This window comes from Ranitomeya imitator, chromosome 2 (genome assembly GCF_032444005.1).
Source record: "Ranitomeya imitator isolate aRanImi1 chromosome 2, aRanImi1.pri, whole genome shotgun sequence".
NCBI lineage: Eukaryota > Metazoa > Chordata > Amphibia > Anura > Dendrobatidae > Ranitomeya > Ranitomeya imitator.
The window spans coordinates 246,895,961-247,184,318 of record NC_091283.1 but is presented as its reverse complement, the minus strand read 5'-3'; the positions used below and the strand labels follow the sequence as shown (position 1 = coordinate 247,184,318).

Below are 288,358 nucleotides of genomic sequence, written 5' to 3'. Positions count from 1 at the left end.
GAATCTTTTACCCAGATTGATCTACGCCTTTGACACCCTCCCGGTTGGAGTTCCACTCTCGGAATTGAAGTCCCTTCAGGCGGCTATTATTAGGTTAATATGGCAACAAAAGCACCATAGAGTGGCGAAGGAGGTTCTCATAGCTCATAAGACCAGGGGAGGGCTTTCTGTGCCAAATATTCTTAAATACTACCGGGCTACACACCTGAGGAGAATCCCCTGCTGGACGTCCCTATGGGCCTACAGTAGGTGGAATGAAATAGAGAAATTATGGCTTGCCCCAATACACCCTAACTCTTTTTTATGGTTGCCAGCACAATGTAAGTCCTTTCCACCCTTTCTAGGCCCCATGCAGTCCACTCGTGACATTTGGAACACCTTAACATGGAGATTCGCCCTCATGTCACATTGGTGTCCTTCATCTATCATCCACAGCTCCCAAGCAGTTTAGCATCTCCTATGGTTCACCCTTGGCTTAAAGCGGGCCTATTTAGATTTGCGGACATTATAGACGGGGAGACCATGGAGATTCACTCCTTTGATTATCTTAAGCAACATTTCTCGATTTCCAACAGGGAATTCTTTCAATACCTACAAATTAGAGATTTTGCTAACTCCCTTTATGGTAAAGCGGGAGCTTCGATCCCCACGGATTTCGAGAAAATTTGCAGGAGAGGCGTGAACACCAGAGGTCTGGTTTCAGAAATTTACAACATTTTATCGGATCCACAGGATGGGTCTGGTGAATCTTTTCTATATATGCGCAAGTGGGAGACCGCCTTGGAGCGGCATATTTCTGTTATGATAACTGTTATGAAAGGCAATTCAGTACCACAATGGACATAGCGGTCAGAACACATACAGTGATCTGACAAACACCCAAAATAATAGAACGAGCTCTGAGACGTGGGAACTCTGCAGACCGCAATCCCTAATCCTATCAAACCACACTAAAGGTAGCCGTGGAGCGCTCCTGACCAGAACCTAGGCGCCTCGTCACAGCCTGAGAAACTAGCTAGCTCTGAAGATAGAAAAATAAGCCTACCTTGCCTCAGAGAAATTCCCCAAAGGAAAAGGCAGCCCCCCACATATAATGACTGTGAGTAAGATGAAAACACAAACATAGAGATGAAACAGATTTAGCAAAGTGAGGCCCGACTAGCTGAATAGAACGAGGATAGGGAAGATAACTTTGCGGTCAGCACAAAAACCTATAAATAACCACGCAGAGGGGACAAAAAGACCCTCCGCACCGACTAACGGTACGGAGGTGGTCCCTCTGCGTCTCAGAGCTTCCAGCAGGCGAGAAAAACCAATAAAGCAAGCTGGACAGAAATATAGCAACAAAATAACATAAGCAAAACTTAGCTATGCAGAGCAGCAGGCCACAGGAATGATCCAGGGAAAAACAAATCCAACACTGGAACATTGACAGGAAGCATGGATCAAAGCATTAGGTGGAGTTAAGTAGAGAAGCACCTAACGAGCTCACAAGATCACCTGAGGGAGGAAACTCAGAAGCAGCAGTACCAATTTCCTCCACAAACGGAAGCTCCCAGAGAGAATCAGCCGAAGTACCACTTGTGACCACAGGAGGGAGCTCTGCCACAGAATTCACAACAGTACCCCCCCCTTGAGGAGGGGTCACCGAACCCTCACCAGAGCCCCCAGGCCGACCAGGATGAGCCACATGAAAGGCACGAACAAGATCGGGAGCATGGACATCAGAGGCAAAAACCCAGGAATTATCTTCCTGAGCATAGCCCTTCCATTTAACCAGATACTGGAGTTTCCGTCTTGAAACACGAGAATCCAAAATCTTCTCCACAATATACTCCAACTCCCCCTCCACCAAAACCGGGGCAGGAGGGTCAACAGATGGAACCATAGGTGCCACGTATCTCCACAACAATGACCTATGGAATACGTTATGTATGGAAAAAGAATCTGGAAGGGTCAGACGAAAAGACACAGGATTAAGAACCTCAGAAACCCTATACGGACCAATGAAACGAGGTTTAAACTTAGGAGAGGAAACCTTCATAGGAATATGACGAGAAGATAACCAAACCAGATCCCCAACACGAAGTCGGGGACCCGCACAGCGTCTGCGATTAGCAAAACGTTGAGCCCTCTCCTGGGACAAGGTCAAATTGTCCACTACATGAGTCCAAATCTGCTGCAACCTGTCCACCACAGTATCCACACCAGGACAGTCCGAAGACTCAACCTGTCCTGAAGAGAAACGAGGATGGAACCCAGAGTTGCAGAAAAATGGCGAAACCAAGGTAGCCGAGCTAGCCCGGTTATTAAGGGCGAACTCAGCCAAAGGCAAAAAGGACACCCAGTCATCCTGATCAGCAGAAACAAAATATCTCAGATATGTTTCCAAGGTCTGATTGGTTCGTTCGGTCTGGCCATTAGTCTGAGGATGGAAAGCCGAGGAAAAAGACAAGTCAATGCCCATCCTACCACAAAAGGCTCGCCAAAACCTCGAAACAAACTGGGAACCTCTGTCAGAAACGATATTCTCTGGAATGCCATGTAAACGAACCACATGCTGGAAAAACAATGGCACCAAATCAGAGGAGGAAGGCAATTTAGACAAGGGTACCAGATGGACCATCTTAGAAAAGCGATCACAGACCACCCAAATGACTGACATCTTTTGAGAAACGGGAAGATCTGAAATAAAATCCATAGAGATATGTGTCCAAGGCCTCTTCGGGACCGGCAAGGGCAAAAGCAACCCACTGGCACGAGAACAGCAGGGCTTAGCCCGAGCACAAATCCCACAGGACTGCACAAAAGTACGCACATCCCGCGACAGAGATGGCCACCAAAAGGATCTAGCCACTAACTCTCTGGTACCAAAGATTCCAGGATGACCAGCCAACACTGAACAATGAACCTCAGAGATAACCTTATTCGTCCACCTATCAGGGACAAACAGTCTCTCCGCTGGACAACGATCAGGTTTATTAGCCTGAAATTTTTGCAACACCTGCCGCAAATCAGGGGAGATGGCAGACACAATTACTCCTTCCTTGAGGATACCCGCCGGCTCAGACAAACCCGGAGAGTCGGGCACAAAACTCCTAGACAGAGCATCCGCCTTCACATTTTTAGAGCCCGGGAGGTACGAAATCACAAAGTCAAAACGGGCAAAAAACAGCGACCAACGAGCCTGTCTAGGATTCAACCACTTGGCAGACTCGAGATAAGTCAAGTTCTTATGATCAGTCAATACCACCACGCGATGCTTAGCTCCTTCAAGCCAATGACGCCACTCCTCGAATGCCCACTTCATGGCCAGCAACTCTCGGTTGCCCACATCATAATTTCGCTCAGCAGGCGAAAACTTCCTGGAAAAGAAAGCGCATGGTTTCATCACTGAGCAATCAGAACCTCTCTGCGACAAAACAGCCCCTGCTCCAATCTCAGAAGCATCAACCTCGACCTGGAACGGAAGAGAAACATCTGGTTGACACAACACAGGGGCAGAAGAAAAACGACGCTTCAACTCTTGAAAAGCTTCCACAGCAGCAGAAGACCAATTGACCACATCAGCACCCTTCTTGGTCAAATCGGTCAATGGTTTAGCAATACTAGAAAAATTGCAGATGAAGCGACGATAAAAATTAGCAAAGCCCAGGAACTTTTGCAGACTTTTCAGAGATGTCGGCTGAGTCCAATCATGGATGGCTTGGACCTTAACAGGATCCATCTCGATAGTAGAAGGGGAAAAGATGAACCCCAAAAATGAAACCTTCTGCACACCAAAGAGACACTTTGATCCCTTCACAAACAAAGAATTAGCACGCAGGACCTGAAAAACCGTTCTGACCTGCTTCACATGAGACTCCCAATCATCCGAGAAGATCAAAATGTCATCCAAGTACACAATCAGGAATTTATCCAGGTACTCTCGGAAGATGTCATGCATAAAGGACTGAAACACTGATGGAGCATTGGCAAGTCCGAACGGCATCACAAGATACTCAAAATGACCCTCGGGCGTATTAAATGCAGTTTTCCATTCATCGCCTTGCTTAATTCGCACCAGATTATACGCACCACGAAGATCTATCTTTGTGAACCAACTAGCCCCCTTAATCCGAGCAAACAGATCAGATAACAATGGCAAGGGGTACTGAAATTTAACCGTGATCTTATTAAGAAGGCGGTAATCTATACAAGGTATCAGCGAACCATCCTTCTTGGCTACAAAAAAGAACCCTGCTCCTAATAGCGACGATGACGGGCGAATATGCCCCTTCTCCAGGGATTCCTTCACATAACTGCGCATAGCGGTGTGCTCAGGTACGGATAAATTAAACAATCGACCTTTTGGGAATTTACTACCAGGAATCAAATTGATAGCACAATCACAATCCCTATGCGGAGGTAGGGTATCGGACTTGGGCTCATCAAATACATCCCGGTAATCAGACAAGAACTCTGGGACCTCAGAAGGGGTGGATGACGAAATTGACAGAAATGGAACATCACCATGTACCCCCTGACAACCCCAGCTGGACACCGACATGGATTTCCAATCTAATACTGGATTATGGGCTTGTAGCCATGGCAACCCCAACACGACCATAATAACCTCCTGATGTGCAGGAGCCATGCACATGGTCAGCTGGGTCCAGTATTGAGGCTTATTCTTGGCCAAAGGCATAGCATCAATTCCTCTCAATGGAATAGGACACTGCAAGGGCTCCAAGAAAAACCCACAACGCTTAGCATATTCCAAGTCCATCAAATTCAGGGCAGCGCCTGAATCCACAAATGCCATGACAGAATACGATGACAAAGAGCAGATCAAGGTAACAGACAGAAGAAATTTTGACTGTGCTGTACCAATGGTGGCAGACCTAGCGAACTGCTTAGTGCGCTTAGGACAATCAGAGATAGCATGAGTGGAATCACCACAGTAGAAACACAGACCATTCAGACGTCTGTGTTCTTGCCGTTCAACTCTGGTCAAGGTCCTATCACACTGCATCGGCTCAGGTTTAAGCTCAGGTAATACCGCCAAATGGTGCACAGATTTACGCTCACGCAAGCGTCGACCGATCTGAATGGCCAAAGACATAGACTCATTCAAACCAGCAGGCATAGTAAATCCCACCATGACATCCTTAAGGGCTTCAGAGAGACCCTTTCTGAATATAGCTGCCAGCGCAGATTCATTCCATTGAGTGAGCACTGACCACTTTCTAAATTTCTGACAATATACCTCTATCTCATCCTGAGCCTGACAAAGAGCCAGCAAATTTTTTTCTGCCTGATCCACTGAATTAGGCTCATCGTACAGCAACCCAAGCGCCAGGAAAAACGCATCAATATTACTCAATGCAGGATCTCCTGACGCAAGAGAAAACGCCGAGTCCTGAGGGTCGCCGCGCAAAAAAGAAATGACGATCCTAACCTGTTGAACTGGGTCACCAGAGGAGCGAGGTTTCAAAGCCAGAAATAGTTTACAATTATTTTTGAAACTCAGAAATTTAGTTCTATCTCCAAAATACAAATCTGGAATAGGAATTCTCGGTTCTAGCAAAGAATTCTGAACCACAAAATCTTGAATATTTTGAACTCTTGCCGTGAGCTGATCCACACATGAAGACAGACCTTTAATGTCCATTGCTACACCTGTGTCCTGAACCACCCAAATGTCTAGGGGGAAAAAAAGACAAAACACAGTGCAAAGAAAAAAAAATGGTCTCAGAACTTCTTTTTTCCCTCTATTGAGAATCATTAGCACTTATGGCTTCCTGTACTGTTATGATAACTGTTATGAAAGGCAATTCAGTACCACAATGGAGATAGCGGTCAGAACACATACAGTGATCTGACAAACACCCAAAATAATAGAACGAGCTCTGAGACGTGGGAACTCTGCAGACCGCAATCCCTAATCCTATCAAACCACACTAAAGGTAGCCGTGGAGCGCTCCTGACCAGAACCTAGGCGCCTCGTCACAGCCTGAGAAACTAGCTAGCTCTGAAGATAGAAAAATAAGCCTACCTTGCCTCAGAGAAATTCCCCAAAGGAAAAGGCAGCCCCCCACATATAATGACTGTGAGTAAGATGAAAACACAAACATAGAGATGAAACAGATTTAGCAAAGTGACTAGCTGAATAGAACGAGGATAGGGAAGATAACTTTGCGGTCAGCACAAAAACCTATAAATAACCACGCAGAGGGGACAAAAAGACCCTCCGCACCGACTAACGGTACGGAGCTGGTCCCTCTGCGTCTCAGAGCTTCCAGCAGGCGAGAAAAACCAATAAAGCAAGCTGGACAGAAATATAGCAACAAAATAACATAAGCAAAACTTAGCTATGCAGAGCAGCAGGCCACAGGAATGATCCAGGGAAAAACAAATCCAATACTGGAACATTGACAGGAAGCATGGATCAAAGCATTAGGTGGAGTTAAGTAGAGAAGCACCTAACGAGCTCACAAGATCACCTGAGGGAGGAAACTCAGAAGCAGCAGTACCACTTTCCTCCACAAACGGAAGCTCCCAGAGAGAATCAGCCGAAGTACCACTTGTGACCACAGGAGGGAGCTCTGCCACAGAATTCACAACATATTTCTCCCCGAGAGTAGTCTGTCATTTGGAGGAATGCCGCATGCCCAGTGTGTACTCTCTACAGAGAAAATATTTATAAGATACTAATGCACTGGTATCACACTCCAGAGTTTCTGCATTGACTGGATCACTCTATCCTTCCCTCCTGTTGGAGATGTGGGGGAAGCACTGGGTCTCTTGTCCACATATTTGGTCATGCCCAAAAATTGTGCCCTTTTGGGGTCAGGTTAAGTCCCTCATCGATAAGGTATTGCATACAGACATAGAACTAAACCCGCTAGTGCTTCTCCTGGGTCACGGGGTGCCGGGTATGGGCAAACTTTCCAATAGATTATTGCAACATATTCTTACGGCAGCCAGATTCCTGATTGCGCGATGCCGAGTCCCCCTTCGCTTCAGATCCTCATTGGATGGATCATGGATGTCAGAAGGATGGAACACCTTACAGCCTTACTAAATGACTCGGTGGTGCGCTTCTAGGCTATATGGTCCCCGTGGGATTATTATGCAGCGGGATCCGACCTGTAGTGCGACTGAGTTCGGATTTGAATAATCGATTTAACTGAGGTTTTTCCCTTTTTTTTTTCCCCTCTTTCCTCCCTTCCCTCTACCCCTTACTGTCTTGTCTTGTTTTTGTCATTTACGTCTTTGTAGAATTAAGTGGGTGGTGATGGGGTGGGGGGGCGGTATTGTGGGTGGTGATAGGGTGGTGATGGAGGCGCGGGATTGTGGGTGGTGATGGGGTGGGGGGGCGGTATTGTGGGTGGTGATGGGGTGGGGGGGCGGTATTGTGGGTGGTGATGGGGTGGGGGGGTGGTATTGTGGGTGGTGATGGGGTGGGGGGCGGGTCTTGTGGGTGGTGATGGGGTGGGGATGCAGGATTGTGGGTGGTGAAGGGGTGGGGGAGCGGGATTGTGGGTGGTGAGGGGTTGGGGGCGGGATTGTGGGTGATGATGGGGTGGGAGGTGGCGTTGTGGGTGATGATGGGGTAGGGGGGTGGCTTTGTGGGTGGTGATGGGGTGGCGGGTGTGATTGTGTGTGGTGATGGGTTGGGGGCGTGATTGTGTGTGGTGATGTGGTGGGGGGCGGGATTGTGTGTGGTGATGAGGTGGGGGGGCAGGATTGTGTGTGGTGATGTGGTGGGAGGCGGAGCTACTGGGCAGGGGCGGGATTAGTGAGTAATCACGATGCCTCTCATATATAGATATATATATATACACATATATATATATATTCTACCTTAAGACATTATAGGGGACTATCATCTTGGGAGAGTTTTTATACATGTTCTCATGTTTACTGACATGCTTATGTAATTGTGCAGGAAGGGGAAGAGGTAATCATGACACTGCCTATTGTGAATGGTGGATTCTGTTATCTGTCATTGTAATCCTGCTGCTTATGATAATGAGGAAAGTGCTGAAAAGGGATCTCTTGTGGAAGTGTCAGCCTACTAGAAAAGCTGTTTCTGAGAATTATTTTATGATATAAGCAGTAACATTCTTTAAATTATTCCATAACATTAAACTATTAATAAAAGGATTGGACATTTTATGGTTATTGTTCTCAAAAGTGTTTTAGGTAAGGCACTTACTAACATCGCCTTTCTTGAATTTTGGCACCAAATATGAAGAATGGGAGACAGAAATATAGGCTGTGCTGAATATGTGCTCTAAGTGCCTTTTAATCATCTCAAACACATTGGTTATCATTCAATAACAGAGTGGTCAATTCCCTTAACATAAAAGGTCCGTAACACATTCCCACTAAACATTTTGCTATCGAAATCTATTATTCATAAGAGTCATTTAGTGAAATCCTTTGGTCAATTATGAATAAAGTGCAAAATTTAAGTGCAAATAAAACAAGAAACAAACAAAAAGGGACAATTATAAATATATAAGCAAAACAAACACTGTGCCAATAACTGAGGCCTAACATTAAAGGGCCATTCCAATGTGGAGTACAGATAGGTGCAAATCCCATAACTGAAACATTACTGATTTGTTACATAGTAACATAGTAACATAGTTAGTAAGGCCGAAAAAAGACATTTGTCCATCCAGTTCAGCCTATATTCCATCATAATAAATACCCAGATCTACGTCCTTCTACAGAACCTAATAATTGTATGATACAATATTGTTCTGCTCCAGGAAGACATCCAGGCCTCTCTTGAACCCCTCGACTGAGTTCGCCATCACCACCTCCTCAGGCAAGCAATTCCAGATTCTCACTGCCCTAACAGTAAAGAATCCTCTTCTATGTTGGTGGAAAAACCTTCTCTCCTCCAGACGCAAAGAATGCCCCCTTGTGCCCGTCACCTTCCTTGGTATAAACAGATCCTCAGCGAGATATTTGTATTGTCCCCTTATATACTTATACATGGTTATTAGATCGCCCCTCAGTCGTCTTTTTTCTAGACTAAATAATCCTAATTTCGCTAATCTATCTGGGTATTGTAGTTCTCCCATCCCCTTTATTAATTTTGTTGCCCTCCTTTGTACTCTCTCTAGTTCCATTATATCCTTCCTGAGCACCGGTGCCCAAAACTGGACACAGTACTCCATGTGCGGTCTAACTAGGGATTTGTACAGAGGCAGTATAATGCTCTCATCATGTGTATCCAGACCTCTTTTAATGCACCCCATGATCCTGTTTGCCTTGGCAGCTGCTGCCTGGCACTGGCTGCTCCAGGTAAGTTTATCATTAACTAGGATCCCCAAGTCCTTCTCCCTGTCAGATTTACCCAGTGGTTTCCCGTTCAGTGTGTAATGGTGATATTGATTCCCTCTTCCCATGTGTATAACCTTACATTTATCATTGTTAAACCTCATCTGCCACCTTTCAGCCCAAGTTTCCAACTTATCCAGATCCATCTGTAGCAGAATACTATCTTCTCTTGTATTAACTGCTTTACATAGTTTTGTATCATCTGCAAATATCGATATTTTACTGTGTAAACCTTCTACCAGATCATTAATGAATATGTTGAAGAGAACAGGTCCCAATACTGACCCCTGCGGTACCCCACTGGTCACAGCGACCCAGTTAGAGACTATACCATTTATAACCACCCTCTGCTTTCTATCACTAAGCCAGTTACTAACCCATTTACACACATTTTCCCCTAGACCAAGCATTCTCATTTTGTGTACCAACCTCTTGTGCGGCACGGTATCAAACGCTTTGGAAAAATCGAGATATACCACGTCCAATGACTCACCGTGGTCCAGTCTATAGCTTACCTCTTCATAAAAACTGATTAGATTGGTTTGACAGGAGCGATTTCTCATAAACCCATGTTGATATGGAGTTAAACAGTTATTCTCATTGAGATAATCCAGAATAACATCCCTCAGAAACCCTTCAAATATTTTACCAACAATAGAGGTTAGACTTACTGGCCTATAATTTCCAGGTTCACTTTTAGAGCCCTTTTTGAATATTGGCACCACATTTGCTATGCGCCAGTCCTGCGGAACAGACCCTGTCGCTATAGAGTCACTAAAAATAAGAAATAATGGTTTATCTATTACATTACTTAGTTCTCTTAGTACTCGTGGGTGTATGCCATCCGGACCCGGAGATTTATCTATTTTAATCTTATTTAGCCGGTTTTGCACCTCTTCTTGGGTTAGATTGGTGACCCTTAATATAGGGTTTTCATTGTTTCTTGGGATTTCACCTAGCATTTCATTTTCCACCGTGAATACCGTGGAGAAGAAGGTGTTTAATATGTTAGCTTTTTCCTCGTCATCTACAACCATTCTTTCCTCACTATTTTTTAAGGGGCCTACATTTTCAGTTTTTATTCTTTTACTATTGATATAGTTGAAGAACAGTTTGGGATTAGTTTTACTCTCCTTAGCAATGTGCTTCTCTGTTTCCTTTTTGGCAGCTTTAATTAGTTTTTTAGATAAAGTATTTTTCTCCCTATAGTTTTTTAGAGCTTCAATGGTGCCATCCTGCTTTAGTAGTGCAAATGCTTTCTTTTTACTGTTAATTGCCTGTCTTACTTCTTTGTTTAGCCACATTGGGTTTTTCCTATTTCTAGTCCTTTTATTCCCACAAGGTATAAACCGCTTACACTGCCTATTTAGGATGTTCTTAAACATTTCCCATTTATTATCTGTATTCTCATTTCTGAGGATATTGTCCCAGTCTACCAGATTAAGGGCATCTCTAAGCTGTTCAAACTTTGCCTTCCTAAAGTTCAATGTTTTTGTGACTCCCTGACAAGTCCCCCTAGTGAAAGACAGGTGAAACTGCACAATATTGTGGTCGCTATTTCCTAAATGCCCAACCACCTGTAGATTTGTTATTCTGTCAGGTCTATTAGATAGTATTAGGTCTAAAAGTGCTGCTCCTCTGGTTGGATTCTGCACCAATTGTGAAAGATAATTTTTCTTGGTTATTAGCAGAAACCTGTTGCCTTTATGGGTTTCACAGGTTTCTGTTTCCCAGTTAATATCCGGGTAGTTAAAGTCCCCCATAACCAGGACCTCATTATGGGTTGCAGCTTCATCTATCTGCTTTAGAAGTAGACTTTCCATGCTTTCTGTTATATTTGGGGGTTTGTAACAGACCCCAATGAGAATTTTGTTACCATTTTTCCCTCCATGAATTTCAACCCATATGGACTCGACATCCTCATTCCCTTCGCTAATATCCTCCCTTAAAGTGGACTTTAGACAAGACTTTACATAGAGACAAACCCCTCCTCCTCTCCGATTTTTACGATCCTTTCTAAACAGACTGTAACCCTGTAAGTTAACTGCCCAGTCATAGCTTTCATCTAACCATGTCTCGGTTATTCCCACTATGTCAAAGTTACCTGTAGATATTTCTGCTTCTAGTTCTTCCATCTTGTTTGTCAGGCTTCTGGCGTTTGCGAGCATGCAGTTTAGAGGATTTTGTTTTGTTCCAATCTCCTCACTGTGGATTGTTTTAGAAATGTTCTTACCTCCCTTCTGAGTATGTTTTCCTGGGTCGTCTTTGTTCGAGTCTAATGTTTTTCTTCCCGTCCCCTCTTCTTCTAGTTTAACGCCCTCCTGATGAGTGTAGCGAGTCTTCTGGCGAATGTGTGTTTCCCAGGTTTGTTGAGGTGTAGTCCGTCTCTGGCGAGGAGTCCATCATACCAGTAATTCACACCGTGGTCCAGGAATCCAAATCCTTGTTGTCTGCACCATCGTCTTAGCCAGTTGTTTGCATCAAGGATCCTGTTCCATCTCCTGGTGCCATGCCCGTCTACTGGAAGGATAGAAGAAAAAACTACCTGTGCATCCAGTTCCTTTACTTTCTTCCCCAACTCTTCAAAGTCCTTGCAGATTGTCGGTAGGTCCTTCCTTGCCGTGTCATTGGTGCCAACATGTATCAGAAGAAATGGGTGGACGTCCTTGGAGCTGAAGAGCTTTGGTATCCTATCGGTCACATCCTTGATCATCGCACCTGGAAGGCAGCATACTTCTCTTGCAGTTATGTCCGGTCTGCAGATGGCTGCTTCGGTGCCTCTCAGTAGTGAGTCTCCCACCACCACCACTCTTCGTTGCTTCTTGGCTGTACTTTTTGCTGTCACTTGTTGCTGTGTGCCCTTTTCTTTTTTGCTTGCTGGTATTGCTTCATTCTTAGGTGTGCCATCTTCATCCTCTACAAAGATTTGATATCGGTTCTTCAGTTGTGTGGTTGGTGATTTCTCCATGGTCTTCTTGCTTCTTTTGGTCACATGCTTCCACTCATCTGCTTTTGGAGGTTCTCTGACACTTTTTGCACCTTCTGTGACCAGTAGAGATGCTTCTGTTCTGTCTAGAAAGTCTTCATTCTCTTTGATGAGTTTCAAAGTTGCTATTCTTTCTTCCAGACCCCGCACCTTTTCTTCTAAAAGGGCCACTAGTCTACACTTCTGACAGGTGAAATTGGATTCTTCTTCTGGTCGATCTGTGAACATGTAGCACATGCTGCAGCTCACCATGTAGGTTGTCACATCTGCCATGTTGCTCCTAGATCCTGCTGACTTGCTGTGTGTTTTCCTTCTTGTGTAATCTACTCAGCCAAGCTCTCTTGCAATAATGTCCTACAGGCAAAAATTTGGTGATGCTTTCGAAGCAGCTGGTCCCGGCTGTACCCAACGATCTTCTAGCTTAGGGAGACTTCGCTTCTCCCAGAAGGCACCTGGAATATGCAAATTAGCCTCCTGAAGCTTGAATCCCTGGTTTGGTGATGCTTTCGAAGCAGCTGGTCCCGGCTGTACCCAACGATCTTCTAGCTTAGGGAGACTTCGCTTCTCCCAGAAGGCACCTGGAATATGCAAATTAGCCTCCTGAAGCTTGAATCCCTGGTTTGGTGATGCTTTCGAAGCAGCTGGTCCCGGCTGTACCCAACGATCTTCTAGCTTAGGGAGACTTCGCTTCTCCCAGAAGGCACCTGGAATATGCAAATTAGCCTCCTGAAGCTTGAATCCCTGGTTACATTTCTCTAATGTTTATGACATTGGGTCCGTAAACCCACAGTCAGGCAAGGCCACTCATCCATAATAGAGGGGAACATAAGTGGCTAGTGGCCACATTGTCTACGTTTACATGTGTGGTACAGGCAGTCGTCTTACCTTGTTTTGCAAAATCCGTTATCAGATCTTTAAAATTCAGGCGTCTGGCAAGCTCATGTTCAATTGATAGAAGGGCTACGCCGTTCAATCGTTGTTCTGTCATGGTAGAACGCAGATAGTTCTTGACCAATGAGAGTTTGCTAAATGCTCTCTCTCTCTTTCTGCTACTGAAAGTGGTAGGGTGATGAAAATTCTGAGTGCAATACAAACCTCTCCAAATATTCCTAGAAGCTCAAATTTGTAGATGGCATTTAGCAAATCCAGTGGAGCCATGTTGTCTGTAAATGTAGCTTCATAAACTTTCCGAAGATGTTGCAGCTCAGAGAGTAATGATGATGTGAAATCTTCAGGGTATGCAGATATCAATTCTTCAGTGGATGACACCAGATTTTCTTCACTAATTGTTGTCATCTTAAGAATTGGAGCAAACAACTGGCAGACATCTTCCATCGATCTGAAGCGCTGGTGAAAATCAGAAATTATAGTGTCCAGTGCCACAAGCAAGACATTAACTTTGAAGTGCTCTTCAGGACTTGCAGCTTCATGATGCTTTGATCTTCTTTGGCGCAATTGTTGAGCATTCAATAGATCCTTCGGAATGCCCATGCAATCTGCAACCAAACTGGCTTCAGAAAGCAGAGTGGGTCACTTTTCTCTAATTAATTTCATCTTTTTAGAGAGAGCTTTATTGTTGGCAGCTCCAACTTCCAAGGAGAGAGATCTAGACTGTAGTACTTGGTTTCTCTCCTCAAAACTGGCAAGAACTTTTACCCAAAATGTAGCCAAAACCACTGCCCTGAAAGATGAAAAATAGTCAGAGAGACCTTCAGCTTCTGAATGTGCATCATTTGTGAGCTTTCCAGAAGAAATAATTTTATGAAGAGCCTTCAAAATACTTGGTAGCCTTTGAGCAATGGGACGTACAGCCTCAATTCTTGAGCTCCACCGAGTTTCACTTAGACCACGCAAAGACCTTCCAACTACTTTAAGCAAGGTGTTCCATCTCTCAGGGCTGTTGCTAAACAGAATGTATAGCTGTTTACACTTCCAAAAAAGTTTTCATTTCAGGGCAGCTTGCAGCAGCATGAACACCCACGAGGTTTAAAGAATGGGCAGCACAAGGAGAAAAGAGAGCTCTTGGAATTTTTTCTAGAATTTTGGCCCTCACACCCTTAATCCTACCGGACATGTTTGCCCCATTATCATATCCCTGGCCTCTGCAGTCTTTTAGGTCAATGGCATGCTTATGTCTGCAATTTGTTCTCCCGTCTTCTGAAATTCTGAAAAAAATAAAAAAATTCCAAAAACCTTTCTTGCACATGCCAAATTCCTGTTGGGGTCTCTGGATACATACCTTAAAACTATAACATTCTGTTCAGTGTGTGAGACATCTGGAGTTTCATCACAAATAACAGAAAAATAAATTGCTTCTTTCCTTTCTGAAAGTATGGCATCCAGGACATGTGTTCCACAAATATTTATAAATTCGTTTTGTATTGCCCAAGATAGATAATGAGCTGGCATTTTTTTCTCTTTTCTTAACTAACCTTGACCTTTTCTAGGTGCTCTTTTAGAACACTGTCATATCGTGACAAGATTTCCAATGTTCCAAGAAAATTGCCATTATGTAGGTCTCCAATTCTCTGTGACGTTCCCCTGAAAGCCATGTTGCGTGAAGCTAAATGCAGTGTCACATCCAAAAGTCTTTCTAGAAGAGCCACAAGCCTCTCTGCTTCCTTTGCAAAACTTCTTTGCATCTCGAAGGCAACACCATGGCCAACTTGGGATTTTTGGCGTGTTCTCCAACTCCAGTAGTGCTTCCTGTGCAGTGCACTATGTTCATGCTCTGGTAGCTTGAGGTACAGACGATGCCATTTGGAAACCACAGGATTAAAACCTTTTTTCCGGCAAAGGATGCTCCCAGTATTGTTCTTTTATCATCTAAAAATGCCATACATGTTACACAATACATTACCTTCCTACTTGGGCTCCATCGTAGCCAATCCCTTATAAATTTTTCACACCCATTAGATGACTTTGCATATAGGAGAAAGTCAGTAAAGGAACGGTCATCAACATCCTTAGGCAAAGATTGTACCATCCGCTTCAATTCTTCTTCATTAGAAAGCCCTGAAAGAACAATCTTCTCCCGCTCCTTATCCTTGATGACATCTGGCCACATTGCTGGGTCTTTCCAATTAATTTCTTCTCCTTCTCCATCTTCTTCTTCTCTTCCTCCTCCTCCTCCTCCTCCTTCTTCTTCTTCTTCTTCTAATGTTATCTGAGTGCACTTCTCTGGAGAAAGAGTCTCTGCACTCCAGCCGCAAGATGGTTCTTCATACACATGTTCTAAAATAGAACTTGAACATGAAGGCATTTCCTCTTCTTCCACCTGTATACAAACAGTGGAAGGGAGCATTTTGTGAGAAGGACTGGGAAAAGGTGGCGTGGTTGTGGACCTGGACCGTGTTTCTGCAGATTCTCCTGTTTCCACATCAGTTGGCATAGTTTCAGTTTCTTCTTGCATTACAGAAGAAAAGCTTGACGTGGCAGCCGGTTCACCAGTGTCCTCATCACCTCCCTTGGTGCTTTGTGGCTTTTTAAAGTACTGAGATAAAATGCTTTTCTTTTTAAGCCTTTCCTCCTCTTCATCACCATCCCTTTTCTCCTTTCTTTTTTGAGAGCCTGATTTATGTTTGTACATCTTTCTTGGTCTATGTACACACAATTACAGCTTGCAAGGTAATTTGTAAACGAGGATTACCTACATGTATAAGAATGCCAAATCAGAATTAGCTTGGAAATTTCAAAATTTCAACACTACATCATCATACTGGTTCGGGGATGTCAAATAAGATTTAAATAACAGTCTAAAAGAGACGCTTTGGTTTTTGTCACCATTGACTCAACGGTGACAAGAACAAGCGGAAGTGCTGCTGTATTACTCCGCTATGCAGTGCAGTCATTTTGACAGGCCAAACAAAAGAAAAGCTTTGCGGACCATTTTTTTGGGCTGTCAAAATGAAGAGTCACCTGGATTGATTGCTGCCTTGGTTCCAGGAGAGGGATTCCTGGAGTCAGCAAAGGCCTGTGGCCAGAAGTAAGTGGTAAGCACCACTTACACAGCAGAAAAAGGGGCAAACTGTGTGTGTAGGGTCGCAGAGCGAGCAGAAGTGACAGCTCACCCAAGACTGCCTCGCTTGAGTACCCCCCCAGCAATAAATTATCACTTATCCTTAGGCCAAGTTCACATGTTCAGTATTTTGCATCACTTTTTTGTAAGCCAAAATCAGGAGTGGTACAGAGGAAAAGTATAATAGAAACACGTCACCAGTTCAGGATTTATAAGCCAAAGCCTGGAGTTGGTGATAAATGCAGATGTAAAATACTGACCAAATACAGAACATGTCCTTAGTATAGGCAGGTACGGACTGGGAATGAAATTCAGCCCTGGCATTTGAAATCAGACAGGCCCATGCTGTTCTCATCCCCAAGCACCAAATGGGATAAATTACTAATATTAGCCTTCATGGAGGAAAGCACGATTTACTACTAGACTGATATTTGTAATGATACGTGTCATAGACTGTCATAGCACATGCATGGAGCCCAACACACAGGCTGTCCATGCATGTGTTGTGTGACTGTCACACAGCTACGACACATGCAGCTGCGGTGCCAAACATCTGATCATCGGGAACGCTCCAGGTATCCGGGTTACCGCTGTAGCTTCATCGGTAAGCGCTACAGCTTGCCGAATAAGCAGGGACCCGAAGAAATTCGCTCAACTCTACTTATGACATAGCTTCTGACATCCAGCCAGTCACCACCTACGCTTACAAGATGGCACCGACATACCAGAGTGGTGCTGAAAATTGATGAATATGTTGGACGTCAGCATGAGAGGGAACTTAGGTTTAAAGGAACTGTCAGCATAGAGTGACTGTTCAAAAAAAGGCCCTCCATTCAGCTTCACAGCGGGGCCAATCATTCACATTCACCTTGCCACCTGCATGTTTTCCCTCTATGTCCATCCCCTCTCCTTTACTAGACAGCTCTGGCTTCATATCAAGGGAGAAGGTTGGAGATCGAGGGAAACCAAGCAGGTGGGAAGATGTACTTAAATGATTGCCCACTGTGAAGCACCAAGCACCTGGACTTAGGGTACCATCACACTATAACATTTCGATCGCTACGACGGTACGATTCGTGACGTTCCAGCGATATCGTTACGATATCGCTGTGTCTGACACGTAGCAGCGATCAGGGATCCTGCTGAGAATCGTACATCGTAGCAGATCGTTTAGAACTTTCTTTCATCGCTGGATCTCCCGCTGTCATCGCTAGATCGGTGTGTGTGACACCGATCTAGCGATCTAGCGATGCGATCCAGCGATGCGTTCGCTTGTAACCAGGGTAAACATCGGGTAACTAAGCACAGGACCACGCTTAGTTACTCGATGTTTACCTTGGTTACAAGCGTTAAACTAAAAAAAACAAACAGCACATACTTACATTCTGGTGTCCGTCAGGTCCCTTGCCGTCTGCTTCCCGCACTGTGACTGCCGGCCGTAAAGTGAAAGCAGAGCACAGCGGCTGTGCTTTCACTTTCACTTTACGGCCGGCAGTCACTGAGTGCGGGAAGCAGACTGCAAGGGACCTGACGGACACCAGAATGTAAGTATGTGCTGTTTTTTTTTTTTAGTTTAACGCTTGTAACCAGGGTAAACATCGGGTAACTAAGCGCGGTCCTGCGCTTAGTTACCCGATGTTTACCCTGGTTACCTGGGGACTTCGGCATCGTTGGTCGCTGGAGAGCTGTCTGTGTGACAGCTCCCCAGCGACCACACTACGATTTACCTACGATCACGGCCAGGTCATATTGCTGGTCGTGATCGTAGGTAAATCGTATAGTGTGACGGTACCCTTAGTTGAACAGTCATTCTTTGCTGACAGAGTCCTTTTAAACCACTACTCCAGTGATGGAAAAAAAAGCATAGAGACACTATCATACAATCACGTACTGATATGGTGGACAAACGAATACATGGACTTGTTATTTACTCACACAGCCGAAGTTGCTGCCACGCCCACCACCCAGTAAAGAATAATCTAATGGTCGTCTCCGCCTGCCCACCTCTGCCGCCTCAGCCTGCCAACCAAATAAATGGAAAGTGTATATTATTGCATATATAATCACTGATAATACACTACAAAAAAATAATCTTCATTGGTATTAAAAACCTAGAAATTATAGAAAATAAATACACCTCAAAACTTAACTGTAAGTGATTATATAAAAAACACAAATTATAAAGGAGTCAAGAGTAAAGGGGTTATCACCCCATTTATTTATTTTACTCACTTTTATAGCAGTAATAATTCCAAAACTCTTTAGGCTATGTTCTCACAGTCAGTAATCGCTACAGGAAAGTAGACCCCCTAAGGAACTTATCTAGATGTGTGGTGAGCACTTTGATCCCCCAAGTGCTTGACAGAAGTTTATAATGTAGAGCCAAAAAAATAAAAAAATCTTATTTTTTTCAAAAGAATTATCTTTTTGCCCCGATTTTTTATTTTCCCTAACTGGAGAAATTGGACCCCAAAAGTTGTTGTGCAATTTGTTCTGAGTACGCTGATACCCCACAAATTGGGGTACACCCCTGTTTGGGCACACGGCAGAGCTCGGAAGGAAAGGAGCACTGTTTTACTTTTTCAACGCTGAATTGCCTGGAATTGAAATCAGACCCCTGATGTGCCTAAACAGTGGAAACCCCCTATTCTAACTCCAACCCTAACCCCAACACACCACTAACCCTAATCCCAACCATAACCCTAACCACACCTCTAACCCTAATCCCAACCCTAACGCCAACACAATCCAAACCCCAACACACCCTAATCCCAACCCTAACCCGAACCACAAACCTTATCCTAACACACCCCTAATCCCAACCATAGCCCTAACCCTAATCCCAACCCTAACCCGAACCACAAACCTTATCCTAACACACCCCTAATCCCAACCATAGCCCTAACCCTAATCCCAACCCTAACCCGAACCACAAACCTAACCCTAAGTTTAGCCCCAACACAAACTGTAACCCCAACCCTAACTATAGCCGCAACCCTAACCTTAATGGGAAAATGGAAATAAATACCTTTTTTATCTTATTATTTTTCCCTAACTAAGTGGGTGATAAAGGGGGGTTTGAGTTACTATTTATAGCGGGTTTTTATGTTTGGCAGCTGACACCGACTAAAAGACGCTTTTTATTGCAAAAAATAGATTTATCATCACCACATTTTGAGAGCTATAATTTTTCCATATTTTGGTCCACAGAGTCATGTGAGGTCATGTTTTGCAGGACGAGTTGACGTTTTTATTGGTACCATTTTCGGGCACATGACATTTTTTGATCGCTTTTTATTCCAATTTTTGGGACGCAGAATGAACCAAAAACAGCAATTCATGGATTTCTTTTGGGGGAGGCGTTTATACCGTTCCACGTTTGGTAAAGTTGATATAGCAGTTTTATTGTTCGGGTCAGTACGATAACAGCGATACCTCATTTATGTCATTTTTTAATTTTTTGGTGCTCTTATACACTAAACTTTGATGGATCTGTATGGGGGCTTGTTTTTGGCGGGACAAGATGACATTTTCAGCGGTACCACGTTTATTTATATACGTCTTTTGGATCGCGTGTTATTCCACTTTTAGTTCGGCGGTATGATGCTAAAGCATTTTTTTTTGCGTTTTTTTCTAATGGTGTTCACTAAAGGGGTTAACTAGTGGGACCAATTTTATAGGTTGGATCGTTACGGACGCAGCGATACTAAATATGTGTACTTTTATTGTTTAGATTTTTTTATTCAAAGATTGATTTAATGATGGAATATTGATTTTTTTATTTTTATTATATTTTAAAATTTTACAATTATTCATTTATTTATTTTTAATTCATTCTGACTTTTACGCTTTGTCCCACTAAGGGACACTCATTTTGCGCAGGCTGATCGCTTACATGGCATGCAGATCTGCATGCCATACGTATAAGCTGTCAGCACTGCATGTAATTTCTCACTAACCTCAGAGACCTCCTGACATACACTGTGAATGACAGGAAATCTCTGAGCTCTGGTAACCAGGATGTCGTCACAACATCGGATTACCATGAGAGGGATCGAGACCCCGCATCATGCTGCTTGCTCCCAGAATGCTGCGATAATGTTTGATCGCAGTGTATCGGGGGTTAAATTGCCGGGAGCTGTCCTGATCACGTATGACGTACTATCCCGTCCATGGGCATTAAGGCCCTGGGCACATGGATGGGATAGTAGTCAAAGGTCAGAAAGGGTAGGGGTTAATTGAAATAATGACACTGACTCATTTGATCATCTTAATTAAACCATAATTACTGCATGATCTGCATCACCTAATTCCACCTAGCTTTGCCCTGGGCCCTGTTAGAATGCAGACCACTTGGGCCTTGTTGAAGTGTGGACCCCCCTGGACCCTGATGCAATGCGGACGGACCCTCGTGCCTTGTTGAAATGTGGGCCCCCTGTGCCTTCTTGAAATGTGGGCCCCCTGTGCCTTCTTGAAATGTGGGCCCTCTGTGCCTTCTTGAAATGTGGGCCCCCTATGCCTTCTTGAAATGTTGGCCCCCTGTACCTTCTTGAAATGTGGGCCCCCTGTGCCTTCTTGAAATGTGGGCCCCCTGTGCCTCCTTGAAATGTGGGCCCCTGTGCCTTCTTGAAATGTGGGCCCCCTATGCCTTCTTGAAATGTGGGCCCTCTGTGCATTCTTGAAATGTGGGTCCCCTACGCCTTCTTGAAATGTGGGCCCCCTGTGCCTTCTTGAAATGTGGGTCCCCTGTGCCTTCTTGAAATTTGGGCCCCCGGTGCCTTCTTGAAATATGTGGCCCCTGTGCTTTCTTGAAATGTGGGGTCCTCCACCCCCTGGACACTGGTGTAATGCGGGCCCCTGCCAGGCTGCCCCCCAGTCATCTCACCACTGAGCCTCAGCAAAGCCTCTTCTCACCAGAGAGAGACTAATCACCCTGCTTGCCCGCTGCCAAAACCTGCTCATCCGGTCTCCCTCCTGCCCGTCGCCTCGTCCGGTCTGCCCGCCGTCTCTTCTGGCCCACCAACCGCCGCCTCTTCTGGTCCGCCACCTCTTCTGGCCCGCCGCCTCTTCTGGCCTGCCGACCGCCGTCCGCCCGCACACACGTGGCACACTGCACGCTGCTCTGCTCCGGAATGAGGAAGTGGAGCAGAGCAGCGTGTGACGTAAGGACCTGGACCATGATGCACCGGGCCGCAGTTTAAAGCTAAAGTACCCATTTCCGTTTGCTAGCTGCATTTACAACACTGCAAGTGTCTCTTTAATACACCACAGTGTTGAAATGCATAGGGCGTTCGGAAGCCTGAACAATTTACACAATATCAGGGGGCCCGAGCGCGGACCGGGCTGCCAGCGTGCTCGGGCCCCCCTTTTTGCTCTTAATCACCGGGCCCCATACTGTAGTAAGGGCAGTAATGCCCTGATGGCGACCCTGATTGCAGCAGCATTACATGAGGCACATTTTTATATGGAGCATCTTATGGGGCTATAATGGACTTTAAGGCAGCATTGTATGGGGCAAATGTTTCCATGGAGCATCTTAAGGGGCCATAATCAACATTTATACAGCATTGTATGGGACAAATGTTTCTATGGAGCATCTTATGAGGCCATTATTAACCTTTGTGCAGCATTATATAGGGCATATTTTAATATGGAGCATCTTATGGGGCCCATCAATCTGTATGGAGCATTATATGGGGCTCCTGACTCAATATGGATATTCAAAAACACTTAACTTACTGATGTCTCAATTAATTTTTTTATTGGTATCTAATATTATTTTTGAAATTTACCTGTAGCTGCTGCATTTCCCACCCTAGGCTTATACTCGACTTATTAAGTTTTCCCAGTTTTTTGTGGCAAAATTAGGGGTCTCGGCTTATACTCGGGTCTAGGGTTGAGCGACTTTTAGTTTTTTAGGGTCGAGTCGAGTTTCACGAAACCCGACTATCTCAAAAGTTGAGTCGAGTGAAATCGGCCGATTATCGCGAAAAGTCGGGGATCGACCGAAACACGAAACCCAATGCAAGTCAATGGGGAAGCATAGTCGGCAGAGAGTGGAGACCAGGAAAACATGTACAGTGCCCATTTTAATGGCATAATCATCCATTCATGTTACTGAAGCTTGTCAATCTTAATTTACCTTATAATAATAGTAAGGCATTGGAAATTGGGGGTCAGTTGGCTAAAGTTGTGGGGGGTAGGGCTGGTTCAAGTATTTAGTGGGCCCAGGAAATCTGGACCACGTCACGGCAGTGGAGCAGGGAGAGGTAAGTATTTCAACTTTGCAAGTGCTGTGATCCTGAGCAAGCAGGGGAGGGCCCACTCGTTGGCATTGGCACTGGCACAGGGCCCCTCAAAGTACGGCGGTGTGTTTGCACGGCGGGGGCGCCTCCCACCAGCAGCGACACTTTTGCATACTATGAGGGGCCCTGTGTCAGTGACGTCGCCAACGAGTTCCCCCCCACCTGATGAAGGAACCTGCACTTTCATCTGCACCTTCCTCTTTGTCCCCGTGTAAGGTGGTATGGTATGCGGGAAGGGGAACCTGACTTTCAGCAGGGTCACAATCTTGCTGTGTAGCGTGCACAGGGAATGTTGCATTATGGGTCAATGTACCAGCAGACTTATCTATCACTGGCTGGGCAATGGGCAGGATGAGGAGGAAACACAGATATAGGCCCAAAGAATAAAGTGGGCTAAATGCAGTTCAAAATTCGCAACAGGACTAAACCAGGGGGCATTGCTTTGTTCAGTGGAGTACAGCTGTAATGAGAGGCTGACACAGTGAGTAGGCCCAAATCAGTAAGTAGGCTAAATTCAGTTCAAAATTGGTAACAGAAGTAAACAGGCGGCACTGCTTTGTTCACTGTACGGGAACATCAAGGAGTGGCAGACACCGTTAGTAGGGCCAACAAAACAAGTAGGCCAAATGCAGTGTTATATTAAAAACAATTTAAAGAGAGCCTGAAGATAAGAAGCTAGGGAAAGGCAACCTGGAGAACACCTTGGAGCGGAAGACACCGTTTGTAGAACCCAGACCCAACTTGTAGGCCTAATGCAGTGTTGTTTCAACAACTACTTAACGAGAGCTTCAAGATAGAAGCTAGGGAGAGGCAACCTGGAGAACACCTTGGAGCGGCAGACACCGTCTCTACAACCCAGACCCAACTTGTAGGCCTAATGCAGTGTTGTTTCAACAACTACTTAACGAGAGCTTCAAGATAGAAGCTAGGGAGAGGCAACCTGGAGAACACCTTGGAGCGGCAGACACCGTCTCTACAACCGAGACCCAACTTGTAGGCCTAATGCAGTGTTGTTTCAACAACTACTTAACGAGAGCTTCAAGTTAGAAGCTAGGGAGAGGCAACCTGGAGAACACCTTGGAGCGGCAGACAACGTCTCTACAACTCAGACCCAACTTGTAGGCCTAATGCAGTGTTGTTTCAACAACTACTTAACGAGAGCTTTAGGATAGAAGCTAGGGAGAGGCAACCTGGAGAACATCTTGGAGCGGCAGACACCGTCTCTACAACACAGACCCAACTTGTAGGCCTAATGCAGTGTTGTTTCAACAACTACTTAACGAGTGCTTCAAGATAGAAGCTAGGGAGAGGCAACCTGGAGAACACCTTGGAGCGGCAGACACCATCTCTACAACCCAGACCCAACTTGTAGGCCTAATGCAGTGTTGTTTCAACAACTACTTAACGAGAGCTTCAAGATAGAAGCTAGGGAGAGGCAACCTGGAGAACATCTTGGAGCGGCAGACACCGTCTCTACAACCCAGACCCAACTTGTAGGCCTCATGCAGTGTTGTTTCAACAACTACTTAACGAGAGCTTCAAGATAGAAGCTAGGGAGAGGCAACCTGGAGAACACCTTGGAGCGGCAGACACCGTCTCTACAACCCAGACCCAACTTGTAGGCCTAGTGCAGTGTTGTTTCAACAACTACTTAACGAGAGCTTCAAGACAGACGCTAGGGAGAGGCAACCTGGATAACATCTTGGAGCGGCAGACACCGTCTCTACAACCCAGACCCAACTTGTAGGCCTAATGCAGTGTTGTTTCAACAACTACTTAATGAGAGCTTCATGATATAAGCTAGGGTGAGGCAACCTGGATAACATCTTGGAGCGGCAGACACCGTCTCTACAACCCAGACCCAACTTGTAGGCCTAATGCAGTGTTGTTTCAACAACTACTTAACGAGAGCTTCAAGATAGAAGCTAGGGAGAGGTAACCTGGAGAACACCTTGGAGCGGCAGACACCGTCTCTACAACCCAGACCCAACTTGTAGGCCTAATGCAGTGTTGTTTCAACAACTACTTAACGAGAGCTTCAAGATAGAAGCTAGGGAGAGGCAACCTGGAGAACACCTTGGAGCGGCAGACACCGTCTCTACAACCCAGACCCAACTTGTAGGCCTAATGCAGTGTTGTTTCAACAACTACTTAACGAGAGCTTCAAGATAGAAGCTAGGGAGAGGCAACCTGGAGAACACCTTGGAGCGGCAGACACCGTCTCAACATCCCAGACCCAACTTGTAGGCCTAATGCAGTGTTGTTTCAACAACTACTTAACGAGAGCTTCAAGATAGAAGCTAGGGAGAGGCAACCTGGATAACATCTTGGAGCGGCAGACACCGTCTCTACAACCCAGACCCAACATGTAGGCCTAATGCAGTGTTGTTTCAACAACTACTTAACGAGAGCTTCAAGACAGAAGCTAGGGAGAGGCAACCTGGATAACATCTTGGAGCGGCAGACACCGTCTCTACAACCCAGACCCAACTTGTAGGCCTAATGCAGTGTTGTTTCAACAACTACTTAATGAGAGCTTCATGATATAAGCTAGGGTGAGGCAACCTGGATAACATCTTGGAGCGGCAGACACCGTCTCTACAACCCAGACCCAACTTGTAGGCCTAATGCAGTGTAGTTTCAACAACTACTTAACGAGAGCTTCAAGATAGAAGCTAGGGAGAGGTAACCTGGAGAACACCTTGGAGCGGCAGACACCGTCTCTACAACCCAGACCCAACTTGTAGGCCTAATGCAGTGTTGTTTCAACAACTACTTAACGAGAGCTTCAAGATAGAAGCTAGGGAGAGGCAACCTGGAGAACACCTTGGAGCGGCAGACACCGTCTCTACAACCCAGACCCAACTTGTAGGCCTAATGCAGTGTTGTTTCAACAACTACTTAACGAGAGCTTCAAGATAGAAGCTAGGGAGAGGCAACCTGGAGAACACCTTGGAGCGGCAGACACCGTCTCTACAACCCAGACCCAACTTGTAGGCCTAATGCAGTGTTGTTTCAACAACTACTTAACGAGAGCTTCAAGATAGAAGCTAGGGAGAGGCAACCTGGAGAACACCTTGGAGCGGCAGACACCGTCTCAACATCCCAGACCCAACTTGTAGGCCTAATGCAGTGTTGTTTCAACAACTACTTAACGAGAGCTTCAAGATAGAAGCTAGGGAGAGGCAACTTGGATAACATCTTGGAGCGGCAGACACCGTCTCTACAACCCAGACCCAACTTGTAGGCCTAATGCAGTGTTGTTTCAACAACTACTTAATGAGAGCTTCAAGATAGAAGCTAGGGAGAGGCAACCTGGATAACATCTTGGAGCGGCAGACACCGTCTCTACAACCCAGACCCAACTTGTAGGCCTAATGCAGTGTTGTTTCAACAACTACTTAACGAGAGCTTCAAGATAGAAGCTAGGGAGAGGCAACCTGGAGAACACCTTGGAGCGGCAGACACCGTCTCTACAACCCAGACCCAACTTGTAGGCCTAATGCAGTGTTGTTTCAACAACTACTTAATGAGAGCTTCAAGATAGAAGCTAGGGAGAGGCAACCTGGAGAACATCTTGGAGCGGCAGACACCGTCTCTACAACCCAGACCCAACTTATAGGCCTAATGCAGTGTTGTTTCAACAACTACTTAATGAGAGCTTCAAGATAGAAGCTAGGGAGAGGCAACCTGGAGAACATCTTGGAGCGGCAGACACCGTCTCTACAACACAGACCCAACTTGTAGGCCTAATGCAGTGTTGTTTCAACAACTACTTAATGAGAGCTTCAAGATAGAAGCTAGGGAGAGGCAACCTGGAGAACATCTTGGAGCGGCAGACACCGTCTCTACAACCCAGACCCAACTTATAGGCCTAATGCAGTGTTGTTTCAACAACTACTTAATGAGAGCTTCAAGATAGAAGCTAGGGAGAGGCAACCTGGAGAACATCTTGGAGCGGCAGACACCGTCTCTACAACCCAGACCCAACTTGTAGGCCTAATGCAGTGTTGTTTCAACAATTACTTAACGAGAGCTTCAAGATAGAAGCTAGGGAGAGGCAACCTGGAGAACACCTTGGAGCGGCAGACACCGTCTCTACAACCCAGACCCAACTTGTAGGCCTAATGCAGTGTTGTTTCAACAACTACTTAATGAGAGCTTCAAGATAGAAGCTAGGGAGAGGCAACCTGGAGAACATCTTGGAGCGGCAGACACCGTCTCTACAACCCAGACCCAACTTATAGGCCTAATGCAGTGTTGTTTCAACAACTACTTAAAGGGAACCTGTCACCTGAATTTGGCGGGACTGGTTTTGGGTCATATGGGCGGAGTTTTCAGGTGTTTGATTCACCCTTTCCTTACCTGCTGGCTGCATGCAGGCTGCAATATTGGATTGAAGTTCATTCTCTGTCCTCCATAGTACACGACTGCACAAGGCAAGATTGCTTTGCGCAGGCGTGTACTATGGAGGACAGAGAATGAACTTCAATCCAATATTGCAGCCAGCATGCAGCCAGCGGGTAAGGAAAGGGTGAATCAAACACCTGAAAACTCCGCCCATATGACCCAAAACCAGTCCCGCCAAATTCAGGTGACAGAGTCCCTTTAATGAGAGCTTCAAGATAGAAGCTAGGGAGAGGCAACCTGGAGAACATCTTGGAGCGGCAGACACCGTCTCTACAACACAGACCCAACTTGTAGGCCTAATGCAGTGTTGTTTCAACAACTACTTAATGAGAGCTTCAAGATAGAAGCTAGGGAGAGGCAACCTGGAGAACATCTTGGAGCGGCAGACACCGTCTCTACAACCCAGACCCAACTTATAGGCCTAATGCAGTGTTGTTTCAACAACTACTTAATGAGAGCTTCAAGATAGAAGCTAGGGAGAGGCAACCTGGAGAACATCTTGGAGCGGCAGACACCGTCTCTACAACACAGACCCAACTTGTAGGCCTAATGCAGTGTTGTTTCAACAACTACTTAATGAGAGCTTCAAGATAGAAGCTAGGGAGAGGCAACCTGGAGAACATCTTGGAGTGGCAGACACCGTCTCTACAACCCAGATCCAACTTGTAGGCCTAATGCAGTGTTGTTTCAACAACTACTTAATGAGAGCTTCAAGATAGAAGCTAGGGAGAGGCAACCTGGAGAATACCTTGGAGCGGCAGACACCGTCTCTGCAACCCAGACCCAACTTGTAGGTCTAATGCAGTGTTGTTTCAACAACTAATTAACGAGAGCTTCAAGATAGAAACTAGGGAGAGGCAACCTGGAGAACACCTTGGAGTGGCAGACACCGTCTCTACAACCCAGACCCAACTTGTAGGCCTAATGCAGTGTTGTTTTAACAACTACTTAACGAGAGCCTGAAAATGGAATTTCAGGACAGGAAACCATGAGAACAGCACGGAGCGGCATACACCGTTAGTAGGCCCCAACCACACTAGTAGGCCAAATTCAGTGTAATATCAACAACTACTTAACGAGAGCCTGAAAATGGAATTTCAGGACAGGAAACCAGGAGAACAGCAAGGAGCGGCAGACACCGTTAGTAGGCCCCAACCCAACTAGTAGGCCAAATGCAGTTGTTCCATTTAACAACTATTTAACAAGAGCCTGAAGATAGAAGCTCAGGAAAGACAACCAGGAGAACACCTTGGAGCGGCAGACACCATTAGTAGGCCCCAACCAAACTAGTAGCCCCACTGCAGTTGTTCGATTAAAAAACTATTTAACGAGAGCCTGAAGATTGAAGCTCAGGAAAGGCAACCAGGAGAACACCTTGGTGCGGCAGACACTGTTAGTAGGCCCCAACCAAACTAGTAGCCCCACTGCAGTTGTTCGATTAAAATACTATTTGACAAGAGCCTGAAGATTGAAGCTCAGTAAAGGCAATCAGGAGAACACCTTGGAGCGGAAGACTCAGTTTGTAGACCACAACGAAACTTGCGGCCCCAATGCAGTTTTATAATTCTGACAGGCTGAAAACCAGCCTTTTTTTTTTTAGAGGAGGACAGCTGTATTAAGTGGCGCAGACACTGCTAGTAGGCCTTACACCACAAAGTAGGCTCACTGCAGGTTGAAAAAAGTTACATGGGTACATGGTTGGCATTGGTGTGCTCAGCGGAGGACAAATGGAAGGAGGGACCGCAGACACACTTAGTAGGCCTAAAATTTAAAAAAATAGGCTCAAAGCACCTTCGATTATGTGGCAGGGGTACACATGCAGCATTGGTGTGGTCAGCGGAGGAAGATTGGAAGGAGTGTCTGACACAGTTAGTACTCCCAAAAAATAAATAGATGTTAATGTCTCGCAAAACAACAAAACAAAAAAAAAATAGGGTGGCATATTTAGGTACAGGGGTGGGCTCCTCTGCTGAGTTTCAGACATAGTAATTTGGCGCTAAGTATTTACTGGTGTCAATATAGGACACTGACCCTGACTATTTTAACTAGCATCATAAGTGTCAACAAATTGGTATTGTCAGTGCCAGGCATTGAAGGATGTCAGCGCATAGAGTAAACATTGTTGGAGCTGTGAGAGATAATTTTGCAAGTGGTAGAGCACTGTTTGAGCTGGGGGGGAACTCTCTTGTGGCCGGCGGTACAGGCCCAGGGCCCCTCATGTTACAACGGTGTGTCTGACGTTGGGTCCGCGCCACCACCGCCAGAGACACTTTATTGTACTACGAGGGACCCAGTGGCAGTGCCGTCGACCAAAAGCGGGCACACCCACCTCTTCAGACAAACGGCACTCTCACGGGTGCTTGCGCCAAGTGGCGAGACCACGGCCCCGTGGGGGGAGTTAGCCCATTTAGGGAGGTGTAAACATGTCGTATGCTGGACAAACAGCTGCTGCAAATTAAGAGATTGGAACAGTCAGTAAGACCAGTCCACAAGCAAGACCTTTTTATAGGAAAGCTAGGTGTCAGCCGGGAAAGGTGGGGCAAAATAATTAGAAATCCATGAGTGGTTCATTTTAATGAAGGTTAGATCATCAACATTTTGGGTAGCCAGACGAGTCCTTTTTTCGGTCAATATTGAACCAGCAGCACTGAATACTCTTTCTGATAGCACACTAGCTGCTGGGCAAGCAAGCTCCTGCAATGCATATTCTGCCAATTCAGGCCAGGTGTCTATTTTGGATGCCCAGTAGTGTTGAGCATTCCGATACCGCAAGTATCGGGTATCGGCCGATACTTGCGGTATCGGAATTCCGATACCGAGATCCGATATTTTTGTGATATCGGGTATCGGTATCGGAAGTGTAAAATAAAGAATTAAAATAAAAAATATTGTTATATTCACCTCTCCCGCGGCCCCTGGACATCAGCGCGAGGAACCGGCGTCCGGCACGGCTTCTTTGTTCAAAATGAGCGCCTTTAGGACCTGCGGAATGACGTCGCGGCTTCTGATTGGCCGCGTGCCGCCCATGTGACCGCCACGCGACCAATCAGAAGCCGCGACGTCATTCCTCAGATAAATTCCTAGAATGAGCGCCTTTAGGACCTGAGGAATGACGTCGCGGCTTCTGATTGGTCGCGTGGCGGTCACATGGGCGGCACGCGACCAATCAAAAGCCGCGATGTCATTCCGCAGGTCCTAAAGGCGCTCATTTTGAACAAAGAAGCCGTGCCGGACGCCGGTTCCTCGCGCTGATGTCCAGGGGCCGCCGGAGAGGTGAATATAACAATATTTTTTATTTTAATTCTTTATTTTACATTTTAATATGGATCCCAGGGCCTGAAGGAGAGTTTCCTCTCCTTCAGACCCTGGGAACCATGAGGATACCTTCCGATACTTGGTGTCCCATTGACTTGTATTGGTATCGGATATCGGTATCGGCGATATCCGATATTTTTCGGGTATCGGCCGATACTATCCGATACCGATACTTTCAAGTATCGGACGGTATCGCTCAACACTAATGCCCAGTAATCAAATGGGAATGACGGTTGAGGGAGAACATCGATAAGGGATGAAAAATAGTTAGTAACCATACTGGACAAATGTTGTCTCCTGTCACTTTGAATTGATGCTGCAGTACCTGTCCTGTCTGCGGTCATTGCGAAATCACTCCACAACCTGGTCAGTAAACCCCTCTGTCCAACGCCACTTCTGATTTGTGCACCTTTAACACCTCTGCCCTGTTGCCCCCTGCAGCTCGTGTGAGAACCATCACCGGCGCTGTGTGCTGGGAATGCTTGAATCAAACTGTCTACAAGACTTGCTTGTTTGGTTGCTAATATTTGTTCGAGGTTCTCATGTGGCATGATATTTTGCAATTTGCCTTCATAGCGAGGATCAAGGAGGCAGACCAACCAGTAATCGTCATCGGTAGGGTTGAGCGAAACGGGTCGGCCAGATTCAGAAGTTGCCGACTTTTGGCAAAGTTGGGTTTCATGAAACCCTACCCGACCCCTGTGTGGGGTCGGCCATGAGGTCGGCGATCTTCTGAACTGGAATCAGAATTCCGATACCGATTCCCGATATGTTTAAGATATCGGAATTCATATTTAAGTGTAAAATAAAGAATAAAAATAAAAAATATTGCTATACTCACCCTCGGACGCGCCCTGGTTCTCACCGGCAGCCTTCCTTCCTAAGAATCAGTGCCTGAAGGGCCTTCGATGATGTCGCGGCTTGTGATTGGTCGTGTGAGCAGTCACATGGGCGTCACGCGACCAATCACAAGCCGCGACATCATCGAAGGTCCTTTAGGCGCTAATTCTTAGGAAGGAAGCGTCCGAGGGCGCGTCCGAGGGTGAGTATATTCCTAATAGGTATATACTCACCCTCGGACGCGCCCTGGTTCTAACCCGCAGCCTTCCTTCCTAAGAATCAGCGCCTGAAGGACCTTAGATGACGTCGCGGCTTGTGATTGGTCGCGTGACGCCCATGTGACCGCTCACGCGACCAATCACAAGCCGCGACGTCATCGAAGGCCCTTCAGGCGCTGATTCTTAGGAAGCAAGGCTGCCGGGTTTCGTGTTTCGGCCGACCCCGACTTTTCTATAGGATCGGCCGATTTCACTCGACCCGACTTTTGAAAAAGTCGGGTTTCGTGAAACCCGACCCGATCCTATAAAAAGAAAAGTCGCTCAACCCTAGTCATCGGTCATCATTTTAATAATGTGTGGGTCCCTTTTGAGGATACGTAAGGCATAATCCGCCATGTGGGCCAAAGTTCCAGTTGTCAAATCTGCGGTTGTGCTGGGTTGAGGGGCAGTTTAAGTCAAATGTACGTCACTTGTCTCCCTCAAAAAACCTGAAGCCGGCCTTGCAACGCCACCAGTTGCTATTGGCTCCGGAGAAGTTTCCTCATTCAAAAAATACTCATCCCCATCATCCTCCTCCTATTCGCCCGCTACCTCATCCTGTAGACTGCCCTGACCAGACAATGGCTGACTGTCATCAAGGCTTCCCTCTTCCTCGGCTGCAAACGCCTGCTCCTTTATGTGTGTCAAACTTTGCATCAGCAGACGCATTAGGGGGATGCTCATGCTTATTATGGCGTTGTCTGCACTAACCAGCCGTGTTCATTCCTCAAAACACTGAAGGACTTGACACAGGTCTTGTACCTTCGACCACTGCACACCTGACAACTCCATGTCTGCTATCCAACTGCCTGCCCGTGTATGTGTATCCTCCCACAAATACATAACAGCACGCCTCAGTTCGCACAGTCGCTGAAGCATGTGCAGTGTGGAGTTCCACCTTGTTGCAACATCGATGATTAGGCGATGCTGGGGAAGGTTCAAAGACCGCTGATGGTTTTGCATACGGCTGGAGTGTACGGGCGAACGGCGGATATGCGAGCAAAGTCTGCGCACTTAGAGGAGCAGGTCGGGTAACCCTGGATAACTTTTCAGGAAGCACTGCACCACCAGGTTTAAGGTGTGAGCCAGGCAAGGAATGTGTTTCAGTTGTGAAAGGGCTATGGCAGCCATAAAATTCCTTCCTTTATCACTCACTACATTGCCTGCCTCAAGATGTACAGTGCCCAGCCATGACTGAGTTTCTTGCTGCAAGAACTCGGACAGAACTTCCGCGGTGTGTCTGTTGTCGCCCAAACACTTCATTGCCAATACAGCCTGCTGACGCTTGCCACTAGCTCGACAGAAAAAACTCCGGCACACAATGAAAGTCAATATAATTCACATGTGAGTTTATTAGGAAATTCCCATCACGTTGTAAATGACGTTTCAAATAACGTTAAATCCGTTTGAAGAAAAAAATAATTACATCGCATACGTAGTGAGACGAAGAAAACAATGCTATTCATCAATTCACAGGTAATTTTTTCAACGTTTCGGCCTGTAAGCCTTTTTCAAGAAAACCTGTACATGAATCTGTAATGATAACAAAAGTGAATACATTAAAATACATATAACACCAAAAAAAGGTGACAAAATAAAATAGAAAAGTAAAAGAATAGGTAAGGTAGTAAAACAATAATGGGATAAAACAAAACAAAACAGAACCTCAAATAATATCATGAAGTCCCTTTGAAACATCCCTTGTGGATATATAAGATCATACATCTATATTCAAATGCGAGAGCGGAACCAGAAGACAACATGTAAACTGGTCAAACAAGAAAAACATCCTAAATCGAACAGAGGAAAAAAAAGATAAAGAAAACAAAACAAGGGAGGAAGAGAACAGAAGATCCAATATGGAAAGAAACTAGATGGAATGGGATAGCAAATATACATATATATATACACCCACATACATACAAACACACTCGTATACTACCAAACACACACTCACACACACACCCTCACACACACACACTCTCTCACTCACACACACTCACACACACTCACTCACACACACTCACACACACTCACACACTCACATACACTCACACACACTCACACACACTCACAAACACACTCACACACACACTCACACACACACTCACACTCACACACACAAACTCACACACACACACTCACACACACACTCACACACTCACACGTACACACACACTCCCATACATATTTGCATATACATATGTATATTCCAAGAAAACACTGACTACTGTGTCAAATTCGAATCCATCCTGAATAAATGTTCCATGGACCTTATAATTCTTACGACTGATTTTTTACAGAAGCAGATCGCAGACCTGAAAGCAAAGATTTCTACTGCAGAGCAACAGTTGGCTGACACCACCAAGCCAGAGGACTTCCAGACTTTTAAGACTAAGCTCGACAATACTATATCGGAATTCCGTAATAACTTACAAGAGAAGAAAAGGACCAAGTTCCTACGCGATACAGACGACTACAAATACAACTCAGTCTATCGATGGCGCTCTACTGGATTTTACAGAGGACCAAGATCGTTCAGGAGAAACAACAATTCCTTCTCCACAAGTTCGGACAGCGACTTTGGAACCTCCAGAGTAGCTTTTTTAGAGCAACGACGTACTCGACAACAAAGAGGAAGACGCGGAGAGGAAGGAGGCAACACAGATCGACAAAGGATGACCACGAGATCTCAGGTAGGGAGACCATTGCATCCAATAACATCGTTTATAACATCTTGTCACAGATCCTCTCCCCAGCTGACATGACACTTTAAAAAAAAGGCCTCACATTCTGTCCGGTTCCTCACTTCGATTCTTTTCAGGTCGACCAAGAGTTACACCGTTTTTTTACGACCTTAAGATTAAAAGCTCACTTCGCTAATCGCCCATATGATCAAGTAGTTGAACCTCCAGATACATCAACGTGCTTTTCTTTGAAGTCCCTCGGCCTTAGAGTGAGTAGTACCTTCCAACCACCACGATTCTACCATCCTGTTGAGACTTTTATTTCATTAGTTCAAAAAGATGTTACTTCGATCCTGGATTCCATCGATAAGGGTCACATGAAGGTCAGAAATAATTTATCTCAAGAGGAATACAGATCTCTCCTTGAGATCAAGAATAACAAAAACCTAGTGATTAAGCCCGCTGATAAAGGGGGAGCAATAGTGGTGCTAGACAAGACCTACTACATGGAAGAGATCCGGACACAATTGAGAGATATTACGACGTATACTCCTATACCCTATAATCTTACCTTTGAAATAGCCAAACAAATTAAATTAGTCATTACCCACTATCAGGGGTTGGGCACTATTGACTCTAAGTTGGGCGACTTTCTTATCAATATGCATCCGGTCACACCGGTTTTTTATACGCTCCCCAAGGTGCATAAAAATTTATGGAAACCTCCCGGTAGACCCATAGTCACGTCCACTAATTCTCTACTGTCCCCTTTGGCTATTACATTGGAAAAAATCTTATCTCCAATTGTACCAAATATGAAATCCTTTTTAAAGGACACAGCTCATTTCCTTAGATTATTAAGAGATCTGGGCCCCCTACCCCCACAATCAGTTCTGTTCACTATGGATGTGACAAGTTTATACACCAGCATTGGCCATCAACAAGGCATCAAGGCAGTCATGAAATATCTACAAGAGCATACGACCTTCACTACGGATAAATTGTCTTTCTGTCATGATCTACTTGGACTGGTACTAACCAAAAACTTTTTCCTTTTTGAAGACCAATATTATATGCAGCAGAAGGGGACCGCGATGGGATCTAACATCGCGCCCCCTTACGCCAACATATTTATGGACTTTTTTGAGAACACATTTGTTTATTGTCATCCTTTATTTACATCTCATGTGTTCTTTTGGCAGCGCTATATAGATGACGTGTTCCTTATTTGGACGGGTGACGTGGAGACACTATTGGACTTTCATAATGATTTGAATTCATGTACACCGAACATTGCTTTTTCTATCCAATATGACTGTAACTCAATTAATTTCTTGAAGAAAGAGCAAGAAAAAGATCATGCCCACATAGACAGGAACACCTCCATATATAATCCAGTATCAAAAATAGTTTTTATTATTAAATTGGCAAAAAACTCGACTGCACATAAGTACACACACAAAACAACAACACAAAAACCATTAAAAACACTTAAAAAATGCAAACATGCAAGAAAACATGCCCATATGTATATATGTCATATCCTAGAATGAGGAAAATGACAGCCCACAAAACATGTGCTTCCCACAATAAGGTTATCACAAGAATCTGACTGCACAAGCGAAGATAATGCAAGGATAAATGACCACTCCATGAAATGGGTGTGAAGATGTTAATTTTGCAATACCATACATCCCTATAATAAGGCACATAATATGCGGCAGGATACTTCAATAATATAGAAACTTTAGTCATATGGCAAAAAGAAAAAATGTAACTGATAAAAAAAGGGGTACAACAAAAATGGTGATGAATGAGACAGTAGAAAAATAGAAAAGTATAAGAGATGTTAATATATGAAGTGTCTCAGTAATAGTACGCACAGGACCTGCGGGAGGGGGAGGGAGAGGGGGAACTAGACAATGCAAGAGCCCAAAACCTCAATCCCATGGGGGAAAAAAAAAAAAAAAAAAAACCTTGTCATACCCACAGTCCAAAGCCATAGAGAAAGATCTTTCTATTTTTTCTACTGTCTCATTCATCACCATTTTTGTTGTACGCCTTTTTTCATCAGTTACATTTTTTCTTTTTGCCATATGACTAAAGTTTCTATATTATTGAAGTATCCTGCACGCATATTATGTGCCTTATTATAGGGATGTATGGTATTGCAATATTAACATCTTCACACCCATTTCATGGAGTGGTCATTTATCCTTGCATTATCTTCGCTTGTGCAGTCAGATTCTTGTGATAACCTTATTGTGGGAAGCACATGTTTTGTGGGCTGTCATTTTCCTCATTCTAGGATATGACATATATATATATATGGGCATGTTTTCTTGCATGTTTGCATTTTTTAAGTGTTTTTAATGGTTTTTGTGTTGTTGTTTTGTGTGTGTACTTATGTGCAGTCAAGTTTTTTGCCAATTTAATAATAAAAACTATTTTTGATACTGGATTATATAAGGAGGTGTTCCTGTCTATGTGGGCATGATCTTTTTCTTGCTCTTTCTTCATGTTTAATCACAAGCCCACAGTGAACCTTCCAATCTTTGTTGTATTTTTGCGGTGCCCTCCATTTATATATTTATTTCAATTAATTTCTTGGACACTCTGGTACTGATTAAAGCAGGAGGGTTGGTTGAGACAGACCTGTATGTTAAACCTACGGACAAAAATAGTCTACTTTTATACACGAGCAGCCACCCCTGCCATGTTAAGAGGGCTTTACCTAAATCCCAACATGAAAGGATCAGGAGGATAGTCTCAAATCCACTGGTCCGTTCTCATAGACATCGTGAGATGGATCTTAAATTTCGGGATAGGGGTTACCCCTCATCGATCTCTGGGGTAATAGAGAGCACTGAAACACCAGCACGTGATAAGCATAATACTTCCAGGATAGCTTTTGTGAATATGTTTCACCCTTTCAAGCGGCCTATACATCAAAGTATATTTAAACACTGGAATATTCTACAGACCTCATATCCCGATATCCCCGAATTTAATACACGGCCGTTAATTTGTAACAAAAGATTTGACAATCTCAGAAACCACCTCGTTAGAGCAGATGTTGGTTCAGCAACGGTCACACCCCGCCAACGGACTTTTAGCACTCCACGTAATGGGACATTCCCATGCCTAGGCTGTCGCCAGTGCTCCAATGTTATAAAGGGTGACTCCTTTGCTCATCCACGGACTGGACGTAGGTTTCAAATTAAAGGTCACTTTACATGTGACTCTACGTATGTGGTGTACCTCATTAAATGTCCATGCGGTCTCGGATATGTTGGCGAGACTACCCAGCATATCCGGGACCGCATTTCCCAGCACAAGTCTACCATTAGGTGTTCACGTACCCTGTTACCTATCCCCACCCATTTTTTGGAACGTAGACATACTATCGCACAATTGCGCTATCAGGTCATTGATCACGTTCCTCTATCGAGGAGGGGTGGTGATAGAATTAAAAAACTTAAAGCTCGTGAATCTTACTGGATTCACAAGCTGCAGACACTCTCTCCCCTAGGTCTCAATAGGGATTACGATATTATTTACTAATATATAGTTGTTGTGCCACCAGGTATCACACTTTACATTTTATCCTTTGATTGCCAGCTTTTTCTCCCCCCTCTGGATTCTATTATCCGGAGGTCTGTCTTCTCTCCTTCTATTTCTTTTTGAGTCACTGTCATCATCATTAGTATTTTTTATTATCATGGGTTATTTTATTTTTCCTCCCCTTTCCTTCTCTCTTCCTTTTTTTGTTCCCTCCCTTCCTGGCCACTGGTTTGCATACTTTTTTCTCTATCTTAATGTGCCCTGCTTGGTAGTTACTTTGTGTTTCTCTCTTTCAGGTCGGCTCCGATTTGCGCTAACTGCGCATGCGCCGAGCTTATTCATCGCTCGGCTAGCTCTGTCTTCTATTACATAGTTACATAGTTATTAAGGTTGAAGGAAGACTATAAGTCCATCTAGTTCAACCCATAGCCTAACCTAACATGCCCTAACATGTTGATCCAGAGGAAGGCAAAAAAACCCCATGTGGCAAAGAGTAAGCTCCACATTGGGGAAAAAAATTCCTTCCCGACTCCACATACAGCAATCAGACTAGTTCCCTGGATCAACGCCCTATCAAGGAATCTAGTGTATATACCCTGTAACATTATACTTTTCCAGAAAGGTATCCAGTCCCCTCTTAAATTTAAGTAATGAATCACTCATTACAGCATCATACGGCAGAGAGTTCCATAGTCTCACTGCTCTTACAGTAAAGAATCCGCGTCTGTTATTATGCTTAAACCTTTTTTCCTCCAAACGCAGAGGATGCCCCCTTGTCCCTGTTTCAGGTCTATGATTAAAAAGATTATCAGAAAGGTCTTTGTACTGTCCCCTCATATATTTATACATTAAAATAAGATCACCCCTTAGTCTTCGTTTTTCCAAACTAAATAGCCCCAAGTGTAATAACCTATCTTGGTATTGCAGACCCCCCAGTCCTCTAATAACCTTGGTCGCTCTTCTCTGCACCCGCTCTAGTTCAGCTATGTCTTTTTTATACACCGGAGACCAGAACTGTGCACAGTATTCTAAGTGTGGTCGAACTAGTGACTTGTATAGAGGTAAAATTATGTTCTCCTCATGAGCATCTATGCCTCTTTTAATGCATCCCATTATTTTATTTGCCTTTGTAGCAGCTGCCTGACACTGGCCACTGAATATGAGTTTGTCATCCACCCATACACCCAGGTCTTTTTCATTGACGGTTTTGCCCAGAGTTTTAGAATTAAGCACATAATTATACATCTTACTACTTCTACCCAAGTGCATGACCTTACATTTATCCCCATTAAAGCTCATTTGCCATTTATCAGCCCAAGCTTCTAGTTTACATAAATCATCCTGTAATATAAAATTGTCCTCCTCTGTATTGATTACCCTGCAGAGTTTAGTGTCATCTGCAAATATTGAAATTCTACTCTGAATGCCCCCTACAAGGTCATTAATAAATGTTAAAAAGAAGAGGGCCCAATACTAACCCCTGTGGTACCCAACTGCTAACCGCTACCCAGTCCGAGTGTGCTCCATTAATAACCACCCTTTGTTTCCTGTCCCTGAGCCAGCTCTCAACCCACTTGCACATATTTCCCCCTATCCCCATTATTCTCATTTTATGTATCAACCTTTAGTGTGGCACCGTATCAAAAGCTTTTGAAAAGTCCATATACACTACATCCACTGGGTTCCCTTGGTCCAATCCGGAACTTACCTCTTCATAGAAACTGATCAAATTAGTCTGACATGAACGGTCCCTAGTAAACCCGTGCTGATACTGGGTCATGAGGTTATTTGTTGTGAATTCTGTGGCAGAGCTCCCTCCTGTGGTCACAAGTGGTACTTCGGCTGATTCTCTCTGTGAGCTTCTGTTGGTGGAGGGAAGTGGTACTGCGGCTTCTGAGTTTCCTCCCTCAGGTGATCTGGTGAGGTCGTTAGGTGCTTCTCTACTTAACTCCACCTAATGCTTTGATCCTGGCTTCCTGTCAATGTTCCAGTGTTGGACTTGCTTTTCCCTGGATCATTCCTGTGGCCTGCTGCTCTGCATAGCTAAGTTCTTCTTTGCTATTTTTTCTGTCCAGCTTGTCTAATTTGTTGCTGGAAGCTCTGGGACGCAAAGGGTGTACCTCCGTGCCGTTAGTTCGGTACGGAGGGTCTTTTTGCCCCCTTTGCGTGGTTTTCTTTAGGGTTTTGCGTAGACCGCAAAGTTACCTTTTCTATCCTCGCTCTGTTAAGAAAGTCGGGCCTCACTTTGCTGAATCTATTTCATCTCTACGTTTGTCTTTTCATCTTAACTCACAGTCATTATATGTGGGGGGCTGCCTTTTCCTTTGGGGTATTTCTCTGAGGCAAGGTAGGCTTATTTTCTATCTTCAGGCTAGTTTCTCAGGCTGTGCCGAGTTGCATAGGCAGAGTTAGGCGCAATCCACGGCTGCCTCTAGTGTTGTTTGGAGAGGATTAGGGATTGCGGTCTGCAGAGTTCCCACGTCTCAGAGCTCGTTCTATGATTTTGGGTTATTGTCAGATCACTGTATGTGCTCTGACCGCTATGTCCATTGTGGTACTGAATTGCCTTTCATAACAGTTATTCCTCTTCAGATACTCCAGTATAGCATCCATTAGAAATCCCTCCAGGATTTTACCCACAGTAGAGGTTAAGCTTACTGGCCGATAATTTCCGAGTTCAGTTTTTGTCCCCTTTTTGAATATTGGCACCACATTTGCTATACGCTGTTGTGAATTCTGTGGTCAAGCTCCCTCCTGTGGTCATGAGTGGTACTTCGGCTGGTTCTGTCCATGAGCTTCCTCTGGTGGATGTGAGTGGGGCTGCGGCTTCTGAGTTTCCTTCCTCAGGTGACGAGGTTAAGTCGTTAGGTGCTGCTCTATTTAACTCCACCTAGTTCTTTGTTCCTGGCCTCCAGTCAATGTTCCAGTATTGGTCTTGCTCTCTCCTGGATCGTCCTTGTGGCCTGTCTTCACTGCATAAGCTAAGTTCTGCTTGTGTTTCTTGGTTTGCTATTTTTTCTGTCCAGCTTGCTATTTTGGTTTGTCTTGCTTGCTGGAAGCTCTGGGACGCAGAGGAAGCACCTCCGTACCGTTAGTCGGTGCGGAGGGTCTTTTTGCGCCCTCTGCGTGGTTGTTTGTAGGTTTTTGTGCTGACCGCAAAGCTATCTTTCCTATCCTCGGTCTATTCAGTAAGTCGGGCCTCACTTTGCTAAAATCTATTTCATCTCTGTGTTTGTATTTTCATCTTTACTCACAGTCATTATATGTGGGGGGCTGCCTTTTCCTTTGGGGATTTTCTCTGAGGCAAGGTAGGCTTATTTTTCTATCTTCAGGGCTAGCTAGTTTCTCAGGCTGTGCCCGAGGCGCCTAGGTCTGGTCAGGAGCGCTCCACGGCTACCTCTAGTGTGGTGTGTTAGGATTAGGGATTGCGGTCAGCAGAGTTCCCACGTCTCAGAGCTCGTCCTATGTTATTAGTAACTATCAGGTCACTTTGTGTGCTCTTAACCACCAGGTCCATTGTGTTTCTGAACCACCAGTTCATAACAATACGCCAGTCCTGTGGTACAGACCCTGTTATTATGGAGTCTCTAAAGATTAAAAATAATGGTCTATCAATGACTGTACTTAATTCCTGCAGTACTCGAGGGTGTATCCCATCCGGGCCCGGAGATTTGTCAATTTTAGTGATTTTTAGACGCCGCCGCACTAACTGCTGGGTTAAGCCGGTGACATTTAATTGGGAATTTTTATCACTAGTCATTTTGTCTGCCATGGGATTTTCTTGTGTAAATACTGATGAAAAAAAGTCATTTAGCATATTGGTTTTTTCCTCATCCTCATCCACCATTTCACCCAGACTATTTTTAAGGGGGCCAACACTATCATTTTTTAGTTTCTTACTATTTATGTAGTTAAAGAATATTTTAGGAATATTTTTACTCTCTCTGGCAATGAGTCTCTCTGTCTCAATCTTTGCTGCCTTGATTTGCTTTTTACAGAATTTATTTAATTTTTTGCATTTATTTAATGCCTCATCACTACCTACTTCCTTTAATTCTCTAAATGCTTTCTTTTTGTCCCTTATTGCGCTCCTTACAGCTCTATTTAGCCATATTGGTTTCCTCCTATTCCTATTATGTTTATTCCCATACGGTATATACTGTGCACAGGTCCTATCCAGGATGCTAATAAACGTCTCCCATTTTCTTTGTGTATTTTTATGTCTCAGTATATCGTCCCAGTTAATTGCACCAAGATCCTCTCTCATCCGTTGGAAATTTGCCCTCCTGAAATTTAGTGTCCTTGTAAGCCCTCTACTACAAATCTTAATAAAGGATACATGAAAACTTATTATTTTGTGATCGATATTTCCCAAGTGACCCCCAACCCTTATGTTTGATATGCGGTCTGGCCTGTTGGTTAATATTAGGTCTAGCAGTGCCCCCCTTCTTGTTGGGTCCTGAACCAGTTGTGAAAGGTAATTGTCTCTCATAGTTGTCAAAAACCGATTACCTTTGCTGGAACTGCAGGTTTCTGTTCCCCAATCTATTTCAGGGTAGTTGAAGTCCCCAATAATAATGACTTCTCCTTGAGTCGCAGCTTCATCTATTTGCTTTACGAGGATATTCTCCATTGCTTCCATTATTTTTGGAGATTTATAACAAATCAGTAATTTATTATTTCTTCCCCCTCCCCTTATCTCCACCCACAGGGATTCTACATTTTCATTAAATTCACCTATATTATCACGCAGGATGGGTATTGGCGCTCTATTCACTCCCGGCGCCTGCGCACTTTGGACACTGACCTCCTGGGCATCCGGAAGTTCTTTCTTCTCCCTCACTTATTGCGGGAGGTGGGTACTTATAAGCGCGGTTGAGCGCTCTCTCCCTCACCACACCTCGCACTGCTGGACCCCTGTCACGGGTAATGTTTTTTCATTGTTTTTTTCCCTGCCCTTTGTGTTTGTCGCTTCGTATTCTCAAGCCGTCCAGGCGCTGTGTCTCCGGTACGTTGTACTTGCGGACCTGTACATATGCGGAATCTATTTATCTCAGCCTGTGGCCATGTTTGACTTTGTTATCTCTAACTCCCCTCCTTCTCTCCCCCTTTGTTATATGGGTCGATCTATACGTCTCCCCTTTTATTTGTATATACATATATATGCATATATGTATGGGAGTGTGTGTTTATGTATGAGTGTGTATGTGTGAGTGTGTGTGTGTGTGTGTTTGGTAGTATACGAGTGTGTTTGTATGTATGTGGGTGTATATATATGTATATTTGCTATCCCATTCCATCTAGTTTCTTTCCATATTGGATCTTCTGTTCTCTTCCTCCCTTGTTTTGTTTTCTTTATCTTTTTTTTCCTCTGTTCGATTTAGGATGTTTTTCTTGTTTGACCAGTTTACATGTTGTCTTCTGGTTCCGCTCTCGCATTTGAACATAGATGTATGATCTTATATATCCACAAGGGATGTTTCAAAGGGACTTCATAATATTATTTGAGGTTCTGTTTTGTTTTATCCCATTATTGTTTTACTACCTTACCTATTCTTTTACTTTTCTATTTTATTTTGTCACCTTTTTTTTGGTGTTATATGTATTTTAATGTATTCACTTTTGTTATCATTACAGATTCATGTACAGGTTTTCTTGAAAAAGGCTTACAGGCCGAAACGTTGAAAAAATTACCTGTGAATTGATGAATAGCATTGTTTTCTTTGTCTCACTACGTATGCGGTGTTATTAATTTTTTCTTCAAACGGATTTAACGTTATTTGAAACGTCATTTACAACGTGATGGGAATTTCCTAATAAACTCACATGTGAATTACATTGACTTTCATTGTGTGCCGGAGCTTTTTCTGTCGATACTTCTATTTTTCTCCTGAGCACCTTACCTAAGGACAGTGAGCACCTCATTTTCTATATATTTAGCTTGCCACTAGCTGTCCCATAATGGGACACCTTGTGTGCAACAGTGGCAGCTGCGGATGGAGTGGTCATGCGGCTGCGGTCTGTGGACGAGCTCTCGCTTCTGCAGGAGGATGAGGAGGAGGAGGAGGGGGGGGGCGAACGCCTACAGCCAACTGTTTCCTAGACCGTGGGCTAGGCAGAACTGTCCCAATATTGCTGTCCCCTGTGGACCCTGCATCCACCACATTAACCCAGTGTGCCGTGATGGACACGTAACGTCCCTGGCCATGCCTACTGGTCCATGCATCTGTTGTCAGGTGCACCTTTGTACTCACAGATTGCCTGAGTGCATGGATGATGCGGTCTTTTACATGCTGTTGGAGGGCTGGGATGGCTTTTCTCGAAAAGAAGTGTCGACTGGGTAGCTCATAGCGTGGTACAGCGTAGTCCATCAGGGCTTTAAAAGCTTCGCTTTCAACTAACCGGTAGGGCATCATCTTGTTATAGCTGTTTTCGTTCTGACCAACGTCAGCTGACAGATCACCAGTGAGACCAAATTGTGGAGTTACGCCCGTCATTTTACAAGTGCGCTTGGAGACAAAAAGACACCTCACACATATCCTGTGAGCAAGTCACTTTTATCTGAAGTAAAAGAGCAAGAAGCAATATTTTATACCATTTACAATAAATGTAACTCAATTCATGTAGCCACCACCATCACCCAGGGTCATACTGACCTTTAATCTCTCACGTACCAAATAACATGTTGTGACTGAATATTGAGAACATACATGATAAGTATGGTCTCCTTGAAGCGGAGACACTAAGACTACTGCATCAACAGATTCTAGTAATTCTAACAATTAAAGGCAAGAGGCACTTAAAGGCAAACTTTTAACCCTTCTATATCAATTTCCCCCTTTTGTAAATGGTATAACCTCTGTCACGGGGTCATCTGATATCCACAAAGGAGCTCCTGTCTCATGGGTCTAATACCCACAAGGGGACTTCCTACCTGCTTCACCCATCCACCCTCAGTGTGGACACTCACCTCCCCCGTCAACAGTGGCCATCCGGGGCCTATGATATACTACAGAAGGTTCAGCCTTAGGGTTTTTTTTTTTCTACACATACATTATTCCATAGCTTAGGTAATACATATATTAGCGCTTTTATGGCTACATAAAAGAATAAGCAAAGCAACAAAATTTGCATACAAGTCTGTAAAACACCAAAAATAATCCATCCCGCTAGGCCGCTAAGCCAATTGGCTGGATTTAAAAAGGAGTCTCTATGTTGTATTAGTCTCATTAAGAGCCTTAAGGAACCACGAAAATCTGAGTCCAAGTCTCACTTGTGCATACAGTGTGGTGTTAATACCTTCCTTGGGTCCTGGGGTAAGGCTAAGTACAGCATAGTCCTTGCAGATACTGGGCTGTGTGCACAGATCCAACAGTCCAGCAGTTTTTGTCCTTCCGCGTCTTTTATAAGAAAAGCAAGATGTTGAATAAGTTTGTTTATCCAGTGTCTCTGTAAGGTGCAAACATCCTACCACTGCCAGCAAGGTGATTAGGACAACAGTCATTCTGCTGGTGAAAAGATCTTTTTGTAGTGACTGGCAAGGATCCAGGTGGGCTTTCCCTCAAGTTTCCCTGAGGTGAATGTGGTCAGCTGGACTTTAAAACGGGCCGTCAAACCGTGGATCTAGGCTCCTTCTCACGTGTCTGTGTATGACCACCAATCACCTGGATTCAGCTGATGTACATCTGTGTATGACCACCAATCACCTGGATTCAGCTGATATACGTCTGCAGTGGCATTAGGATCTGGAATGGATGAAAACACATGTTTATGCACCACATTAAGTCTTTTCTGTAAGGCCTGGACATGGGCTGTCATAGTACCGTGTTGCTTTTGTAGCACCTGTGGGAAGTACAGACCAGCCTCTGGCAACCTACTAAACAGGACTTCAAAAGGACACAAGCCTGTCTTTCTATTTGGAGTGTGTGTGACTGAAAAGAGTACAAGAGACAAACACTCTACTACGCTCTTTCCTTTGTCTGCCATGGCCTTTGATTTTCCAGTTTAAGTGTCCTATTTAGTCTCATCACTTTCCCACTACTTTGTGGTCTATATGGTGCATGATATGCTTGCTGTACTCCCAGGACCTGCATGACTTCCCTCATTATTTCTCCCGTGAAGTGTGTGTCCCTATCGCTCTCTATGGTTTCTAGGACACCATACCTGCAGATCAGTTCTTTCATCAGTTTGTCTGCAGTCGCTTTAGTATTTGCACATTTTACCAGATAAGCTTCAAGCCAAACAGAGAAGAGATCTACACATACTAGGATATTTTTCACACACTCCTACCTTGGGTAGCTGTATGTAGCCAGTCTGCAGTCTCTGAAACGGGTAGAGAGGCCTGGGTGTCGCTTTCTTAGGGATTTTTACTGTTTTACCTGGGTTGTGCTGTGCACAGATGAGGCATGACTGTACGAGCTTTGCGGCTGCGTAACAAACCAGGAGCGATCCAGAAGGCATCTTGTGTTGCTGGCGCCATGATTGGGAGCAGGGATCTTGGTATATACGATTTATCCTGATTCTCCCATACTCTTTCTGAGTTCAGCTCAGCTCCCATTCTCCCAGTGTTCCTTCTCTGTTTGGGCAGCTGGAGGGATTTTAGGACATCTAGGCTCAGTGTGGCTGGAATACACTGACTCCCCGCCCCCGTCCACTGCTCCCTAGGCCGCATTGCTGCTACTTTAACAGCCTCGTCTGTCCTTCTGTTGCCCTTTTCCTCCACAGAGTCACCGTCCGTGTGTGCTTTTACCTTGACGATGCCAACCTGGACTGATAACGTCAATGCCTCCACTAATTGTTTCACCAGCTCTACGTCTTTAATGGGCTTACCGGCTGATGTAAGAAATGCTCTGCTTCTCCAGATAGGACCATAATCATGGGCTATTCCCCAAGCATAATTCGAATCTGTGTAAATGTTAGCGACTTTACCTGCAGCAGCTCTACACGCCTCAGTGAGTGCCTTCAACTCTGCCTCCTGTGCCGACATGTGAGGAGGGAGTGGTTCAGCTCGGATTACCTCATGTGAGGATACTACTGCATATCCAATGTAGAGTCGCTCATTCTGGTGGTATCTGGAGCCATCTACAAAAATAAAAAACCTCAAAATATGTATTAGGAACAGGTTTTTTCTTCCCACGAACATATGTAAAACCCACTGTCTCCTGACTCATCAGTTCCTATGCAGTCATGTTCGTGCGTCATGTCAACGTCATGTTCTCTTTCCCACCTGCCAATGCTGTCACCAATTCCCCCTTTTCTGAATCCACAGGCAGATGAGTGGCTGGATTCAGAACATTATGTCTTTTGAGGGTGACATATTCAGGAATTAGTATTAGAGCACATTCAAGTCTGATCTGTCTCTCTTTAGGCAGGTATTTTGGTTGAACTTCCACAAGTATGGCATTAATGTCACGTGGGGAACAAATTGTCAAAAAGAAAAAGTCAGTGTGATCTCACATGCCTTTCAGTAATACAGCAGCTCTTACAGCATGTACACATGTAGAAGACCCTCTAATCACGGGGTCTAGTTGTGCTAAGTAGTAAGCTATCGGTCTCTGTTTCTTTCCATGTTGTAATGTTAGTACTGCGGTAGCATGTCCACCCTGCTCTGTGCAAAATAAGAAAAATGACTGATCATAGTTTGGAATGTCTGACACAATGAGCAGCTTGAGAGAGTGGAAGGAGTCAATTGCTTAAGTGAGATTGTAGGGGTCTGATGGCAAACAGTCATAGAGTGGGTGCATCATTTGTGAAGCAGACCTTATCCAAGGCCTACAGTAGGTCACCAAACCTAGAAAAGTGCGTAGATGCTGGTGTGACCTGGGTAAAGGGAGATTTGTATTGCCTGTTTTCTGTCTTCAGTCAGGTGTCTTGTACCTTCAGCAATACAATGTCCTAAAAATGTCACCTTTTGTTTGCAATACTGTAATTTGTCACGTGAGACTCTGCAACCCTTTTCTGCCAAAAAAAAAAAGACAGCAAGGAAACTGTAGCTTCCGGACATCTGGTCCGGGCAGCAGAGCAAGAGGTCATCCACATACTGTAATAGTACAATCTGTGGATGAGGTGGTTGCCACTGCTCAAGAATCCCTACCATCGCTGTTGAATAGATGGTTGGGGAGTTCTTTCCCCCTTTGTGGGAGGACCGTCCAACAGTATTGTTTACCTTCGTGAGTGAAAGACAAAAGATACTGACAGTCAGAGTGCAGTGGCACAGAGAAGAATGCATTTGCCAAATCAATAACTGTGAAACATTTTGATGTCGCTGGTATTTGTGACCGTACGGTGTGTGTATTAGGGACAGTTGAGGTCACACTCACTGTAACATCATTAATAGCTCGTTAATCATGAACTATTCTGTAAGTGTCAGGGGAACCCTTGGGTCCCTTTTTTTTTAATGGGATACAAAGAGGTGTTGCAGGGGGAATATCTCTGCACTAGAATCCCTGCCTTAACATACTCTTTAATATTCAAGCTCAGGTCCATTGATTTGACTAGACTTAAGGGGTATTGCCTTAAGCAAAGAGGAGTGATTACTTCTCGTGATTTATCATGACAGGGGGAATGGGCAGCCGACCCATATCAGATTTTCCCCTTGCCCAAACGGTGTCTGGTACCTGACTCTTTTCCCTGTCCTCAGACATTCTGGTGTCCGGTGTTACTTTCACTACTCTTGCCATATACACCATTTCTGCAATATTACACAAGTGTTTATACACATTAATGTCCAAATATTTATACCCGTATTTGATTGGGTAGAGTACCCCTTAAAAAAAAACTAAATTTGATTCACAAAATGTTACCAAAAGAAAATTATATATATATATAATTACGAAAGATACAGAGTCATAAAACGGGGGAGCACAATGCCATAGGCCACAGCAAAGCACAAGCTTATTCTAAGAAAGTAGCAGCCCTTTATAAATTCATAACTAACAGTTCCAAATACAAAAAGAAGGGATTTGAAAAATGCCAAATATCAATGCCAGTTGCTTGCGATAAGGTATAAGAACTGGAAAAGACAAATAAACAGTGACTATGGTTTGAGCCAATATAATGAATGGCTAAAAAACTATGTATCATATGAAGACAACCTAGAAATACACAGTAACTATACCATCTTGTGTAAGGAAACTACTAAAACTGGCAAATGAATGGAATTAAGTGTAACTACAATAGGGCATGATTTACCTGTGGTATAATGTGCAGTGGAAGACCCTGGCGTCCCTCTGCCACAAGTGTTTATATGAAAAGGGGACTTGTGACTGTAATACCCTCAGGAGAGTACTGTATAGTGCCTAGACAGCACTCAACTCTGCTCCCAGCAAATTCATAGGAGTATTGTCACTAACAATAAGTTTGTAAGCACCTCTTGGCTGTCTCGTGACTCTAGTCTTTTCTTGTTTAGTCATAGGGGCTTCAGTTGCTTGTCCCCCTACCCTCACATATTCCACAGTCTCGTCAGTAATCATGTCTGGCAGTATCAAGTCTTTGTGTACTAGTCCCTGCTGCCCCAGTGTCGGTCAAGAATTCTGTCTATTTCCCTCCCAGCATTGGTATGGTGGTCATCAAGGCAGGACCAGGTCCGGAGAGGACAAGAACAGGGCACACATTTGTCACTGGGTTGTCAGTTTCCTAGTCTGAAGGTGAAGGAGGTGGAAGATTGGTCTGAGTGTCCATTTTCTCCACAATTCCAGCACTTCACTGTTTCTAAGTCCTTAGGTCCCTTACTACGTCTCTACTGTTTTCCTTGTGCTCCAGCATACATGACACGTCGTCTTATTGTCCTAGTTTCTTCAACTCCTGTGCAACCTTTAGGAGGTCTTTGGATCTACATTTCTCCATTTAGGTCTGGCTGTCTGTCCTGCGTCTCATAAGCCTTTTGTCATACCGTCAATGAATGTATTTACCAATATTTTAACATCGAGTGGGTTTACTGGACTGTACCCCATGTCTGCCCATTTCAGCTGTAACCGTCCAGAGTACATCTCTACTCTCTCTCCTTTAGTCACATCTGTAAAAGTCTTAATTTGCATCCTAGTACGTCACCTGCTTTGGTGCTCACCAACTCTCTAGGTCTGCTCGGGTGCACTTATACGTCCATCATATTGTCTTTGTCTGTAAAATGGGAAAGGTTTGTTCTCAGGGTCAGCCAATTATTTTCGCGTAGCTAGCTAGTCAGAGGGCTTCCAGGGATAATACTCCTGTATCTGTCTTACACTACCTGATATGGTTGGTTCTCTGGTGGTGGGAATGACTAGATGACTGGTTGGCGGTAACATGACATGCTGGTCTACAGCTCCTTCCCAAAAGGATTACTGTCAGCTTACTCCCTAAAGTTAATGTCCCCACTACCCACTATCCTGTGTCAGCTTCTTATGTCACTACATGTGATCTTGTCTAGAGAGGATTCAGTGTAATTCACTTAGGTTGGGTTACATCACAAATCATACAAGTATTTCTCCAGTCTGGGTTTGTCTGACCTCAATGTTTACAAGTCCATCTGTCTTGTCTTGGTCTCTGGCTATACAAAGGTATGACCGTAGCAGTAATGTGTCGGTCATAGTCGGACTTTTAAGCATCAAAACATTCATAATACACCTTACTTCCGTCCTGCTGCACTCTCTCAGATGCCATTTATTCACATGCTATTTTCCTCATTTGTCTGTGCCTTTTTGAACATCCAAACATCCATCCACTCACTGGCATTTTTGCCTGTTTCAATATTGGTCTCACATCTTTCACTGCTTCCTTTTTCCAATCTGTACAGTGGTTTTTGGATCCCATTGGGGGCCCTGACTGCACACAGAATAAGTTGCCCATGGCTTCAACTTATCCGCTCAACAACACCGAGCAGGCTCCCTACCTACCACTCGGTGGCACCGAGCAGGTGCACTACCTACCACTCGGTGGACTTAAAGGATTTTACCAAGCAGGTTCACTACCTACCACTCGGTAAATCAGCTGGCTAGCACAGCTCCATGGACGGCAAGGTTACACCACCTAATGCCGTAGACTGACTGTAGCAGGTTACTCCGTACACTACATCAGCCGTGCAGTTGGCTACCTCCTCTGTTGATCCTCAATTCGCTATATCAATCACTCAACTTGAAGCAGGAGAATCTTTCCAATCACTTACAAATTTTCCTCTATACTAGGCACAATTCTACCTTTTTCACTTTCAATTTCCAACTTCAATTGTACATTCCCTTTTTCTTCAATACCTACAGTACTTATTGCTTTAAACACAAATCTCTCAGCGTGTACTAAACCAAAGACAGAGAAACTTTGGAATGCAGCTATGTGGCCCCTCTTCCTCTGGCCCACAGCACAAAAGGGAGAAAACTCAAGCAAGTCGCGCAGGGGCTCAGCTTACCCCTCTCATCAGCTATGTCGCGCTGATAAGAGCTTGGTGAGTCTTACACACACAGAAACAGAATGCAGCAGTTTTCAGACTTAATCTCTACAAAACATTCATTCTCTCGGAATTAAAAACAGTTTCTCTATACAGGCAGATCACTGCATAACTTGAATAAGCTGATTCTGACCGCGTCCAGCCAAAACACATATAGAAACCTATCCAATGTCAAACCATATATAACACGGGTTTCACTGAATCCCAGATGTAAATTAAATGTACATTAAAAATATCCACAACTCATTAATCCTGGACAATTAACAACAGTTAGATAAGTAATTATACTTATGTGATCACTCATACATTCATGCTCATTCAGGGATTGTTGTTTCTTTTCCTTTCACTTTCAGTTGATTTTTACAAGAAGAAAATCCCTTATCTCAATCACTCCACCTAATTCAGCTCAAACTGCGCTGAATAATGTCTTCTGTCACATACAGAGGACCACACCTAACGGAACCCCTAATCAATCAGGGATTTATGTTTATTCCTTACACTCATTTACTCACCTGTCATCTCATTCAGAGTTCTCATAGACGTACATACATACAAGGTTCACACAGCCTGCCTATTTTGCACTTTGGAATTAACACAACTCTATATAACAAAAACTGCAGCAGTGTCCACTGACACTCTGAAAGCACTTTAAGGCCAAACAACAAAAACCACGGCCCTAATACAAAATACAGCTTCATATAATGTACTGCCAATCCAAAATGACCAAAATAACAACACTGCACAGAGTCTATCCCAGCTCTGTATTACACACTACACAAATACACAACCAATTTTGGATAATGACAAATACAGATAACAATTATCATTTTATAACTCTATTATTCAACTCTCATATGGACATAAATAGACAAAACACAAAACTCACTGGTGATGTGGATTCTTTGAACCATGTTCGCAGCCTTTTACCCAGAGGTATGGAGAGATCCAGATGAGAGATTGCAGGTGCAAAACAGGTTTGTAAGAATAACATTTCTCACCTTGCTGCAGCTGGTGTTTTGCATGCCAATCTCCCAGAAGCTCCCCCATACGGATTCCGAATAGGCTGGATACACGGCCCCGGTCGGGCGCCAAAACTGTTATAGCTGTTTTCGTTCTGACCAACGTCAGCTGACAGATCACCAGTGAGACCAAATTGTGGAGTTACGCCCGTCATTTTACAAGCGCGCTTGGAGACAAAAAGACACCTCACACATATCCTGTGAGCAAGTCACTTTTATCTGAAGTAAAAGAGCAAGAAGCAATATTTTATACCATTTACAATAAATGCAACTCAATTCATGTAGCCCCCACCATCACCCAGGGTCATACTGACCTTTAATCTCTCACGTACCAAATAACATGTTGTGACTGAATATTGAGAACATACATAAGAAGTATGGTCTCCTTGAAGCGGAGACACTAAGACTACTGCATCAACAGATTCTAGTAATTCTAACAATTAAAGGCAAGAGGCACTTAAAGGCAAACTTTTAACCCTTCTATATCAATCTCTAACGAGATTAGTCTAGCAATGTGGGCGTTCAAACCCTGTGTACGCAGATGCGCGGATGAATACTTCCTTTTCCTAACGAGAGTCTCATGTAGGGTGAGCTGGACTGGAGAGCTGCAGATGGTGGAACTAGCGGGGATGCTGGTGGACATGGCAGACTGAGAGAGGGTTAGAGATGGTATTCTTGCTGGTGCCCTACATGCAGTGTTTCCTACCACGAACCTGGTGATTCCCTGACTGCTTTGGCCTGGCGATGAAACCTGCACATTTACTGCAGGTGGTGCGGGAAATGGTGGGCTTACAGTGAGGGAAGGGATGTAGCGTTGCTGACTAGCTTCATTGGCCGAGGGTGCTACAACCTTAAGGGATGTTTGGTGGTTAGTCCAGGCTTGCAAATGCATGGTGGTTAAATGTCTACGCATTCGACTTGTATTTAGACTTTTAAGATTCTGACCTCTGCTTTTGAACATTTTTGACAGATGACTTTGCGCTGATCATTTGGATGTTGTTTAAAAAAATGTCAGACTGCACTCTTTCTACTATCGCATACCTTTTCAGGCATTGCAGACTGAGCTTCTTTAACCGGATGGCCACGCTGTCCTACAACTGGTTTTGCCACGCGTTTTTGGCCAGATACGGGCCTGGCAGATGGAACCTGTTGCGAGGTTGATGCCTGCTGCGGCTCCTCCTCTTCCGCTTCAGAGCTACTGCCGCCTGCACCCTGTTCCCCCAATGGCTGCCAATCGGGGTCAACAACTGGGTCATCTATGACCTCCTCTTCTATCTCGTGTGCAACTTCGTCTGTGTCATCGTGTAAGCCGGTGGTATAGCGTTCGTGATGGGGCACCATAGTCTCATCGGGGTCTGATTCTGGATCAGTACACTGCGAGGGCAATGTTCTGGTCTGAGTCAAAGGAACAGCATAGTAATCTGGCTGTGGCTATGCACCTGTGCACTCCATAGTTACATAGTTATTAAGGTTGAAGGAAGACTTTAAGTCCATCTAGTTCAACCCATAGTCTAACCTAACTTGCCCTAACATGTTGATCCAGAGGAAGGCAAAAAAAACCCCATGTGGCAGAGTAAGCTCCACCTTGGGGAAAAAAAATTCCTTCCCGACTCCACATACGGCAATCAGACTAGTTCCCTGGATCAACGCCCTATCAAGGAATCTAGTGTATATACCCTGTAACATTATACTTTTCCAGAAATGTATCCAGTCCCCTCTTAAATTTAAGTAATGAATCACTCATTACAACATCATATGGCAGAGAGTTCCATAGTCTCACTGCTCTTACAGTAAAGAATCCGCGTCTGTTATTATGCTTAAACCTTTTTTCCTCCAAACGTAGAGGATGCCCCCTTGTCCCTGTTTCAGGTCTATGATTAAAAAGATCATCAGAAAGGTCTTTGTACTGTCCCCTCATATATTTATACATTAACATAAGATCACCCTAGTCTTCGTTTTTCCAAACTAAATAGCCCCAAGTGTAATAACCTATCTTGGTATTGCAGATCCCCCAGTCCTCTAATAACCTTGGTCGCTCTTCTCTGCACCCGCTCTAGTTCAGCTATGTCTTTTTTATACACCGGAGACCAGAACTGTGCACAGTATTCTAAGTGTGGTCGAACAAGTGACTTGTATAGAGGTAAAATTATGTTCTCCTCATGAGCATCTATGCCTCTTTTAATGCATCCCATTATTTTATTTGCCTTTGTAGCAGCTGCCTGACACTGGCCACTAAATATGAGTTTGTCATCCACCCATACACCCAGGTCTTTTTCATTGACGGTTTTGCCCAGAGTTTTAGAATTAAGCACATAATTATACATCTTATTACTTCTACCCAAGTGCATGACCTTACATTTATCCCCATTAAAGCTCATTTGCCATTTATCAGCCCAAGCTTCTAGTTTACATAAATCATCCTGTAATATAAAATTGTCCTCCTCTGTATTGATTACCCTGCAGAGTTTAGTGTCATCTGCAAATATTGAAATTCTACTCTGAATGCCCCCTATAAGGTCATTAATAAATATGTTAAAAAGAAGAGGGCCCAATACTGACCCCTGTGGTACCCCACTGCTAACCGCTACCCAGTCCGAGTGTGCTCCATTAATAACCACCCTTTGTTTCCTATCCCTGAGCCAGCTCTCAACCCACTTACACATATTTTCCCCTATCCCCATTATTCTCATTTTATGTATCAACCTTTTGTGTGGCACCGTATCAAAAGCTTTTGAAAAGTCCATATACACTACATCTACTGGGTTCCTTTGGTCCAGTCCGGAACTTACCTCTTCATAGAAACTGATCAAATTAGTCTGACATGAACGGTCCCTAGTAAACCCGTGCTGATACTGGGTCATGAGGTTATTCCTCTTCAGATACTCCAGTATATCATCCCTTAGAATGCCCTCCAGGATTTTACCCACAGTAGAGGTTAAGCTTACTGGCCTATAGTTTCTGAGTTCAGTTTTTGTTCCCTTTTTGAATATTGGCACCACATTTGCTATACGCCAGTCCTGTGGTACAGACCCTGTTATTATGGAGTCTTTAAAGATTAAAAATAATGGTCTATCAATGACTGTACTTAATTCCTGCAGTACTCGAGGGTGTATCCCATCCGGGCCCGGAGATTTGTCAATTTTAGTGATTTTTAGACGCCGCCGCACTTCCTGCTGGGTTAAGCAGGTGACATTTAATGGGGAATTTTTATCACTAGTCATTTTGTCTGCCATGGGATTTTCTTGTGTAAATACTGATGAAAAAAAGTCATTTAGCATATTGGCTTTTTCCTCATCCTCAACCACCATTTCACCCAGACTATTTTTAAGGGGGCCAACACTATCATTTTTTAGTTTCTTACTATTTATGTAGTTAAAGAATATTTTGGGATTATTTTTACTCTCTCTGGCAATGAGTCTCTCTGTCTCAATCTTTGCTGCCTTGATTTGCATTTTACAGAATTTATTTAATTTTTTGTATTTATTTAATGCCTCCTCACTACCTACTTCCTTTAATTCTCTAAATGCTTTCTTTTTGTCACTTATTGCGCCCCTTACAGCTCTATTTAGCCATATTGGTTTCCTCCTATTTCTAGTATGTTTATTCCCATACGGTATATACTGTGCACAGGTCCTATCCAGGATGCTAATAAATGTCTCCCATTTTCTTTGTGTATTTTTGTGTCTCAGTATATCGTCCCATTTAATTGCACCAAGATCCTCTCTCATCCGTTGGAAATTTGCCCTCCTGAAGTTTTGTGTCCTTGTAACCCCTCTATTACACATCTTTTTAAAGGATACATGAAAACTTATTATTTTGTGATCACTATTTCCCAAGTAAACCCCAACCCTTATGTTTGATATGCGGTCTGGCCTGTTGGTTAATATTAGGTCTAGCAGTGCCCCCTTTCTTGTTGGGTCCTGAACCAGTTGTGAAAGGTAATTGTCTCTCATAGTTGTCAGACACCGATTACCTTTGCTGGAACTGCAGGTTTCTGTTCCCCAATCTATTTCAGGGTAGTTGAAATCCCCCATAATAATGACTTCTCCTTGAGTCGCAGCTTCATCTATTTGGTTTACGAGCATATTCTCCATTGCTTCCATTATTTTTGGAAATTTATAACAAACCCCTATCAGTAATTTATTATTTTTTCCCCCTCCCCTTATCTCCACCCACAGGGATTCTACATTTTCATTAAATTCACCTATATTATCACGCCGAATGGGTTTTAAGGACGATTTTACATATAGACACACCCCTCCCCCTCGCTTATCTGTACGGTCATTTCTGAACAGACTATAGCCCTGCAAGTTAATAGCCCAGTCATGGCTCTCATCCAGCCACGTTTCAGATATCCCCACCATGTCATAATTATGCTCCAACAACTTTAGTTCTAATTCGTCCATTTTGTTGGCGAGGCTTCTGGCATTAGTATACATGCACTTGATGTTCCTCTACTCTTTCTTAAATTATTAACTGTTCTAACCCTACCCCCCATGCCACCGCCACCCCCAACTTCCTTATTTGTGCCCAGGTCTCTGTCTGCACTATCTTCCCCTCCTATAAATTGAATACCCTCCCCCCAATCCCTAGTTTAAACAATCCTCCAACCTTCTAGCCATTTTCTCCCCCAGCACAGCTGCACCTTCCCCATTGAGGTGCAGTCCATCCCTAGCGTAGAGCCTGTAGCCAACTGAGAAGTCGGCCCAGTTCTGCAGGAACCCAAACCCCTCCTTCCTACACCAATTCTTGAGCCACTTATTAACCTCCCTAATCTCCCGTTGCCTCTCTGGCGTGGCACGTGGTACAGGCAGTATTTCGGAGAATGCCACGTTGGAGGTCCTTGCTTTCAGCTTGCAGCCTAATTCCCTGAAATCATCTTTAAGGACCTTCCACCTACCTCTAACTTTGTCATTTGTGCCAATGTGCACCATGACCGCTGGGTCCTCACCAGCCCCTCCCAGTAATCTGTCCACCCAATCAGCGATGTGTCGGACTCGAGCGCCAGGTAGGCAGCACACCGTTCGACGATCCCTGTCTTTGTGACAGATTGCCCTATCTGTTCCCCTAATAAGTGAGTCCCCCACTACCAGCACCTGTCTGGCCTGCCCTCCTATTTCCCTCCTTACTGGAGCAGCCACTCCCCCGGCTTTCAGAGGACATGCCTGGCTGCAGCAGTGCTACCCCTGTACTGGCACCCCCCTCATGTCCGATTCAACTTGTAATGGGCATGGCCTGTTAACTATTTCACTTTCTAACCCAGGAACGGTATGTGTAAAGAGCTCCATGGATTAACCCGTTGTGTCGCCTGACGCATCCTTCTGTTGTTCTTGGTGAAGAAGACAAGGAAGCGACTTGTCCCTGACCGTGAACATCCACTAATGACGCGCTGCTTTTACATTTAGCAGTTTCAGAAGAGGAGGCGAAAGAGCTAGAGGCTGAGTTAGCAAGGAAAGCCAAAACTTGTTCTTGCTGCTCTGGCTTTAAAAGCAGTTTTCCTACTCCCAGAAAAGGGAGCGTTCTGGGCCTTGTGTAGCCAGACAACGAACCTGGCTCAACAACTCGAGACTTAGGTGCTATATTGCTTTTCCCACGACCACCTGATGCTCCACCACCACTACCATCATTACCTGCTGGCATTGACCGCCCACTTCCACGACCTCTTCCACCAGACTTCCTCATTGTTTGAAAAACGTAACCAAACTAACGGTATTTGTTACTGTAAAACCAGTTACAAGGTGAACTCAAACTTCTGTTGGATTTATATATCCCTTTATAGGTGGGTGAAACTGCAGAGAAAATCATGCCCAATGTATAACAGTACACAGCTTCTGTGGCAGACAGATATGCCACTAACAGGACTGACGCAAATGCAGACACTACCAATAAAAATCTCCCTCTTTTTATTTTTTCTGGGAGAATATTGAAGAAATGTGGCCCACTCTTATACAGTATATGTTCTGTGGCATAAAATGAAAGACAGATGCCACACACACAACTGGCACTGAGGCAGAATTGCCAATCTTAATCTCCCACTATTTTTTTTTCCTGGGAGAATTTAAAAAAAATCTGGCCCAGTATTACACACTAGGTTTTCTGTGGCACAAAATTAAAGACATGCCACACATACGACTGGCACTGAGGCAGAATTGCCAATCTTAATCTCCCACTTTTTTTGTAACTTTATTGTGGGAGAATTGTCAAGAAATCAGGCCCAGTGTTACACACTAGGTTTTCTGTGGCACAAAATAAAAGACAGATGCCACACACACACGACTGGCACTGAGGCAGAATTGCCAATCTTAATCTCCCACTATTTTTTTTTCCTGGGAGAATTTAAAAAAAATCTGGCCCAGTATTACACACTAGGTTTTCTGTGGCACAAAATTAAAGACATGCCACACATACGACTGGCACTGAGGCAGAATTGCCAATCTTAATCTCCCACTATTTTTTTTTTATTTATGGGAGAAGTGGCAAGAAATCAGGTCCACTGTTTAACTGTATGTTTTCTGTGCCAGAAAATGAGACACAGATGCCACACACACAGGACTGCCACTGATGCAGATTGGCCAATTTTAATCTGCATCTTTTTTCTTCTTCAGGGAGACTAGTGAATAAATCTGGGCCACTGTATTAGAGTATATTTTCTGTGGCAGAAAGTGGCTTAAAGAGATATAACGAAAAAAAAAAAAAAAGTGACTGTTCTACAATTACTATCTCCCTGCAGTAATCTCAGCAAAGTATGGCAGGCAGCAATAACAAGGAGTGGACTGCTGCACAAAAAAGTCAAAAGTGTGGACAAACAAACAAGATAGCTGTGCAGAAAGGAAGGAGCAACAGGATTTGTGTTTTGAAAAAAGCAGTTGGCTTGCACAGCGGCGTACAAACAGCAATGCAGCTATCAGGGAGCCTTCTAGGGCAGCCCAATCAGCTACAGCGCTGAGGAAAAAAAAAATGTAGCCTCCACTGTCCCTGCAAACAAAAGGTGGTGTTGGACAGTGGAAATCGATACAGCACAAGCGGTTTGGGGGTTAATGTACCCTGCCTAACGCTATCCCTGCTTCTGACGAAACGGCAGCAACCTCTCCCTAAGCTCAGATCAGCAGCAGTAAGATGGCGGTTGGCGGGAACGCCCCTTTATAGCCCTTGTGACGCCGCAGAAAGCTAGCCAATCACTGCAATGCCCATCTCTAAGATGGTGGGGGCTGAGACCTATGTCATCACGCTGCCCACACTCTGCATCCACCTTCATTGGCTGAGAAATGGCGCTTTTCGCGTCATTGAAACGCGACTTTGGCGCGAAAGTCGCGTACCACGTGGCCGACCCCACACAGGGATCGGATCGGGTTTCATGAAACCCGACTTTGCCAAAAGTCGGCGACTTATGAAAATGACCGATCCGTTTCGCTCAACCCTACTCGGGTCAGCTTATACTTGAGTATATATGGTAGTTTGAGGTATGGGATCTGCCAATATGTGGCTGGTTTTCTGACTGTTTCGGATAACATGATACATGATTTTATTTTTTTTTGTCTAGTCTCGCTTGAGTATAGGTCAATATTAAGTAGTCTCCTGATGAGTCACCTTTGGTGAGGATGATAAAACTCATAGAAATGAGAGGCTTGGAGAGTGAGTGTGTATACGTCACCTCACCCTATATACTGAACTGTGGGGTACATGTTTTTTCTATTAGTCACCTACTGACTAATCTCCAGGGGGTGAATTATGGGTATAGTTTTACATTTGGAATCAATAAAGTTTATTTTTATCTTTTTGTCAGCAAGCAAAAGAATGACAAGAGACAACCCGTTTAAGAAGATTTAATTTTGGTTAAAACTATTCCAAGATTATGAACATAATAAACATCAGAGACATCACATAGCGGAGAAGCCTTTTTTAACAGTTGATTTACAAGTAAAATATTTCCCACATTAAGAAATTGAAAAAGACTTCTCTGTGTGACTTCTCTGATGTCTAACAAGAAGCGCTTTCTGGTTAAAACATTTCCCACATTCTGAACAGGAAAAAGGCTTCTCCCCTGTGTGAGTTCTCTGGTGACTAACAAGATGCCATTTATGGCTAAAACATTTTCCACATTCTGAACAGGAAAAAGGCTTCTCCCCTGTGTGAGTTCTCAGGTGTCTAGCAAGATGCTCTTTATAGGTAAAACATTTCCCACATTGTGAACATGAAAAAGGCTTCTCTCTTGTGTGAGTTATTTGGTGTGCAACAAGATTCCCTTTATGGTTAAAACATTTTCCACAATCTGGACATGAAAAAGACTTCTCCCTTATGTGAGTTCTATGGTGAGTAACAAGCAGTGATTTATGTGCAAAACATTTCCCACATTCTGAACAAGATAAAGGCTTCTCCCCTGTGTGAGTTCTTTGGTGACTAACAAGATTTCCTCTATAATTAAAACATTTCCCACATTCTGAACAGGAAAAAGGCTTTTCCCCTGTGTGAGTTCTATAGTGATTAACCACATCTGATTTCAGGTTAAAACATTTCCCACATTCTGAACATGAAAAAGGCTTTTCCCCTGTGTGAGTTCTATGGTGATTAACCAAATCTGATTTCTGGCCAAAACATTTCCCACATTCTGAACATGAAAAAGGCTTCTCCCCTGTGTGAGTTCTCTGGTGATTAACCAAATCTGATTTCTGGCCAAAACATTTCCCACATTCTGAACATGAAAAAGGCTTCTCCCCTGTGTGAGTTCTCTGGTGACTAACAAGATTCCCTTTAAGGCTAAAACATTTCCCACATTCTGAACATGAAAAAGGCTTTTCCCCCGTGTGAGTTCTATGGTGATTAACCAAATCAGATTTCTGGCCAAAACATTTCCCACATTCTGAACATGAAAAAGGCTTCTCCCCTGTGTGAGTTCTCTGGTGACTAACAAGATTCCCTTTCCGGTTAAAACATTTCCCACATTCTGAACATGAAAAAGGCTTCTCCCCTGTGTGAGATCTATGGTGAGTAACCAAATCTGATTTCTGGTTAAAACATTTCCCAAATTCTGAACATGAAAATGACTTCTTTGCTTTAGGAGCAGTTTGTTTTTCAATGCCTCTTTTGTGACTTTGATTTTCCTTAGTAGTCAGTAATGAATCAGAAGATGGGACCTGTTTCATAGGATCAGATGACAGATCTTTGCTGTGAATGGCTGATGATATATCTGGAGTAACAGCAATCACTTCAGTTGTATTTTGTAGGATCTCAAGATCATAAGATTTAAAAACTGAATATGTCGGCTGTACTTCTGATCTCCTGGTACAGTCATCTGCTAAGATAAAAAAAACATTTTTTTTAATAAAATATCCTCGAGTTTTATATTTTTGAACATTTCTACTTAAACTGTCCATAAAAATGGCAAGCTATGTAAAAAATGTTATTTACCAAGACAATGACAGTTCACAGTCTAATAGAAAACCTTGTTGGATGAACCATTAGTGCGTGGTGTTCAACTGTTTGCTCATTCTGCCTCCCAAGTATCGAATAAAAAGAAACCAATCAAAGGTATGTAGACAAAAATAATGGCAATTCTCATCTCACAAAAACAAGTCCACAGTAAGGTCCATCATCTATCAATGGAAAAACAGAGGTTCCCACACTACTAGTAGCTCAAAGGCTGATGCTAAGCAACAGGGCTTCAATAAACGAATCCAGCAAAATCCGCTCTCACTTCGGAGTCTTGCAGTGTGCTCAAACAACATTTAGGATCCCTGTATTTACCAATATTATATAGTGAGATGAATCCACTTAATTTGCGGTGTGTGTCTCCTGGAGAACAATCTGGGCACTATGTGCTGGGTAATAAAATGGCAAATGTGTAATTTTCACTCTGCAACATCCACTGCGCGTTAATTTCTGGAAAGTGGCTGTGGAGTCAAAATATTTATTCCTCCTACACACGTGGTCTAAATTGTTGGTACCCTTCATTTAATGACAGAAAAACCCACAGTGGTCACAGAAATAACTTGAATCTGACAAAAGTTATAAATCAAAAATGTATGAAAATGAACAAAGGAAAGTCTCTCGGGCGATCTGCCTCATAAAAATGCTGTTTCTCCTCAGATCTGCTGTCAGTGAGAGATTAGAGGAGAAACAGTGTTACAAGTGCTGCTGGAAACAGCTGTGTCAGTCAGCGATCTTGTTAAAAAGTAGAAAAAACAGAAGGCAGGTTAGGGTTAGTGCTATAGTTAGGGTTAGTGTTGGGGCTAAAGTTAGAGTTGCTGTGAGGCTAAAGTTAGGGTTACTGTTAGGCAAAAGTTAGGGTTAGGCTAAAGAATTAGGCTTTTCTCATTTATCTTGCCAATAATTTGGTCGTCAGAGTTTTCTATTAGCTTGCTAGAGCATATTGTCCTACAAACAAATTTATGTGTGTCCCAATTCATCAGCCAGAATCCATGATCCTATTATGCTAGGTCAAATTTATGGACACCAATGTCTTAGAAATTAAAAATTTTTGAGGACTTACATTCGATTCGCAATGGGGCTTGCTAAAAAAACCCGAGCATTCGGTCCTATTGGTCCAACTGCCCTGTTCAAGCCACCCCAATGTTTTCTGCCATTCTTCCTAGGACCCGTTATGAAATGTTCATGTGATTTTGGCATTTTAACCCCTTCCCGACCTTTGAAGCCACGTAGGCGTCAGGAAAGTCGGTGCCAATCCGACCCATGACGCCTATATGGCGTCATGGAAAGATCGCGTCCCTGCAGATCGGGTGAAAGGGTTAACTCCCATTTCACCCGATCTGAAGGGACAGGGGGAGTGGTAGTTTAGCCCAGGGGGGGTGGCTTCACTCCCCCGTGGCTACGATCGCTCTGACTGGCTGTTGAAAGTGAAACTGCCAATCAGAGCGATTTGTAATATTTCACCTATTAAAACTGGTGAAATATTACAATCCAGCCATAGCCGATACTGCAATATCATCGGCCATGGCTGAAAACACTAATGTGCCTCCACCCCACCGATCGCCCCCCCAAGCCACCGATCTGTCCGCTACACTGCTCCGGCTCCCCTCCGTCCTGTGCTCCGCTCCCCTCGTGCTCTTGTCCGTTCCCCCCGTGCTCCAATCACCCCCCCGTGCTCCGATCCAACCCCCCTGCACTCCGATCCACCCCCCGTGCATCATGCAGATTCGTTCCAAAGTGCATTTTGATCACTGAGATATCATCTATCACAGTGATCAAAATAAAAAAAAATAATAAATGACCCCCCAATCACCCCCATAAGTAGGGACAATAAAAAAAATAAAGAATTTATTATTTATTTAGGGTTAGGGTTTCGGTATGTGCACACGTATTCTGTTCCTCTGCGGATTTTTCCGCTGCGGATTTTATAAATCCGCAGTGCTAAACCGCTGCGGATTTATGGCGGATTTACCGCGTTTTTTCTGCGCATTTCACTGCAGTTTTACAACTGCGATTTTCTATTGGAGCAGTTGTAAAACCGCTGCGGAATCCGCAGAAACAATTGACATGCTGCAGAATGTAAACCGCTGCGTTTCCGTGCAGTTTTTCTGCAGCATGTGTACAGCGATTTTTGTTTCCCATAGGTTTACATTGAACTGTAAACTCATGGGAAACTGCTGCGGATCCGCAGCGTTTTCCGCAGTGTGTGCACATACCTTTAGAATTAGGCTATGTGCACACGGTGCGGATTTGGCTGCGGATCCGCAGCGGATTTGCAGCAGTGTTCCATCAGGTTTACAGTACCATGTAAACCTATGGAAAACTAAATCCGCTGTGCCCATGGTGCGGAAAATACCGCGCGGAAACGCTGCGTTGTATTTTCCGCAGCATGTCAATTCTTTGTGCGGATTCCGCAGCGTTTTACACCTGTTCCTCAATAGGAATCCACAGGTGAAATCCGCACAAAAAACACTGGAAATCCGCGGTAAATCCGCAGGTAAAACGCAGTGCCTTTTACCCGCGGATTTTTCAAAAATGATGCTGAAAAATCTCACACGAATCCGCAACGTGGGCACATAGCCTTAGGGTTAGGGTTGGAATTAGGGTTGTGATTAGGGTTATGGCTACAGTTGGGAGTGTGTTGGGGTTAGTGTTGGAGGTAGAATTGAGGGGTTTCCACTGTTTAGGCACATCAGGGGTCTCCAAACGCAACATGGCGCCACCATTGATTCCAGCCAATCTTGTATTCAAAAAGTCAAATGGTGCTCCCTCACTTCCGAGCCCCGACGTGCGCCCAAACAGTGGTTTACCCCCACATATGGGGTATCAGCATACTCAGGACAAACTGCGCAACAATTACTGGGGTCCAATTTCTCCTGTTACCCTTGTGAAAATAAAAAAATGCTTGCTAAAACATCATTTTTTAGGAAAGAAAAATGATTTTTTATTTTCACGGCTCTGCGTTGTAAACGTCTGTGAAGCACTTGGGGGTTCAAAGTGCTCACCACACATCTAGACAAGTTCCTTTCGGGGTCTAGTTTCCAAAATGGGGTCACTTATGGGGGGTTTCTACTGTTTAGCCACATCAGGGGCTCTGCAAAAGCAACGTAACGCCCGCAGAGCATTCCATCAAAGTCTGCATTTCAAAACGTCACTTCTTCACTTCCGAGCCCCGGCATGTGCCCAAACAGTGGTTTACGCCCACATATGGGGTATCAGCGTACTCAGGAGAAACTGGACAACAACTTTTGGCGTCAAATTTCTCCTGTTACCCTTGGGAAAATAAAAAATTGCAGGCTAAAAGATAATTTTTGAGAAAATTTATTTCTTTTATTTTCATGGCTCTGCGTTATAAACTTCTGTGAAGCACTTGGGGGTTCAGAGTCCTCACCACACATCTAGATTAGTTCCTTTGGGGGTCAAGTTTCCAAAATTGGGTCATTTGTGGGGGATCTCCAATGTTTAGGCACATAGGGGCTCTCCAAACGTGACATGGTGTCCGCTGATTGGAGCTAATTTTCCATTTAAAAAGCCAAATGGCGTGCCTTCCCTTCCGAGCCCTGCCGTGCGCCCAAACAGTGGTTTACCCCCACATATGGGGTATCAGCGTACTCAGGACAAACTGGACAACAACATTTGGGGTCCAATTTCTCCTATTACCCTTGGCAAAATAGGAAATTCCAGGCTAAAAAATCATTTTTGAGAAAATAATTTATTTTTTTAATTTTCATGGCTCTGCGTTATAAACTTCTGTGAAGCACCTTGGGGTTTAAAGTGCTCAATATGCATCTAGTTCCTTGGGGGGTCTAGTTTCCAAAATGGGGTCAATTGTGGGGGAGCTCCAATGTTTAGGCACACAGGGGCTCTCCAAACGCGACATGGTGTCCGCTAACAATTGGAGCTAATTTTCCATTCAAAAAGTCAAATGGCGTGCCTTCCCTTCAGAGCCCTGCCGTGTGCCCAAACAGTGGTTTACCCCCACATATGAGGTATCTGCGTACTCGGGAGAAATTGCCCAACAAATTTTAGGATCCATTTTATCCTATTGCCCATGTGAAAATGAAAAAATTGAGGCGAAAATAATTTTTTTGTGAAAAAAAAAAAAAGTACTTTTTCATTTTTACAGATCAATTTGTGAAGCACCTGAGGGTTTAAAGTGCTCACTAGGCATCTAGATAAGTTCCTTGGGGCGTCTAGTTTCCAAAATGGGGTCACTTGTGGGGGAGCTCCAATGTTTAGGCACACGGGGGCTCTCCAAACGTGACATGGTGTCCGCTAAAGAGTGGAGCCAATTTTTCATTCAAAAAGTCAAATGGCGCTCCTTCCCTTCCAAGCCCTGCCGTGCGCCCAAACAGTGGTTTACCCCCACATATGAGGTATCAGCGTAGTCAGGACAAATTGGACAACAACTTTCGTGGTTCAGTTTCTCCTTTTACCATTGGGAAAATAAAAAAATTGTTGCTAAAAGATAATTTTTGTGACTAAAAAGTTAAATGTTCATTTTTTCCTTCCATGTTGCTTCTGCTGCTGTGAAGTACCTGAAGGGTTAATAAACTTCTTGAATGTGGTTTTGAGTACCTTGAGGGGTGCATTTTTTAGAATGGTGTCACTTTTGGGTATTTTCAGCCATATAGACCCCTCAAACTGACTTCAAATGTGAGGTGGTCCCTAAAAAAAAATGGTTTTGTAAATTTCGTTGTAAAAATGAGAAATCGCTGGTCAAATTTTAACCCTTATAACTTCCTAGCAAAAAAAAATTTTGTTTCCAAAATTGTGCTGATGTAAAGTATACATGTGGGAAATGTTATTTATCAACTATTTTGTGTCACATAACTCTCTGGTTTAACAGAATAAAAATTCAAAATGTGAAAATTGCGAAATTTTCAAAATTTTCGCCAAATTTCCGTTTTTATCACAAATAAACGCAGAATTTATTGACCTAAATTTACCACTAACATGAAGCCCAATATGTCACGAAAAAACAATCTCCAATATGTCACGAAAAAACAATCTCAGAACCGCTAGGATCCGTTGAAGCGTTCCTGAGCTATTACCTCATAAAGGGACACTGGTCAGAATTGCAAAAAACTGCAAGGTCTTTAAGGTCAAAATAGGCTGGGTCATGAAGGGGTTAATGACAATAGTCAATGGCTGCCCAGAAATGCCCCAGGACATGACAGAATATTCAAAATCAGACCCATCATGAAAGACTTGACAGAAAAATACTTAAAGCTTTACACCCCAACAGAAAACATTTCCATTGATGAGTCCCTTGTAAAATTCAAAGGAAGACTGCACCTCAAGCAATTTATTCCTTCTAAGAGGGCAAGGTTCAGAATAAAGCTCTATAAAATGTGCGAGAGTTTAACAGGATACACATCAGCTTTTCGCATTTATGAAGGAAAGATAGCCAACTAAACCCACCAGGATGCCCTACTTATCTGGGGACATCTGGAAAAATCGTTTGGGAGCTGATAATTCCATTATTACAAAAAGGCTACAATCTGTATGTTGACAAGTACTACACCACCATACCCCCATTTAAAAGTCTGGTTGAACATAACAAGGAGGATTTTGAGACCATTCGCAAAAACTTTCAGGGGTTTTCACAATTATTGGTCAAGGAAAAGTTCTGAAAGGGGCAGTCAGGGGCTTTACGCAGCTCGATCCACACAGATGGACATAGCGGGTATCAAGAAAATCATATATCTAGTATAAAAAGTTAGTCAATTATTTGTTTCAGGTGGCCTTATATAATTCTTATGTGTTTTACAAAAAATCCGGAAATGCAGATACTTTCCTTGATTATCAGGAAAAGGTCATTGAAATTTTTGTTTTTGAAAATTTTGTCCCCGCCAATCCTTTATAATCTGAAGATGTCAGAAGACTCACTGAGTGACATTTTATTGCACTCATTCCAGCAACTGAAACAATGGGCTGTGTTCACACGTTCCGTTTTTTTCGCGGTTTTTCCCGATAAAAACGCTCTAAAACCGCAAAAAAACCGCATACAAGAAGCATCCCATCATTTACAATGAATTCCGTATGTTTTGTGCACATGATGCGTTTTTTTCCGCATAAAAAACGCATCAGGCACAAAATCCGGACATGCTCTATCTTTTTGCGGTTTTTTTGCGGATTTCCCACTGCAAAATGCATTGGGAAGTGTCCGGAAAAAACCGCGGAAAAAACGCGTCAAAACCGCGGCAAAAAACGCATGCGGTTTTCTTCCGGATTTCATGCAGAAAATGTCCGGTTTTTCACAGGAATTTTCTGCATGAATTCCTGAACGTGTGCACATAGCCTGAAGGTCCCCCAGAGAAGATGTCATGTATGTTCCAAGAGAGGAATGAGGCATGATACCCGCTATTATTGGCCACAATAATCATCATTGCCGGCCTTATGCCTCCATGACTGCTTTACAATCTTCCACACAGAACCACGTTTTTAAACTGCTTTGACATTCAAACATTTGGTTTATTTAGTGACAGACACATTTGAGTAGAGCTGGTATAACAATTTCTGGGGGTGGGTGGGGGGGATGTCTCCAGAGACACAAGCTGGGCACAATATATTGGGCACTACAATGACATTTTTGCAATTTTTGCTCTAAAACTTCCAATAAGTGTTTCTGGAAATCATCCGTGGAGTGAAAATGTCACTATATCCATAGATGAATTCCCAGAGAGTTGTCATTTCCAAAATGGGGTCACTTCAGGGGGGGGGGGGGGGGGGGAATTCTCCTGTTCTAGCACTTAGCAGCTCTCCAGAGTGCCATAACAGCATAATCGCCCCTGAAGTGACCCCATTTTGGAAATGACACCCCTCTGGGAATTGGAAATGACATCCCTCTGGGAATTGGAAATTACACCCCTCTGCTGGTTCATCTATGGGTGTAGTGACCATTTACCTATCTACTTATTTTCCAATGTAAATTCTGGGGTTAAAGAACATTTTAGTGGTAAAAATGTAATTATTTTTTCTTCACTGCCCAATGGTATAATTTTCTATGGAACAGCTGTGGTGTCAGTTTGCTTACTGCACCTCTAGAAGAATTCATTCAGGGAAGTATTTTGTAAAATGCAGTCACTTTTGGGGGCTTATGCTGTTCTGGCACCTCAGGGGCTCTGACAATGTGACATGTCACCCACAAACAATTCTAGCAAAATCTGCTCTCCAATATGGTGCTCCTTCCCTTCCGAGCCCTACCATGCCCCCAAACAGTGGTTTACCCCCACATATGGGATGACAGCATATTCAGGACAAATTGCACAACAACTTTTGGGGTCCAATTTCACCGGTTACCCTTTGGAAAAAAAATGAGGGTGAAAAGATTTTGTTGTGGAAAAAATATGATTTTTTTTTCACAGCTCTACGTAATTAACTTCTGTGAAGCACTTGGGGGTTCAAAGTGTTTACCACACATCTAGATAAGTTCCTCGGGGGGTCCAGTTTCCAAAATGGGTCACTTGTTTGGGGTTTCCACTATTAAGACACATCAGGGGCTCTAACAATGTGACATGTCACCCTCAAACAATTCCAGCAAAATCTGCTCTCCAATATGGCACTCCTTCCTTTCCGAGCCCTGCCGTACACCCAAACAGTAGATTTCCCCCACATATGGGGTATCAGCATACTCAGGAGAAATTACAAAACAAAATGTATAGACCAATTTCTTCTGCTACCCTTGCAAAAGTTAAAAAAATAGATCTAAATGAAAATTTGTGTGTAAGAAAAGTAAATTTTTATTTTTTCCTTCCACAATCCATTCATTCCTGTGAAGCACCTGAAAGGTTAATAAACTTCTTGAATGTGGTTTTGCGCACCTTGAAGGGTGCAGTTTTTAGAATGGTGTCACTTTTGGGTATTTTCTGTCATATTGACCCCCCAAACTCACTTCAAATATGATGTGGTCCCTAAAAAAATGGTTTTGTAAATTTTTCTCTAAAAATGAGAAATTGCTGGTCAACTTTTAATCCTTTCTAGCAAAAAAATTTGTTTCCAAAATTGTGCTGATGTAAAGTAGACATGTGGGAAATGTTATTTATTAACTATTTTGTGCGATATGTTTCTCTGATTTAAAAGCATAAAAATGTAAATTTTTAAAATTGCTAAATTTTCTAAATTTTTGCCAAATGTCGATTTTTTTAACAAATAAACAAAAGTTATATCAGAGAAATTTTACCACTATCATAAAGTGCAATATGTCACAAGAAAAGTTTCTCAGGATAACCAGGATTCATTGAAGCGTTAGAGTTATGACCTCATAAAGTGACACTGGTCAGAATTGAAAAAATGGCCCGGTCACGGATGCAAAAACAGACTCTGGCGCGAAAGGGTTAATATTTTGCTGCACAACCTTTTGAGGCAATCAAACGACTCCTGTAATTGTCAATGAGACTTCTGCACCTCTCGACAGGTATTTTGGCCGCTCCTCAAGAGCAAACTGCTCCAGTTGTCTCGTGTCTGAAGGTTGCCTTTTCCAGACGGCTTGTTTCAGCTCTTTCCAAAGATGCTCAATAGGATTTAGGTCAGGGCTCATAGAAGGCCACTTCAGAATAGTCCAATGTTTTCCTCTTAGCCATTCTTGGGTATTTTTAGCTGTGTGTTTTGAGTCATTATCCTGTTGCAAGACCCATAACCTGCTACTGAGACCAAGCTTTCTGACACTGGGCAGCACATTTCTCTCTGAAATCCTAAGACTATCAAGGGATTCTATTGTACCCTGCACAGATTCAAGACACACTGTGCCAGATGCAGCATAGAGGTCCAGAACAGAGCCTCCTCCATGTTTCACAGAAGGGACATTGTTCTTTTCTTGATATGCTTCATTTTTCCATCTGTGAACATAGAGCTGATGTGCCTTGCCAAAAAGTTCAATTTTTGTCTCATCTGTCCATAGGACATACTCCCAGAACTTTGTGGCTTGTCAACATGTAGTTTGGCAAATTCCAGTCTGGCTTTTTTATGATTTTCTTCAACAATGGTGTCCTCCTTGGTCGTCTCCCTTGAAGTCCACTTGGGCTCATACAACGACAGATGGTGCGATCTGACACTGATGTTCCTTGAGCTTGAAGTTCACCTTCAATCTGTTTAGATGCTTTTCTGGTCTCTTTTGTTACCATTCGTATTATCAGTCTCTTTGATTTGTCATCTATTTTCCTCCTGTGTCCAGGGAGGTTGGCTACAGTCCCATGGATCTTACATTTCTGAATAATATGTGCAACTGTAGTCACAGGAACATCAAGCTGCTTGGAGATGGTCTTAAAACTTACCTTTAACATGTTTGTCTATAATTTTCTTTCTAATCTCCTGAGACAACTCTTTCCTTCGCTTCCTCTGGTCCATGTTGAGTGTGATACACACCATGTCACCACACAGCACAGTGAGTATCTGTAGCCCTATATACAGGCCACTCACTGATTCCAAGATTGTAGACACCTGTAACGATAGTTAGTGGACACACCGCGATTTAGCATGTCTCTTTGTCACATTATTTTCAGGGGTAACATCATTTCTGTCCAGGCCTATTTCATGAGTTTTATTTTTTGAAAAATTCTGTGGAAGCATGGTTGAAAAGCAATGTCTGACTTTCATTTGTTCATTTTCATCGATCTTTTATTCTTATTACTTTTGTCAGATTCAAGTTCGGCGACCATTGTGTTTTCTTCTGTCATTAAACGAGGGGTACCAACATTTTTGACCACATATGTATAGATTATAACCCTCAGTGAATTAATTTATAAAATGGAATCACTTTGAGGATTTTGAATATTCTGGTTTTCAGTCTTTAGTCATATTATGGCTTCTGCATAGGGCCGGCTCTAGGTTCTCGTGGGTCCCAGGACGAAAGAGTCTCAGTGGGCCCATTTAACACAAACCGCAATTCGTGATGCACAGATACGGCACAGAAACATAGGTATAGTACAATGCCAAAGATTTCACTTACTTCTTACATTACATGAGTGAAGTCTGTTGTAAATTATACAATAGGTCAGAAACCAGACAGTACAGTCCTCCATATAATATTATGGGCACCACATAGTGCTCAATACAGATTAATAAGCCCCATATATTGCTCCATACAGTATTACGGGCACCACATAGTGCTCCATATATTTCTCCATACATTATTGGCATCACATAGTACTCCATATAGAATAATGAGCCCCATATATGGCTCCATACAGAATAATGAGCACCATATATTGCTCCATACAGTACTATGGGCCCCATACATTGCTCCATACTGTATAATGGGCAACATATAATGCTCCATAAAGAATAATGAGCCCCATATAGTTCCATTCATAATGGGTCCCATATAATGTTCCATACTGTATAGAATGGGCCCCATAGAGTATAATGAGCCCCATATATTGCTCCATACAATATAATGAGTCCCATATAATGCTCCATACAGTATATGATGGGCCCCATATATTGTTCCATACCGAATGAGCCCTATATAAAGCTCCGTACAGAATAGTCCCCACATAATGCTTCATATATAATGGGCCCCATATTATGCTCCATGATAAGCTTCATATAATGTTCCATATATAATGGATCCCATATATGATGCTCCAGTGTATAATGGGCCCCATATATTATGTTCCATATGATAGGCTCCATATAATGCTCCATTTATGATGGACCTATCCATGTGCTCCAAACATCAAAAAAAGAAAAAATGAAATACTCACCTCTCATCGTTGGCCACTGCTCTGAACTCCTCAGCATCGCTGGCTTCCGGCTCTCTGCACTGTGACTCCTCAGGTAGAGCGAGCACCGATGTGATGTCATCGTGCCCTTTGACCTGAACGTCAAAATCAGGAGACGTGGAAAATGCTGCAGCGATGGAGATGAGAGAGGTAAGTATCGTAAGTGTCGGGGCTCAGAACAGGTGGGGGGCCCAGTAGCAGGTACAGGCACAGACACTGGTCCATAGTGTGCCGGTGTCCCTAACAGCAAGTGGTCCCCCCACCTGCTCAGGGCCCCGGCACTTGCCTGGGTGCGCCGGGTGCTGACGCCGGCCTTGCTTCTGCATATGGTGTGTTTAATCTCATCTGGGATCTGTTCCTGCTGTCTAGCTGGAGTAATCTGCTCCCTACTTCAGCCAATTGGAAAGTACCACACCCTACTAAAGCTCAAAGCACATGGCCGGAATCTGCCAGAAACAGAGCTGTTCTCCTCTGGTTCAGTCCTCTGTGCTCAGCTTACGGTTTGTGTATTTGTTTACTGCTGTGACTGTGGCCCATTTACTGACTACTCGTGTCTTCTGATTCTGTTCTTCCGGTTCTGACCAAGCTACCTGACTATTCTTCTTGTCATCTAATACCATAGAATGGCAGGTAACACCATGGTCCAAGCCTAGGGGTCCCAGTGTAAGTCCAGATCAATGTAATGGTGATAAAGGGCGATGAGCAAGGCAATCCTTGGGACATGGAAAGCAGAGAAGATAGTGCCAAGCATGCTCATGGTGGAGATCTTTTGAGCTGCCAGTTGACCACAAACAGTGCTCCCAATACATTGTGTCTGCAAACTATTCCAGCTAGATCTGCATTCAAACAGCTAAATGGCGCTCCTTCCCTTCTGAACACTGCCATGTGCCTAGAGAGTAGTGTACAATCGTATGTAGGGTATTGTGAGAAGTTGGAGAATAATGTGTAAGATCCATTTGTTTTCTATTATCCTTTGTGAATAATTCCAAAGTTATCACCACATAAAGTGACACACGTCAGATTGTAAAAATGGGTCCTGATTAAGAACACAAAACTGGCTGCAGGAAGAGGTTAAATCAGAGGATTCTGGACATTACTGTAATCAAAAACTGACTATAGACAATAACAACTACTGAAATGCTCAAACTGAACAGTCTCCATCAGTAATAAATGAGCAGCTAGTGGTGAAACCTCTCTGGGGTAATTAGAGCACGGGGCTCAGTGACTTCACAATCTAAACTATCGGAAGCTCCATATTTTCTGTCAGATGAGTTTCAAGAAGAAATATTACACATTTAAAGAGAACTGTGTATAATAGTGCAGAGTGGAGATGTCGTAAAGGGAACCTGTCAGCAGGATTGTGCTCAGTGACTACAGACACTGTCAGGTCGGTGCCGTTATACTGATTACACCGATACCTGGTGATGAAATCCGTCTTGTGGTTGTTGTTTAATCTGTATTTGTAGTTTTCAGTTAATGAGATTCTCGTGCTCTGGGGCGGGTCTTTATGTCGTGCGCTGATTACATATGCATCTGTATTGGCTTATGACAGGTCATAAGGTCGATGGCGGCGCCTGCACAGTAGTAACTATAAGTAAGAGATAGATGCTACTGGACAGGTGCCGCCGGTGTAATTTTGCTGGATGTAATTTTTTTTTCTAAGCCTCCCAATAGCCACAATATTATAGGCATTATCAAGGCCTCAACAACCCTACCTGACTGCGGAGGTTGGCACCCTAGATCCTGCGCGATGGCGCCCCCGCTCCACTTCGACTGTCCCTTCTATCCTTTCTGATCACACTTGGAGTGGGGTAGAAAAAATCTTATTTACTGTAATTTCCAAATAAGGGATTTTGAAGGAGGGAGCAAGAATAATGAAAATCAAGATAAGTGGGCAATGATTGTACAAACCCTTTCTTGTTCCTGTTTGACAGCGGAGGTTGGCACCCTAATTTGGAAGATGAACGACAATGGCGCCCCCTCTCCTCGACGGCTGTCCCAAACAAGAACCATAACATGGTGATTGACGGCAGGGATGTTGGAAAAACCTAAAGTGGTCCGATGTAGCCTATTAAATGGTATAAACTATGGGCCAACATATAGCTAATGAAGGGAGATTATGGGAGTTTAATTAGTGGCATCAAAGTCATGCCAATACTTAGATATATAAGTTAATAACAGGGTATAAAGTTTCATCCCGAGTGGAGCCCACCCCCATAGGCTCCTCACAGTATCGCTCACCCAAATAGAACCTCTAAAGTTAGATATACCAAATCATCTCCATCGTCCGCAAAATGGCATTGACCCATTACAACATGTACATACAAGAACTCAACGCGTTTTCCATCTCAACATTAGGTTCATCAGAAGTATACATGTCAAAGAAAACAACTCAGCTTAGTTATCATCATGAGTCCATAGCGATAGTGTCAGATAACAGGGTGAGTCCCCTCTTGATAAAGTGCCCAGTATGCCCCAAATATACAGTTAGGGCCAGAAATATTTGGACAGTGACACAAGTTTTGTTATTTTAGCTGTTTACAAAAACATGTTCAGAAATACAATTATATATATAATATGGGCTGAAAGTGCACACTCCCAGCTGCAATATGATAGTTTCCACATCCAAATCGGAGAAAGGGTTTAGGAATCATAGCTCTGTAATGCATAGCGTCCTCTTTTTCAAGGGACTAAAAGTAATTGGACAATGGACTCTAAGGGCTGCAATTAACTCTGAATGCGTCTCCCTCGTTAACCTGTAATCAATGAAGTAGTTAAAAGGTCAGGGGTGGATTCCAGGTGTGTGGTTTTGCATTTGGAAGCTGTTGCTGTGAGGTGAAGCAGAACATCCTGAGGCTGAAAAAAAAGAAAAAATCCATCAGAGAGATAGCAGACATGCTTGGAGTAGCAAAATCAACAGTTGGGTACATTCTGAGAAAAAAGGAATTGACTGGTGAGCTTGGGAACTCAAAAAGGCCTGGGCGTCCACGGATGACAACAGTGGTGGATGATCGCCGCATACTTAATTTGGTGAAGAAGAACCCGTTCACAACATCAACTGAAGTCCAGAACACTCTCAGTGAAGTAGGTGTATCTGTCTCTAAGTCAACAGTAAAGAGAAGACTCCATGACAGTAAATACAAAGGGTTCACATCTAGATGCAAACCATTCATCAATACAAAAAATAGACAGGCCAGAGTTAAGTTTGCAGAAAAACACCTCAAGAAGCCAGCTCAGTTCTGGAAAAGTATTCTATGGACAGATGAAACAAAGATCAACCTGTACCAGAATGATGGGAAGAAAAAAGTTTGGAGAAGAAAGGGAACGGCACATGATCCAAGGCACACCACATCCTCTGCAAAACATGGTGGAGGCAACATGATGGCATGGGCATGCATGGCTTTCAATGGCACTGGGTCACTTGTGTTTATTGATGACATAAGAGCAGACAAGAGTAGCCGGATGAATTCTGAAGTGTACCGGGATATACTTTCAGCCCAGATTCAGCCAAATGCTGCAAAGTTGATTGGACGGCGCTTCATAGTACAGATGGACAATGACCCCAAGCATACATCCAAAGCTACCCAGGAGTTCATGAGTGCCAAAAAGTGGAACATTCTGCAATGGCCAAGTCAATCTCCAGATCTAAACCCAATTGAGCATGCATTTCACTTGCTCAAATCCAGACTTAAGACGGAAAGACCCACAAACAAGCAAGACCTGAAGGCTGCGGCTGTAAAGGCCTGGCAAAGCATTAAGAAGGAGGAAACCCAGCGTTTGGTGATGTCCATGGGTTCAAGACTTAAGGCAGTGATTGCCTCCAAAGGATTTGCAACAAAATATTGAAAATAAAAATATTTTGTTTGGGTTATGTTTATTTGTCCAATTACTTTTGACCTCCTAAAATGTGGAGTGTTTGTAAAGAAATGTGTACAATTCCTACATTTTCTATCAGATATTTTTGTTCAACCCTTCAAATTAAACGTTACAATCTGCACTTGAATTCTGTTGTAGAGGTTTCATTTCAAATCCAATGTGGTGGCATGCAGAGCCCAACTCGCGAAAATTGTGTCACTGTCCAAATATTTCTGGCCCTAACTGTATATTCCATTGTTTAGTTGACCGAGAACATCTGTGTGGTCCAGCGTACGTGTCATATACCGGAAGTTCTACATAGTAACATAGTTAGTAAGTTTGAAGGAAGACTTTAAGTCCATCTAGTCCAACCCATAGCCTAACCTAACATGCCCTAACATGTTGATCCAGAGGAAGGCAAAAAAACCCATGTGGCAAATAGTAAGCTCCACCTTGGGGAAAAAAAATCCTTCCCGACTCCACATACGGCAATCACACTAGTTCCCTGGATCAACGCCCTATCAAGGAATCTAGTGTATATACCGTGTAACATTATACTTTTCCAGAAAGGTATCCAGTCCCCTCTTAAATTTAAGTAATGAATCACTCATTAAAATATCATATGGCAGAGAGTTCCATAGTCTCACTACTCTTACAATAAAGAATCCACGTCTGTTATTATGCTTAACCCCTTTACCCCCAAGGGTGGTTTGCACGTTAATGACCAGGCCATTTTTTACAATTCTGACCACTGTCCCTTTAGGAGATTATAACTCTGGAACACTTCAACGGATCTTGGCGATTCTGACATTGTTTTCTCGTGACATATTGTACTTCATGACCGTGTTAAAATTTCTTTGATATTACCTGCGTTTATTTGTGGAAAAAAATGGAAATTTTGCAATTTTCCAACTTTGAATTTTTATGCAATTAAATCACAGATATGTCACACAAAATACTTAATAAGTAACATTTCCCACATGTCTACTTTACATCAGCACAATTTTGGAACCAAATTTTTTTTTTGTTAGGGAGTTATAAGGGTTAAAAGTTGACCAGCAATTTCTCATTTTTACAACACCATTTCTTTTTAGGGACCACATCTCATTTGAAGTCATTTTGAGGGGTCTATATGATAAAAAATACCCAAGTGTGACACCGTTCTAAAAACTGCACCCCTCAAGGTTCTCAAAACCACATTCAAGAAGTTTATTAACCCTTCAGGTGTTTCACAGGAATTTTTTGAATGTTAAAATAAAAATGAACATTAACTTTTTTTCACAAAAAATTTACTTCAGCTCCAATTTGTTTTATTTTACCAAGTGTAACAGGAGAAAATGGACCCCAAAAGTTGTTGTACAATTTGTCCTGAGTACACCGATACCCCATATGTGGGGGTAAACCACTGTTTGGGCACATGGCAGAGCTCGGAAGCAAAGGAGCGCCGTCTGACTTTTCAATGCAAATTTGACAGGAATTGAGATGGGACGCCATGTTGCGTTTAGAGAGCCACTGATGTGCTTAAACATTGAAACCCCCCAACAAGTGACACCATTTTGGAAAGTAGACCCCCTAAGGAACTTATCTAGATGTGTGGTGAGCACTTTGACCCACCTAGGGCTTCCCAGAAGTTTATAATGCAGAGCCGTAAAAATAAAAAAAATACAAATTTTCCCCCCAAAATTATTTTTTAGCCCCCAGTTTTGTATTTTCCCAAGGGTAACAGGAGAAATTGGACCCCAAAAGTTGTTGTCCAATTTGTCCTGAGTACGCTGATATCCCATATGTGGGGGGGAAAATACTGTTTAGGCGCATGGGAGGGCTCGGAAGGGAAGGAGCGCCATTTGGAATGCAGACTTAGATGGAATGGTCTGCAGGCGTCACATTGCGTTTGCAGAGCCCCTAATGTACCTAAACAGTAGAAACCCCCCACAAGTGACACCATTTTGGAAAGTAGACCCCCTAAGGAACTCATCTAGATGTGTTGTGAGAGCATTGAACCCCCAAGTGTTTCACTACAGTTTATAACGCAGAGCCGTACAAATTAAAAATATTTTTTGTTATACAAAAATTATTTTTTAGCCCCCAGTTTTGTATTTTTCCAAGGGTAACAGTTGAAATTGGACCCTAAAAGTTGTTGTCCAATTTGTCCTGAGTACGCTGATACCCGATATGTGGGGGGGAACCACCGTTTGAGCACATGGCAGAGCTTGGAAGGGAAGGAGCATCATTTGGAATGCAGACTTAAATGGATTAGTCTGCAGGTGTCACATTGCGTGTGAAGAGCTCGTAATGTACCTAAACAGTAGAAATCCCCCACAAGTGATGCCATATTGGAAACTAGACCCCCCAAGGAACTTATCTAGATGTGTTGGGAGAACTTTGAACCCCCAAGGTTTCACTACAGTTTATAACGCAGAGCCGTGAAAATAAAAATAAACAAATTTCCAACAAAAATTATTTTTTAGCCCCAGTTTTGTATTTTCCCAAGGGTAACAGGAGAAATTGGACCCAAAAGTTGTTGTCCAATTTGTCCTGGGTATGCTGATACCTCATATGTTGGGGTAAACCCTTGTTTTGGCACATGGGAGAGCTCGGAAGGGAAGGAGCACTGTTTTACTTTTTCAACGCAGAATTGGCTGGAATTGAGATCGGACGCCATGTGGCGTTTGGAGAGCCCTAATGTGTCTAAACAGTGGAAACCCCCCAATTATAACTGAAACCCTAATCCAAACACACCCCCAACCCTAATTCCAACGGTAACCCTAACCACACCTCTATCCCTGACACACCCCTAACCCTAATCCCAACCCTATTCCCAACCGTAAATGTAGCCCAAACCCTAACCCTAACTTTAGCCCCAACCTTAACCCTAACTTTAGCTCCAACCCTAACTGTAGCCTTAACCGTAGCCCCAACCCTAACCCTAACTAATGGGAAAATGGAAATAAATACATTTTTTTAATTTTTAAATGTTTCCCTAACTAAGGGGGTGATGAAGGGGGGTTTGATTTACTATTTATAGCGGGTTTTTTAGCGGATTTTTATGATTGGCAGCCGTTACACACTGAAAGACGCTTTTTATTGCAAAAAATATTTTTGTGTTACCACATTTTGAGAGCTATAATTTTTCCATTTTTGGGTCCACACAGTCATGTGAGGTATTGTTTTTTGCGGGACGAGTTGATGTTATTGGTAACATTTTCGGGCACGTGACTTTTTTGATCGCTTTTTATTCCGATTTTTGTGAGGCAGAATGACCAAAAACCAGCTATTCATGAAGTTCTTTTGGGGGAGGCGTCTATACCATTCCGCGTTTTGTAAAATTGATAAAGCAGTTTTATTCTTCGGGTCAGTACGATTACAGCGATACCTCATTTATATCATTTATGTTTTGGCGCTTTTATACGATAAAAACTATTTTATAGAAAAAATAATTATTTTTGCATCGCTTTATTCTGAGGACTATAACTTTTTAATTTTTTCGCTGATGATGCTGTACAGCGGCTCGTTTTTTGCGGGACAAGATGACGTTTTCAGCGGTACCATGGTTATTTATATCAGTCATTTTGATTGTGTGTTATTCCACTTTTTGTTTGGCGGTATGAGAATAAAGCGTTGTTTTTTGTCTCTTTTTTTTAAGGTGTTCACTGAAGGGGTTAACTAGTGATATAGTTTTATAGGTGGGGTCGTTATGGACGCGGCAATTCTAAATATGTGTACTTTAATTGTTTTTTTTTATTTAGATAAAGAAATATATTTATAGGAAGAATTTTTTTTTTTTTTTAAATTTTTGGGGGAATTTTTTATTTAATTTTTTTTACACTTGTGAATATTTTTTTTTACACTATAACATGGCCCCAGGGAAGGGGGGCATCATGTTATAGTATAAGATCGCTGATCTGACACTTTGCTGTGCACTGTGTCAGATCTGCGATCTGACATGCACTTCTCCTGGCTTCCCGGCGCCTGCTCTGAGCAGGTGCAGTGAAGTCACCTCCCTGCGGGACCCGGATGCTGTGGCCATCTTGGATTTGGACCTGCAAGGAGGAGGAGGAGGTAAGAGACCCTCGCAGCAATGCGATCACGTCGCGTTGCTCCGTGGGTCTCAGGGAAGCCCGCAGGGAGCCCCCTCCCTGCGCGATGCTTCCCTATACCGCCGACACACCGCGATCATGTTTGATCGTCGTGTGCCGGAGGTTAATGTGCCGGGGGCAGTCTGTGACCGCTCCTGGCACATAGTGCCGGATGTCAGCTGCGATAGTCAGCTGACACCCGGCCGCGATCGGCCGCGCTCCCCCCGTGAGTGCGGCCGATCACTATGATGTACTATCCCTTCGGTGGTCATACGGGCCCACCCCATCTCGACGGGATAGTACGTCATATGTCAGAAAGGGGTTAAACCTTCTTTCCTCCAGACGTAGAGGATGCCCACTTGTCCCTGTCTCAGGTCTATGATTAAAAAGATCAACAGAAAGGTCTTTGTACTGTCCCCTCATATATTTATACATTAAAATAAGATCACCCCTTAGTCTTTGTTTTTCCAAACTAAATAGCCCCAAGTGTAATTGGAGCGCCCCCAGGTGCAGGGCCGCGGGTTACTCGGTACCGGTCCTCTGCTGGCTCAGTTCTGGGAATGTCACGGTGGCTGGACCCGGTCCGTGACCCTGCTAAGGGGCGTCCAATGAAAGGTGATACGAGTCTGTCAAGGTTTAGTGACGCCACCTGTGGTATTCGGTCAGGGTGACCGACGCTGCTTGAGGTCCACTGGGGTGATGTGATGGCAGCTAGATGGTAAACCTTCCCACAGGTGAAGTATGTCCCCAGGGCTTCCCAGTAAGGTGGATGGTGATGGTGTGAGGTGCAGACAATAACAAGGACACAGGGGTGCAGTCTCTTTACCTCTTTACTGAAGACTTCGGGATCCGCAATCCAGAGCACAGTTATCAGGGCTGTCTGAGACCGGCCGGTCCGAAGGCACATCCAGAGTTCCCTTTGCAGGTGGAAACCGTTGCCTACCACTAGCGCCTGTGTGTTGTAGTGCTTCCCTGCTGAGCATTCGGGATAGTCCTCACAACTTCTATTCTCGTTCGTTCTAATTCGTTCCAGTTCTTTCTAGTTCTTTTTATTCTCCGTCCGCCCAGGTATGTTATGGCTAGGACGCACCCGTTTGACGGGTAGGCTTGGAGCTCTTCCGGGACCCTAGAGACGCCCCTCTCCACGCGTTGCCCCCTATGTCTGCTTGGGTGATGTAAGGTAGACAGCCAACCTATAATTAACTGTCCTGCGGTATTTGAAGTAAGGCATGAAGTCAGTTACTTCCTCGGTGTTCCGGGCACCGGCTACGTGCCTCAGTAGGATGTTGCCGTTCTCCGGGCACGACTCCTACTGGTTCTCCTTTGTGCTTGATCTCGTTTCTCACTGTCCACAATATCCTTCGCTTCGTGTCTCTTTCATAGGATACCGCCGCAAGGTAGTGCAGGCGCGGTTCCGTAACGTTCTTGTCATGTCGGACGCTGTTCAGACCAGGTCGTCCGACAGACAGCGGTAATTCCGCTTTTGACCACTATTTGCTCATTGGCGTCTGCTAGATTTTATCTAGCTGTTCTGGGGTTAATTTCCCTAATCCTCGGATTGGTAGCTGGGCCATTCCCATTGCCTTTAAATAGTTCTCCTGATCATTGGGCGTCGCCGATTATAGCTTCTGTTTTGTGCGTTGTTATCTCGGTCTGGAGTGGAGAGCTGGTGGTTGGAGATTTGTTGCTGGTGGTGTATTTTCCTCTGTCTTATTTACTCCTTCCTATATTGTATTTATTTTGCCCTGCACCTTTATAGTGTATTCCTGAGTGACTGCGGCGTGGTGTATATTTTCCTTGTCTGTGCTTTCTGTGGGTATTGGAGTATAACCTCTTCACTGGGTGGTGGGCGGAGGTTTCAGCCTAGGGCTGAGCTCAGGAGACAGGGTGAGGTTCGGGGCCTGGACATGCACACCATCAGTGTAAACTCCAGGTAGAGGGTCAGTCAGGATTTCCCTAGTCTGAGGGAAATTGCAGGGGCCCGGGTTTTAGCTCTCGCTCAACAGTCTCCCCGTGACAGTTCTGTTCTTGTTGCTAGGTACCTGCCAGGTTCCCACGCCTGAAAGGGACCCCCCTGAATCTTCCCCGCAACACCCCCTGCCACGGGATGTTGCCTGGACAAAACCCAGTCAGCTTCTGACTAACTTCCTATCCAACCCCTAGTTTTACCAGTGTGAGGAGTGGCCTAATAAATAAAACCTTTTGCTCCCCCTAGTGGCCGGAGTGTGAAGTGTAATGTGTGCTGGTGATACCTGGTCAGATGAACTCCTTTAGTGCCATCAGACGTACCATCACTCCCCTTAGTGGCAGAGCGACATTACTGCAACGACCAGGTCTCTGGGGCACTGCATAATAACCTATCTTGGTATTGCAGACCCCCCAGTCCTCTAATAACCTTGGTCGCTCTTTTCTGCACCCGCTCCAGTTCAGCTTTTTCTTTCTTATACACCGGAGACCAGAAATGTGCACAGTATTTTAAGTGTGGCCAAACTAGTGACTTGTAGAGGTAAAATTATGTTCTCCTCATGAGCATCTATGCCTCTTTTAATGCATCCCATTATTTTATTTGCCTTTGTAGCAGCTGCCTGACACTGGCCACTGAATAGGAGTTTGTCATCCACCCATACACCCAGGTCTTTTTCATTGACGGTTTTGCCCAGAGTTTTGAAATTAAGCACATTGTTATACATCTTATTACTATCGACCAACTGATCCCTATTGATCTTGTTAGAGAAGGGATTTCCAACCTACTCAGGTGTTCTGTCTTTTAGGTACCTACGCAATGAAGCAATAATCAGAGATACGCGCTCGTTGTCTGTCCAAATAGTCTCTGGTCTTTTATTTTTAGGGCTGGGCTTATAAAAGGCCCAAGATCAAAAGGAAATGTAGAGTTACAGAATAAATTGGCATAAATGAAGGTCTTACACAATACATTGTCAAAAAAACATCCTGGGATACAAGATGGATGTGGTGAAAGAATGTTGGGAGTTGTTGTTCATGTCTGCGGTTTTATGGGATGTTGGTTAGAACTACACATTTTGGTTTTTTTTCGGACAAATACAGATGTCCTTGACATATTCTGGGAATTATCGACCATAGTTATGTAGATATCCGGTTAATGGTACTAAATCCGACTCAGATGATAACATTATGCAAGACTTGTTTTTAAGCTATTTTTTAGATATAATGAAAAATGAAGATTAACCATTTCTTTAACAAATGTAATTGCTATAATTTCTTTAAAAATCTTCCCCGTCTATAGGTGATGGCTAGTGTTTGTGGCAGAAATTCTTTAATGTCTGTGTAAGCCAGCAAAATATCCCAGTATTTACCAATGATGCTTCTCACTTCCTGTGCGCAGTCATCAAAATTCCCCACCAGCCTCAGAAGGGACTCCGAGCCATCTTTTGTTCTAGATTGAAGGAGTTTGGTTCGTGGTGTAGATTCAACCTCTTTAAATGTTTTATGAAGAATACTTCTTGGGTAGCCTCTCTCAACAAATCTGCCCCTAAGGTCACGTGTCTCCCAATAAAAAGAAAGATCAGATACTGGCATTTAGGAATGCCCATCCTGAGGCCGATCCATCCTGAGATCCAGGGGTGTTCAGTTTATGGAACATAATCGGTTCCTAAGTCAACTCATTCATTTCATATTGACACACAACTATTTTTTATTTGACGGGAGATTCTACCACCAGCTCAGGGGCACAGCCATGGGCAGTCCTTGTGCCCCTACCTACGCTAATTTGCTACATTAGTATTCCTCTACTGTGAATTTTTTTATAGGCATTATCAACATTAATATCAATGCTATTATATGCATTATGTAAAAATGGGGGACAGGTCTTAGGAGTCGAGTTTCCTCTGCTGCACAGGGGGAATCTCGATCCGTGTCTGCTGCGGTCTCCCATTCTGCATCGGCCGAAGTGGGGTCTGCTCAGCGGAGACATCGCTCCCAGCGTCTCGCTGAGGCTGATTCTGTGCATAGGGTTACTACTGCCTCTTCTGGCTCTCCTATTGTACCCTGCACTGATCTGCAGCGAGCAGACTTCTCTGGGGCCAAGTCCCTATTTACACACACTGAGCATGCCCAGGGCAAGATCTTTCAGTGGAGGTCTAGGGTCACATGCTCAGGTACTGCAGCGACTCCCATTGGTCCTTCTCACGGAAGGTCCTGCAGGTACTAGGACTAGTTCTGCTTTGCACACTGAGCATGCCCAGGGCAGGATCTCTCAGTGGAGGTCTAGGGTCACGTGCTCAGGTGCTGCAGCAATTCCATTGGTCCTTCTTTCACAGCTCCTAGACGTGCTGCAGCTATTTAAGGCTCGCATGGCCGCACGGCCATGCGCTAGTATTGTCTAAAGTTATGTGCTTTGCGCCAGTGTGGTCACATGTGAGTGTGTTCAGGGACCCGGCTGAAATAAGCCCCTAGAATGCTGGCTCCTCCGGCGAGGAGTTTTGTGTAATTGCGTGACCACTTACTGCTCTCTGTTTGGGCAGTTAGCCTGTGCCTCTGTGGAGTCTAACAGGGCACAGTGCTTTCCTTTCACGGCTACTCAGTGAATTAACTGAGTTAGTCTATACCGCCATATAGCTCCGCCGTTTGCTAGCAGCAGGTACTCCTGCACGGTGGAGCCCGGGCTGAGAACGCACCAATATCAATAAACATCTCTATTTACTCGGTGCGTTCTGCTAGCCCTAACAGAATACTAGCGCCAGGGTCTGGCTAGCAAATGGCGGACATTCAGCAATCTTTGCGGTATATCCAGCAGCTGGAGGGTAGGTTGGCGGCTCTCGAGAGCTCAACCTCCGCTGTGGATGTTACCGCAGTTGCTGTACATGCTGCTAGCGTGGCTGCAGCTACTTTGTCCACTGCCACCCCTGTTCCGACATTATCTCAGCTCCCGCTGCCAGAAAAATTTTCTGGAGATAGCAAAACTTGTAGGGGATTCGTGAGTCAGTGCTCTATTCACCTCGAGCTCCTGGCTGCACGTTTTCCTACAGAGCGGGCTAAGGTGGGATTTATTGTGTCTCTTGTCGGACAGGGCGTTGGAGTGGGCTACGCCGCTGTGGGAGCGTGGTGATCATGTGGTGCAGAGTGCTCCGTTGTTCCTGAGCACTCTGAAAAAGGTCTTTTTAGGACCTCAAGTCACCCATGACACAGCGCTCCAACTACTGGCATTAACTCAGGGTGAGTCCTTGGTCATCCATTTTTCCGTCCGCTTCCGTACTTTAGCTTCCGAGCTGGAGTGGTCGGATAAAGCCCTTATCCCCATATTTTGGAGGGGCCTGGCTGACCACGTTAAGGACGCTCTGGCCACTAGGGAGATTCCGGCCACACTGGAGGAGTTAATAACTGTCTCTACTCGTATTGACCTCAGTTTTAACGAGCGGAGGTTGGAGGGAGCCCAGTGTAGGCAGAGGTTTCGGCTGGCTCCCACCTTCGCCAAACCTTTGGAATCTCCAGTCCAGGCATCCGAGTCACATGAGGCCTTAGAGGTGACACGAGCGGGATCCAAGTCTCAGTCCGCCCGTGCACATAAGGTCCGTCATGTTTGCCAGCAGTCAGGACATCTTGCCTCCAAGGGTCCTCAGCGGTCGGGGAAACGTCAGCGTCTAGTGGCAGTTGGAGGAGGTACACTAGACACGGCGACGTTTGCCTCAAAGTTGTCCTTCAAGGGGACAATTACCATAGGCCCATCCACTCTTATGGTTGAGCTATGCGTTGATTCTGGGGCAGAGGGTAACTTTATGTCTTCCGCTTTTGCCCAGCGTCACGCAATACCCTTGGTGATGCTCGCCAAGCCAGTAACCGTTCGAGTGGTAAATGGGTCAACACTACCTTCACAGATTACCCACCAAACCATTCCTTTCACGCTTTCTGTGTCTCCATCACATCAGGAGATAATCTCCCTATTAGTCATTCCTGAGGGAATTGATGAGGTCCTGTTGGGGATACCATGGCTTCGCTACCATTCTCCTCATATTGAGTGGTCCTCTGGGAGAATTTTGGGATGGAGTAAATCCTGCGAGGGTAGATGTCAGAGGGAGTGCGTTCAGGTTGCTACTACACAGGTACCCGCAGATCTTTCCTCTCTCCCCAAGCACTATTGGCCCTATGCAGACGTGTTCTCCAAAAGAGCTGCGGAGACCCTTCCGCCTCACCGCCCCTATGACTGTCCTATTGACCTCTTGCCTGGTGCTGAGCCTCCCCGGGGTCGAGTCTATCCGTTATCTCTCCCGGAGACGGAGGCAATGTCTCAGTACATCCAAGAGAATTTGGCAAGAGGATTCATTAGGAAGTCAGTGTCAGCGGCAGGGGCTGGGTTCTTCTTCGTACAGAAGAAGACTGGAGACTTACGTCCATGCATAGACTACAGGGGTCTTAACGCCATCACCGTTAAGAACAAGTACCCATTACCCCTGATATCTGAGCTTTTTGATAGGCTACGGGGAGCAAGGGTATTTACAAAGTTAGATCTGCGGGGTGCTTACAACCTGATTCGCATCCGTGAGGGGGATGAATGGAAGACGGCTTTTAACACCAGGGATGGGCACTATGAATATCTGGTGATGCCCTTCGGGCTCTGTAATGCCCCAGCCGTTTTACAAGACTTTGTGAATGACATCTTCCGGGATATGCTCACCACCTCGGTCATAGTCTATCTGGATGATATTCTCATCTACTCTCCAGATATTGACTCCCATCGGAGAGATGTTCGCAAAGTCTTCGACCTCTTACGGGCAAACTCCCTCTATGCCAAGTTGGAGAAGTGTGTGTTTGAGCAGGAGTCCTTGCCTTTCCTTGGTTATATCATCTCTGCCCAGGGTTTGGCTATGGATCCTGCCAAGCTACAGGCTGTAATGGAGTGGCAGGAACCCCATTCTCTTAAAGCGGTGCAGCGCTTTATGGGGTTCATTAATTACTATCGCCAGTTCATTCCACACTTCTCAACTTTGGTAGCTCCCTTGGTTGCCCTCACCAAGAAGGGAGCAAATCCCAAGTTGTGGTCAGAGGAGGTCTCCAAAGCCTTTCTCTCGATCAAGTCACACTTCGCTAGCGCTCCCATCCTACATCGCCCCGATGTAGATAAACCATTTATCTTGGAGGTGGATGTCTCATCCGTTGGTGCTGGAGCAGTCCTTTTCCAAAAGGATGCTCAAGGTCAGAAGCATCCTTGCTTCTTCTCCAAGACCTTCACTCCAGCGGAGAGGAATTATTCCATCGGGGACAGGGAGTTGCTAGCCATGAAGTTGGCTTTTTCAGAGTGGAGGCACCTCTTGGAGGGAGCTCGCTTTCCCTTCCAAGTCTTCACTGACCACAAGAACTTTGTGTATATACAGACGGCTCAGCGGCTGAATTCTCGCCAGGCTAGATGGTCCCTGTTCTTCTCCCGGTTCCATTTTACTCTCCATTTTCTCTCCGGGGAGAAGAACGTTCGTGCCGACGCTCTCTCCCGCTCCATAGTGTCATCTGAGGAGGAGCCTCGGCTTATTGTCCCTTCTGAGAGTCTGAGAACTGTAGCTCCGGTTTCGCTAGAGTGTGCCCCTGGGCAAGACTTTCGTGCCAGCTAACTTGCGACCGGAGGTTCTCTCTTGGGCTCACTCCTCCAGAATGGGTGGGCATTTTGGGACCAAGAGGACATCTGAGCTTTTGGCGAGAACATACTGGTGGCCGCATATGGCCCGAGATGTCAGGGACTATATTCAGGCGTGCGTTTCTTGCGCCCAGAATCGGTCTCCTCGGCAACGGCCTGCTGGGTTGCTTTACCCTCTACCGGTGGCAGACAGGCCCTGGGAGATGGTCGGGATGGACTTTGTGGTGGGCTTACCCAAGTCGCGTGGCTGCTCCGTTATCTGGGTTGTCACCGACCATTTCTCTAAGATGGTGCATTTGGTGCCGCTTCCTCGGTTACCTTCTGCACGGGCCTTGGCGGTGTTGTTCATTAAGCACATTTTCCAATTACATGGTATGCCTGATAAGATTGTCAGCGATCGGGGTCCCCAGTTCGCGTCTTGGTTTTGGAGAGAGCTCTGCCGTTTACTCAGCATAGAGTTGAACCTCTCCTCTGCATACCATCCCGAGACGAATGGGTTGGTGGAGAGAACCAACCAGACTCTGGTGACATATTTGCGACATTTCGTCTCTGCTAGGCTGGATGACTGGGCATCTTTGCTACCTTGGGCGGAATTTGCCTTGAACAACGCCGTAGCCGATTCCACTGGTCAGACTCCTTTTCTCCTTAATTACGGCCAGCATCCGTGTGTCCCTGTGCCCATGCCCGTGTCATCCACCGATTCTAGGGTGGCAGACTGGGCGGTGGAGGCACGTGACATCTGGGACCACACACAGGATGCCATCCGGGCCTCCAAGGAGAGAATGAGGGTTTCGGCTGATACACACCGGCGCCCCGCTCTGATCTTTGCTCCTGGCGACTTAGTGTGGCTCTCCGCCCGTAACATCAGGCTGCGAGTTGAGTCCACTAAGTTTGCTCCTCGCTACATTGGCCCGTTTAAGGTTCTGGAACAGGTCAACCCTGTGGTCTACCGTTTGGCTATTCCTCCACGCCTTGGTATCACCGATACTTTTCACGTTTCCCTCTTAAAGCTCATTCATTTGTCCCGGTTTTTTGAGTCTTCTGCCGGGACATCGGGTTCATCCACGGATGAGTTTGAGGTGAATGCTATCATGGGGTGCAAGGTGGTACGTGGCAAGAAATTTTATCTGGTGGACTGGAAGGGTCACGGCCCAGAGGATAGAACCTGGGAGCCTGTGGAGCACATTCGGGCTCCGCTGCTTATTGCAGCTTTTGAGCGTAGCGAGGCTCAAGGAGAGGGGGGGGCCCTAAGAGGGGGAGGCCCTAGGAGGGGGGGGCCCTAAGAGGGGGGGGGGGGTAATGTTAGGAGTCGAGTTTCCTCTGCTGCACAGGGGGAATCTCGATCCGTGTCTGCTGCGGTCTCCCATTCTGCATCGGCCGAAGTGGGGTCTGCTCAGCGGAGACGTCGCTCCCAGCGTCTCGCTGAGGCTGATTCTGTGCATAGGGTTACTACTGCCTCTTCTGGCTCTCCTATTGTACCCTGCACTGATCTGCAGTGAGCAGGCTTCTCTGGGGCTAAGTCCCTATTTACACACACTGAGCATGCCCAGGGCAAGATCTCTCAGTGGAGGTCTAGGGTCACATGCTCAGGTACTGCAGCGACTCCCATTGGTCCTTCTCACGGAAGGTCCTGCAGGTACTAGGACTAGTTCTGCTTTGCACACTGAGCATGCCCAGGGCAGGATCTCTCAGTGGAGGTCTAGGGTCACGTGCTCAGGTGCTGCAGCAATTCCATTGGTCCTTCTTTCACAGGTCCTAGACGTGCTGCAGCTATTTAAGGCTCGCACGGCCATGCGCTAGTATTGTCTAAAGTTATGTGCTTTGCGCCAGTGTGGTCACATGTGAGTGTGTTCAGGGACCCGGCTGAAATAAGCCTCTAGAATGCTGGCTCCTCCGGCGAGGAGTTTTGTGTAATTGCGTGACCACTTACTGCTCTCTGTTTGGGCAGTTAGCCTGTGCCTCTGTGGAGTCTAACAGGGCACAGTGCTTTCCTTTCACGGCTACTCAGTGAATTAACTGAGTTAGTCTATACCGCCATATAGCTCCGCCGTTTGCTAGCAACAGGTACTCCTGCACGGTGGACCCCGGGCTGCGAACGCACCAATATCAATAAAACATCTCTATTTAATCGGTGCGTTCTGCTAGCCCTAACACAGGTCAGTGAGGGATCAGCGACCTGCCAATACAGATGAATATGTAATCAGAGCACCACATAAAGCCCCGCCCATAGACCCGCCCAGAGCACCACAAAGCCACGTCCACCCCAGAGCTACACAAAGCCCCACCCACAGCCCCGCCCCAGAGCAACACAAAGATCCGCTCACAGCCCACTCCAGAGCGCGAGAATCTCTAACTGAAAACTACAAATACAGATTACACAACAGTAAACCAGAGTTGCACTCATTTATGGTGGACCATTAGAGCTACTATGAATCCTGACCAGAAGGTTACAGAAAATAATATTGCTCCACATTTCAGGAGAGATTGTGCAGTAATCTAAATTTCTAAGGATCAAAAACAATGTAATTTATGAGGTGGAGTGAATCCATGAAACCAGGGCTGGAGCCAACACATCTCCTGCAGGCGGGAATAAATGTATATTACAGCCATCAGCCACGCACAGCTCAGAGATATATCATGGCACCGGTGTGATGGGTTTATGGAGATTATCACAATCCTCCTGGAAGTTAGTCGGTTTTAATACAAATGGAAAACTCAGGATAAAGGGAAACTCTGTTATTATACAGAAATTCACACTTGGCCTCACTGCACATTTAATGTTGTCGATCATAAAAGTGAAACAGCGTCTCCTAAACCCAGGGGTCGGTGGATCTACCAGGTTGTAAGTTCTATAGAAAAGGGCTTTCAATGACCAAGGTCATTTGAACAGTTTTGGGAGAAGGAGAATGTTGTGGTCTAAAGGCAAAATGGCAATCATGGTAATACGGCCGGACTACACCACCGATAAAGCAGCCACAGCCGGTGACTGAGAAGAATCTGTGAATTCTCTGCATTTATTGGTTACTACTCACCTGGGTAGCCATATGTGGGAATCTCTTCTTTACACCACTGATCCCCCCTCACATATGTCTCTGTAGTATTAATATGGGTCAGATCTTCACCCTGAAACAAATATTGTAAAAGTCACCGACAGATGGAGAAGTCACATCTATGATCAGCTCTAATCCTGCCATCTCCACCGTTCTCATTACACAAGTACAAAACATATAATACTGGTGGATAAAACAAGACTGAGCACAAGACCTTCACCGGCGTCTACACATCATAGAGGAGATCTCCTGACACCTTCTCTCCATCTACCTGATGATCCTGAGGAGCATTGGGATCTTCTTGGTTACAGTCCTGTGGAAGAAGAGGACGGGGACATCTCTCTGGTGTTGTCCTCTTACTGGATAGATCTGGAGGAAACACATACAGGGAGTGAATTCATTCTTTACATACAGATAATTATAGGCCGTGTGTATTTAGTCCTGTCTATTACCTGGAGATGTGAGGGGCTGGGGAACCTCCATTATGACATTCTTGTACAGATCTCCGTGTCCTTCTAAATACTCCCACTCCTCCATGGAGAAATAGACAGCGACATCCTGACACCTTATAGGAACCTGACACATACAATGATATGTCATCCCCCCGATTCCTTCATAGTGTTACTGTATAATGTCCCAGCATTCCCAGCAGTGTCACCTCTCCAGTCACCAGCTCAATCATCTTGTAGATGAGTTGTAGGATCTTCTGGTCATTGATGTCCTCATGGATCAGGGGGTGAGGTGGAGGCCCCGTGATTGGGCTCAGGGGTCTTCCCCATCCCTCAGACATAGGGTCCTGACAGCGATCACTAGAGATCTTCTTCACCACTGTGTAATCCTGGTAATGGAGAGACACATTAATAAATCTCACTACAGACATTTCCAGAGTCCTCACCTCTCCAGTTCTGTCCATCTGTTATTCCCATAGATAAGAATGATGTAATGTGACGTCATCAGAATCTCTCACCTCTCCAGTAAGCCGGAAGAGGATCTCTAGGGTGAGGTGTAATATCCTCTCCGCCATCTTGTCTCTGTCCATATCCATCTTTGATGGGTAAATCAGGAAAATGTTCTTTTGTAGAAGATCTTCACTGAGAGGATCCGATATTGTAGAGACCTGAATGAGAAGATGAGCCGATGCAAGATCATAAGAATCCTGTAATAATACAATTACTGGAGATAATAAGGGAAACATATGAGGAGATTTATTATTTTACAGTATTTAGTTTTCTTCTTTACATCTACTAATAAATCCTATATATTTAGGCCACAGACAACAAGCAGTTTCTTCCTCGGAGTCGGCAGCTGAATACGTTTCTCATAGACTCATCTTCCATAACGCTAATTCTCGTCTCATTTACCGACCCTGGAATCGGCATTAGCAATACTGCAGGAGATATTCATTACACGCGACATGAGAAATAACTACTTCATGATGAGGACGACATCTTCATCTTCTACTACGGCTCTAGAGACAGATTTGGCCAGAGTCGGTCACTGACTCCATCACCACCGGCCTCTATATGAAGGTTTCCTGTTTTCCCCGCACTGTAATCTTCTACCTATAGCGACATTACTAATATATGGGGGCACATAGGTGATATTACTAATATATGGGAGCACATAGGGGACAGTACCAATATATGGGGGCACATAGGGGACATTAAAAATAATAATTTTTATTTATATAGCGCCAACATATTCCGCAGCACTTAATTAAGCGGGGACATGTACAAACAATAAATTCGGTACGAGTTAAGACAATTTAAACAGTGACATTAGGGGTGAGGTCCCTGCTCGCAAGCTTACAATCTACAAGGAAACGGGGGGACACAATAGGTAAAAAGTGCTTGTTATTTCAGGTCTGTCAATTATAATAAACTAGATTGTGGCCCGATTCTAACGCATCGGGTATTCTAGAATATGCATGTGCCCGTAGTATATGGACAATGATGATTCCAGAATTCGCGGCAGATTGTCGCTGAATGGTCGAGGCAACCTTTATGACATCGTCGCCATGGCAACCATTATGACATCTACGTCGATACTGTGCCCGTCGCTGAATCAGAAACGTGGGATTTCTACGTCCTTTATGACATCATTATGACATCGTCGCTGATTGGTCGAGGCCAGAGACGCGGGATTTCCAGGACAGACAGACGGAAAAACCCTTAGACAATTTATATATATATATATATATATAAAACTAGATTGTGGCCCGATTCTAACGCATCGGGTATTCTAGAATATGCATGTCCCCGTAGTATATGGACAATGATGATTCCAGAATTCGCGGCAGACTGTGCCCGTCGCTGATTGGTCGAGGCAACCTTTATGACATCGTCACCATGGCAACCATTATGACATCTACGTCGATACTGTGCCCGTCGCTGAATCAGAAACGTGGGATTTCTACGTCCTTTATGACATCGTCGCTGTGCCCGTCACTGATTGGTCGAGGCCTGGCGGCCTCGACCAGAGACGCGGGATTTCCAGGACAGACAGACGGAAAAACCCTTAGACAATTTATATATATATACTAGATTGTGGCCCGATTCTAACGCATCGGGTATTCTAGAATATGCATGTCCCCGTAGTATATGGACAATCATCATTGCAACCTTTATGACATCATCATCGCCATGGCAACCATTATGACATCTACGTCGATACTGTGCCCGTCGCTGATTGGTTGAGGCCTGGCGGGATGTCCTACGTCCTTTATGACATCATCGTCGCTGTGCCCGTCGCTGATTGGTCGAGGCCTGGCGGCCTCGACCAATCAGAGACGCGGGATTTCCAGGACAGACAGACAGACGGAAAAACCCTTAGGCAATTATATATATAGATGGTTGTTATGGCGATGATTATGTCATAATAGTTCCATTGTGATGTTGATGTCATAATGGTAGCCATGGGGATGATGATGTCATAATAGGTTGCAATGGTGATGATGATGATGTCATAATGGTTGCCATGGCGATGATGATATCATAGTGGTTGCCATGATGACGATTATGTCATAATGGTTGCCATGGGGATGATGATGTCATAATAGGTTGCAATGGTGATGATGTCATAACGGTTGCCATGGTGATGGTGTCATAATAGGTTGCCATGGAGATGATGATGTCATAATAGTTGGATGTGATAATGATGTCATAATGGTTGCCATGGTGATGACGATGTCATTATGATTGCAATTGTGATGATGTCATAATGGTTGCCATGGCGATGATGATGTCATAATGGTTGCCATGGTGATGATGTCATAAAGCTTGCCATTGTGGTGCTGATGTCATAATGGTTGCCATGGTGATGATGATGTCATATCGGTTGCCATGGTGATGATGTCATAATGGATGCCATGATTCTAGAATATGCATGTCCCCGTAGTATATGGACAATGATGATTCCAGAATTCGCAGCAGATTGTGCCCGTCGCTGATTGGTCGAGGCAACCTTTATGACATCATCGTCGCCATGGCAACCATTATGACATCTACGTCGATACTGTGCCCGTCGCTGAATCAGAAACGTGGGATTTCTACGTCCTTTATGACGTCCTGATTGGCGACCTCGACCAATCAGAGACGCGGGATTTCCAGGACAGACAGACAGACGGAAAAACCCTTAGGCAATTATATATATAGATGGTTGTTATGGCGATGATTATGTCATAATAGTTCCATTGTGATGTTGATGTCATAATGGTAGCCATGGGGATGATGATGTCATAATAGGTTGCAATGGTGATGATGATGATGTCATAATGGTTGCCATGGCGATGATGATATCATAGTGGTTGCCATGATGACGATTATGTCATAATGGTTGTTATGGCGATGATTATGTCATAATGGTTGCCATGGGGATGATGATGTCATAATAGGTTGCAATGGTGATGATGTCATAACGGTTGCCATGGTGATGGTGTCATAATAGGTTGCCATGGAGATGATGATGTCATAATAGTTGGATGTGATAATGTCATAATGGTTGCCATGGTGATGACGATGTCATTATGATTGCAATTGTGATGATGTCATAATGGTTGCCATGGCGATGATGATGTCATAATGGTTGCCATGGTGATGATGTCATAAAGCTTGCCATTGTGGTGCTGATGTCATAATGGTTGCCATGGTGATGATGATGTCATATCGGTTGCCATGGTGATGATGTCATAATGGATGCCATGATTCTAGAATATGCATGTCCCCGTAGTATATGGACAATGATGATTCCAGAATTCGCAGCAGATTGTGCCCGTCGCTGATTGGTCGAGGCAACCTTTATGACATCATCGTCGCCATGGCAACCATTATGACATCTACGTCGATACTGTGCCCGTCGCTGAATCAGAAACGTGGGATTTCTACGTCCTTTATGACGTCCTGATTGGCGACCTCGACCAATCAGAGACGCGGGATTTCCAGGACAGACAGACAGACGGAAAAACCCTTAGGCAATTATATATATAGATGGTTGTTATGGCGATGATTATGTCATAATAGTTCCATTGTGATGTTGATGTCATAATGGTAGCCATGGGGATGATGATGTCATAATAGGTTGCAATGGTGATGATGATGATGTCATAATGGTTGCCATGGCGATGATGATATCATAGTGGTTGCCATGATGACGATTATGTCATAATGGTTGTTATGGCGATGATTATGTCATAATGGTTGCCATGGGGATGATGATGTCATAATAGGTTGCAATGGTGATGATGTCATAACGGTTGCCATGGTGATGGTGTCATAATAGGTTGCCATGGAGATGATGATGTCATAATAGTTGGATGTGATAATGATGTCATAATGGTTGCCATGGTGATGACGATGTCATTATGATTGCAATTGTGATGATGTCATAATGGTTGCCATGGCGATGATGATGTCATAATGGTTGCCATGGTGATGATGTCATAAAGCTTGCCATTGTGGTGCTGATGTCATAATGGTTGCCATGGTGATGATGATGTCATATCGGTTGCCATGGTGATGATGTCATAATGGATGCCATGATTCTAGAATATGCATGTCCCCGTAGTATATGGACAATGATGATTCCAGAATTCGCAGCAGATTGTGCCCGTCGCTGATTGGTCGAGGCAACCTTTATGACATCATCGTCGCCATGGCAACCATTATGACATCTACGTCGATACTGTGCCCGTCGCTGAATCAGAAACGTGGGATTTCTACGTCCTTTATGACGTCCTGATTGGCGACCTCGACCAATCAGAGACGCGGGATTTCCAGGACAGACAGACAGACGGAAAAACCCTTAGGCAATTATATATAGAGATGGTTGCAATGGTGACGGTTATGTCATAAAGGTTGCCATGGTGATGATGTCATAATGGTTGCCATGGTGATGATGATGTCATAATGGTTGTCATGGCAATGATGATGTTATAATGGTTGCCAAGGCGATGATGATGTTATAATAGGTTGCAATGGTGACGGGTATGTCAGAATGGTTGTCATGTCAATGATGATATCATCATGGTTGCCATTATGATAATGTCGTAATGGTTGCCATGGCGATGATGTCATAACGGTTGCCATGGTGATGATTATGTCATAGTGGTTGCCATGGTGATGATAATGTCATAATGGTTGCCATAGGGATGATGATGTCATAATGATTGCGATGGAGATGATGTCATAATGGTTGCCATGGCGATGATGTTATAATGGTTGCCATGGTGATGATGATGTCATAAAGTTTGCCATGGTGATGATGATGGCATAATGGTTGCCATGGTCATAATGCTGTCATAATGGTTGCCATAGTGATCATGATGTCATAATGGTTGCGATGGCGATGATGTCATCATGTTTGCCATGGCGATGATGTCATAATGGTTCCCATTGTGACGAAAATGTCATAATGGTTACCATGGCGATGATGATGTCATAATGGTTGCCATGGCGATGATGATGTCATATTGGTTGCCATGGTGATGATGTCATAATGGTTGCCATGGAGATGATGATGTCATAATAGTTGGATGTGATAATGTCATAATGGTTGCCATGGTGATGATGATGGCATAATGGTTGCCATGGTGATAATGATGTCATAATGGTTGCGATGGCGATGATGTCATAATGGTTGCCATGGCAATGATGTCATTATGGTTGCAATTGTGATGATGTCATAATGGTTGCCATGGTGACGATGGCCTCGACCAATCAGAGAGCCGGGATTTCCAGGACATACAGACAGACGGAAAAACCCTTAGACAATTATATATATAGATGGTTGCAATGGTGACGGGTATGTCAGAATGGTTGTCATGTCAATGATGATATCATCATGGTTGCCATTATGATAATGTCGTAATGGTTGCCATGGCGATGATGTTATAATGGTTGCCATGGTGATGATGATGTCATAATGGTTGCAATGGTGATGATGATGTCATTATGATTGCAATTGTGATGTTATAATGGTTGCCATGGTGATGATGATGTCATAAAGGTTGCCATGGTGATGATGATGGCATAATGGTTGCCATGGTGATAAAGATGTCATAATGGTTGCGATGGTGTCATAATGGTTGCCATGGCGATGATGCCATTATGGTTGCAATTGTGATGATGTCATAATGGTTGCCATGGCGATGATGATGTCATAAAGGTTGCCATGGTGATGGTGATGTCATAATGGTTGCCATGGTGATGATGATGTTATAATGGTTGCCATGGTGATGATGATGTCATAATGGTTGCCATGGTGATGATGTCATATTGGTTGCCATGGTGATGATGTCATAATGGTTGCCATGGCGATGGTGTCATAATAGGTTGCCATGGCGACGATGTCATAATGGTTGCATTTGATGATTGTGTCATAATGGTTGCCATGGCGATGATGATGTCATAATGGTTGTCATGGTGATGATGATCTCACAATGGTTGCCATGGTGCTGATGATGTCATAACGGTTGCCATGGTGATGATGATGTCATAATGGTTGCCATGGTGACGATGGCCTCGACCAATCAGAGACGCGGGATTTCCAGGACAGACAGACAGACAGACGGAAAAAACCTTAGGCAATTATATATATAGATGGTTGTTATGGCGATGATTATGTCATAATGGTTCCATTGTGTTGTTGATGTCATAATGGTAGCCATGGGGATGATGATGTCATAATGGTTGCCATGGTGATGGTGTCATAATAGGTTGCCATGGAGATGATGATGTCATAATAGTTGGATGTGATAATGATGTCATAATGGTTGCCATGGTGATGATGATGTCATTATGATTGCAATTGTGATGATGTTATAATGGTTGCCATGGTGATGATGATGTCATAAAGGTTGCCATGGTGATGATGATGGCATAATGGTTGCCATGGTGATGATGATGGCATAATGGTTGCCATGGTGATAATGTCATAATGGTTGCCATGGCGATGATGTCATTATGGTTGCAATTGTGATGATGTCATAATGGTTGCCATGGCGATGATGTCATAATGGTTGCCATAGTGATGATGATGTCATAAAGGTTGCCATGGTAATGATGATGTCATAATGGTTGCCATGGTGATGATGTCATAATGGTTGCCATGGTGATGATGATGTCATATTGGTTGCCATGGTGATGATGTCATAATAGGTTGCCATGGCGACGATGTCATAATGGTTGCATTTGATGATTGTGTCATAATGGTTGCCATGGCGATGATGATGTCATAATGATTGTCATGGTGATGATGATCTCACAATGGTTGCCATGGTGCTGATGATGTCATAATGGTTGCCATGGCGATGATGATGTCATAACGGTTGCCATGGTGATGATGATGTCATAATGGTTGCCATGGTGACGATGGCCTCGACCAATCAGAGACGCGGGATTTCCAGGACAGACAGACAGACGGAAAAACCCTTAGACAATTATATATATAGATGGTTGCAATGGTGACGGGTATGTCAGAATATATATATATATATATATATATAACTAGATTGTGGCCCGATTCTAACGCATCGGGTATTCTAGAATATGCACGTCCCCGTAGTATATGGACAATGATGAATCCAGAATTCGCGGCAGACTGTGCCCGTCGCTGATTGGTCGAGGCAACCTTTATGACATAGTCACCATGGCAACCATTATGACATCTACATCGATACTGTGCCAGTCGCTGAATCAGAAATGTGGGATGTCTACGTCCTTTATGACATCGTCGCTGTGCCCGTCGCTGATTGGTCGAGGCCTGGCAGCCTCGACCAATCAGAGGCGCGGGATTTCTACGTCGATACTGTGCCCGTGTCCGATTGATTGGTCGAGGCCGCCAGGCCTCGACCAGAGACGTGGGATTTCCAGGACAGACAGACGGAAAAACCCTTAGACAATTATATATATACTAGATTGTGGCCCGATTCTAACGCATCGGGTATTCTAGAATATGCATGTCCCCGTAGTATATGGACAATGATGATTCCAGAATTCGCGGCACACTGTGCCCGTCGCTGATTGGTCGAGGCAACCTTTATAACATCATCGTCGCCATGGCAACCATTATGACATCTACGTCGATACTGTGCCCGTCGCTGAATCAGACGCGGGATGTCTACGTCCTTTTTGACATCATCGTCGATGTGCCCGTTGCTGATTGGTCGAGGCCGCTAGGCCTCGACCAATCAGAGACGCGGGATTTCTACGTCGATGCTGTGCCGGTCTCTCATTGGTCGAGGCCTGGCGGCCTCGACCAATCAGAGAGCCGGGATTTCCAGGACAGACAGACAGACAGACGGAAAAACCCTTAGACAATTATATATATATAGATATATATAGACTAGATTGTGGCCTGATTCTAACGCATCGGGTATCCTAGAATATGCATGTCCCCGTAGTATGTGGACAATGATGATTCCAGAATTCGCGGCAGATTGTGCCCGTCGCTGATTGGTCGAGGCAACCTTTATGACATAATCGTCGCCATGGCAACCATTATGACATCTACGTCGATACTGTGCCCGTCGCTGAATCACAAACATGGGATTTCTACGTCCTTTATGACATCATCGTCGCTGTGCCCGTCTGATTGGTCGAGGCCTGGCGGCATCGACCAATCAGAGACGCGGGATTTCCAGGACAGAGACGGAAAAACCCTTAGACGATTATATATACAGATAGGGATTTTCATACAAAGCTGCATGATCCGGTCATCAGCCTGTGTGTTTAAGTGCAATAGTCAAGTATCAAGTGCAGTTATTGTGTGTATGGAGGGTGTGGAGACAGATGAATAGTAGGGGGCAGATTCAGAATAATATTTGGAAGGAGGGAACAGGACAAAGTTAGTTTACTGAGTAGTTGATGTGGAAGGCTTGTTTGAAGAGATGGGTTTTCAAAGCACGCTTGAATAGGTCGGGGCTAGGTATCAGTCTGATCGTCTTGGGAAGTGCATGCCAGAGAGCTGGTGCAGCACGAGAGAAGTCTTGGAGACGGAGGTGTGAGGTTCGGATTACAGGGGATGTTAGTCTTAGGTCATTTGTAGAACGGAGGGCACGTGTAGGGCGATAGACAGAGATGATAGAGGAGATATAAGGTGGTGCAGAACTGCGGAGAGCTTTGTGGGTGATTGAGATGAGTTTATACTGGACCCTGTAGTGAATGGGTAGCCAGTGTAATGACTGGCACAAGGTGGAGGCATCGGTGAAGCGGCTGGACAGAAATATGACTCTGGCTGCAGCATTCAAGATGGATTGGAGAGGAAAAAGTTTGGTAAGAGGGTGACCGATCAGAAGAGAGTTGCAGTAGTCCAGACGGGAATGAATAAGACCGACAGTAAGAGTCTTAGCAGTTTCAACGGTGAGAAAAGGTCAGGTTCTGGAGATGTTTTTAAGATGCAGGTAACAAGAGCGAGTGAGTGATCCGATATAGGGAGTAAAGGAAAGTTCGGTGTCGAATATGACCCCAAGACAGCGGGCATGCTGCTTGGGAGTTATGGTTGAACCCTCCAGGGTAATTTCGATGTTGGGTAGAGTGAGGTTAGTAGAAGGGAGAAACACAACAAGTTCAGTTTTGGAGAGATTTAGTTTCAGGTAGAGGGAGGACATGATGTTAGAGACAGCAGACAGATAATCCTTGGTATTTTGAATTAGGGTAGGGGTGATGTCCGGGGAAGAAGTGTATAATTGGGTGTCATCAGCATAGAGATGATACTGGAACCCAAATCTGCTGATTATTTTTCCAATAGGGGCCGTGTAAAGAGAGAAGAGGAGGGGGCCTAGTACTGAGCCTTGCGGAACCACGATGGTGAGGGGACAAGGAGAGGAAGAGGAGCCAGCAAAAGATACAGAGAATGAGCGGTCAGAGAGATAGGAGGAGAACCAGGAGAGGGCTGTGTCCTTGAGGCCTATAGAGCAGAGCATAGTGAGAAGGAGCTGGTGATCCACATTATCAAATGCGGCAGATAGATCCAGGAGAATCAGCAGAGAGCAATGACCTTTGGATTTAGCTGTTATTAGATCATTAAAGACTTTAGTGAGGGCAGTTTCAGTGGAGTGTAAAGAGCAGAAACCAGATTGTAAGGGGTCAAGAAGAGAGTTATCCGAGAGATAGTGGATAAGACGGGAGTGGACCAAGTGTTCCAGGAGTTTAGAGATGAAGGAAAGGTTAGAGACAGGTCTGTAGTTAGCAGTGCAGTTCTGGTCCAGGGATAGCTTTTTAAGTAAAGGGGTTATGATGGCATGTTTAACCCCTTAGTGACAGAGCCAATTTGGTACTTAATGACCAGGCCAATTTTTGCAATTCTGACCACTGTCACTTTATGAGGTTATAACTCTGGAACGCTTCAACGGATCCCGCTGATTCTGAGATTGTTTTTTCGTGACATATTGTACTTCATGTTAGTGGTAACATTTCTTCGATATTACTTGCGATTATTAATGAAAAAAACGGAAATATGGCGAAAATTTTTAAAATTTTGCAATTTTCAAACTTTGTATTTTTATGCCCTTAAATCAGAGAGATATGTCATAAAAAATAGTTAATAAATAACATTTCCCACATGTCTACTTTACATCAGCACAATTTTGGAAACAAAATTTTTTTTTTGTTAGGGAGTTATAAGGGTTAAAAGTTGACCAGCAATTTCTCATTTTTACAACACCATTTTTTTTTTAGGGACCACATCACATTTGAAGTCATTTTGAGGGGTCTATATGATAGAAAATAATGAAGTGTGACACCATTCTAAAAACTACACCCCTCAAGGTTCTCAAAACCACATTCAAGAAGTTTATTAACCCTTTACGTGCTTCACAGGAACTGAAACAATGTGGAAGGAAAAAATGAACATTTAACTTTTTTTTGCAAACATCTTAATTCAGAACCATTTTTTTTATTTTCACAAGTGTAAAAACAGAAATGTAACCATAAATTTTGTTATGCAATTTCTCCTGAATACGCCAATACCCCATATGTGGGGGTAAACCACTGTTAGGGCGCACCGCAGAACTTAGAAGTGAAGGAGCGCCGTTTGACTTTTTCAATGCAGAATTGGCTGGAATTGAGATCGGACACCATGTCACATTTAGAGAGCCCCTGATGTACCTAAACAGTGGAAACTCCCCACAAGTGACACCATTTTGGAAACTAGACCCCTTAAGGAACTTATCTAGATGTGTGGTGAGCACTTTGAACCCCCAAGTGCTTCACAGAAGTTTATAACGTAGAGCCGTGAAAATAAAAAATCGCTTTTGTTTACACAAAAATGATCTTTTTGCCCACAAATTCTTATTTTCACAAGGGTAACAGGAGAAATTAGACCACAAAAGTTGTTGTGCAATTTCTCCTGAGTACGTCGATACCCAATATGTGGGGGTAAACCACTGTTTGGGCGCACCGCAGAGCTTGCAAGAGAAAGAGTGCCGTTTTACTTTTTCAATGTAGAATTGGCTGGAATTGAGATCGGACGCCATGTCGCGTTTGGAGAGCCCCTGATGTGCCTAAACAGTAGAAATCCCCCACAAGTGACCCCATTTTGGAAACTAGACCCCCCATGGAACTTATCTAGATGTGTGGTGAGAACCTTGAATGCCCAAGTGCTTCACAGAAGTTTATAATGCAGAGCCGTGAAAATAAAAAATATTTTTTTTTCCACAAAAAAGATATTGTAGCCCCCAAGTTTTTATTTTCACAAGGGTAACAAGAGAAACTGGACCCCAAAAGTTGTTGTCCAATTTGTCCTGAGTATGCTGGTACCCCATATGTGGGGGTAAACCACTGTTTGGGCGCACGGCAGAGCTCAGAAGGGAGGGAGCACCATTTGACTTTTTGAGCGCAAAATTGGCTGTCGTGTTTGGAGACCCCCTGATGTACCTAAACAGTGGAAACCCCCCAATTCTAGCTCCAACCCTAACCCCAACACACCCCTAACCCTAATCCCAACCTCATCCATAATCCTAATCACTAACCCTAACCATAATCACAACCCTTACCCCAAAACAACCCTAATGTCAACCCTAACCATAACCCTAATCAAAACCCTAAATCCAACACACCCCTAATCCTAATCTCAACCCTAACCTCAAACCTAACCCTAATCCCAATACACCCCTAATCACAACCCTAACCTTAACCCTAATCCCAAACCTAACCCTAATGCCAAGCGTAACCCTAATGCCAACCCTAACCCTAATACGAACCCTAATCCAAACCCTAACCCTAACCCCAGCTCTAACCCTAACTTTAGCCCCAACCCTAGCCCTAACTTTAGCCCCAACCCTAACCCTAGGGCTACTTTCACACTTGCGTCGTTTGGCATTCCGTCGCAATCCGTCGTTTTGGACAAGAAAAGGATCCTGCAAATGTGCCCGCAGGATGCGTTTTTTGCCCATAGACTTGTATTGCCGACGGATCGTGACGGATGGCCACACGTCGCGTCCGTCGTGCACTGGATCAGTTGTGTTTTGGCGGAGCGTCGGCACAAAAAAACGTTCAATGAAACTTTTTTTGTACGTCGCATCCGCCATTTCTGACCGCGCATGCGTGGCCGTAACTCCGCCCCCTCCTCACCAGGACATAGATTGGGCAGCGGATGTGTTGAAAAACTACAGCTGCTGCCCACGTTGTGCACAATTTTCACAACGTGCGTCGGTATGTTGGGCCGACGCATTGCGACGGCCCCGTACCGACGTAAGTGTGAAAGAAGCCTAACCCTAAGTTTAGCCCCAACCCTAACCCTAAATTTAGCCCCAACCCTAGCCCTACCCCTAATCTAACCCTACCCCTAACCTAACCCTACCCCTAACCTAACCCTACCCCTACCCCTAACCTAACCCTACCCCTAACCCTACCCCTAACCTTACCCCTAACCCTAATTTTAGCCCCAACTGCTGTTCTCCTGCCGGCCGGCAGATGGAGACAGATGGCGGGCGCACTGGGCATGCGTCCGCCATGTTCTGCTGCCGGCGGCCAGGAGGAGCAGCAAGAGGATCCAGGGACCTAGGCGAGTATGCTAGGGTCCCCGAATCCCCCTATTTCTCGGTCCTCTGATGTGCGATCACATCAGAGGACAGAGAATTACACTTTACTTTTTTTTTTTTTTTGCGGTCGCCGGTAAACAGTTAATTACCGGCGATCGCAAAACAGGGGTCGGTAATACCGACCCCGATCGTGCTCTTTGGGGTCTCGGCTACCCCCGGCAGCCGAGACCCCAAAGATTCTCCCGGTGCCGGCCGGCGGGCGCACTGCGCATGCGCCCACCATTTTGAAAATGGCGGCGCCCACCGGGAGACACGAGGAGCATCGGGGGAGCTAGGTGAGTATTGGGGGGCCTCCTGGGACCCCTTTTCTCTGTCCTCCGATGTGCGATCACATCGGAGGACAGAGAAATTAAAAAGAGATCGCTTTTTTTTTTGCGATCGCCGGTAAACTGTTAATTACCGGCGATCGCAAATGCGGGGTGGGTTAAAAACCCCCCGAATCATGTTCTCTGGGGTCTCGGCTACCCCCGGCAGCCGAGACCCCGGAGAAAATCGGCCTCTGGGGGGCGCTATGGACTTTTTCCACAGCGCCGTTAATTAACGGCGCTGTGGTTTAAGTACCCTTAGCGGCCGCCGTTAAAAGGCGTATCGGCGGTCGCTAAGGGGTTAAATGGGGAGGGAAAGATACCTGAAGAGATAGGTTAAATATTTTAGTCATGTGAATGGTGACCACTGGTGAGAGAGACTGCAGGATATGTGAAGGAATGGGGTAACTGTTGCAGGTTGTAGGCCGAGCAGAAGCGAGGAGCTTGGAAACTTCTTCTGAAACAGGCTCAAAGATGTCTAGTGAGCTTGAGGTTCAGCAGGGAAGGGGATCCAGGCACTGAGGAGATTGCGCTGACATATTCTGATGGATGTGGTTGATTTTTTCTAAGAAATAAGTGGCCAGATCACCTCTGAGGTTGGTGATGGGGGCCTATACTTTAGGTTTCAGGAGGGAGTTTAAAGGGAACCTGTCACCCCCGTTTTTTCAGTACGAGATAAAAATACTGTTAAATAGGGCCTGAGCTGTGCGTTACTATAGTGTATTTTGTGTACCCTGATTCCCCACCCATGCTGCCGAAATAACTTACCAAAGTCGCCGTTTTCGCCTGTCAATCAGGCTGGTCAGGTCAGATGGGCGTGGCGACATCGCTGTTTCTTCCCCCAAAACTTGCATATATTTCCGTTGGTGGCGTAGTGGTTTGCGCATGCCCATCTTCTGAATCCACTGGGCAGGAGAAGAAAAAACGCGCGATTGGCGCTATTTCCCTGGTGATCTGTGGGGGCGGCCATCTTCCTGAGGCCGCGCGTGCGCATATGGAGTCCTCTGCTGCCCAGGGCTTCAGGAAAATGGCCGCGGGATGCCGCGCGTGCGCAGATGGAGATCGCAGCGGCCATTTTCCTGAAGCCGAGATGCGAACTCGGCATCAGAGGACTCCATATGCGCACGCGCAGCCTCAGGAAGATGGCCGCCCCCACAGATCACCAGGGAAATAGCGCCAATCGCGCATTTTTTCTTCTCCTGCCCAGTGGATTCAGAAGATGGGCATGCGCAAACCACTACGCCACCAACGGAAATATATGCAAGTTTTGGGGGAAGAAACAGCGATGTCGCCACGCCCATCTGACCTGACCAGCCTGATTGACAGGCGAAAACGGCGACTTTGGTAAGTTATTTCGGCAGCATAGGTGGGGAATCAGGGTACACAAAATACACTATAGTGACGCACAGCTCAGGCCCTATTTAACAGTATTTTTATCTCGTACTGAAAAAACAGGGTGACGGGTTCCCTTTAAGGTTTCAATAAGTCATTTTGGGTTGTTGGATAGTGAGGTGATGAGGGTGGTGAAGTAGGATTGTTTGGCCAGATAAAGGGCAGAGTTATAGGTTTTGAGCATGAACTTATAGTGGATGAAGTCTTCTGCTAAGAGATTTTCTTCACTGCCGCTCTGCACACCTTGAGCAACGCTGAAGAAAGCGTGTTTGCATGGTGTGCCAGGGCTGCCGTTGTCTGTGTCAGGTCTTGCTGCGTGTAGAAGGTGCTGCTTCATCTAGGGCATTCTTCAGTGTATTATTGAAGTGTGACAATGCTAAGTCTGGACAGGAGAGGGAGGAGATGGGGCTAGAGATGTGTGGAGATTGTCCACAAGCTGCTGGGTATTAATGGTACGTGTATTCTGATAAGTGTGGTAAGTGGGGGTGTCCCAGGTGAGGAGACAATACTTGACAGAGAAGGAAAGAAGGTTGTGGTCCGAGAGCGAGAGAGGGGAGTTAGTAAACTTACAATTATATGCGGGCACCTAGGGGCCAGTAGTAATATGTGGGGGCACACAGGGGATATTACTAATATATGGGGGCACACAGGGGACATTACTAATATATGGGGGCACATAGGGGACATTACAAATATGTGGAGGCATATAGGGGCCAGTAGTAATATATGGGGGCACACAGGAGCTAGTAGTAATATATGGGGGCATACAGGGGCCAGTAGTAATATATGGGGCACAGAGGGGCCAGTAGTAATATATGGGGGCACACAGGAGCCATTACTTACGGGGGCACACAAGGGACATTACTAATATATGGGGGCACAAAGAGGACATTACTAATATATGGGGGAACACTGGGGACATTACTAATATATGGGACACACGGGACATTACTAATATATGGGGCACACAGGGGACATTACTAATATATTGGGAACACAGGTGACATTACTAATATATGGGGCACACGGGACATTACTAATATATGGGGCACACAGGGGACATTACTAATATATGGGGCACACAGGGGACATTACTAATATATGGGGCACACAGGGGACATTACTAATATATGGGGCACACAGGGGACATTACTAATATATTGGGCACACAGGTGACATTACTAATATATGGGGCACACGGGACATTACTAATATATGGGGCACACAGGGGACATTACTAATATATGGGGCACACAGGGGACATTACTAATATATGGGGCACACAGGGGACATTACTAATATATGAGGTCAGACAGGGGATATTACTAATATATGGGGGTACACAGGGGCCAGTAGTAATATATGGGGGCTCCCAGGGGACATTACTAATATATGGGGGCACACAGGGGCCAGTAGTAAGATATGGGGGCACACAGGGGCCAGTAGTAATATATGGGGACACAAAGAGGATATTACTAATATATGGGAGCACACAGAGCCCAGTAGTAATATATGGGGGCACAAAGGGGACATTACTAATATATGGGGGCACACAGGGGCCAGTAGTAATATATGGGGCATACAGGGACCAGTAGTAATATATGAGCACACAAGGACCAATAGTAATATGAGGGCATACAAGGGCCAGTAGTAATATATGGGAGCACACAGGTGACATTACTAATATATGGGGCACACATGGGCCAATAGTAATATGGGGGCACACATGGGCCAGTAGTAATATAAGGGCACACAGGGGCCATTAGTAATATATGGGGGCACACAGGGGCCATTAGTAATATATGGGGGCACACAGGGGCCATTAGTAATATATGGGGGCACACAGGAGCCAGTAGTAATATATGGGGTATATATATATATATATTATATATGTATTATATGTTTCCTGCCTTGCCCAGCTCCTGAATGTCTATGTGAACTGAATTTAGTTTTCTCTGGTATGCACTGCTCACCCTTCACTTTGGATCCATAATGTATTTCACTTCTCTGGTGTCTTCCATGCATACCTCTTAGCGGTCAGTTTAACCCCTCCACCCCTTTTATGACCTTTTGTTTAACTCTGAACTTGTGTTCTGGCCACACCCCCCCACATCCACTCACAGCTGTTCTCTTAGTAGCACATATATTCAGATCCAGACTCTAGTCTGATCCATGTATCTTTCAAATTCCATATTTATAATTACTTTAAATTAGACTGAATTGGACTGGAAAGTAACAGAATACCAAACCACTACAATGTTTCGGTTTCTTTTCTCTTTCACCCCATACTACTTTCCTTCTTAATCTCCTGTCATCCCTCCATCTAGTAAATAACTACTCATTTCTCCTTCAATAGTCCCCAGCCATCTCACCTCCTCCTCACAGCTGTTCCTCCACATACAATCCTTTCTCCAGACACACACTGCTGCATCATGTCCCATCCTTCTCCCACCTTCTAAAGGTACCTTCACATTTAGCGACGCTGCAGCGATCTAGACAACGATCCCAATCGCTGCGTCGCTGTGTGGTCGCTGTAGAGCTGTCACACAGACAGCTCTCCAGCGACCAACTATGCAAAGTCCCCTGGTAACCAGGGTAAACATCGGGTTACTAAGCGCAGGGCCGCGCTTAGTAACCTGATGTTTACCCTGGTTACCAGCGTAAACGTAAAAAAAAACCAAAAAAAAAAACCACTACATACTTACATTCCGGTGTCTGTCCCCCGGCGCTGTGCTTCTCTGCACTGTCAGCGCCGGCCAGCCATAAAGCACAGCGGTGACGTCACCGCTGTGCTTTATGGCTGGCCGGCGCTGACAGTGCAGAGAAGCAGAACGCCGGGGGACAGACACCGGAATGTAAGTATGTAGTGTTTGTTTTTTTACGTTTACGCTGGTAACCAGGGTAAACATCGGGTTACTAAGCGCGGCCCTGCGCTTAGTAACCCAATGTTTACCCTGGGTGCCAGTGAAGACATCGCTGAATCGGCGTGACACGCCGATTCAGCGATGTCAGCGGGTGATCCAGCAACGAAATAAAGTGCTGGCCTTCTAGCTCCGACCAGCGATGTCACAGCAGGATCCAGATCGCTGCTGCGTGTCAAACACAACGATATCGCTATCCAGGATGCTGCAACGTCACGGATCGCTAGCGATATCGTTGTGAAGTTGGTCAGTGTGAAGGTGCCTTAACACACTGTCTGCTACGCCTCATCTCTGGTGATGTATCCCCAAATCCCGGCCCCTCTCAACACATCCCCACACTCATTTCTAACCCCCTGCCACGATCCTCTGCAGGTTTTCCCAACCATGATAACCCCATACCCATTCCTCCAGCCCCCACTCCCCTGGCCCCCCTACCTGGAGCACTATGGAATGCACGCTCTGTCTGCAACAAACTGCCATTTATCCATGACCTCTTCATCACCAACAAACTTTGCATCCTTGGCATCACTGAAACCTAGCTCACCCCCTTTGACTCGGCCTCTCCAGCTGTGCTTTCCTATGGCGGATTCCACCTCTCTCACACTCCTCCCCAGCAACAAACGTGGTGAAGGGGTTGGCTTGCTCCTGTCTGATATCTGCTCCTTTACTCCAATCCTGCTACCACCCTCCGTTCCGTTTTTTAGCCGGATCCGACTCTATGTACTGTGCATGGTTTTTGAGGAGAGAGAGAGATTTTTTCCATGCCAGAATCAAAAACAAAGCTTCTGGGCATGCTCAGTGTGTAAGAGACGGATTCAGTCACCGGAAATGTTCTTTAAAACATCAGTTCCATGCGTTTATTGTCGGAAACGTCCCTTCAGGCTTTTTCGCCGGACACAAAAAACGTTGCAGGAGACGTTTTTTTGTGTCCGGCAAAAAAGCCTGAAGGGACGGATCCGGCACAAAACGGATGAAACGCATGTCCTTCAGGCACAATCCGGCAGTAATACAACTCTATGGGGAAAAAAACGGATCAGGTGTAAGAAAAAAACTGATCCAGATTGTGCCTGAAACTACCGGATTGTGCCTGAAACCAAAAACCTGATGTGTGAAAGCAGCCATAGCCTCCCTTCATGACACAGATGCTGCTGCCACCTTTTATAACACCACAATAACAGCAACACTCGATTCAGCCGCCCTGCTCATGCATAGCAATACTCATACACCCAACAGGCAGCTCTGGCTGACCAGCTTGACCAAAGGACTGAGACAGGCTTCCAGGATCGCTGAGCGGAGATGGAAGCGATCCCGCTCTGCCGATCACTTCACTCCATACAAGCAGTCCCTTGCCAGCTTCAAGTCCAAGCTCACTGCCGCAAAACAAACTTACTTCTCATCTCTCTCATGCTCCCTCTCACACAACACTAAACAGCTTTTCAACACTTTCAATTCTCTACTCCGTCCCCCTGCACCCCCTCCCTCCCCTCTCATTTCTGCTGATGACTTTGCCTAATTCTTTAAACAGAAGATCGATACGATCCGAGAAAGCTTTGGCCCACAGCGCCCAACGCCCCTCTTAGCTGCTCTACCCGGTTCCTCCAAAACCAGCTTCTCCACCATGGCAGAAGATCAGCTCTTTACCATTCTGTCAAGATCACACCTCACCACCTGCATGCTTGACCCGCTCCCATCCCACCTCATCCCTAACCTTGCCACAGTCTTCATCCCAACCCTAACACACCTCTTCAACTTCTCACTCACAACAGGTGTCTTCCCCTTAGACTTCAGACATGCCAAGATCATACCCATCCTCAAAAAGCCCTCCCTCGACCCATCCTCTGTGTCTAGCTATCGCCCACTATCTCTTCTCCCCTATGCCTCAAAATTACTGGAACAACACATCCATCTTGAACTGTCCTCCCACCTCTCCTACTGCTACCTCTTTGACCGGTTACAATCTGGCTTCCGACCCCATCACTCAACTGAAACTGCCTAAAGTCACCAATGACCTACTAATTGCCAAGAGCAAGCGACACTACTCTGTCCTCCTCCTGGACCGGTCTTCTGCCTTTCACACTGTGGACCATTCCCTTCTACTACTGATCCTCTCATCTCTTGGCATCACAGACTTGGCCCTATCATAGATCTTGTCATATCTGACAGACCGAACATTCAGTGTCTCCCTCCCCCATGGCCCCTCCTCACTTCGCCCCTTGTCTGTCGGTGTTCTTCAAGGCTGTTCTAGGACCCCTACTCTTCTCCATCTACACCTTCGGCCTGGGACAGCTCATAGAATCCCACGGTATGCAGTATCATCTCTACGCCGATGACACGCAGATCTACCTATCGGGACCTGACCACCTTCTTACTTAACCCCTTCCCGACCTTTGACGCCACGTAGGCGTCATGAAAGTCGGTGCCATTCCGACCCATGACGCCTATGCGGCGTCATGGAAAGATCGCGTCCCTGCAGATCGGGTGAAAGGGTTAACTCCCATTTCACCCGATCTGCAGGGACAGGGGGAGTGGTAGTTTAGCCCAGGGGGGGTGGCTTCACCCCCTCGTGGCTACGATCGCTCTGATTGGCTGTTGAAAGTGAAACTGCCAATCAGAGCGATTTGTAATATTTCACCCATTATAACGGGTGAAATATTACACTCCAGCCATGGCCGATGCTGCAATATCATCGGCCATGGCTGGAAATACTAGTGTGCCCCCACCCCACCCCTCCGATCGCCCCCCCACCCCCCCGATCTGGCCGGTACACTGCTCCGGCTCCCCTCCGTCCAGTGCTCCGCTCCCCCCCGTGCTCGTGTCCGCTCCCCCCGTGCTCCAATCACCCCCCCGTGCTCCAATCACCCCCCCTGCGCTCCAATCACCCCCCCTGCACTCCGATCCACCCCCCCCCCGTGCTCCGTTCCACCCCCCCGTGCTCCGTTCCAGCCCCCCCGTGCTCCGTTCCACGCCCCCCGCGCTCCGTTCCACCCCTCCCGCGCTCCGATTCCCTCCCCCCGTGCTCCGATCCCCCCCCCCGTGGTCCCCCCCCACCCTATCATACTTACCGATCCAGCCGTGGTCCCGTCCGTCTTCTCCCGGGCGCCGCCATCTTCCAAAATGGCGGGCGCATGCGCAGTGCGCCCGCCGAATCTGCCGGCCGGCAGATTCGTTCCAAAGTGCATTTTGATCACTGAGATATAATCTATCTCAGTGATCAAAATAAAAAAAATAATAAATGACCCCCCCCCTTTGTCACCCCCATAGGTAGGGACAATAAAAAAATAAAGAAATTTTTTTTTTCCACTAATGTTAGAATAGGGTTAGGGTTAGGGTTAGGGGTAGGGTTAGGGTTAGGGGTAGGGTTAGGGGTAGGGTTAGGGGTAGGGTTAGGGGTAGGGTTAGGGTTAGGGTTTCGGTATGTGCACACGTATTCTGGTCCTCTGCGGATTTTTCCGCTGCGGATTTGATAAATCCGCAGTGCTAAACCGCTGCGGATTTATGGCGGATTTACCGCGTTTTTTTCTGCGCATTTCACTGCGGTTTTACAATTGCGATTTTCTATTGGAGCAGATGTAAAACCGCTGCGGAATCCGCACAAAGAAGTGACATGCTGCGGAATGTAAACCGCTGCGTTTCCGTGCAGTTTTTCCGCAGCATGTGTACAGCGATTTTTGTTTCCCATAGGTTTACATTGAACTGTACACTCATGGGAAACTGCTGCGGATCCGCAGCGTGTGCACATACCTTTAGAATTAGGCTATGTGCACACGGTGCGGATTTGGCTGCGGATCCGCAGCAGTGTTCCATCAGGTTTACAGTACCATGTAAACATATGAAAAACCAAATCCGCTGTGCCCATGGTGCGGAAAATACCGCGCGGGAACGCTGCGTTGTATTTTCCGCAGCATGTCAATTCTTTGTGCGGATTCCGCAGCGTTTTACACCTGTTCCTCAATAGGAATCCGCAGGTGAAATCCGCACAAAAAACACTGGAAATCCGCGGAAAATCCGCAGGTAAAACACAGTGCCTTTTACCCGCAGATTTTTCAAAAATGGTGCGGAAATATCTCACACGAATCCGCAACGTGGGCACATAGCCTTAGGGTTAGGGTTGGAATTAGGGTTGTGGTTATGGTTAGGGGTGTGTTGGGGTTAGTGTTGTGGTTAGGGGTGTGTTGGGGTTAGTGTTGTGGTTAGGGGTGTGTTGGGGTTAGGGTTGTGATTAGGATTATGGCTACAGTTGGGATTAGGGTTAGGGGTGTGTTGGGGTTAGTGTTGGAGGTAGAATTGAGGGGTTACCACTGTTTAGGCACATCAGGGGTCTCCAAACGCAACATGGCGCCACCATTGATTCCAGCCAATCTCGTATTCAAAAAGTCAAATGCTGCTCCCTCACTTCCGAGCCCTGAAGTGTGCCCAAACAGTGGTTTACCCCCACATATGGGGTACCAGCATACTCAGGACAAACTGCGCAACAATTACTGGGGTCCAATTTCTCCTGTTACCCTTGTGAATCTAAAAAAATGCTTGCTAAAACATAATTTTTGAGGAAAGAAAAATGATTTTTTATTTTCACGGCTCTGCGTTGTAAACGTCTGTGAAGCACTTGGGGGTTCAAAGTGCTCACCACATATCTAGATAAGTTCCTTGGGGGGTCTAGTTTCTAAAATGGGGTCACTTGTGGGGGGTCTCTACTGTTTAGGCACACCAGGGGCTCTGCAAACGCAACGTGACACCCGCAGACCATTCCATCAAAGTCTGCATTTCAAAAGTCACTACTTCCCTTCTGAGCCCCGACGTGTGCCCAAACAGTGGTTTACCCCCACATATGGGGTATCAGCGTACTCAGGAGAAACTGGACAACAACTTTTGGGGTCCAATTTCTCCTGTAACCCTTGGGAAAATAAAAAATTCTGGGCTAAATAATTATTTTTGAGGAAAGAAAACGTATTTATTATTTTCACGGCTCTGCATTATAAACTTCTATGAAGCACTTGGGGGTTCAAAGTGCTCACCACACATCTAGATAAGTTCCTTTCAGGGTCTAGTTTCCAAAATGGGGTCACTTGTGGGGGGTTTCTACTGTTTAGGCACATCAGGGGCTCTGCAAACGCAACGTGACGCCCGCAGAGCATTCCATCAAAGTCTGCATTTCAAAACGTCACTACTTCAATTCCAAGCCCCGGCATGTGCCCAAACAGTAGTTTACCCCCACATATGGGGTATCACCGTACTCAGGAGAAACTGGACAACAACTTTTGGGGTCAAATTTCTCCTGTTACCCTTGGGAAAATTAAAAAATTCTGGGCTAAATAATTATTTTTGAGGAAAGAAAACGTATTTATTATTTTCACGGCTCTGCATTATAAACTTCTATGAAGCACTTGGGGGTTCAAAGTGCTCACCACACATCTAGATAAGTTCCTTTGGGGGTCTAGTTTCCAAAATGGGGTCACTTGTGGGGGGTTTCTACTGTTAAGCCACATCAGGGGCTCTGCAAACGCAACGTGACGCCCACAGAGCATTCCATCAAAGTCTGCATTTCAAAACGTCACTACTTCACTTCCGAGCCCCGGCATGTGCCCAAACAGTGATTTACCCCCACATATGGGGTATCAGCGTACTCAGGAGAAACTGGACAACAACTTTTGGGGTCAAATTTCTCCTGTTACCCTTGGGAAAATAAAAAATTGCAGGCTAAAAGATCATTTTTGAGAAAATAATTTTTTTTTTTATTTTCATGGCTCTGCGTTATAAACTTCTGTGAAGCACTTGGGGGTTCAAAGTCCTCACCACACATCTAGATTAGTTCCTTTGGGGGTCTAGTTTCCAAAATGGTGTCATTTCTGGGGGATCTCCAATGTTTAAGCACACAGGGGCTCTCCAAACGTGACATGGTGTCCGCTAATGATTGGAGCTAATTTTCCATTTAAAAAGCCAAATGGCGTGCCATCCCTTCCGAGCCCTGCCGTGCGCCCAAACAGTGGTTTACCCCCACATATGGGGTATCAGCGTACTCAGGACAAACTGGACAACAATATTTGGGGTCCAATTTCTCCCATTATCCTTGGCAAAATAGGAAATTCCAGGCTAAAAAATCATTTTTGAGGAAAGAAAAATTATTTTTTATTTTCATGGCTCTGCGTTATAAACTTCTGTGAAGCACCTGGGGGTTTAAAGTGCTCAATATGCATCTAGATAAGTTCCTTGGGGGGTCTAGTTTCCAAAATGGGGTCACTTGTGGGGGAGCTCCAATGTTTAGGCACACAGGGGGCTCTCCAAACGCGACATGGTGTCCGCTAACAATTGGAGCTAATTTTCCATTCAAAAAGTCAAATGGCGCGCCTTCCCTTCCGAGCCCTGCCGTGTGCCCAAACAGTGGTTTACCCCCACATATGAGGTATCGGCGTACTCGGGAGAAATTGCCCAACAAATTTTATGATCCATTTTATCCTACTGCCCATGTGAAAATGAAAAAATTGAGGCGAAAATAATTTTTTTGTGAAAAAAAAGTACTTTTTCATTTTTACAGATCAATTTGTGAAGCACCTGAGGGTTTAAAGTGCTCACTAGGCATCTAAATAAGTTCCTTGGGGGGTCTAGTTTCCAAAATGGGGTCACTTGTGGGGGAGCGCCAATGTTTAGGCACACAGGAGCTATCCAAACGCGACATGGTGTCCGCTAACGATGGAAATAATTTTTCATTCAAAAAGTCAAATGGCGCTCCTTCCCTTCCGAGCCTTACCATGTGCCCAAACAGTGGTTTACCCCCACATGTGAGGTATTGGTGTACTCAGGAGAAATTGCCCAACACATTTTAGGATCCATTTTATCCTGTTGCCCATGTGAAAATGAAAAAATTGAGGCTAAAAGAATTTTTTTGTGAAAAAAAAGTACTTTTTCATTTTTACGGATCAATTTGTGAAGCACCTGGGGGTTCAAAGTGCTCACTATGCATCTAGATAAGTTCCTTGGGGCGTCTAGTTTCCAAAATGGGGTCATTTGTGGGGGAGCTCCAATTTTTAGGCACACGGGGGCTCTCCAAACGTGACATGGTGTCCGCTAAAGAGTGGAGCCAATTTTTGATTCAAAAAGTCAAATGGCGCTCCTTCCCTTCCAAGCCCTGCTGTGCGCCCAAACAGTGGTTTACCCCCACATATGAGGTATCAGCGTACTCAGGACAAATTGGACAACAACTTTCGTGGTTCAGTTTCTCCTTTTACCATTGGGAAAATAAAAAAATTGTTGCTAAAAGATAATTTTTGTGACTAAAAAGTTAAATGTTCATTTTTTCCTTCCATGTTGCTTCTGCTGCTGTGAAGCACCTGAAGGGTTAATAAACTTCTTGAATGTGGTTTTGAGTACCTTGAGGGGTGCAGTTTTTAGAATGGTGTCACTTTTGGGTATTTTCAGCCATATAGACCCCTCAAACTGACTTCAAATGTGAGGTGGTCCCTAAAAAAAATGGTTTTGTAAATTTCGTTGTAAAAATGACAAATCGCTGGTCAAATTTTAACCCTTATAACTTCCTAACAAAAAAAAATTTTGTTTCCAAAATTGTGCTGATGTAAAGTAAACATGTGGGAAATGTTATTTATTAACTATTTTGTGTCACATATCTCTCTGGTTTAACAGAATAAAAATTCAAAATGTGAAAATTGCGAAATTTTCAAAATTTTCGCCAAATTTCCGTGTTTATCACAAATAAACGCAGAATTTATTGACCTAAATTTACCACTAACATGAAGCCCAATATGTCACGAAAAAACAATCTCAGAACCGCTAGGATCCGTTGAAGCGTTCCTGAGTTATTACCTCATAAAGGGACACTGGTCAGAATTGCAAAAAACGGCAAGGTCTTTAAGGTCAAAATAGGCTGGGTCTTGAAGGGGTTAAAATCCCACACTGTCTGTCTGCTATCTCGGCCTTCTTTTCTGCTTGCTTTCTAAAACTGAACATGGACAAAACAGGATTCATCACCTTTCCCCCATCTCACTCCAGCAGACCTATGCATCAATGTCAATGGCTGCTCACTTTACCCAGTCCCATATGCCTGGTGCCTCAGGGTGATCCTCGACTCTGCCCTCTCTTTCAAGCCACATATCCAAGCCCTTGCTTACTCCTGCCGTCTCAAACTCAAAAATATTTCCCGGATCCATGCATTCCTTGACCGCAACACCAAAAAAACACTAGTGCATGCCCTTATCTCCCTCCTTGACTACTGCAACCTCCTACTCTCTGGACTCCCCTCTGGCACCACTGCAATCCATCCTACACTCTGCTGCCCAACTAATCTCCCTGTCTCCCCGCTATTCCCCAGCCTCTCCCCTATGCCAAGCCCTTCACTGGCTTCCTATCGCCCAGAGACTCCAGTTCAAAAGCCTTACAATGACATACAAAGCCATCCACAACCTGTCTCCTCCATACATCTGTGACATGGTCTCCCGGTACTTACCCACACGCAACCTCTGAACCTCTCAAGACCTCCTTCTCTACTCCCCTCTCATCTCTTCTTCCCACAACTGCATCCAAGACTTCTTCCATGCTTCCCCCATACTCTGGAACTCTCTACCCCAACACATCAGACTCTCGCCTACCATTGAAACCTTCAAAAAGAACCTGAAGACACCTCTTCCGACCAGCCTACAGCCTGCAGTGATCCTCAACCTACTGAACTGCCACACAACCAGCTCTACCCTCTCCTAGTGTATCCTCACCCATCCCCTCCAGACTGTGAGCCCTCGCGGCAGGGTCCTCTCTCCTTATGTACCTGTGTGCCTTGGTTTTTGCTCATGTTTAATATATTTGTCTATATTTGCCCCCTTTTCACATGTAAAGCGTTATGGAATAAATGGCGCTATAAAAAAGTATAATAATAATATAATAATAATAATGATGGTATATGGACATGGGACTATGGGATGGAGGATATGTATGTGAAGAAACCAGATTGTATCTTAATTACCCAGACAGCTACGTTTTTTGCATAAACAAAAGAACTGTTTTTTAATCTGTATATTGGCTTGTGAATTTAAGTGTTTATGTCTGGTGGGTCAAAAAGACAGACTGCCCACTGATATACTATCTAACATACTGTGTAAAGGGGCCGTCACACTAAACAATTTAACAACGATATCGCTGGCGATCCGTGACGTTGCAGCGTCCTGGATAGCGATATCGTTGTGTTTGACACGCAGCAGCGATCTGGATCCTGCTGTGGCATCGCTGGTCAGCGCTAGAAGGCAAGCACTTTATTTCGTCGCTGGATCTCCTGCAGACATCGCTGAATCGGCGTGTGTGACGCCGATTCAGCGATGTCTTCACTGGTAACCGCTGGTCACCGCTGTGCTTTACGGCCAGACGGCGCTCACACAGTGCAGAGAAGCAGAGCGCCGGGGGACAGACACCGGAATGTAAGTATGTAGTGTTTTTTTTTACGTTTACGCTGGTAACCAGGGTAAACATCGGGTTACTAAGCGCAGCCCTGCGATTAGTAACCCGATGTTTACCCTGGCTACCAGGGGACTTCGCATAGTTGGTCGCTGGAGAGCTGTCTGTGTGACAGCTCTCCAGCGACCAAACAGCGACGCTGCAGCGATCGGGATCGTTGTCTAGATCGCTGCAGCGTCGCTAAATGTGACGGTACCTTAAGTCTGTAATAGTGACTGTACATTGAGTGGGTTAAGCTTTGTTTATTGATGTGTGCTTATATGCTAATAGTGTTACTTAGTCCCATCACCATTGTTTGCCATATCTTGATGTTGAACTAAAGGTACCTTCACACTAAACGATATCGCTAGCGATCCGTGACGTTGCAGCGTCCTGGCTAGCGATATCGTTTAGTTTGACACACAGCAGCGATCAGAATCCTGCTGTGATGTCGCTGGTCGGGGCTAGAGGGCCAGACCTTTCTTTGGTCGCTGGCTCTCCCGCTGACATCGCTGAATCGGCGTGTGTGACACCGATTCAGCGATGTCTTCGCTGGTAACCAGGGTAAACATCGGGTTACTAAGCGCAGGGCCGCGCTTAGTAACCCGATGTTTACCCTGGTTACCAGCGTAAAAGTGCAAAAAAACAAACAGTACATACTTACCTACCGCTGTCTGTCCCCGGCGCTGTGCTCTGCACTCCTCCTGTACTGGCTGTGAGTGTCGGTCAGCCGGAAAGCAGAGCGGTGACGTCACCGCTCTGCTTTCCGGCCGCTGTGTTCACAGCCAGTACAGGAGGAGTGCAGAGAAGCGCCGGGGACAGACAGCGGTAGGTAAGTATGTTTGTTTTTTTTTCACTTTTACGCTGGTAACCAGGGTAAACATCGGGTTACTAAGCGCGGCCCTGCGCTTAGTAACCCGATGTTTACCCTGGTTACCGGGGACCTCGGGATCGTTGGTCGCTGGAGAGCGGTCTGTGTGACAGCTCTCCAGTGACGCTGCAGCGATCCGGATCGTTGTCGGTATCGCTGCAGCGTCGCTTAATGTGAAGGGGCCTTAACCCCTTTACCCCCAAGGGTGGTTTGCACGTTAATGACCGGGCCAATTTTTACAATTCTGACCACTGTCCCTTTATGAGGTTATAACTCTGGAACGCTTCAATGGATCCTGGTGATTCTGACATTGTTTTCTCGTGACATATTGTACTTCATGACAATGGTAAAAATTATTTGATAGTACCTGCGTTTATTTGTGAAAAAAACGGAAATTTGGCGAAAATTATGAAAATTTCGCAATTTTCCAACTTTGAATTTTTATGCAATTAAATCACAGAGATATGTCACACAAAATACTTAATAAGTAACATTTCCCACATGTCTACTTTACATCAGCACAATTTTGGAACCAAAATTTTTTTTTGTTAGGGAGTTATAAGGGTTAAAAGTTGACCAGCAATTTCTCATTTCTACAACACCATTTTATTTTAGGGACCACATCTCATTTGAAGTCATTTTGAGGGGTCTATATGATAGAAAATACCCAAGTGTGACACCATTCTAAAAACTACACCCCTCAAGGTGCTCAAAACCATATTCAAGAAGTTTATTAACCCTTCTGGTGCTTCACAGGAATTTTTTGAATGTTTAAATAAAAATGAACATTTAACTTTTTTTCACAAAAAATGTAATTCAGCTCCAATTTGTTTTATTTTACCAAGGGTAACAGGAGAAAATGGACCCCAAACATTGTTGTACAATTTGTCCTGAGTATGCCAATACCCCACATGTGGGGGTAAACCACTGTTTGGGCGCATGGCAGAGCTCGGAAGCGAAGGAGCGCCATTTGACTTTTCAATGCAAAATTGACTGGAATTGAGATGGGACGCCATGTTTCGTTTGGAGAGCCCCTGATGTGGCTAAACATTGAAACCCCCCACAAGTGACACCATTTTGGAAAGTAGACCCCCTAAGGAACTTATCTAGAGGTGTGGTGAGCACTTTGACCCAACAAGTGCTTCACAGAAGTTTATAATGTAGAACCGTAAAAATAAAAAATCATATTTTTTCACAAAAATTATCTTTTCGCCCCCAATTTTTTATTTTCCCAAGGGTAAGAGAAGAAATTGGACCCCAAAAGTTGTTGTACAATTTGTCCTGAGTACGCTGATAGCCCATATGTGGGGGTAAACCACTGTTTGGGCGGATGGGAGAGCTCGGAAGGGAAGGAGCGCCGTTTGACTTTTCAATGCAAAATTGACAGGAATTGAGATGGGACGTCATGTTGCGTTTGAAGAGCCACTGATGTGCCTAAACATTGAAACCCCCCACAAGTGACACCATTTTGGAAAGTAGACCCCCTAAGGAACTTATCTAGAGGTGTGGTGAGCACTTTGACCCACCAAGTGCTTCACAGAAGTTTATAATGCAGAGCCGTAAAAATAAAACAAAATTTTTTTCCCACAAAAATTATTTTTTTAGCCCCCAGTTTTGTATTTTCCTGAGGGTAACAGGAGAAATTGGACCCCAAAATTTGTTGCCCAATTTGTCCTGAGTGCGATGATACACCATATGTGGGGGGAACCACTGTTTGGGCACATGGGAGGGCTCAGAAGGGAAGGAGTGCCATTTGAATGCAGACTTAGATGGAATGGTCTGCAGGTGTCACATTGCGTTTGCAGAGCCCCTAATGTACCTAAACAGTAGAAACCCCCCACAAGTGACACCATTTTGGAAAGTAGACCCCCTTAGGAACTTATCTAGATGTGTGCTGAGCGCTTTGACCCACCAAGGGCTTCACAGAAGTTTATAATGGAGAGCCGTAAAAATAAAAAAAAAATTTTTTCCCACAAAAATTATTTTTTAGCCCCCAGTTTTGTATTTTCCCGAGGGTAAAAGGAGAAATTCGACCCCACAATTTGTTGTCCAATTTGTCCTGAGTGCGCTGATACCCCATATGTGGGGGGGAACCACTGTTTGGGCGCATGGGAGGGCTCGGAAGGGAAGGAGCTCCATTTGGAATGAGGACTTAGATGGAATGGTCTGCAGGTGTCACATTGCATTTGCAGAGCCCCTAATGTACCTAAACAGTAGAAACCTCCCACAAGTGACACCATTTTGGAAACTAGACCCCCTAAGGAACTCATCTAGATGTGTTGTGATATCTTTGAACCCCCAAGTGTTTCACTACAGTTTGTAACGCAGAGCCGTGAAAATTAAAAAAAAAAATCTTTCCCCCCAAAATTATTTTTTAGCCCCCAGTTTTGTATTTTCCCGAGGGTAAGAGGAGAAATTCGACCCCAAAAGTTGTTGTCCAATTTGTCCTGAGTACGCTGATACCCCGTATGTTGGGGGAAACCAACGTTTGAGCGCATGGCAGAGCTCGGAAGGGAAGGAGCGCCATTTGGAATGCAGACTTAGATGGAATGGTCTGCAGACGTCACATTGCGTTTGCAGAACCCCTAATGTACCTAAACAGTAGAAACCCCCCACAAGTGACCCCATATTGGAAACTAGACCCCCCAGGGAACTAATCTAGATGTGTTGTGAGAACTTTGAACCCCCAAGTGTTTCACTACAGTTTATAACGCAGAGCCGTGAAAATAAAAAATCTTTTTTTTCCCCACAAAAAATATGTTTTAGCCCCGAGTTTTGTATTTTCCCAAGGGTAGCAGGAGAAATTGGACCCCAAAAGTTGTTGTCCTATTTGTCCTGAGTACGCTGATACCCCATATGTTGGGGTAAACCCCTGTTTGGGCACACGGGAGAGCTCGGAAGGGAAGAAGCACTGTTTTACTTTTTCAACGCAGAATTGGCTGGAATTGAGATCGGACGCCATGTCGCGTTTGGAGAGCCCCTGATGTGCCTAAACAGTGGAAACCCCCCAATTATAACTGAAACCCTAATCCAAACACATCCCTAACCCTAATCCCAACAGTAACCCTAACAACACCTCTAACCCTGACACACCCCTAACCCTAATCCCAACCCTATTCCCAACCGTAAATGTAATCTAAACCCTAACTGTAACTTTAGCCCCAACCCAAACTGTAGCCCTAGCCCTAACCCTAGCCCTAACCCTAATCCTAACCCTAGCCCTAACCCTAGCCCTAACCCTAGCCCTAACCCTAGCCCTAACCCTAGCCCTAACCCTAGCCCTAACCCTAACCCTAGCCCTAACCCTAGCCCTAACCCTAGCCCTAACCCTAGCCCTAACTCTAACCCTAGCCCTAATGGGAAAATGGAAATAAATACATTTTTTTAATTTTTCCCTAACTAAGGGGGTGATGAAGGGGGGTTTGATTTACTTTTATAGCGGGTTTTTTAGCGGATTTTTATGATTGGCAGCCGTCACACACTGAAAGACGCTTTTTATTGCAAAAAATATTTTTTGCGTTACCACATTTTGAGAGCTATAATTTTTCTATATTCTGGTCCACAGAGTCATGTGAGGTCTTGGTTTTTGCGGGACGAGTTGATGTTTTTATTGGTAACATTTTCGGGCACGTGACATTTTTTGATCGCTTTTTATTCCGATTTTTGTGAGGCAGAATGACCAAAAACCAGCTATTCATGAATTTCTTTTGGGGGAGGCGTTTATACCGTTCCGCGTTTGGTAAAATTGATGAAGCAGTTTTATTCTTCGGGTCAGTACGATTACAGCGACACCTCATTTATATCATTTTTTTATGTTTTGGCGCTTTTATACGATAAAAACTATTTTATAGAAAAAATAATTATTTTTGCATCGCTTTATTCTCAGGGCTATAACTTTTTTATTTTTTTGCTGATGATGCTGTATGGCGGCTCGTTTTTTGCGGGACAAGATGACGTTTTCAGCGGTACCATGGTTAGTTATATCTGTCTTTTTGATCGCGTGTTATTCCACTTTTTGTTCGGCGGTATGATAATAAAGCGTTGTTTTTTGCCTCGTTTTTTTTTTTTTTTTCTTACGGTGTTTACTGAAGGGGTTAACTAGTGGGCCAGTTTTATAGGTCGGGCCGTTACGGACGCGGCGATACTAAATATGTGTACTTTTATTGTTTTTTTTTTTTTATTTAGATAAAGAAATGTATTTATGGGAATAATATTTTTATTTTTTTTTCATTATTTTGGAATATTTTTTTTAATTTTTTTTTACACATTTGAAATTTTTTTTTTTTACTTTTTTACTTTGTCCCAGGGGGGGACATCACAGATCAGTGATCTGACAGTTTGCACAGCACTCTGTCAGATCACTGATCTGATAGGAGTGCAGGCTGCTTCACAGTGCCTGCTCTGAGCAGGCTCTGTGAAGCCACCTCCCTCCCTGCAGGACCCGGATCCGCGGCCATCTTGGATCCGGGGCTGGAGGGAGCAGGGAGGGAGGTGAGACCCTCGCAGCAACGCGATCACATCGCGTTGCTGCGGGGGGCTCAGGGAAGCCCGCAGGGAGCCCCCTCCCTGCGCGGTGCTTCCCTGTACCGCCGGCACATCGCGATCATCTTTGATCGCGGTGTGCCGGGGGTTAATGTGCCGGGGGCGGTCCGTGACCGCTCCTGGCACATAGTGCCGGATGTCAGCTGCGATAAACAGCTGACACCCGGCCGCGATCGGCGGCGCTCCCCCCGTGAGCGCTGCCGATCGCATATGACGTACTATTGCGTCCTTGGGAAGAAAAGCCCACCCCACATGGACGCAATAGTACGTCTAATGGCAGAAAGGGGTTAAAGGACACTGGGTAATTCTAAAAATAGCTTACATGCCTTGGGTATAAAAAGACAGTTGACATCCTGGGAGTCCGAAGTAATATAGAGCTACCAGCCGGACATTCTGCGAACCACGCTACAGACAGAAGAAAGGACAGCAGCCAATTCATCATGGCACCATCACGAGGGACACTCGTCTAGGATGCTATATGATACAACCTAGGGGTTTTTGGCTCCGGTTGAAAGGACCCAGATCTGATCCAGTGACCATCTCTTCACCATGGATATGTTTGGAGAAAGCCAGGGTTGGGACCCGCTGGTCGCCTGGTTCCATGGAGATGGTCCAATAAGACAGGTGGTGACTCTTGTGTCAACTGGCTTTGGACCTTGTATGGACTCTATGGACAGTTCTTGGTCATCTCCCTATGCTTGTCGTTGCCCCTTCTCTGTGCGTTCATCCACAGATGGAGTAGCGACCCTGGGAGCTCTAACATCATGTCAACTGGCTCTGAACCTTGTATGGACTCTATGGACAGTTCTTAGTCATCTCCCTATGCTTGTTGTTGCCTCTTCTCTCTGCGTTCATCCACAGATGGAGTAGCGACCCTGGGAGCTCTGACATCATGTCAACTGGAAACACGTGGAGACGCAGTGATATTTTATATACGCCCATGTACCCATACAATTCCAGGCATGTTGGGAATGCGCTGTTTGTTATTGTGTGCTGTGGTTCAATAAAGTATTGCCATCCTGTTTTACCTTAACCCTGTGTTGTCTGTGTAGTGTATTGCCCACTGGGAGATAGAGCGAGGGTTCAGTGGTATGAGCCGTGGTCCATGCAGTCTTGCTAAAGACAGCAGGGCCAGCGGACGAGAGCACCCACTGACCCCACTTCTCCGTAACAATGTATGATGGGTATATGGGCACTGGGCTATAGGATGGAGGATGTGTGATGGGTATATGGGCACTGGACTATGGGAAGGAGGATGTATAGCAAATAGATGAAGCTGCGACTCAAGGAGAAGTCATTATTATGGGGGACTTCAACTACCCTGAAATAGATTGGGGAACAGAAACCTGTAGTTCCAGCAAAGGTAATCGGTTTTTGACAACTATGAGAGACAATTACCTTTCACAACTGGTTCAGGACCCAACAAGAAGGGGGGCACTGCTAGACCTAATATTAACCAACAGGCCAGACCGCATATCAAATATAAGGGTTGGGGGTCACTTGGGGAATAGTGATCACAAAATAATAAGTTTTCATGTACCCTTTAAAAAGGTGTAATAGAGGGGTTACAAGGACACAAAACTTCAGGAGGGCAAATTTCCAACGGATGAGAGAGGATCTTGGTGCAATTAACTGGGACGATGTCCTGAGACAAAAATACACAAAGAAAATGGGAGACGTTTATTAGCATCCTAGATAGGACCTGTGCACAGTATATACCGTATGGGAATAAACATACTAGAAATAGGAGGAAACCAATATGGCTAAATAGAGCTGTAAGGGGCGCAATAAGTGACAAAAAGAAAGCATTTAGAGAATTAAAGGAAGTAGGTAGTGAGGAGGCTTTAACCCCTTCCCGACCCATGACGCCACGTAGGCGTCATGAAAGTCGGTGCCAATCCGACCCATGACGCCTATGTGGCGTCATGGAAAGATCGCGTCCCTGCAGATCCGGTGAAAGGGTTAACTCCCATTTCACCCGATCTGCAGGGACAGGGGGAGTGGTAGCTTGGCCCAGGGGGGGTGGCTTCACCCCCCCGTGGCTACGATCGCTCTGACTGGCTGTTGAAAGTGAAACTGCTGCAATATCATCGGCCATGGCTGGAAACACTAATGTGCCCCCACCCCACCGATCGCCCCCCCCAGCCCTCCGATCTCTCCGGTACACTGCTCCGGCTCCCCTCCGTCCTGTGCTCCGCTCCCCCCCGTGCTCTTGTCCGCTCCCCTGGTGCTCCAATCACCCCCCGTGCTCCGTTCCACCCCCCCGTGCTCCGTTCCACCCCCCCGTGCTCCCCCCCACCCCATCATACTTACCGATCCTGCCGGGGTCCGTCCGTCTTCTCCCTGGGCGCTGCCATCTTCCAAAATGGCGGGCGCATGCGCAGTGCGCCCGCCGAATCTGCCGGCCGGCAGATTCGTTCCAAAGTGCATTTTGATCACTGAGATAATCTCAGTGATCAAAATAAAAAAAATAATAGATGACCCCCCCCCCCCCCTTTGTCATTCCCATAGGTAGGGACAATAAAAAAATAAAGAATTTTTTTTTCCACTGTTAGGTTAGGGCTAGGGTTAGGGCATGTGCACACGTATTCTGGTCCTCTGCGGATTTTTCCGCTGCGGATTTGATAAATCGGCAGTGCTAAACCGCTGCGGATTTACCGCGTTTTTTCTGCGCATTTCACTGCGGTTTTACAACTGCGGTTTACTATTGGAGCAGTTGTAAAACCGCTGCGGAATCCGCACAAAGAAGTGACATGCTGCGGAATGTAAACCTCTGCGTTTCCGTGCAGTTTTTCTGCAGCATGTGTACAGCGATTTTTGTTTCCCATTGAACTGTAAACTCACGGGAAACTGCTGCGGATCCGCAGCGTGTGCACATAGCCTACATTCTAAAGGTATGTGCACACGGTGCGGATTTGGCTGCGGATCCGCAGCGGATTGGCCGCTGCGGATTCGCAGCAGTGTTCCATCAGGTTTACAGTACCATGTAAACCTATGGAAAACCAAATCCGCTGTGCCCATGGTGCGGAAAATACCGCGCAGAAACGCTGCGTTGTATTTTCCGCAGCATGTCAATTCTTTGTGTGGATTCCGCAGCGTTTTACACCTGTTCCTCAATAGGAATCCACAGGTGAAATCCGCACAAAAAACAATGGAAATCCGCGGTAAATCCGCAGGTAAAACGCAGTGCCTTTTACCCGCGGATTTTTCAAAAATGATGCTGAAAAATCTCACACGAATCCGCAACGTGGGCACATAGCCTTAGGGTTAGGGTTGGAATTAGGGTTGTGGTTAGGGGTGTGATTAGGCTTATGGCTACAGTTGGGTTTAGAGTTAGGGGTGTGTTGGGGTTAGTGTTGGAGGTAGAATTGAGGGGTTACCACTGTTTAGGCACATCAGGGGTCTCCAAACGCAACATGGCGCCACCATTGATCCCAGCCAATATCGTATTCAAAAAGTCAAATGGTGCTCCCTCAATTCCGAGTCCCCGACGTGTGCCCAAACAGTGGTTTACCCCCACATATGGGGTACCAGCATACGCAGGATAAACTGCGCAACAATTACTGGGGTCCAATTTCTCCTGTTACCGTTGTGAAAATAAAAAAATGCTTGCTAAAACATCATTTTTGAGGATAGAAAAGGTATTTATTATGTTCACGGTTCTGCATTATAAACTTCTATGAAGCACTTGGGGGTTCAAAGTGCTCACCACACATCTAGATAAGTTCCTTTCGGGGTCTAGTTTCCAAAATGGGGTCACTTGTGGGGGGGTTTCTACTGTTTAGCCACATCAGGGGCTCTGCAAACGCAACGTGACGCCCGCAGAGCATTCCATCAAAGTCTGCATTTCAAAACGTCACTACTTCAATTCCGAGCCCCGGCATGTGCCCAAACAGTTGTTTACCCCCACATATGGGGTATCGGCGTACTCAGGAGAAACTGGACAACAACTTTTGGGGTCAAATTTCTCCTGTTACCCTTGGGAAAATAAAAAATTGCAGGCTAAAAGATCATTTTTGAGAAAATAATTTCTTTTATTTTCATGGCTCTGCGTTATAAACTTCTGTGAAGCACTTGGGGGTTCAGAGTCCTCACCACACATCTAGATTAGTTCCTTTGGGGGTCTAGTTTCCAAAATGGGGTCATTTCTGGGGGATCTCCAATGTTTAGGCACACAGGGGCTCTCCAAACGTGACATGGTGTCCGCTAATGATTGGAGCTAATTTTCCATTTAAAAAGCCAAATGGCGTGCCTTCCCTTCCGAGCCCTGCCGTGCGCCCAAACAGTGGTTTACCCCCACATATGGGATATCAGCGTACTCAGGACAAACTGGACAACAACATTTGGGGTCCAATTTCTCCTATTACCCTTAGCAAAATAAGAAATTCCAGGCTAAAAAATCATTTTTGAGGAAAGAAAATTTTTTATTTTCATGGCTCTGCATTATAAACTTATGTGAAGCACCTGGGGGTTTAAAGTGCTCAATATGCATCTAGATAAGTTCCTTGGGGGGTCTAGTTTCCAAAATGGGGTCACTTGTGTGGGAGCTCCAATGTTTAAGCACACAGGGGCTCTCCAAACGCGACATGGTGTCCGCTAACAATTGGAGCTAATTTTCCATTCAAAAAGTCAAATGGCACTCCTTCCCTTCCGAGCCTTACCATGTGCACAAACAGTGGTTTACCCCCACATGTGAGGTATCGGTGTACTCAGGAGAAATTGCCCAACAAATTTTATGATCCATTTTATCCTGTTGCCCATGTGAAAATAAAAAAATTGTTGCTAAAAGATAATTTGTGTGACTAAAAAGTTAAATGTTCATTTTTTCCTTCCATGTTGCTTCTGCTGCTGTGAAGCACCTGAAGGGTTAATAAACTTCTTGAATGTGGTTTTGAGTACCTTGAGGGGTGCAGTTTTTAGAATGGGGTCACTTTTGGGTATTTTCAGCCATATAGACCCCTCAAACTGACTTCAAATGTGAGGTGGTCCCTAAAAAAATGGTTTTGTAAATTTCGTTGCAAAAATGAGAAATCGCTGGTCAAATTTTAACCCTTATAACTTCCTAGCAAAAAAAAATTTTGTTTCCAAAATTGTGCTGATGTAAAGTATACATGTGGGAAATGTTATTTATTAACCACTAGCTGAAGAGCCCGGCGTTGCCTGGGCATAGTAAATATCTGTGGTTAGTTATAGCACGTCACTTCTCTTATTTTCCCATCACGCCTCTCATTTTCCCAATCACATCTTTAATTTTCCCCCTCACATCTCATTTTCTCCCTCACACCTCTCATTCCCCCCTAACACTTGTCATTTCGACCTCACATCTGTCATTTTCCGATCACTACACTATTTTCCCTCACTCCTCTCATTTTGCACTCACACCTTTTCATTTTCACCTCACACCTCTCATTTTCACCTCAGTATATACATGTTTGTCATCTCCCTTATATAGTATACACCTGTATGTCATCTCCGGTATATAGTATATACCTGTATGTCATCTCCCCTGTATATAATATATACCTGCTGTGTGTCATCTCCCCTGTATATAGTATATACCTGTATGTCATCTCCTCCTACATATAGTATATACAGTACCTGTATGTCATCTCCTCCTATATATAGTATATACCTGTATGTCATCTCCTCCTATATATAGTATATACCTGTATGTCATCTCCTTCTATATATAGTATACTAGATTGTGGCCCGATTCTAACGCATCGGGTATTCTAGAATATGCATGTCCCCGTAGTATATGGACAATCATCATTGCAACCTTTATGACATAATCATCGCCATGGCAACCATTATGACATCTACGTCGATACTGTGCCCGTCGCTGATTGGTTGAGGCCTGGCGGGATGTCTACGTCCTTTATGACATCATCGTCGCTGTGCCCGTCGTTGATTGGTCGAGGCCTGGCGGCCTCGACCAATCAGAGACGCGGGATTTCCAGGACAGACAGACGGAAAACCCTTAGGCAATTATATATATAGATGGTTGTTATGGCGATGATTATGTCATAATGGTTCCATTGTGATGTTGATGTCATAATGGTAGCCATGGGGATGATGATGTCATAATAGGTTGCAATGGTGATTATGATGATGTCATAATGGTTGCCATGGCGATGATGATATCATAGTGGTTGCCATGATGACGATTATGTCATAATGGTTGTTATGGCGATGATTATGTCATAATGGTTCCATTGTGATGTTGATGTCATAATGGTTGCCATGGGGATGATGATGTCATAATAGGTTGCAATGGTGATGATGATGTCATAACGGTTGCCATGGTGATGGTGTCATAATAGGTTGCTATGGAGATGATGATGTCATAATAGTTGGATGTGATAATGATGTCATAATGGTTGCCATGGTGATGACGATGTCATTATGATTGCAATTGTGATGATGTCATAATGGTTGCCATGGCGATGATGATGTCATAATGGTTGCCATGATGATGATGTCATAAAGCTTGCCATTGTGGTGCTGATGTTATAATGGTTGCCATGGTGATGATGATGATGTCATAACGGTTGCCATGGTGATGATGATGTCATAGTGGTTGCCATGGTGATGATAATGTCATAATGGTTGCCATAGGGATGATGATGTCATAATGATTGCGATGGAGATGATGTCATAATGGTTGCCATGGCGATGATGTTATAATGGTTGCCATGGTGATGATGATGTCAAAGTTTTCCATGGTGATGATGATGGCATAATGGTTGCCATGGTCATAATGCTGTCATAATGGTTGCCATAGTGATCATGTCATAATGGTTGCGATGGCGATGATGTCATCATGTTTGCCATGGCGATGATGTCATAATGGTTGCCATTGTGACGAAAATGTCATAATGGTTACCATGGCGATGATGATGTCATAATGGTTGCCATGGCGACGATGATGTCATATTGGTTGCCATGGTGATGATGTCATAATGGTTGCCATGGTGATGATGTCATAATGGTTGCCATGGTGATGATGATGTCATAATGGTTGCCATGGCGATGATGATGATGTCATAATGGTTGCCATGGCGATGATGATATCATAGTGGTTGCCATGATGACGATTATGGATGTCTACGTCCTTTATGACATCATCGTCGCTGTGCCCGTCGCTGATTGGTCGAGGCCTGGCGGCCTCGACCAATCAGAGACGCGGGATTTCCAGGACAGACAGACAGACGGAAAAACCCTTAGACAATTATATATATATATATATATATATATATATATATATATATATATATATATATATATATACCTGTATGTCATCTCCTCCTGTATATAGTATATACCTGTGCGTCATCTCCCCTGTATATAGTATATATCTGTGTGTCATCTCCTCCTGTATATAGTATATGCCTGTATGTCATCTATATATATATATAATTGTCTAAGGGTTTTTCCGTCTGTCTGTCTGTCTTGGAAATCCCGCATCTCTGGTCGAGGCCGCCAGGCCATCACCATGGCAACCATTATGACATAATCGTCGCCATGGCAACCATTATGACATTTTCGTCACAATGGCAACCATTATGACATCATCGCCATGGCAAACATGATGACATCATCGCCATCGCAACCATTATGACATCATGATCACTATGGCAACCATTATGACAGCATTATGACCATGGCAACCATTATGCCATCATCATCACCATGGCAAACTTTATGACATCATCATCACCATGGCAACCATTATAACATCATCGCCATGGCAACCATTATGACATCATCATCCCTATGGCAACCATTATGACATTATCATCACCATGGCAACCACTATGACATCATCATCACCATGGCAACCGTTATGACATCATCATCACCATGGCAACCATTATAACATCATCGCCATGGCAACCATTACGACATTATCATAATGGCAACCATGATGATATCATCATTGACATGACAACCATTCTGACATACCCGTCACCATTGCAACCTATTATAACATCATCATCGCCTTGGCAACCATTATAACATCATCATTGCCATGACAACCATTATGACATCATCATCACCATGGCAACAATTATGACATCATCATCACCATGGCAACCTTTATGACATAACCGTCACCATTGCAACCATCTCTATATATAATTGCCTAAGGGTTTTTCCGTCTGTCTGTCTGTCCTGGAAAACCCGCGTCTCTGATTGGTCGAGGTCGCCAATCAGGACGTCATAAAGGACGTAGAAATCCCACGTTTCTGATTCAGCGACGGGCACAGTATCGACGTAGATGTCATAAAGGTTGCCTCGACCAATCAGCGACGGGCACAATCTGCTGCGAATTCTGGAATCATCATTGTCCATATACTACGGGGACATGCATATTCTAGAATCATGGCATCCATTATGACATCATCACCATGGCAACCAATATGACATCATCATCACCATGGCAACCATTATGACATCAGCACCACAATGGCAAGCTTTATGACATCATCACCATGGCAACCATTATGACATCACAATTGCAATCATAATGACATAGTCATCACCATGGCAACCATTATGACATTATCACATCCAACTATTATGACATCATCATCCCCATGGCAACCATTATGACATCAACATCACAATGGAACCATTATGACATAATCATCGCCATAACAACCATTATGACATATTCGTCATCATGGCAACCACTATGATATCATCATCGCCATGGCAACCTATTATGACATCTTCATCCCCATGGCTACCATTATGACATCAACATCACAATGGAACCATTATGACATAATCATCGCCATAACAACCATCTATATATATAATTGCCTAATGTCTGTCTGTCCTGGAATTCCCGCGTCTCTGATTGGTCGAGGCCGCCAGGCCTCGACCAATCAGCGACGGGCACAGCGACGATGATGTCATAAAGGACGTAGACATCCCGCCAGGCCTCAACCAATCTGCGACGGGCACAGTATCGACGTAGATGTCATAATGGTTGCCATGGCGATGATATCATAAAGGTTGCAATGATGATTGTCCATATACTACTGGGACATGCATATTCTAGAATACCCGATGCGTTAGAATCGGGCCACAATCTAGTCTTCTATATATAGCATATACCTGTATGTCATCTCCTCCTGTATATAGTATATACCTGTAGGTAATCTGCTCCTGTATATAGTATATACCTGTGTGTCATCTCCTCCTGTATGTAGTATATACCTGTATGCCATCTCCTCCTCTATATAGTATATACCTGTGTGTCATCTCCCCTGTATATAGTATATACCTGTGTGATCTCCTGTATTAGACCTCGTTGTGTGTGGCGACATGCATGTAGCGACTTTTGTGAGATGAGTTTTGTGTGGCAACATGCGTGTAGCAACTTTTTGTGTGTCGAGTTGCATGTGACAGGTTAGTGTAGCAAGTTGTGTGCAGCAAGTTTTGCGCATGGCGAGTTTTGCGCGTGGTGAGTTTTATGTCTGGTGCCTTTTGAGTATGTGCAAGTTTTGTGTGAGGCAACTTTTGCATGTGTTGCAAATTTTGTGCATGTGGCAATTTTTCCGCGTGTGCAAGTTTTGCGTGTGGCGAGTTTTCCATGAGGGGAGTTTTGCACTTGTGGCGAGTTTTGCGTGAGCCTAGTTTTTGCATGTGGCGAGTTTTGAGCGGCGACTTTTGTGTTTCGACTTTTATGTGGCGAGGTTGGTGTATGTGTGGTGAAATGTGTGCTGAGGGTGGTATATGTGTTCAAGCACGTGGTAGTGTGTGGCGCATTTTGTGTGTGTGTTCATATCCCCATGTGTGGTGAGTATCTCATGTCGGGGCCCCACCTTAGCAACTGATCGGTATATACTCTTTTGCGCCATCGCTCTCATTCTTTAAGTCCCCCTTGTTCACATCTGGCAGCCGTCAATTTGCCTCCAACACTTTTCCTTTCACTTTTCCCCATTATGTAGATAGGGGCAAAATTGTTTGGTGAATTGGAACGCACGGGGTTAAAATTTCGCCTCACAATATAGCCTATGACGCTCTCGGGGTCCAGACGTGTGACTGTGCAAAATTTTGTAGCTGTAGCTGCGACGGTGCAGATGCCAATCCCGGACATACACACACACATATACACACACATTCAGCTTTATATATTAGATTTTGTGTCACATATCTCTCTGGTTTAACAGAATAAAAATTCAAAATGTGAAAATTGCGAAAATTTTCGCCAAATTTCCGTTTTTATCACAAATAAACGCAGAATTTATTGACCTAAATTTACCACTAACATGAAGCCCAATATGTCACGAAAAAACAATCTCAGAACCGCTAGGATCTGTTGAAGCGTTCCTGAGTTATTACCTCATAAAGGGACACTGGTCAGAATTGCAAAAAACGGCAAGGTCTTTAAGGTCAAAATAGGCTGTGTCATGAAGGGGTTAAATAAATACAAAACCGGTTTTTACGTACCGGTAATAGGATTTTACGGAGCCACGACAGCACCCCTACGAGAGAGGGGATCCGCCCACCTTCCGGACAGGAACCTACAGGATTTAAAGGGGCGGTCCCCCTCACCACTCCAGTTTGTGTTTCAGAGTATAAGGGACACCGCCATTGAGTTAGTACATAAACATATATACTTAAACATTACTAAATACCATCACCTTCTAAAGAGTGATTTTTAACAAGCACACTTTCCCCAAAGGGTGCAGAAACCAGTGAATAACTACGGGGGGGAATGTGCGGGTGCTGTCGTGGCTCCGTAAAATCCTATTACCGGTACGTAAAAAACGGTTTTCCTATCGCCACGACAGCACCCCTACGAGAGATTTTCAAAGATCAATCACCTGGGAGGGACTACAGCACTAAGTACTGTACGGCCAAAAACTAAATTGGCCTCTGAAGATAAATCAAGACGATAGTGTCTATAAAAGGTGGAAGGAGATGACCAAGTTGCCGCCTTACATATTACGTCTATGGAGACGTCCGCTCTTTCCGCCCAGGATGAGGCCATGGCTCGAGTGGAGTGGGCTCTGATGCCATCTGGTGGTGTCTGGCCTTTAGCAGTATAAGCAAGATATATGGCATCTCTTATCCATCTGGCGATAGACGCTTTAGTTACACTCGCCCCTTTCCTTGGATTCTGAAAGGAAACAAACAGAGCCCTACTCTGCCTCCATGGTTCTGTTTTGTGTATGTACTCTAATAGAGCTCTTCTGACATCTAACTTGTGATATTTCTGCTCGTCAGCTGAATTCGGATTGTCACAGAAAGATGGTAAATTTATTTCCTGACTTCTATGAAATTTGGAAGCTACTTTTGGTAGGTATGCTGGATCAGGTTTTAACACTACCCTGTCCTGAAAGACCATTAAATAAGGGGGGTCTATCGACAAAGCTTGTAAGTCACTCACTCTCCTAGCAGAGGTCAGGGCTACTAGGAAGGCAGTTTTTAAGGTTAAATTTTTTATGGAGACAGAATCTAATGGCTCAAAGGGGGGTTCTGTTAAGGCGTCTAAAACCAAATTTAGATCCCATGGTGGTAATCTAGGAATATACACTGGTTTACTACGTTCAGTGGCCCTGATAAATCGGGAAACCCATCTATTTCCCGCCACATCACTGTTATACAACGCTCCCAAAGCTGATATTTGGACTCTAAGGGTATTTACCGCCAAGCCCAATTCACGGCCTTTCTGTAAAAACTCCAGAATAGCCGGAATTGGGACCTTGCCAGAAAAGGGATTTTGGTAGAAGGCAAGGAACTTTTTCCAAGTTTTAGCATAGATTTTAGTTTTGACTTCTTTCCGGCTATTTAAAAGGGTAGATATGAGAGCCTCTGAAAACCCTCTTCTCCTCAATAACTCCCTCTCAAATTCCACGCCGTCAGATGCAGGGATTCCACATTGGGGTAACTGAATGGACCCTGAGAAAGAAGCTCCGGGCTGGTCGGCAGTACCCAGGGGTCGGACACAGACATTGCCCTGAGTAACGAGAACCATGCCCTCCTGGGCCAAAAGTGGGCAATCAGGATCACTCTCGCCCTGTCCTCCCTGATCTTCCTGAGGACTATCGGGATCAGACACATTGGAGGGAACGCGTAAGCTAGAGGAAAATTCCAGTGTATTTGAAGGGAGTCTATTATACAGGGCTTGTCCGCCACCCGAAGAGAAGCAAACTTCCTGGTCTGCCTGTTCTCTCTCGTTGCAAATAGATCGATTACGGGCAATCCCCACAGATCCACTATCTGTCTGAACACCCGTCGATCTAGAACCCATTCTCCCTGACGTAGAGAATGACGGCTGAGGTAATCTGCCTCTGTGTTGAGCTCTCCCCGAATGTGTACCGCTGATAGAGAGCGAAAGTGGGCTTCGGCTATTTCGAGTATGTCTGTGGCGGTGTTCATTAGGGATCTTGACCTTGTACCCCCTTGATGGTTGAGGTACGCCACTACTGTTGTGTTGTCTGTCTGGACTCTTACATGTGAATCCTGCAGAGATGGAAGCAGCCTGAGTAAGGCCTTCTTTACTGCTGTGAGCTCTTTCCAATTTGAGGACTCTTGAGCCTCTAAGAGAGACCATTGCCCTTGAGTCCAAACATCTCCCATGTGAGCTCCCCAACCTATTGGACTGGCATCGGTTGTGACCGTGTTGTCTGGTACTACACTCCAGCGTACTCCTTTCTCTAAATGTCTTCTGTTTAACCACCATCTCAGACTGTGTAGAGTGGCGGTGGACAGCCTGAGTCTTCCGCCTAATTGCCCTTGAAGACTTTTCTCTGTATCCAAGACTTGGGCCTGTAACACTCGAGTGTGGAATTGGGCCCACTGGACAGCTGGTATGCAGGACGTTAGAGATCCCAGAAGGGACATAGCGTCTCTTAAAGTCAGATCTGGCTTCCTTGTTACCGTAGTGACTTTGTGCACAATCCTCTGCTTTTTCTCCTCCGGAAGGAAACATTGTTGCACTTCTGAGTCCAGCAGAATACCTAGGAAAGTCTGAGTTGTTGATGGGTCGAGTTTTGACTTCTCCATATTGACTATCCAACCCAAGTCCTGTAAGGAAGATATTACATGATTTAGGCGAGTACTGCATTGGCAAAAGGAATTCCCCACTACCAGGAAGTCATCCAAGTAGGGTATAATTAACGTATCCTGTTCTCTGACATAGGCCATTACTTCTACCATGACTTTAGTAAACACCCTCGGTGCCATGGATAGACCAAAGGGCATTGCAGCAAACTGAAAGTGTCTGACCTGGTCGTTTAAGCGCACCGCCATTCTGAGGAATTGTTGATGATCCTGGTGAATGGGCAGATGGTAATATGCATCTTTTAAATCCAGGACTGTCATATAACATCTGGGAAAGAGAAGTTTAGTTGCCGATTTAATCGATTCCATCTTAAAGGCATGATACTCTAGATGTTTGTTCAATCTCCGTAAGTTTATGATGTTCTAAAGGATCCATCTGGCTTGGAGATTAAAAATAAAGGGGAATAGAACCCATTCCCCTGTTGATGTTTTGGAACCTCTACTATGACTTTCTTTCGTCTTAACATTTGGACCTCTTTTTCAAGGGCCTTTTGTTGGTCTAAGGAATCAGGGGCAGTCAAGATATAAAATTCAGAAGGTCTTTCCCGGAACTCTAATTTTAACCCTGAATTGATTATACCCAGAACCCAATTGCTCGAAGTTATTCTGGCCCACTGAGCATAAAAGAATTTTAACCTGCCCCCTACTGGAAGATCTCTATTAACGATAGTTTCTTCTTCTTGAGGAAGATGATGAAGCATTAAAGTCCGAACATTTCTTTTTTGGGTCCGATGGTTCCCAGTCTCGGTTGTGGTAAGGTCTTCGGAATTGGAAGCGTCTCCTGAAGGTATTCCTAAAGGTAGGATTGAAAGCTTTAGGAAAACCTTTCTTCCTATCCTCAGCCTTAGCTAGGATATCATCCAATACCGGGCCAAACAGGTACTCACCCCTACACGGTATTGTACACAGTTTAGCTTTCGCCTGGGCATCCCCTTTCCAGGTCTTAAGCCATAGGGCTCGGCGAGCAGCGTTTGAGAGGCCGGCTGATCTTGCCGCCAATTTTAAAGAGTCCACTGACGCGTCCGCTAAATACGCCACCCCTTCACGTATTTGCGACAGTGAGTTCAGCATCTTGTCTCTGGGCACCTTGGACTTCAGCTGTTCTTCCAGTTGGGATATCCACACCATGACGGATCTAGCCGTACACGTGCTAGAGATAGCAGGTTTAAACGCCCCTGCAGCTGATTCCCAAACTTTCCTCAAAAACACGTCCGCCTTCCTATCTGATGGATCTTTCAGAAGGCCCACGTCCTCTAGCGGCAAGGTACCGGCTTTAGATGTAGAAGCCACCGCTGCATCCACTTTCGGGACTTTCATCCACTCTGCCAGCTCATTATCTTCAAAGGGATACCTTCTTTTAGCTGATGATGGAAGGAAACCCTTATCCTGCTTATCCCATTCTCTCTTTATAAGAGTAGTCTTAACCGTATCCACCACCGGGAACGCCTTACGACTCCTCTGGCACAAGCCCGCAAACATTATGTCCTGTGCGGACCTTGGTTCCTTGCTCTCTGCAACACCCATGGTAGCTCGGACTCCTTTAACTAACATGTCCATGTTGTCCACCGAGAAGCAAGGCCTTCCCTCTTCATCTGAGGAGGATGGAGATGAGGAGCGGGAACATTCCCCTTCTTGCAGGGACAAACTAGATCCTGGCGATATGTCCCTGCCCGACCTTTCCTGGCGGCTGCCTCTAAGGGAATAGCTAATTTCCTCCCTGATGACCGCTCTGAGGTCTGATGACCGAAGGGGAGCTTCCTCTTCTAAGGTCTGGGATATGCAAGCCTGACACAGCCTTTTAGTATAACTGTCAGGCATTGGTGTCATGCATAGAGCACATTGCTTGTGCTTAGATTTTGTGGTCTTTTTTCCCTAAAACAAAGCACAAATAACAGACCATATCAGCACCAGGTGTCTGATTTAACACTCACCATAAGGCTGATCCTGTGAATACCGGTTCTGGAGGAGTAGGATCCAAACGTGACGCTGGGGCGCTCGCACGCTGCTGCCCCCGTACCACGCTGCTGCTGCTTCTTCTTGAGCGGCCGCTACCGCTCTTACTGCGCTCTTCCGTTCCCTCTCCATGAGGGCGCTCGGCGTCCCCTACTGAGGACATGGTTGCGCGCCTCTTGCTCTAGGCATCGCTCTTTTACAGCGCTGCAGCGCTCCTCCCCCGGCTTACCCCGGAAGCGTACCAACTACTTCCGGGTTCACCAGCGCCGGTGTGGACGCTGCACACCGCGCTCAACCGCGGACCAGGACGGCACTGCCCGACTCCTGGGACGCGCTCCATATGGCCAGACGAGGGGGGGTCTGCACGCAGGACACCCCCGACGCTGCTTCCGAGCCACCGATTCCGCCGTTCCTAACAGATACCGCGCGGAGGCATGGAGGCCCGGGTAAGACTGCTGCTGCAGGCTCCCGCCGTCCGGACAGGAACCCAAACTGGAGTGGTGAGGGGGACCGCCCCTTTAAATCCTGTAGGTTCCTGTCCGGAAGGTGGGCGGATCCCCTCTCTCGTAGGGGTGCTGTCGTGGCGATAGGAAAAAATTAAATAAATTCTGTAAAAAGCAAATCAAGGCAGCAAAGATTGAGTCAGAGAGACTCATTGCCAGAGAGAGAAAAAATAATCCCAAAATATTCTTTAACTACATAAATAGTAAAACTAAAAAATGATAGTGTTGGCCCCCTTAAAAATAGTCTGGGTGAAATGGTGGATGAGGATGAGGAAAAAGCCAATATGCTAAATGACTTTTTTCATCAGTATTTACACAAGAAAATCCCATGGCAGACAAAATGACTAGTGATAAAAATTCCCCATTAAATGTCACCTGCTTAACCCAGCAGGAAGTGCGGCGGCGTCTAAAAATCACTAAAATTGACAAATCTCCAGGCCCAGATGGGATACACCCTCGAGTACTGCAGGAATTAAGTACAGTCATTGATAGACCATTATTTTTAATCTTTAAAGACTCCATAATAACAGGGTCTGTACCACAGGACTGGCGTATAGCAAATGTGGTGCCAATATTCAAAAAGGGAACAAAAACTGAACTCGGAAATTATAGGCCAGTAAGCTTAACCTATACTGTGGGTAAAATCCTGGAGGGCATTCTAAGGGATGCTATACTGGAGTATCTGAAGAGGAATAACCTCATGACCCAGTATCAGCACGGGTTTACTAGGGACCGTTCATGTCAGACTAATTTGATCAGTTTCTATGAAGAGGTAAGTTCCGGACTGGACCAAGGGAACCCAGTTGATGTAGTGTATGTGGACTTTTCAAAAGCTTTTGATATGGTGCCACACAAAAGGTTGATACATAAAATGAGAATAATGGGGATAGGGGAAAATATATGTAAGTGGGTTAAGAGCTGGCTCAGGGATAGGAAACAAAAGGTGGTAATTAATGGAGCACACTCGGACTGGGTAGCGGTTAGCAGTGGGGTACCACAGGAGTCAGTATTGGGCCCTCTTTTTAACATATTTATTAATGACCTTGTAGGGGGCATTCAGAGTAGAATTTCAATATTTGCAGATGACACTAAACTCTGCAGGGTAATCAATACAGGGGAGGACAATTTTATATTACAGGATGATTTATGTAAACTAGAAGCTTGGGCTGATAAATGGCAAATGAGCTTTAATGGGGATAAATGTAAGGTCATGCACTTGGGTAGAAGTAATAAGATGTATAATTATGTGCTTAATTCTAAAACTCTGGGCAAAACCGTCAATGAAAAAGACCTGGGAGTATGGGTGGATGACTAACTCATTCAGTGGCCAGTGTCAGGCAGCTGCTACAAAGGCAAATAAAATAATGGGATGCATTAAAAGAGGCATAGATGCTCATGAGGAGAACATAATTTTACCTCTATACAAGTCACTAGTTCGACCACACTTAGAATACTGTGCACAGTTCTGGTCTCCGGTGTATAAGAAAGACATAGCTGAACTGGAGCGGGTGCAGAGAAGAGCGACCAAGGTTATTAGAGGACTGGGGGGTCTGCAATACCAAGATAGGTTATTACACTTGGGGCTATTTAGTTTGGAAAAACGAAGACTAAGGGGTGATCTTATGTTAATGTATAAATATATGAGGGGACAGTACAAAGACCTTTCTAATGATCTTTTTAATCAAAGAGCTGAAACAGGGACAAGGCGGCATCCTCTACGTCTGGAGGAAAAAAGGTTTAAGCATAATAACAGACACGGATTCTTTACTGTAAGAGCAGTGAGACTATGGAACTCTCTGCCGTATGATGTTGTAATGAGTGATTCATTACTTAAATTTAAGAGGGGACTGGATACATTTCTGGAAAAGTATAATGTTACAGGGTATATACACTAGATTCCTTGATAGGGCGTTGATCCAGGGAACTAGTGTGATTGCCGTATGTGGAGTCGGGAAGGAATTTTTTTCCCCAAGGTGGAGCTTACTCTTTGCCACATGGTTTTTTTTGCCTTCCTCTGGATCAACATGTTAGGGCATGCTAGGTTAGGCTATGGGTTGCACTAGATGGACTTAAAGTCTTCCTTCAACCTTAAAAACTATGTAACTATGTATGATGGGTATATGGGCACTGGACTATGGGATGGAGGATGATGTGTTGGAGACCAGACTAGATGGTATGGAGTTGAATGAGGGACTCCAAAGTTGAAAAATAGACTTTCCTTTACTTAACAAGAACTTGATGAGAAGTATATACATCAGATAGCAGGCACAACACTATGAATGCTTCTTCTTTATTGTGCAGTCAGGAACTTTCTGGTTATGAGTGGCGGTACATAACTTTTGTTATAAGCCACAATAGTGCAGCAAACCTGAGCTAATGACCTCATCCTGCTCTTTGTCTCCACTGTGCTCCCTGCCTGGAATCCGAATTCTTACTGATGATGATGATTCTGATGTCTCCCTCCTGGCACACAACACCCTATCAATTCAGGAGGATATATATATATATACCAAAGGTCTGTACTTCTCACTTTCTATCTGACTCATCACAAGGAGCCCATGTAGCTCAGTATGAGGTCTCCACACAGTATGACAGCCCCACAGCACCGAGAGGAGCGAATATTTCAATGTTCTGTTCGGGTCACGATTGCTGAATTTGCAATATTCATGGACTTATTTGCTGATTTAATTGCTGAATATAGCCGAACATGCACAGCACAGAAGCAGGTGTTTCCCAAGCTGTGTGACAGTGTGGTAAAATCATCCCCGCCGGTCAGAGAGCCGCGGTTCCCACCCTGTCAGAAGACAGCGTGACCGCTCATCTGTGATTGGAGGGAAAAAATTTAACTCCGGTCACTGGTGTCAGCTGATGGGACTACAGCTCCCATCATCCGACACCTACAGCCGCTAATAACAGTGAGAGCCGGAGTGGCTGATGGGTGTATTCATCAGCAGCTACTGAGCTGTAAATAAGTAACAAAAAAAAAAAAACTACGTGGGATCCCCTGTATTTTTTATAATCAGCCAGACAAACCTCACAGCTGGGGGCTGCAACTCTCAGCTGTCAGATTAAGCAAGGTTGGTTATCAAGAATAGAGGTGTCCCCAAAAGTCGTCAATTCATGTGCCGCATTCAGTAAAATCACAGTGTGACAGGTTAAAATAGAATAGATAGAACAGGGATAAACACATACAATGCATAGATAGAAGAAAAGCCGGTAATTCACCAGCCGCGGTAGTGTAAAATCACTGCAGGAGCCGACAGGATAGAAGACATGGATTACATACAGTAAAAACAAATAGAATAGGAAGATATATAGATGTCTGTGACAAATACAATTAGTACAGTGTGTGCAGCTTACAGTACATGTATTTAATTCATAAAAGATTATTTTTCTAAAAACAAAATGGCGTGGGCTCCCTCGTAATTTTTGTAATCAGAAGAGGGAAGCCGATGCCTTGTGGCTGATGTTTACAGCCTGGGAAGGGGGTAATACCCATGTAGCTTCCCAGGATATTAATATCAGCTCACAACTGTATACATTGCATTTAGTGGCTATTAAAATGGGAGACCCCCCAAAAAAGTGACGTAGGGTCCCCCTATATTTAATAACCAGCAAAGGCTATGCAGACAGCTGCGGGTTGATATTGTCTAGCAAGAGGCCATGGATACTGCCCCTCAGGCTAAAAATATCAGCTCTCAGCTGCCCCAGAAAAGGCACATCTCTAAGATGCACTAATTCTAGCACTTAGCCTCTCTCTTCCCACTTGCCCTTTAGCGGTGGCAACTGAGGTAATAGTTGGGAGGTTGGTGTCACCTTTGTATTGTCCGGTGACATCAAGCCCCGAGGTTAGTAATAGAGAGGCGTCAATAAGATGCCCCCATTACTAACCCCATAGTCACATTGTAAGTAAACACAAGACACCCAGAAAAAAAGTCCTTTAATTGAAAGAATGACAGACTCCTTTAATAATTTCAATTAAACCATACTTACGACCTCGCCTAATGCCACCGAAGCCCTCGATCTCCTGTAATAAACCAAAAATAATAAAACAACAAGATCCCTCACCTCTCCATTATTTTGTGTCATGCTGTAATCCATGTCTGGGGGAGAAATAGTTTCCAACCTGAACGGTGCCAAGATGTGACCGCCCAGGCTGAGAACCACTGGTGAATGAGCTGCTGGGAACGCAGCATCAGTGTCTAGCAGTGACATCACTGAAGCTGCGTTCCCAGCTGGGCTGAACTGCGGTGACCTCAGTGAGATCCCCGCTAACACCGTGAGAAAGTCGAACAGTGCAGAGGCGAGTTGAAATTCACTGCAGTGAAATTCTCCCGGTGAACTCGCCTCTGCATCGTTTGACTTCCTCACGGTGCTAGCGGGGATATCACAGGGCCCACGCGATTTTTTCCAAAAAATCTTTTATTAAATACATGTACAGTAAGCTGCGCACACTGTACTAATTGTATTTGTCACCGACATCTGTATATCTAACTGTTCTATTTGTATTTACTGTATGTAATCCATGTCTTCTATCCTGTCGCCTCTTGTAGTGATTTTACACTACCGTGGCTGCTGAATTACTGGCTTTTCTTCTAATATATATATATATATATATGGAACAGCACAGCTTTTAAACTTATCTGCGAGTGCAAAGCCTTTAGGGAGCCCGTCCACCAGCTATCCTCAGTCCATAGATTCAAACAGAAAATAGGCAGCACTCCATAGTCTTGGATATCTTGTGCAGTTTATTCAGACCCACGTCTTAATCGCAACGTTTCGGCTCAGACTGAGCCTTTCTCAAGCCTTGAGAAAGGCTCAGTCTGAGCCGAAACGTTGCGATTAAGACATGTGGGTCTGAATAAACTGCACAAGATATCCAAGACTATGGAGTGCTGCCCATTTTGTTTGAAAAAAAAAAATAAATTATAATATATATATATATATATATATATATATATATATATATATATATATATATATATATACATATACATATATATATACATACATATATACATATATACACATATATACACATATATACACATATATACACATATATACACATATATACACATATATATACATATATATACATATATATACATATATATACATATATATACATATATATACATATACATACATATACATACATATACATACATATACATATATATATATACACACATATACATATATACATATATACACACAGTACAGCCCAAAAGTTTGGACACCTCATTTAAAGATTTTTCTGTATTTTCAGGACTATGAAAATTGTACATTCACACTGAAGGTATCAAAACTATGAATTAACATGTGGAATTATATACTTAAAGGGAACCTGTCACCTGATTTTGGCGGGACCAGTTTTGGGTCATATGGGCGGAGTTTTCGGGTGTTTGATTCACCCTTTCCTTACCAGCTGGCTGCATGCTGGCCGCAATATTGGATTGAAGTTCATTCTATGTCCTCCGTAGTACACGCCTGAGCAAGGCAAGATTGCCTTGAATCAACCCCCAACAGTGTCACCAGAGTCCATCCGTTCTCCGTTTCTGCGTCGCACAAAGACACGGTGGTTGGAACCAAAGATCTCAAATTTGGACTCATCAGACCAAAGCACAGATTTCCACTGGTCTAATGTCCATTCCTTGTGTTCTTTAGCCCAAACAAATCTCTTCTGTTTGTTGCCTGTCCTTAGTAGTAGTTTCCTAGCAGCTATTTTACCTAAAAGGCCTACTGCACAAAGTCTCCTCTTAACAGTTGTTGTAGAGATGTGTCTGCTGCTAGAACTCTGTGTGGCATTGACCTGGTCTCTAATCTGAGCTGCTGTTAACCTGCGATTTCTGAGGCTGGTGACTCGGATAAACTTATCCTCAGAAGCAGAGGTGACTCTTGGTCTTCCTTTCCTGGGGCGGTCCTCATATGAGCCAGTTTCTTTGTAGCGCTTGATGGTTTTTGCCACTGTACTTGGGGACACTTTCAAAGTTTTCCCAATTTTTCGGACTGACTGACCTTCATTTTCTTAAAGTAATGATGGCCACTTGTTTTTCTTTACTTAGCTGCTTTTTTCTTGCCATAATACAAATTCTAACAGTCTATTCAGTAGGACTATCTGCTGTGTATCCACCAGACTTCTGCACAACACGACTGATGATCCCAACCCCATTTATAAGGCATGAAATCCCACTTATTAAACCTGACGGGGCACACCTGTGAATTGAAAACCATTCCCGGTGACTACCTCTTGAAGCTCATCAAGAGAATGCCAAGAGTGTGCAAAGCAGTCATCAAAGCAAAAAGGCGGCTACTTTGAAGAACCTAGAAAATATGACATATTTTCAGTTGTTTCACACTTTTTTGTTGAGTATACAATTCCACATGTGTTAATTCTTAGTTTTGATGCCTTCAGTGTGAATGTACAATTTTCATAGTCATGTAAATGCAGGAAAATCTTTAAATGAGAAGGTGTGTCCAAACCTTTGATATATATATATATATATATATATATATATATATATATATATATATATATATAGTGATGCAGCGATGTCCTTGCTGTGCAGTGAGAAGGCAGTGACCCAGATAAAAGTTCAAAACAAAGTCTTGTTTATTTTACAGCGCACTCACAATTGGAAATATAAGTAAACAAGTCCTTCGGGACGCAGCCGGGAAAAATGAAGACAGACCGCAATAAGTTGCCGTGAACGTATTAGGCTGGGTTCACACTTTGCGGTTTTTACCGCGGAACCGCCGCGATTTTGATGCTGCGGGTCCGCAGCAGTTTCCATAGCGTTTCCATTTACATGTAAACCCTATGGAAACCGCAAACGCAGCGGTTTAAAACCCACAGCATGTCACTTCTTTATGCAGAATCGCAGCGATTCTGCACCCATAGAAATGCATTGAACCACTTACCTCCCGCATGGGGCTGTGCCCACGTCGCGGGAAGTAAGCGGCTAATGTGCGGTTCCTACCCGGGGTGGAGGAGAGGAGACTCTCCTCCAGGCCCTGGGAACCATATTTGGGGTAAAAAAAAAAGAATAAAAATAAAAAATCATGTTATACTCGCCCTCAGAAGTCTCAGCGCTGCACGCGGCCGTCCGGTCAGAGTTGCTGTGCGACCAGGACCTGCGGTGACGTCGCGGTCACATGACCGTGAAGTCACGAAGGGTCCTTCTCGCACAGCATCTTTGGAACCGGACCGCTGGGTGCAGCGTCGAGGAGATCGGGACGTCAGAGGGTGAGTATATAACCAATTTTTATTATTTTTAACATTACTATTGATGCTGCATATTGCTGCATATGCAGCATCAATAGTATAGGCGGAAACCGCAGAACAAACCGCGATAAATCTGCAGGGAGAACCGCAGTGGTTTTGCCCTGCAGATTTATCAAATCCGCTGCGGGAGAACCCGCAGAGGGACGCCGCAAAGTGTGAACATAGCCTTACACCACTGTGTACACTGTGATGTCAGGCTTTTCGGGCTCTGCCTGCCCTTGTTGCTCCACACGGAAAGAGCTCTGCATAAGCCTCCTGCTAGGTCTGATTCCCAGACCAACACTGACACTCCCACACTCTCTTGCAGGGTTTTTTTCTTTCCTCCAGAGTCTGTGGCCATGGGCTACTTATAAGATCTGGGCTGGAGGAAACGGACCGGCCCCACTACCGTCCTGCAGTCCGTTTCAAAATAAAAGCCCATACCGGGTTTTCCTGAATAATTTCTGGATCAAATAACTTGACCAAGTTCCCACTCACTTTTATTCTGCCTTATGGGTCACAGGCAAACTGCTGTAAGCACAGGGCACTCCAGCGGATCTAATAAGCTTCTGAGCACATCCTGGGGGACACATAGCGACCCTCACATGACACCGGTCACTGCCTCACAATAATATATATATATATATATATATATATATATATATATATATATATATATATATATATATATACACATATATATATATATATATATACACATATATACATATATATATATATATATATATACACATATATACATACACACACACACACACACACACCCTGTCACTGACATCTAGAAAAAAAAAAACCTTCTCACCCCCAATGGAGGTGGTCTTTGTTGTCCTTTCTCATTCTCAGGTCCTCTACCAGAGGCCTGGGAGTTTGAGGGTTCTTGTGGAAGATCGAAGTTGTTCCCAGCATTGCGCTTTTCTGGACAGAGAGCTCAGATGTTGCTCCTGGGATCTGTTGTAGCCATTCTTCCAACTTAGGGGTCACTGCTCCAAGTGCTCCTATCACCACTGGAATCACTGTGGCCTTCACCTTCCATATCTTCTCCAGTTCTTATTCAGGTCCTGGTGTTTCTCCAGCTTCTCATATTCCTTCTCTCTGATGTTGCTGTCACTTGGCACTGCCACATCTATTATCATTGCTGTCTTCTGATCCTTGTCTACTATCACAATGTCTGGTTGGTTAGCCAACACCTGCTTATCCATCTGGATCTTGAAGTCCCACAGGATTTTAGCCCTTTCATTCTCCACCACTTTTTCTGGGGCTCCCACCTGGACTTAGGGGGAATTAGCCCATATGCTGTGCAGATGTTCCTGTATACAATTCCCGCTAATTGATTGTGGCGTTCAGTATACGCTGTTCCTGCTTGCATTTTGCATCCTGCCACTATGTGTTGGACGGTTTCTGAGGTTTCTTTGCATAGTCTGCACCTTGGATCTTCTCTCGTGTGGTAGATTCCTGCTTCTATGGATCTGGTACTTAGTGCTTGCTCTTGAGCCGCTATGATTAGTGCCTCTGTGCTGTCTGATAACTGGCAGGGCATAAGTATTGATGGCATGGATTTTATTTTTCCCAGTGAGCTGGCTCTTCAGGACCTGTCTTACCCCTTGAAGGTATTTGGATGTTGCTGCTTTCCTTGCCTCATCACGGTTACCCGTAAGCCCGTGGGATGCCGAGGTACTTGTAGCATGTCTGTACATCTGCTATGTACAATCTTTGCCATTCGTTCATGTACCGCTGTGAATTTCTTTAGCCAGTAGGTGAGGATCATGTCTGGGCCAGGTGCTGTCCAGCTCTTTATGTTCTTGACCCACTGTTGGATGTCTGCTTCTGTAATGATGACTGGTTCTTGCTCTAGGTGGTTGCTGTGTTTCATTCTCAAATATTGCAGCCACATTGCACTGGTGTTGTGCTTTTTCCTTCTTCCATATGTTCCTCCAGTATTGATCAGTCTCTGCTATTGGTGGAGTTGCTGCCTTTGTGCTGTTCCTCTGTAGTTGGGAGTACACCTTGGATGGCTCTTTGGAGAACAGGGCATTTATCTTCTTGGCCTCAGCTTCTCTAATGTATCTCCCTTGTTTTGTAGCGAGTGCTGTGAGCCTTTGTTTAGCATTCTCTTCAGTTGGGGTCAGGCCTTTGTACTTGTCCAACTTGGTCTTATTCTTGATCTTTACACACTTCTGTATTTCTGATAGTTGGCTGACTTCCCTTTGTGGCACCTTGATCTTGGTCTACAGTCTTCTTTTCCAAGAGGAGCATGTACTTTTGTTGTTCTTGCTGGTTGTGTAGCCAATCATTTCCATGATTGCTGAGGCAGTAGCCTAGATCAGGTTCTTAGTTTGAGTTATGGTGGTAGGTATTGATGCAAGAGCTGCTCTATTGGCATCCTCTAGCATACTGTCTGGTGGTGTTTCCTTGCTGAGCCTTGGCCGTCGATCTCTGGTATTGATGGTATTTAGTTTATCCAAGATCTTCTGTTTCAGACGAGCTGCAGTGCTCTCTAGTTGCAGGGTTGGATCAGGAACTTCAGGGGGTTGCACATGTTGTTCTTCCAGGTCTTCATGTGGGGTGGATCTGCAGTGCAGTTGATCCATCTCAAGTTGTGACAATAGGTTTCTCTTTATGATAATGAAATGTTGGGTGAATAGTTGTTTCTCGGTTAGTGGACATGCAGGTCTTGTATCCATCCAGAGTTTCCTCATATGCTTCATATATCCTCTCCCATTTGGTCTGCTGTTATAGTAGCATTTCATCAGGTCCAGGTTCTCTTGCCTTGTCTATGTATGGTTTGGTCCAGTAGCCCATTTATCATCATATTGTCCTGCTTACTCGACATCTGACGCGGACCTTGTTAATCCAGGTGACGTCTGAGCCGGCATGACTCTCTTTGCTCGTGACACTCATGTTTATTGATGTTGACGACAGAAAAAAGACTGGCACATCCAAACTAGTGTGAATAGGTGCATACCAGGAGCAGCTACCTCCATATATAATATACAAAAAAAGGTTGCACTCTATCGTGCTAAAACACGTCAAATATGAAATACATGAAATATGAATAGCAAAATTGCTTTTTGAACATTAGGAAAAAAATTTTTTGAGACGCTTAGCACAGAATTTGGCCAAATAGTGTGAGTCCATCAACCATCGTCAAGTTTATTGAGGTAGGCACCAGTGTTATGGGCAACTACTGATATATTATGTCCAACAGGGCAGAGCCAGGATTTGTACCCCAGTCTCCCACAATGGTGGCTGTGATTTTACTAAACGCGGCACATGTATTGCCGGCTTCTATTATATCTTTTACCTAAAGTTACAGACTTTATCAGATCTTAAGAAAAATGCTCGTCTTACAGAGCATGAATCCGAATGTACCATATTCATGCCTGATTTATGTTTGGCGATCATTTTTCGAACATATTCGCTCATCTCTAATTATGGCCACCACAACCTGCTACACAAAATAAAAAACCCCACTCAGTATGGAGGCATTTACAGTCCACCACAACCCCAGTATAATGGCCCTACCAGCCACACATTCAGTATGAGAGTCCCAACAGCTCTTCTCTTAATATGATGCCCCCACAATTCCTGATATTTGAAAAAAAAAAACCACACACTACTCAGCCAACCCGGTTCCTGAGGAGCGCTGCTCTGGTCTGTGCGGTGTGAGTACTGAGGCTCCGCACTACAGGTGTGATGTAGTGACGTCATTGTGCCTGCAGTGCACGGAGACTCAGAAGTGAAGGCTGAATGGTGGATCAGGAGCTTTCCACTCCCTGATCCACTAATTATTCAGCGGCATCACCGTCATGGGAATGTGGATATCGCTGAAATTGTGATGATGGGAAGGAGAGGGTGACCAATACCACACCCCACGAGCCCTGTCAATTCATACGCATCATAGCAACAGAGTGGGCTACCTTTATGGATGATACACTCCTGCCTATCCAACTATCGTATGGTAAATAGCTCATAGATCCTGAGTTCATTAGTAACTGCACCAAGAATGATGATAAGTGAGTATTTATTAATTGTCGGTGGTCGGAGGTAGTCAGTGAGGTGGATGGTACCATATTGTGCATGTAGGGGGCAGTACTGTGGGAACATTAGAAAGTGGGGGGATGGCAGTACTGTAGGGACACACTGTGTGTGAGGGGGATGCCAGGCCTGTGGAAATGCAACACCCCAGGTAACAGGTTGTTGCAGTGATGTTGCCTTCCTTTTGGGGTGGGCAATGTCATGCATAAGAGCAAGGAGGATTCTCTTTACCAGGTAAGCACACGCATTCAACACATTCTGAATCCAGGCCAGGAGGGGGAGCTCAGGACCCGGATTCAGGGAAGCTTCCCTCAAATATGTATATATATCCTGGTCTGGAGGAGGAGTTAGGCAGTCAGAGAGACACAGAAGGAGAAGAAAGTCTGAGATAGCAGACATTGGAGCTGGCAGCCAGGATTGTGCTGCGGCTCCAGGGAAGAGAGAGAACCTGAAAGGTTGTTACATGCAGTGGAGCACTGAGGAAAGGAGCACAGGAGTGGAACAGTGCTCAGAAGGGAACTAGACCGGGCACCCTCAGAGCCAAAGCACAGAAAACGGGTAGGGGGAGCCCGAGGCTTTTGTGGGACTCTAAGACACAAAGCAGAACCGGAGGGCACTAGACTACACGTTAACTGCCTACACCAACCAACCAAGCATGAGGTACAGCAGTACTCCAAGAGCCCGGGTCGTGGTAGAGACCCTATACAAAGGCTCAAACTGCCTACCATGCAGGCAACTGTCCCAGGATAGGAGAGAGAGGATTCCTTGCCAGCAAGCTACAAGCAGCAGAGTCCTCGCCATCTAAGCGCAAGTAGGAAAGGCTTACGGACCTCAGCTTGGAGAGGGATCACCTTTGCCTCCAAGCCGGCTGGACCACACCACCACCCGTGCCTGGTATCCTGGACTGTGGCCTGCAAATAACAGTAAACCAGGTAAAGATTTTACAACTTGTGTCCTCCACTTATTCATCTTTGCCACAAACCTGGGGAGCCCTGTGGACCCCGCTTCACCTGTGGGAAGCATCACCATCATTGCTGCAACAACATCCCCCAGAAGAACCCTTTAAAGCAGAGTCGGTCCCCCTGACCGAAAACCACAGGTGGTGTCACAACAGACTATCACAATTCCTCTTTAAAGCAGGTTTCTCTTTTACAGCGAGTCCCAGGGCAACGGACCGGGTCGCATCCACCGTGACATCCCCTTTAACAGCGACCGGACCCAGTGCTGAGAATCCTGCTGCCCTGTGTCTGTGGTTAGCCAATATTGTGGGAACAAAATACTAAGTTTGGTGGGATGCTGGTACTGTGGGAACTTTATGCTGTGTGTGGGGGTATGGCGGTACTATGAGAAGATTATACTGTGTGTGGGGGTATGGCGGTACTATGAGAAGATTATATGGCTGGATTTCTTTTAATTATTGCCATGGCGGTCCGGGCCAGCACAGAATTAGAGCTTAACGAAACCAGAATCTCAGATATAGGTTCAGGTACCGAACCGTCAAGATCCTGCCACTGGGGCCAGATCACCAGAAGAGACGGGGCCTGATGTGGGCTCTCTCTTGTCATCGGGCCCCATACGACAATCAGGGCAGTAATGCCGATGGTGGCCCTGACAGTGCGGGAAAAGTAACAAGCTCAAAATTGGGACTGTCCCGCTGGTTCCAGGACAGTTGGGAGGTATGCCCGTGAGACGGCAATGAGGCACCGGTGAGGCAGTAATGAGTAGTGATGAGCGAGTATACTCATTACTGGGGTTTCTCGAGCAATATCGGGTGATCTCCGAGTATCTGTTAGTGCTCGGACATTTAGTTTTTGTCGCCTCAGCTGCATGATTTGTGGCTGTTAGACAGGCTGAATACACGACGGGATTCTCTAACAGGCATTCCTCATGTATTCAGCCTGACTAGCAGCCGTAAATCATGCAGCTGAGGCGACGAAAACTAAATGTCCGAGCAGTCACAAATACCGTACTCGGTGACCATCCAAGCATGCTTGGGAAAACCGAGCAACGAGTATACTCGCTGATCACTAGTAATGAGGTATGCATGTGAGGCAATATGAGGTGGCGGCGAGGCAGTATGATCGGTAATATGAGGTAATGAGGTACATGCGGTAATATGAGGTTCCGGCGAGGCAGTATGAGCGGTAATATGAGGTAATGAGGTACATGCGGTAATATGAGGTTCCGGCGAGGCAGTATGATCGGTAATATGAGGTAATGAGGTACATGCGGTAATGAGGTGCCGGCGAGGCAGTATGATCGGTAATATGAGGTCATGAGGTACACGCGGTAATGTGAGGTGCCGGCGAGGCAGTATGATCGGTAATATGAGGTAATGAGGTACATGCGGTAATATGAGGTGCCGGCGAGGCAGTATGATCGGTAATATGAGGTAATAAGGTACACGCGGTAATATGAGGTGCCGGCGAGGCAGTATGATCGGTAATATGAGGTAATGAGGTACACGCGATAATATGAGGTAATGAGGTACACGCGATAATATGAGGTGCCGGCGAGGCAGTATGATCAGTAATATGAGGTAATGAGGTACATGCGGTAATATGAGGTGCCGGAGAGGCAGTATGATCGGTAATATGAGGTATACGCGGTAATATGAGGTAATGAGGTACACGCGGTAATATGAGGTGCCGGCGAGGCAGTATGATCGGTAATATGAGGTAATGAGGTACACGCGGTAATATGAGGTGCCGGCGAGGCAGTATGATCGGTAATATGAGGTAATGAGGTACATGCGGTAATATGAGGTGCCGGTGAGGCAGTATGAGCGGTAATATAAGGTAATGAGGTACACCCGGTAATATGAGGTGCCGGCGAGGTAGTATGAGCGGTAATACGAGGTAATGAGGTACATGCGGTAATATGAGGTGCCGGTGAGGCAGTATGAGCGGTAATACGAGGTAATGAGGTACATGCGGTAATATGAGGTGCCGGCGAGGCAGTATGAGCGGTGATATGAGGTAATGAGGTACACCCGGTAATATGAGGTGCCGGTGAGGCAGTATTTGCGGTAATATGAGGTACACACAGATCTTTCGCTGCCACTCTCGCACACGCGGCCGCACTCACTCTAGAAGGCCTGCAGGAGAAGTTCGTGCTCCATCTTGGGTCTCTTTACCGGGGGATGGCCGCTGCTCCGCCACCAGAAGACGAGAGGACGCAGAGTCAGGCCGGCCCGGAGCTGGCGCTTCTGGGGAGCTATGACGCCTCAGCAGAGTCCTGAGTCCCGGAACTCACACTGCAGCCCCGCCCACTACCTGCATTGGTCGCCCGACTCCAGGCTCGCAGTCCTCATTGGTTCCGTGAAACGTCACTCATCGTTCTAGAAACATCTTGGAATAGACACCGCGGGAATATGTCGCTCTGCAACATAGAAAAGAGGGGCGGGGCTTAGCATGACGTCACCGCTCACTGGGCGTCATTTGTTTACTACAGCCCGCCCCCTTCTCAGCATTAGAGGCTATAGTAGCCCGGAGCTGCTGTGTGAGGAGAGGACGGACACTGCGCAGGCGCACAAGACACTGAACGCGGCACAGAGGGGTGAGGGGAGAGGCTAAATCCAAGTGGCCAGAAGGATCTCTGCAGACGTCATGACGGGGCATTCCCTGAGGCTCCTGATCACGTGACCCCTGACTCCTCCCTCCTGTGACCTCATCACAGGTCCTGTGCGCACAGAGCAGCCATATATGTGGAGTGCAGCTCTGCAGGTGGAGGTATGTGGAGATTCCCCATTACTGAGCGCGGGGACATTAACCCCTTCTGCACCGAGACTCTTTATAAGAACCATAACGTTGTTGTTGTGTTTCCCGTAATAGATACATACGAGCCAACTATGGAGGACAGGAAGTGAGGGAGCGGATTGTTCTCCTAGTACAGGGCCCCTTTCTTGGCCCCACACAGTGTAATGCCCCCATTATGCCCTGTAAGCAGGGTTCTGCCCCACACCCAGCTGCCTCGGGCACTTTACCATGAGCTGGTACCTCAGATTCTTCCCCGCACCCCTTTCCTTTGTTGGCGCCAAATCTGTTCTGCCTTTGGGGCTCCGGCCTTTATAATATCAGTAACTGCGTCATCAAGGTCTCCTGACCAGGTGCACCATCTAGACTCTTCCCTCCGGAAACCCTCCCTCTTCCCATTGATGTCACATGGTCCCGTCTGGACGGCAGATAGCAGTCTGTACAAATGCAGCACAGCCCTGAGGAGTCTTTTTTATGACCCTCCTTTTTACACCCCTTATGTAATATATATGATGGCGCTCACACAGTATAATGTTTCCACAGTGCTGGCATCTCTCGTAAAACAGGTGTTTTCACACTACCGCCTTACCCCCCACACACAGTATAATGTTCTCATAGTACCGCCATACCCCCACACACAGTATAATGTTCCTACAGTACCGCCATACCCCCACACAGTATAATGTTCTCATAGTACCGCCATACCCCCACACAGTATAATGTTCCTACAGTACCGCCATACCCCCACACACAGTATAATGTTCCTTCAGTACCGCCATACCCCCACACACAGTATAATGTTCCTACAGTACCGCCATACCCCCACACAGTATAATGTTCTCATAGTACCGCCATGCCCCCACACAGTATAATGTTCTCATAATACCGCCATACCCCCCCACAGTATAATGTTCTCATAGTACCGCCATACCCCCACACAGTATAATGTTCTCATAGTACCGCCAAACCCCCACACAGTATAATGCTCTCATATTGCCGCCATACCCCCCCACAGTACAATGTTCTCATAGTACCGCCATACCCCCACACAGTATAATGTTTTTACTGTACCTCCATCCCACCACACACAGTATAATGTTCCTACAGTACCTCCATCCCACCACACACAGTATAATGTTCTCATAGTACCGCCATACCCCCACACACAGTATAATGTTCTCATAGTACCACCATACCCCCACACACAGTATAATGTTCTCATAGTACCGCCATACCCCCACACACAGTATAATGTTCTCACAGTACCTCCATCCCACCACACACAGTATAATGTTCCTACAGTACCTCCATCCCACCACACACAGTATAATGTTCTCATAGTACCGCCATACCCCCACACACAGTATAATGTTCTCATAGTACCACCATACCCCCACACACAGTATAATGTTCTCATAGTACCGCCATACCCCCACACACAGTATAATGTTCTCACAGTACCTCCATCCCACCACATACAGTATAATGTTCTCACAGTACCTCCATCCCACCACACACAGTATAATGTTCTCATAGTACCGCCATACCCCCACACACAGTATAATGTTCTCATAGTACCGCCATACCCCCACACACAGTATAATGTTCTCATAGTACCACCATACCCCCACACACAGTATAATGTTCTCATAGTAATGCCATACCCGCACACACAGTATAATGTTCCTACAGTACCTCCATCCCACCACACACAGTGTAATGTTCTCATAGTACCGCCATACCCCCACACACAGTATAATGTTCTCATAGTACCGCCATACCCCCACACACAGTATAATGTTCTCATAGTACTGCCATACCCCCACACACAGTATAATGTTCTCATAGTACTGCCATACCCCCACACACAGTATAATGTTCTCATAGTGCCGCCATACCCCCACACACTGTATAATGTTCTCATAATACCGCCATACCCCCACACAGTATAATGTTCTCATAGTACCACCATACACCCACACACAGTATAATGTTCTCATAGTACCGCCATACCCCACACACAATATAATGTTCCTACAGTACCGCCATACCCCCACACACAGTATAATGTTCCTACAGTACCGCCATACCCCCCACACACTGTATAATGTTCTCATAGTACCGCCATACCCCCCACACACTGTATAATGTTCTCATAGTACCACCATACCCCCACACACAGTATAATGTTGTCATAGTACCGCCATACCCCACACACAGTATAATGTTCCTACAGTACCGCCATACCCCCACACACAGTATAATGTTCTCATAGTACCGCCATACACCCACACACAGTATAATGTTCTCATAGTACCGCCATACCCCCACACACAGTATAATGTTCCTACAGTACCGCCATACCCCCACACACAGTATAATGTTCTCATAGTACCGCCAAACCCCCACACACAGTATAATGTTCTCATAGTACCGCCATACCCCCACACACAGTATAATGTTCTCATAGTACCGCCATACCCCCACACACAGTATAATGTTCTCATAGTACCGCCATACCCCCACACACAGTATAATGTTCTCATAGTACCGCCATACCCCAACACACAGTATAATGTTCCTACAGTACCTCCATCCCACCACACACAGTATAATGTTCTCATAGTACCGCCATACCCCCACACACAGTATAATGTTCTCATAGTACCGCCATACCCCCACACACAGTATAATGTTCTCATAGTACTGCCATACCCCCACACACAGTATAATGTTCTCATAGTACTGCCAGACCCCCACACACAGTATAATGTTCTCATAGTGCCGCCATACCCCCACACAGTATAATGTTCTCATAGTACCACCATACACCCACACACAGTATAATGTTCTCATAGTGCCGCCATACACCCACACACTGTATAATCTCATAATACCGCCATACCCCCACACAGTATAATGTTCTCATAGTACCACCATACACCCACACACAGTATAATGTTCTCATAGTACCGCCATACCCCACACACAGTATAATGTTCCTACAGTACCGCCATACCCCCACACACAGTATAATGTTCCTACAGTACCGCCATACCCCCCCACACTGTATAATGTTCTCATAGTACCGCCATACCCACCACACACTGTATAATGTTCTCATAGTACCACCATACCCCCACACACAGTATAATGTTCTCATAGTACCGCCATACCCCACACACAGTATAATGTTCTTACAGTACCGCCATACCCCCACACACAGTATAATGTTCTCATAGTACCGCCATACACCCACACACAGTATAATGTTCTCATAGTACCGCCATACCCCCACACACAGTATAATGTTCCTACAGTACCGCCATACCCCCACACAGTATAATGTTCTCATAGTACCGCCAAACCCCCACACACAGTATAATGTTCTCATAGTACCGCCATACCCCCACACACAGTATAATGTTCTTATAGTACCGCCATACGCCCACACACAGTATAATGTTCTCATAGTACCGCCATACCCCCACACACAGTATAATGTTCTCATAATACCGCCATACACCCACACACAGTATAATGTTCTCATAGTACCGACATACCCCCACACACAGTATAATGTTCTCATAGTACCGCCATACCCCCACACACAGTATAATGTTCTCATAGTACCTCCATACCCCCACACACAGTATAATGTTCTCATAGTACCGCCATACCCCCACACACAGTATAATGTTCCTACAGTACCGCCATACCCCCACACACAGTATAATGTTCCTACAGTACCGCCATACCGCCACACACTGTATAATGTTCTCACAGTACCACCATACCCCCACACACAGTATAATGTTCTCATAGTACCGCCATACCCCCACACACAGTATAATGTTCTCACAGTACCGCCATACCCCCACACACACAGTATAATGTTCTCATAGTACCGCCATACCCCCACACAACATAATGTTCCTACAGTACCGCCATACCCTTACACAGTATAATATTCTCATAGTTCCACCATACCCCCACACAACATAATGTTCCTACAGTACCGCCATACCCCCACACACAGTATAATGTTCTCATAGGACCGCCATACCCCCACACACAGTATAATGTTCTCATAGTACCGCCATACCTCCCCACACAGTATAATGTTCTCATAGTACCGCCATACCCCCACACACAGTATAATGTTCTCATAGTACCTCCGTACCCCCACACACAGTATAATGTTCTCATAGTACCGCCGTACCCCCACACACAGTATAAGATGCAGATAGTACCACCATAGCCCCACACACAGTATAATGTTCCTACAGTACCGCCATACCCCCACACACAGTATAATGTTCCTACAGTACCGCCATACCCCCACACACAGTATAATGTTCTCATAGTACCGCCATACCCCCACACACGCAGTATAATGTTCTCATAGTACCGCCATACCCCCACACAACATAATGTTCCTACAGTACCGCCATACCCCCACACACAGTATAATATTCTCATAGTACCGCCATACCCCCACACAGAGTATAATGTTCTCATAGTTTTACCATAGCCCCACACACAGTATAATCTTCTCATAGTACCGCCATACCCCCACACAGTATAATGTTCCTACAGTACCGCCATACCCCCACACACAGTATAATCTTCTCACAGTAAGGCCATACCCCCACACACAGTATAATGTTCTCATATAGAACAAAAGCTGACTAAGAGTCCAAAGTACAGAAAGTATAAATTTATTTTTTATTGGTATGCCAGGTTAAAAATTAATATAGAATCAAAAAATTAAATAAAAAGATAAATACAATGCATATCTGTATGCTACAAGGAAGAGGGGGCGCACTACACAAGAATGTGTATAATAAATCTAGAAATATCTCAGGGTGCAACTAGGTAAAAATATCAAAAAATATGTAGTTCACAATTACAATATATATATATATATATATATATATATGTGCACAAATAAAAAATCAATGTGATATAAATAGTACGTATGATAAACATACGGTACATAAATTTTTTTTGCATATAAAATAGTAAAGTGCAAGAGAGTGCAAAGATTCACAATTGTGTGTCAACGTGTCCACTGTAAACACAATACTCTGAATAAAATAATAATAAAGTGCAAATGTGAAAGTTACACCAGCAGCTGTCAGTGTATTGAGTGACCAGGATTGAACATCAGGGATCAGTAAATGAAATATCATACGAAGGCAGCGTGCCGAAACGTGCGTTGGGGAGGGCGCCCATCCAGGAGACCAGGAATAGATCATACTACTTTGTAAGTTACCTGATATTACCACAATTGTATTTCATTTACTGATCCCTGATGTTCAATCCTGGTCACTCAATACACTGACAGCTGCTGGTGTAACTTTCACATTTGCACTTTATTATCATTTTATTCAGAGTATTGTGTTTACAGTGGACACGTTGACACACAATTGTGAATCTTTGCACTCTCTTGCACTTTACTATTTTATTTGCAAACATTTTTTATGTACCGTATATACTCGAGTATAAGGCGACCCCTAATTTTGTCACAAAAAACTGGGAAAACTTAATGACTCGAGTATAAGCCTAGGGTGGGAAATGCAGCAGCTACCAGTAAATGTCAAAAATAAAAATAGATACCAATAAAAGTAAAATTAATTGAGACATCAGTAGGTTAAGTGTTTTTGAATATTCATATTGAATCAGGAGCCCCATATAATGCTCCATAAAGTTTATGATGGGCTACATAAGATGCTCCATACCATAAAGATATTTGCCCCATATAATGCTGCACAAATGTTGATTATGGCCCCATAAGATGCTCCATAGACATATGCCCCATATGCTGTTGCTGAGATTAAAAAAAAAATCACATACCTCTCATCGCTCAGGCCACCGGCACTTGCAATACTCACCTTTCCTCGTTCCGGCGTCGATGTGCCTTCCGCGTCCTCTGCACTTATGTTCAGGCAGAGGGTGCACACTAACCACGTCATTGCGCCCTCTGACCTGAGCGTCATTGCAGAGGACGCGGAACAAGGAGAGGTGAATATCGCGCAGTGCTCCCCCTCCGCATTATACTCACCTGCTCCCGGTGCGGTCCCTGGCAGCTTCCCTGCATCTCCGGTCTCCGGACGCTAACAGCTTCTTCCAGCATTGAGCGGTCACCGTTACCGCTCATTACTGTAATGAATATGCGGCTCCACCCCTATGGGAGTGGAGTCTGGTCCATAATCATTACTAAAATAAATACACAAGGGCCTCCCGCCAGAAAAATTAGACAGGCCACATGAATGTAAAGTTCAAAACAATTAATTTTATTAGTATTGTGAGGTGCCAAGGTGAGAAGTACTAGAAAACAGATATGTTTCTCCCCGTTTCATTTCATATGTATCACGGTATTGATTGTGATGCTGTTTATTTTTCTGTAATCCGGTCCTGGTTTCTTTAGTGATCAGCCTGAAAGCTCTGGTGTTTCCCTTCCACACATACAATCCAGCTTTTGCTTCAGCTGATATAATCAGGAACTGCTGGGATCTCAGTCTCTCATCGGCTGGTCTGGGAAGCTGACACAGTAAGGTTGCACAAACTTCTTTCTTGTTGTGTAGGTTTATTTTACAGTTAGTATCTTGTTGTTAGTTAGTGGCCAGACGGCCTTAGACATTTTATTTCATGTTTGGCACGTGTAACATTGTACGGCAAATGTGTACAATAAATACACCTGACACATACCTGTGTGGAACTCGCTAGCCTGCTATTGTTCATTGTGACTCCATAGCCACCTGCTTGGGCCATAGCAGAGATCCCTGATGAGCTATATCTCCACAAATGGTGGAGAATGCGGGCATAGTGGCTGTTGGACTGTGACTGCAGATAAAGTGCTCTGTGTATGTCCTGGCTGAAAGCTCCGGTGCTTTTGAAGAGCCAAGAGTCCAGTAATATGGAGGAACTAGTGAAACAGTTATTGCAGGCAAATGTGCAACAACAGCAGACCAATACTTACTTCCAGTAAGCCCTGGACCAGCAAAACCAGATTCAGCAAGAGCAGTTGAATGCAATAAAGCAGGCTTTGATTCAGCAGCCCCGAGATGAGAGGGATCATGCACAAAGTGTTGCTGGTGCACAGAAAGCCGTACAAAAAACCCTGCTTAAAATGACTGCTGAAGATGATGTAGAAGCGTATCTCACCGTATTTGAACGTATTGCAGAACGTAAGCATTTACCGGTGGACATGTGGGCTGAAGTGGTTGCGCCATTTCTGAGTGGAGATCCACAAAAGGCCTATTACGATTTAAGTGAAGTGGATGCTATGGACTATACCAATTTAAAAAGCGAAATCCTGGCAAGACTGGGAGTAAACACATATGTACGAGCACAGAGGGTACATTTATGGACTTTTGTGGAAGATCAGCCAGCCCGCTCACAAATGCATGATCTTATCCATCTAGTAAAAAAATGGCTGCAACCAGAGATTTTGACATCTGCAGAGATGGTGGAACGTGTTGTTCTAGACAAGTACCTGCGGTCCTTGCCCCCTAAGATACAGAGGTGGGTTGGACAAGGTGACCCATATACAGCCGACCAGTTGGTGAATATGGTCGAACGCTACAATGCTTCCCAAAGCCTACTCCAAGGGACGTTATCACCTCGCTGGGCTCCCAAGAAATCGCCAGAAAATACTGCGAAACCTACTTCATCTTCAAAAGAAGAGAACGTTGCAATAAAGGGTAGCAGACCCACAAAGAACTATGGAGGCGGTACGGTCTCACAGCAATTCAGCAGACCCTATCATGCGTCTCCAGCGAGGAAGCAAGGACCTTTACAATGTTGGCGATGTCGCGGGCTTGGCCATGTAGCAGCTAACTGCCCAATGACTACAGAGCCAATGGACTGTAACGCTATGAGACGCCTTTCGTTATATGTACAGTCGGTCTGTGTTGCAGAGGTCCGCACAGGAAATGAACGACACGTGTGTTGCCTCGAGGTCGACGGCCATAGTGTGAATGCCGTCTTGGATTCCGGCAGTCAAGTAACTCTGGTACATGCCAGTTTGGTGGACCCTAGAGCCCTAACGAACTCAACCCTGGGCATTAGTTGCATCCATGGCGATATAAAAAACCACCCCACTGCCTGGGTCACCCTTGCCACGCCAGTAGGAACCAAAAGACATCAAGCGGCAGTCCTAAAGTCTATGGGACATGATGTAATATTGGGGAGAGATTTTCCCTTATTTTGGGACTTGTGGAGCCTTAAAAATGGCATGAGCACTCTAGTTGAGGAGGGTACTGTGGGGCTAACCCCTGAGCTATTGCAGCAAGAGGGGGGGAGTCCATCTCAGAGGTAATTCCAGAATCTGTAGACTCACATCTGGCTGTATATGCAGGTGACGCAAGTGAACTAGAGGAGGCTATAGAAATGCCAGGTCTTGAGGTGGCCCGTGGTAAGTTCGGGACCGCTCAACACCAGGACCCTACTCTGGCAAGGGCATGGGAAAATGTAAAGGTCTCTGAGGGAAGACCATTGTACCCAGGGGCTCAAAATGAGTTCCCACATCTAGCTGTGCAACAGGGTATGCTGTATCATATAGACAAAGTGCGGGGGGTGGCGGTAGAGCAACTAGTGGTGCCCAAGTCCTTTCGCCAGGTAGTTTTGGAACTGGCACATAAACATCCCTTGGGGGGACACCTGGCCGGAGAAAAAACAAAACACCGTATTCTGCAGCATTTCTTTTGGCCGGGTCTAGGGGGGGACGTGACCCGGTATTGTCAGTCCTGTCCTACGTGTCAATTGACCACACCTATGTCACATTTTAGAAGCCCCCTTTTGCCCTTACCAATAATAGAGGTGCCCTTCGAGAGGATAGCAATGGATATAGTGGGTCCATTAGTTAAATATGCCAGGGGACATCAGTACATTTTGGTAGTACTAGATTATGCCACTCGTTACCCTGAAGCAGTGCCTCTGCGAAATGCCAATGCGAAAGCAATTTCAAAGGAGCTTGTTTTCTCGCACCGGCATTCCGAAAGAAATACTAACAGATCAGGGAACCCCCTTTATGTCTCGAATACTTAAGGACTTGTGTAAGCTACTAAAAATCTCCCACTTGCGTACTTCAGTATATCACCCTCAGACTGACGGGTTGGTGGAGCGATTTAATAAAACCCTGAAGGGAATGTTGAAAAGGGTAGTAGATATGGATGGGAGGGATTGGGATGCTCTTCTACCTTATCTCCTGTTCGCTATACGGTAAGTACCCCAATCCTCCACAGGCTTTTCGCTTTTTGAGTTAGTTTACAGGCGATGTCCTAGAGGCCTGTTAGATATTGCTAAAGAGACTTGGGAACAAGAGGTGACTCCTTATCGCAGTGTAATTGAACATGTAATGCTTATGCAAGATAGAATTGAGGCGGTCATGCCAATAGTTAAAGAATGTTTAGAACGGGCGCAACAGGCCCAAAGCACGGTATATAACCGAGCGGCTAAAACACGAGTCTTTCAACCCGGAGACAGGGTGTTAGTATTAGTACCTGTAACAACTCTGCTGGCATCTCAGCATGGCCTCACATCTCTCACACAATCTTACCCACTGCTCCAGGCCATGATGTGGTTTCTGTTTCATGCCAGCTTCATGTTCTGTGTCTCTGCTCTGTGCATGCTTCATGGCTATGTGTATAGGGGGCCGGCGCCTGAACTCTCTGGTTCTTATAGGAATCAGGTGCATCTGTCTAATCAGTTCCTGACCAATTACCAAGAGGCCTCCTGTATATAGTGCAGCTCCACCCTGTGTTCTGGGCCTGTGCAATGTGTTAGCTCAGTTAGTGTTTAGCTGCTGAGTTTGCCTGGCCTTGCTCTGAGTTACTCCCTCTCTGGAGGCTTTTCTCTGTGCTATTGCCTTGATCTTGTAGTCCGCCCTCCAGGAGGCAAAATATCCTGGTCCCTGTGTCTTTGTCCCTGTGTCTTGTTCCATTGCCTTGTCTGTACTTTGTCTTTTCTCGGTCTCCTTGTCTGTGGCTTCCTTCCCTGCTTTGTCTTTGTGAAGGATTACCCCTTCCTCCCACGTCACCAATCCGTGACGTCACTACACAGGCCCAGCTCTCTGGCGCCCCCTTTGTCTCTCAGGTCAGTAAAGGAACTGCACCTAGAGACAAATGGCCGCCGGGGAGACTGCCCTGTTACCCACACTGGGTATTCTAGGATTCGCAATCAGAGTAAAAGGATCAGCCCAAAATTAATTTATGATTTAATTGCCTTAAGGGCGCACTAGATAATTACAAGAAATATACAATCACAATATATCAAGAGTTAGTCAGAGTACAATATAACAACAATAATACAAGGCTTAAAAGTATAAAGCTGGGGGTCAATTTACCAGGTTGAAGGTCGCTTGTGGAAGCCGGGGGGGCATAGCATTCCGCAGGTCCAAAAACTTAGTTGCCGGGCAGCCCCCAGAAAGCATGTGCTTGCTCCCCCCTCTGGCTGGCTTACCGTGTTCCTTAAGAAATCATCATCATGTTCTTCTGTGGAGTGAGACCTCCCAGTGACCTCAGCTTCTTCTTATACCTGGCTGAGCCCCCCTGCCTGCAGCTGGGTGGGCTTAGCAATCTCCACCCCCTCTGTCTCCCTGCAAGATTTATTCCAATATCTAATAAATGGGATAACTTCTCTCAGGATGATCGGATCAGCACACGGGCAGTACCAGCGCCTGTGGTTTGTTCTGCCGGTCGTACTGGGATCAAACCTGGACCCATTCGGTCCCTGTGGGAGGCTGATCCCTATATCTCGGGTTTCAGACCTTCCACCGTCACGGGAGTCACACTGTTGGATGCACAATTTCTTTAGGGTAAGGAGAATATTTTTTATGAGCCTGTACCTCGGAGGATGCGTCCATAATTCACAATTCCATGTTGGAGACGGTTTGGCTGGGCTGCCATAATAGATGTGTATCCAGTGGCCACTTGGCATGCGTGTTTTAATTAAGCCCCCAAGCATTTCCAAGCCCCCTGGTGGCGTGGTTTCCTCATGGAGCTTTGAAATACCGTCTACAGTTTACACTGAGCTCAGCCCGTTAGCATACTAATAGGAACTTTATTCATTAGCAAAGGTGGGGACCAGGAGACAAAATGGAGTCACGCCAATCTGATAGCATGCCTGTTCCAAGATGGCGGCTGTTCCCTCATCACACCTCCCTGCTTTAGAGGGCGCTAGGGGGCATCACATTCCTGTGTTCCCCCATGCGCCCATCCACACCTTCTCCTTGCCGGGACAACCCATCGGCATTACCATGGTCTCTGCCGCTTCTGTGGCGAATGCTGAAGTGATACTGCTGGAGAGCCAGGCTCCAGCGTAGCAACCTCCCATTCGTCCCAGAGACCGAGTGTAACCAGCTGAGGGGGTTGTGGTCTGTTTCCACGGTGAAGTGGCGTCCGTACAAGTATGGCTGCAGACGTTGCAGGGCCCATACAATTGCCAGACATTCCTTCTCCATCGTGGAATAGGCCACTTCCCTCGGCAGGAGCTTCCGGCTCAGGTACAAAACGGGGTGTTCATGTCCCGTAGTGTCGACCTGGCTGAGCACAGCACCGAGGCCAAAGTCACTGGCGTCGGTCTGTACTACGAACAGCCGCATGAAGTCGGCTGCCTGTAGTACAGGAGAGCTAGACAAGGCGGTTTTGAGCGCCTGGAAAGCTGTCTCGCAGGCGACTGTCCAGTCGACTGCGACGGGCAGCTTCTTCTTGGTGAGGTCCGTCAGGGGCTTGGCCAGGGTGCTATAGTGTGGAACAAACCTCCTATAGTACCCGGCAGTCCCCAAGAAGGACATCACCTGCTTCTTGGTCCTGGGGGAGGGCCAGGAGGTGATGGCATCCACCTTCCCGGGCTCTGGCTTTAGAGCTCCCTCACCTACCCGGTGTCCCAGGTACTGGACCTCACTCATACCCAGCTGGCACTTTTCCGGCTTAATGGTCAACCCTGCCCTCTGGATCCTCCCCAACACCTGCGCCAGGTGCTGTAGGTGATCTTCCCAGGTGGGACTGAAGATGGCAATGTCATCCAGGTACGCAGTCGCATACCCTTCCAGTCCCTTGAGCAGCGTGTTGACCATCCGCTGAAAAGTGGCAGGGGCATTCTTCATGCCGAAGGGCATCACCGTGGACTCGTACAGTCCAAATGGGGTGATAAAGGCAGAGCGTTCCCGTGCCTTAGGGGTCAGGGGAATCTGCCAATATCCCCTGCTCAGATCCATGATGGTCAGGTACTTGGCCCCGGCCAGCTGATCGAGCAGGTCATCGATGCGCGGCATTGGGTACGCATCGGTGACCGTCACAGCATTGAGCCCCCGGTAGTCCACGCAGAACCGCGTAGTCCGGTCCTTTTTAGGGACGAGGACTACCGGCGAAGCCCACGCGCTGTTGGATGCTTGGATCACCCCCAGCTTCAGCATCTCGTCTATCTCTTGGCGCATGTGCTGCTGCACCTCGAGAGAGACCCGATATGCTGAACGCCGGATCGGGGGGTGATTGCCGGTGTCCACATCGTGGACGGCTGCCTCAGTCCTTCCGGGCAGGCTGCTAAACAGCTCCCGAAAGGGGTGTAGGATGACCCCCAGCTGGGAACGTTGGTCCTCCGAAAGCTGGTGGCCAACCTCCACATCCTCGATGGATCCACCCGCCTTGACTTGGGTAAGCAGATCCAGGAGGGTTTCTACCTCCCCTTCCTCCGGGAGGTTGCACACTGGGTGGGCACAAGCCTCCCGCTCATGATGTGCTTTCATCATGTTCACGTGGAAGGCCTTCCTCCTTCCACGGGCGTGGTCCAGGGTAACCAGATAGGTAACGGCGTTGAGCTGCTGGTGCACGAGGTATGGACCCTCCCAGGCTGCCTGAAGCTTGTTTTGTGGGACGGGGACCAGTACCCACACCTTTTGACCCACCTGGTAGGTCCTCTCACAAGCATTCTGGTAGTACCACCGCTTCTGGTCAGCTTGGGCCTGGGCCATATTGTCATGCACCAGCCGCGTCAAGGCCGTCATTCTGTCCCGGAAGCGCACAACATACTCAATGGCCGACACTCCAGGGGTGGCCAAATCTCCTTCCCACGCTTCCTTCACTAGAGCAAGGGGCCCCCGTACACGTCGCCCATACAGGAGCTCAAAGGGGGAGAACCCCGTTGAGGCCTGTGGAACCTCCCGGTAGGCAAATAGAAGGTGTGGGAGATACCGCTCCCAATCTCTCCCGTGGGAGTCGACCAACATCTTAAGCATCTGCTTTAAGGTGCCGTTGAACCGCTCACACAGGCCATTGGTCTGTGGGTGATACGGGCTGGCTACCAGATGTTGCACCTGGATCTGCTTACAGAGAGACTCCATCAGCTGGGACATGAACTGGGTCCCTCGGTCGGTGAGCATTTCCTGGGGAAACCCCACTCTGGAGAAGATCTCCAGTAAGGCAGTGGCCACTTTGTCAGCCCGAATGGATGACAAAGCGACCGCCTCCGGGTACCGAGTGGCATAGTCCACTACCGTTACTATGAAGCATTTCCCGGAGCGACTGGGAGTGGACAGAGGTCCAATGAGATCCACAGCCACCCTCGAGAAAGGCTCTTCAATGATGGGCAGAGTTACCAGTGGGGCTTTGGGGCGCCGCCCCGCCTTCCCCACCCTTTGACAGGTGTCACACGAATGGCAGTAGGCAATTACCTCGGTCCTCATTCCAGGCCAGTAGAAATGCTGCGCTAGCCTGGCCCTGGTCTTAGCGATCCCTAGGTGTCCGGCCATGGGAATCTCGTGGGCTATCCGCAACAATTCCGCCCTGAACGGATAGGGTACCACTAACTGTCGGTCCCTGGGCCACGCCTCCGGTGAACCCTGCTGGACCGATACCCGGTACAGCCGTCCCTGGTCCCAGACCACCCGCTCGCGGTCTGACTCCCCAGGAGGCTGTGCCGCCTGCTCCTTGAGAGCTTTCAGGCTAGCGTCAGCTTCCAACGCTGCCTGAAATCCCTGACTCGATGTGGCGAGAATGGACGACACCGCCACATCCGCTGTCAGCTCCCCGGGATCTGTCTCCTGGCCGCTGTCTGACTCGGCAGCCACTTGGTCAGAGAGGGGGAAGCCGTCGGACCTCTGCAAGGCTCCTTGGGCTCCGGCGCTCCCACTCCGGGTGACAGCGGCCACGACCGCTGTGCCCACGGGTAGCGCCTGCTTCCCCCCAGCTCCTGACCAAGTCGCCGGGTCAGGCAGACTTCCCTGCCCTCCTGACATCCCGGGTGTGGGGAACTCCTGCCCTGGGGTCTTACCTGGTGGCTCCTCTCCCGGGACGCCTCCTCCCCCCATGGCCTGTTCCTCTTCCTGCAGGGGCCCTAGACTCAGCAGGCTGGATTCACTTAGGGGCCCTACACTGCCCATAGCGGCCCCTCCCTCCACCTCTGAGCTCTCCCCTACAGTCTCCTCACCTGTCCTCACTGTGAGCCCTGTGTGTGTGGTGTCAGTGTATGGAGTACCCTCAGGTTTCACTCCCTCCCCCACTGTTGGAGGCACATTCAACACATCAACATTCACAATAGAGTCATGACATTCTTGGGGAGCCGAACTTGGGGGTTCAGTGGCCACATACTGAGACACTAGCCGCCCCAAATCGGTCCCAAGTAATACATTAGCAGGAATATTTGACGTTACTCCCACCTCCCGCATTCCCCTCCCGGCGCCCCAGTCCAAAAACACCTTGGCGACAGGCAGCGCCGGCTCCACGCCTCCAATTCCGGAGACGGAAAGGGTTTTCCCCGCTACCAAGTCTTGAGGGGACACCACCTCAGGACGTACCAGGGTTCGTTCAGCGCCTGTGTCCCGCAGTCCCATGACCGCGGAGCGGCCGATAGTGACGGGTTGGTAATTGTCCAGGGACCTCCCACCACCCCCTCCCACACATAAAACAGTGGACGGTTTCGGGGACATGGATGGGGCCTTAAGACGCTGGGGACATGCGGTCTTGAAGTGTCCCAGCTGGTTGCAGTGATGACAACGTCTGGGTTCTGCACCCGGCCTGGAGAGGGCAGCAGGGGGGTACACCCCTTGCACTCTGGGGGCTGGGGAAACAGGGGCAGAATTGGGCTTACCCCCTCTCCAGGTGCTGCTGGCAGGCTTCTTCGGCTCAGGCACCCTGTTATTGGCATACTCATCTGCCAGGGCGGCTGTAGCAGAAGCCCCCTTCGGTTTCCGGTCACGGAGGAACTGCTGGAGGTCCTCTGGGCAGTTCCACAAGAACTGCTCCATGACGAACAGTTCCTGGACCTCCTGGCGGGTGGTGAGCGCTAGACCCGAGGTCCAGTGCTCTGCCGCTCTCAGCAACGCCCGCATGTGGTCGGTACAGGTGTCCTTTGGGCCCCGCTGCAGGCTCTGGAACTTCTTGCGGTAGGACTCTGGGGTGAGGTTGTAGTGCTGGATCAGCGCCCGCTTGATGCTGCTGTAGTCCTGCTCCGCCCCGGCAGGTAAGTCCCCCAAAACTTCCAGGGACTTACCCCTCAAACGGGGGGTCAGGTATCTTGCCCACTGATCCGGGGCCAGATGGTGTTGAAGGCAGGTCCTTTCAAAGGCCAGCAAGAAGGAATCCAGGTCTCCATCCTTCTCAAGCAGAGGGAAGTCCTCGGCCCGGACTTTGGAAGCCCTGGACTCTGGTGGTGCTGGGGCGCCCAGCGGGAGCCCGCGTTGAGCCATCTCCAGTCGGTGCTGGCGCTCCGCTGCCCGCTCAGCAGCTCTCTCTGCCCGCTCCTCTGCTTCACGGCGTTCTGCCCGCTCCTCTGCTTCACGGCGTTCTGCCCGCTCCTCTGCTTCACGGCGTTCTGCCCGCTCGGCCTCAGCTGCTTTCTCTGCAGCTGCCATGAGTCTCATATAGGCGTCTTCATTACCCGCCTCGAGACGTGCCACTGCCGCTGCAACAAGGGCCGCTGATGTGGACAGGCTGGGGCGGGTAGGTGGTGGGTAGTCCCTTGCCGGACTAAGCACGGGTGGCTGGCTCCTTGGGGAGTCTGGGCTGAGCTCCCCCTCGCCTGGAACAGTACCGTCCACCACCACCTCCTCATAGGCCATAGCACTGGCCTGCGCCCTCACTGCACTCCTGGTGCCATCAGCCATCTTTGGAACCTCTGGTTACTGACACAGCTGTAACCTCGACCTTGCACACAACTTATTATATCTACACTCTGACCGTCTAGTGCTGGGCTGACCTTAAGACCCCAGCAGTGAAAGCTACCGCTGGTAGTCTCTCGTGTCTGGGAGTAGGGGTCCCACGCACACTATTACTCTGATCCCACGTACGCTGCCACCACTGTGAAGGATTACCCCTTCCTCCCACGTCACCAATCCGTGACGTCACTACACAGGCCCAGCTCTCCGGCGCCCCCTTTGTCTCTCAGGTCAGTAAAGGAACTGCACCTAGAGACAAATGGCCGCCGGGGAGACTACCCTGTTACCCACACTGGGTATTCTAGGATTCGCAATCAGAGTAAAAGGATCAGCCCAAAATTAATTTATGATTTAATTGCCTTAAGGGCGCACTAGATAATTACAAGAAATATACAATCACAATATATCAAGAGTTACAGTCAGAGTACAATATAACAACAATAATACAAGGCTTAAAAGTATAAAGCTGGGGGTCAATTTACCAGGTTGAAGGTCGCTTGTGGAAGCCGGGGGGGCATAGCATTCCGCAGGTCCAAAAACTTAGTTGCCGGGCAGTCCCCAGAAAGCATGTGCTTGCTCCCCCCTCTGGCTGGCTTACCCTGTTCCTTAAGAAATCATCATCATGTTCTTCTGTGGAGTGAGACCTCCCAGTGACCTCAGCTTCTTCTTATACCTGGCTGAGCCCCCCTGCCTGCAACTGGGTGGGCTTAGCAATCTCCACCCCCTCTGTCTCCCTGCAAGATTTATTCCAATATCTAATAAATGGGATAACTTCTCTCAGGATGATCGGATCAGCACACGGGCAGTACCAGCGCCTGTGGTTTGTTCTGCCGGTCGTACTGGGATCAAACCTGGACCCATTCGGTCCCTGTGGGAGGCTGATCCCTATATCTCGGGTTTCAGACCTTCCACCGTCACGGGAGTCACACTGTTGGATGCACAATTTCTTTAGGGTAAGGAGAATATTTTTTATGAGCCTGTACCTCGGACGATGCGTCCATAATTCACAATTCCATGTTGGAGACGGTTTGGCTGGGCTGCCATAATAGATGTGTATCCAGTGGCCACTTGGCATGCGTGTTTTAATTAAGCCCCCAAGCATTTCCAAGCCCCCTGGTGGCGTGGTTTCCTCATGGAGCTTTGAAATACCGTCTACAGTTTACACTGAGCTCAGCCCGTTAGCATACTAATAGGAACTTTATTCATTAGCAAAGGTGGGGACCAGGAGACAAAATGGAGTCACGCCAATCTGATAGCATGCCTGTTCCAAGATGGCGGCTGTTCCCTCATCACAGTCTTTCCTTGTGTTCTCAGTCTGCTTACACTCCGCACTCTTGCGGCTCTGCACTCAGTCCTTGCTTCGCACTCTCTGGCTTTGCTCTGTGGCTCCGCTCTTTGCAGTTCTATCTGGCTCCGCTCTTTGCGATTCTATCTGGCTCCGCCTCCTGTGTTTCTGCACTTGGCTCCGTCTCTGCTCTTGGCTCCACCTCCAGCATCTCCGCTCTTGGCGTTACCTCCAGCGTCTCCGCTTTTGGTTCCACCTCCAGCGTCTCCGCTCTTGGCTCCGCCTCCAGCGTCTCCGCTCTTGGCTCCGCCTCCAGCGTCTCCGCTCTTGGCTCCGCCTCCAGCGTCTCCGCTCTTGGCTCCGCCTCCAGCGTCTTCGCTCTTGGCTCCGCCTCCAGCGTCTCTGCTCTTGGCTTCGCCTCCAGGGTCTCCGCTCTTGGCTCCGCCTCCAGCATCTCCGCCCTTGGCTCTGCCTTCTCCTTCTCTTCTCTTAGTTCCACCTTCTACTTGTTACTTAGTCCTCCTGTCTGAACAGGTTCCAACCTGTTTCACATACCTGCCTGCAGACCGGTCCCTACCGGTTCTTCCTATGTTCTGTTGTACCCGTCTGCCTGCCTGTGTCCCAGCCGTGCCCGCCTGTCAGCCAGAGTGCCAGCCGTGCCCGCTCCGTTCCTTAGTGAGATCAGCAGCCACAGCCAGACATCACCCTGGAGTGGCACCTGGTAGCTTCCTATTGCACAAGTCTGACCTCACCATCAGAGGCTCCAGCGAACACCTAGGAAGCTACTTAGTTACGCCCCTTCCGGGGTAGTCTGGTTTGTGGCACAGTGGGGCCACAAACCCCCTGAGCTCACGCCCACCAGTCAGGGCGTGAGCGTGACAGTACCTACTGTAGAAAATAAATTTCTTGCGAAGTGGCAGGGCCCATACGAGGTGTTGGAGAGAATAGGTGAAGTGAATTATAAGATATATCAACCAGACAAGAGGAAAACCGAACAAATCTACCACATAAACTTGCTTAAGGCCTGGCGGGATAGGGAGAGTCTAATGACAAAAGCCACCCTTAATGATGGACCTCGTAGGGCACCCCCATCTGTGGTAAATGACCCCCACTATCCGAAAATCAAAAACGAGAGACTAAGGAATTTATACAGAAAAACGCAGACTTTTTTTCAGAGCTTCCTGGTCGTACTCACTTAATTAAACACGACATTGTTACTGATCCACAGGTCCGTGTACGACTAAAACCATATCGAATTCCGGAGGCTCGGAGACAAGCCATTGCCCAGGAAGTCGAGAAAATGTTAGAACTTGGAGTCATTGAAGAGTCCCGGAGTGATTGGGCTAGCCCAATCGTGCTAGTGCCCAAACCCGATGGGACTATTAGATTTTGTAATGATTTTCGGAAATTAAATGAGGTATCGAAATTCGATGCCTACCCGATGCCGAGAGTTGATGAACTTATAGAGAGACTGGGTTCGGCCAGGTACATATCTACTATCGACTTAACAAAAGGTTATTGGCAGATTCCCCTCACGGATTCAGCCAAAGAGAAAACGGCCTTTTTAACGCCCCAGGGACTGTTCCAGTACCGTGATATGCCATTTGGGTTGCATGGTGCTGCAGCCACCTTCCAACGTCTAATAGATATTGTCCTTAAACCCCACGTCCAGTATGCGTCCGCATACTTGGACGATATCATGGTCTTTAGTGATGACTGGGACACACATTTGTCAAAAGTACAAGCCGTCTTAGACTCGATAAAAACTGCTGGGTTAACTGCCAATCCTAAGAAATGTACCTTGGGATTGGAAGAGGCTCGCTATCTGGGATATAGCATAGGGCGAGGAGTCGTAAAGCCACAGACCAATAAAGTGGACGCTATTCAGAATTGGCCACGACCGGTCAACAAAAAACAGGTCGGAGCCTTTTTAGGGATCGTTGGCTATTATAGGCGCTTCATTAAAAATTTTGCCACCATCGCGGCCCCTCTCACAGAGCTTACCAAGGGCTCGAAATCTATCACAATAAAGTGGAACACAGAAGCAGAGAAGGCCTTTCAGTATTTGAAAACTGTCCTCTGTGACCAACCAGTGTTGGTTGCCCCTGACTTTAAACGGGAGTTTATTGTCCAAACGGACGCCTCTGGTGTCGGCCTTGGTGCAGTGTTGTCACAGGAAGTGAATGGCGAGGAACACCCAGTAAGCTATCTGAGCAGGAAGCTTACCAGGGCAGAAAAGAATTATAGCGTGGTTGAGCGTGAAGCCCTGGCTGTGAAATGGGTCCTATTCACCTTACGCTATTATTTACTAGGTCGCCAATTTAGGCTAGTAACGGACCATTCACCCCTAACATGGATGTCCCGCGCAAAAGAGGGCAATGCGAGGGTGACACGCTGGTTCTTGGCATTACAACCTTTTAACTTTTCCGTTGAGCACAGGGCAGGCGCAGCGCACGGGAATGCAGATGCGTTATCCAGAACACACTGCTTAGTGACTCATCGTGTCCGACCCTACAGGCTCGAACAAAGGAAGGGGGTATGTGAGGTGCCAAGGGGAGAAGTACTAGAAAACAGATATGTTTCTCCCCGTTTCATTTCATATGTATCACGGTATTGATTGTGAAGCTGTTTATTTCTCTGTAATCCGGTCCTGGTTTCTTTAGTGATTAGCCTGAAAGCTCTGGTGCTTCCCTTCCACACATACAATCCAGCTTTTGCTTCAGCTGATATAATCAGGAACTGCTGGGATCTCAGTCTCTCATCTGCTGGTCTGGGAAGCTGACACAGTAAGGGTACGTTCACACTAGCGTTGCGCCGCCCTGCGTCGGCGACGCAACGCGCGACGCATCGAAAAACGCGCGCAAACGCGCGCAAAAACGCCCGCGTTTTGCGACGCGTGCGTCGTTTTTGACCAAAATCGGACGCACAGAAAATGCAACTTGTAGCGTTTTCGTGCGTCCGACGCCAGCGTCGGAAACGACGCACACGGCGAAAAACGCAAACAAAAAGACGCACGCGTCCCCTATGTTAAACATAGGGGCGCGTCGCCGCTGCGTCGCCGACGCAACAGCGGCGCAACGCTAATGTGAACTTAGGCTAAGGTTGCACAAACTTCTTTCTTGTTGTGTAGGTTTATTTTACAGTTAGTATCTTGTTGTTAGTTAGTGGCCAGACGGCCTTAGACATTTTATTTCATGTTTGGCACGTGTAACATTGTACGGCAAATGTGTACAATAAATACACCTGACAGATACCTGTGTGGAACTCGCTAGCCTGCTATTGTTCGTTGTGACTCCATAGCCACCTGCTTGGGCCAAAGCAGAGATCCCTGATGAGCTATATTCCCACAGTATCAAGATAGAATAAAACATCTCAAACTATTATACACAGGCCAATCATGTTGTAAAAAAGTACCTCCGATCTAAAAAAGCAGGTTGCATGTGACTATAACCCGATACCTAAAGCGTCTATCTTGGGCAAGCCACTAAATGGTTAATTGCCCATATTTATGATCTCTTGAATGTGTTCCCCGTACTTACCTATGGACTAATATGTATACCATATTCATTACTGTAATGAGCGGTACCACATGACCGCTCAATGCTGAAAGAAGCTGTCAGCGACCGGAGAGGCAGCAACCTCGCCAGGAGCAGGTGAGTATGTCACAGCCGCCGCTCCCCCGCCGACCCCCTGGAACAATGACTCGAGTATAAGCCAAGAGTGGCACTTTCAGCCTGAAAAAATGGGCTGAAAATCTTGGCTTATACTCGAGTACTGTATATACGGTATGTTTATCATACGCACTATATATAACACTATGGTTTTGTAATTGTGAACTACATATTTTTTGTTTTGACACTTTTTTTTATATTTTCGCCTAGTTGCACCCTGAGATATTTCTACATTTATTTTACTAATTCTTGTGTAGTGCACCCCCTTTTTCTTGTAGAATACAGATATGCATTATATTTATCATTTTACGTAAATTTTTGATTCCACATTTTTTTTAACCTGGTATACCAATAAAAAATAAATTTATACGTTCTGTACTTTGGACTTTGAGTCAGCTTTTGTTCTTGTATTTCTATGGTGTTTTTTCCTGATAGTCCAATTTTTATCAAGGTCCATTTTCACAGTAGTACAAACTTAAGGTGGTGTTTTATTATTTTTATACTCTGATTCACTATACTTGTATAGAAAACCTTCCTCCCTTGGTTTTTGGTACTCTGTGTTTCAGTTCCCTTTTGTCGTGGTTTGCCCCACACACACAATATAATGTTCCTACAGTACCTCCATCCCACCACACACAGTATAATGTTCCTACAGTACTTCCATCCCACCACATACAGTATAATGTTCCTACAGTACCTCCATCCCACCACACACAGTATAATGTTCCTACAGTACCTCCATCCCACCACATACAGTATAATGTTCCTACAGTACCTCCATCCCACCACACACAGTATAATGTTCCTACAGTACCTCCATCCCACCACACACAGTATAATGTTCCTACAGTACCTCCATCCCACCACACACAGTATAATGTTCCTACAGTACTTCCATCCCACCACACAGTATAATGTTCCTACAGTACTTCCATCCCACCACATACAGTATAATGTTCCTTCAGTACCTCCATCCCACCACACACAGTATAATGTTCCTACAGTACCTCCATCCCACCACATACAGTATAATGTTCCTACAGTACCTCCATCCCACCACACACAGTATGTTCCTACAGTACCTCCATCCCACCACACACAGTATAATGTTCCTACAGTACCTCCATCCCCCCCCACACAGTATAATGTTCCTACAGTACCTCCATCCCACCACACAGTATAATGTTCCTACAGTACCTCCATCCCCCCACACAGTATAATATTCCTGCAGTACCTACATCCCACCACGCACAGTATAATCTCACAGCACTGCCATACCCCCACACACTATAATGTTCCTACAGTACCTCCATCCCACCATCTATATATATAATTGTCTAAGGGTTTTTCCGTCTGTCTGTCTGTCTGTCCTGGAAATCCCGCGTCTCTGATTGGTCGAGGCCATCGTCACCATGGCAACCATTATGACATCATCATCACCATGGCAACCGTTATGACATCATCATCGCCATGGCAACCATTATGACATCATCAGCACCATGGCAACCATTGTGAGATCATCATCACCATGACAATCATTATGACATCATCATCGCCATGGCAACCATTATGACACAATCATCAAATGCAACCATTATGACATCGTCGCCATGGCAACCTATTATGACACCATCACCATGGCAACCATTATGACATCATCACCATGGCAACCAATATGACATCATCACAGTGGCAACCATTATGACATCATCATCACAGTGGCAACCATTATGACATCATCATCACCATGGCAACCATTATGACATCATCATCACCATGGCAACCATTATGACATCATCATTACCATGGCAACCTTTATGACATCATCATCACCATGGCAACCATTATGACATCATCATCGCCATGGCAACCATTATGACATCATCGCCATTGCAACCATTATGACATTATCACCATGGCAACCATTATGCCATCATCACCATGGCAACCTTTATGACATCATCATCACCATGGCAACCATTATAACATCATCACAATTGCAATCATAATGACATCATCATCACCATGGCAACCATTATGACATCATTATCACATCCAACTATTATGACATCATCATCTCCATGGCAACCTATTATGACACCATCACCATGGCAACCATTATGACATCATCATCATCACCATTGCAACCTATTATGACATCATCATCCCCATGGCAACCATTATGACATCAACAACACAATGGAACCATTATGACATAATCATCGCCATAACAACCATCTATATATATAATTGCCTAAGGGTTTTTCCGTCTGTCTGTCTTTCTGTCTGTCTGTCTGTCTATTTGTCTGTCCTGGAAATCCCGCGTCTCTGATTGGTCGAGGCCATCGTCACCATGGCAACCATTATGACATCATCATCACCATGGCAACCGTTATGACATCATCAGCACCATGGCAACCATTGTGAGATCATCATCACCATGACAACCATTATGACATCATCATCGCCATGGCAACCATTATGACACAATCATCAAATGCAACCATTATGACATCGTCGCCATGGCAACCTATTATGACACCATCGCCATGGCAACCATTATGACATCATCACCATGGTAACCAATATGACATCATCATCACCATGGCAACCATTATGACATCATCATCACCATGGCAACCATTATAACATCATCATCACCATGGCAACCATTATGACATCATCATCACCATGGCAACCATTATGACATCACCATCACCATGGCAACCTTTATGACATCATCATCACCATGGCAACCATTATGACATCATCATCGCCATGGCAACCATTATGACATCATCCCAATTGCAACCATAATGGCATCATCGCCATGGCAACCATTATGACATCATCGCCATCGCAACCATTATGACATCATTATCACCATGGCAACCATTATGCCATCATCATCACCATGGCAACCTTTATGACATCATCATCACCATGGCAACCATTATAACATCATCACAATTGCAATCATAATGACATCATCATCACCATTGCAACCATTATGACATCATCATCACCATGGCAACCATTATAACATCATCTCCATGGCAACCATTACGACATTATCATAATGGCAACCATGATGATATCATCATTGACATGACAACCATTCTGACATACCCGTCACCATTGCAACCATCTATATATATAATTGTCTAAGGGTTTTTCCGTCTGTCTTTCTGTCTGTCTGTCTGTCTGTCCTGGAAATCCCGGCTCTCTGATTGGTCGAGGCCATCGTCACCATGGCAACCTTTATGACATCATCACAATTGCAACCATAATGACATCATTGCCATGGAAACCATTATGACATCATCGCCATCGCAACCATTATGACATCATTATCACCACGGCAACCATTATGCCATCATCATCACCATGGCAACCATTATAACATCATCACAATTGCAATCATAATGACATCATCATCACCATGGCAACCATTATGACATTATCACATCCAACTATTATGACATCATCATCTCCATGGCAACCTATTATGACACCATCACCATGGCAACCATTATGACATCATCATCATCACCATTGCAACCTATTATGACATCATCATCCCCATGGCTACCATTATGACATCAACATCACAATGGAACCATTATGACATAATCATCGCCATAACAACCATTATGACATAATCGTCATCATGGCAACCACTATGATATCATCATCGCCATGGCAACCATTATGACATCATCATCACCATGGCAACCATTATGACATCATCACCATGGCAACCAATATGACATCATCATCGCCATGGCAACCATTATGACATCATCATCGCCATGGTAACCATTATGACATTTTCGTCACAATGGCAACCATTATGACATCATCGCCATGGCAAACATGATGACATTATCGCCATCGCAACCATTATGACATCATGATCACTATGGCAACCATTATGACAGCATTATGACCATGGCAACCATTATGCCATCATCATCACCATGGCAAACTTTATGACATCATCATCACCATGGCAACCATTATAACATCATCGCCATGGCAACCATTATGACATCATCTCCATCGCAATCATTATGACATCATCATCCCTATGGCAACCATTATGACATTATCATCACCATGGCAACCACTATGACATCATCATCACCATGGCAACCGTTATGACATCATCATCACCATGGCAACCATTATAACATCATCGCCATGGCAACCATTACGACATTATCATAATGGCAACCATGATGATATCATCATTGACATGACAACCATTCTGACATACCCGTCACCATTGCAACCTATTATAACATCATCATCGCCTTGGCAACCATTATAACATCATCATTGCCATGACAACCATTATGACATCATCATCACCTTGGCAACCATTATGACATCATCATCACCATGGCAACCTTTATGACATAACCGTCACCATTGCAACCATCTCTATATATAATTGCCTAAGGGTTTTTCCGTCTGTCTGTCCTGGAAATCCCGCGTCTCTGATTGGTCGAGGTCGCCAATCAAGACGTCATAAAGGACGTAGAAATCCCACGTTTCTGATTCAGCGACGGGCACAGTATCGACGTAGATGTCATAATGGTTGCCATGGCGACGATGATGTCACAAAGGTTGCCTCGACCAATCAGCGACGGGCACAATCTGCTGCGAATTCTGGAATCATCATTGTCCATATACTACGGGGACATGCATATTCTAGAATCATGGCATCCATTATGACATCATCACCATGGCAACCGATATGACATCATCATCACCATGGCAACCATTATGACATCAGCACCACAATGGCAAGCTTTATGACATCATCACCATGGCAACCATTATGACATCATCATCGCCATGGCAACCATTATGACATCATCACAATTGCAATCATAATGACATTGTCATCACCATGGCAACCATTATGACATCATTATCACATCCAACTATTATGACATCATCATCTCCATGGCAACCTATTATGACACCATCACCATGGCAACCGTTATGACATCATCATCATCACCATTGCAACCTATTATGACATCATCATCCCCATGGCAACCATTATGACATCAACATCACAATGGAACCATTATGACATAATCATCGCCATAACAACCATTATGACATAATCGTCATCATGGCAACCACTATGATATCATCATCGCCATGGCAACCATTATGACATCATCATCATCACCATTGCAACCTATTATGACATCATCATCCCCATGGCTACCATTATGACATCAACATCACAATGGAACCATTATGACATAATCATCGCCATAACAACCATCTATATATATAATTGTCTAAGGGTTTTCCGTCTGTATGTCTGTCTGTCTGTCTGTCCTGGAAATCCCGCGTCTCTGATTGGTCGAGGCCGCCAGGCCTCGACCAATCAGCGACGGGCACAGCGACGATGATGTCATAAAGGACGTAGACATCCCGCCAGGCCTCAACCAATCAGCGACGGGCACAGTATCGACGTAGATGTCATAATGGTTGCCATGGCGATGATGATGTCATAAAGGTTGCAATGATGATTGTCCATATACTACGGGGACATGCATATTCTAGAATACCCGATGCGTTAGAATCGGGCCACAATCTAGTACACAGTATAATGTTCCTACAGTACCTCCATCCCACCACACACAGTATAATGTTCTCATAGTACCGCCATACCACCACACACAGTATAATGTTCCTACAGTACCTCCATCCCACCACACACAGTATAATGTTCCTACAGTACCTCCATCCCACCACACACAGTATAATGTTCTCATAGTACCGCCATACCCCCACACACAGTATAATGTTCCTATAGTACCACCATACCCCCACACACAGTATAATGTTCTCATAGTACCGCCATACCCCCACACACAGTATAATGTTCCTACTGTACCTCCATCCCACCACATACAGTATAATGTTCTCACAGTACCTCCATCCCACCACACACAGTATAATGTTCCTACAGTACCTCCATCCCACCACACATAGTATAATGTTCCTACAATACCTCCATCCCACCACACACAGTATAATGTTCCTACAGTACCTCCATCCCACCACACACAGTATAATGTTCCTACAGTACCTCCATCCCACCACACACAGTATAATGTTCCTACAGTACCTCCATCCCACCACACACAGTATAATGTTCCTACAGTACCTCCATCCCACCACACACCGTATAATGTTCCTACAGTACCTCCATCCCACCACATACAGTATAATGTTCTCACAGTACCTCCATCCCACCACACACAGTATAATGTTCCTACAGTACCTCCATCCCACCACACACAGTATAATGTTCCTACAGTACCTCCGTCCCACCACACACAGTATAATGTTCCTACAGTACCTCAATCCCACCACACACAGTATAATGTTCCTCCAGTAACAATATTCCACCACACACAGTATAATGATCCCACAGACAGGATAATGTTTCCACAGGATTGGCATCCCCTTCACATACAGTATAATGTTCCTCCAGTACCATCATCCCACCACACACAGTATATTGTTCCCACAGACACAGGATAATGTTTCCACAGGCCTGGCATCCCCCTCACACACAGTATAGTGTCCCCACAGTACTGCCATCCCCCCACTTTTTAATGTTCCCACAGTACTGCCCCCTACATGCACAATATGGTACCATCCACCTCACTGACTACCTCCGACAATTAATAAATACTCACTTATCCTCATTCTTGGTGCAAATACTAATGAACCCAGGATCTATGAGATATTTACCATACGATAGTTGGATAGGCAGGAGTGTATCATCCATAAAGGTAGCCCACTCGGTTGCTATGATGCCTATGAATTGACAGGGCTCAGTGCGGTGTGGTATTGGTCACCCTCTCCTTCCCATCATCACAATTTCAGCGATATCCACTAAAGGGCAAGTGGGAAGAGAGAGGCTAAGTGCCAGAATTGGAGCATCTTAGAGATGTGCCTTTTCTGGGTGGCTGAGAGCTTATTTCTCTAGTCACCTTCCACGACAGCCACTTTGGAGGTTGTTTTCCCCACCCTAATAGGGGACGGGAACACAAAGAGGTTAAATACCCCTCCCCTTCCTGCAACCACCATTGTTTTCCTGTCCCCTATGGTGCATGAAGAGAATCTGAAGGGGCTGCCGTGGCCGGCGACCGGAGCTCCACAATTTACCTTTCACTAGCCGGGCATCTGAGGTCGGGGGTCTGACTCTCCTCCTCTTGTGCTGCTCCCGTCTCCTGGCTTCAGGACTCGGGACCCTCCCGCCTCTCCTGCTCCTCCTTTGGGGGTAAAGCGGGGCGGTGACGTGCATGCCGGGGGCCTCCTGTAGCCCTCCTCCTCCTGCTGCGTCCCGGGCGGTCCGCACTGGGGCTCGCTGGGTAGGGTGCGCGTCTCAGCATGGCGCGTCGCTTCCTGCGCGTCACTTCCGGTGGGTTCCTGTGCGTTCCACAATGGAGTGCACGCGCGCGCCTGTGGCGGGTTTTTTGATCTACATCATTTGGGGCGTTTTCGGAAGAACTCCCCCCAATTGGGCTGCTAGGAGGAGGAGCACAGAACACGCTGACCCACGATCCTCCTTAAAAGATCCGGGCGGGGGACCACCAGATAAGGCCTGTCTGACGTGACGGATGAACATGGACGGTGACGACCCCCTTGGCTCTGCATCTGCAGAACCCAGCGTACCCCCTCCTACTGTAAGTAACAGGGTAGCCCTAGCTATCCATGATATACATATATATACTTTCAAGCGGCTTAAGACCTTTTTTCTCTCTTTTAGGGAGAAAAGGTCTCTGATCCTAGAAAGGCCAGCCACAAATGCAAAGTATGTGCAACCAGACTCCCATCTACATATGAGAAAAAGCCCTGCCAGTCCTGTACAGATGAGGTCCTACGCGCTGAGCAGCCCTCTCTCCTGAATAGCATAAAAACCCTCATCAGGCAGGAGGTCCAGTCTACCATGGCCAGCCTCTGCCAGACTCCGGTACCTCTTCCACCTCTTCCACCTCCTCCCAAAAAGAGGAAAAAGGCCCCAGTGGAGTCTGACTCTAACTCAGGAGAGATTCAATCCTCGGGTGAGACCCCTACCCCTAAATCAGAGATCAAAAAGTATTACTTCAATTCTGAGGATATGGGTGACCTAATTAGTATAGTAAGAGGCACCATGGGGGTGGAGGATGAAGAAATTAAGCTTACTGTACAGGACGAAATGTTTGAAGGGTTAAAGCCCAAAGATCAAAAGGGGTTCCCTGTACATAACAATATTCAGGATTTAATTCTTCATGAATGGGGTCTCCCTGAAAAAGGTCTTAACATCCCCTCAGAACTGAAAAACAGTGTCCCCTTGGACGGAGATAACTCCTTATGGGAAACTCCAAAAAGTTGATGTACAGGTGTCGAGAGTGACTAAGAAAATGGCCCTTCCATTTGAGGACTCTTCCCAGCTCAAAGATCCAATGGATCGAAAGATAATAATAATAATAATAAATAATAATAATTTTATTTATATAGCGCCAACATATTCCGCAGCGCTTTACAAATTATAGAGGGGACTTGTACAGACAATAGACATTACAGCATAACAGAAATACAGTTCAAAACAGATACCAGGAGGAGTGAGGGCCCTGCTCGCAAGCTTACAAACTATGGGGAAAAGGGGAGACACGAGAGGTGGATGGTAACAATTGCTTTAGTTATTCGGACCAGCTATAGTGTAAGGCTCAGGTGTTCATGTAAAGCTGCATGAACCAGTTACCTGCCTAAGTATGTAGCAGTACAGACACAGAGGGCTAATACTGATAAAGTGTATGAGAACATGATGCGAGGAACCTTTTTTTTTTTTTTATTATAAATAGGCCACACAGGGATCGTTAGGTTAATGCATTGAGGCGGTAGGCCAGTCTGAACAAATGAGTTTTTAGGGCACGCTTAAAACTGTGGGGATTGGGGATTAATCGTATTAACCTAGGTAGTGCATTCCAAAGAATCGGCACAGCACGTGTAAAGTCTTGGAGACGGGAGTGGGAGGTTCTGATTATTGAGGATGCTAACCTGAGGTCATTAGCGGAGCGGAGGGCACGGGTAGGGTGGTAGACTGATACCAGGGAGGAGATGTAGGGTGGTGCTGAGCCATGGAGTGCTTTGTGGATGAGGGTAGTAGTTTTGTACTGGATTCTGGAGTGGATGGGTAGCCAGTGTAATGACTGGCACAGGGTAGAGGCATCGGTGTAACGGTTGGTGAGGAATATGATCCTGGCTGCAGCATTCAGGACAGATTGGAGCGGGGAGAGTTTTGCAAGAGGGAGACCGATTAGTAGAGAGTTACAATAGTCCAGACGAGAATGAATAAGTGAAACAGTCAGAGTTTTTGCAGAGTCGAAATTAAGAAAAGGGCGAATTCTAGAAATGTTTTTGAGATGCAGGTAAGAAGAGCGAGCCAGTGATCGGATGTAGGGGGTGAATGAAAGGTCAGAATCAAGGATGACCCCAAGGCAGCGGGCATGTTGCTTTGGAGTAATGGTGGAACCGCACACGGAGATGGCAATGTCAGGCAAAGGTAGGTTAGTAGAGGGAGAGAACACGAGGAGTTCAGTTTTTGACAGGTTTAGTTTCAGATAGAGGGAGGACATGATGTTAGAGACAGCGGTAAGACAATCACTGGTGTTTTCTAAAAAGGTCGGTGTGATATCGGGAGCAGAAGTGTATAATTGGGTGTCGTCAGCATAGAGATGGTACTGGAAACCAAATCTACTGATTGTTTGTCCAATAGGGGCAGTATACAACGAGAAGAGTAGGGGGCCTAGGACTGATCCTTGAGGCACCCCAACAGTAAGGGGAAGGTGAGAGGAGGAGGAACCAGCAAAACATACAGTGAAGGATCGGTCAGAGAGATAGGAGGAGAACCAGGAGAGAACGGTGTCCTTGAGGCCGATGGAGCGGAGCATAGTGAGGAGGAGCTGATGATCCACAGTGTCGAATGCTGCAGAGAGATCCAAGAGAATTAGCATGGAGTAGTGACCATTAGATTTAGCTGTTAGTAGGTCATTAGAGACTTTAATGAGGGCAGTTTCAGTAGAGTGTAAAGAGCGGAAGCCAGATTGAAGAGGGTCGAGAAGAGAGTGATCTGAGAGATAGCGGGTAAGACGGGAGTGGACCAGGCGTTCGAGGAGTTTAGAGATGAAGGGAAGATTAGAGACAGGTCTATAATTAGCGGCACAGTTTTGATCGAGGGATGGTTTTTTAAGTAATGGATGTATGATGGCATGCTTAAATGAGGAGGGAAAAATACCGGAAGTGAGGGAAAGGTTGAATATTTTTGTTAGGTGAGAGGTGATAGCCGGGGAAAGGGACTGGAGGAGATGTGACGGAATGGGGTCACTGGTGCAAGTGGTCGGGCGAGAAGATGCAAGGAGCCTGCTTACTTCTTCTTCTGTAACTGCTTCAAAGTCAGAGAGTGAACTAGATGCAGTGGGGGAGGGAGGACAGTGCATGGTATGAAGAGATTGGGAGATGATTTCCTGTCGAATGTGGTCAATTTTTTCTTTGAAGTAATTGGCCAGATCGTCAGCACGGAGATCCGTGGTTGGGGCCTGCTCTCTTGGGTTGAGTAGGGACTGGAACGTGTCAAAGAGACGTTTAGGGTTATTGGACAGGGAGGTGATGAGGGTGTTGAAGTAGGTTTGTTTGGAGAGGTGAAGGGCAGAATTGTATGTCTTTAGCATGAACTTATAATGGATGAAATCTTCGGGTAGATTAGATTTTCTCCACAGACGTTCTGCGCACCTGGAGCACCGCTGCAGGAAACGTGTTTGCAGCGTGTGCCACGGTTGTTGCCGTCTGTGCCGAGTTGTTTTATGTATAGGAGGAGCAGCTTCATCCAGAGCACTTTGCAGGGTTTCATTGTAATGCTTCAATGCAGAATCAGGACATGAGATGGAGGAAATAGGGGCCAATGAGGACTGCAAGTTCATCATAAGTTTCTGGGTGTTAATGGCCTGTATGTTTCTATAGGTGTGGAAAGTGGGGGTGACCTGAGCGGGATGGCAGTTCTTGATAGAGAATGAAAGAAGGTTGTGGTCAGAGAGCGGGAGAGGGGAGTTTGTGAAGTCATCCACTGAGCAAAGTCGGGAGAAGACCAAGTCAAGGGAGTTTCCATCTTCATGTGTTGGAGAGTTAGTATGCTGCGAGAGGCCAAAAGAGGAGGATAGAGATAAAAGGTGAGAAGCAGATGGGGAGAGGGGAGAGGCAATGGGGATGTTGAAATCACCCATGATAAGGGTGGGGGTGTCACAGGAGAGAAAGTGTGGAAGCCAGGTGGCAAAGTGATCCAGGAACTGATGAGAGGGGCCGGGAGGACGATACACCACCGCCACTCGCATGGAGAAGGGGACGTAGAGTCTGACCACATGGACCTCAAAGGAAGGGAAGACAAGTGAGGGTACTTGGGGGATAACTTGGAAAGTACATTTGGGTGAAAGGAGCAGACCAACGCCTCCACCTGCTCTGTTGTCTGATCTTGGGGTATGAGAAAAGTGTAGTCCACCATATGAAAGAGCAGCAGCAGCGGTGGTGTCTGACTGCTGGATCCAGGTTTCAGTTAGAGCCAGGAGATTAAGAGAATTAGAAAGGAAGAAGTCATGAATGAAGATAGAGAGCCTGCTAAGAAAGTCCTGGGGCACCTCCACAAATCTATTAAAAACCAACATAGCCTCCACGTGCATAGCTAGATCCTTGTTTATTTGGTTACGCAAGCTCGAGGATCATTTGACACAGGGCACCCCAAGAGAGAAAATCCTAGACTCCCTTCCCCTGCTGCAAAAAGCAACAGGATTCCTAACTGATGCTTCAGCTGAGTCCGTCCGCGTGGCCGCAAAAGGGGCCGTCCTCTCCAACTCATCCAGGAGAGCACTTTGGTTAAAACACTAGGGTGGTGACTTCATCTCCAAGTACAAGTTATGCAGCATGCCCTTCCAGGGCCATCATGTTTTTGGTCCTATCCTGGATGATATCCTGGATAAGGCAGCAGATAAAAAGAAGTTGCTGGAAATCCCAGGAAACGCTTTTTTCGCCACCCCCCCACCAGTGACCCATCTTCACAAAAGGATTATAGGGGAAAGGGCAAAACAGGGAGATTGAGTTACCCCAAGGGAGGCAAGGGCAGGAACATCCTTGTCCCCCAGACTCAACAGACCCCAGATAAGCAATGACGCTGCTCCGGTCGGGGGTCGTCTCTCACTCTTTTTCACCCAGTGGCAGTCCATCTCCACAAATCAATGGGTCCTTCGTACCATACGAGATGGACTAAAAATAGAATTCGAGAGACCTCCCCCACAATACTTGAAAGTAACCTTCCTACAAACCCCACACCTTCAAAACTCCTTACTAAGAGATCTACAAAATCTGTTCCAGTCAAATGTGATCTCACAGGTACTAAAGCTGGAAGAAGGACGTGGCCATTATTCACGTCTTTTTCTGGTAACAAAACCGTCGGGGTAAAACAGAATCATTATAAACTTAAAACCATTGAACGAATCTGTCCGCTACAGAAGATTCAAGATGGAATCAATCAGATCATTGATTCCCCTCATCGGACAGAATTGGGTAATGGCGACGGTGGATCGGAGGGATGCGTACTACCATGCACCTATCCACCAAGAACACAGGAAATTCCTCAGATTCGCAGTGTCAGCAAATCAAACACTTCCAGTTCAGTGTCCTACCCTTCGGCATCTCTTCAGCTCCACGGGTTTTTACAAAAATCATGGCAGAAGCCATGGTCTTCATCCGTCGCCAGGGAATATGTATAGTCCCATACTTAGACGACTTCCTCATTATGGCACCATCTACTCCCCGTCTGGAGGTGGACGTGACAAAGACCCTGGAGATATTAGGATCCTTGGGCTGTATCCCGAATCTGGAGAAATCAAAAATCTGTTCCTCCACGAGGAGAAAGTTTCTGGGGGTTATTCTGGACTCAAAAGAAAGAACATCGTTTCTACCCAGAGATCGTCAGATCGACCTTGTCCAGAGAATAGCCAAATTCAGAGACCAGCGAGCACCAACTCTCAGGGTGTCTATGTCTGCTCTAGGTTCCCTGACCGCATGCATCCAAGCGGTTTCCTGGGCTCAAGCTCACACGCGAACTCTGCAGATTTACGTGCTTCTACGCTCCAGGAAGCGACAGGTCCCCTTATCTCAAAAAAATCTTTCTCCCCGGCCACGTAATATCGGCTCTAAATTGGTGGTTGGACTACCAAAATCTTCAAAAGGGGGTGAGCTGGGACCAACTTCCCCTGAAGACACTTCGCTCAGATGCCAGCAAACAGAGCTGGGGCGCAGTGGTGGATGGTTACCACTTCCAGGGACAATGGCCATCAAACATCAGCAGCAGTTCCTCGAAGCTACGGGAACTGAAAGCTGTAGAACAAGCTTTAAAAGCGTCATCTGCGTTAATCCAAAATCACCACGTTCAAATTTATTCGGACAACATGACCACAGTGGCCTACCTACGACACCAGGGAGGAACAAGGTATGCCAGTCTAAAAGAGATAGCCGCAAGAATCTTTTCCTGGGCAGAGAAGAACCTTCTGTCAGTCACAGCAGTACATCTCAGAGGAGTAGACAATATTTAGGCGGACTATCTCAGCCGGAAAGACATACATCCGGGGGATTGGTGCCTGGATCAAACTGTGTTCATGTACCTAACCTCAAGGTGGGGAACACCAGAAGTGGACCTGTTTGCCAACGGACAAAATGCAAAGACGAAGACATTTTTCTCCCTTTTATCACTCGGATGGAGCGCAAGGGATAGATGCATTTCACAGCGGTGGAGGTTCAACCTCGCTTATGCCTTTCCACCCATTCCCATGCTGGCTAAGACGCTACAGAAGATCAGGACAGACCAAGTTACCACAATCCTAATCGCACCATTATGGCCCGGCAGGAGCTGGTACAGTGCCCTACTGGATATGGCCCTAGAACGACCCTGGCTTCTACCTCAGAAAGTCGACCTCCTTCACCAGGGTCCCCTACTACATCCGGATCTACACAAACAGCCTGGCGGCATGGTTACTGAAGCCAAAATCTTAAAAGCCAGAGGTCTCTCGGATAAAGTAATCCAGACCCTCCAAAAAAGCAGAAAGCCAGTGACCAATGCCATCTACGCCAAGGTCTGCAAAAGGTTTACATCCTGGTGCCTCCCAGAATCCCCAGACCCCTTTAATCCCAATATTGCACGGGTCTTAGATTTCCTACAGAAGGGATTAGAAATGGGCTTTACTCCTAGCACGCTCAAGGTACAAGTATCAGCCCTTAGCAGCTTTTTTGATAGGGACCTAGCGGGCCACCGCTGGATCAAACGCTTTATGATTTCAGCATCCAGGATGCATCCCATACTCCGTAGCGAAGTCCCGCCCTGGGACCTCAACATCGTTCTCAAGGGTCTAACTCAAAATCCATTTGAACCTCTGGATTCAATGACTATAAAAAACCTAACCCTCAAAACAGTCTTTTTAGTCGCAATAACTACGGCTAGACGTATAGGGGAATTGCAGGCCCTGTCGATACAGGAACCTTCTCTCATATTCACTACGGACAGCATTATACTGAAACTAGATCAGTATTTTCTTCCTAAAGTGGTCTCGGATTTCCACAAGGACCAGGATATTGTGCTGCCCTCATTCTGTCCAAACCCCTCCAACCCTAAGAAAGACATTTCACACCCTTGATGTCCGCAGGGTGGTTATACACTAATAACAACAGACTGAAGCCTGGCGAATCGATAAAATTTATTCATACAATTTTCAGGCCGAAATAAGGGCAAGAAAGCGGCAAAAAATACGACCGCAAATTGGATCAACCAGTCTATTTGCCTGGCTTATTCATCACAGAAACTTTATCCACCAGCTTCTCTGAAGGCACATTCTAGCCGGGCGATGGCAACATCATGGGCAGAGAGGGGGAATGCTTCATCAGAGCAGATTTGCAGAGCCGCCACCTGGTCGTCCATCCACACATTCACCAGACATTACAGGCTAAATTTCAATAGTGATTTAACATTTGGCAGATGAGTTCTGCAGGCCGTGGTCCCTCCCTAGAGAAATTAGCTGTTGGTATTACTCCGAAGTGGCTGTCGTGGAAGGTGACTAGAGAAAATAGAATTAGGCTTACCACTAATTCGTTTTCTAGGAACCTTCCACGACAGCACTAATTTCCCTCCCTATCTGATGTTTTTTCTTCTGGAATGATTCCTGCATTTTTCGTGGTAATTATGCATGCTAGTGTCCAGGAAAACACTGGCGGTGCAGGAAGGGGAGGGGTATTTAACCTCTTTGTGTTCCTGTCCCCTATTAGGGCGGGAAGACAACCTCCGAAGTGGCTGTCGTGGAAGGTTCCTAGAAACCGAATTACCAGTAAGCCTAATTCTATTTTTTGGATACAAAAACCGTGTGCACTACTGGAGAAGAATGGTGCTAGGTTAGGTTCCCACACCTTCATAGACTATAAAGAAAAAGAACCCAGCACTCAACTGATGCTTTAGTGCAATTTTAATCGTAGTAGTACCCAATAAACGTTTCGGTCCTTGAATGGACCTTCGTCAGTAACGTACTGTAGAATAATAGAATAGACCGTATGGTCATAGGGTACAAAAAAGCAGCGTCTTATGTGTGAGTCAGATAGGAGCGGTACTGAGGAGACCGAGCTGGATGGTGGTGCTGTCAGACGCGGTGTCCACCGCGTCTGACAGCACCACCATCCAGCTCGGTCTCCTCAGTACCGCTCCTATCTGACTCACACATAAGACGCTGCTTTTTTGTACCCTATGACCATACGGTCTATTCTATTATTCTACAGTACGTTACTGACGAAGGTCCATTCAAGGACCGAAACGTTTATTGGGTACTACTACGATTAAAATTGCACTAAAGCATCAGTTGAGTGCTGGGTTCTTTTTCTTTATAATTCTATTTTTTAGCCTGGGGCCGCAATATCCATGGCCCCTTCCTAGGCTATTAATATCATAGCCTTTGCTGGTCATTAGTTATAGGGGGACCCTACGTCACTTTTTTGGGGGGTCCCCCATTTTAATACCCATTAAAGGCTAAGTATACAGTTGTGAGCTGATATTACTAGCCTTGAAAGCTCCATGGTATTACCCCCTTCCTAGGCTATAAACAAACTTCTGTTTGTGAATCAGACCTGAGATCTACTGAGATAGAAGATTACAGTGCGGGGAAGATGGGAAACCTTCATATAGACGGTCGGTGGTGATGGAGTCAGTGACCGACTCTGGCCAAATCTGTCTCTAGAGCCGTAGTAGAAGATGAAGATGTCGTCCTCATCATGAAGTAGTTATTTCTCATGTCGCGTGTAATAATAATAATCTTTATTTTTATATAGCGCTAACATATTCCGCAGCGCTTTACAGTTTTCCACACATTATCATCGCTGTCCCCGATGGGGCTCACAATCTAGAATCCCTATCAGTATGTCTTTGGAATGTGGGAGGAAACCCACGCAAACACGGAGAGGATTAGAACCCAGGACCCCAGCGCTGCAAGGCTGCAGTGCTAACCACTGCGCCACCGTGCTGCCCGAGTATAATGAATATCTCCTGCAGTATTGCTAATGCCGATTCCAGGTTCGGTAAATGAGACGAGAATTAGCGTTATGGAAGATGAGTCTATGAGAAACGTATTCAGCTGCCGACTCCGAGGAGGAAACGGCTTGTTGTCTGTGGCCTAAATATATAGGATTTATTAGTAGATGTAAAGAAGGAAACTAAATACTGTAAAATAATAAATCTCATATGTTTCCCTTATTATCTCCAGTAATTGTATTATTACAGGATTCTTATGATGTTACATCGGCTCATCTTCTCATTCAGGTCTCTACAATATCGGATCCTCTCAGTGAAGATCTTCTACAAAAGAAAATTTTCCTGGTTTACCCATCAAAGATGGATATGGACAGAGACAAGATGGCGGAGAGGATATTACACCTCATCCTAGAGATCCTCTTCCGGCTTACTGGAGAGGTGAGAGATTCTGATGACGTCACATTACATCATTCTTATCTAATGGAATAACAGATGGACAGAACTGGAGAGGTGAGGACTCTGGAAATGTCTGTAGTGAGATTTATTAATGTGTCTCTCCATTACCAGGATTACACAGTGGTGAAGAAGACCTCTAGTGATCGCTGTCAGGACCCTGTGTCTGAGGGATGGGGAAGACCCCTGAGCCCAATCACGGGGCCTCCACCTCACCCCCTGATCCATGAGGACATCAATGACCAGAAGATCCTAGAACTCATCTACAAGATGATTGAGCTGCTGACTGGAGAGGTGACACTGCTGGGAATGCTGGGACATTATACAGTAACACTATGAAGGGATCAGGGGATGACGGTATCATTGTATGTGCCAGGTTCCTATAAGGTGTCAGGATGTCGCTGTCTATTTCTCCATGGAGGAGTGGGAGTATTTAGAAGGACACAGAGATCTGTACAAGAACGTCATAATGGAGATTCCCCAGCCCCTCACATCTCCAGGTAATAGACAGGACTAAATACACACGGCCTATAATTATCTGTATGTAAAGAATGAATTCACTCCCTGTATGTGTTTCCTCCAGATCTATCCAGTAAGAGGACAACACCAGAGAGATGTCCCCGTCCTCTTCTTCCACAGGACTGTAACCAAGAAGATCCCAATGCTCCTCAGGACCATCAGGTAGATGGAGAGAAGGTGTCAGGAGATCTCCCCTATGATGTGTAGACGCCGGTGAAGGTCTTGTGCTCAGTCTTGTTTTATCCACCAGTATTATATGTTCTATACTTGTGTAATGAGAACGGTGGAGATGGCAGGATTAGAGCTGATCATAGATGTGACTTCTCCATCTGTCAGTGACTTTTACAATATTTGTTTCAGGGTGAAGATCTGACCCATATTAATACTACAGATACATATGTGAGGGGGGATGAGCGGTGGAAAGAGGAGATTATCACATATGGCTACCCAGGTGAGGAGTAACCACTAAATGCAGAGAATTCACAGATTCTTCTCATCACCGGCTGTGGCTGCTTTATCGGTGGTGAAGTCCGCCCGTATTACCATGATCACCATTTTGCCTCTAGACCACAACATTCTCCTTCTATACACTGACCTGAGAGACTTCCTGATCATCACTGCGCATGAGAGGAAGCCTCTCAGGTCTGGACACCCGGATGTTGTCATGACGACATCGGGTCTCCATGGCAACGATCGGGACCACGCGTCATGCCACAGGGTCAAGGATCCAAAGGCAGAGGGGCTGTCGGCCCATGTAGTGAGGTTCCAGTGACCTGTCATAAGCCAATACAGATACATATGTAATCTGAGCACAACAAAGCCCCGCCCACAGGCCGCCCACATCCCCGCCTCAGAGCACGAGAATCTCATTAACTGAAAACTACAAATACAGATTAAACAACAACCACAAGACAAATTTCATCACCAGGTATCAGTGTTATCAGTATAACGGCACCTACCTGACAGCTGTTTGAATGCAGATCTAGCTGGAATAGTTTGCAGACACAATCTATTGGGAGCACTGTTCGTGGTGAACTGGCAGCTCAAAAGATCTCCATCATGAACATGCTTGGCACTATCTTCTCTGCTTTTCATATCCCAAGGATTGCCTTGCTCATCGCCCTTTAACCCCATTACATGGATCTGGACTTACACTGGGACCCCTAGGCTTGGACCATGGTGTTACCTGCTATTCTGTGGTATTAGATGGCAAGAAGAATAGTCAGGTAGCTGGGTCAGAACCGGAAGGACAGAATCAGAAGACACAGGAGTAGTCAGTAAACGGGCCACGGTCACACAGTAAACAAATACACAAGCCACAAGCTGAGCACAGAGGACTGAACCAGAGGAGAGCAACGCTGTTTCTGGCAGATTCCGGCCATGTGCTTTGAGCTTTAGTAGGGTGTGGTACTTTCCAATTGGCTGAAGTAAGGAGCAGATTACTCCAGCTGGACAGCAGGAACAGATCCCAGATGAGACTGGACACACCATATGCAGAAGCCCTAATATGACTAAATGACAGAAAAGCAGAATAGTCAAAATCCTCATAAAGCTTGGTCTCAGGCGCAGGTCATGGGTCTTGCAACGGGTAATGACTAGTGATGAGCGAGTGTACTCGTTGCTCAAGTTTTCCCGAGCACGCTCGGGTGATCACCGAGTAGTTGTAAGTGCTCGGAGATTTAGTTTTCGTTGTCTCAGCCGCATGATTTACAGCTGATAGACAGCTTGAATACATGTGGGAATTCCCTAGCAACCAGGCAACCCACACATGTACTCAGGCTGGCTAGCAGCCATAAATCATGCAGCTGTGTCAACAAAAACTAAATTTCACCTTCGCCTCATTGGGGGACACAGGACTGTGGGTGTCTGCTTCCGCCGCCAGGAGGCTGACACTAAGTAAACTTAAAAAAAAAAGTTAGCTCCTCCTCCGTCGTATACACCCTGACACTGGCTACCGGAGAATCCAGTTTATGCTTAGTGTCTCAAGGAGGAAAAGAGAAAGGGTAGACTAAAAATGGTATGCACAACCCCAAATATAAAGACAATCGGTAGCTACATAAAGCAAAACACCTTTATTAAACACCTCAAAAAACATGTTAAAAACATTAGTTCACTTCCCCTGACGAAAACTGCTGCGGCAGCGATACGCATGGTGTACGTTCCCACCATATCCTCCTCCTACCTCAGGGCCATTTTGGGGCTCTTTTGTTCCCTGGCTCTATGTGGATTTAACCCCTGTGGTGCCCTGTGCCTTTTGACATCGCTGCTTCTCCATATACCAGAATTTACGCAGGACAGGTTGTATCCACTGCTGTTATATAGCATGCCACGACATTTTTATCCTAGGACCATGTATGGCATTGATGTTGCATTTTCTGGTTATTAGCAGTGGATACCGACATATTGTGGTCCAGTCCTTTGCGGCCTGTATAGGCACATTTTGCAGGAGAGCACATTTGATTAGGTGCATCTAGGGTAGGATATATGTTTACTGTTAACATATTGTATTATGGGACTGTCATTTATTGTGGGATATGGTGGGTATAGGGATTTGGATATTTGATTTTAAATGTTTTTAACATGTTTTTTGAGGTGTTTAATAAAGGTGTTTTGCTTTATGTAGCTACCGATTGTCTTTATATTTGGGGTTGTGCATACCATTTTTAGTCTACCCTTTCTCTTTTCCTTTGTCATGTTCTATATGTATACTAAGTATTGCACCCCTTGATGGTTATTGTGACATTATACATTGGTGCGCCCCTTTCTATCTTTACTCTAGTGTCTCAAGGAGGCACACTTCTGAGTCCTGTTCCACCGCAACCAATTCTTTGCTGCGATGGGACAGTCTTCATCCCTACCCCCTCAAAAAGGGCATCCCAAAGGGCCAGTACCTCAGATTACGTCGCAATTGCTCAAACCAAAAAGATTTCAAAAACAAGGCGGATGACCTTAGACAGAGGTTTCTGGCTAGGGATTATCCAGATCGGGTACTCAGGGAGGCTTTCCGACATGCTAACAGACAAAACAGAGGGTCTCTTCTTGTTCCTTCAGAGAGGGAAGAGAACACCACAAGTGAGGTAAGACTCATCTGTACTTTTGACAATGGGGCAACCTCTGTCAGAAAGATCCTGAAGGAACATTGGGGTATCCTGGGCATGGATGAGGATCTAAAGGGCTTTGTGAATGATAGACCGAGCATCACGTACCGCAAGTGTAAAACCCTGGGCGATAGGCTTGTGCATAGCCACTTCAATCCCCCTAAAAAGGAAACATGGCTGCCAGTCAGGCCAGCCGGATGTTATAAATGTGGAACCTGCATAGCTTGCGAATTTATTAGGCCCGGTAAGGATTTCTTTGATGAGCATACCCAACAACTGTATAAAATCAAGGAATTTATCAATTGCAAAACCACCGGGGTGATCTACAGGGCCTTGTGCATATGTGGTCAAACGTACATTGGAAAAACCATTCGAGAATTCAGGAGACGTGTGGGAGAGCATCTTGGTGATATACGTAATCGGAGGGATACCCCCATCGCTAGACACGTGAATGGGATTCACGGGGGTAGCACCAAGGGCCTCTCATTTATGGGTATTGACAAAGTCCGCATGCCACCTAGGGGTGGTGATCTAGACAAGTTGCTCCTCCAGAGGGAGACCAAGTGGATTTTTCTACTTGATACGTGTGATCCTAGAGGATTGAATGAACAACTCAATTTCGGTTGTTTTCTTTGATTTGTCCCTCATGCCGACTCGTTTTCCCTATTGCATTGATCATGGGCTTTAGTTGGCCATCAGGTATTGTTGTTATTTATTTATTTCTGGTCTGGGCATTAGCCATCTATTTAGCCAAAGAAAGCAGAATTAGTAGTAGGTCCACTGTGACCTTTGAGGGTTCGACCACTGTCCTTTTCCCTCTTCGGTGACATCCCGTTTTTTCTATTTTAGTGCTTTACCTAGGAGTGGATTTTTAGCACTATAGAATTGGGGTGCAACTTCACCTTTTTTAGAATCCATATAACATTTGAAGTCTTTTTTATTTATGTTGTCTCCTCACTTTTTGGTTTGGTTGGTTTTGAGCATAAACGAAAAGAAAATGGTTCCAGCTTCAGTAAAATCATGAAAATTTATTCCAACTTTTAAAATGGAGAAACAACTCCTGGGACAGCACCATAGCACATGCGAGGTAGGCTACGCGTTTCGACCGACACAGCGGTCTTTATCACAGCTGATCTACTCACTGATTCCTCAGGTATAAAAAGAACCAAGAACCAATAAAATGATAGTAAGTCCTCACATGACCCGAAGGTCCTAAATACTAACAATGAACCTCTATATAAAATGCGTAAATTTGTGCAAAACTAACAATTAAATACACATAAACATATAGAAAAATACACACATACAATATTTCTAAAGTTAATGCAAAAAATACAAAAATAGCAAAAAATAAGATTGAAAAATGAAAAAAAAAAAAAAAAATTTTTAAAAATGCATGAAAACTTTTTACAATACATGAAGAGACTATCAATAATGGAACATTAATTCATTCCTTCTATTTAGACCATTAGGAAACCTAGTGCCAAGGTTAAAAATCCAAAAAGCCTCCCTGTTTAACAACATTCTCTGAATGTCACCTCCTCGTGAAGGTTTTTTTATTTTCTCAATCCCTGTTACTCTCAATGATATTGTACTGCGAGAATGGTGATCAATAAAATGTTTGGCTGCTGCTGAAACAGTGCGACTATTATTTAAAGTACAGGAGATATCGTATAGATGTTCTGATATCCGATTTTTCAGTTTTCTAGTTGTACAGCCAATATATGTTTTATCGCAGTCAACGCAATCAATCTTATATATAACACATTTTGTGTTGCAGTTAATAAAGCTTTGAATTTTGTGCAGGCTATTATTTTCTGCGGTGCCAAATGATTTAGTGGTCACCAGGTGTTTGCACGTAGTGCAATTAGTCACATTACATTTGTAGCTCCCTGTACACTTGAGCCATGTGCTACTGCGTTTTTGAGACAAAAAATTATTGGGAGACAATTTGTTACCAAGAGTAGGTGCTCTTCTGGCTACAATATTACACCCTTCACTCAATATTTGGGAGAGAATGCGATCTTCATATAAGATAGGGATGGCTTTATTTATAATAGTTTTAATTTTATTAAATTGTGGGCTGAATTGTAAACAAACGAATGGTTTATTCATGACACTGTTTTTATTAATTAATTTCTTTGGCGTTGGTTTTAAACAATTCTTTGGGGGATTTGTCCCTGAACACATAGGGTTACTTTGCGATTTTGTATCGTTATTTACTAGATGTAACGCTCTATTCAGCATCCAATTTGGAAATCCACGATGATGGAATTTCTTACAGGATTTTACAAGATCGTTTTGAAGTTCAGCATTATTGTTACAATTTCATTTTAACCTAGTGAATTCACCTACAGGGATGGATTTGACAGTATGTTTGGGATGGCTACTTCGGGCATGTAGGATGGTGTTGCCTGCTAATGGTTTAATGTAGGTTCTTGTGGAAATTAATTTGTTGGGAACACCTGTTAATTCTAAATCCAGAAAGGAAATTTTGGTTTCAGCATGGACATATGTAAATTTTAAATTGAAATTATTATTGTTAATGTAAATCAGAAAATCCTGTATGGCAGATACATCGCCTTGCCAAATAATGAGCATATCGTCGATGTATCTGCCATACCAATGGATGAACGAAGAAAAAACATTGGAGGTGGAAAACAAAAATAAATGTTCCCAGTGCGCCATAACCAGGTTGGCCAATGAAGGTGAGAATTTGGCCCCCATTGCTACTCCGGTACATTGTAAATAATACTCAGAATCAAGTGAGAAAAAATTATGAGTTAACAAAAAGAATGTGACTTGTAAAATAAAATTGATAAGATCCAGGGAGTATGAACTATAATTGTTTAAGTGGAATTGTAATGCCGACATAGCTACGCTGTGTGGAATACACGTATACAGCGAAACTGTATGTCGCAGCTAAGCCAGGTATAACCTGATTTCCACTCTTTGTGTGTTAGAATATCAAGAATGTCCTTTGTGTCCCTAATATACACCGGAATTCTTTGGACCAATGGTTGAAGCAAAGAGTCCAGCCACTTGCCCAAGAATTCATTTATTGATCCTATACTTGAGACTATGGGTCTCATTGGGGGAAATTTTGCTTGCTTATGAATTTTGGGCAATCCGTATAGAATAGGTGTCACAGGGTGAGGGACTTGTAAGAAATTAGCCTGTTTATTGGTTAGAACTCCCAAAGAGACCCCTTCTTCGATCATTTTATCAATTTTTTGTTTAAACAGATTAGTAGGGTCCGAAGATAATTTTTTGTAAACATTCCCATCAGAAATTAACTTCAAAATTTCACTTTTATAATCTAGGGAGTTCATGATGACAATCACACCCCCTTTGTCACTATTCTTAATGACTATATCATCCATGTCTTTTATATCTTTAATGGCCTGTCGATGCTTTTTTGATAAATTATTATTGTAATTATTAGATGGAATATTATTCTTAAGAATTTTAAGTTCCCGTTCAACCACTTCCTGAAACCTATTCATGCAATCCGCACGTGATTGAATAGGATAAAAAAAACTGATTTTTGGTCTTAAAGTTGTTTGATTGATTAATACAAGTATTATTTCCTATGTTAAATCCCTGTAGTTCTTGTAAGGTTATTAAAGAGACCTGCTCATGAAAGTCCAGTGCATGGAACTCATTTTCCACCATATTAACAACCGTATTTTCATTTTCCAAATGATCCGCATGTTCATCTGACCAAAAATGTTTTTTCAATGTAAGATTGCGGATAAATTTATTAATATCTAATATGGTTGAAAATAAATCAAAATTCTGATCAGGTACAAAATTAAGTCCATAAGTCAATAACTGTAATTGTTCCTGTGACAAAAGTTTTGACGATAAATTAATCACATTAGCACTTATCTCGTCATGCCTTTCCTGCGGCGGGTCTGCATGCCAGAATTGTTTTCTCCTTCGCCTCATTGGGGGACACAGACCGTGGGTGTATGCTGCTGCCAATAGGAGGCTGACACTAAGTGATACAAAAAAAAGTTAGCTCCTCCCCTGCAGTATACACCCTCCTGCTGGCTCTCAGCTAACCAGTTCTTGCTTAGTGTCTGTAGGAGGCACATGGGTCTGTTTCAGACCCCAACGTTTTTATTTTATTGTTTACTTTTCTGTAAATTTTTATTTTTTAATTAACGGAGTGAAGGGGGCGACTGTTCCTTTCAAGGTTCCGATCTCCCCCGAACCATCAACAGGTCAGCACGGCGAGTATACCTCCCCGTACCCTCTCCTGCGACGTGGGAAGCCATGCCTGAGCTCACTTCAGGGGCGACGGTTCCTTCAGGTCCCGATCTCCCCACACCAGCAGCAGGCGACCACATGGAGTGTCACCTCCATGTATCCTCTCCTGGAGCCAGGCCTAATGCCGGACAACTGGCCCTGTCCACCCGGACTGAACTCCGTGGATGTACAGAGGCCCCTCTCTATGGCGTCCGAGCAGCCCCCACTGTCCCACCACAGTGAAAGCAGATGGCACAAGGAGGCGGACGGTTCCTCTCCACCTCCCTAACAAACGGATGATGGATTGAGGTTTATCCCTGCACCGTCCACGCTGCACAGAACAGCGATGAAACCCACATCCGCGGCGGCTCCATGCCGGGACGCGCATCAATGGTGAGTGGATCCATCTTCAGAGGGATATCCACATGCTGACAGGCAGCCTCAGCCACTTCCCTGTGGCCCACCTCTCTGAGGTAACGCTCTGGATGGCTGCAAAAATTTAGTCCCCGGCTTCGGCCGATTTGTAGGCCGCATCCTGGAAGTCTTGCCTGGAACGCCCCGCTGGTGTCGCCCGCCTGCTACAGAAATTTAGGCCCCGGCTTGGGCCTATTCAACATCGTGTCTGTGGCTCCGCCCCCCAAATTGGCGCTTCTCGCTCTCTGCGAGATTTTATCAACTCTGCAACTCCCGGTGGCCATCTTGGTCCACCCGGCCAGCTCACACTGGGGTGACAGTATTTTTGCATTAAAGGGGCACATCGACTCTACATCAGTACCCGGGTAAGGAAGTACCTGGCCTGGTCTTAAAGGCATATGGCCAGTATTCCCAGTCTTAAAGGCGCATGACCAGTATTCTCTGGTCTTAAAGGTGCATGACCAGTATTCCCTGGTCTTAAAGGAGCACGACCAGTATTCCCTGGTCTTAAAGGTGCACGACCAGTATTCTCTGGTCTTAAAGGTGCATGACCAGTATTTTCAGGTCTTAAAGGTGCATGACCAGTATTCTTTGGTCTTAAAGGTGCAAGACCAGTATTCTCTGGTCTTAAAGGTGCATGACCAGTACTCTCTGGTCTTAAAGGTGCATGACCAGTACTCTCTGGTCTTAAAGGTGCATGACCAGTATTCTCTGGTCTTAAAGGTGCATGACCAGTATTCTCTGGTCTTAAAGGTGCATGACCAGTATTCTCTGGTCTTAAAGGTGCATGACCAGTATTCTCTGGTCTTAAAGGTGCATGACCAGTATTCCCTGGTCTTAAAGGTGCATGACCAGTATTCCCTGGTCTTAAAGGGGCATGACCAGTATTCCCTGGTCTTAAAGGCACATGACCAGTATTCCCTGGTCTTAAAGGCGCATGACCAGTATTCCCTGGTCTTAAAGGCGCATGACCAGTATTCTCTGGTCTTAAAGGCGCATGACCAGTATTCTCTGGTCTTAAAGGCGCATGACCAGTATTCTCTGGTCTTAAAGGCGCATGACTAGTATTCTCTGGTCTTAAAGGCGCATGACCAGTATTCTCTGGTCTTAAAGGCGCATGACCAGTATGCTCTGGTCTTAAAGGCGCATGACCAGTATTCCCCTGTCTTAAAGGCGCATGGCCGGTATTCCCCGATCTTAAAGGCGCATGACCAGTATTCTCTGTTCTTAAAGGCGCATGACCAGTATTCTCTGTTCTTAAAGGCGCATGACCAGTATTCCCTGGTCTTAAAGGCGCTTGATCAGTCCGAGGAGCCCTCCGCCGCCGACCCCAGCTTTATCCTCTAGTTCCCCTCAGTGGACTTCTTCACTGACCAATCCATGGTTCTCTGACCAAGAGATTGAATCCCTCTGTGTACCCTCTGTGTTTGGAGTGCTCGCAGGACCAATATACATGGTCCCTATCCTACATGGGAGCCGTCGGCCAACAGGGGCCGCAAGTATTCTAGAAACGTGCAGGCGTCTAGAAACATACAGGCATCTAGAAAACGGAAGTTTTTCGTTTCCTGCTCCCTCACCAATGATTTGATGACAACAAGGCTCTGAATATGGATTGGATATTGCCTGAGCTTGCCAGAGCTTCAGAGACTAAACTCCCTCGAGAGCATTTGCCATTCAATTCGGATAAGCGATTCACTGGACAGAAGCCTCTACGTGGGATGCCATGCCTGGCCTGTTTTTTGAGGGCGACGGGTCCTTTAAAGGGCACCGATCTCCCCACACCATCAACAGACGAGCACACGGAGTGTCGTCTCCAAGTTTCCTCTTCTGCATCCAGGCCTAACGCCAGACAACCTGTCCTGTCCACCTGGAGACCTGTACTCTGTGGACATATAGAGGCACCCTTTTTTGGCGTACGAGCTCCCCCCTCTGCATCACCACTATTTAGTGGATGATGCAAGAAGGCGGACAATTCCTCTCCACTTCCCTGTTAAGAGGTTGATGGATCGAGGGTGCCTAAAAGAGGAGATGGCAAGAGACTATGACCTGCTGGATGCAGCCGCACATTCTGCCATGGGGCAGATTAACCGGGTAGAATCTCCTGTGGTATTCCTACCAGTATCCCTACCTGATGGGTCATCAATTAAAAACACCACGGACTGTCAGATAGCAAATCTGGTTCGTTCCGTCTTGCGGCTTCGAGTCCAGCTCTCTATCCTCCCTAGCGGCCGCATGGATTGCTAGAGCAATGGTCTCCTGGCTGGAGACCTTAACTACCTTGATTCACACCAGCAACAACTGGCCAATCAAATCCTTTGAGCAGGAGACTGACAAAGGATTGTATAAGGATTGTCCAGCACAGTCTAGATCTAAGGGATCTTGGTTCCAAACAGGGGAATGAAAAGTAAGATCGACCCTGGACCTCAAACTTCTAACAACCCTTGACATGGTCCTCCTTCTTTGGATGGAGTTCCTCCGCTCAGCCATTACTTCAACAGAAAAAGGTGCAGTTTCCGGCATCCATCGACATTCGGGTTGCTTGCCCTCTGCAAAAATTCCTTCGCCTTTCCATTCGTCAACAGCATTTTCATGTCACAACCTTGTCCTTTGGCCTTGCTTCCGCACCCAGAGTGTTCGCTCGGGTCATGGCGGATGTCATGTTTCTCTTGCACTCTAGAGGCGTGCTCGTCCTGCCCTGTTTGGTCTGTCTAGCCACCCTTCCAGGACTACGCTGAGTCGTCTATATCTCTTGCGATACCTTCTCTCCTGGGCTGGCAGCTACACTTAGACAAGTTCTCCTCATTTCCAGCCCAGCAGATATCCTTTTTGAGGATGATCCTGCACACTTCTAGAAGGATGGTAATTCTTCCTCGAGAAAAGGTCATGGGCCTTCAACAGGGAGCTCGCGCAAGGAGAGTTCTGAGGACTTGATTACTCACCCCTCATTTCATTCGATTTGCTAAGAGAGTTCTGAGGAAAAATGGTGACGACAATGGAAGCGGTTTTCTTCGCTCCGCTCGTTTTCAGCAAGTCAAATAGACTTTCAGACAATAGTCTCTGAGCTCCTTCTTTATCCAGGGCCTTTCTCCCGGTTCAATGGTTATTAGTAACTACCAATGACAGTCTTCTTCTCCCCATCATTGTTCTGGAGATCCGAACGGTAGTCTTACATCAGGTCCACTGCCTTCTGGCGGGTCTCCCTATCCGAATTCAATTGGATAATGCCACGGCGGTGCCTTACGTCAGTCATCTAGCAGGTACCCACGATCAGGCGCCATGACCGAGGTACCTCACTTTCTCTGATGGGCCAAAGTCTATTATTCTGTGATCTCGGCAGTATATATCCCAGAAGTAGAACTCTGAACGGCAAACAAATTCAGCCGTCAGGGTTCCGCCTCAAGTCAGTGGGAACTTCACCCCGAAGTCTTCCATCAGATCTGTCCTTACTGGAGTTCTCCAGTTGTAGGTGGGATGACATCCAGACTGAAGGCCAATGTACTCGAGTTCGTGGTTCAGCCTCGAGATCCAAGAGCCATCGCTCTCCATGCTCTGGTTCTGCCATGGTACCAGTTTCCATAACTCCCCTTCCACTGCTTCCGAAAGCCTTTCGGAAGCAGAAAGGGGCCCCAGTGATCCTCAGAGATCCGCACTGACCACGTCCGTTTTTTGTTTGCGGAGCTAGTATCTTCTCGCCTTATCGCAGCACAACTGCAAGTAGGGACTTTCTCACAGGGAGTTTTCACACGTAGTTCTTCCCTATCGCATACCGTTAGATCATTGGGACCTTATTATTCCTTTTTCATCCGGGCAGACTTTACTATCAGGGAAAGTCATCCCGTTCTCCTCTGCGATATTCTCACTCTGACGAGTCTTTGGAGCTAGCTTCTCTGCTCTTATTTATTATATAACACAGAAGTTACCACGGAATATCACAGAATCTATGTCTATGCCATATATATATGCGACAAATTGTTTAAAATAGTGATTCCAGGTACTCTTGTGAAAAGATGTGTGTTTACCACCACCACACGAAGTAAAGAAAACACTCCTACCCCGCGACTATAGACCTTCCAGAGATTACCACCACACCAAGATCTTAATCATTAAAATAAATTTTATTATACAGTTCAAGAATAGCAACATTACAACAACATATAAAAGTAAAAACAATTACCAGTACGCACCACAGGACAATAATATAATACCAATATAATATACAATATAATAGCAGCAATACCCAGAGCGATATAGATCCCTACCAATGTTATATGCAGTATCCAAATTTAATATATAGCAAGAAGAGCAATTTATACAGAAAATATTAATATGAACCAATAAAAAAAAGGGGAACTACATGTAAAAATTAAAGTGTTTGGTAAAAAAAATTTATATATACGAAAATCCATGAAAAGAACATAAAAATATATACATAAATATATAATATCTATGTATAAGGAAATTGTGCCTATAAAACGGTCAATATATATTCTGCCACACACTAGTGTAATAAAAAAGATATCAAACAATAATCAATATGTTATGGTGCTATAAATCAAAGAAGAATATATTACATGCAAAATTATGTAAACCCAACTAATGACTATAACCAACTATCGCTACCTTACTAAATGAGTAAAGATCACCTGAAAGGTGACTCAGCTGTAGGTGATACACTGAATCACTAAACCGCTTGAGATATCTGGGATACAATAGAGTGCCCACAAAAAGTGCTATGTGCTGTGCATATAAGAAAACTATATATGTGCCGCAGAAGTATTGCTAGATCTAGTGCTAAAAAAGTAAGCTACGAGGGTTGCACGGGACACAATAGAGCACCGTGATAACTGGCGCACATAAAAAGTGCTATGTGCTAAGTGTATAACCCTTGTCAGGCTGCATAATTTTACAACCTTAACAGGCTGCATAGGTACAATTGTACCTTCACATATACCTCCACTGTGGGAAGACTTTACTTGGTTTCAGAAACTAAAGTTCATTCAGCTACAAATGTTATGCTGATATCTATTGTTCAGTGTTGTTACTGGTCACTTATGTTGCTGTCAATTAAGTTAATTCAAACTGGGAGTGGCTTCTACTTGTCTTCCTGCCTCCCTCCTCTCATTAGCCATTTTGCTGTTCATCTCATTGCTGTGCGCACACATTTCTAGGCTTGTGAAGTCTTCAATTTCTTGGAAACGAAGGTAGGAAAGTCTCACAGCATCTAACAGCCAGTTATACCTTTATTCTCATTATGTGGGGACAGAACAGTCAAATTGTCTTTCAGCCTGGACTTGGCTTACATATATTTTGTATGAAACTTATCACTATAGGTATAATTTTTATACGAAAAATGGATAATAATTAGTATCTACATATTGTTTTACGATGTTTTATTTATATTCAGCACAAAATACGAAGCCAAAATTCATCTAGCAAGTCATCATGAGTGATAGTAATGCTGGATCTAGTTTCCGCCATAATCCAAGAAAACGTGTTTGCAGGTTAGTATAATTTTGTGAAAAGCCAATAATGTAGTATTTCGGAAAATTATTTATTTTACATTTTTTCATATTTACAGATTTACGTCTGACGAAATAATGCGAATGCTAGAAGAATCTGATTCTGAGCATGAGGATGAACCATATGTTCCATCTGATGATGAAAACTATGTACCACAAGTGGATGTTACTGAAGAAGATTCAGACATTGAACAAGAAATGGTCATAGAGCATGAAAATGAATACGAATCAGACGAAAGTGTTGAGGATGATTCTGTGCCTCAAAGTGCAGGCGACATTTGGACTGCTAAGGATGAAACTCAATGGTGCAGTAATCCACTGCCAAATGCACAAACAAAATCTCGTAATGTCCTACGACAAAGAGGTGGCCCTGCAGCAATCAGCAACCTATATACAGCAAAAGAGCTATTCAAGTCCATCATGACTCCCGAGATGTGTGACATCATATTACGGGAAACGAATCGAAAGGCCAAGAGAGTTTGTGATGCTTACAACAACGAACTGGTACAACGTTTTCCTGATTCTTCCAAACGGCCACCACAAAAAACATTCAAGCAATTTACTGAAACTGAACTTCATGCATTTTTGGGCATACTGATTGCTGCTGGTGTGCACAGAGCCAACAAAGAGAATCTGGAGGAAATGTGGAATGTTGCTGCTCTGCCTCTTATACGTGCAGCCATGTCTCGTGACCGCTTCAAGATGATACTCAGATTTATCAGGTTTGACAACGAAAATACACGTGCAGAACGTGTGCAAACAGATAAAGCTGCACCAATACGGGACATCTGGACAATGCTGAACAGTAATCTGGAGAGAGCCTACAAGCCATATCATTGTATCACCGTCGACGAGCAATTATTTCCATTTAGAGGTCATACTAAATTTACCCAGTATATACCTTCAAAACCAGCTAAATATGGCATAAAGATTTTCTGGGCTTGTGACTCATCAAATGCCTACCCTTTACAAGGTCAGCTCTACACTGGGAAACCAACTGATGGTCCTCGACAAGTAAACATTGGAGAACGAACAGTATTGGACCTAGTGAGCTCGTATAAAGGCTCTGGAAGAAATGTCACCACCGATAACTTCTTTACAACCATGGAACTAGCTAAGGTATTGAACTCCTGGAACATGACACTAGTTGGTACAGTGAGAAAAAACAAAAGGTTCCTACCTAACAACATGCAGCCTGCCAAAGAAAGGCCTGTATACTCGACAAATTTTGCCTACAATCATGATGCAACAGTCTGTTCATATGTACCAAAGAAGAACAAATCAGTCGTGCTTCTATCATCTATGCACATGACGGGAGAAGTTGAAGAGACACTAGCAGCCAAGCCAGAGATAATAAAATACTACAACATAACAAAAGGTGGCGTTGATGTTATGGATAAAATGTTGGGAGAGTACACTGTGAAACGACGAACATCACGTTGGACTTTGGCATTTTTCTACAATATGATTGATGTCAGTGGGTTAGCATCCTACATCATCTACAGAGAACACAATCCAAGCTTCAGGGCAAAGGATCAACGAAGAAAGTTCCTGAAAGATCTCGCAAATCAGCTGTGTATGATTGCAATTGAAGATCGTAGTACAAACAAAATGATAATGAGAAACCATTTTCTTCGAGGTGCAGTAGAAATGGTGCTTGGACGATGCATTGTGGTAGCATCGCAGCCAGCAGCTGGCCCCAAAATACCTCATGGTAGTCGTGGACCCTCCCCTGTTGTTGGTAGTTGCTATGTCTGCAGAGACCTGAGGCGAAAACAACGCAAGACTAGAAAGTCTTGTGTGGTTTGTGTGAAACCCATTTGCGATGAACACTCTGTAGCAAAGCCAACATGCATTACTTGCAAAGAAAATCAATAAAAAAAAGTTTCTTACATTTTCTTTTATAATGTAAATGAACAGTTTTTTACTTGTTTATAATAGTTAAATAGCATTATCATAAAAAAAAAATTTATGCTTTTTCCCTTGCATTATCTTCATTCAAAATATATGAGGTACATTTGTACCTATGCAGCTTGTTATGGATGCAAAAAGATCTCGACCCCTTATCTCGGAAGCGGGTGGAGATATTTTATTGAAATTTGGCCAATATATTCTGGACCAAAAATGTAGAGATGTCACGAAATTTCAGCCCTCTACGTCTTTTCAAAAAAAAGTTATTGCAATTTTAAAACGGAATAGTTACAATTGTACCTATTCAGCCGGATAAGGGATAAAGAATCTATATGTGCCACAAAAGGTTCTGCTATATATAGTGCTCAGCTGCAAGGGATATACATGATACTCTAGATCGCTGTGCTACCCGGATTACAATGAGGTACTTATATACTTATAACAAATGCCAAAGGGGGATCTGAAACTATATTGCCAATGTATACCTTAGGGTCGCTGAGTCCTGTGGAAAACGCACCCCGACGCGCGTTTCGGATGATTTCCTTCGTCAGGATGAGGAGTCCACAGGACTCAGCGACCCTAAGGTATACATTGGCAATATAGTTTCAGATCCCCCTTTGGCATTTGTTATAAGTATATAAGTGCCTCATTGTAATCCGGGTAGCACAGCGATCTAGAGTATCATGTGTATCCCTTGCAGCTGAGCACTATATATAGCAGAACCTTTTGTGGCACATATAGATTCTTTATACACTTAGCACATAGCACTTTTTATGTGCGCCAGTTATCACGGTGCTCTATTGTGTCCCGTGCAACCCTCGTAGCTTACTTTTTTAGCACTAGATCTAGCAATACTTCTGCGGCACATATATAGTTTTCTTATATGCACAGCACATAGCACTTTTTGTGGGCACTCTATTGTATCCCAGATATCTCAAGCGGTTTAGTGATTCAGTGTATCACCTACAGCTGAGTCACCTTTCAGGTGATCTTTACTCATTTAGTAAGGTAGCGATAGTTGGTTATAGTCATTAGTTGGGTTTACATAATTTTGCATGTAATATATTCTTCTTTGATTTATAGCACCATAACATATTGATTATTGTTTGATATCTTTTTTATTACACTAGTGTGTGGCAGAATATATATTGACCGTTTTATAGGCACAATTTCCTTATACATAGATATTATATATTTATGTATATATTTTTATGTTCTTTTCACGGATTTTCGTATATATAAATTTTTTTTACCAAACACTTTAATTTTTACATGTAGTTCCCCTTTTTTTTTATTGGTTCATATTAATATTTTCTGTATAAATTGCTCTTCTTGCTATATATTAAATTTGGATACTGCATATAACATTGGTAGGGATCTATATCGCTCTGGGTATTGCTGCTATTATATTGTATATTATATTGGTATTATATTATTGTCCTGTGGTGCGTACTGGTAATTGTTTTTACTTTTATATGTTGTTGTAATGTTGCTATTCTTGAACTGTATAATAAAATTTATTTTAATGATTAAGATCTTGGTGTGGTGGTAATCTCTGGAAGGTCTATAGTCGCGGGGTAGGAGTGTTTTCTTTACTTCTCTGCTCTTTCAGACTTTTTTCCCTTATTACCTTCGACGCAAGGTTGTCCTCAGGCCATCTCCATCCCTTGTTACCAAGGTGGTACTGTATTACCACTGTTATGAGGGCATAGTTCTTCCCTCATCTCTTTTGGCTCCAGTCCACAAAATGGAATAAGATCCCCCATATTCTGGACGAAGTGAGTGCTCTGAGTAGGTACGTCTTGAGGACAGCGTCCTTCTGAAGGTTGGACTTTTTATTTGGGCTTCCTGACGGTAGAGGAAGGCTTCCTGACATTTTCAGGAAGGGTTTAGCCGTGTAATCGCCATCCAGGAGTCCTTCCGTGCTAGATGTCAGCCTATCTCCCTGTCTATCAAGGGTTCTAGGCACCAGGCGTCAGCAAGGCACGCCTGCAAGCTTGCGGATTCGTCCAGTCCGCATGCATTCTTGAAGCACTATAATTCCCACACTTACACAGATGTGAGTCTGGGCAGGCGGACTCTGCAGGCCGCGGTGGCGCACTTGTAAGTAGCGGTTACACAGGGCCTGATCTATTGTTGTCCCCACCCAGGGACTGCTTTGGGACGTCCCACGGTCTGTGTCCCCCAATGAGGCGAAGGAGAAATAGGGATTTTTGTGTACTCACCGTAAAATCCTTTTCTCCGAGCCATTCATTGGGGGACACAGCTCCCACCCTGTTATTAGCTTATGCTTGTTTTTTAGAATATGACATGCTATACGCTCATATATTGTTATTGATCTCCTACTGCTTTTGCACCGAACTGGTTAGCTGAGAGCCAGCAGGAGGGTATATACTGCAGGGGAGGAGCTAACTTTTTTTTGTATCACTTAGTGTCAGCCTCCTATTGGCAGCAGCATACACCCACGGTCTGTGTCCCCCAATGAATGGCTCGGAGAAAAGGATTTTACGGTGAGTACACAAAAATCCCTATTTCTATGCTTCCGCCCGCCGCGCCTTGTGCGTTTTTTGATTTAGTCAGTTGTCTGGCAGAACTACACCCAGCGGACTCATTGAGGGAATTATTAGAAGCACTGAAGGTATAGTCATCAGATTCCCCTTCTCTTGAGCTGAAACTTACATATCGTTTGTTCTGCCGTTTTTTATAATTAGACTGTCTCAAAATAGATCTTGGGGTTCTAAAAGAACTCTCCCCTTCATTCCAGTTATAAACTTTGTTAGACGTGTAGTCACCTAAATCACGTTGAAATTTGCGCTTTTTTCTTTGAATAATTTCATCTTCTAATGCTGTTATATCCTCTTGGATTTTTTTATAAAAGTCGCTTGTCTCAACGGTGATGTTCATAGAATTCAGGGCTTTCTTAGTGCTCTCAATTTCTTTTTGTATGTCCGAGAGTTTTGTTTCTTCATATTTAATAATGAGGCGCATAAGGTTTAGTGAGCAAGTGCTGAGTATTTGATTCCATTCATCAGAGAATAATTGTCCAAAATCTGTGGTTGCTTTCTTGTTAATCCGAAGACCTCTAGGAATCATGTCTTTTGTAACATAGTTCTGGAGGGTGGTAAAATCCCACCATACCTTAGTTTCCTGGGTCATGATTTTTTGCAGCTGAGACCACATGTTGGAGACATCAGGGGTTAAATCAATTCCCTCAGGTGAGCCCGAGAAAACCTTGGCAGCTTTTTGCATGCGGTTTCTGGCCAAGTCTGTCATCTTGCAGTAAAAATATGTATGGTGTGACAAAAGTAGATCAAAACCTCGATAAATTTTAGGTGTGGTGAGTCCCAATAAGGAGTTAAAATCGGGTGCACGGCAGTCAATATAAGATAGGCTTTTTGGATTTTTAACCTTGGCACTAGGTTTCCTAATGGTCTAAATAGAAGGAATGAATTAATGTTCCATTATTGATAGTCTCTTCATGTATTGTAAAAAGTTTTCATGCATTTTTAAAATTTTTTTTTTTTTTCATTTTTCAATCTTATTTTTTGCTATTTTTGTATTTTTTGCATTAACTTTAGAAATATTGTATGTGTGTATTTTTCTATATGTTTATGTGTATTTAATTGTTAGTTTTGCACAAATTTACGCATTTTATATAGAGGTTCATTGTTAGTATTTAGGACCTTCGGGTCATGTGAGGACTTACTATCATTTTATTGGTTCCTGGTTCTTTTTATACCTGAGGAATCAGTGAGTAGATCAGCTGTGATAAAGACCGCTGTGTCAGTCGAAACGCGTAGCCTACCTCGCATGTGCTATGGTGCTGTCCCAGGAGTTGTTTCTCCATTTTAAAAGTTGGAATAAATTTTCATGATTTTACTGAAGCTGGAACCATTTTCTTTTCGTTTATGGAATCCTACTGCGTCTTGTCAGGACGAAGTTCCGGGCTTCTTGCAATGATCGGTGAGCTGGCTTTTGCCGTATATTCTGGTTTTGAGCATCACTTCATTAGTAATCTATTTTCGGTTGGAACTGTTGGTCCAGATACCTTTCCGCTGTATATCTAGTTGTGGTGTATCATGCATTACTACTATTTAGTGCCCTCAGTATATTATCCAAACCCCCTCCCCCCTTCCCTCTTTCCATTTATACTGTTTAGGGGGTTAATAACTTTGTCATTGTTAGCTGTTTAGGTCTCCTACACAGTGCATACTCAGGCTGTTGCCCTCCCCCCCCTTTGTCAGACCTCCCCGTTATTTTTTGCATGGGGTGTTTTCATCTGGCGGCTCTTGCTGCCACTGCCCCGTACATTAGACTACTAGGTATGCCCACTGTGTGATTATTTAGTTGCTGGGGTATTGTTCGCTATGACGATGTCTTAGCGACGCCTACAAGATGGTGACTGCGGGCTTATGCGTTCCACATTCTTTACGCGGCGCCGTTGCATTACACTGCAAAACCACGCCTCCAAGATGGCGATTGTGCGTTCCACCTTTGCCCTCCTCCCCCTTTGTCAGACCTCCCAGTTATTTTTCACATGGGGTGCTTTCATCTGGCGGCTCTTGCTGCCACTGCCCCGTATATTAGACTACTAGGTACGCCCACTGTGTGATTATATAGTCGCTGGGGTATTGTTCGCTATGACGACTTCTTAGCGACGCCTACAAGATGGTGACTGCGGGCTTAGGCGTTCCACATTCTCTACGCAGCGCCGTTGCACTACATTGCAAACCACGCCTCCAAGATGGCGAGTGTGCGTTCCACTTTTGGAACGCACTTCCTGTGCGCATGTGCGGAAGTTGGGCGCATAATCTGGCGCCGCTTGTTTACATCATCATGCACGCCCTCTATGCGTTCCACGACATGGAGCGCACCTCCCATGGATACGCACTACTACACAATTTTAGAGCGTGCCTCTGCGCATATGCGGAAGTTGTCACACAATCTGGCGTCTTTTCTTTATACTTGATACACGCCTACAATATGGCGACTAAGCGTTCGGTGTGATAGAGCGCACGTCTCATGCAGTTATATGGAGCTGTGGTACACCACATGGGGGACATGCATCGCCATATAATAGGTATACATGTTATGTAAGTAGATTAATTATCTTTATTGCTATGTTAGCCAATGATACAGTATGGATGATTGAGGGGTGGTGACTTGCATTCTTATATAAAGCCGCCCCTGGGGGTATGAGTGTGGATACACCTTGGACTGCAAACACAGACAGCCATATTCTGCTGATGGGTACTCAGCCACTGCGGGTCCCGCTCTGAACTTTGACCATATTGATGTGTCCGTCCTGAATGGGGAGACCGTTCCATTTTTTATTCTTTGAGCACTGGTTATTTTGAGCACCTTGTATATGTATTTGTGTTTGTTTGTTGGGTTCTAATGTTTTTAGGGCATGTTCATTAAAAGTTAAGTTTTAATATTGGTAACCCTCCATAGCTGTTGGTATCCGTTTTCCCCAGAGGGCGATAGATAGTGTGGATTTTTCTACACTTGCTTGTTTTGTACGTTGGTATATTCTGCTATAGCTGGATTTTTGGCGACAGGCCCAGATACAGATTTATGGCTCACTGAGGCCAAGGATATTTTTTCTGAAAAAACGTTTGCAAAAAAGAAATATACACCCACCTATACGGCAGCATTTAAGGACTTAAACAGAGTCTATAAGGAGCAAATTGTTTCATGGTGGGAATTACAGAGCCTTGAGAACTATGTTAAAAGTGGAATAGTCCCAAGAGGACTACGCATTTCGCCTGTACCAGCAGCACGTTGTAGGACCCCCCAACTTATGGGCCTCTGGGAAAAAGAGGCCACCTCCAGCTCTCTGAGGTTTATGCAGATTCTGATTAGTGAGGAGAAAATCAATCTTGAAAGATTGAACACTAAATTGAAGGAACAGATTGAAATCACCAAAAAATTTAAATCAGAGAGTGATTTCACTGTCAAGGAGAATCAACTCCAAAACTCAATCGAGAAATTTCAATATAATCTAAAAGAAAGGAAACATAAACAATACCTCAGAGACCTGCAGGACTTTAAAGACAATAAAATCTATCAAGTGGTTGCTGAGAGACCAGAGGGGACAGAGAGACTGATCTGTCCTCGACTGAAACTGATTATTCTGACAACGACAGTAAGGGGCCTACTGGGAGGGGGAGGGGGAGGGGGAGAGGTGGGGGATACCGTAGAGGTGATAGGTATCAGACTTCACTACCAAGACCCGGTTTTTTAGACCAACCTTACCAACTCCGCAGTCACAATCGCAACCTCTTCAACAGGGAGGAGAGTCACAGATTTTAAATCTATCTGACAGACAACTTACTGCGGTTGAAATGTCGGTCCTATCTAAGGGTTTATCCTTTGTTCCCAGTTCTGATTTCTCTCCCTTCAACATGATCAAAGATCTTAATTTGTTTATCAGGAAATTGAAATGGCACAAATTCTTTAAGCAGAAGGATAAGAAAACATGTTGTGAACTTAATATTCCCTCTGAGTTATTGCAAGATGTACAGCTGTTGGCGGGTCTGGAGATGTCACCTGTGACCAATATAGGTCAGGGGCCCTTTACTCAATTAAAAAATACCAGCAAAAAAATGGCGCCTGCTGGGGGGGACCTGTCTGCAATTGATGTTTTTTTGAATCTATGCACTAATGATATCAAAGCACTGGCACAGAACCAGTCTAGACACAACTTAAACAGAGAACAAATGGCTGCCCTTCGGGGGTTGGAAACAGATGAGTCACTGGTTTTCAAACCATCCGATAAAGGGGGGAATGTGGTGGTTTTAGGGGTGGAAAAATACAGGAACATGTGTCTGTCCCTATTAAATGACCGTACAACTTACACTGTGGTGTCACAAAATCCAACCATGAAGTGTTTATCGTCCCTTGGGTCCATTCTGACAAAAGCCAAGGTGGAGAAGCTGATCAGTGAGGACGAACACCAGTTCTTGTTACCCCGCCACCCTGTTATGCCTACCTTCTATGCCCTACCAAAAGTACACAAGGGCCTTGACCCTTTGAAGGGCAGGCCCATTGTGTCGGGTATAGGTAGTATTGGACAAAATGCTGGAGTCTATATTGACAAGGTCCTGAGATCATTTGTAACCGCTCTCCCCTCCTACATAAGGGACACTATGGACCTGCTTCGTAGACTAGAAGGTATCTCTCTCGAACCTGGCACACTGTTGGCCAGCATTGATGTTGAGGCTTTGTACTCCTCGATCCCACATGATTGTGGGATTCGGGGGGTGCAACATTTCCTCAACACAAGGGGCTGCCAGTATAGGGCCCATAATGATTTCATTGTCGGCCTCCTCGACTTCGTTTTACACAACAATTATTTTTGTTTTGATGGCAAGATCTTCCACCAGCTCAGGGGCACGGCAATGGGGAGCCCTTGTGCCCCCACATATGCCAACCTGTTCCTGGGCTGGTGGGAAGACAGTATTGCCTTCTCCGAGAGTTATGAAATATACCTGACCTTTGTTGATCTATTGGTCAGGTATATTGACGATATTTTTGTATTCTGGAGGGGCACGAGAGACACTTTTTGCCAGTTTGTTGCATCATTAAACATGAATGACATTGGTCTAAAATTCAACTTTGAGATTACAGAGGATAGGCTACCTTTTTTGGACATCCTGATTTCTAAGTCTGAGAGGGGGGATTCACTGGAGACCACAGTGTATCGTAAGCCCACCGCAACCAATTCTTTGCTGCGATGGGACAGTCTTCATCCCTACCCCCTCAAAAAGGGCATCCCAAAGGGCCAGTACCTCAGATTACGTCGCAATTGCTCAAACCAAAAAGATTTCAAAAACAAGGCGGATGACCTTAGACAGAGGTTTCTGGCTAGGGGTTATCCAGATCGGGTACTCAGGGAGGCTTTCCGACATGCTAACAGACAAAACAGAGGGTCTCTTCTTGTTCCTTCAGAGAGGGAAGAGAACACCACAAGTGAGGTAAGACTCATCTGTACTTTTGACAATGGGGCAACCTCTGTCAGAAAGATCCTGAAGGAACATTGGGGTATCCTGGGCATGGATGAGGATCTAAAGGGCTTTGTGAATGATAGACCGAGCATCACGTACCGCAAGTGTAAAACCCTGGGCGATTGAAGTGGCTATGCACAAGCCTATCCCCCTAAAAAGGAAACATGGCTGCCAGTCAGGCCAGCCGGATGTTATAAATGTGGAACCTGCATAGCTTGCGAATTTATTAGGCCCGGTAAGGATTTCTTTGATGAGCATACCCAACAACTGTATAAAATCAAGGAATTTATCAATTGCAAAACCACCGGGGTGATCTACAGGGCCTTGTGCATATGTGGTCAAACGTACATTGGAAAAACCATTCGAGAATTCAGGAGACGTGTGGGAGAGCACCTTGGTGATATACGTAATCGGAGGGATACCCCCATCGCTAGACACGTGAATGGGATTCACGGGGGTAGCACCAAGGGCCTCTCATTTATGGGTATTGACAAAGTCCGCATGCCACCTAGGGGTGGTGATCTAGACAAGTTGCTCCTCCAGAGGGAGACCAAGTGGATTTTTCTACTTGATACGTGTGATCCTAGAGGATTGAATGAACAACTCAATTTCGGTTGTTTTCTTTGATTTGTCCCTCATGCCGACTCGTTTTCCCTATTGCATTGATCATGGGCTTTAGTTGGCCATCAGGTATTGTTATTATTTATTTATTTCTGGTCTGGGCATTAGCCATCTATTTAGCCAAAGAAAGCAGAATTAGTAGTAGGTCCACTGTGACCTTTGAGGGTTCGACCACTGTCCTTTTCCCTCTTCGGTGACATCCCGTTTTTTCTATTTTAGTGCTTTACCTAGGAGTGGATCTTTAGCACTATAGAATTGGGGTGCAACTTCACCTTTTTCAGAATCCATATAACATTTGAAGTCTTTTTTATTTATTTTGTCTCCTCACTTTTTGGTTTGGTTGGTTTTGAGCATCACTTCATTAGTAATCTATTTTCGGTTGGAACTGTTGGTCCAGATACCTTTCCGCTGTATATCTAGTTGTGGTGTATCATGCATGACTACTATTTAGTGCCCTCAGTATATTATCCAAACCCCCCTCCCCCCTTCCCTCTTTCCATTTATACTGTTTAGGGGGTTAATAACTTTGTCATTGTTAGCTGTTTAGGTCTCCTACACAGTACATACTCAGGCTGTTGCCCTCCCCCCCCCCCCCCCCTTTGTTAGACCTCCCCGTTATTTTTTGCATGGGGTGTTTTCATCTGGCGGCTCTTGCTGCCACTGCCCCGTACATTAGACTACTAGGTATGCCCACTGTGTGATTATTTAGTTGCTGGGGTATTGTTCGCTATGACGATGTCTTAGCGACGCCTACAAGATGGTGACTGCGGGCTTATGCGTTCCACATTCTTTACGTGGCGCCGTTGCATTACACTGCAAAACCACGCCTACAAGATGGCGATTGTGCGTTCCACCTTTGCCCTCCTCCCCCTTTGTCAGACCTCCCAGTTATTTTTCACATGGGGTGCTTTCATCTGGCGGCTCTTGCTGCCACTGCCCCGTATATTAGACTACTATGTACGCCCACTGTGTGATTATATAGTCGCTGGGGTATTGTTCGCTATGACGACTTCTTAGCGACGCCTACAAGATGGTGACTGCGGGCTTAGGCGTTCCACATTCTCTACGCAGCGCCGTTGCACTACATTGCAAACCACGCCTCCAAGATGGCGAGTGTGCGTTCCACTTTTGGAACGCACTTCCTGTGCGCATGTGCGGAAGTTGGGCGCATAATCTGGCGCCGCTTGTTTACATCATCATGCACGCCCTCTATGCGTTCCACGACATGGAGCGCACCTCCCATGGATACGCACTACTACACAATTTTAGAGCGTGCCTCTGCGCATATGCGGAAGTTGTCACACAATCTGGCGTCTTTTCTTTATACTTGATACACGTCTACAATATGGCGACTAAGCGTTCGGTGTGATAGAGCGCACGTCTCATGCAGTTATATGGAGCTGTGGTACACCACATGGGGGACATGCATCGCCATATAATAGGTATACATGTTATGTAAGTAGATTAATTATCTTTATTGCTATGTTAGCCAATGATACAGTATGGTTGATTGAGGGGCGGTGACTTGCATTCTTATATAAAGCCGCCCCTGGGGGTATGAGTGAGGATACACCTTGGACTGCAAACACAGACAGCCATATCCTGCTGATGGGTACTCAGCCACTGCGGGTCCCGCTCTGAACTTTGAAATACGGACGTTATTGTTATCGCTTGGACTTCTGTGCCCTGTAGCACATGTATACTCCCCTGATGAGTCTCCTACATCGGTGATGAAACGCGTAGGGAGAAGAGGAATTATTGTCCACATACATTCATTTGGTGGTTGTCCATAGCAGGGTCCACTTGGGGCCTGTCCTTGTTAGGACAGGAGTTACACAGGGGCTACAGGGTAGACAGTACTTATGTGCCCCAACCCATTGATTTTCCCCTGGACCATGACTCTTGATGGCCTTGTTGGCTGAACTATTGACCATATTGATGTGTCCGTCCTGAATGGTGAGACCGTTCCATTTTTTATTCTTTGAGCACTGGTTATTTTGAGCACCTTGTATATGTATTTGTGTTTGTTTGTTCGGTTCTAATGTTTTTAGGGCATGTTCATTAAAAGTTAAGTTTTAATATTGGTAACCCTCCATAGCTGTTGGTATCCTGTTCCTTTGGACTCCATTTTCAACGCTATGAATTGAAGGGGCGACGGATCGTTTTGAGGGTCCGATCTCCCCAAACCATCAACGGGCAAGCACGTGTGATTCCATATCCACGTATCCTTTCCCGCTACGTGGGATTCTTCACCGGACTTGGCCCTGACCACCCTAAGGTATTGAGACCCTGGGCTGTACAGGTGCCCTTAGACGTCCGTGTTTCCCCCCGGATTTCTACACCCCGGCTCTGCTGCGGTGATAGATGGGGTGGTGGACGGTCCCTCTCCTTATCCTGGGCAGATAATGGAGATAGGGTTCCTGCACCGTCTTTTTTGCTTTCCCCCTCGCTCTGCTGGCATCTGCTCTGGGGGGGCTCCTGACAGGGTCCTATAGGTTTTTTTGTCTTTACCTGACGCTGCTGGCATCTTGTGACGGAAGGGGCTCTGCAGTGTTACGGGGTCCGTCGCCTGCCCCGTGTCCTGTGGTTGTGCTGCGGCACTGCGTTGCCGCCGACGCCATTTTCCTCTTTCGGCGGCCAGTTCTGCGGCGCTGTGGTGCGGGTCACTGTATGCGGCCGGTGCTACGGTGCTGCGTTGTGGCCGGCGCTACGGTCCTGCCGGCGCTATGGTGCGGCCGTTGCCGCACTGTCATCTCCAGGTGCGGGCCAGGTCTCCAGAAAGCATGGGGACATCTTCCGGGCAGCACAGGGCCCGGGCTTCCGCCCAGCATACCGCGCCGTTAGGCTCCTCCCCTTCCGGCGCGTCCACTTCCGGTTCCGCCTTTCCTCTCTCAGGGGGAAAAAATTGAGGTCCCGGCTTCAGGCCTACTACAGGCCGCAGCGCAGTATGGCGGTCCCGCCCCCTGATATCGGCTCAGGGGGCTCTGAAGAGGATAAAGGCAGCATCCTTTTGCTCCGCAGCGTGCGTCTGGATCCGTCGCTACAATCTTGGGGACACAGGACTGGGGTAAGTGCTTCTCCCTCCAGCTGGCTGAAGCATTATTTTTGTCTCAGTCTCTGGCCCTGGGTATAGCTTTACGGATCACTATGTCTAGTCTCACACGGTTCTATTTACCGGTTGTGTAGATTGTCGTGCCCCGTTCCCGCACGCCCAGAGTAATCGCCACTGCGAGGCCTGTGACTCTGAACGCGCCCAGGAGCCCCCCCTGCCAGTTCCCCAGCAATCCCTCCGGCTCCTGCCCCTCAAGATTCTGGGGCAGCTCCGCCGGAATGGGTCACGTCCTTGTCGCAATCCATGGCGTCCCTTACTGAAGCAATCAAATCTCTGCAGACCCCGGCAGTCAGGGCCGGTAGTCCACCTGTCTCGGAGAGGGCCTCGGGGTCTCAGGAGCCTTCGTCCTGCAGGGGCCACGCTCGCACTAGACAGACGCGTGGAAAGCGGATTCGCACTGCGTCGCCCAGGCCCTCAGGTGCTTCCGCATCCTGGAGCTCTGTATCTCGTTCTTTTCCACTGCAGAGAGCGGGGAAGTTGAGACAGACTATGAGTCTGAAGGGTCCCTTAATTTTGAGAGTCCTGGATTTCAGGAGTCGGTAGATATCCTCATTGAGGCTGTCAATCAGTCCCTGGGGATAGAGGACGAGCTCGCCTCATCCTCAGATCATAAGGTCTCATTTAAGCGGGCCAAACGGGCCCATAGGGTATTTTCCTCTCATCCGGAATTTGAGGACCTGATTCGTCGTAACCGGGAGCACCCGGACAAATGTTTTTCAGGGCAGAGGGCTCTGAAAGCTAGGTATCCCTTTGCTACTGAACTTTGTAGTAATTGGGCGGAAAATCCTGCTTTGGATCCTCCGGGGTCTTGTTTAGCCTCTAACACATTATTATCTCTCCCTAATGGATCGGCTATTAAGGATCCTACGGATCGTCTTATGGAGAGCTTGGCTCGCTCCGTTTTCGAGGCTTCGAGTTCGGCGCTTTTCCCTTCTTTCGCGGCAACCTGGGTTGCTAAGGCTATGATGTCTTGGTCAGAGTCTTTAACAAAGGCTCTTCAAGAAAGTGATTTGTCAGCAGAATTGGCGGAAATGTCATCTGAGATAGCTCTGGCTGGTAGTTATCTGATTAATGCATCTTTGGATGCTGCAGATTGTGCCTCTGCAGCGGCGGCTAATGCTATTGCTATTAGAAGGGCTCTCTGGCTAAGATCGTGGCGGGCTGACTCTACCTCTAAAAAAATCGCTTACAACTCTTCCGTATCAGGGTGGTCGCTTGTTCGGTGAAAAACTGGACCAGCTGATTTCGGATTCCACAGGAGGGAAGAGTAAGTTTCTTCCTCAGCAGAGGATTAGACAGCCTTTTCGCCGCCAATTTCAAGCTCATTTCAGACCCTTTCGCAATGCTAGATGGGCTCCATCATCGAGTTCTGCTGTGCAGGGTCGACCCAATCAGGACCGAGACGTTCGGATCCCCTATTCGGCCAACCAGGGGGGAAGAATGCGTTCCCAGTCAACTAGATCCAGAGGATTTCGGCAAAGTGACTGGAGGCCTCCTCGGAGTACCTCCAACAGAGTAGGCGGACGTCTACTTTTGTTTCACCAGGTCTGGCTTCAAGTAATCCACGACCGGTGGGTGGGGGAGCTCGTATCTTCAGGTTACAAGATAGAGCTGGTCCGTCTACCTCCTCCCCGATTTTTCCCATCCCGTCTTCCCAGGTCCGAGTCCCTCCGACAAGACCTGTACAACTCCATAGAGTCCCTTCGTCTCAGCGGAGTAATTTCTCTTGTTCCAAGGGAGGAAAGGTTTCAGGGCTTTTATTCCAATCTTTTTGTAGTCCCCAAAAAGGACGGAACGGTAAAGCCTATTCTAGATCTAAAACTTTTAAACAGGTTTGTCCGCGTTCGTCACTTTTGGATGGAATCGCTCAGGTCTGTCATCGCCTCGTTAGAAAAGGGAGAGTTCTTGGCCTCAATAGACATTCAGGACGCCTATCTACATATTCCCATCTTTCCACCTCATCAAAGATTTCACCGGTTTGCCTTAAACAATCTGCACTTCCAGTTCACGGCTTTACCCTTTGGGCTGGCCTCCGCTCCCAGGGTGTTCACAAAAGTCATGGCAACTGTAGTGTCCATTCTGCACTCCCGGGGCATAGTTGTCTTGCCTTATCTAGACGATCTACTGATCAAAGGGTCGACTTTTCAATCTTGCAGGGAAAATGTCGGCATCACCCTGGACACCCTTTCTCGTCTAGGTTGGCTAATAAATTTAAGGAAGTCATCCCTTCAACCATCTCGGAGGATCTCATTTCTAGGCATGATCTTCGACACCTCTCAAGCCCTTTTAATCCTCCCCCAGGACAAGGTCCTTGCCCTTCGGCGGGAAGTGAGGAAGCTTCAACAACCGCACTCTCATACGATCCGGTCTTGCATGAGGGTGTTAGGAAAGATGGTTGCAACTATAGAGGCAGTTCCATTTGCGCAGCTTCATCTTCGTTCTCTCCAACAAGCAATTCTAGCAGTGTGGAACAGAAATCCACTCTCCCTCAACCGCAGATTTCGGTTATCTCTCCAGGTCAGGCAGTCCCTCTCTTGGTGGCTAAACAGCTCATCACTACTCAGGGGGAAGCCCTTTCCCCCAACCAATTGGCTAGTGGTCACAACAGATGCCAGTCTCCTGGGTTGGTGAGTAGTATTCTTTCATCACACAGCTCAGGGCTCTGGTCTCCTCAGGAATCAGCCCTCCCCATCAATCTCTTAGAGATTCGAGCAGTTTGGCTAGCCTTACAACATTTCCACCATCTTCTGGCGGGTCGCCCTGTCCGAATTCAGTCGGACAACGCTACAGCTGTGGCCTACATAAATCATCAGGGGGGCACCCGCAGCAAGGCAGCCATGCAGGAAGTAAAACAGATTTTGGCATTCCACATTCCGGGCGAAGAAAACTGGGCGGCAGATTTCCTAAGCCGTCAGGGTCTAGCTTCCGGGGAATGGTCTCTCCATCCCGAGGTATTTCTGCAGATATGCCATCGTTGGGGGACTCCGGACGTGGATCTAATGGCGTCCAAGGGCAATGCCAAGGTACCCAGATTTGTCTCTCGGTACCGAGATCCTCAGGCAATCGCGGTAGATGCGCTAGTACTGTCTTGGAACCAATTTCACTTCCCTTATCTGTTCCCGCCTCTGGCTCTGCTCCCGAGAGTAATCAAGAAAATCAAGTCAGAGAGAGTACCGGCTATTCTGATCGCCCCGGATTGGCCACGACGGACCTGGTATGCAGACCTGGTGCAGCTTCTCGCCGGGGTTCCATGGCGGCTCCCTGATCGGCCAGATCTTCTATCGCAAGGGCCGATCTACCACCAGAACAAAGGGGTCCTACGTTTGACGGCCTGGCCGTTGAATCTTGGGTTTTAACTCGGGCAGGGTTCTCCCAAGAGGTAGCAGATACTATGATTAGTGCAGGTAAGACTGTTTCGGCCAGAATTTATTATCACACGTAGAAAGTTTTTCTTTCTTGGTGTAGAGAGCGCGGGCTGTCTCCTCTGCGTTTTTCCGTTCCAAACATTCTAGCCTTCCTTCAAGCAGGCCTGGATTCTGGGCTTGCTCCAAGTACCCTTAAAAGGCAGATTTCGGCTTTATCAGTCCTTTTTCAGCGCAGGATTGCTACTAATCGTCAGGTCAAGACTTTTTTTCCAGGGAGTCGCTCATAAGGTCCCTCCTTATAAGACTCCTTTGGAAGCTTGGGACCTTAATTTGGTCTTAAGGGCTTTACAGGACGCTCCTTTTGAGCCTCTTCAGGATATTTCCTTGACTCTCCTTTCCTGGAAAGTTGTATTTTTAGTGGCCATAACTTTCATAAGGCGGGTATCAGAGCTGGCAGCCCTCTCCTGTCATACTCCCTGTCTTCGTTTTCATCAGGACAAGGTAGTGCTCAGACCAGCACCGTCTTTTTTGCCGAAGGTTGTTTCTTCATTCCACATCAATGAGGATATTGTTCTGCCCTCTTTTTGTCCTGCGCCTACGCACCGTGTAGAAAAAGCTCTCCATACGTTGGATCTGGTGAGGGCACTGAGGAGGTACGTTTCCCGAACGGCTCCTTTTCGCCAGACAGATGCTCTGTTTGTCCTTCCGGAAGGTCGCAGGAAGGGTTGTGCGGCCTCAAAATCCACCATGGCCAGGTAGCTACGGGCGACCATTCAGGAGGCCTATCGCACCAAGGGCATGATGGTTCCAGCTGGAATCAAGGCTCACTCCACTAGAGCAGTGGGGGCTTCCTGGGCGATTCGGCACCAGGCCTCAGCAGAACAGGTTTGCAGGGCTGCGACCTGGTCTAGTTTGCATACTTTTGTCAAACATTATAATGTCCACTCCCAGATCTCTGCGGATGCAAGTTTGGGTAGAAGGATTCTTCAAGCGGCGGTGGCGCACTTATAGAGAATCATTATCCGAATAATTATTACTGATGAGTTAATTTCCCTCCCTGGGACTGCTTTAGGACATCCCACAGTCCTGTGTCCCCCAATGAGGCGAAGAAGAAATAGGGATTTTTGTGTTACTCACTGTAAAATCCTTTTCTCCGAGACGCTCATTGGGGGACACAGCTCCCTTCCTGGTAGCCTGTTGGCTGCTTTGGCTGTATCTGATTTTGTTAGTCAGTAGGATCTTTTCTAGACATAAGTTTTCTGTATTTATGCTGTTATATCTTTTTTTGTGTTTTGTTCTCCTACTGCTTTTGCACCAAACTGGATTCTCCGGTAGCCAGTGTCAGGGTGTATACGACGGAGGAGGAGCTAACTTTTTTTTTTAAGTTTACTTAGTGTCAGCCTCCTGGCGGCGGAAGCATACACCCACAGTCCTGTGTCCCCCAATGAGCGTCTCGGAGAAAAGGATTTTGCGGTGAGTAACACAAAAATCCCTATTTCTGAGCAGTTACAAATACTCAGAGACCACCCGAGCAACTAGTATACTCGCTCATCACTAATAATGACCGAAAACACACAGCTAAAAACACCCAAGAATGGCTAAGAGGGAAACATTGGACTATTCTGAAGTGGCCTTCTATGAGCCCTGACCTAAATCCTTTGGAAGGAGCTGAAACATGCCGTCTGGAAAAGGCAACCTTCAGACAGAAGACAACTGGAGCAGTTTGCTCTTGAGGAGTGGCCAAAATACCAGTCGAGAGGTGCAGAAGTCTCATTGGCAGTTACAGGAATCCTTTGATTGCAGTGATTGCCTCAAAAGGTTGTGCAACAAAATATTAACCCTTTCGCGCCAGAGCCTGTTTTTGCCTTCGTGACCGGGCCAATTTTTTCAATTCTGACCAGTGTCACTTTATGAGGTCATAACTATAAAATGCTGCAACAAATCCTGGTAATTCTGAGAATGTTTTCTTGTGACATATTGTTCTTTTATGATAGTGGTAAAATTTCTTTGATATAACTTGCGTTTATTTGTAAAAAAAAAATGGAAATTTCAGTTTTCAAAATTTTCATGCTCATATCAATCGTATCACAAAATAGTTAATAAATAACATTTCACACATATCTACTTTACATCAGCACAATTTCTTATTTTAGGAAGTTATAAGGGTTAAAAGTTGACCAGCGATTTCTCATTTTTACAACAAAATTTACAAAACCATTTTTTTTAGGGACCACCTCACATTTGAAGTGAATTTGGGGGGTCAATATGACAGAAAATACCCAAAAGTGACACCATTCTAAAAACTGCACCCCTCAAGGTGCTCAACACCACATTCAAGAAGTTTATTAACCCTTCAGGTGCTTCACAGCAATGAATGGAAAGTGGAAGGAAAAAATGAACATTTACTTTTCTTTCACAACAATTTTCATTTAGACCTATTTTTTTTTTTTTACTTTCGCAAGGTTAACAGGAGAAAATGGACTATACATTTTGTTGTGCAATTTCTGCTGAGCATGCCGATACTCCACTTGTGGGGAAATCTACTGTAAGTTAATTACGTAGAGCCGTGAAAATAGAAAGTCATATTTCTTTATGGCTTCATTGGGGGACACAGGTAACCATGGGTGTATGCTGCTGTCGCTAGGAGGCTGACACTATGCAAAAAAAGGAAAATAGCTCCTCCTCTACAGTATACACCCACCGACAGGCAGGAAGTACCTCAGTTAAGCTTAGTGTCTGTAGGAGGCAGACTTGGATCTGTTCCCAGATGCGCAGCTAATCCTTTTTTCCTTACAGGTATTGTTGTGTTTTATTAACAATTTCCCTTTGTCTTTCAGATAGAGCTTCAGGGAAATGGGATAATTTCTCACTGTGCCTTCCCATATTAGGCGGCTGAGCGAGCAGTGTGGTGTCACCCACATTGCAACTCTCAGGCCCGCTGGCAGGACTTTATCCCCTGTCACCTTCACGGGTGCTCCAGGGCTGATTCCGGTGGCCAGTCCTTGCCATTTCCCTCCTCACCCCTCTCCTCGGAGAGGGCTGAGAGGAAGACGGTGGTCATCAGCGGTGGCCTCCCCCTTGTAAGGGGTTGATGCCATCTTCTGCACTATCCGGATACGGTGCGGGAAGGAGGATCCTTTTCCAGTGACCCTCAACCTTCCTGAGGGCTCCTCATCAGTGAAGAGGGATTCGGGACTCACCTTTTACAGGTATGTCCTTTTCTCTGTCCCTGGCAGCTACCCGACTGCATCACCGCTTACCCGCGGAACGCTGCACAGAACATCACGTCACTGAACAACAACGGCCATCTTTTCCTCAGCTACTGCTTCGTTAACGTCCTCCGCATTAAGCGCGCATATTTATGGCGCGCTTTTCTCCCTATCAAGGGGCCTCCTCCCCCCTACCCGGTGCACTCCTCTGGCGGCACAGTCAATGGAAGGGCCCCTACTCCCACCAGACGCAGACTAGGACCTTCGTTTACCGGCCCTGCCACTGCGGGTGCCGAAACTGCACATAATTCCATTCCTTTGCTATTTTAGTCCCCAACTTTGGGGCCCCCACTTCCTGACACTGTCAGACGTGGCCAATTTTCATACCGGACTAGGACCTTCTTTAATGTCAATTTCCGGTCCTGTCATTGTCGGTGCGGAGGCTTCGCATAATTATATGTTCCCGTTAATTTAGCGGCGTCGGGGCCTTTTCCCCCGACTCTGTGCAGCTGCGGTCGCCTTCCGCTTAGCCACGCCCTATTACGGGACTTTCTGCTCATTAGGGCACGCCGTACACTGAGGCCCCGTCTCCTGGCCTAATGAGAGAGTGTTTTTTTCTCTATCCCTCTCTCCCGATACACGCTCCTCCCCCCCACAGGGGGGGACATAGTGTATCTCTGCCTGCAGGTTGAGTGAAGATTGCGAAACTGTATGAAGAATCGTGCAGCCACCATCGCCTTCCGAAGGGCACAAAAGGCATCCATCATTACCCTACTGGTTCTGGGGACACTGCAGCCTGAACATTGACAGCTGTCTCTGTTATCAGGTAGGACCAGCTCAGACTGGTTATTTTCTCTCTTCACAAGGGCTTAGCTCTCCCAGCTGTAGCCCTAGCCTGCTACCTATGCCCAATCTCAGGGAGGCCCATTCCTGTCCCTATAATCTGCGATGCTTGTGCCATCCGTACAAGAGCAGTGGCATTCAGAAAAACCCTCTAACACCCGGGATGAGAGCACTCCCCTCCTTCCGGAGTGGGCTGTTGCCAGGTCACAGTCGGTCTCAGATCTGACCAAGCTCTCACAGTCCCTGGTCCAGGTCCTGGAGCATCCTTCACATTTGTCTTCTGCCACCAGTGCTCCGAACACCTCTCACGGTGATTCGCACGCACCTGACTGCGACCTTCACAGGGACAGATCGCGTACAAAGCAAAAGAACCGGCCGGTCCCTCTACTTTCTCCTGGACGCATTCCTCATCCCATGCCCCTCCTCGGAGGTGGTTTTTGGGTCGGATATGGATTCCCAGTCTGAGTCTGATACAGACTAGACCTGAAAGATGCCAAATATGCTCAATAACCTCATCTTGGCAAAATACCAAATTTCTGAACCTACGGGAGGATGAGGCTCCTGCTCACGAGCACTTTAAGCCTTAAGGATTCTACAAATAGACAGATTGAATACTTGGTTAAGTCAGCCTTGGAGGCAGCTGGCGCCTCGCTCTCTCTTTGTCCCACATTTGCCTACACCTGGGTGTCAAATTCCATGTCTGTCGGGGCAAGAATACTTCGTCAAGGTATTCTAGCGGCCGCTCCTCCGGATGGGAGGCCAGATCTGACTGATCAGATTGCCCATGCCAGCAAATATCTCGTATCCACTCCCCTTTTGATGCGGCTGGTTGTTCCGTCATGACTTCCGGCAGCATCGTTGCCATACGTTGCATTCTCTGGCCTCACTGGTTTTGCCTTCCAAGTCTCTAGATCTTTTGGATCCAAGCTGGATCAATAGTTTCGGATGCCACTGGCGGGGAAAAAACATCTCGCTTTTCCAGTCCAAACCTGTCCTTCTAATAGGAAAAGGTTGCTTCAACCTCAAGAGAGATGGCGACTTCCGGCTACAATATCGGCCGTTCTTCTCCCCCAGGAAACAGTTTCCTTTTGTTTTTTCGCCCGTCAAGACATACGTCGCAGGCCCCAGCAGTTCTTCAGGCAGTCTTTACCTGCCATTCACAGAAGTGATCGTACCCGTCCCCAGGAACGTACTGTTCTCGGGGTTCTATTTTATTCTTTTAGTCCTCGAGCGGTTTACCGGTCACGTTCGGTCCTGTCTTTTCAGAACAATGTAACTAAGTTCGGTAATCACTTTCATGGACTCGGAAGAATTTTCCTCACATTCTTGTTTGTGTTTAGCTTCAGAGGCTCCTATGATGTGTGATCCAGGAGGGTCCTTATCAGTTCACGGCCCTCCCCTTCATCCTAGCCTCTGCTCCCAGACTATTTACATCATGGCAGCGGTCAGGTCATTCTTCTATCCAAGGGATTTTTCATTTCCCTACTTTAATGATCTTCTGATCAATGAGCCGTCCTGTTGAGACTGCAACAAGAGTCTTCAGTTTACTCTACATATCTGTGTCCATCTCAGCTAGATTATAAACCGAGAAAAGTCCTCCCTCACCTTTGCTCAGTACTTGGCCTAGGTATGGGTTCGACATGACCCAAGCCCATCTCTTCCTTCCAAAGGAGAAGGTTTTTCATCCCTCTGCCAGAGGTTTTCTGTACTCTAAAGCGATCAGTTTCTCTTCTATGGTCCTGCATAGGAATTCTAGGGGAAATGGATTGTCGCCTTTTGCCCAGTTCCATGCCCGCCCCCTTCAGCGGGCTCTCTGGTCGTCTCCACGGACAATCCTGTGCTTCTTCCTCTGAGTGAGGCAGTCCCTCATCTGGTGACGCCGTCGGCATCAGTCCTATAAAGGATGTTCCTCTTTCCTCTCTAGTGGCAGGTTTTCACCAACAACGCCAGTCTCATCTTTTGCAGAGCCGTTTATTCTTCGTCACACAGCGCAGAGCCACTGGAACGCCCAAGAGACAATACCACGGCCGAGGTTTAAGTAAACCGTTAAGGCGCTACTCGCATCAAACAGGTGAAGTCAGAGTTAACAAGGATTCTGCGAGAGGCAGAGCATAATGTTTCTACCAAATCAGCCATGCACATTCCGAGGGTAGGAAACCGGCCAATCTATTTTCTGAGCCATCTGGGTCTCTCTTCGGGCAGCCAATGGCTCAGCCCCACTGTCTTCATCCATATATGCTGAAATGGGGCTCTCCGGACGTTGTCCTCGTGGTGTCTTGGATAAACCACAAGGTTCCTTGGTTCGTAGCCAGATCCCGGGACTTGCAAGCCACCTGTTGCGATGCTCTAGTAATATCGAGGTCACAATTCCATCTCTCTTTTTCCGTCTCTCCCCTTGGCCCGAGAGTGGTGAAAAGGATAAAGGAAGAAGGGATCCCTATATTCCTGTTATCTTACGATTTGCCAAGAAAGGCCCGGTGAATATGTTCACAGACGCCCCTTGGAAGCTTCCAGGCCGTCCAGATCCTCTCAAGGTTTCCTCTTCCACCAGAGTTCATAGTCTCTGTCTTTAACAGCATGGTCGTTGGGGCCATAGTCCTGGGGGAGGCTGCTTTTTCCCCGTCTGGTCATTCAGACCATGATTGGGACCGGGAAACCAGCATCCTTGCGTATCTACTACAAATACTGAAAGGCCTTCTTTTGGTGGAGTATGGACAAGGGTCTGGTCCCCATGTCCGTGTTCCTTTCATTCTTGGTTTTCTTCAAGGAGTCGCCCACCTGGCTCCTCCTTATTGTCCTCCGATAAATCCATGGGATTTTCATCTTGTCTTAGGCGCGCCGCTGCGCGCCCCTGTTTTTAGCCCATTCAACACATGACATTTCTCTTTGTTCAATTATGTCCATCAGGAGAGTTTCTAAGTTAGCGGCATTGTCCTGCCGTTCCCTGCTCCTGATCCTATATCAGGACAAGGTGGTTCTTGGGCCTGGCCCTTCCTTTCTTCCCGAGGTGGTCTTTTCCTTTCTCATTAACAAAGTCATTGTCCTTCCTTCTGTGTCTCTCCCGTTCATCCCCTGGAGAAGTCCCTCTACAAGCTGGATTCCGTCACAGCTATCCGAGTCTACCTTTCAAGGACTGCTCCCTTTCGTCAATCTGATTCCCTGCTCATCACCTCTGAAGGTTGCCTTTGAAGGGCTCCTAGCTTCTAGTTTCTCTATTGCCGTGAGGCAGTCCGCTTCCAGGACAAACGGCCTCTTCCGACAGTGCAGGCTTCTCCGGAGCTGAAGGCTCACTCCGCCCTGCAGTGGGGACCTCCTAGGCAGTTCGTTACCAGGATTTGGCTTTCCAGACTGTAAGGCCGCAACCTGGTCATCTTTGCCCTCTTTTGTTAGTCTTTACAGGGTTCATTCCATGCCTCGTCTGATGCAGGCCTGGGAAGGAAGGTGCTGCAGGTGGCGGTTTTGCACCGACCGACCTGAGCCAATTTATTCCTTGAATCTTCCTGTTTCCCACCCTAGGGACTGCTTTGGGACGTCCTATGGTTACTTGTGTCCCCCAATGAAGCGATAAAGAGGGATTTTTGGTACTCACCGTAAAATCTCTTTCTTGGAGCCTTCATTGGGGGACACAGCACCCTCCCTGTTTGTACCATTAATGTGCTTTCGTTGTTGCATTGGCACATATGTGGTACCATTATTTGGTATGTTGTACCATTATTTGATCTATTTGTCTTCATGTTGGATTGGTACATATGTTGTACCATTATTTGGTCTACAGTCATAGCCAAAAGTATTGACACCCCTGCAATTCTGTCAGATAATACTCATTTTCTTCCTGAAAATGATTGCAAACACAAATTATTTGGTATTATTATCTTCATTTAATTTGTCTTAAATGAAAAAACACAAAAAGAATTGTCCTAAAGCCAAATTGGATATAATTCCACACCAAACATAAAACGCGGTGGGCAAAAGTATTGGCACTGTTCGAAAAATCATGTGATGCTTCTCTAATTTGTGTAATTAACAGCACCTGTAACTTACCTTTGGCACCTAACTGTTATGATCCAGTGACCTTGGAGCCGCATGAATAACTTTCACTGGAGTAGGTGGTAACTGTACTGACCGCAAATCCTGATCTAACACCGCAACTAGAAGTAGCCGTGGGGTGTGCCTAACAAACCCTAGACACCTCGTCACAGCCGGAGGACTAAATACCCCTACAGATGGAAATAGGAATACTATCTTGCCTCAGAGCAGAACCCCAAAGGATAGGCAGACCCCCACGAATATTGACTGTGAGTAGGAGAGGAAAGACACACACAGGCAGAAAACAGAATTTAGCAAAAGAGGCCACTCTAGCTAAAATAGGAAAGGATAGGACAGAATACTGTGCGGTCAGTATTAAAACCCTTCCAAAAATATCCACAGCAGATTATACAAAAAATTCCTCCATCTAACGAAAGACGTGGAACGTATATCTGCAACTCCAGAGAATCCTACACACAGAGCAGAAATACAATAAAAAATCCAGCACACAGCATGTGTGCCAAAGAAAAAAAAACAGACACTTATGTTTGCTGAATTGGCAGCTAAGCAGGAGAAACCAGACAGAGGTCCAACACCTCCCCAAAACCATTGACAACTGGCAAGGACTAATGAATCTTGCAGACCTAAATGCCCCAGTCAGAATTGCAATCAGCAGTTACACCTGACCAAGACTGCAGCCCAGGGACAACTGCATTACCACCTACAACCACCGGAGGGAGCCCAAAAGCAGAATTCACAACAGTACCCCCCCCCCCTTGAGGAGGGGTCACCGAACCCTCACCAGAGCCCCCAGGCCGATCAGGACGAGCCAGATGAAAGGCACGAACCAAATCAGCGGCATGGACATCCGAGGCTAAAACCCAAGAATTATCCTTCTGGCCATAACCCTTCCATTTGACAAGGTACTGAAGCCTCCGCCTCGAAAAACGGGAATCCAAAATCTTCTCAACAACTTATTCCAACTCCCCATCAACCAACTCAGGGGCCGGAGGATCAACAGAGGGAACAACGGGCTCCACATATTTCCGCAATAAAGATCTATGGAAGACATTATTGATCGCAAAAGAGGCCGGAAGCGCCAGTCGAAAAGACACCGGATTAATAATCTCAGAAATCCTGTAAGGACCAATAAACCGAAGCTTAAACTTAGGAGAAGAAACCTTCATAGGAACATGACGGGAAGACAACCAGACCAGATCCCCAACCCGAAGCTGGGAACCAACACACTGACGACGGTTAGCAAAACGTTGAGCCTCCTCCTGAGACAACACCAAATTGTCCACCACATGAGCCCAAATCTGCTGCAACCTGTCAACCACAGAATCCACACCAGGACAGTCAGAAGGCTCAACCTGCCCAGAAGAAAAACGAGGATGAAAACCAAAATTACAAAGTGTTAGGGTTGGCGGAACGCACCAAATATATAATTTATTAAATGGAATTGGTGCGTTCGCAACCCGGGATCCACCGTGCAGGAAAGCACCTGCTGCTAAATAATGGCGGCTCTATATGGCGGTATATACCAACTCTGTTAGCTTCACAGAGTAACCGCGAGAGGAAAGCTCTGTGCCCTGTTAGACTTTCACAGAGGCACAGGCCAACTACCCAGATGTGAGCAGTGAGTGGTCATGCATGCATACAAAACTCCTCGCCGGAGATGCCAGCATTCTAGGGGCTTATTTCAGCCGGGTCCCTGAACACACTAAAACACAATCTCCTCGCCGGAGGTGCCAGCATTCTAGGGGCTTATTTCAGCCGGGTCCCTGAACACATTCAAACACATGACCACATTGGCGCAAAACATATAGCATAAGACGATATTAGCCCATTGCCGTGCGGTCATGCGCAGTTTATATAGTTGCAGCACAGGAAGCTGCTACTGAAGTTTTTGCCCTTTCAGGACCTTCCAGAAGGACCAATGGAAAGTGCTGCAGTACCTGAGCATATTTTGCCCTTTCAGGACCTTCCAGAAGGACCAATGGAATGTACTGCAGCACCTGAGCATGTGACCGAACATGTGGCCCTCGACCTCCAATGGGAGACCCTGCCCTGGGCATGCTCAGTGTGATTGAACAAGGACTTAGTCCCAGAGAGGCTCGCTCGCCGCAGATCAGTGCGGGGTACCATAGGAAAACCAGAAAAGGCAGTAGTGACCCTATGCACTGAATCAGCCCCAGCGAGACGCTGGGAGCGACGTCTCCGCTGAGCAGAGCCCACTGCGGCCGATACCGAATGGGAGACCGCAGCAGACACGGATCGAGATTCCCCCTGTGCAGCAGAGGAAACTCGACTCCTAACACAAAGGAAAGGCGAAACCAAAGTAGCCGAACTAGCCCGATTATTAAGGGCAAACTCGGCCAATGGCAAGAAAGCCACCCAATCATCCTGATCAGCAGACACAAAGCATCTCAAATAAGTCTCCAAAGTCTGATTAGTACGCTCGGTCTGGCCATTTGTCTGAGGATGAAACGCAGAAGAAAAAGACAAATCAATGTCCAGCCTAGCACAAAAGGCCCGCCAAAACCTAGAAACAAACTGGGAACCTCTGTCGGACACAATATTCTCCGGAATACCATGCAAACGAACCACATGCTGAAAAACAACGGAACCAAATCCGAAGAGGAAGGCAATTTAGGCAAAGGCACCAAATGAACCATCTTACAGAACCGGTCACAAACAACCCAGATAACCGACATCCTCTGGGAAACTGGAAGATCAGAAATAAAATCCATAGAAATATGCGTCCAGGGCCTCTCAGGGACCGGCAATGGCAAAAGCAACCCACTAGCACGGGAACAACAAGGCTTGGCCCACGCACAAGACCCACAGGACTGCACAAAAGAACGCACATCACGCGACAAGGCCACCAAAAGGACCTACCAACCAAGTCTCTGGTACCAAAAATGCCAGGATGACCAGTCAACAGGGAACAGTGAACCTCAGAAATCACTCTACTAGTCCATCTGTCAAGAACAAACAGTTTCCCCACAGGACAGCGGTCAGGTCTGTCAGCCTGAAATTCCTGAAGAACCCGTCGTAAATCAGGGGAAATGGCAGAAAGGACCACCCCTTCTTTCAGAATACCGACCGGCTCCAAGACCTCAGGAGAATCAGGCAAAAAACTCCTAGAGAGGGCATCAGCCTTAATGTTCTTAGAACCCGGAAGGTACGAGACCATGAAATCAAAACGGGAAAAAAACGAGGACCATCGAGCCTGTCTAGGATTCAGCCGTTTGGCAGACTCGAGGTAAATCAAATTCTTATGATCGGTCAAGACCACAATACGATGCTTAGCTCCCTCAAGCCAATGTCGCCACTCCTCAAACGCCCACTTCATAGCCAACAACTCCCGATTGCCGACATCATAATTGCGTTCAGTAGGCGAAAATTTACGGGAAAAGAAGGCACACAGTTTCATTAAGGAACCAACAGGATCCCTCTGAGACAAAACGGCCACTGCCCCAATCTCAGAAGCGTCAACCTCAACTTGAAACGGAAGAGAAACATCCGGTTGGCGCAACACCGGAGCAGAAGTAAATCGACGTTTAAGCTCCTGAAAGGCAGAGACAGCCGCAGAGGACCAATTCGCCACATCAGCGCCTTTCTTCGTCAAATCGGTCAAGGGTTTAACGACAATGGAAAAATTAGCAATGAAACGGCGATAAAAATTTGCAAAACCCAAAAACTTCTGAAGGCTCTTCACGGATGTGGGCTGAATCCAATCATGAATGGCCTGAACCTTAACCGGATCCATCTCTATAGACGAGGGAGAAAAAATGAAGCCCAAAAAAAAAACCTTCTGCACCCCAAAGAGACACTTAGACCCTTTCACAAACAGGGCATTGTCAGGAAGGATCTGAAATACCATCCTGACCTGTTCCACATGAGACTCCCAATCATCGGAAAAAATCAAAATATCGTTGTTGTAGCTGTTTTCATTCTGACTCAAATGTCAGTTGACAGATCACCAATGAGACCAAATTGTGGAGTTACGCCCATCATTTTACAAGCGCGCATGGAGACAAAAAGACACCTCACACATATCCTGTGAGCAAGTCACTTTTATCTGAAGTAATAGAGCAAGAGGCAATATTTTATATCATTTACAACCTTAATGCAATTCATGTAGCCCCCACCATCACCCAGGGTCATACTGACCTTTATTCTCTAACGTACCCAGAGCATGTTGTGACTGACTATTGGGAACATACATGATAAGGAGTGGAAAGGAGACTAGCAGACTATGACAACAACAGATTCTAGAGATTCTAACAATTAAAGGCAAAAGGCACTTAAAGGCAAACTATTAACCCTTCTATATCATCGTCCAAATATACAATCAAGAACTTATCAATATAAGTCCGGAAGATATCATGCATGAAGGACTGAAAAACAGATGGAGCATTAGTGAGCCCGAATGGCATCACAAGGTATTCAATATGGCCTTCGGGCGTGTTAAACACAGTTTTCCATTCATCACCCTGCTTAATACGAACAAGATTATATGCCCCCCGAAGGTCAATCTTCGTAAACCAACTAGCTCCCTTAATCCTAGCAAATAAATCTGTAAGCAAAGGTAAAGGGTATTGAAACTTGACCGTGATCTTATTCAAGAGGCGATAATCAATACAGGGTCTCAAGGAGCCATCTTTCTAAGCAACGAAAAAGAATCCCGCTCCCAACGGTGAAGAAGATGTCCGAATATGCCCTTTCTCCAAAGACTCCTTAATATAGCTCCGCATGGCGGTATGTTCAGGCACAGACAGGTTGAAAAGTCGACCCTTAGGAAACTTACAGCCTGGAATCAAGTCAATCGTACAATCGCAGTCCCTGTGCGGGGGAAGGAAGCTGGACTTGGGCTCATCGAATACATCCTGAAAATCAGACAAAAACTCTGGAATTTCAGAAGAGGAAGAAGAGGAGATTGACATCAAAGGAACATCATTATGAACCCCCTGACAACCCCAACTAGTCACAGACATGGACTTCCAATCCAACACAGGATTATGTACCTGCAACCACGGAAAACCCAGCACGATAGCATCATGCAAATTATGCAACACCAGAAATCGACAATCTTCCCGATGGGCTGGCGCCATGCGCATGGTCACCTGTGTCCAAAACTGGGGCTTATTTTTAGCCAAGGGTGTAGCATCAATGCCCCTTAAAGGAATAGGGTTCTGCAAAGGCTGCAAGGGAAAACCACAAAGCCTGGCAAACTCAAAGTCCATTAAGTTCAAGGCGGCGCCTGAATCCACAAACGCCATGACAGAAAATGATGACAATGAGCAGATCAAGGACACAGATAACAGAAATTTAGGTTGTACAGTGCTGATAGTAAATGAACTAGCGATCCTCTTTGTCCGCTTAGGGCAGACTGAAATGACATGAGAAGCGTCGCCACAATAATAACACAACCTATTCTGACGTCTGAATCCTTGTCGTTCCGTTCTAGACAGAATCCTATCACACTGCATTGGCTCAGGCATCTGCTCTGAGGACAACGCCACAGCGCGCACAGTTCTGCGCTCCCGCAAGCGCCGGTCAATCTGAATGGCCAGAGACATAGAATCAGTCAGACCGGAAGGCGTGGGAAACCCCACCATAACATCTTTAACGGATTCAGAAAGACCCTTTCTGAAAATTGCCGCCAAAGCATCATTATTCCATTTAGTCAACACAGACCATTTTCTGAATTTCTGACAATACAATTCTGCTGCCTCTTGACCCTTAGACAGGGCCAACAAGGTCTTCTCAGCTTGATCCACAGAATTAGGTTCATCATACAATAATCCTAAAGCCTGAAAAAAGGAGTCTACATTAAGCAAAGCCGGATTCCCAGATTCCAGGGAAAACGCCCAATCCTGCGGATCGCCACGCAGCAGGGAGATGACGATTTTAACCTGCTGAATGGAATCACCGGAGGATTAAGGTCTCAGAGCAAAAAACAGTTTACAGTTGTTTTTAAAACTCAAAAATTTGAACCTGTCACCAAAAAACAAATCAGGAGTAGGAATCTTCGGTTCTAAAGCAGGAGTCTGAACAATATAATCAGAAATACCCTGCACCCTAGCAGCAAGCTGGTCTACATGAGAAGTTAATTCCTGAACATCCATGCTAACACAAGACTCTTCAGCCACCCAGAGATAAAGAGGGAAGAGAAGGCAAGGCAGACAATAGAAAAAAAATGGCTCAACACCTTTCTTCCCTTCTTCTGAGATGCATTTAGCTCATTATTGGCCAGTTGTACTGTTATGATCCGGTGACCTTGGAGCCGCATGAATAACTTCCACTGGAGTAGGTGGTAACTGTACTGACCGCAAATCCTGATCTAACACCGCAACTAGAAGTAGCCGTGGGGTGTGCCTAACAAACCCTAGACACCTCGTCACAGCCGGTGGACTAAATACCCCTATAGATGGAAATAGCTATACTATCTTGCCTCAGAGCAGAACCCCAAAGGATAGGCAGCCCCCCACGAATATTAACTGTGAGTAGGAGAGGAAAGACACTCACAGGCAGAAAACAGAATTTAGCAAAAGAGGCCACTCTAGCTAAAATAGGAAAGGATAGGACAGAATACTGTGCGGTCAGTATTAAAACCCTTCCAAAAATATCCACAGCAGATTATACAAAAAATTCCTCCATCTAACTAAAGACGTGGAACGTATATCTGCAAATCCAGAGAATCCTACACAAAGAGTAGAAATACAATCAAAAATCCAGCACACAGCATGTGTGCCAAAGAAAAAAAAACACACTTATCTTTGCTGAATTGGCAGCTAAGCAGGAGAAACCAGACAGAGGTCCAACACCTCCCAAAAACCATTGACAACTGGCAAGGACTAATGAATCCTGCAAACCTAAGTGCCCCAGTCAGAATTGCAATCAGCAGATACACCTGACCAAGACTGCAGCCCAGGGACAACTGCATTACCACCTACAACCACCGGAGGGAGCCCAAAAGCAGAATTCACAACACCTAACAGGTGTTGGCAATAAATAAATCACACTTGCCGCCAGTTGACATGGATTAAAGCTGACTCAACCACTGTCCTGTGTCCTTGTGTTTACCACATTGAGCATGGAGAAAAGAAAGAAGACCAAAGAACTGTCTGAGGACTTGAGAAACCAAATTGTGAGGAAGCATGAGCAATCTCAAGGCTACAAGTCCATCTCCAAAGACCTGAATGTTCCTGTGTCTACCGTGCGCAGTGTCATCAAGAAGTTTAACCCCTTAATCCCATATGACGTACTATCCCGTCGAGGTGACCTGGGACTTAATCCCCAGTGACGGGATAGTACGTCATATGCGATCGGCCGCGCTCACGGGGGTAGCGCGGCCGGGTGTCAGCTGACTATCGCAGCTGACATCCGGCACTATGTGCCAGGAGCGGTCACGGACCGCTCCCGGCACATTAACCCCCGGCACACCGCGATCAAACATGATCGCGATGTGCCGGCGGTACAGGGAAGCATCGCGCAGGGAAGGGGCTCCCTGTGGGCTTCCCTGAGACGATCGGTAAAAGGTGATGTGCTCACCTTGTACCGAGCGTCTTCTCCCTGCAGGCCCCGGATCCAAAATGGCCACGGGGCTGCATCCGGGTCCTGCAAGGAGTACTTCCGGGTCGCCTGCAGGTGCTGGTAATCATGCAGCGATGTCAGTGAGATCGCCGATTTTACAGAGTGCTGTGCAAACTGTAAGATCGGCGATCTGTGATGTCCTTCCCTGGGACAAAGTAAAAAAGTAAAAAAAAAAAATTTCCACATGTGTAAAAAAAAAAAAAAATTACTAAATAAATAAAAAAATTATATTCCCATAAATACATTTCTTTATCTAAAAAAAAAACAAAACAATAAAAGTACACATATTTAGTATCGCCGCGTCCGTAACGACCCGACCTATAAAACTGTCCCACTAGTTAACCCCTTCAGTGAACACCGTAAGAAAAAAAAAAACGAGCCAAAAAACAACGCTTTATTATCATACCGCCGAACAAAAAGTGGAATAACACGCGATCAAAAAGACGGATATAAATAACCATGATACCGCTGAAAACGTCATCTTGTCCCGCAAAAAACGAGCCGCCACAAAGCATAATAAGCAAAAAAATAAAAAAGTTATAGTCCTGAGAATAAAGCGATGCCAAAATAATTATTTTTTCTATAAAATAGCTTTTATCGTATAAAAGCGCCAAAACATAAAAAAAATGATATAAATGAGGTATTGCTGTAATCGTTACTGACCCGACGAATAAAACTGCTTCATCCACTTTACCAAACGCGGAACTGTATAAACGTCTCCCCCAAAAGAAATTCATGAATAGCTGGTTTTTGGTCATTCTGCCTCACAAAAATCAGAATAAAAAGTGATCAAAAACTGTCACGTGTCCAAAAATGTTACCAATAAAAACGTCAACTCGTCCCGCAAAAAACAAGACCTCACATGACTCTGTGGACCAAAATATGGAAAAATTATAGGTCTCAAAATGTGGAGACGCAAAAACTTTTTTGCTATAAAAAAAGCGTATTTTAGTGTGTGACGGCTGCCAATCATAAAAATCCGATATAAAAAACGCTATAAAAGTAAATCAAACCCCCCTTCATCACCCCCTTAGTTAGGGAAAAATAATAAAATTTAAAAAATGTATTTATTTACATTTTCCCATCAGGGCTAGGGTTAGGGTTGGGGCTAGGGTTAGGGTTAGGGTTGGGGCTAGGGTTAAGGCTAGGGTTAGGGTTGGGGCTAGGGTTGGGGTTAGAGTTGGGGCTAGGGTTAGAGTTTGGGGCTAGGGTTAGGGTTGGAGCTAAAGTTAGGGTTAAGGCTAAAGTTAGGGTTAGGGTTTGGGCTAAAGTTAGGGTTAGGGTTTGGATTATATTTACGGTTGGGATTAGAATTAGGGGTGTGTCAGGGTTAGGGGTGTGGTTAGGGTTACCGTTGGGATTAGGGTTAGGGGTGTGTTAGGGTTAGGGTTTCAGGTAGAATTGGGGAGTTTCCACTGTTCAGGCACATCAGGGGCTCTCCAAATGCGACATGGCGTCCGATCTCAATTCCAGCCAATTCTGCGTTCTTCCCTTCCGAGCTCTCCGGTGCGCCCAAACAGGGGTTTACCCCAACATATGGGGTATCAGCGTACTCAGGACAAATTGGACAACAACTTTTGGGGTCCAAGTTCTCTTGTTATCCTTGGGAAAATAAAAATGTGGGGGGCTAAAAATCATTTTTGTGGGAAAAATAAGATTTTTTTTTATTTTCGCGGCTCTGCGTTCAAAGTTCTCACAACACATCTAGATAGGTTCCTTGGGAGGTCTAGTTTCCAATATGGGGTCGCTTGTGGGGGGTTTCTACTGTTTGGGTACATCAGGGGCTCTGCAAATGCAACGTGATGCCTGCAGACCAATACATCTAAGTCTGTATTCCAAATGGCGCTCCTTCCCTTCCGAGCTCTGCCATGCGCCCAAACATTGCTTCCCCCCCACATATGGTATCAGCGTACTCAGGACAAATTGGACAACAACTTTCGGGGTCCAATTTATCCTGTTACCCTTGTGAAAATACAAAACTGGGGACTAAAAAATCATTTTTGTGAAAAATTTTTTTTTTATTTTCACGGCTCTGCGTTATAAACTGTAGTGAAACACTTGGGGGCTCAAAGCTCTCAAAACACATCTAGATAAGTTCCTTAGGGGTTCTACTTTCCAAAATGGAGTCACTTGTGGGGGGTTTCAATGTTTAGGCACATCAGGGGCTCTCCAAACGCAACATGGCGTTCCATCTCAATTCCAGTCAATTTTGCATTGAAAAGTCAAATGGCGCTCCTTCCCTTCCGAGCTCTGCCATGCGCCCAAACAGTGGTTTACACCCACATATGGGGTATCAGCGCACTCAGGACAAATTGCACAACAACTTTTGTCATCTAATTTCTTCTCTTACCCTTGGGAAAATAAAAAATTGGGGGCAAAAAGATCATTTTTGTGAAAAAATATGATTTTTTATTTTTACGGCTCTGCATTATAAACTTCTATGAAGCACTTGGTGGGTCAAAGTGCTCACCACACATCTAGATAAGTTCCTTAAGGGGTCTACTTTCCAAAATGGTGTCACTTGTGGGGGGTTTCAATGTTTAGGCACATCAGGGGCTCTCCAAACGCAACATGGCGTCCCATCTCAATTCCAGTCAATTTTGCATTGAAAAGTCAAATGGCGCTCCTTTCCTTCCGAGCTCTGCCATGCGCCCAAACAGTGGTTTATCCCCACATATGGGGTATCAACGTACTCAGGACAAATTGTACAACAACGTTTAGGGTCCATTTTCTCCTGTTACCCTTGGTAAAATGAAACAAATTGGAGCGGAAATAAATTTTGTGTGAAAAAAAGTTAAATGTTCATTTTTATTTAAACATTCCAAAAATTCCTGTAAAACACCTGAAGGGTTAATAAACTTCTTGAATGTGGTTCTGAGCACCTTGAGGGGTGCAGTTTTTAGAATGGTGTCACACTTGGGTATTTTCTATCATATAGACCCCTCAAAATGACTTCAAATGAGATGTGGTCCCTAAAAAAAAAATGGTGTTGTAAAAATGAGAAATTGCTGGTCAACTTTTAACCCTTATAACTCCCTAATAAAAAAAAATTTTGGTTCCAAAATTGTGCTGATGTAAAGTAGACATGTGGGAAATGTTACTTATTAAGTATTTTGCATGACATATCTCTGTAATTTAAGGGTATAAAAATTCAAAGTTGGAAAATTGCGAAATTTTCGCCAAATTTCCGTTTTTTTTCTCAAATAAATGCAAGTTATATCGAATAAATTTTTACCACTAACATGAAGTACCATACGTCACGAGAAAACAATGTCAGAATCGCCAAGATCCGTTGAAGCGTTCCAGAGTTATAACCTCATAAAGGGACAGTGGTCAGAATTGTAAAAATTGGCCCGGTCATTAACGTGCAAACCACCCTCGGGGCTTAAGGGGTTAAAGCCCATGGCACTGTGGCTAACCTCCCTAGATGTGGACGGAAAAGAAAAATTGGCAAGAGATTTCAACGCAAGATTGTGCAGATGTTAGATAAAGAACCTCGACTAACATCCAAACAAGTTCAAGCTGCCCTGCAGTCCGAGGGTACAACAGTGTCAACCCGTACTATCCGTCGGCGTCTGAATGAAAAAGGACTGTATGGTAGGAGACCCAGGAAGACCCCACTTCTTACCCCGAGACATAAAAAAGCCAGGCTGGATTTTGCCAAAACTTACCTGAAAAAGCCTAAAATGTTTTGGAAGAATGTTCTCTGGTCAGATGAGACAAAAGTAGAGCTTTTTGGGCAAAGGCATCAACATAGAGTTTACAGGAGAGAAAAAAGAGGCATTCAAAGAAAAGAACACGGTCCCTACAGTCAAACATGGCGGAGGTTCCCTGATGTTTTGGGGTTGCTTTGCTGCCTCTGGCACTGGACTGCTTGATCGTGTGCATGGCATTATGAAGTCTGAAGACTACCAACAAATTTTGCAGCATAATGTAGGGCCCAGTGTGAGAAAGCTGGGTCTCCCTCAAAGGTCATGGGTCTTCCAGCAGGACAATGACCCAAAACACACTTCAAAAAGCACTAGAAAATGGTTTGAGAGAAAGCACTGGAGACTTCTAAGGTGGCCAGCAATGAGTCCAGACCTGAATCCCATATAACACCTGTGGAGAGATCTAAAAATGGCAGTTTGGAGAAGGCACCCTTCAAATATCGGGGACCTGGAGCAGTTTGCCAAAGAAGAATGGTCTAAAATTCCAGCAGAGCATTGTAAGAAACTCATTGATGGTTACCAGAAGCGGTTGGTCGCAGTTATTTTGGCTAAAGGTTGTGCAACCAAGTATTAGGCTGAGGGTGCCAATACTTTTGTCTGGCCCATTTTTGGAGTTTTGTGTGACATGATCAATGTTTTGCTTTTTGCTACGTTCTCTTTTGTGTTTTTTCATTTAAGACAAATTAAATGAAGATAATAATACCAAATAATTTGTGTTTGCAATCATTTTCAGGAAGAAAATGAGTATTATCTGACAGAATTGCAGGGGTGTCAATACTTTTGGCCATGACTGTATGTGCCTCCGTTATTGGATTGGTACATATGTTGAGTTTTGGTTGCTTCTCCTACTGCTTTAACACTAACTGAGGTACTTCCTGCCTGTCGGTGGGTGTATACTGCCCGGGAGGAGCTATTTTCCTTTTTTTGCATAGTGTCAGCCTCCTAGCGACAGCAGCATACACCCATTGTTACCTGTGTCCCCCAATGAAGGCTCCAAGAAAGAGATTTTACGGTGAGTACCAAAAATCACTCTTTTTGTTCCACAAAAAATTATCTTTTTGCCCTCAATTTTGTTTTTCAAAAGGGTAGCAGGAGAAATTGGACCACAAAAGTTGTTGTGCAATTTGTCCTGAGTATGCTGAATCCCCATATGTGGGTGTAAACCACTGTTTGTGCGCATGGCAGAGCTTAGAAGGGAAGGAGCGCCATATTGGAGAGCAGATTTTGCTGGAATTGTTTGTGGGTGACATGTCACATTGTCAGAGCCCCTGAGTTGCCAGAACAGCATAAGCCCCCAAAAGTGACTGCATTTTACAAAATACTTCCCTGAATGAATTCTAGTGGTGCACTGAGCATACTGACACCACAGCTGTTCCATAGAAAATTATACCATTGGGCAGTGAAGAAAAAATAATCACATTTTAACCACTAAAATGTTGGTTTAACCCCAGATTTAACATTGGAAAATAGGTAGATAGGTAAATGGTCACTACATCCATAGATGAATTACCAGAGGGGTGTAATTTCCAAAATGGGGTCACTTCAGGGGAGATTGTGTTGTTATGGCAGTTTGGAGAGCTGCTAAGTGCCAGAACAACAGAATCCCCCCCCCCCCCCCCCCCCTGAAGTGACCCCATTTTGGAAATGACACCCCTCTGGTAATTCATCTATGGATATAGTGACCATTTCCACTACATGGATGATTTTCAGAAACACATAGTGGAAGTTTTAGAGCAAAAATTGCAAAAATGTAATTGCAGTGCCCAATATATTGTGCCCAACTTGTGTCTCTGGAGACATCCCCCCACCTACCCCCAGAAATTGTTAAGTCAGCTCTACTCAAATGTGTCTGTCACTAAATAAACCAAATATAATATACAAGAAGAGTGCAACCTTTATCGTGCCAAAGCATTGTCTAATATGAAATACATGAAATATGAACAGCAAAATGGCTTTTGAACATTAGAAAAAATATTTGAGAGACGCTTTGCACAGGGTTTGGCCAAATAGTGTGAGCCCATCAACCATCGTCAAGGTGGTCTCATTAAAAACTGATGGGTCCCTGACCTCCCTGTCCAAATGTGAACACTTACCGAAGGCCAATGTCTGTATGCTTGGGTGAATGTGGACACCTCTCTCAGCAAAGGCTACATATGGGTTGGCCAGAACCAAGTGTGATTAGATGTAATTAAAAACACATGGTGACGGGAAGATTGCTCAGTCAATAAGCTAACATAGAAATGACAGAAAAAAGACTGGCACATCCAAACTAGTGTGAATAGATGCATACCAGGAGCAGCTACCTCCATATATAATATACAAGAAAAGGTTGCACTCTATTTGGCCAAATCCTGTGCAAAGCATCTCTCAAATATTTTTTCTAATGTTCAAAAGCCATTTTGCTATTCATATTTCATATTAGACATGCTTTGGCACGATAGAGTGCAACCTTTTCTTGTATATTATATATGGAGGTAGCTGCTCCTGGTATGCACCAGAGGATGTGCCAGTCTTTTTTCTGTCATTACTAAATAAACCAAATGCTTGAATGTCAAAACAGTTTAAAAACGTGGTTCTGTGTGGAAGATTATAAATCAGTCATGGATGCATAAGGCTGGCAATGATGGGCATTGTGGGCAATAATAGTGGGTATCATGCCTCATTCCTCTCTTGGAACATACTCGATATCTTCTCTGGGGGCTCTTTCTTGTTTCAGTTGCTGGAATGAGTGCAATAAAATGTCGCTCAGTGAGTCTTCTGACATCTTCACATTCTAAAGGATTGGCGGGAACAACATTTTCAAAAACAAGATTTTCAATTACCTTTTCCTGATAATCTAGGAAAGTATCTGCATTTACGGCTTTTTTGTATAACACAAAAGAATTATATGAGGCCACCGGAAAGAAAGAAATTACTAACTTCTTATACTAGATATATGATTTTCTTGATACCTGGTATGGCTGTAGAACCTGGTCTGCAAGGTCCACACCCCCATATATTTGTTGTAGTCAATGACAGACACAGGTTTTGGAGTAGTGGATCCCTGTTGGTCTGCAGTGGCCGTTGTGGCATCTGTGTGGATCGAGCTCAGGATAAAAATATCTTTTTTTTATCCTTATACTTAAGGGTAAGCATCTCTCCATTGCGTGAAGCCCCTGACTGCCCCTTTCGGAACTTTTCATTGACCAATGATTGTGGAAACCCCTGACCGTTTTTGCGAATGGTCCCACAAGCCCCCATGTTATATTCAACCAGACTTTTAAATAGGGGTCTGCTGGCGTAGTAGTTGTCAATGTACAGATTGTAACCTTTATGTAATAATGGAGTTATCAGCTCCCAAACGATTTTTCCAGATGTCCCAGATAAGTAGGGCATCCTGGTGAGTTTAGTTGGCTATCTTTCCCCTCATAAATGTGAAAAGCTGATGTGTATCCGGTTGAACTCTCGCACATTTTATAGAGCTTTATTTCGAACCTTGCCCTCTTGGAAGGAATAAATTGCTTGAGGTGCAGCCTTCCTTTTAATTTTACAAGGGACTCATTAATTGAAATGTTTAATGTTGGGGTGTAAATCTTTAAGAACTTTTCTCTCAAGTCTTCAATGATGCGTCTGATTTTGAATAGTCTGTCATGTTCTGGGGCATCTCTGGGCAGGCATCGAATATTGTCGTTAAAATGACAAAATCTCATAAGCATTTCATGACGGGTCCTAGGAAGAACGGCAGAAAACATTGGGGTGGCTTGAACAGGGCGATTGGACCAATGGGACCGAAGTTTTGTTAACAAGCACCATAGCGTATGTAAGTCTTAAAAATTTTTTCATTTCTAGGACATTAGTTGGTGTCCATAAATTTGACCTAGCATAATAGGATCGTGGATTCTGGCTGATGAATTGGTTATATATTGATTATAGGATAATATACTCTAGCAAGCTATCTGTCAGAAACAAATTAAAAAAATTAACTGGTCCAAAATTTTCCACCTCCACATTTATACCAGGAATGGCATTAAAATTAGGGATGACTGGAGTAGCTGAATCCGAAGCCTTCCATCTGGGAAATGCTACATCAAGAGGCAAAACCCCTTGGACATTGATGTGCACCAATTCACAAGCACTAGGGACAGCGCTAGTACTGGGCATTGTTCCCTGAGTTGGAGACATTTCTCCAGAAGCGCTATTTGTTCTTCTTGTTGTACTGGTCCTTGTGTGTGAGGATGGACCAGAATCACTGCTCGTTTCTGAGCTATCACTGTCACTGCCACTAAAGCCCTCGAAATACACATCACCATCTGGCACTGCGCTTTGCTGTCAGAACATAAAAGTGCATAAGCCTCCTCTGCACTGTAATACTGACGGGCCATTTTACTGTTTTTTTTCCCGGAAATAGAAAACTCTGATGTGACCTGACTGACGTGATATGACTGAGGTGACCAAATTATTGGGAAGACAATTGAGAAAAGCCTAATTCTTTAGCCTAACTTTAGAATAAATCCTTTAGCCTAAAAATATCCATAATCCTAGCAGTAGCCCTAACTTTAGCCTAACAGTATCCATAACCCTAACTTTAGCCTAACAGTAACCCTAACTTTATCCCCAACACTAACCCTAACTATAACACTAACCCTAACCTGCCTTATGTTTTTTTTACTTTATAACAAGATGGCTGACTGACACAGCTGTTGCCAGCAGCTCTTGTAACACTATTTCTTGTCTAATCTCTCACTGACAGGAGATCTGAAGAGAAACAGCGTTTTTATGAGGCAGATCGCCCGGGAAAGTTCGTTGCTACAACAAACTTTCCAAGTGATTTCTCTCATTGGCTGGTGTGACACTGACATCATCAGGAGCTGAACCAATCAGGTCTCGATGAGGTCGGGATCACAGGAAGTGTTGCTAGCGCCGACGTTTATCTACTGTTGGCGGTCACGAAGCGGTTAAGTTAAGGGTACCATAATTTCTGTCCAGGCCTATTTCATTAGTTTTATTTATTTTTTAATTCTGTGGAAGCATGGCTGAAAAGCAATGTCTGACTTTCATTTGTTCATTTTCATAGATTTTTTATTTATTATTACTTTTGTCAGATTCAAGTTATTTCTGTGACCATTGTCGGTTTTTCTGTCATTAAACGAGGGGTATCAACAATTTTGACCACGTGTGTAGAAGGAATGAATATTTTGACTCCACAGCCACTTTCTGGAAATTAGCACGAAGTGGATGTTGGAGAGTGAAACTTACACATTTGCTATTTTATTACCCAGCACATAGTGCCCAGATTGTGCTCCAGGAGACACACACCGCAAATTAAGTGGATTATTCTCACTATAATATTGGTAAATACAGGGATCCTAAATGTTGTTTGAGCACACTGAAAGACTCAGAAGTGAGAGCGGATTTTGCTGGATTGGTTTATAGAAATGCTGTTGCTTTTCAACTGCCTTTGAGCCACTAATAGTATGGGAACCTCTGTTTTTCCATTGACAGATGATGGACCTGAGTGGCGACTTGTTTTTTGTGAGATAAGAATTGGTATTATTTTCACCTACATAACATTGATTGGTTTCTTTTTATTCGATATTTGGGAGGCAGAATGAACAAACAGCTGAACACCACCTACTACTGGTTCATCCAGCAAGGTTTTCTATTAGACTGTGAACTGTCATTGTCTTGGTAAATAATTAATTTGTTTTTCATAGCTTACCATTTTTATGGACAGTTTAAGTAGAAATGTTCGATAATATAAAACTCAAGCATATTTTATTAAAAATAATTGTTTATCTTAGCAGATGACTGTACCAGGAGATCAGAGGGACAGCTGACATCTTCAATTTTTAAATCTGATGATCTTGAGATCCTGCAAGATACAACTGAAGTGATTGCCATTACTCGAGATATATCATCATCCATTCACAGCAAAGATCTGTCATCTGATCCTATGAAACAGGTCTCATCTCCTGATTCATTACTGACTACTAAGGAAAATCAAAGTCACAAAAGAGGTATTAAAAAACAAACTGCTCCTAAAGCAAAGAAGTCATTTTCATGTTCACAATGTGGGAAATGTTTTAACAAGAAATCACATTTTGTTAGACACCAAAAAACTTACACAGGGGTGAAACCTTTTTCCTGTTCAGAATGTAGGAAATGTTTTAACCAGAAATGGCATCTTGTTAATCACCAGAAAACTCACACAGGGGAGAAACCTTTTTCCTGTTCAGAATGTGGGAAATGTTTTATACAGAAATCAGATTTGGTTAATCACCATAGAACTCACACAGGGGAGAAGCCTTTTTCCTGTTCAGAATGTGGGAAATGTTTTAACCAGAAATGGCATCTTGTTAATCACCAGAAAACTCACACAGGGGAGAAACCTTTTTCCTGTTCAGAATGTGGGAAATGTTTTATCCAGAAATCAGATTTGGTTAATCACCATAGAACTCACACAGGGGAGAAGCCTTTTTCCTGTTCAGAATGTGGGAAATGTTTTAACCGGAAAAGAGATCTTGTTAGTCACCAGAGAAATCACACAGGGTAAAAGCCTTTTTCCTGTTCAGAATGTGGGAAATGTTTTAAATGGAAACTGCTTCTTGTTAGACATCAGAGCAGTCGGGGGGCGTGGCCTAGCAGGAGATGTGAGAGGACGCTTGCCGGACCTCTCCCGCTGCCCGAACGGAGATTTAGGAGATACTAAAGGCGCCGCCGAACGCCAAATACCGGAGGAGCATCTTCTGAGTAACCGGGGAGCAGGGAGAGTAAGCCGCACGCTGCAGGAGCCGGTAAATGACGCGCAAAAGGCAGAAAGAAGCCGGGGCGGCGGGCTGCACGCGCTCCCAAGATGGCGCCGACAGCGCAGCGGAGGAGGCGGCAAAGACAGGCGCTGCTTACCAAAAGCGGCTGGAGATATTAGCAAAGCTGGAGCAGTTCGCCAGAACGGAGGAGGCAGGACGGATGATGCAAGAAGCTGAAGGAGAGGTGACAGGAGGAGCGGTGGACTCAGTGGAGAAGTCGGGTGAGCAGGCTGGGGCACAGAGGGAGGTGGTGGAGAGTGAATCCTGTATGGCACCCACCATAACACCAGCCATAAGCAATGCCCCGCTGGATAAAGTGGCTGGGCTGGCCCTGGATTGTGCAGCACAGCTGGGAACTGTATGTACTGATGAAGCTGCGGAGCCGACCCTGAGGGACATTTTCTCTGCTATACTGTCCTGCAAGACTGCATTAACAACCCTAACTGCTCAGGTGGATGGCCTGAAGGGGGAGGTTTCGCTCAGCTATGCACAAAATGGAGGGGAGAGTTGAACTGTTGGAGGAACGTGTAGGGGGAGCGGAGGACCAAATTGCCGAAATGGCTAAAAGGGAGAAAAAATATGTTCAGCACATTTCAGAGTTGGAGCTTAAAACTGACGATCTGGAGAACCGCTCACGTAGAAATAACTTGAGAATTATCGGTGTGCCTGAAAAGGCAGAAGGAAACAACCCCAATGAATTTATAGAGACATGGCTGAAAACTAAGGTGGGAGGAGATAGTCTCACTAAATTATTCGCGGTTGAAAGAGCGCACAGGGTGCCGTCCAGACCTTTGCCCCCTGGATCCCCTCCAAGGACCTTTCTGGCTAAAATCCTGAACTATAGAGACCCAGATATTCTGATGAGAAAGGCCAGGAATATGGAGGAATTAACCATCGATGGCAACCGAGTATCTATCTATCCTGACTATTCCACAATTGTGCAGAGGCTTAGGATGAAGTTTGGAGAGGCGAAAAGACGTTTGCGTGAACTGGGCCTGGCTTATTCTATGCTGTATCCGGCAAAACTACGCGTGGTGGCTATGGACAAGGTCCACTTTTTTTCAGAGCCCTGAGGAAGTGTCACATTGGTTGGATCTGAACGCGAAGCGTATTGGAGCGGAAAAGAACCGCTGAGGAGGACCAGGAGTGATTTTCTGACTAAAGTGTTTATTTGGCAAAATTAATTGAGTTACTGGTTAATTGTGACAGAATACTGGAGAAATTTGTTTTGAAGGACTAGTGCGCTATGGTTGTGTTCGGCGGCGCAACTGTTTTTACATTATGTTTCAGATGGGCGGGGGGAGGGGAACGAATGATGGATAGTGGGAACTTATTGTGAGTGTTAGCTCTTAAGTCACTGGTAGGAGTGTTAGCACGTTCCCTTTTTCTCATATAGAGAGGGAGTAGGAGTTTGTGAGGAAGGAGGTTATTGAGGAAGGGAGAGGTAAGGTTTGGGTTATTTGGTAATAATGAGGGATTGGGGGGAGGTTTGGGGTGGGGGGGTCAGTTTAGGGGGGGAAGAAGATCAAAGGATGGGAGAAGAGTATTTTCATTGTTTGGCAATATGATGGGAGATAAAGTTAAAATTTTGAGCTGGAACATTAGAGGTCTATCGAATAATACAAAGCGTACGGCGATTTTGCAATATATTTTGAAACAGAGGCCTTCGCTGATATGCCTTCAGGAAACCCATTTAGTAAAAGATAAAGTGGATATACTGCATAAAAGATGGGTGAGGAAGGCGTACCACGCGACATTATCGGCCTACGCTAGAGGGGTGTCAATTCTTGTGCACACGAGCATACCGTTTGAGGAGGTGGTGATAGATAGTGATGGACAATATGTATTCCTAGTGTGTAAAGTATTTGCTAAATTGCTGTGTAGTGTCGGTATATATTCCTCCACCGTACTCAGGGAAGAAATTGCAGGAAATCCTTAATATGGCCGGTAGATGGGCAGGAGTTCCTTTGCTTATAATAGGAGATGTCAATAACATTATTAATGATCACTGGGATAGGGGTCAACACGCACCGCTGAGGGCGGAAGGGAATGAGACAGCGTTTGGCAGTTATCTGAAAGAAGTGGCATGGAGGGATCTGTGGAGAGTCCGTAACATTGACAAATACTGTTTTTCCTGCTATTCGGCGACACATGGCTCGTTGTCTTGTATCGATTTGGCCCTAGGTAATGAAGGAATGGATAGGCTGGTGGAGGAGGTGGAATACATGACTAGGGTAATCTCGGACCATAGTCCGCTGGTGGTAACACTGCAAATTGAAAGCCAGGGGGAGATAGCTAAACGGGGGTGGAAAATTAACCCTTTCTGGTTGCAAATTCTTGATATGGGGAAGATAGGGGAGGAGCTGGAGGAGTTCTTCCAAATTAATAACGGTAGTGCAGCGAAATACATGGTGTGGGATACCATGAAGGCATTTCTGAGGGGGATATTATTTAGAGAGATATCTAGACACAAGACACGAACAAGGGAATCGGATAAAGCGATAATGGAAGAATTGAGGGTAGCGGAGGCTGCATTGAATGTTTTGCGCTCACAAGACACCATAAAGCGTATGAAGATGGCTCAGGAGGAGGTGAATAAGTTACACTTACGCAGAGCAGAAAGGACAAGAAATTTCCAAAGAGAGGCATTTTATGCGGAGGGAGAGAAGGTGGGTCATTTGTTGTCGGTGGTGGCATCTGCACAGAGGGACTCGGCATATGTACATGCCTTAGAATTGGAGAATGGTAGTATTGTCACACAGGGGGCCCAAATTGTGGAAGGATTTAAGGGATTCTACAGCAAATTATATTCATCACGATTGGAACAGGGGGAAGAAGGTATAGACAGATTTCTAGAGGAGGCAAACTTGCCTAGAATAGAGACAGAGGATAGAGATTGGTTGGATAGGCCGTTTACGGTGGAGGAATTGGAGGGTGCATTGAGATCCATGGCGGGAGGGAAGGCGCCGGGGGCGGACGGCATCCCTGTTGAACTTTATGGTGTCCTTACTGAAGAGCTGATGGCTCAGTTGTTGGGGGTCTTTGAGGAGTCGCTGGAGAGAGGGGTATTGCCTAATTCCATGAGGGAGGCCATTATTGTGGTCATCCCCAAACGAGACAAAAACCCACAGTTACCGGAGTCATATAGATCAATATCACTCCTAACAACAGATGTCAAGATTCTGGCTAAGGCCCTGGCGAACAGGCTGACCCGGGTGATAGAAAAAGTGGTTCATTCGGACCAATCAGGCTTTATGCCTAATAAATCAACTGCCATTAATTTGAGAAGGCTATTTCTCAATATGCAAATAACGGCCGATAATGCTGGTAGGAGAGTGGTGGTTTCCCTCGATGCACATAAGGTTTTTGATAGTATAGAATGGCAATACCTGTGGTCGGTACTGAGTCGTTGTGGGTTTGGGCCAGTCTTTATGTCATGGGTGAGACTCCTATACTCCTCTCCGGTGGCCAAAATCAAGGTGAACAATGCGATGTCAGACAGCTTTCAGCTTTTTAGAGGTACTAGGCAGGGGTGCCCGTTGTCCCCGCTGCTGTTTGCTTTGGCGGTGGAGCCACTGGCAGCGGCTATCAGAAAGTCTCAAATGGTGAAAGGGTTTTTATATGGGAAGATGGAGGAAAAAATCGCCTTGTATGCAGATGACATATTGCTATTCCTTGAGAGCTCTGGGGAACCATTGAGGAACGTAATAGCATTAATCGAGAGATTTGGGCAAATTTCTGGGTTAGTCATCAATTGGGACAAATCGAGCGTTTTGCAGGTAGATAGAGAAGTGGATTGTACGAGGAAGGTGGAAGAAGGTACAAAATTAAGGGTGGTCACACAATTTAAATATTTGGGGATTCAGGTAGCTCTTCCCTTAACCAGATTTGAGGAACTTAATCTGGAGCCTTTAGTAACTAAGATACGCACCAAGATCTCAGTTTGGAGTAAGCTAAATTTGTCGGTGGTAGGAAGAGTAAATCTCCTCAAGATGGTGGTGATGCCGCAGATCTTGTATATTTTACATAATTCTCCGGTATGGATCCCGATGAGAACATTCCGTAGGTTGAGATCGTTATTCGGGGAGTTGGTGTGGGGAAGGAAGAGCCCAAGGATTAGGCAGGAGATTCTGCAGAGACCAAAAGATGAGGGGGGGCTTGCATTACCCAATCCATGGTTGTACTTTCTGTCTGCGCAGAGCCAACATCTAAGGGGATGGGGGAAAGGGTTAGAGGAAGAATTGGGTCACAGTAGTCTGGTGCATATCAGCGGGGTGTGGCCCTTGAGTTTGGGTCTGGAATCGGGACTCTTTAAGAAATTGGGGATTGGTTGTCCCACCATGAATTTAATTCATAGAGTATGGCAGATGCTAAAACGAATTAGGGGAGTTGGGGGATTCACGGAATTTTCACCTATCTGGGATAACTCATCTCTTCAAGAATTTAACCGTATGGAAGGAATGGGAGAATGGAGAGAAAAAGGCATCAGGTTGTTGGGACAGTTGATTCACAATGGGAGTCTTAAATCTTATGATGCGCTTCAGCAGGAGTTTCAGTTTCCGGGGTTAAAATGGTATCTATATAGGAGAGTTCAGCACGCTTTTCAGGCACAGAGGAGGAGGGGGCCCATGGTGATTCAGAAGGATCTCATGATAGACTGTATACTAAATAACAATGGAACAAAGGGGGCTATATCGGAAGTATATGGGGATTTACTGCACACATTCTTGGAGGATTACCCGATTAAGGCTAGAGAGAAATGGGAGGCTGAACTGGGGAAAATAGACGATGACAAATGGGAGTCTATTCTGGAATACATATCCAAATTATCGATGAGTGAGCCTGGGAGACTGTCGCAACTGTATGTGGTAAATAGGGCCTATAGGACACCCAACTTGTTGTTCAAAGCCGGAGTGAGATTGGATTCTGAGTGCCCTAGATGCACTCAGACTGAGGCGGGTATGCTTCACATGCTGTGGCTGTGCCCCAGGCTCTTTTCGTATTGGGTAGCAGTGATGAACCAAATTGGGGTGCTTTATGGATGTGTGGTTCCCAGGGATCCAATGGTTTGTATACTTGGGTATGTGGAGGAGTTGTCGGCCGACGAAATTGCAAAAATGGCAATAGCTAGATTGCTCTTCGTTGCAAGGAAAGTAATTGCAAGATACTGGATTAGGGAGGAACCTCCAACCAGACGAGAATTTGTTGCACAAGCGAATCATATTGTCCAGCTCGAAAAAAGCATTTATACCAAGAGGAATAAGTTGAGGTTTTTTCAAAAGCTATGGCAGCCATGGCTAGATGGGAATAATTGAGAGATGGTGGAAAACAATGTTAATAATACAATATGTCTGTAATAAAGAAGATCTTCTCGTGGGGGGGGGGGGGGGGGAAAGTTGGGGTTGGTTATCTGAGGGAGGGAGGGGGGGGAAGGGGTATATTTTCTTGTTAAAATAAAACACAAATGCACCTTGTTGTATAAGTAGATAACATTTATTATGATCAATAAAAATATATCTGATTAAAAAAAAGACATCAGAGCAGTCATACAGAGGAGAAGCCTTTTTCATATTCTTAATGCGGGAAATATTTTACTTGGAAATTAACTGTTAATAAACATCAGAGACGTCACATAGGGGAGAAGACTTTTTTATGTTCATAATGTTGGAATAGTTTTAGCCAAAATTGAATCTACTTACATTTGTTGTCTCTTGTCATTCATGTTTGCTGACAAAAGGATAAAACTAAACTTTATTAACTCCAAATGTAAAACTATACCCATAATTTACCCCCTGAAGGTTAGTCAGTAGGTGACTAATAGAAAAAACATGTATCCCACAGTTCAGTGTATAAGGTGAGGTGACGTATACACACTCACTCTCCATTTCTACGGGTTTTATCGTCCTCACCAAAGGTGACTCATTAGGAGACTATTTAATATTGAACTACATTCAAGCGAAACTACACAAAAAAAAATATGTCATCTGCAAAGAGTTTGTATGTTCTCTCCGTGTTTGCGTGGGTTTCCTCCGGGTACTCCGGTTTCCTCCCACATTCCAAAGACATACTGATAGGGAATTTAGATTGTGAGCCCCAACAGGGACAGTAATGATAATGTGTGCAATCTGTAAAGCGCTGCGGAATATGTTAGCGCTATATAAAAATAAAGATTATTATCAGAAACAGAAAACTAGCCACACATTGGCAGATCCCACCTCAAACTATATACTTCGTAAGTGATGTTTAATCTGGTTTTTATTGAAAAGAACTTCAAAACCAACAAGGAACAAAGGATTCAACAACATAAAAAGTATTGTGTACAAAAAGAAATCTCATATACAACTGTATTTCAAGACCTGTAACCAACAAGTCCCGAAATAGTATAACTTTCAGGTCAAAATCATTTTCAAACAAGTCCAACAAGATCTGAAAAGAAAAAAAAATCCATGGCGGATGTAAGTATCCCCTATCCAGGGAGACTGTATGACCTTTGGTGATACATAAGAGGTAACCTCTGAAAGAGAGCGACCCAAACAAGAGGAGCTACGTCACTCCAAGTAATAATGGTATAAACACGAACGGAAATACTTAGGAAGTTTATAAGCCACTCCAGTGTCAGGAATAGATAGTATGTGAAAATACAGGATAATTCTTGATAATTCTTGTGTGTTTTTTCTCCTTTAGGGACTGCCCTAGTTTGGTATTGTAACAGTTGTGTAACGATTGGAAGCAGAGGCACAGGTGATGAAGTTCACATTCGTTTTTTATTTTTTGAGTGGAACCTCAGGACCTTGGTCAGGGGGACTCCGAAGGGAACATAACTAGGGGGCCCCAGGTATCCGTAGTAAGATTTCTCGAACAGGACCAGAATGGATTACCTGAGGGGCACAGGTGCTACCTCCTGTTCGACCCCAGACATGTGGCAGCATCAGGTATGAGATGTGAACCTGGCTCTGGTAAATGTAGTCAGATTCTAGGTAGATGGGAGGAAGCGGGCTGCAGCACCTTTAGTGTTGTCCAGGAGGTCGGATGGCGAGTGACGGAACGGGATGGCACTTGAGTATGTAGGTACAGGTGTCGTCTTAGGACAGCCGAACCACTGATCACTGATATTCTGTGGAAACAAACAATGCTATAAAAGCGCAGACAGAACAGAACCGGAAAAAGCAAGAGTACATACTCGTTGCTCCAACACCCTCCCTATGACTGAGGGGCCAGAAGTAGTAATCAGTGCACTGCCATTGGTTAATTGGAATTTTCAAAAAATGCATGCTGTCCCTTTTAAGAGACTGGAGGTAAGCGCAAGTGTGTCCTAAGCATTCTCCCTGGGGGCCTGCTGGCAGCGTGCCATGAAGTGGGGGAGAGAGATGCAGCAGCAGGACGCTGAGGAACAGACAGAGAACGAGGATCCCGACAGGGAGCGCGCAGAGGTATATAGCAGCCTCGAAAGCAGGAGCGGGTGAGGGACCAGAATCGGGTGTAACAGCTGTTAATTAGTAGTGCAGACAAATTGTCCTAGACTAAAATCCGTTTTCAGACGGCCCAATATGTACCACTCAGGGAAAACTTACCTGCTCCAAAGATCAATAGCAGCTTCTAACTAATGACCATGCTGCGGTCTGTCAAGGAATGAGTGCAATATCGTTATTAAGACTAGGGATGTGTGCAATCATAATGTCTGGAAGATCTGTGCCATTATTTATTATGAATATGGAGATTATCTCTGAAAGTTAAGTGTTCCCTGAGAGGTATATACTGTATTGTCACATACTATCTGTTCCTGACACTGGAGTGGAGTATAAACTTACAAAGTATATAGTTTGAGGTCTGGGATCTGCAAATATGTGGGTAGTTTGAGTGAGTGTGTATACGTCACCTCACCCTATATAATGAACTGTGATCTGTGCTCTGCTTGTGACATCCCTGACATGTGCTGCTTACAAGTATAAAGCAGCTGCTGGCATCGAAGCAGAACGCTGGGAGGGAGCGCCGAGTAGGTAAGTGCAATGTTTTTTTTTTTGTTTTTTTTTTATGTTTTCTGATGGAGCGATGCATACCAGGATGGGGGTGGGGGGCAGTTGTAAGGATTTGGCCAGTCATACCAGAAAAGGGATGGGGCCAATCATACCAGGATGAAATGGGGGCCATGCAAACTAGTATAGGGATGAGGGCGATCATTCTTGCCAGGCTAAGGATGAGAAGGTCATGTGTATCAGGGTAGAGATGAGGGGGCCATGTTTATCGGACTACGGATGAAGGGCCATGTGTATCAGGATGGGGGTGACGAGACCATATATACCAGGAGAGGGGATATTAAGTACAGTGTTGACCACATTTTTTGCTTCTATTTTTTTTCCTAATTTCATTTTCTAAAACCTAGGTGTCTTATACTCCAAAAAATACGGTGTGTATGTGTATATTTATATATATATATATATATATATATATATATATATATATATATATATATATATATAATTTTTTTTCTCAGTGAACTCATTCCTCATGTTTGGCCTCATTAAAATAAAAACACTCATGCTCCGCTGGCGGCCGGCTCCACTTCAGCAGTGTCGTGACTCCCTGTCCCGGGGCTTATGTGAGGTTGTTACATCACACGAACCCTGCACCCGATCAGCGGCAGCTTCACTGTTCCTTCCTTCTGATGTACTGAACATGAACAGGAAGCCAGGGCCGCGGCTGCTCTCTGCCTCATGATGCTTGATTTGTCCGAAGGTGGGGACAGTGACGTCAGCGCTGATTGGGCACAGGGCTCACATGACGTAAAAACGTCAAAAGAGCCCCAAGAACACAAGCGCCAACACCAGTGAAACGGCGCCACCATGGGAGGTTTGTATTTAAAGGGGCACTGTCACCTGAATTTGGAGGGAACAATCTTCAGCCATGGAGGCGGGGTTTGTGGGTGTTTGATTCACCCTTTCCTTATCCGCTGGCTGCATGCTGGCTGCAATATTGGATTGAAGTTCATTCTCTGTCCTCTGTAGTACATGCCTGCACAAGGTGCAATCTTGCCTTGTGCAGGCGTGTACTATGGAGGACAGAGAATGAACTTCAATCCAATATTGCAGCCAGCATGCAGCCAGCGGGTAAGGAAAGGGTGAATCAAAAACCCCGCCTCCATGGCTGAAGATTGTTCCCTCCAAATTCAGGTGACAGTGTCCCTTTAACAGGACCAAACATGAGGAATGAGAAGGGTTTGTCCAACTAGTTGTCAACCTTTTTAAACATCAAAAATCCCACACAGGGAAAAGTCATTATTATACCTAGAGTGTGGGAAATGAATGACAGGAAAATCGTATTTTGTTGACCTTCAAAAATAACTCAAGACGGGGAGAGCCTATATATATTATTGACAAATTGTACAAAAACTTGATGTGTGCAGCGTGCGTTCAAGCATGGAATATTATATGGGAGTTGTATAGGATAAACCTAATACCAACAGAAAATAATTTTATTTGTGTAGGCCGGTAATATTGACTTTTATTGTGCGCTTAGCCTTGATTACTAGTGATGTCTGCTGATATGCTAATTATGCATTGTGTTATTGAGCCAGTTTGTTGACTTCTAGAACAGAGAGGGAAAAACTGCAAATAGTTTAAATAATTAAGTAATGCTACTTGATCTCGTCTCCATTTTTACCCTTCATGTAAATATTGAATGAGGGACACTTGTTAGGTCTAAAAATAAGTTACATGCCTCTGTATAAAGAGACTGACAGAGAGAAACAGCCAGAGAGATTCTGCCAAGACATCTATACATCTCAAAAGGACCAGAGACAGGACAGCAGCCATTTTACAACATGGCTCCATTACGAGGGATGCGGAGCTATCATTCTATACGAAACAACCTAGGGATTTTCAGCCTCGGTTGGAAGAATACAGATCTGCTCCATTGACCATCGCTGAACCATGGATACTTTTGGAGAAGCCAGGTTGAGAGCCTCAGATCAACTGGCCTCGTACCTTGTATGATCTCAATGGACTGTCATCTTCCTACACTTGTTGTTACCTCCTCTATGTGTGCGTGCCACAGGTGGAGTAACTGACCCTGGAATATGAAGCCAGTTTGTGATCCTTGGATCAACTGGCCTTGTATGGATTGGCATCTTCCTACCCTTGTTACCTCCTCTCTGTGTGTGTGCCACAGGTGAGGTAGCGACCCTGGAAGATCTGTAGTCACAGCTGCCATTATCTCGGTGAGTCAGCGGAAGGGCGAGACTCTGTAATGTGTAATCTTGGGCATTTTGCTGGGACTATGTGTTCTATGTGTTATCTGTCTGTTTTGTGGTTCAATAAATCATTGCCACACTGTTATACCCTCACCCTGTGTTGTCTGAGTAGCGTTTTCCCCATATTAAAAGGAGAGCATGCATGTGGCGGGACAATCCCTGGTCCATGCAGTTTCGGCTAGGCCCCTGACCCCCCCCCCCCCCCGTCCCCGTGTGTCCACAGACTTTCTTCAATAGTCTCCATGGGAGACTAGAAGCTGTCAAAACCTGATTGGCTCTGCTACATACAGGCAATGATCAGATCGCCTGTATGTAGCAGATTTGATCACTTGCTATGAGTGCCGCGGGTAACGTACTCCGTAACCGCTGCTATTAACCTTGTTTTTACTATTGATGCTGCCTATGCAGCATCAATAGTAAAAAGATGTAATGTTAAAAATAATAAAACAAAAAACCTGCTATACTCCCCTTCTGTCGTCGGACGATGCGCTCGCGCCGGCCGCCATCTTCCGTTCCCAGAGATGCATTGCGAACTTACCCAGAAGACTTAGCGGTCTCGCGAGACTACGTGATATACTACGTGACTGGGCAATATACTACATCGCTGGGCAATATACTACGTGACTGGCCAATATACTACGTAACTGGGCGATACACTACATGGCTCTGTGCTGTATACTACGTGACTAGGCAATATACTACGTGACTGGGCAATATACTACGTCGCTGGGCAATATACTACGTCGCTGGGCAATATACTACGTGGCTGGGCAATATACTACGTGGCTCTGTGCTGTATACTACGTGACTGGCTAATATTCTACGTGACTGGGCAATATACTACGTGACTGGGCAATATACTACGTCGCTGGGCACTATACTACGTGGTTGGGCAATATACTACGTGGCTGGGCAATATACTATGTGGCTGGGCAATATACTACGTGGTTGAGCAATATACTACGTGGACATGCATATTCTAGAATACCCGATGCGTTAGAATCGGGCCACCATCTAGTGATAAATAGTATATAGTTAAGACAAAATATAATCTGGGTAAACCATGTGTAGATATAAAAAAAAATCAGTCATATGTAGCTCCATCTAGTGGCTATGTGCAAAAGAGTGCCATCATAGAGTAAAATGTATCCTAAGAGAGTGTCACTATCAAGGATGAAATGAGATTGAGTGCACCATACAGTTGTGCTCAAAAGTTTGCACACCCCGGCAGCATTGTTGCTTTCTTGGCTTTTTTTTTTTTTTTCATTATGCATCTCATCATTTCTAATGCATTCCGCAATTTTTGTGCACATGTTGTGGATTTTTCCGCTATAAAAACGTATTGCGGAAAAATCTGCCGCATGTTCAATAATTTTGCAGATATTTTGCGGTTTTCCCACTATTTCTATGCCTTGGGAAGCTCCGGAAAAAAACACGAAAAATCCGTGCAAAAAACTGTTAAAAATTAATTTAATTATTCTTATTCTGTACTGAGCACATTGCTTCTTGCTGACATTACAAACCGCTATTTCTGTGTATGTAGCTCAGAGTATAAGTCAATGCCATATACAGGGAACACGTGGTCTGTGGGACATATAAATAACGTCTCTTAGGAGGGTGGGGGGCTTTTGTCATGTGGGAGCTGCCACCTCCTGCCTTCACCATCATTCTCCATGGACATCGGACAAGGAAGCAACAGCTGATAGCCATGATGATTTCAGACTTCACACTAACAGACGGCTCTTACCATTCAGAACTCTGGGAAAGATGAGTAACACGCGCTGATATTTACACTTGGACAATCTGTTTGTAACTATTTCATGAAAATATCATGACATTTTTCTTTAAAAGTAAGCACCTGGTGAATAGTCCTGATTAAATAAATGTGCGAAATAAGCATATTTTAACATTGGCCAGCTAGCCAGTTTTGATTTTTTGTGCTATTTTTGCGGGAATTTCCTTCATCTTGCACACGGGGGAAGACAGAAGAGCTCTGCTAGATGTTTTGCAAGTTTTCAGGAATTCCACTTCAAAACTTCAAGTCACAAAGATCTCTCAAGAACCTATGAAACAGACTGACAGGTGCAAGACGGATTGACAAGCACTAGCATCGGAAGTGCTGAAGACAGACGTGCTGATGACCAGAGCCCAGCATTGTACAGCAAAGGAACTACAAGCTGAGATATTTCAAGGTAAGAAAAATGGATTTAATTAATACGTATTCTAAGTCAAGTTCGCTGGAATTTTTAAGTCTAGGTGAAAAGTCTAAAAACGTAGAAATATTTGGCTTAGCTTATTTGCAGAATGCAAGATAGCAAATCTAAAGTTAGATTCTAAGCTAGTATCTAGGAAAAAAGAAAAAGAACAACTGAAAAATATTTTGCATATGATTGATGTATTTCACAAGTACGTTACAGAGAAGTCCAAAAAAGACTGTGTAGAAAGAATTTCTAAGGAAATTAATGATGTTCCCAAGATTGACTGTAACGTAAAGAGTCAACAAGAAGTGACACAAGTGTGTGTTATAACCAGTCAAGGTGACCTTGTTTCTCATGATGAAAAACAAGATGGAGATAACGTAGGAGACATGACATCTGACAAAGATGATGTACAGGGGCCAGAGGTCCGACTCCAAACTAAATCTAGAAAAATCTTGATAAAATTATGCAAAATCATTCCTGCATATGATGACAAAATCCATGTGTGCAGAAATTCAGAGATATTTGAGAGTTTTGCTGATAAGTTTGATTTGACTAATAAGGAGAAAAATCAATTGTTTAAAATGTGGCTTCCAGTAACTTTCTCCAGAAAACTCTCATTAAAAATCCAGAATGATGAGTTCCATGAAGACATGACTGATGTAGAAAGATTAAAAATTTTGATATTCTGTGGATTAAAAGAAAATTATCCAGATGTTGATATTCTTTCTAAAATTGAACATTGGCCGGAAAGAATGTACTTTTACATTCATGTCCGTTTTTGAAAGGGTGTACAAAATGGTCAGTACGAATTTGAATAAACAATCAATGATAAATTGCTTTGTAAACAAATTTGGATTCCTACATCCTGCATCTCGTGTTATTGCATCACAAAAAGATTCTTTATATGAATGTGCGCAATCCCTTGATTTTTCCAGAAAACATGAGAATCTTGAAAGGAAAACAAATCATACTAAGTTTTTTAAAACAGGCAGAATTATATCTTATGAGAAACCAAAATCTCCAAAACTGACCCAAAATCACATCTATGAAGTACGAAGAAAATTACATATTTGCTACAAACCCTATGAGTCCATTAAAGAAGTTGCTCTGAATGGGTTAAAAGTTGAAGGGCCAGATCTGTCTGTAAAGATGGTGGAAATTGACAGACAGAAGCAGGTGAGTATCTCAGGGGGTGAGCTGAACACTCCGTTATCACAACTCATAAGTCTAAAGATGACAGTTTTAGGTTTTCAACAAATTATCGACAGAGGTAAATTTTGGTTTAGGAATTGGCTAAAAATGTATATTATATGATGAGTTATACAATGTATGATTTATTAATATGTAATTATTTTATTCAATATAATTCTGCAGTTACATATTTTAATATAGTATACAGTAAATACTGTAGCATATTACTGTAGCATATTTGTATAAGTAGAGATTATATATTAACTGTATTTTTATATGTATAATGAAATAATTAAAATTTAATCCAGTAATAATATTTAGAATTACAATAAATACATAAATGAAATATATACGTATATATAAGATATTTTAATTATTTTGTTTTTAAATAAATATGAAATTAACCTTTTATCTTATTTTTCCTTAGTTTTCATTTCAAAACAGGAATTGGAAAAAATCTCTTACGTGGATTTATGTCTTATTCACACAGGAAGTTACCGTATTTTCCGGCGTATAAGATGACTGGGCGTATAAGACGACCCCCCAACTTTTCCAGTTAAAATATAAAATCTTCTTAAAACTCGGGGGTTGTCTAAGGCTACGTTCACATTAGCGTCGCGTCGCCGTTGCGTCGGCGACGCAGCGGCGACGCAAGGAAAAACGCGCGCAAAAACGCGCGCGTTTTGCGACGCGTGCGTCGTTTTTTGCCGAAATCGGACGCAAGAAAAATGCAACTTGTAGCGTTTTCTTGCGTCCGACGCTAGCGTCTAAAACGACGCACGTGTCGGAAAATGCGTGCAAAAAGACGCACGCGTCCCCTATGTTACACATAGGGGCGCGTCGCCGCTGCGTCGCCGACGCAACAGCGACGCACATTAGCGTAACGCTAATGTGAACGTAGCCTTAGGCCGCCGTCACACTTGCGAGTTTTACGGACGTAAGAGCGCAGAAACTACGTCCGTAAAACTCGCATAACATACGGCACAATGCTTCTCTATGCCCCTGCTCCTATCTGCCATATTTTACTGATCCGTATTATACGGCTTTCTACGGCCGTAGAAAATCGGAGCATGCTGCGTTTGTCACCGTATTGCGCAAATACAACGCCAATGAAAGTCTATGGAAGCCCCAAAAATACGGATTAAACACGGACCAGCAGTGTGACTTGCGAGGAATACGCAGCGCTGTTAGAGAGAAAAGCCGGTAATTCAGTGCGGTGTACAGTAAAATCACACTGACAGCTTATAATAGAATAGGTAGAATAAATGTCTACACATAGAATAGGTATATATATATATATATATATATATATATATATATATATATATATATATGTCATTGAGACATATATATTATTATTATTATTATTTCATACAGCGCTAGATAGCTTTAAAGCCGGTAATTCAATTACCGGCTTTTGCTATCTCCTTCCTAAACCCGACATGATATGAGACATCGTTTACATACAGTAAACCATCTCATATCCCCATTTTTTTTGCATATTCCACACTACAAATGTAGCAGAGGGCGCCCTCTTATGAACTCGAGCCAGGGAGCTTTCTAGGAAATTTCCCACGATCTAGGGACAGCCAGCAGAGGGCGCCTCACCGCAAATGAAGGTAAATATAGGTCATTGACCTACTTTACCTTCATTCTTCGGGGTTTTGCAGCCAGGAGCAGCTGCATTAGCAGAGCTCGTGGCTGCAAAATATTTTAACCCCTTCAGATGGATTTACATCGTTGGATGTTATAGATCTTCGGAAGGTATGGATATTGTTGGTTTATTATTATTTTTTAGTTACAGATCGAGGGTCTTCAGTGAGTGGATTGAGCGTAGAATAAATTATTACAACAACCTTTGTGATTTTTCATTAAAATAATTTTTAATAATGTGGGTTTTTTTTAACCCTTTACTAGTATTGGATTAATAATGGATAGGTGTCGTAATTGACGCCTCTCCATTATTAATTTGGCTTAATGTCACCTTACAATAGCAAGGTGGCATTGACCCTTCATTACCCCATATCGCACCGCTACACGGGAATGGGAAGAGAGTGGCCGAGTGCCAGAATAGGCGCATCTTCCAGATGTGCCTTTTCTGGGGTGGCTGGGGGCAGATGTTTTTAGCCGGGGGGGGGGGGGGCAATAACTGTGGACCCTCTCCAGGCTATTAATATCTGCCCTCAGTGACTGGCTTTACTACTCTGGCGGAGAAAATTGTGTGGGAGCCCACGCCAATTTTTTCCGCCATTTAACCCTTTAATATAATAGCTAGAATGGCCAAATTTAGCATATACACACTACTAACATTAGTAATGTGGAATATGCAAACAAAATGGGGATATGAGATGGTTTACTGCATGTAAACCAGGTCTCATATCATGTCGGGTTTTGGAAGGAGATAGCAAAAGCCGGTAATTGAATTACCAGCTTTAAAGCTATCTAGCGCTGTATGAAGTAATAATATATATACATATATGTGTCTACTGACATATATATATATATATATATATATATATATATATATATAGTATATGTGTTTTTTTTTTTTTTTTTTAAATATGGATCCCTTGTATTGCCGTATGTCGGTTATGCAAGCCTGCGATAAAAACACGCAGTACGGATGCCATACGGATTACATACGGAGCATGCCATGCGCAAAAAACGTTGACACACCCTGCCTAGGGAGGAGCTACGGACCACTATTTTGGGGACTTTTCAGCGTATTACGGCCGTAATATACGGACCGTATTTTCATACGCCAAGTGTGACACCGGCCTTATACGCTGTATGTCGTCTTATAGGGCCGGTGACTAATGTGCCTTTTTTTGGGGGGGAGTGGTCCCGATGACGGAGGGGGCGTCTCACAGGGAAGTGTGAGTGGAGTATGCCCCATTACCTCACATTGTAGCTGCAGCCAGCGTCAGCGTGGGGTGCTGGGGAGCGGCGGCGGCTGCTCCTGTTTGTGCCGCGTGGGTGCTGTGGGGCGGCGGTTCCTCTTCCTGCAGCGTTGGGGCTCTGTGCTGTGGGGTGGCAGCAGCGGCGTATCTTCACGCAGTCAGTCGGGGCTCCTCCAGCATCTCCTGAAAGCCCGGAGGCACCGGCAGCTCCATTGCTGCGATGCGGTGGCCTCCGGGAAAATGGCCACTGGGGGCGGCGCATGCTCAGATTCAGATCTCGTCTCCCGAGCATCCCATGCTGACGCTGGCTGCAGCTACAATGTGAGGTAATGGGGCATACTCCACTCACACTTCCCTGTGAGACGCCCCCTCCGTCATCGGGACCACTCCCCCCCCCCACCCACCATAGATACCCGGCGTATAAGACGACCCCGACTTTTAAGAAGATTTTCAGGGGTTAAAAAGTCGTCTTATACGCCGGAAAATACGGTATATTAACTGCATGATTTTTATATATTTAACACTTAAAATAAATAATATATAACTAACAACCTAAAATTTGTGTATTGTAAGTTTTTTGTAACAATCTAAAACTTGTTCTCCACTGCATGGCATGACATGTCACACCCCTGTTTCAATTTAGAGTTGTAAGAAAGAAACCTTAGGAATTTCCTCAGCCTTTACATTCAAATGGATTTGGTTGCAGGCCCTGTACCGAAATAGCTGTAGAACATTCAACTCAAGTTTCTTATGGATGAGTCCTATTTATAAATTAGAACATAGTGTTACTGTAGATAGTGTTAGATAATATTTGGGGAATATTCAAAGGAATATTAGAATATTAAATTTTATAGTTTACAATGCGCATTGATAATTAGGATACAATATTTTGGGTTAATATACATATGTTCTTATTCGTTGTATGTGAAATATGTAGTTTCAACGTCTATGTGTGTCACAGTCTGAGAGACAGATGACAGAAGAGTAGGAGCAGCTGCTGAGAGTGAACCTAATGCTAAGCGTGTAGCGTAAGAGTGGAGTGTGGAATGTATGCACTGTTTGACAGAGGCCTTATGATTCATGGTATGTTGAAAAATAAAAAACACTTGTGTTTATGAGAAAATAAAATTCAGTTAAATTATTAGAATATTAAGATATATTTAAATATTATTTACTCAACATATATTTCTTTAGTAATTATTATTTATTGATGTAGTTAATAGGGAATAAGTGCAATCACACATCAATATGGTTTATCAAGAAAATCTACATTTAGAACATTTTTCCTAATGATAATTTTGATATTCAGTGTTTTTTTTAATAGTTACATAGATGAGTACACATCTTCAAACAAATATAAGTCATAAAGCTGATATGACAGTTATAAAAATAATTATTTTTAATTTTGATTTTTACAAATTAATTTTTTCATAAAATAATATTTTTTTATATTAAGGGGGAAATGTGTTTTTGATCCTGATCACATCATCACATTTCATCAATACCTCTTCTTCACACATTTTAATAAAGAAGAAATATTAATAAGGTATTATTAGGTATAATAACAATAAATATTATAAAAGTATTTTTTTTCCTCTAATGAAGGGTATTATATGCAAAGCTGCATAATTTCAATATTTTGGTAATCCAAGGTTATGACAACATCTAGATAAAATAAACATTAAGGGAATGTGTTACTGAGATATAACCTCAGCATTTGTCATCAACATATAAAGGCCTTATTTTTATTTTTATTCCCATTTTTATTTTTCATTTTTCACTTTTTCTTCAATTTTTATTCCTAATTTGTATTTTTTATCTCAAGAAAAAAAACTATATGTAATAAAGTAATGTCTGTACAAGAATATTGCTTTACTAAATATAATGATCATATGGTTTCATTATATAAGAAGTGTTTCAATTCTGACTTAAATACAACAATTATTTCACTCATTCATTCATTTATTCATATATATATTCTTATTTTGGTTCATGGCTACACATTATTACATATTATTGGTCTAATAATTATACTTTATTAATAAAGTTTTAATAATAATAAGGATGAAAAAAATACTTCTTACATAATAAGACACACTGACATCTATGGGTTCAAAGAGAAATTACACCTATGACATAAAAATGTCCAATCACATGAAGAATATGGATAATAATATGTATTTTATTTTTTTCAAGCAAGAAGCCATATTAATATTTTGAGTATTATTGTTTATTAAATTATTTTGCCAAAGAAGAAGAAAATAAGATCTTATTAATATGTTTAATTTGAGGATTCCAATCAATGTCTGTCACCCTCAAAAGGTGGAATTGTTAAATATTAATTAATTGAATTATTCTTATTCTGTACTGAGCACATTGTTTCTTGCTGACACTATCAAAAGCTATTTCTGTGTATGTAGCTCAGAGTATAAGTCAATGCCATATACAGAGAACACGTGATCTGTGGGAGACATATAAGTAACGTCTCTTAGGAGGGTGTGGGGCTTTTTGTCACGTGGGGGCTGCCACCTCCTGCCTTCACGATCATTCGCCATGGACATCAGACAAGGAAGCAACAGCTGGTACCCATGCCATGATTCTACTCCATGAAAGTATGATGACTTCAGACGTCACACAGACAGATGGTTTTACCATTCAGGACCTTGGGAAAGATGAGTAACAAGACAAGCGCTGATATTTACACATGGACAATCTGTTCGTAACTATTTCATCTACTTTTATGTTTTGCTGCAATGTGGTTTTTCTGTGGACAATTCAATAAACCACTATATTATGAGAATACCATGACATTTTTCTTTAAGAGTAAGCACCTGGTGAAAAGTCCTGATTAAATAAATGTGCGAAATAACCATTTTTAACACTATCCCATATCTATCTATCTCATTCCTTCTATCTATCTATAGATAGAAGGAATGAGATAGATAGATGATAGCTATAATAGATAGAAGGAATGAGATAGATATACTGTATATATGATAAAATAGATAGGAATGAGAGATGATAGATAGATCTATAGATAGATCTATACATAGATCTATCCATCTTATTCCTTCTATCTATTATCTATCTATATTTATATCTATCTATCATCTATCTGTCTATCTGTGTGTATAATGGAGTGTGGGTTGGACAAATGTAAAAGAGGAGGTTGGACAAGAAATGACATCAGAAATCTTTTTTTTTTGTTCAATAATACATCTTTATTTAGCTTTCAAAAATGCATCAAAAACGCACCTGCATTTTCTGCCAAGAGATGCAGATTCAGTGCAGAAAAATCAGCAGGCAAATCTGCAACGTGTGCACATACCCTAACAGTAACCCTAACTTTAGCCCCAACACTAACCCTAACTATAGCACTAACCCTAACCTGCCTTATCTGTTTTTTTTTACTTTATAACAAGATCGCTGACTGACACAGCTGTTGCCAGCAGCACCTGTAACACTGTTTCTCCTCTAATCTCTCACTGACAGGAGATTTGAGGAGAAACAGCGTTTTTATGAGACAGATCGCCCGAGAAAGTTCATTACTACAACACACTTTCCTAGTGATTTGTCTTATTGGCTGGTGTGATGCTGATGTCATCAGGACCTGAACCAATCAGGTCTTGATGAGGTCGGGGGTCCCAGTAAGCGTTGTACGCCGGAATCCCATCATTATAGCTAGCGCCAATGTTTATCTATCGTTGGCGGTCACGAAGTGGTTAAGTTAAGGGTACTATCATTTCTGTCCAGGCCTATTTCATGAGTTTTTTATTCTATGGAAGCATGGTTAAAAAGCAATGTCTGACTTTCATTTGTTCATTTTCATAGATTTTTGATTTATTATTATTTTTGTCAGATTCAAGTTATTTCTGTGACCATTGTGGGTTTTTCTGTCATTAAACGAAGGGTACCAACAATTTTTACCACGTGTGTAGGAGGAATGAATATTTTGACTCCACAGCCACTTTCTGGAAATTAGCACGAAGTGGATGTTGGAGAGTGAAAATTACACATGTAATTTTATTACCCAGCACCTAGTGCCCAGATTGTGCTCCAGGAGACACACACCGCAAATTAAATGGATTTTTCTCACTGTATAATATTGGTAAATACAGGGATCCTAAATGTTGTTTGAGCACATTGCAAGACTCAGAAGTGAGAGCGGATTTTGCTGGATTGGTTTATAGAAACTTTGTTGCTTGTCAACAGCCTTTGAGCCACTAATAGTGTGGGAACCTCTGTTTTTCCATTGACCGGTGATAGACCTGAGTGGCAACTTGTTTTTTGTGAGATGAGAATTGGTATTATTTTCACCTACAAAACATTGATTGGTTTCTTTTTATTCGATATTTGGGAGTCAGAATGAACAAACAGTTGAACACCACGCAATACTAGCTCATCCAACAAGGTTGTCTATTAGACTGAACTGTCATTGTCTTAATAATAATAATAATTTTTATTTATATATTGCCAACATATTCCGCAGCACTTTACAATTAAGCGGGGACATGTACAGACAATAAATTCAGTACAAATTAACACAATTTAAACAGTGACCTTAGGGGTAAGGTCCCTGCTCACAAGCTTACAATCTATAAGTTGTCTTGATGAATAATTGTCTTGATGAATAATTAGTTTTTTTTACACAGCTTGCCATTTTTATGGACAGTTTAAATAGAAATGTTCAAAAATATAAAACTCAAGGATATTTTATTAAAAAAAATGTTTTTTGTCTTAGCAGATGACTGTACCAGGAGATCAGAGGGACAGCTGACATCTTCAATTTATAAATCTGATGATCTTGAGATCCTGCAAGGTACAACTGAAGTGAATGCCATTACTCCAGATATATCGTCATCCATTCACAGCAAAGATCTGTCATCTGATCCTATGAAACAGGTCCCATCTTCTGATTCATTACTGACTACTAAGGAAAATCAAAGTCACAAAAGAGGCATTAAAAAACAAACTGCTCCTAAAGCAAATAAGTCATTATCCTGCTCAGAATGTGGGAAATGTTTTACCCACAAAGAGAATCTTGTTACACACCAAATAACTCACACAGGAAAGAAGCCTATTTTCTGTTCAGAATGTGGGAAATGTTTTAACCAGAAAGGGAGTCTAGTTAGGCACCAGAGAACTCATACAGGGGAGAAGCCTTTTTCCTGTTCAGAATGTGGGAAATGTTTTAACCAGAAAGCAGTCCTTGTTAGCCATCAGAGAACTCACACAGAGGAGAAGCCTTTTTCCTGTTCAGAATGTGGGAAATGTTTTAAACAGAAATGTCAGCTTGGTAGTCACCAGAGAACTCACACAGGGGAGAAGCCTTTTTCCTGTTCAGAATGTGGGAAATGTTTTACCCAGAAAGGGAGTCTAGTTAGTCACCAGAGAACTCACAAAGAGGAGAAGCCTTTTTCCTGTTCAGAATGTGGGAAATGTTTTAAACAGAAATGGCATCTTGGTAGTCACCAGAGAACTCACACAGGGGAGAAGCCTTTTTCCTGTTCAGAATGTGGGAAATGTTTTACCCAGAAAGGGAGTCTAGTTAGTCACCAGAGAACTCACACAGGGGAGAAGCCTTTTTCCTGTTCAGAATGTGGGAAATGTTTTAAATGGAAACAGCTTTTTGATAGACATCAGTGCAGTCACACAGCTTAGAAGCCTTTTTCGTTTTCTTAATGTGGGAAATATTTTACTTGCAAATCAACTGTTAATAAATATCAGAGACATCACATAGGGGAGAAGCCTTTTTTATGTTCATAATGTTGGAATAGTTTTAACCAAAATGTAATCTTCTTAAAGGGGTTGTCTCTTGTCATTTCTCATGTTTGCTGACAAAAGGATAAAACTAAACTTTATTGAATTCCAAATGTAAAACTATACCCATAATTTACTCCCTTAAGGTTAGTCAGTAGGTGACTAATAGAAAAAACATGTACCCCACAGTTCAGTATATAGGATAAAGTGACGTATACAAACGCACTCTCCAAGCCTCTCATTTCTACAGGTTTCATTGTCCTCACAAAGGCGACTCATCAGTAGACTATTTAATATTGACCTATATTCAAGCGAGACAAGACAAAAAACAAATCATGTATCATGTTTTCAGAAACAGAAAACTAGCCACATATTGGCAGATCCCAGACCTCAAACTATATACTTTGTAAGTTTATACGCCACTCCAGTGTCAGGAATAGATAGTATGTGAAAATACAGTATAAGGCCGGCCTCACACTAGCGTGTTTTACGGACGTAAGAGAGGTGCTGAAAATACAGATTGCATACGGTACAATGCTTCTCTATGCCCCAGCTCCTATCAGCCGTATTTTACTGATCCGTATTATACAGTCTTCTACGGCCGTAGAAAAAGGCATCATGCTGCGTTTGTCACCGTATTGCGCAAAAAACACGCCAATGAAAGGCTATGGGGGAGAGAAAAATACGGATTACATACAGACCAACAGTGTGACTTGCGAGAAATACGCAGCGGTGTTCTAGCGAAAAGCCGGCAATTCAGTGCGGTGTACAGGAAAATCACACTGACAGGTTAGAATAGAATAGCTAAAATAAATGTCTACACATAGTATAGGGGTATAATATTCAGAAAAGTTCCCAGGCTCGAGTTCATATGAGGACATCCAGCAGAGGGCGCATCACAGCAACTCAAGGTAACTACAGGTCATTGACCTACTTTCCATTCATTCGCTGGGGTTTTACAGGCAGGAGCACAGCTGCATTATAGCAGAGCTCCTGGCTGTAAAATGATTTAACCCCTTCAGATGGATTTACATCGTGGGACGTTACAGATCGACGGAAGGTATGGGATATTGTTGTTTTCTCTAGTCACCTTCCACGACGTCATATGGAGGTTGCCTCTTTGCCCTAATGGGGAACAGGAAATGGAGAGGTTAACATGCCCTCCCACCTCCCTCTCACCAGTGTCTTTCCTGTTCCCCATGGGACAGGAGAGGTTTACTACGTATGCAGTGGTGGCCGGTAACTACTGCTGCAGGCTCTGCCTAAATGTAACCGGGCAGCATGGGGTCGTATCTTACCTCCACCGCTATGCTGCTCCTGTCGCGCCGCGCTGCTCCTGTCGCGCCGCGCTGCAGTGTCCTCGGGACCTGGTCCTAGCCTTCCCGTGCCCCCGTGAGGGCAAAGCAGGCTAGAGTGTCCATCCGGAGTCCTCCTGGAGCTCTCCGATTTCCTCTCCTCCACATGCCGCTGGCGACCCGGAAGTGATCGCGCGCGTCACTTCCGGTCCTTTCTGCGCTCCCTGGAGGCACTTCCGCCAGCAGTGTCTCGTGCAGGACGGCGTCCTCCACCCTGGGCCATGGAGGGGAGAAGGATTTTTCGAATCGCTGGGGGCAGGGACATGCCATAATGCATGAAACCTGCCAGAAGACGTCACAGGTAAGACTATCCTGACATGGAGAGCAATACCTGCCCTGCGCTTGCAGAGCCCAGCGCTGCCCCTGCCACAGTAAGTGCCGCAGGGACAGGGGGTCCCTAGTTAGTGACTTTGGGGTATCATTAGTATGACTCTCCCCTCTCATTGCAGGGAGAAAAGTCTACCCCCAAAACTACTAAAAAGAAGTGTGCCATCTGTAACATTAAGCTGCCACCATTATGGGAAAAGAAACTCTGCAGGACCTGTACTGACAAGATTGTCAGGGCAGAGCAACCTTCTTTACTAGAAGAAATCCGCTCTTTGGTCAAGCAAGAGATGCAATCTTCCCTAGCAGCCTTTACCCCCCACCCCCTCCACCACTCTCTCCAGCTAAAAAAAGGAAAATTCAGGAGGAGGATTCTGAATCTGAATCAGACCTCCTATGCCTCATCCTCGGGTTGACGGGAGGAACCTACGTCCCCTATAACCTCTGAAGCTAGGAAGTATCTTTTCTCTTCAGAATGGGTTGAGGATCTAGTAGCTGCTGTACGCAGTACTATGGGGCTGGAGGAAGAGCCAGAGCCACAGTCCATACAGGACCAGATGTTTGGTGGTATATCCAAGGGTAAACAGGTGGGGTTCCCAATCCACTCAAATATATCCGACATGATTGATTAAGAGTGGGAATTACCTGAAAAACGTCTCAGTACTCCATCCGAGATGAAGCATAGATTCCCCCTAGAAGGGGATTTGACCAAATGGGATATCCCTAAAGTTGATTCACAGGTGGCAAGAGTGGCTAAGAGAACGGCTCTTCTGTTCGAAGACTCGTCTCAATTAAAAGACCCAATGGACAGAAAAATAGAAAGTCTGTTGAAAAAATCGTGGGAGACCTCCACGGTAGCCCTCAAAGCCAATATTGCTTCAACTTGTGTGGCTAGAGCTCTTTTCCGTTGGATAGGTGAACTAGAAACCCACATATCCCAGGGTACGTCTAGAGCTGAATTGTTGGAATCTCTACCCAGTCTCCTTAGAGCCACGGGTTTCCTAGCAGATTCTTCTATGGAGACCATCAGAATTGCTGCTAGGTCCTTAGTTCAGACTAATTCGGCTAGAAGAGCGCTTTGGTTGAAAATGTGGTCCGGTGATATCACCTCCAAGGCCAAATTGTGCGCCATTCCATTTAAGGGTAACTATGTCTTCGGGCCTTCCCTAGATGACATCTTGGAAAAGGCAACCGATAAAAAGAAAGCCCTCCCAGAACATAAAACTCCCAAAAAGAAGTTTTTTCGTCCCTTTCAGGGCCAGACCTCTCAGAGAGGGAAAGGCAAGTCTGGGAGGTGGAGTTACCCGAAGGGAGGAGGGAGAAACATCCTTATCCCTCAGCAACAGCAGCAGCAGTCTCAACAAGAGAAGCGGTGACTTCGACCGGGTGGGGGGGGAGACTCAGAATTTATTCTCCAGTGGCAAAAAATCACCAATTGCTCCTGGGTCCTCAGTCATCAAAGAGGGTCTTCTAATAGAATTCATTTCCTCTCCCCCACGGGGTCTAAGATTTACCTCCCTTCCCTCCGTGAAAGGCCAGTCCATTCTGGAGTCGGGTCTCAGGACCCTAGAGATGTCAAATGTGATATCCCAGGTTCCGGAATCAGAGAGAGATCGGGGACACTACTCTCGTCTATTTCTGGTTCCCAAACCATCGGGCGAGTCCCGTATTATTATAAATCTGAAGGGCCTCAACCGGCATGTCAAATACCGAAAATTCAAGATGGAATCAGTGAAAAATGCGATTCCCTTGATAAGCCCGCACTCCTTCATGGCCACTATTGATTTGAAAGATGCATACTTTCACATCCCCATTCACCAGAGGCATCGCCAGTATCTCAAGTTTGCAGTACAGAAGGGACGTCTGATAGAGCACTATCAGTTCAACGTCCTTCCGTTTGGGATCTCCTCTGCTCCAAGAGTATTTTCCAAAATAATGGGGGAAGTAGTCTCCATCCAGAGGCAAGGCGTCTGTATAGTGCCATACCTAGACGACCTTTTGTTAGTGGCTCCCACCAAACAATCTCTGGAGTCTCATGTATCAAAGACGCTCGATATTCTGACATCTCTAGGATGGGTGCCGAATTTAGAAAAATCTCACCTACGACCCTCCAAATGCAGGAAATTCTTGGGAGTTCTTCTGGACTCTGCAAGACAAATGTCCTTCCTCCCATTGGAACATCGTCTGACTCTACTATCAAAAGTCAAGATGTTCAGAGACACCAGATCCCCTACAATCAGAGAAGGCATGTCTCTGCTAGGATCGATGACAGCTTGCATCCAATCGGTACCATGGCCCAAGCCCATTCCAGAAGTCTTCAGGCTCATATACTGCAGAATTGGAACGGTCAACCCAGCTCTTTGAACAGGAGACTGTATACACCGGGTTGTGTCAAGGCCTCACTGGCGTGGTGGATGACTCCAAAAAATTTACAAAAGGGAGTCAGTTGGACTCAGGTTCCTCTGACTACAGTTACAACAGATGCCAGCAAAAGAGGCTGGGGGGCCATGATAAATCACACCCCTTTCCAACGGCTCTGGGACCAATCAACAAGCAGGAAGTCATCCAACTACAGAGAGCTAAAAGCTGTAGAAGAAGCCCTTCTGATAGGGGGTCATCTTATCGAGGGACATCATGTCCGAATATATTCGGACAATGTGACCACGGTGGCTCACATCAGACATCAGGGCAGTTCAAAAAACAACAACCTGAAGAACATATCTGCCAGAATATGTTCCTGGGCAGAAAGACATCTGTTATCCCTGACGGCAGTTCACCTGAAAGGCTCATCCAACACTCAGGCGGATCTAAGCCGTCAGGACATACATCCCGGAGAATGGTGTTTGAGCAACCGAAGTTTCGAGATGCTGGTGAACAAAGGGGGACTTCCAGAAATCAACCTCTTTGCATCCCGGCAAAATGCGAAAGTCGAAGCCTTCTTCTCCCTAAACCCCAGAGACGGCTCCAGAGGAGTGGATGCATTGGCCCAGGAATGGAATTTTCGACTGGCCTATGCGTAATCTCTTCCTCGGCTGGTGGGAGGAGACCCTGGTCCTGGGTGATGAACCTGAGGAGAGTGATTCGTCTTTGTATCGTGTATCCGAACTATGGACACGATACATTGACGACATTCTGATTGTCTGGCGGGGTACGGAGGAGGAATTCACCACATTTGTGAATTCTTTGAATCACAACGATATTGGTCTCTTCTTTACATCTGTTTTTGACACTCTTTCTTTGCCATTTCTGGACATCCTGATTACAAAGGGGAGAGGTGGTGAGCTACTTACTTCCACTTTTCGAAAACCCACAGCCACTAATTCGCTCCTACATTGGGACAGTCATCATCCGGCGCACCTTAAAAGGGGGATCCCGAAGGGACAATACCTTCGGGTTCGGAGAAATTGCTCTGACAACCATGTCTTTGAGATACAGTCCCGTGAATTGAGAGAGCGTTTTTTGGCGAGGGGTTACCCCCAGGGTGTCCTTAGTAAGGCATATCATGAGGCAAAGAGGAGAGACCGTGGTGAGCTGTTGAACCCTGCCCCTAGAAGACAAGATGATAGCTCGGTCCGTTTCGTCACCACCTATGATAATGGGGCCAATCGAGTAAGAGACATTCTCAAAAGACACTGGTCCATTCTCCAAATGGACCCAGATATTGCTGACCACCTGGGGGAAGTCCCTACAATTACCTATAAAAAATCAAGATCGTTACAGGATAGAATTGTCCACAGTCACTTTACCAACGTCTCTAGGGACACGTGGCTAAAAAGTAACACCACGGGCTGCTATAAGTGTGGGCACTGTACGGTATGCCAATTTGTTGACATCAGTAAGTCTTTTGTGAGTAACGTAACTGGTAAGGAGTACTCCATCAAGCAGTTCATTAACTGCAGTACCAAAGGGGTCATTTATAGGGTCTTTTGCACCTGTGGTATGGAGTATATAGGTAAGACGATCAGGGAATTTAAGAAGAGAATTGGGGAACATGTGGGCGATGTGTTGCACAATAGGGACACGTCTGTTTCTCGACATGTCAATCAGCTGCATAACGGTCAAGTCAACAACCTACGGTTTGTAGCAATCGAGAGAGTGACCATGCCTGTTCGAGGAGGCAACTGGGATCAGTTGCTGTTACAGAAAGAGGCAAAATGAATTTTCTATTTGAATACCGTCTCACCCCTTGGTCTTAATGACCAAATTAATTATGGATGTTTTCTCTGATAAGGCCCACCTTCTTCTCTCCTTTTTGATAGCTAGGTTGCCGTTTCATATTTTATGTGCTCTTTTGTAAATCCTTCCTTGCCCCTCCCCTGTTTTTTGTATGAGTATTGTTTGTTATCATCACTATCCCCCACTCTTATGTGGGGTCATCTAAGTGAGTTTATGTGAAGTCTCCAGTGGGGTTTCCTTTTGAGTATGTGCCCCCCTTTTTTTGATAGAGTATGGGAAACATAGATTGACATATTTTTTCTCACTAAAGGTATATCCCTACCCCTTTGCCTACAGATGTTGGGCTGTCGTTTGGAAGACTATAATGCAGCTGTGGTACTTTAAGGTCCCACTAACCAGGGTATATTGGTACCGCTTTGATCCGTGACACAGCATTCTTGATCGTTTTGGCGCTTCAGCGTTTTGTTTAACATCATGTAGTGGTGTCATTTTAGTGACGTTTGAGTGTCCTAGTTCTTTATAAGTACCTTGATTTATTGGGACAGCTTTATTATGGAGTTGTCATCTTTGTCATAGCGCGGGGCTTGTGTTTTGCACAGGTTATACCAACTATATTGGCAGGAGGTATTTGCTATTATAGTTACGCTATAGCGTTCACTTTTCGTTTTTTATATCTCACGCCCGTTGGGCGATTCTTTTGAGTAGTAGGCACTTCGCTGCCATGGTAACGTCGGAGCGTCCTAGTAATCGTTACTTTTGCTATGACAGGAAGCCTTTAGGTCTGGGCACGCTTTTGCGTTCCGGTATCCTAGCAACATTAGGCTCTCTCGGCAGCGCTGTCCTCGTGCTCCCTTATCGGATCTATTCGTCACTTCCGCCACGACAGGAAGCTTCCAGGTCTTAGCGCGCTTCGGCGTCTCAGTATCCTAGCAACATTAGGCTCCGCTATTACCGGAAGTGCTGTCCTCGTGTTTCTTCATCTGATTTATGGCGGTCTGTTTTTCTGTCATGACCTTACAGGTATTGTACGATTGCAACAATTTGCGGTCTTTGAACGTTTTTTGTACATTCTTGGCCGATTATTTTGGCTATCAATATTGCTGCATGTAGCATTTACTCACTGCTGCCTATCACATGATTTGTATCTGGCGTGTGATAGGTTAACTATGCCCGTCATTATACTACTTAAGTGGACCATGTGATTGTTTCCACTCTCTTCAGTGTTACTTGGAGGGTGGCAGGTCCTTATGTCCTTTTTCTAAGCACTCGTGCACTTTATCTCCCAGGCAGGCAAGTCCCTTGATGAATCAGCCTGCGAAGAAACGCGTCGGGACATCTCAATAGGGAGAGTGCAGGGCATGATATTGTCCAGGGGTAGCTGTGGACTGCCCTTGTAAGGGCGGGAGTCTGGGTTTGTAGGTGTATGTATAGCCCCCTAGGGATTGACAGGGTATTGTCTCCCGGCATTGCTGCTATATGGACTTTTTCTTCAGTGCATTGCGGGCTTCACCTACTTCGTTTATGGCAATTGGTGAGATCATTCCTGTTTTAATTACCTTTGTTGTTATATGATATCTCTTTTCTTTTGCCTTATCCCCTCCTGCCCGCTTTATTTGTTTGTCTTTGATACCTGCCAATATTTGTACATACAAGCTTACCCGGTTAAACATTTTTTGCACCCATGTGTGCTTATGTTTACAACTAGTGGTATCTTGGTAGTGTGGGACAGCACATTGTACGTGTTTAGGCTGTTCTCATACACATGTTATGGTATCATATATTAATGGTGTTTCTTCATTTAGGCTACACCATTTAGTACCATTATATATTGTTGTGGGGTGATATTTCTTCATTTATTTTTACCTTATACATATTAAAGGTTATGTTTTATATTCCTACTATAGCTATGTTCCCCTAATTTTGGTGGGATTTGTTGTTTTATTTCTATTACTGTGGATTTTTCTAGATTTGCTTTTTTCGCCTATGCGTTTCCACCAATTCCGATATTGGCAAAGGTCTTGCAGAAAGTTCGGGAAGAACGAACACCAACTATATTGGTAGCCCCATTGTGGCCAAAGAGTAGTTGGTACAACCTGATAGTGGATTTACAGGTGGATGGGCCATTCCAGTTTCCGTTGGAAGAAAACCTTCTTTCTCAAGGACCAATCCATCTCCTAGACGTCCACAAATGGAATCTGGCGGCATGGCTACTGAAGCCCAGGTGTTGAGAGCTAAGGGACTATCAGAAGCAGTGGTTTCCACACTTCAAAAATCAAGGAAACCGGTAACCATTGCTATATATAATAAAATCTGGAAGAAATTCTCATCTTTTTGTCTTCCTGAAGTACCAGATCCCTTTAATCCGAATCTGTCGCAAATTCTAGATTTTCTGCAAAAAGGCTTAGAAATAGGCCTTAGGCCTAGCACCTTAAAAGTCCAAGTTTCCGCACTCAGTTCAACATTTGACCAGGATCTGGCAAATCTTCGCTGGATTAAGAGGTACATGATATCAGCCTCTAGGATGAATCCTAAAAAACATAACAGTACCATTATGGGACCTGAATCTGGTATTACAAGGACTTACAGGTGCACCCTTTGAGCCATTATCCTCCTGCTCTCAGAAAAATCTGATTTATAAAATAATTTTTCTAGTGGCCATTACCACAGCAAGGAGGGTAGGAGAATTACAGGCTCTCTCAATGAGAGAACCATACTTGTCTATCCGAGATGACTCTATAATACTGCGCCTTGACCCCTCCTTTCTTCCAAAGGTAGTATCAGATTTCCACCGCTCTCAGGAAATCATTTTACCTTCTTTTTGCCAAAATCCAACGAATCCAAAAGAAGAAAAATTTCATACACTGGATGTCAGACGCATTGTATTATTTTACCTAGAGCAGACCAGCTCTTACATAATTGATCAGAATCTATTTGTCCATCCATCAGGACAAAATAAAGGAAAGAAAGTAGCAAAAAGCACTATTGCCAACTGGATCAAGAAAGCGATAGCAGAAGCATATTTTGCTCAAGATAAAACCCCTCCAGCGGGAATCAAGGCTCATTCGACTAGATCAACCTCAGTCTCCTGGGCAGAAAGAGCAGGTGCATCAACAGAGCAAATCTGCAGGGCAGCTACATGGTCTTCGTTGCATACTTTCTCCAGACATTACAGACTAGATGTAATGCCCAACAAGGATTTAGCCTTCGGCCGGAAAGTACTCCAGGCCATTGTCCCTCCCTAGCGCCAAAATTAGTTGGTATTCCTCCATATGCCGTCGTGGAAGGTGACTAGAGAAAATACAATTATTCTTACCGTTAATTCGGTTTCTAGGAACCTTCCACGACGGCGCTAGTTCCCTCCCTATATACTCCTGGATTTTAATCTGGGATTCAAGGTAAACCGCTGCTATGGTTTTCAGTTATAAGTCACTGGTGAGAGGGAGGTGGGAGGGCCTTTTAACCTCTCCATTTCCTGTTCCCCATTAGGGCAAAGAGGCAACCTCCATATGCCGTCGTGGAAGGTTCCTAGAAACCGAATTAACGGTAAGAATAATTCTATTTTTTTATTTTACCTTTTTTACAGAACGAGGGTCTTCAGGTGGATTACCAGTATAATAAAATATTACAACAACCTGTGTTTTTATTTCATTAAAATACTTTGTAATAATGTGTGTGTGTTTTTTTAACCATTTCCTACTATTGGATTAATAATGGATAGGTGTCATAATTGACGCCTCTCCATTATTAATCTGGCTTAATGTCACCTTACAATAGCACGGTGACATTAACCCTTCATTACCCCATATCCCACCGCTACACGGGAGTGGGAAGAGAGTGGCCAAGTGCCAGAATAGGCGCATCTTCCAGATGTGCCTTTACTGGGGTGGCTGGGGGCAGATGTTTTTAGCCGGGGGGGGCAATAACCATGGACCTTCTCCAGGCTATTAATATCTGCCCTCAGTCACTGGCTTCACCATTCTGACGGAGAAAATTGCGCGGGAGCCCACGCCAATTTTTTCCGCGATTTAACCCTTAACCCTGCTGTTCTGTTGGTCAAAAATGACCGACTTTGAACTTCAATATTCTTTAAAATATTCAAGATGCGGCTCTGAAACCCGTGGCCGACCGACCCATCCTCATTTAAGTCAATCAACCACAAGTTTCAGAACCGCATCTTGAACACCCCAAAAAATACCAAAGTTCAAAATAGGTCTCCCCAGACCGAACAGAACAGCAGGGTTAAATTTAATAGCTAGAGACCCCAAATTTTGCACATACACACTACTAACAGTAGTAATGTGGAATATGCAAAAAAAAAAAAGTATATGAGATGGTTTACTGTATGTAACCATGTCTCATATCATGTCGGGTTTAGGAAGGAGATAGCAGAAGACGGTAATTGAATTACCGGCTTTTAAGCCATCTAGCGCTGTATAAAATATTAATATATATATATTTATGTGTCTCACTGATGTGTGTGTGTATATATATGTATATGTATATATATATATATATATATATATATATATATATATATATATATATATATATATATATATATACAGACCGTACATATGTTTTTATGATTTTTTGAGCACATGGATCCATTGTATGTCCGTATGTCGGTTTTGCAAGCCTGCGAGAAAATCTCGCAGTACGGATGCCATACGGATTACATACGGAGGATGCCATGCGCAAAATACGCTGACACACCCTGCCTACGGAGTACTTAAGGATCACCATTTTTTTACTTTTGTGGCGTATTACGGCCGTAAAATACGGACTATATTTTTATACGCTGAGTGTGACGCCGGCCTAATTCTTGTGTTTTCCTCCTATAGGGACTGCCCTAGTTTGGTAATGTAACAGCTGTTAATTAGTAGTGCAGACAAATTGTCCTAGACTAAACTCCGTTTTCAGACGGCCCAATATGTACCACTCAGAGAAAACTTACCTGCTGCAAAGATCAATAGCAGCTTCTAACTAATGGCCATGCTGCGGTCTGTCAAGGAATGAGTGCAATATCATTATAAAGACTAGGGATGTGTTCAATCATAATGTCTGGAGGATCTGTGCCATTATTTAGTATGAATATGGAAATTATCTCTGGAAGTTACCGTATATACTCTAGTATAAGCCAACCCCCCTAATTTTGCCACAAAAACTGGGAAAACTTAATGACTCGAGTATAAGCCTAGGGTGGAAAATGCAGCAGCTTCCGGTAAATTTCAAAAATAAAAATAGATACCAATAAAAGTAAAATTAATTGAGACATCAGTAGGTTAAGTGTTTTTGAATATCCATATTGAATCAGGAGCACCATATAATGCTCCATACATTTTATGATGGCCCCATAAGATGCTCCATATTAAAATATGCCTCATATAATGCTGCACAAATGTTGATTATGACCCCATAAGATGCTCTATACAGACATTTGCCCCGTATAATGCTCCACAAATGTGGATTATGGCCCCATAAGATGCTCCATACAGATAACTGCCCCATATAATGCTGCACATGGCCCCATAAGATGCCCCATACAGATAACTGCCCCATATAATGCTGCACATGGCCCCATAAGATGCTCCATACAGATATTTGCCCCATATAATGCTGCACATGGCCACATGAGATGCTCCATACAGATATTTGCCCCCATATCATGCTGCACATGGCCGAATAAGATGCCCCATACAGATATTTGGCCCCATATCATGCTGCACATGGCCACATAAGATGCCCCATACATATATTTGCCCCCATATCATGCTGCACATGGCCACATAAGATGCCCCATACAGATATTTGCCCCCATATAATGCTGTTGCTGCGATTAAAAAAATAAAATTACATACTCGCCTCTCTGGCCCCCGGCACTTGCTATGCTCACCTTTCCCTTTCCACCGCTGACCGCTGCTGTGTCTTCCCCATCCTCTGCGCCGATGGTCAGGAAGAGGGCGGCGCGCACTAATCGCTACACCGCGCCCTCTGACCTGAGCGTCACTGCAGAGGGGACACAGAAGACAAAGCGGTCCCGACGGTGGCACAAGGAGCAGGTGAGTATCGCTCACTGCCCCCGTCATACTTACCTGCTCCTGGTGCCGTCGCTGCACGTCTGTTCCCCGGCGTTGCATATTCTTCCTGTATTGAGCGGTCAGTTACCGCTCATTACAGTAATGAATATGCGGCTCCACCTCTGTGTCATTACTGTAATGAGCGGTACCATGTGAGCGCTCACTACAGGAAGAAGCTGCAGCGCTGGAAGAAGCAGGGACCTGCAGGGACCGCGCCAGGAGTAGTATAAGTATAATTAGACAGCCCCCGCTCCCCCTCCCCTGCTGACCCCTGCGTATGACTCAAGTATAAGACGAGAGGGGGACTTTCAGCCCAAAAAAGTGGGCTGAAAATCTCAGCTTATACTCGAGTATATACTGTAAGTGTTCCCTGAGCGGTGTATATTGTATTTTCACATACTATATTCGTGACACTGGAGTGGCTTATAAACTTACGAAGTATATAGTTTGATGTCTGGGATCTACCAATATGTGGCTGGTTTTCTGACTGTTTTGGATAACATGATACATGATTTTAAGTTTTTTTGTCTAGTCTCTCTTGAATAGCGTTCAATATTAAATAGTCTCCTGATGAGTCGCCTTTGGTGAGGATGATGAAATCCGTAGAAATGAGAGTCTTGGAGAGTGAGTGTGTATACGTCACCTCACCCTATATACTGAACTGTGGGGTACCTGTTTTTTCTATTAGTCACCTTCTGACTAACCTTCAGGGGGTGAATTATGGGTATAGTTTTACATTTGGATTAAATAAAGTTAATTTTATTCTTTTGTCAGTGTATCGTTTTCTAATCAAGGGATCATTTTATATATAATTATATATTATAATTTTTTTTCAGTGAACTCATTCCTCATGTTTGGCCTCGTTAAAATAAAAACACTCATACTCTGCTGGCGGGCCGGCATATGTGAGGTTGTTACATCACACGAGCCCTGCACCCGATCAGCGGCAGCTTTACTGCTCCTTCCTTTGGACATATTGAACATGAACAGGAAGCCAGGGCCGCGGCTGCTCTCTGCTTCATGATGATTGATTTGTCTGAAGGTAGGGACAGTGACGTCAGCGCTGATTGGGCACAGGGCTCACATGACGTAACAACCTCAAAAGTGACCCAAGAACACAAACGCCAACACCAGTGAAAAGGCGCCAGCAAACATGAGAACCATACATGAGGAATGAGAAGGGCTTGTCCAACTAGTTGTCAACCTTTTTAAACAGCAAAAATCCAACACAGGGAAAATCCAGTATTATACCTAAAGGGTGAGAAATGAATTACAGGAAAATCGTATTTTTTTCACCTTCAAAACTAACTCCGATTCGGAGAACCTATATATATTATTGACAAATTGTACATGATGGAAGAAAAAACATGATGGAAAATTATATGGGACTTTTTTAGAATAAACTCAAGGTGAGAATATTATATGGGAGTTTTATAGGATAAACCAAATGCCAACAGAAAATAAACGACCCAAAACAAACATTTATCAGTAAAAATAACTCATCCTTATTAGATAAAGTATAAAAGAACATGCAATTAAATACTGAGTTTAACCTCTTAACCACCAGATATATTTTTGGTTTTTCATTTTCATTTTTTGCTCCCCTTCTACCCAGAGCCATAACTTTTTTATTTTTTCGTCAATAGGGCCATGTGAGGGCTTGTTTTCTGTGGGAGGAGTTGGACTTTTGAACGACACCATTTGTTTTAACATATACAAAAAAAGGTTGCACTCTATCATGCTTCATGCATGCTATCATGGATGTCAATTTGGAATATGTGACGTTTGAACAGCAACACCATTTGTTTTAACATAACGTGTACTGGAAAACGAGAAAAAAATCCAAGTGCGGTGAAATTGCAAAAAAAAATGCAATCCCACAGTTGTTTTTTTTTTTTTTTATACCATGTTCACTAAATGCTAAAACTGACCGGCCATTCTGATTCTCCAGGTCAGTACGAGTTCATAGACCGCAAACATGTCTAGCAAAAAAATCTCCATGTCATCATATCTATTCATAGTGCAAATACAGTAAGTGCACCCCATATGTAGAATTCATAATGGAAATAGTGACTCAATGATACATAATATAAGAGGAGAGCCTGAGTCAAAGCTATACTTTAAAATATGTAATTATTTGAAAATATTAAACACACATTATACAAAAGTAATAAAGAGGGGATGGGGGTAGACAAGGTATTTGGGCAAAAAAAAGTATGAGAGTAAATACAAAAATGAGTTAATAAGATGTAAACCCAAAGCTATATGTGGCGCCCCTGAGGTCCGGTCGCCACAGAAGTACTGCACATCAACCACATCTTATTAACTCATTTTTGTATTTACTCGCACTTCCCGGGACCCACATACTTGTATTCAACACACATTACTTTACCCTGACAATTTGGCAGACCCTAGAATTAGGGACAGGATCTCACTCAGGCAGAAAGGGTAGTGACAACGGGAGGGAAGTGAGTAGTCAGTCTGAGGGGAGGAGGAAAGCAGAGCAGACGTGTGGGATGGTGAGAGGAAGTAGATGAAGTGAGACGTGCCGAAAGAAGCTCCCAGAGAGAGGGAGCTAGAGAAAGGTGAAGCTACAGAAAGAAGGGGTCCTAAGGGCACGGGTAGTGAGGAATTCACCAGTGGGGCCCGTGTCCAAGCTGACTATCGTTTGGTGGAGGGACCAGGTCGCAGTGGGGGAACCGGCCCCCCGAGACTAGTGGAGAACTACAAGGCTCAGCTAGCAAGCCGGAGGCTGTGGAATCGGTATGTGCCACATCCACAAACATTCGCTGAAAAGGCAGCCACATAGGACCAAGGGGACCAGAAAGACATTGCTTGACAAGATTCAAGGCTGCAGGCTTGGGACACTGTGTGTGAAGGTGCAGGGCAGAAGATGTGGGAGGCAGCGCAGCGAGACGGCCAGGAAAGGAACATAAAGGGGGATCCTGGAAAAGTGCACCCAAATTGCCTGAGAGCTGGCCGAACCACAGACTCGGAGGACACAGCACCCCGGCTGGGACTGCATTAAGAACTGTGAGTAAAGCATTGGAAACTGCACCCTGCTGTGTCCTCAGAGTTATTTACTGCACCATCCACTCTGCACTACAATCATCACTACCATCTTTCACATCATAAGTGCCCTGGGACTTAGCTCTACCTGTGGAGAGCTCTACCAACTGCTGCATCACTATCAGCCCCAGCGGTCTCTTTAGGCAACGTCGGCTGTTCCTTGCCGAAAACCACAGCTGGTGTCAAACTGTCCCCCATAAACATTTTTTCCCCTTCATTTCACTTTTATTGGACGCCCAGGGCCACGGACCAGGTCACTGCTGCCGTGACAACCCCCTTAAAGGGAACCTGTCACCTGAATTTGGTGGGACCAGTTTTTGGTCATATGGACGGAGTTTTCGGGTGTTTGATTCACCCTTTCCTTACCCGCTGGCTGCATGCTGGCCGCAATATTGGCTTGAAGTTTATTCTATGTCCTCCGTAGTACACGCCGATTGCCTTGCGCAGGCGTGTACTACGGAGGACATAGAATGAACTTCAATCCAATATTGCGTCCAGCATGCAGCCAGCGTGTAAGGAAAGGGTGAATCAAACACCCGAAAACTCCGCCCATATGACCAAAAACTGGTCCCACCAAATTCTGGTGACAGGTTCCCTTTAAGAACTGTCCGATCCGGCCCGAGTACCCCACGGCCCTGGCGAGCGCTCCATATGCATTATACAAAAGTTAAAAAGGGAGGGGGAAAAGGGGATTGACAAGGTATTTGAGCAAAAAACATGTAGGAGTAGATACCGATGTGAGTAAGTGACATATAAACCCAAAGCTAATAATCATTAGTACCAAGCGCATCACATACAGCAAGCAGGGCGCATTAATTGTCAGTATCCTACAGTGCCAGAAATAATTGGCTACCACAATAAGGGGCCTAATGCTTAAGGCTGTCGTCACACTAGCAGTATTTGGTCAGTATTTTACATCAGTATTTGGAAGCCAAAACCAGGAGTGGAACAAATAGAGGAAAAGTATAATAGAAACATATGCACCTCTTCTGCATTTATCACTCACTCCTGGTTTTGGCTACAAATACTGATGTAAAATACTGACCAAATACTGCTAGTGTGACGGCAGCCTAAATGTGAAAAACTCCCCTTACAAGATAAGGAAGATACTGTCAGTATCTGGATTTCTCCCACAACGTAAATCTAATAAATGTACAATTGGGGACATCTGAAATCCAAACTATATATCAATACCGTGACCACATATAGCAAGACTCCAAATTATAAGAGCCATATCAGCCCAGGTGAAAGGGTGGAGAAGGTGGCAACAAAAGGATAGTAAGTTAGTAATTACCCTGCTGAGTGCGCGCCAGGAAACTCAATCCCCGACGTACGTTTTGGTGATTTTCCTTCCTCAGGGGGAGTGGTTAATAA

General features: G+C 45.0%; 2 protein-coding genes across 5 annotated transcripts; one reads left to right on the top strand and one right to left on the bottom strand.

The window, feature by feature from the left end:
• Positions 1-59,964: 59,964 nt before the first annotated feature.
• On the bottom strand, positions 59,965-154,138 carry LOC138662896 (oocyte zinc finger protein XlCOF22-like). 3 transcript variants are annotated; one of them, XM_069748891.1, is made up of 8 exons: positions 153,823-154,006; positions 151,566-151,646; positions 91,850-91,999; positions 91,541-91,720; positions 91,335-91,458; positions 91,154-91,251; positions 90,865-90,955; positions 59,965-61,449 (listed from the first exon to the last, which is right to left on the bottom strand). In XM_069748891.1, the coding sequence occupies exons 3-8, from the start codon at positions 91,925-91,927 to the stop codon at positions 60,092-60,094; spliced, it is 1,929 nt and encodes a 642-aa protein (XP_069604992.1). In that variant the 5' UTR covers positions 91,928-91,999; positions 151,566-151,646; positions 153,823-154,006; the 3' UTR covers positions 59,965-60,091. The 3 variants fall into 3 exon arrangements, with proteins under 3 accessions (XP_069604992.1, XP_069604991.1, XP_069604994.1); XM_069748890.1 differs by lacking the exon at positions 151,566-151,646 and having other exon boundaries at positions 153,823-154,138; XM_069748893.1 differs by lacking the exon at positions 151,566-151,646 and having other exon boundaries at positions 59,965-61,446; positions 153,823-154,007.
• Positions 154,139-154,412: 274 nt separating this feature from the next.
• On the top strand, positions 154,413-271,958 carry LOC138662895 (zinc finger protein 773-like). Of its 2 annotated transcripts, none has more exons than XM_069748888.1 (8): positions 154,413-154,466; positions 192,521-192,670; positions 192,800-192,979; positions 193,062-193,185; positions 193,269-193,366; positions 193,565-193,655; positions 248,684-248,896; positions 270,965-271,958. In XM_069748888.1, exons 1-8 carry the CDS (start codon positions 154,440-154,442, stop codon positions 271,882-271,884), a joined length of 1,803 nt encoding a protein of 600 aa, XP_069604989.1. In that variant the 5' UTR covers positions 154,413-154,439; the 3' UTR covers positions 271,885-271,958. The 2 variants fall into 2 exon arrangements, with proteins under 2 accessions (XP_069604989.1, XP_069604990.1); XM_069748889.1 differs by having other exon boundaries at positions 154,416-154,466; positions 270,968-271,958.
• Positions 271,959-288,358: the final 16,400 nt, after the last annotated feature.

What these genes read in the sequence shown, in the direction of transcription:
- LOC138662895 (XM_069748888.1), top strand. Translation starts at nt 154,440, where the DNA reads ATGTGGAGTGCAGCTCTGCAGGTGGAG. An exon ending in TCTTCCGGCTTACTGGAGAG is followed by an intron (nt 192,671 to 192,799) that starts GTGAGAGATTCT and finishes CTCCATTACCAG; the next exon opens with GATTACACAGTGGTGAAGAA. An exon ending in CCAGCCCCTCACATCTCCAG is followed by an intron (nt 193,186 to 193,268) that starts GTAATAGACAGG and finishes TGTTTCCTCCAG; the next exon opens with ATCTATCCAGTAAGAGGACA.
- LOC138662896 (XM_069748890.1), bottom strand. Translation starts at nt 91,927, where the DNA reads ATGGATATGGACAGAGACAAGATGGCGGAGAGGATATTACACCTCACC. An exon ending in TTGAGCTGGTGACTGGAGAG is followed by an intron (nt 91,459 to 91,540) that starts GTGACACTGCTG and finishes TGTATGTGTCAG; the next exon opens with GTTCCTATAAGGTGTCAGGA. An exon ending in TCCCACATATGGCTACCCAG is followed by an intron (nt 61,450 to 90,864) that starts GTGAGTAGTAAC and finishes TTTTTATCTTAG; the next exon opens with CAGATGACTGTACCAGGAGA.